The sequence below is a fragment of the Perognathus longimembris genome, chromosome 14 (assembly GCF_023159225.1).
Source record: "Perognathus longimembris pacificus isolate PPM17 chromosome 14, ASM2315922v1, whole genome shotgun sequence".
Classification (NCBI taxonomy): domain Eukaryota; kingdom Metazoa; phylum Chordata; class Mammalia; order Rodentia; family Heteromyidae; genus Perognathus; species Perognathus longimembris.
This window is the reverse complement of record NC_063174.1, coordinates 38,431,005-38,719,362: the sequence shown is the minus strand read 5'-3', so window position 1 is coordinate 38,719,362 and position 288,358 is coordinate 38,431,005. Positions and strand designations below refer to the sequence as shown.

General features: G+C 40.3%; 1 protein-coding gene and 2 long non-coding RNA genes across 8 annotated transcripts; 1 reads left to right on the top strand and 2 right to left on the bottom strand.

Moving 5' to 3' along the window:
* Nucleotides 1-88,193: 88,193 nt before the first annotated feature.
* On the bottom strand, nt 88,194-260,090 carry Pcnx1 (pecanex 1). Of its 6 annotated transcripts, none has more exons than XM_048362358.1 (36): nt 259,554-260,090; nt 221,216-221,424; nt 207,308-207,413; nt 191,112-191,157; nt 188,637-188,726; nt 180,198-181,901; nt 172,349-172,481; nt 165,696-165,880; nt 152,852-152,942; nt 150,911-150,968; nt 149,034-149,251; nt 148,394-148,547; nt 144,598-144,630; nt 141,016-141,187; nt 139,701-139,811; nt 136,850-136,941; nt 132,941-133,050; nt 132,181-132,286; nt 129,662-129,754; nt 125,846-125,996; nt 124,264-124,405; nt 123,054-123,231; nt 120,570-120,678; nt 119,679-119,808; nt 116,283-116,341; nt 112,967-113,182; nt 110,862-111,115; nt 108,417-108,647; nt 107,071-107,171; nt 105,665-105,815; nt 102,442-102,672; nt 101,126-101,400; nt 97,783-97,988; nt 94,294-94,736; nt 93,782-93,922; nt 88,194-93,589 (listed from the first exon to the last, which is right to left on the bottom strand). In XM_048362358.1, exons 1-36 carry the CDS (start codon nt 259,704-259,706, stop codon nt 93,449-93,451), a joined length of 7,023 nt encoding a protein of 2,340 aa, XP_048218315.1. In that variant the 5' UTR covers nt 259,707-260,090; the 3' UTR covers nt 88,194-93,448. The 6 variants fall into 6 exon arrangements, with proteins under 6 accessions (XP_048218315.1, XP_048218318.1, XP_048218316.1 ...); XM_048362361.1 differs by having other exon boundaries at nt 149,034-149,236; nt 259,554-259,737; XM_048362359.1 differs by having other exon boundaries at nt 172,349-172,478; nt 259,554-259,737.
* Nucleotides 146,734-153,736, top strand: LOC125363280. Its single transcript, XR_007213204.1, has 2 exons — nt 146,734-146,765; nt 153,344-153,736. It is a non-coding gene; the product is annotated as an uncharacterized LOC125363280 (long non-coding RNA).
* Nucleotides 210,744-216,048, bottom strand: LOC125363281. The gene is made up of 3 exons (XR_007213205.1): nt 216,038-216,048; nt 215,975-215,980; nt 210,744-210,878 (listed from the first exon to the last, which is right to left on the bottom strand). It is a non-coding gene; the product is annotated as an uncharacterized LOC125363281 (long non-coding RNA).
* Nucleotides 260,091-288,358: the final 28,268 nt, after the last annotated feature.

The following is a 288,358-nucleotide window of genomic DNA, read 5'->3' as shown; positions in this document are numbered from 1 at the left end:
GCCCTGGGAATCTGGAAGTACCACCCTGTATCCTCACCTTTACTCAAGTATCAACCACCTAGTATTTCATAGGTACCAGCGACTGTTCTAAATTATACTTGTAATAACTCTTGTAACCTTCATCCCAACCCAGGAGTTGAGGTTTAATATTATCCCCATTTGGTATATGAGGGAACCGAGACACAGAGGTGCCAAGGAATTGGGCCAAAGCCACCCAGTAATGAGTAGCAATGCTGAAATTGAACCCTGGCAGTCTGGCCTCTCACTCTAGGCCAGGCACCTTCAAATAGATATTCCATCCTTAATATGAATAAACCTCTCAGAGAAATGAGAAGGGATCCAAAGCCAGCATGTGGGCTGCATCAGAGAATTTATTCTCTCCTTTTCTCTTCACTCACAAAGCTCTGGCCTTTCCATTATAAAAGCACACTTGCTTCTACAGAGCAGAGCCTCTTCCAGGCATTTAGCCATGATTGCGCTCACTCCCAGCCTTGACCTGTGTGGGATGGACGTAGAGGCTGACTGAGGAGATCTGGGCATTTTCCTGGCTGTTACCAAGAGTTGCATAGGAAGTTCTCCCATCTTAACTTTAGGTAGTCTCTTGGGCAAGTAACTTGTGATGCTTATAGCTCCTGCATGATGGGACAATCCAAGGACAAGACCGTTGCATGGAATGGTAGAGAAGAAAGTGCCAGATCAATGAGCCTTTGAATTCACAAGCTCAGGGTGCCTTGTGTCAGAGATTACATCATTGGAGACACAAGCCTTTCCTTATTAGGAAAGTAGGGTCTTTCTACCTTGATGCTATTAACTGGATAATTCTTGATTGGGGGAGGAGGACTGCCCTGGGATATTTCCCAATGTCCATGGCCTCTACTTACTACATGTCAGCAACACAACAAACTAAAAAAGGAAAAAAAAAAAAAAACTTCCAACATTCTAGCAAAATCAATTTGTTGAAACTTCTGGTCTCTAAAATGGAGCATACACAAAATAAGGCCTCTTTGGTGGTAAAAGGCATTAGGACTTGTATTTTAACTTTTTTTATATTGTCCTCCAAAATAGTTCAAATGGCTACAAAATGCTTTTTGAAATAAAAAGTAAAAATCCTTTCGTGAGCTTTAGAGATTTCCTGACAGGGAGAAACTTGCCATGTAAACAGTGCCTTGGAAACAGGATCTGCCACAGGGGACAATGTTCTGGAATTCTAGCCCTACCTTGCAAGACTTGAGAAATACTGCAGTGACCAGGTTACACAAGGTCACCGGGCTTCATTTTCTAATAAGGAGTTGGAGGTAATAAAAGAACTTCCCTGGCTGGGGATATGGCTTAGTGGCAAGAGAGCTTGCCTCGTATACATGAAGCCCTGGGTTTGATTCCTCAGCACCACATGTACAGAAAATGCCAGAAGTGGCGCTGTGGCTCAAGTGGCAGAGTGCTAGCCTTGAGCAAAAGGAAGCCAGGGACAGTGCTCAGGCCCTGAGTCCAAGGCCCAGGACTGGCCAAAAAAAAAAGAACTTCCCTATGTAGCAGCAAGCCATAAGCACTAAGAAGACTTGGGCCACTGAAATTCCCAGCCCACCACAATTTGTTCTGTTCCAACAAGGAGGCCCTCCTCCTTGTTAGAATGTTAGAATCAGTTGTGCCCTGTCCTTCCTCTCTGCCTGTTTCCTTCTTCTTCTCCTTTACTTGGATGTTAACTGTCTCCTCCATCTCTTGTACCCACCCCACAGCTTGATCTACATCCTTAAGATTCATTTCAAAGTGCCAGAAATCTCAGAAAGCTACCACAGCCCCTCTCCTTAGCTGAAGTCAGAAAGCACAAAGGAAACTTTTATTGGCTTGTGCTAAGCAAATACGAGTATGGTAATGGGTTCACTTTCAAATTCCATTTGTTTACTGATGGAAATTACCTGGGCTTGTTCTTTAAATTAAAAGTAATTTCTTCTTCAGAAAGAAGATTAACGTAACTGCCATTGACCTTTGGTCTTAAAATATCTTTACATTTCCTCAGCATGTGGCAAAGCACAGGTAGATTTCCCAAGCTCTCCAAACTCTGCATTTCTCCTTCTCAAAAGCTGCTGCCACTTTCCATCATAACTGCTGGGACTAGATCTCAGAGCAGAATGACCAATGCCAGGTAGATGTTACCAGAAAATATTTGTAAATGTATTACCCAGGAGTAATATGACTGAAAACAAAAAGCCATGGCCAGAGTTATTTCAAGATTCTTCTGGAAAATACTGTAATCCCTTAGAAAGGCAAAGTCAAAGTTCAACAAAATAAACACCAGGAAGTGGGCACTTGAATGGGGTAAGGTGGAGTCAAGGGGGAAGGGGTAGAAGAACGAAGAGGAGAAGAGGGGGAGAATGAAGTCAAGAATTCAATGTATATACTACAAAATTAAGAGGAGTGAGGGGCATTTGTAAAAACTAGAATATGTTTATGATATTCTTAACAGGGGATCTCAATATCCCAATTGCTAAGTGCATAGGACCATACATAATAAATCATATCAACATAAACTCCAAGAATTAGAAAGAAGAGGTTCTTATTATGTCCTGTATGTAGTTATTTCTCTTTTTTTCCTCTTAGTATTCTGCACCTTGTATCTTGTACGTATGTTTATTAGATCTGTGGAAGGAAAGGGAATCACAGAAAGAGCAGGACAAAGGATGAACTAATGCAACATTGATACTCACTTGACACTATGTTAGAAATGAAATTTACAACTGGGGGTGAGGGGAGTAGGAAGGGATAAGTGGGAGAAAATGAGGGATAAGGTAAGAGTGTTTAAAAACAAATGCACTCATTACTTATGTAACTGTAACCCCCTGCTCATTACCTTTTCAATAAAGATAAAATTAAATTAAAAAAGAAAAGAAGAATTAGGGGTAGGGGAAGGATGGGTTAGAACATTGAAAGGGGTAACATTGAGCAAGATGCATTGCATTCATGAACTGTTCTTTTAGTTCTTTGAAACTCAGGGCCTAGACACTGTCCCTCAGCTTTTTCTGCTCAAAGCTGATGCTTTACCACTTGAGCCACAACTCTACTTCTGGCTTTTCACTGGTTAATTGGAGATAAAAGTCTCCTGGGCTTCCTTGTTGGGCTGGCTTTGAACTATAATCCTCATATCTCATCCTCCTGAGTAGGTAGGATTACAAGCATGAGTCACCAGCACCCAGATGCTCTTTAAGGTGCTCTTGGATACCTGATTTACAACCTTTCTGATGACATCATAGCTGGTAGATTTTTTTCTGATGCCATGTTGGAAATGGGCACACATAAGGTTATGCCATTGAACCTCCCACTCTGCAACAGTATGACCTTGCTTACAGCCTTGGCAGTATCAACAGACTGCTGGGAGATTTACTGGGCAGCCTTATGGCTCATGCCAATTTCCCAGAGGGGCCACCTATGCCCTTCTGGGTGGCACTGTTGGTATGTACTGTGGTCGCAAGTCCCTCCAAGATGCCAAAGTTTTCATGGATGACCTTGGCCAAGAGTCAAGAGGCTGGTAATACAAGAGGCATTGCTGATGATACTGACTGAGTTTTATATCTCATGGTCTGTGTCCTTCACAAACATGCAGCATTGGCAGAAGGGACAGAGATGACAACCCTTTTGGCTGCATTTTTCATGGAAGGCCCAGGATGGGAGTAAAGATGCCAACACATTTAGCATTCATCTCACTCCAGGTGATGTTGCAGGTTCTCACTCGTGGAAGACAGAGATGAGCTTCCTGTTGGTAACAGGCTTCTTGTTTTCAACCTTTATGGGCTATTGAACTTGCCATGGCTGATGTTGTATACTATATTGTTGGGGGTTTTTCTCTGCCCCTCCCGGCTCGGACTCTTCCTTCTTTCTTTCCACCCTCCTTTCGTCCTCTCCCCTAACCCTCGGCCTGCAGGTAAGTTAGAGTGGGGGTCGCTCTGACCTGACGAGCACGTGACCTGCCGTAGTTGTGTCCGCCTCCTTTCCCTGGACGCTGGCATACATATGCTACGGGGCTAGCTTTTTAGAGCGAACTAACTTTATTGAGAGAAGGACAAGGGGAGATGATTTCGAGGGAGGGGTTTGGCCAGGATGTCGATAGGCTGAAAGGTATCACCTGACCCCCAAGGGCTAACGTCACTCGAGCGCGCCAGGCTGGCTAGAAGGTTGGGGGCTGTTTGCCCAACCGGTTCCTCTGGATTCCAATCCAGAGGGGGTAGAAGGGCCGCATTCCCCAGGGCTGGGGGAGGTGCATCAAGCCCCTTCCATCAAGGGGAAAGATGGACCCCAACACTATATAGTTGAGGTCAACCAAGGGTCATTGTATTAGACTTTTGTGTTGTTGGCACAAAATACCTACCATAACTTAAGGGAAGGAATTATTTATTTCAGCTTATGGATCCAGAGGTTTCAGTCCATATTCCTTGGCTCTGTAGATTCTAGGTTCATAATGAGACAGAACATTGTGGCAAGAGCATGAGGCAGAGACTACTCACTTCATGGCAGACAGGAAGCAGCTGCCATATAACAGGAAGAGATCAGGGCACAATATGGGAGCTCTCAAGGACCCGCCCCTGTGGCCTACTTCCTCAAATCAAGCTCTAGATCCTACAGTTCCTCTATCTGCCAATAGTCTACTGAAATTTTGAATCTATCTGTGGGTTAGATAATTCATTAGGTCAGAGCCCTCCTGATTTAATTGTCTCTGGAAACACACCACAGCCATATCCAGAGGTGCTTAATCTCCTAGGCATTTCTTGATTGAATCAAGTTGACAATCAAGATTAACCATCATGGTCATTACCAGTGAGAGCCATTTTGCTGGACTTACAAGCAGCCCTGGTGATGAGGCCTTCAGTACAGCCAAATCCATTTACCGTCACCATCACATTTCAGGGACACAGCTCACAGCTCACACTACATGACACATGAGGAGAGGTATACAAAGCCAGACCATGGGGCTTTTAAAGGTCTAGTGAATGGGGAAGCTGAAGTTGAAGGAGGAGGGTGGGTGACCTATAGAAACACTCCCCACTCCTGCACCAAAGGTCCTAGGAAAGGTTCATGTTCATTCCCTTGAGACCTTCAAACACTCCCAGGATAAAGTTCTTGGATGTTGTGATATTTTATGGCCTTCTGGACTTCTTGCCTGGACATCTTGCCTCCTTTGATCTCTTATCTAATACTCAGATTGCAGGATATTTGAGAAGGAGGCAGATACTGGAAAGCACAACAGGCAAGATGCCAGGAAATGATCTACCCATCCCACAAATAGTTGCTGAGTCGCTGGTATATGCAATGTACTAAGGAGATAAAACTGAAGTCATTTCAGGTTCTCAGCCTCATCTGGAAATGAGTCTCACAAATAACTCCAATGCCAGTTTCCTGTGGTAGGTGACATTTCTGTCACCTAACTCAAAATGGCTTGAGTCACAATTAATCTCGTGTCAAAATAGTCCAGAGGGAGGACAGGTGTCATGCATATTAATGACATTCCATATTTTCTTCTGGGTAATAGAAATCTGTCCTGTGTCATGAATCTTTTCTCCTCCATGTGTCTTGACACCCAATCTAGGTTAGAGTTGATATGGTGGTGGTGGCAGCTCCAATCACACCAGACATCACAATATCCACAGGAAGAAACAGGACCAGTCCTTTCTGTGCTCCCTAGAAGAAAGTAAACAGTTCTCAAAGTTCCTCTGCAGATGTACCCTCCTTGCTTTAATTCTCATGATGGGCTCACAGGTCCGTTCCAAAATTCACCACTGCCAAAGGGAACAAGATAATGTTGGTTTGTTCAGACTGCTCCCAAAACACTGTACCTGCAACAGCAGATTGCTGATTTCCAAAGCAAGAAACATAAAGAAATACATAGTTGTGTGAGTCCTTTTACTCCTTATCAGAGACTTCATCTCATGCAATCCTCTTGTTCCCAATGAGGTATGCTTGTGCCCATCTTAGAGATGAAGAAACTAAGGCTTGGAAAACTTCGCTGGCATGCCCAAGGCATGTGCTTAGTCACTGGCAAAATTGAGAGTGAAACCCTAACTTGTCTAATGAGTTCATTCTCTCCAACCAAACACTTTCTAAGGTGTTCCTAGGCAGCCTTAGCTGCACGAAGAGACAGGGACAGCCACTCTGTTCTGCCTTGAGATTCTAACATTGCAAATGCCAGAATTAGGAAGTATCAGTTGTTTTAGACTAAGCTTTGGGGCACTACAGAGTCATAAAGTAGTGTCTCCTGCTAACACAATAATTAGGAATCATAAAGAGGGTTCCTTTTAGTGGCTTTCAGCCATGAGAACAACACAGGAGCAAAGGGAAGTTGCTTCACTTTTCTTTCCTTTAGTAAGAGCTAAAAATATGGGTTTGTGGTGTCATTACTGAAGAAAAGTCCAGGCTTTCCTTGCTCTTTGCCATGGACCAGGATGAGATTCTCACAGGTCCCCATTTATACCTACTTGATCTTGACTGGAGGTGTACCCAGCCACACATAGAACCAAGCTTCCTTCTGTTCTCACACATGATCACAGCAGGAGGGAACCAAAACCACCTCTGCTCACAGGAAAGGCTTTATGGGAACAAAGCCAACAAACTATAGTAGTAATTGACCACGAACTTGTTCATAGAATCTTGATTTAACAAAATACTGAGCACTTGGGCTTTTCCTAGGGCCAATCACAGTGGCACACACCTATAAGGTCAGCTACGTTGGAGGTAGAGATCAGAAGGATTGTGGTTCAAAGTCAACCTGAGCAAAAAGTTAGTGTGAGCCTCTCAACAAACAAGATGGTAATAGTGGCATGTGCCAATCATCTCAACTATGAGGGGGGAAAAGGTACAGGGGTCACAAGCTGAAGAAATGTAAAGCCCTGCCTGAAAAGCTACTGAAGTGAGAAGGGCTGCAAGGCTCAGGAGTTATAGCGCCTGTCTCTCAAGTGCAAGGACTGGAATTCAACTCCTAATACCACAAAAAAGTTTTACCTATGGCCAGGCTCTGACTTCTCATGCATACCTAGAATCCTAGCTATTCAGGAGGCTGAGATCTAAAGATCACAGTTCAAAGCCAGCTAAGTCAAGAAAGTCTGCGAGAGTCTCCAGATCTCTACACCACATATAGTGTGTCTATTCATTGGTTGTCAGATAGGTGTAAATATTTAAAAATATAAAACACTTTCTGAATACTTCTTTGATACCTTGCATTTTCATTATCATGGCATCATACAAACCTTGGTATCTTAGATTTTTATTGTAACTCCATACATATATTTTCTAATTTCCTTTGTCAAATAAGCCATGGTTTAAAAAAATTAATAAATGCATTGACTGATGTCCAAACTTTGGGGGCTGTTGCCCATGTCCTGCAGCTTGAATAATAGCTACTGACCTATCCTGAAATTAACACATCAGCTGATGTCAAAATGCCCTGGGTTTGAAATCAGAGCCTTGTGCTTGCTAGGCTGCCACAATACTGATCAGCTACACCTCTGGCCTTAGTTTCTTTTTTGAATATTTTTGATTTCTTTATTGTGATTCCTCCATCATATTGATTTGCTATGAGTTTATTTTTCACAAATCCTTGAGTATATCTGTAATGATTATCCTACGGTCTTGTCTATTGCAATTATATATATATATAATATATATAATATATAATATATATATATATATATGACTTAAGGGTTCTGCTTCTTCACTTGACTGGGCATACATTTTCCTGTTAGTTAGCATGTCCTGTGATTGTGTGTATGTGTGGGGGCGTGCTGGAGCTTGTACTCAGGGTCTAAGTGCTATTCGCTATTTGGCTATTTCACTCTAGGCTGGCCTAGGCACTGCCTCTTAGCTATTTCACTCCATTCTACTATTTGAACTACAGCTCTATTTCCAGCATTTTTGTTTTTGGTTTTGTTTTTTTTTTGCCAGTCCTGGGCCTTGGACTCAGGGCCTGAGCACTGTCCCTGGCTTCTCTTTGCTCAAGGCTAGCACTCTGCCACTTGAGCCACAGCGCCACTTCCGGCCATTTTCTGTATATGTGGTGCTGGGGAATTGAACCCAGGGCCTCATGAATACGAGGCAGGCACTCTAGCCACTAGGCCATATCCCCAGCCCTTATTTACAGCTTTTTTGGTGGTTAGTTGGAGATAAGTGTCTCATAGACTTTGTTACTTGAACTGTTTTTGAACCATGACCCTCAGATCTTGGCCTCCTGAATAGCTAGGATTATAGGAGCCAGCCACCAGTTAAGTTTGTCATGTGATTTTTAGTTGAATGCTGGCTATATTGAAAGTTACAATGTAGACACTCCAGATTCCACTGTGCTCCTTTGAAGAGCAATCTGTTTTTGGACAAATTCCAAACTTGTCTCTCAGCACTCAGCAGCAATTGAACTCTGCTTAGTTTTTTTTTTTTTCAGTTTATAGTTGCTACAATTCCTTTTTCTCTATTTTATTTTTATTTATCTTCCTATTTCTCTATTTTTGGATCAGTCAAGTCCTATAGGTTATTTGGGTAGATTTGGGGCCTCAAATTGCATAAAGAAGAAATAAAAAACATAGAAACAGATTTCTTTCTAGTATATCTCCTTTTAATTGTGTGCATCTGCCAGTCTGATCCCCTAGCAGATTAGACAAAAGATACATGAGCTTGCTCAGTTTAGAAAATTGCAAATTTGAAATACTCACAATATATGTATTTGGCCTGCAAGAGTGGACTTCTCCAGTGGATCTAAATGCCTGCCTGCTTGCCTGCCCACCCGCCATTTCTCTTTTTCTCTATTTTATATTCTGTCTAGGTTTTGACTGTTGTTTTCTGAAAATGTTAGAATTCAAGAAGCCTTGAGCAAAAGAATCTCAGGGACAGAAGTCAGGCCCTGAGTTCAAACCCCAGGACTGGCAAAAAAGAAAAGAAAAGAAATTGTTAGCGTGAATATACTAGCTTAACCATTACCTGAAGTTGAAAATGGGCCTGTGGATAACAGCACAGTGGTGGAGCACTTTTTTAGTCTGGACAAGGCTCTGGGGTTGATCCTCAGAACATGTGTGCATATGTGCGCGTGTGTGTACGCACACACACACATAAACACACACTTACACATAGAGAAAAAAAACAACAAAACTGTTATGCCAGATTTTGAAATCCTATATTTTTCACAAAGTTTCACTTAACATTGAAGAGACGATTGTATTTCTGCATGCAATTCCAAGTTGCACATTTTCAGCATGCTTTGCCAGTTGCTGTGTGAAGTGTCTGCTAACCAATGCCGTGGCCCTCAAATGGCCTGTAGCTATAAATGACAAGCACAAGTCCTGGAGGCAGTGGTTAAAGCAACTGCAATGGCCAGAGCTTGTGACCCTGAGGGTGGCCAGGGCACAAAGAGGTTCTCAGACTCCGGGTCCCAACCACCAGAAGGAGTGGCAGTCCAGCATGGCCAGTCCAGCTTCAAAGCCAAAGATCATGAGTAATTTTACCCCCAAGAAAAACTCAGTCCTTCTTTGGCTAGAGTCTTCTGTAGTAAATATCTCATGTGAGTTAACTTTATTTTTTATGGGGCTGGGTATTAAACACAGGGCCTCACATGCTACACCAGTGGTCTACCAGCAGGTTCATCCTCAGTCCTAAAATCCATCAAGTCATGTAACTCAAGCTACTCCTACAACCAGGTGGCTGATTAATAAGTTAACAAGATGAGCCAGTTCAAACATTATCACCATCATCTATTCCTTTCGGTGCTGAGTGTTCTCTAAGATTTGTCTTTTAGAAATGAAATTACAGCTGGGCACCCATGGCTCAAGCATGTAATCCTAGCTACTTAGGAGGCTGAGATTTGAGGATTAAGGTTCAAAGCCAGTCCAGGCAGGGAAGTCCACAAGACTCCAATTAACCACCAGAAAACTGGAAGTGGCACTGTGGCTCAAGTGGTGCAGTGCTAGTCTTGAGCTGAAGAACTCAGGGACGGCACACAGGCTCAGAGTTCAAGCCCCATGACTGACAAAAAATTAAAAAAAGAAAAAGAAAAGAAATGAAGTTATAGCTAGGCACCTGTGGCTCACGTATGTAATCCTAGCTATTCAAGAAGCTGAAGATTTGAGGATCAAGGTTTAAAACTAGTCTGGAAAATTTATGAGACTTTTATCTTGAATAAACTAAAAAAAAAAAAAAAGCAAGAAGGGAAGCTGTGGCTCAAGTGGTAGAGTGCTAGCCTTGTGCAAAATAAGCTTAGGGACAGTACCCAAGCCCTGAGTTCAAGCCCCAGGACTGGCACAAAGGAGGATGGGTTAGGGAGAGAGGAAGAAGAGGAGGAGGAAGAAGAAGAGGAAGAGAAAAAGAAAGAGGAGGAGGAGGAAGAGGAAGAAGAAGGAGGAGGAAGAAGAACAGAAACAACAACAAGAAGAAACAATGAAGATCCTCCCATAAACACTAGTATCTTAACCCTTTGTAAAGAAAATGTCTTCTAAAATTATTCTTTCTCTACCATGTTATAGGGATTATTGGGTTTTAAGCACCATAATTTTTGCCCTGAAATCACTGATTTAATGACCTTAGTTTAGATTTTAAAAATTACAAGGTCAGATGACCCAATGAATCCATGTTTAAAGGGAGCATAAGAGAGGAAAACCAAGATAAACAGAGTCTCTGATGACCAGAAGATAAGAAGGAAGGAGATAGCTCCGGAATGTGAGGTGCAGTTGACAGTAGACAGAGGAAAGCTAAGTAATTCAGTGTCATTCTAAGAGACACTGACATTTAAAGTTCAAAGCACCAGGACCTGTCATTTTAACAGTGTACTAGCACTTACACATTTTTAAAAAGCTTTCACACATTGTAATGATGATAAATGTCCATCACAAAATTGGTCATCATAATTTTTTTTGGTGACACCAGGGTTTGAAGTTGGGGCCTTGCGCTTCCCAAGCAGTTGCTCGACCACATGAGCCACTAAGTACATTCATGGTGTCATGTAATTCTGGGGGGAGTTCCATATGACTTTCTTGGGGATCCTGTGGTCAATTTCCTAGTGCTTGTTATCTCTAAGTCTAATGGATTTTCCTTGAGAAAACATCTTCTCTTCCAGGAGAAGACATTGGTCAGCTGATAAGGTCTCAGGAAGGAAGAATTTGGCTCAACATGAGAAAGAACATTCTATGTTTAGATCTGACCAAGAGGGACAGGAGGCCCTCAGCTGGCTTTGAAGGTGGTAGAGTGGCCAGGAGGAGCCTGGGGCCACCTGTTGGGCGTGTTTGGGAAGGGATTCCTGATCTGGGTGGGAATGTGACCTCTGGGCTTGCTTCCAACTAGGAGACCCTAGATCCTACAGTTGAGCTGACTTAGAGCCTGCCATAAACTCAGATGGAGATCTTCAGCTGAGAAAGTATATTTGACTTCTTAAGTAATCACTCAAAACCAAGCCTTGGCAGATTTGGTCCTTTCCTGGAGCATTTCTCAGCTGTTTTCATGTAAACTATGGAGAAATAATTAACAACAGGATATTTGGTTTCAGGCCCAGTACAACCAGTTGATAGGCCAGCAATGCCGGCAGGTGAGCCTCACCATCTGCCAGCTCTCACTTACAAAGGCCCTGCAGCTTTCAGCTTTGCTCCATTCCAATCTAGTTTTCAAATGACATCCAGGAAAAAAAATTCTAAAACCCAAACCTGAGCATGCCACTTCTCCTTCCCATTAAGAAAATTCGTGCCAAGGGCTGGGAACGTGGCTTAGTGGTGGAGTGCTTGCCTAGCATGCATGAAGCCCTGGGCTCCATTCCTCAGTGCCACATAAACAGAAAAGGCCGGAAGTGGTGCTGTGACTCAAGTGGTAGAGTACTAGCCTTGAGCACAGAGAGACTCAGGGACAGTGCCCAGGCCCTGAGTTTAAGCATCAGGATTGGCACAAAAAAAAATTCTTTCCAAGTGCTGGTGGCTTATGTCTATAATCCTTGTAACTCAAGGAGGCTGAGATCTAGAGGACTACAGTTCAAAGCCAGCCTGGACCGAAAAAATCCATGAGACTTCATTTCCACAATAACTCCAGCAAAAAGCAGGGCTGAAGGTTTGGCCCAAATGATAGAGCACTAGTTGAACCAGCAAGCACAAGCTCTGATTTCAAAACCTAGTACTGGCAAAAAAGAAAAAAAAGGTCTCCTGTTGGCTCCTCTTGGTTTCCAGGCCACCCTGCTCATCTCTTCAGACTTCTCTTGCTCTTCTCCCCCTCGAACTCTAGTCTTTAGCTAGATTGAATCAATTTTCATTCTGCTTTTCCTTTTTTGTCTGGCTCTGCATATTTTATTTATTGATGGAGTGCATCTATGTAGTGGAATATTATGCAGTCATTAATGTGATTGGAGTAACACACTTCTAGGGAAGAACTGCAAAATTTGCTGTTCAGTGAAAGAAGCAGCATGCACAAGTGGTCCCCAGAATGGGCAGCGTGTGAGACTGTAGATTAAAGTAGGAAAGAAAATAGCAGAATTGATATTTGCTTTTCCTTTCAAGAGAACAGAAACAGAAATCCATTTGTATTAATTGAGCAGGCCTAATTCAAAAAATCGAAAGTGCTCCCAAATCTAAAACTTTGTACTCACTGACATGATGGCCCCAAACAGAAAGCTCCACGCTGATCTCATATGGACGGGTCACATATCAAAATGCAGGTTCATTAAAACCATAGCAAGAAATGACCTCCAGGCCATGGGCATGCGGCGCATGTGAGACATGAAGAATTTCATCTTTCTGTCTGGGTCCCATTCCCCAGAAATCCCATTATGCATATGCAAATATTCCACAGTCTGAAAACATGCTGAAAGCATTTGTCCTACTGTGCATGTATGGGAATGTATTATTTATAAACAGATTTTTTAACTGATCAGGTCTGTATCAACAAAGTGTAGGCCTGCCCATTTTTTTGAGAGGATATGTGTATGCTAGAAAGTGATACGTTAGAAGAGTAGACAGGAGAATGGCTGTGGTGGGCTCCGAAGGGAAACAGCCTGTGTGGGAGAATTACTCATCCTGAATATTCTTCTGCTCCTGATAGGTGGGTCACATTCCTCACTCCCCTTTCTATTTAGAACAGTATGCATGCAACTTCTCTACTCCAGATTCTTGCTCCTTAGCCAGCAGCACAGGCATCCTTAAATGACTCAGGTTAGGACACAGAGTGGCCTAGAACCAGACCTACTAGATGAGAACAGACATTTAGGAAGATACCTGGGTTATTTTACAAGCACATTAAGTTTGAGACACCCAGTTCCTGACCTTGCCATATACTTATGATGCTATGGTGCTATTTTCTCTGTCTTGCTCTTGTCTTTTAGAACTCCATCCCCTAAAACTACCTAACGATCAGTACAGAGTTGACATTCAATAAATGCTTGCAGTGTGAAAAATTTGGGCGCCTTTTCTAAGCAGACATTGTTTGCTTGGGGAGAGGGCTGTGCCTGAGGCCCACTTGCAGGGCTTCGTGGCTAGGTTTGCACTAACTCTCAGCCCCCAGGAACAAAGGAACCCACTGTCTCCCAGTACCACGGCTCATTTCAACACGCAGCAAAATCTGTTCCATTTCTTGTTGCAACTCTTAGCATGGTGATTAAGAATGTTGTTGTTTTTTTTCCCCTTTAAATCAGAAATCATAGAGCTATTTATTTGTTGGAAGCATCCCAGAAAATCTTTTTAAAAAATAGGGTCAAGGAGAATGAAATTATATTAGGCATGGCTCATTGCATAGAAGATAAAAGTGGGATGGATCAAAATCTGAAATCTATTACAGAAGGAAAGTGATAAATAGAGACAGAGAGGGACAAGTATGGAAAACAGAGTACAGAAAATGTCTGTAGGAAGAAAGAAAATTCCCCCAGGAGCATCACGCCCCACAGACAGGAAAGAGAAGGAAAATTTGAGAGTTCCAACAAGTACTCAGTGTCTGTTAAGTACCGACTAAATTAAATACAGATACAGTAGGCTAACATTGAAAACTCTCCATGTGATTTCTGAATTCACCCAGCAGCCACCCTTCTTATTATGTCTGTGTGGGCCTCATGCCACCAAATAACATTACTTAAAGTTGTCCATGCTGATCTTGATCATTGTTTAAAATGCTCCTTTGATTAATATGGTCACCTTGACTTTCGCCTGGAAAAACCACCAGTCCTTCAAGGGTGCTTCCAAAAGGTCATCTTCGTACAAGACTTCTGTTTCTTCTAGTAGATAGACAACTCTCTCTTTCTGTAGCAATCTCTCTTTGTCACTTTAATCAATTATGGATCTTTGTGTACTTGTCTCTTCTCAAATGCAAATGCCATTAACTTTCCCCAACTTCCTGGAGTAGAGTCCCCCCATAATGAAGGTCAATGTACATGATACTTATTGGACATGATAGGTGAAAACCACTTAGTTGATTAAATTAGCATTGAAACTGATTTGTAGTTTACTGGAAGGATTTCCTCCTTAAAAAAAAAAAGTTACTTCTCAGCTGGGTGCTGGTGGCTCACACATATAATCCTAGCTACTCAGGAGGCTGAGATCTGAGATCTGAGGATCAGGGTTCGAAGCCAGCCCAGGTAGAAAAGTCTGTGAGACTGACTCTAATTTCCAATTAAGCACCCAGAAAGTTGTAAGTGGTGCTGTAGCTTAAGTGGTAGAGTGCTGGCCTTGAGGAAAAAGCTCAGGGATAGCACCCAGGCCCTGAGTTCAAGTCCCAGGAACAGCATATTAAAAAAAAAAACAACGGTGGCCTAGTGGTAAAGTGCTCACCTTGTATGCATGAGGCCCCAGATTCGATTCCTCAGCACCACATATACAGAAAATGCCAAAAGTGGCACTGTGCCTCAAGTGGTAGAGTGCTAGCCTTGAGCAAAAAGAAGCCAAGGATAGTACTCAGGCCCTGAGTTCAAGCCCCAGGACTGGCAAAACAAAACAAAACAAAACAAAAACAAGAAAAAGAAAACAAAACTTCTTCGAAGATATTCTCTATCAGGAGGAAATCAGTTTGCTTTCTCTGTGCATCTCAGTCTCGCAGAAAGATTCTTCTCTGTCTCCCACTGCAGAGAGCTCAGAGCTCCCCTTAAACCTGTGTATCACAAGGAGTAAACACAGCAGGCTGCTGCCATACTTTACCTTGAGTTTTACTCTTGATCTTCTATACAATATGAGCTTTGAAAAATGCATAAGATCATGTATCCACCACTAGGGTACCAGATAGAATAGTACTACTGTCCTAAACATCTTTTGTGCTCTGACTATTCATTTCTTCCTGCCTCCCTCAGGACGCCTAGAAACTACTGGTTTTTCCTTTTCTCTCTTCTCCTTCCTTCCTCCTTTGTCTCTGTTTTCCTCCTACTCCTCTTTTCTTCCCCTCCTCTTCTCTTAATTTCTCCTTTCTCTTCTTTCCCCCTTTCTTTTCTTTTTTGCCAGTCCTGGGCCTTGGACTCAGGGCCTGTGCACTGTTCCTGGCTTCTTTTTGCTCAAGGCTAGCACTCTACCACTTGAGCCACAGCACCACTTCTGGCATTTTCTGTACATGTGGTGCTGAGGAATCGAACCCAGGGCTCCAAGTATGCAAGGCAAGCACTCTACCACTAGGCCATATTCCCAGCCTCCTCTCCCCCTTTCTTTTCTGCAGTGGAATTTGAACTCAGGACCTCAGCTTGCCAGGCAGGCACCCTACCACTTGAGCACCCCCAGCTCACTGATCTTTTTTACTGTCCTATAATTTTGCATTTTCCATAAAATTGCAAATAAAGATAAAGCTACTGTAAACATTTATGTGCAGAAATTTGCCTAGACATTTTTTTTTTTTTTTTTTTGGCCAGTCCTGGGCCTTGGACTCAGGGCCTGAGCACTGTCCCTGGCTTCTTCCCGCTCAAGGCTAGCACTCTGCCACTTGAGCCACAGCACCGCTTCTGGCCGTTTTCTGTATATGTGGTGCTGGGGAATCGAACCTAGGGCCTCGTGTATCTGAGGCAGGCACTCTTGCCACTAGGCTATATCCCCAGCCCCTAGACATTTTTTTTACTTCACTTTAGAGAAATATCTAGCTTTTGCTTGCTGCATTATATAAGTCAATGGTTAGCTTAAAAAAAGAAAAAACACCATTCTTTCTGCCTCTGCCATTACTCTCACATTGAATACCTGAGCAGCATAGAAATCTGGTGGAGTGGAACATTGTTAATTCTCTAAAACCACAGTGGTACTTCTAGAATATTTCGGTACCTCAGTACAATCATACTATGGGCTACAATATAAAGTTCTGATCACCATGATCATGCCATTTCTATGGGAATACATGCTCGAATACAAAATAAAAAAACTTAAGATGGGATTTAACCTCTTATATTTCAGATATGCAGTGCCTCCCCACCCCCACTCCAAAGGCTCATGCATTTCATTGTCCTTGATGAAATCAGTGTTGGGTGGTAAGGCTTGGGGGAAGTGTTTGGATCATGAGGGATCCTTCTTCATTAATAGATTTACCCTTTCTTTTTTCTTTTTCTTTCTTTTTTTAAAACCAGTCCTGGGATTTGAACTCAGGGCCTGAGCACTGTTCCTGGCTTCTTTGTGCTCAAGGCTAGCACTCTACCACTTAAGCCACAGCACCACTTCTGGCTTTTTCTATATATGTGGTGCAGAGGAATTGAACCCAGGCCTTCATGTATAGGAGGTAAACACTCTACCACTAGCCCATGGGTTCATTAATGTTGTAGCATTGGGAGGTGGTAGAAAGTAGGAGGGCCCTAGTCACCGGAGGAAAGATGCATCATCTCACTGGTCTCTCTCTCTCTCTCTCTCTCTCTCTCTCTCTCTCTTTCTCTCTCTCTCTCTCTCTTTCTCTCTGGCTTCCTGGCTCCTATGAGGTAAACATCCTCCTTCTTAGCAGATGTTCTGCCTCACTTCAGGCCCATTATTTTCACATGCAAATAAATCCTCTTCTTTCTCAGTTATTCTTCTCAAGTATTTGTCACAGCAGCAAGAAACTAACACACAATCCTGTGTGTTAAACTGAAGCCACCTATAACACAACAAGGACAGGAAGAACATTTAGTGCCTTGTACTAGCAAGAGCAGTAAAAGAGCCCAGCTAGGCAATCAAGGCAAAGACTCTCCCATAGAGGTTCTGCATCCCTTACCATGGCCTTGAGCAGGCCCCTAGCCATCATATCATATGACCATGGCCTTGAGTGGTCACGTGTGCGGGTCCCTGGACATCATGACATTGCTTGGGAAGACCTGCATATGAACAGTGGACTGATTAGATCCCACAGGTATGCCCCCAGGAAGGGCACCCAGTCAGAGAGGCAAAATGAGCATGAAGAGTTTGAACAAGCTGCATGGACACTCTGATTGGGTATGGGGACTGCTATGGCCCAAGGGCTATTCAACGATCCCTTGAGTTACACTGTCTTTCTCCTAGATATATATTAACCATTGTACAACACTCCCCAGGCAATACTCTTCTTGAGACCCCTTCCGTCTAACAGGAGCTCCGCTTACCTATGCAGTGAATCTTTGTCATTTTACTTTACCTCTATGTCTGTGGACTCACTCTTCATGGCTGTAGAGACAAAGGATCTGATCCAGGGGTTGCAGGCTTTTTGGATCCCTATGTGGGCTGAAGCAGAAGTGCGTGTGGAAAGCTTAAACTAGTGCATGTGTATGTACAGGCATTAGTTCATGTGTATGTGAGAGGGAGGGAGAGGAAGAAAGCATGGTTGCACTTCACCCAATATTCAGACTTCTTCTAAGAATCGTGACTCTTAGAGGCTTTGGGTATTAAATTTCCTTCCCCCTTCAGAGCTGGCTGTTATTGGCTATAGATAATCCCCCAGCTTCTGTAGAATTCCAGAAGAAAGTTGTCTAGCTCATGAGGCAACTAAGCCAGGCATGAGCAAATTTCCCAACACTCTGAGGCAGCAGTTTCCAACTCTGATGCACATAAAAATTATCAGAAATCTTTGAAAACCTTCCAGAATCTGGGTTCTGCCTCACACCAATTAAGCTAAATTATCTGGTGTGGGGGCCCAGGCCATGCACAATCACTAAGGTGATTTAATCTGCAATTTGGGCTGAAAAGTACTTCTCTAAGAATGTGCTACTCAGCCTTCTCCCTCTTCAGGTGTGATGCTAGCACCTAATAATCTTATCTCAGAATGGATCCTACACACACTCCTACAGAGGAAGCTGTTTATAGTCATTTTCGTCTATAACATTAAGGCACCTGATACACCAGAAGAGCTCCAGATTGCCTTTTTAATAAACAATGTTCTCTCTTTCAAGGGAGGAGGAGGCAGAATTGAGATTCACCAAGATAATTGAAGTAAATAATGGTAGGCACAGTTGACGAGGAGTTCTTTCCCATATCCCTTAAGTGCTCCTTTAGGAAGAAATACAGTTTGTACTACATCTTCCCCTCCTTGGAATTATCTATAAATTCCTAAATTAACTTGTAGTTGTTGAAGTATTTCTTAGCATGGAGACCAGTCTCTCCTTTCTTTCTTTTCTCTCATGTCTGTTTTTTGTTTTTTGGGTTTTGGGGGTTTTTTGGGGTTTTTTTGCCAGTCCTAGGGCTTGAACTCAGGGCCTGAGCACTGTCCCTGGTATCTTTTTGCTCAAGGCTAGCTCTCTACCACTTGAGCCACAGTGCCACTTCTGGCCTTTTCTATATATGTGGTGCTGAGGAATCAAATCCAGGGCTTCATGTATGCTAGGCAAGTACTCTACCGCTAGGTCATATTTCTAGCCCCTCACATGTTTTTTTTTTCCCCCTCAGCTTTAAAAATATTTTTGCTACAAGTTGTGAGAGCAAGGGAGAAAGTCATTGGTGTGTTTAAAAAGAATCCTGTGAAGTCTTATCAAATCAGGAAATCAATCAAATTAAAACTAGGCACACACCTGCAATCCCAGGTACTTAGAAAGCACAGGTAGGAGAATGGCAGTCTGGGACTGGCCTGGACAAAAGCTCAAAACCCTGTTAAAATTATGTTAGCCAAAAAGAGTAGGGAGTGTTTGGCATGTGGCTCAAATGGTACAGCACTTGCCTAGCAAGCACAAGGCCCTGAGTTCAATCTCTAGTAACACACACACACACACACACACACACACACACACACACACACACACACAAACAGTATTTATGGTTCATTCAACAGCTACATGAGGGATAAAATTTGTAAACACTAGTTTCCTCTCACCCAGATTAGTCAACATTTAGGGAGACATGGCTGACAGATGAAGACCAAGCTGGAATCCAGGTGAGCCAAAGATGCAAAATGGGCCAGGCCAAAAGAGGAAGCAGGTCAAGCCTGACAAACAGGCCCACATGGTCTGAAAACCATGTGCCTCATCCAAACTAGAGGTCATGTACAATTCTTGTCTCTACATAAATAAGGAGTGAGGGACACTGACTTGCTTCAAGCACTGGGGCCATTTCTTCTGCAATGGGCCCTACCTTGTGGGGCCGGGGTATCTGGTGCAAAGTGCTGGTTTTTTTCTACCTAAATCCGTTGGTGGGGATTGTGAGTCCACTGGCTCTGCAGAGGGGGGAAACTGGGGAGGGTAATTATCTGAGGCCTTGGGGTACTTACTGGTGGGAAGAGACAGGCAGAAGTGAGAAGCAATGGCAGGAGAGGTGTGCTGGTACAGGTCTCTACTTCTGAGATCATTTTGGTAATTTGTTTACTCTTATTTGACCCAGACTCCTCTGTGAGCTAATCAAAGCTTTACCGGACCACAGACATTCTGCTTCTGGCTTTAGAGGCAAACTGTGGCCTTCATCGCTTGTTAGCCATTGATGAGAACAGGGAAGGGTGGGTAACCCTATTAGCCATTCAGCTGGATTCACTGTCACTCAAAGAAAAACCACCCAGGACTGGCACTTGGTTGTTGCCATCATAACAGAAGACAGATGGCCTTTGACATCGGTGCCACAGCTTCTGCTGGGTGTGTCGGCTCAGCGTGGAGCTGCACTGACAGCCCAGCTTTGGTGGAGTGGAGGAACTTGTTGGGCCTGTAGGGACAGGCTAAGGGGCTGGAATGCATTTACAGATGACAGAGAAGAGGAACTGGAAGACCAAGGGCCTCTGCCCCTCACACAAACTCTTAACTATGGAGAATTTGACCTCCTTTTCCTCCAGAACTTGACTTGAAGATTCTGACAATAAAAAAATAAAAAGACTATGTATATGCATTCAGGTAGGATATACCAGGCATGTACAACAGTGTCCTTATTCTTTGCATGTCCGACTCCTCCCCCATCCATTCTCCACATCTTTTTTTTTTTTCCTGTTTAGCTTCCTGTGGAGTTTTGGAGGTTAAGAAGAGAGGATGAGAGGAGAGAAAACTGGAGTCTTTGCTACCACATCTGTTCCTACCAACTTGAAGCCAGTGTTATTTGTCTTGGGCTTTCTGAGTGCCCTATTGATTGCTATGGTACCTACCTCTCACAGGCCCACCCCCTCTGAAGGAACTCACAGGGCAAGGGGTGTGTGATAGAGATGGAACTACAGAAATGAAGTAGCCACTATGGTCTCTTAGGGAGTCAGTGGCTGGAGTCAGCTTGCTCTGATTCTGAAGCCCTTACTGTTTCTACCAAAATGTCTCTACATTGTCCATGTCTTCTAGGGTCATGGAGGGAATGTCTGCCCTGTATTGAGCCTTATTTAGCTATGGTGATTAAAATGCTACCAGGAGGGGACACCATGCTGGGGTAGAAAGGCATGGCGCCAAGTTGAGACAGCAAGGAGGGAGAGTTCTTCCCACAGAGAACCTATGAATTCTCTGTTATATTTGTTCTCAAAGGCCTGTGTAGAGAGCTGAGAGAAAGGCTGAACTGATTGCAACCTTCCCCACCCTCCACCCCATTAACCAGGGCCAATCCATGTGTGGGTTGTGTCCTGTTCCTTCTCCTTGGTGACATGTATCCTAGCTATGTTTGCTTACCTCTGAGTGGTCATGTGGCTTCATGTGCTGCAGGGGAAGACCCCATTGTCTGCTGATTCCATTTGCCTCACTGAGATATTGCTTTAGGCATGGGAATGCAGCATATAATTCTGACTGACAAGATGGGAAGGGAAGTTGAAGAAGGCACTCCTGGGAAGGGATTCCTTACTCCTAAGAAGATACACACGTGAGGAGCTTTGCATTTTTTCTTTCTTAAATATTGTTGTCTGCATTGATGCCTAAAGCTGCAGAATCCTTGAGGAGCTATTCTGAGAGCATACTGCTCAAAGGATGAGAAAGGGAATGGACGTGAAGAATGGAGGATTTGCTTATAGCACTGGGGTCCTGATTTAAATAACCTGCCTTGCCCTATTTCACTTGATGTCATGCTTTATGAGATGACAAGTATTCCTATAATATTTGGATAATTTATGCAGACTCCTATGAATTGAACTCCTTTCTGTTGAGTGATCAACTACTTTGACCCAAAAGCACAGTGACAATATATGGTGGGTCTTGTGTTCACTTCTAATATCCTGGGACATTGTCTAAAGGGGATGGTTTTGTACTTGTCATTTGGATCCTATTAGTCTGTCTAAACCACTATGTAGTTTAAATGGTCATCCAGCTATGGCCACTTGCCTTATAAAAACAGTTGCTGGGCATTGGGGGCTCACACCTGTAATCCTAGCTCCTTGGGAGGCTGAGGTCTGAAGATCCAAATTCGAAGCCAGCCTGGACAGGAAAGTCTGTGAGACTCATCACCAATTAACTACCCCTCCCCCCAAAAATGCATAGACGGTATTGGAGCTCAAAGTGATAGAGCACAAAAGCTCAGGGACAGTGTCCAGACCCTGAGTTCAGGCTCCAGGACTAGTACACATAGTCATGATGCCTCCAACCTCCCCTTCCCCCAGTTTTCAGCTGCTGTATCTAGTGTCCCCCAGCGTTCACCTTCTACTCTTTCTCAAGATGGACCTGAGTATTGCCTTCTCTCATATAGCTTTGACTTGACATGAATCAAAATTCAGTGTTTCTACTATGCTGTATTCCCTTCACATGACTTTGGTAATTGTCCTGGGAAAGTTCCCCTGTTGTTTTGTAGCTCAGTGCTATCCCCTTGACTCAAAATTGAGTCATCTCACAAGCTTAGTTTCTTTTTTGTTTTTGTTTTGTTTTTTTCCAGTCCTGGGGCTTGAACTCAGGGACCAAGCACTGTCCCTGGTTTCTTTTTGCTCAAGGCTAGCACTCTACCACTTGAGCCACAGCACCACTTCCAGCTTTTTCTATATATGTGGTGCTGAGGAATCGAACCCAGGGCTTCATGTATACAAGGCGAGCACTTTACCACTAAGCATATTCCCAGCCCCAAGCTTAGTTTCTTATCTTGCTCATTTGAGTTTTTCTTCTGGGCTCTTCTGCCACCATACCTGTTTGCCCAGACCCAGAGGTTTAGCCAATAGTGGATACTCCATCGTTTCTCTATTCACAGTGGTTCAAAGTTCTCTTCCTTTTAGTTCTGAGTTACTGTCAACTCCCTTTTGAGGAGGGTGACCTCTCTGCTGTGTGAACTTCATGGAGAAAGCCAGCTGCAGCTATTTCCGGGGAAGAGCTCTTTGCATAGCTGCTCTGCCCCTGCTCTGTCACACAGGAGGTTTTAATGGAAAGAGAAGCACTCTCAGACTGCAGTTACTGCGGACCACCTTCTCATCCCCAAGTTGAGCAGCTAGGATCTTTTTGTTTTTCTGTCCAGTTTCTCAGACCTACAACCTAAAGACTAAATTGAAGCTGAGAGGTATGCAAAAACGCACCCAAAGTTCCCTTGCACTTATTTTAGTAGGAGATGCCCGCCTACCTCAAAGGTCCCTCCCAGCTTTTAAATTCCAGGCTTCCAAATAAGACAGTAAAATATTCAACTTTGTGGATTGTGAACAGATTCTTGGACTGGAACACAAGCCACTTCCAACATCCCTGATTGGGTAACAATGTAAAGTACAATGGTATAACATGTGCAATGCATTGTCTTTCTTTTTTAAAGATTCATTTAAAAAAAAACTCCTTGATTAAATCAGGCTTTAACTTCCTGTGGCATAAAACCAAGTAGAATTACATGAATGCTAAAAATGTAAATGTTTCCCAGATACCACCGCCTGATGTATTCTTGGGAACATTGGAGCCTATAGGCTGTGAGGATAAAGCAGAGCCTGGAGTTTATGCAGTCGCAATTTAAATGCTTACAGGAAATGTTTTTAATTTCTCACTTTCTTATGATTGTAAGCAAGCTTTGGCTTTGGACTCCTAGAGGGTCAGACCCGAGAAGATCGTACCAGATCATGGATGGGTTCGTTCTCCATGAAAAAGATGACAGGAGGGATAAAAACACCCATCTCCAGGCCACTCAAAACACAAATAGAGCTGGGGCCAGGGTCTGTCCAGCGCACCAGGGTCAAGTTTCAATGTTGACTAGTTCCATCCTGTGTTGAGATCTAGAGCTAAAGAACAAACAGTGGGTGCTTTCCAGGTAGCCCCAGGGGCTGTGACACCCAGACCAGTCCTTGTTCTGCTTTGTCCCTCATTCTGAACAGATTCCTGGAGACATTGGGAACTGTCTGCTTCAGCAGTGTGTGCCTCAGGAACCTGGGAGAAGGAAGGGCGTCTCACCCCCTCTCCTTAGTCATGAGCCCTCTCCTGTAAGCCCAACCCTATCCTGCATCAACTACTTCTGCAGTTTCTTTTTCAGCCTCATTTCTTCCAGAAGCTTATTTCTTCTTATTCATTCATAACTCATCTAGGCACAGCCTCAGGTTGGAGGCCATCTTTGGCATGAAACACTATCTCTTTCTTTCTTTCTTTCTTTCTTTCTTTCTTTCTTTCTTTCTTTCTTTCTTTCTTTCTTTCTTTCTTTCTTTCTTTCTCTCTCTCCCTCCCTCCCTCCCTCCCTCCCTCCCTCCCTCCCTCCCTTCCTTCCTTCCTCCCTCCCTCCCTCCCTCCCTCCCTCCCTTCCTTCCTTCCTTCCTTCCTTCCTTCCTTCCTGCCTTCCTGCCTTCCTTCCTTCCTTCCTCCCGTCCTCCCTTCCTCCCTTCCTTCCTTTTTTAATTTAAAGGAGAGTAGTCAGTCCTCCGTCATCATGAGGAAAACTGTGTAAGGGGATGCTGTTCTCCCAGTGTGCAGATTTTGACTCTGATATTGGGGCCTTGTCTATCTCTTCCTCGGTGCTGTTGCTAGGCAGACTTGTTACTGACACACATTTCCTCCCTGCTAAGTTGAACTGTCTCTCCCCCACCCCTCCCAACTTCATTATGCCTGCAGCCGGAGCTCTGCTGTAGAGGATGCCATGCCAGACACTCTGATTCACGCGCCTAAAATATCAACGGGCCTGGGTTTGCAAGTGATGCGATAAATCTGGAAAACATAAATCAGATCATCAGATGCTATATCTATTCGTGCACACAAGCTGCAGCGGGCATGGTGGGGGCTACATTCAAGAGAAGGTTAAAGGACACAGCTTCCAGACAGGGGACAGGTGGGTGAGGAGGACAGAAGGTGACATGCAGAGAGGTCTGAAAGCCATTTAAGCTGTGAGATTGGACTGGGGTCAGCCTCAGAGACTTCAGGAAGGGATTGGGAAAAGGAGGCCCCAATGTTGGGGAATCTTCTAATGTAAAGAACTTGGTTTAAGACATGATCTAAGAAAGAGAAGTTGGCTTCAGCGTCACGAAGAACTAGATTGCGATGGAAACAGAATATACCAAATCTGGCAGTGTGCATGCCTCCTCAAAGAACACTGGCAAAAGCTAACCACCTGGCTTTTCCTTTAGTGAGTAGAGAGTGAGCCACTTGATCACTTCCAAAGCAAGGAAGAATGCAAGCCATCAGGTCCCAGCTACGCTGGCCTCCATCTGGGGGCAGCTGACTTCTTCACAAATTACAATGCTCCCTTGGGTCTGACATGCCAGGATGCTTAGCTCAAAAGTAGTTTAGAGCTAAGCATTAGCGGCTCAAGCCTGTAATCCTAGCTACTTAGAAGGCTAAGATGAGGAGAATCACGTTCCAGGCCAGCCCAAGGCAGAAAAATCCAGGAGACTCTTATCTCAGCCAAAGAAGCTGGGGGTGGTAGTACATATCTGTCATAACAACTATGAAAGGAAGCCTGATATAGGCAGATTGTGGTGTAGGTAATGAATGCCTGGGCAGCAAGGGAGACCCTCTCTGTTAAGAGAAAATGACCAGGACAAAAGAGGACTGGAAACATGATAGAGGGGTAGAGGAACAGCCTAGCAAATGTGAGGCCTGGTATTCAAACTCCAGTAATACCCTTACAGTGTAGTTTAAAATCATGTGAAAAGAGGGAGGGTGCAGGCCTCAGATTTCTAAGCTTCAGGCATTGCTTTGCTAGGGCTGGTCACTGTGACCCTACCTAAAATCAGATAGGCTTTATGACTAGGGACAGGGGATAGTAGCCAAGAGTGGGAGGAAGAAGGGTAAAGTGGGAGTTCCCATCCAGGAACAGTGTGGGATGTAAGTGTAAGGAAACTAAGCAGCAATGTCCCAACCCAAAATGCCCACTGGCTACATCAGATGGGGCCAAAGAATACCCAAGAACAGATGGAAAGGTGTTAGGACCAGAGGCTCCACCTGACATCACAGTGCCATCTAGGTGTCCAGGCATCAGGCTGACAGGTGAAACAGACTCTCTCTCTCTCTCTCTCTCTCTCTCTCTCTCTCTCTCTCTCTCTCTCTCTCTCTCTCTCTCTCTCTCTCTCTCTCTCTCCTCTGACCTAGCAAAAACAAAGGCCAAATCATTTCCTCCTTCCTCTTCCAGGAAAGGTAGCCAGCGCTTTGCGCTTTGCGTTCCCAGGCCTGGGTACTCTGACCCCAGGCAGGGAATTTCCAGTTCTTCATGAATCAGGCCTGGGGTGGCAGGTGGGGGCGGGGAGGAATTAAATAAAGCAGCTTCCAAGGAAGGAAAGGGGTAGATGTTTCTACCACAGGAGTGAGAGCATGTCAAAGCCTGACTCAAGGAGGGAGTTAGATCCTGGGCACTTGGATGTGGCTTGTGAAATTCTCCACATTGTCAATCCCTACCCTTCATACCCCAGCCACGGCCAGAGGAGGAATGGCCAGGAATACTCAGGATTCCAGATGCTGTTGTAGCCTTCAGAGCTAGGCTAAAGGTCTTTTTAGAGCCTCTAGGGATATGCAGGGGAGCCAAGATAAGATGAGGCTTTGAAGAGCCCAAACAGCCAAGTAATAAGAATGACCCATACTGACTGACGCAAGCTGCTGAACCAGTTGACCTTGAGCTCTGCCAGGCCCTTGGAATGTACATTTCTATGGCCTCTATCATCTTTTTATAAATTGATCTCCCCTCATCCAACAAACCCAGATTGATGGACACAACACCTCTGGATTCCTAGTTCACAAGCACAGTCTGTTCTACCTGGGCCAGGGTGATGGTTGTACAGCTGGGTGCCATTTGCATGTCACCTTGTACAAATGAGCCCACATGTGTGGGTGTTGGGGGAAGCCATGTGTTGCAGATGCTGACAAGAAGCATAAGCTTGTGGATTGAGGGGGGAAAGCTCCTGTTGCTTTCACTCACAGTATGCAAGTCAACATCTGTACCTGACCAGGCAGGGGTCAGTTCCCTGTTTGCACAGGAAGCTCTGCTGTGCTCTGTATTTATCAGGAACCACACCACTGAGCCAGCTGAGGTTGCAACTCTGGCCCTCTTGCCCAGTTGCTTTTGGCTTGGCTTTCTAAGTTCAGCTCACTTTCTGGGTCACTTCCTCAAGAAAGACAACACTGCCACGCCACGGCCTGACATGGCATTCAGCCAGCATGTTCAATAATGCTACCATGCCTAAGATTAGTTAGAGGCTCCAGGGATGGGGCCTGTGGCTCCATCTTTAAAAAAAAAAATCTCACTTTCTAATGTATATACATGAGTTCAAGGTTTAACTCCAGCACACTTCACCTAGGAACCCTCAACAAAACCCAGGCAGAAGTCCTTGCCAGTCTTCTATTTGGCTCACTGTTTATTTCATGTGGATTATAGTTAGTTGCTTACATATCTTTATTTTTTCTTTCTGCTGGTCCTGGGCCTTGAACTCGGGGCCTGGGCACTGTCCCTGGGCCTGTGCTTCAGGCTAGCACTCCACCATTTGAGCCACAGCACCATTTCCTGGTTTTTGAATAGTTAATTGGAGATAAGAGTCTCACAGGGACTTTTCTGCCTGGCTTCAAACTTCGATCCTCAGATCTCAGCCTCCTGACTAGCTAGGATTACAAGTGTGAACCATTGACACCCGGCTACATGTCTTTTTTTAAACTTATTAGATAGCATATCCCTAAAGAAAAGAAGTTATGTTTACTAATTCCTTAGGACTTGTATAAATACAGGTAAGTATTTTTCCTTATGTCACTGAAAACATTATTCAGATGGGAAACATGAACTATGGAAAAATCTGGCTTTTAAGAGATCATAAGCCATAGTAAAATTAGATCATAGTAAAATTGCCTGTGAAAGGCTACATCTAAAAAAAATAATAAGAAGAAGCCGTGTCCTAGTAGCTCCTGCCTGTAATCCTAGCTACTTAAAGGAAACTGAGTCATGAGGATATCAGAATAAAGAAAGGGCAGAAAGTGAAATCAATACACCAACAGGTTTTATTTGGCAGCGAAGATGAGAAGGGCGCCCAAGTCTCCTTCAGCCTGGCTGATGGGAAATGGCATCCCCTCCCCCTCCTACAACTAGGGTTTTTAAAATATTAGACAGAAACAGTGAAGTCAGAGAGCCAGATGGAAGTGGGTGAGATGGTGGCAGGGTGCGTGAGCAATGTTATTTTGACTAAAGAGTTTCAAGGTGTCAACAGTGTCTGTGTTCATTAGGGCCTTGGTCTCAGGCTCACTTCCAAGATTGCCAGTGCATTCGTTCAAGGGGAAGGGGAGGGGAGATGGTTTGGTGGGGTCTACGGCAAAGATAGCTCTAAGATATGGCTATCGGGGGAAAGGCTAGTGCTTTAGGTTAAGTCATTTTCCATCACTCAGCAGGCTGAGATCTGAGGAACGAGGTTTGATACCAGCCTGGACAGAGAAGTCCATGAGACTCTAACCTCCAATTAACCAGCAAAAAGCTGGGAGTGGAGGTGTGGCTCAAGTAGTAGAGCACCAGCCTTGAGTAAAAAAGCCAAGCAGGAGCTTAAGGCCATGAGTTCAAGGCCCAGTAATAGCACAAAATATTAAAAAAATATACGCAACATAAGATAAAGTATATTTTAAAAAAGCATTAAATTGATCACTTTTGCCACTTAATTGTACAGTTCTGTGGTCTTCAGCATGTTTACATTGTTGTCTAGTCACCATCACTGGCACAGGATTTCATCTTTCCATACAGAAACTAGGTACCCACTAAATAATAACTCGCTATGTGCTCATCCCCAGCGCTAGTCAACTACCAAAACTGTTTACCTGCAGACTTCTCCTCTAAGAAGCTCATATAAGTAGAATCATTCAAATGTGTACTTTTATAATGGGCTTATTTCATTTAGCATAGAGTCTTCAAGGTTTATCCATGCTAGAGTACAAGTCCAAACTTCCTTTCTGCTTCAGGTTAAATAACATTCCTTTGTAAATGCATATTACATTTGATTACACATTCATCTGTCAACAGACACTAGTGATTTCTATCTTTTGGTTATTGTAATATCAATGCTTTAAAAACATAGGTATATAAAAATATCTGTTCAACAGACACTGGTGCCTTCTATCTTTTGGTGATTGGAATGCCAGTGCTTAAAAAAAAACATAGGAATATAAATATCTGTTCAAGTTTTTGCTTTCAGTTCTTTTGGGTGCATACTCTGAAGTAAAATTGCTGGATCCTGTTGTAACTATATTTAATTTTTATAATTATCTCTACTGTTTTCTGTGCTGACTCTATCGTTTTGCAGACCCACTAGCCATGCATAAGTGTTCTCCCTTCTCCAGAGCGTCTCTTGTACGGTTTGGATATGATTGGAGTGTCGGCCCCTGGCTTTGCATGCTGGGAACTTGCTTCTCAGTGTGGTGACGTTGGAGGTAGGGGAATTGGTGGCAAAAGTCATTGGGATGTTGCTCTCAGAAGAGATTAAGGTCTTTCTTTTGGGCTCTCATTAGTTCTTATGAGAGGGTTGGTAGAATATAAAAGAGCAAGACTGACCCCTCCCTGCTCATTGGTTTCTGTCCTTCGCATATCTCTTTCTGTTACACACGGTTTCACTATGAAGCCATCTGCCATTGGGGTCTGCAGCTGAAGGGTTGCTTACCAAAGGCCCACCTGATCTGGGACTTCAGACTCGCAAGTGGTGGTTATTGCTGAACAAGTCTCTTCCTAAAATACTTAGCCTTGGGTGGTTTTGTCATGGCAACAGTAAGAAACTAATGTACTCATCAACAATTGTCATTCTTTGTTTTGTTTATTTGTGTGGTTTTTTTTTAAAAATCATACCCAGCATCGAGGTGCCAGTAGCTCACACCTGTAATCCTAGCCATTTAGGAGGTCGAGATCTGAGGACTGAAGTTCAAAGCCATCTTGAGCAGGAAAGTTTGTGAAATTCTTATCTCCAATTAACCACTGAAAAGCCAGAAGTGGAGATGTGTGGCTCGCTCAACTTGTAGAGTGCTAACCTTGAGCAGATAAGCTTAGACCCTGAGTTCGAGCCTCAGGATCAATACACGCACGCGTGCGCACACACACACACACCCAAAATTATATTCATCCTAATGTGTGTGGTGTGGTATTGCATTGTGATTTTTGACTTGTGTTTCCTAATGACCAATGATGCTGAGTAAATGATAAATGTCTCTACTACAAATGGTTTAGTTGTTAGAGAAATACCTCATGTTCTCAGGAACATTTGGAAAATTCAGAAACAACAACAAAAAATAAAAGTATAAAAATACCTGGGAAAAAATCCATTAATTGAATTATCTAGAGATATATACTGTCAATATTCTAAGATATCTTTCCAATCTTTTCCCCGTGTAAATAATTATTCTTTCCTAGAAAAAATTAAAGTTCTTAGGAACAGCTTACCACTCAATCCGGCCCCAAAGAAGGAGCCTTTCTTGTCCAGCGACTTGTTTTCCAAGTTTATACAGACAGAGAAACTCTGTCATTCATGTGGGGCTTACTACCAGGTTCTGGTTTTGCAGCGTGGGCAATGGACGCTCAGGCAATGAGACCTGCAGGGACTGTAGAGGATGAAGAGGAAGTGCTTGACCAGAGGAGAATAACGGGAAGTATGGCTGTCAGCAAGGGAAGAGAGCATTGGAGGGAACAGATGTCCATGGAAGAATTTGATTACATTGCATAATCACACAAGGTCTTCAGTAAAATCTTTACTCTTCACCAGTGCATGGTGGAATGTGTGCTTGCTGAGAATGCCACGCACCCGCCAGGAAGTAGAACAGGCTGAAGAAGAACCAGAACAAAGCTTTGCCACGGGGCTGAAAGAGAAGCAGCAAGAACCCACATGTGTATGGATATGGGCTAGAAATGCTATGCATGCTGCTCTGTTAGCACTTTCCTATGCAGTTTAGTAATCCAAAACATCCTGTTTGTGGTCAAGGTTGTGAACTAAGTACCAAAAAAAAAAAAAAAATTTACCATTCCTTCCTGGGTTTCTTTTACTCTTAGATGTGACCGTGTCGCTGAATGTCATCTGAGGGAAAGTAGATTTGGTGTGCACCATTTCTGGGCTAATGTTTTAAAGAGGCTTGCCCTTTCATTCTCTTCATCCTCTTTTGGCTTAATGAGGGTGATGAGCAAGGGGCCAACGGGAGTCAAAAGGTGGATGAAGCCTGGGTTTCTGAAAAGCCAATGCAGTCATATGAAAGAGAGCTATGTATTGACTATGGTCACTTACACGAAAGTAAGTTTATGAAATGTAAGTTTCTATTGTTTTAACAGTCTAGTCTTCCTTAGTTCATACACCATCAATGGGTATAGTTTAATTGTCTAGTTACATGTATATATACCTACATAATTATATATAATAGGAAATACATATTACATGTCATAGGGCTGGCTAAAATCAAGCCTATATATTTCCTTGTTCCACTCTACCAACACAAAAGTACTTTTACCACAACCAACCAATGGCAGCTCAAAGCTCTGTGTTGATTGGCTTGTCTCTGAACCAACCTCTGTGATATCAAGGCCTGTATGTCCAAATGTGGCCTAGACAAATCAAGACTAGAGCAGAAGCTAGGCTTTGTCCCACAGAAACCATATGACCTTCATCAATGATAGTTATTTCTATATAGAGGCAGATGGGATGGACTACCCTGATGTACAGAGGAGAAAATCACTTGACCTTTGCTTTCTCTGAAATAGAAAAAGTTCTTTGGAGATACTAAGGGAAAGTGAAGTAATTTTCCTCTTATATAAATTGAAATATGTCTTTGGAAAAATTTCTTTTTGCAAAGAACAAGAGGATTGAGACTGCAAATGAGATAAATGATTCAAAGACAAGCACACAAGATTTAACAGCCTGGGGAAAATTAAATGACTTAGAAACAAAGTTCAGATATCTCAGAAATATTTTTATAAGAGGTACTTTCATAGTGAGATAACAGAAAACAGAATAAGAAAGAGAGTGGTATATCTTGATGTCCAGTGTGGAATATAAGTTCAAATTTGTTCCACAGTTACCTCTGTGTCACGAGAATCCTTTATACGTTCCTCTGTGCAGTACGCAAGGACACTGTCTCTGCACTAAGTTTAAGCTGGATGTACTGATCTCAGCTCTTCTAACAAACAGAATAAAACCATCTCACTGGACATAAGACTAAGTAATGGAAATAAAATCAAAGTAGTTAGCTGAGTGTTTGTCTTCTTAGACCATGTCAGTCTTTACCTTTATGACCCTTAGATATATTTTACTTGTTGGTTCAGTGAATTCAACAAACTACTGAATATTTTATTTTTGCCAGTCCTGGGACTTGAACTCAGGGCCTGGGCACTATCCCTGAACTTCTTTTTGCTCTAGGGCAGCAGTCTAGCATTTGAGCCACAGTGTCACTTCCATCTTTTTCTGCCTATGGGGTACTAAGGAACCAAACCCAGGGCTTCATACATGCTAAGTAAGCACTCTACTACTAAGCCACATTCCCAGCCTGTATTGAAAAATTTAATGCCCCCAAATTCATTTACCTTAGCCCAGGTTCTCTTGGATCTACTAAATCCATGCCTATGCAATCTGCACAAATAAAAGGAATTTGGAGAGATCCTCTATCATAAGAATGGCAAGACAGGTGTTGAATTTGACATTAATTGGCAATGCCACCCACATAATGGTCTAATTCACCTTCTTTATGGCTTTAGAACAAAAGCATGGGAGTCTGATCTGGTCATTGTTCTGCTTTCCTCCCTCCGAATGTAACCCTCAATATCCTGCCTCATTCCCACTTCCTCTAAGAAAACTTCCCATATTTCTCTGGCCTTTATCACCAACTCCTGGATGATAGTGAAGAATAAATGAAGAAAAGAAAACAGACTGTGAAGTCACACTGTTATCGACCCAAATATCAGGGTGCTATCTGTGTAGCCAAGGAAAGTTAGTTGTCCATTTGGTGCCTCAATTTCTCCTCTGAAGAATGGGAATGAAATAAATAGAAGTCATCAGAGTGCCTAGCACAGTGCCTGGCTGGAAGCAATTAAGTAATATTAGCTAGTATTAATATTCTCAGTCTCTCTCCTATGCTTGGAGCAATACGACATTGAATTGATAGTCCAATTGGACAGTGCACCAATCATCCCACTTACACTGAACTGAATGGAATTTTAAGAAGTCTTTATTAGGGCTGGAATGTAGCTTGCACTTGCCTAGCATGCACAAGGCACCACGAGGAAATTACAACTTCTTGTTGGCTGCTGGAAGTTTAAGCCTGTAATCCTAGCTACTTGGGAAGCTGAGATCTAGAGGATAGTGACTTGAAACCAGTTCAGGCAGAAAAATTCACTAGACTCCATCTCCAAAAAATAATCATCAAACAGAGTAGAAACACGTACACAGCTATGTTTATTGCAGCACAATTTATAATAGTCAAGGTATGGACACAGCCTAGATAACTTATGACTGATGAATGAATGAAGAATTATTTAGTTATAAAGAAGAATAAAACTAACATTTACACTAAAAAAGAATCATCAAAAAGCAGATCTGACCGAGCATAGGTGCCACACACATGTAATCTTAGCTACTCAGGAGGCTGAGTTCAAAGCCAGCCCAGGCAGGAAAGTCCACAAGACTCTTATCTCCAATTAACCACCAGAAAACCAGAAGTGGTGCTGTGGCTCAAATGGTAGAGTGCTAGCTTTGAGCTGAAGAGCTCAGGGACGGCACCCAGGCACAGAGTTCAAGCCCCACGACTGACCAAAAAAAGCAGATCTGGGGGCATGGCTCAAGTGGTACAGCACCAGCCAAACAAACAGACTGAGTGACCTCAACACAATGAGGTAAGAATCCAGTAACCACGTACGCACACAAAAATGCTTTGTAAAGTGGAGATGGTTGTGGAAGGCCAGGAAAGCCAGTGGCTGTAGGATGAGGTGGCAGTAGGTGAATCTCTGCCAGAACTCCAGCTGTCTCAAGTGATTGCAGAGGCCGCTGGTTCTGCTACTCTCAGCAGAGGAGCCTGAACAGGGAGGTGACTGAGGACCCCGCACCATTCTCAAGGGTAGTGCTACTCCGAACGTTTTGTTTGATGTCCATTCAAACATGGATCATAACAGAATTTAAAAGTAGGCCAAACTCACCTAGGAAAATTTTATTGCTTCAGTCTCTGCTTCAGTCTGTTGACTATAACAAAATATCATAATCTAGGTATTTTATGAAAAGCAGCATTTATCTCTCACAGTTTCAAGGTCATGGTACTGGCACATTTAATGTCTGGTGGGGCTTTTCTTCACATGACTGAGGGGGAGAAGAAATTGTGGGTCCCTATAAGAAGATCAATAATTCTATCAACAAAGGCTAAATTGCCCCACATTTCTCCTACCATGGGGGTTAGAATTTCAACATATGAATTTGGGAAGACATTCAGACCATAGCAGATTCTAATTATATTGGGTGAAAGACAAAACACTTGATATTTTAAGGACACAAACATATTTTTAGTTATCTAAACGTCTACAAATGACCTGGAGAATTGTGATTTAAAGATAGCCAGAACAAGCCAAGCTCACAACTACAATCCTTGGCACTCAGGAGACTGAGATCTGAGAATCATGATACAAAGGCAGCCCATGCAGGAAAGTTTGTGAGATTCTTATCTCTAATTAACCACCAGAAAACCGGAAGTTGAGCTGTGACTCAAAGTGCTACAGCACTAGCCTTGAGTGAAAAAGTTCAAGGACAGCACCTAGGCCCTGAGTTCAAGGTCTACAACCAACAACAAAAGCAAAGACAGCTAGGACAAAAAAGTCCTTCGATTCCATCTCGAATTAACCTAGCAAAATGTCAGACTGGAGGTATAGCTCAAGTACTAGAGCACCAGTCATGAATAAGAAAGCCAAGTAAGAGCATGAGACCCTAAGTCCAAGTACTAGAACACACACACACACACACACACACACACACACACACACACACACGATGAGGGTTTTATTGTTATTTTTTGGGCTAGCACTCTACCACTTAAGTCACAGCACCACTTCTGGCTTTTTTTGAGTAGTTACTGGAGATGAGAATCTCATGGACTTTCCTGCCTGGGTTGGCTTCTGACCATGGTCCTCAGATCTCAGCCTTCTGAGTAGGTAGGATTACAGGCATGAGCCACAGGCACCCAGCTCAGATGAGGATCTTATAAAAAATCTTTATGAATTTGTTCATTCAATCAAGTATGGTAGGTCATAAATGGGGCAACACAAGCTAACCAGTACTTGTCTTTGTTGTTGTTGTTGTTGTTTGTTTTTTGGTCAGTCCTGGGGCTTGGACTCAGGGCCTGAGTATTGTCCCTGGCTTCTTCTTGCTCAAGGCTAGCACTCTACCACTTGAGCGACAGCGCCACTTCTGGCCATTTTCTGTATATGTGGTGCTGGGGAATAGAACCCGGGGCCTCATGTATACGAGACAAGCACTCTTGCCACTAGGCCATATCCCCAGCCCCCAGTACTTGTCTTTGAAGTAATTAATGTCTGTTTCTCAAATACAAACATTCATTGCTTGTTCTTGGGCAGTAGCCTGAGCCTGGGCCCCCAAAACAATGTATGCCAGAAGCAGAGCTCTGGATTTGTCCCCCATGAGGCATAGGGTCTGGAATGAGTTATAGATCTCTTCAAGTACTGTCTTCCACATTAATCTGAAATAAGACTACATAATAATTCTCTCCATCTCAAATGTTGGCTCTGAGGATTAAATGAACTAATCCAAGCAAAGAGCTCAGCCTAATATCTAATATGGAATCAATTCTCAATGAATATATGTCATTAGGATAAAACCTATCTCACAATCTCCATCCAACCCCTCCTGCCTCTGCCTGCCCCACAGTTTTCTTTAGCATTGTCTTCAAATTCTCAGAGTAGAGTTTGTTTAAGCACCATCTCCACATGAAACTCCAGAGACAGCACACTGCTGTTTTGAGGCATCGGCACTTTTTCATGCAGTAAATCTGAGGGTTAGCGCTCTGTGGATATTAACAATGATAAGGATAAAGGTTGTCACTGAAAAATACGTGGAGATGAGAAAACTAGACCCAAAGGTGGGGGAGATCACTATCACTTACCATTACTTCAGAGAAATCAGCTCTTCTTCCAAAATTGAGTTGTTTCCTTACCCTCAGTAAAACATGCTTCAATTTCTTCTTTGGCTTGAGGAAACGTGTACAAATCAACTATGCCCTTGAACTGAACTTGAGCTCTGAGTTATGATGACATACACCTAATATGGCAGGAATGAGTTAGAAAGTAATTCTGCTATGAGGGCTTTGAAGAGTTAGATGTCCTTTGTGTCTCTTCTGAGGGGGTGCCATCATTTCTCTGTCATTGGGAAAGTATAAGGAATTGCGCTAGGGCTGAGTCCACAGTAGTGATGAATCGTGCTTCTCATGAACAATTGTGCCCTTTATGAACAAGAACTTCATTGTAAGATGTGGGCCAGACCCTTCTCTATGGATACTGAAAGTTCCAGATAAACCTTATTTATAAGAAAGGATGGGGTTTCTTGTTTTTGTTTTTTGCCTTTCCTGGGATTGAACTCAGGGCCAATGTCCCTGAGCTTTTTCAGCTTGAGGCTACTGCTCTACCTCATGAGCCACAGCTTCAATTCTGGCCTTTTGGTAATTAATGGGAGAGAAGAGTCTCGTGAACTTTACTGCACACGCTGGCTTTGAACCATGATCCTCAGCCTCCTGAGTAGCTAGGATTATGAGTACAGGCATGAGCCACAGGTGTTCAGGTGTAGGAAAGATTTTAACCATCAAGTCTGAAAGCCATAGCTCAGGATGGCACTGCAGGGCACTAGGGTGGTAAGGAGGCCTGTGGGCTTGGTGGCTGACTTCCTGGCAGACAGCTCCTGAGGCAGTCAGCAGAGAAACAACTGAGGAAGCGTGACTTGATGACTTGCTATGAAACAGAGCAGTACTCAGTGATCTAAAGAGGAGAAAGAGGAAAGTTGGGCATGAAATTGAAAAGATAATTTATGTCAAATTAGGATAGATACAGAATACAGAACATAAAAGGATTGAAGAAAAGGCTGAAGAAAGTGAAGAAATGGCCCATTTACTAAGGAGTACTGTGTCTCTGGTTCCTCAGTGTGGTTACAAGGGAAGAGTTGGAGAAACCCTGGGCGGAGCAGTGAAGTGGAGCACTGTAGTGGTGGAAATCCTCAGAAGCGACAGCAAGGGTGCCTGTTGAATGACTGGAGATCAGCACCTGAGCAGGAGGCCCCTGGCTCAGCTCAGCAGCTACCAAGACTTCCCTGGCCATGATGTTTCCCATACTCCTCCTCCTGTTTTATGTTGCATTGGATCTTCCCTTAGGTGCTGGTGAAGTGGTGTGTCTTGGGACACAGAGGAGCCTGTGTACATGTGTGAATGCATGTATGTGTGTGTGTGTGTGTGTGTGTGTCATGTACTCAAAGAGGAGGCCAGCAAAGAAGAAAGCCTCCTTTCTTTCTCCTTCTTGTTGCACTCTTTCATTTTTTTCTTTCATCTTTTTCTTCCTTCCTTCATTTCTTTTTTGTATGTGTGTGTGGTGGTACTGGGACTTGAACTCAGGGTCTCACATTCTCGCTTGTCTTTATCATTTGAGGGTGGTGCTCTACTGCTTGAGCCATAGCACCACTTCCCGCTCTGTTCCCAGAACTACTGAATCTCAGGATTCTTGAACAGCACTAACCCTAAACAAACCCTAAGTACACATTGTAAAGAATAACTGAGCCAGGTGCTAGTGGTTCACACCTTGTAATCCTAGCCACTCAGGAGGCTGAGATCTGAGGATCATAGTTCAAAGCCAGCCCAGGCAGAAATGACCCCTTGAGACTCTTATCTCCAATTAACTACCAGAAACCTGGAAGTGGAATTGTGCGTCAAAGTGGTAGAGCACTAGCCTTGAGCAAAAGAGCTCAGGGACAGCGCCTAGGCTATCAAGTTTAAGCCCCTTGACTGACAAAAAATAAATAAAAAGAATAACTGAACAATTTAGATGATGGATAATTCTATGACTTCTTCAGTTATTTGTAAAAGTGTTTCATTTTCCTTGATTCCTTGATGTGCATCCTTAACAGTTGTCTTGCTGTTAGAATAATAATTTCCCACAAAAAAAAAACAACAAAAACTGTTTACCTTTGTGAGAATCATTACCACAAGCAGGGAATGATTCGTGGAGGCTGGGAATTAATCTCATGCTCCCTAAGGCGTATGCTCCTAAATATAAACTCCACCATAAAATTTGATGCCTTAAAGTCCTACACATGTTTTTCTGACCCTGAAAATCTACCTTATAGTATACCATGGTTTGAATGCAACCCCCAGGACTCTGGTATCCTGGAAGCTTAATTCCTAATGGGGCAGTGGTGGGAAGAGTTTGGCTCACGATGGGATCTATCCTCACAAAGGGCCTCTCTGTTGTGCTTTTGCTCTTCCTCCTTCTGCCATGTAATGATACAGTGAGTGGACACGAAGCAGACGCTAGTCAGAGCTTAGCACCTTGACCTTTGACTTCTCAGCTTCCAGAAATGTAAGTGCCATTAGAGGAAGGATGAAATACTCAATAAATGTATTGTTATGCTTCTCATTTGGGGACAGAGAAAAGCTACATTCTCTACTCCATCCTACACTATACCCAACTATTAAGTCTTTATGAGGAAGAAGTTAAGCATAAAACAAAACCAACAACTTGTACACATACACATTGTTTTTACACATACACATATATTTGAATTAAGAAATAATAATCCCAACATTGGTAACATCTCCTAAAGCAAGATCCCGAATTCAAAACCTGTAACAAAATGTCTGATTTGATGACATGTAATAGCAAATTTCTCATCAAAGAAGATCCCATGAACAAAATGAAACCCAAACAGCCAGACTGGAGGCAAACAAAAATGGAACTGTATCTCACAGGGCACTTACAGGTAATCTCTTTTCAGTAGACACCCTCTTCCTTTTAACACCTAGACTTCAGAGAATGTAGATATCTCCCTGAGGTGGGGGGGGGGGCAAGATTCATATGGAAAAAAATTGATGGCATGTTCAGCAAACTCAGTGTAACATTTTAAACAAAGTAGTATGTGGGAATGGGGAAAGAGGGAAGGAATTTTCCAGTTCCTTTGCAAATAGAATAGTGAGAATGTCAGCACCTCATGCAGATGTTTTGAACAGCACCAAGTGTCAACGGAAGGATATGAGTTGGGAGCTGGTGGCACCCAGAAGGAGAATAGGCAAGCATCTGGTAATAGCATCTTAGGAAGCATCTTACATGCTGATAAACATATTATGTCTCACTGACATTTTTCTGTGCTTGAGGAAATGGCTGATTGTGATGGACTGACAGGAAAAGGATTTTGACCAGTGTTTTCACTCAGCGTCTAGTTGTTAGGAATGTTTCTTGACACGAGGGAAAGATAATCGTATTCACATATACAATCTGTAAACAGACAAAAGATCGAAATTGTGAAAATACATAAAATCACTCAAACTTGAAAGGAAAATGTGAAACAGGAAAGTTAAGGCGATCGCTATAAAATCAATGGAGAAACAAGACAAATCAGTAAAAGAAGAATTGTGAAACAATGAAAAATACTTGTCCTCATTGTAAGAAAGGAAATTCATTTGCCACATTGAAACAATGAAACACCTTTAAAACAAATCTACTGGTTGAGAAGAAAAAGAAGGAAGATATTAAGAGATGTTGAGGCTTACAGGGCTGGAGGTATGGGTTGGTGGTAGAGCTGCTGCCCAAATTCCAAACCCTCTATCACCAAAATGAAAAAGGTTGTGAATGAAACTTGGGAAATAAGTCTCTTCCACATTGCTAGTAGCAGTGTATATTAATTAATAATGACGTTTTTCAAGGCAACTTTTCAGGGTCTGTCAAAAACTGCATATACACACATGTCACTTTAACCATTTACTTCTAGAACCTATTATTCAGAAATCACATGAATGAAGACACATGTGTAGATGGCTATCATGGCATTATCTGTCATCAAAAGAGGATTGAAAAGGTTTCAAACTTATTCATTTTCATTTATTTTATATAAAGTAAATTACAAGTTTACAAATTGTGAAATGTAATTTCATAATTCACAATTTATAAGATTATAACTATATAATTGTAATTTTATAATTAATTATAAAATAAAATTATAAATTATATTATTAATCTAAGTTAACTGAATGTAAATTAATTTAAATTGTAACATATTAAATAAATTATAAATTTATAAAATAAATTTATAAATTATTAAAAATAAAACTTAGGCTGAGATACTGAGAGTTATGATTGTGCACTTAAATATAGGCATTTCAACTCAATACCATCTTCCAACATCAAAAAATTAATTAAAAAATTTTTTAATTTTATTAATTTCAAAATATTAATTTGTCAAGAACTTATTTTTTTCTACTCATTACCTTATTGATTTCTGTTCATTTCATAGGAATACATATTTCATGAAGTAGTTAGAATATACTGAAAAAAATTTTTTTTTTGCCAGTCCTCAGTCTTGAACTCAGGGCCTGGGCACTGTCCTGAACCTCTCTGTGCACAATGCTAGTGCTCTACTACTTGAGCCAGAGCGCCACTTCTGGCTGTTTCTGATTAGTTTATGGTAGATGAGAGTTTTATGAACCTCAATGTCTTAAAAAAAAAAAAAGACATTTTCCAAAAAGTATAATATCTTAATTAAATTGTACATGGTTTACTTGTTGATGCAATTTTTTTTAAGGCTTCTGATTTTTGAGGCTTTGGACAATTCTACAAAACAAGAACACTGAAATGGTATAAAATACTATAAAGAATAATAGTCAAAATGGCCACAACACATGTTGACTACTGAGTAGACTAAATAAAAATTGGCAGTGGAAAAAAAAAGCCTTAGAAATTATATAAAATATTTTAGTTAATTATATTTACTTTAAGCTGATTCATAACAACGTAAAATTGTGTAAATTAGAGGGACACCACATCATATTTCCAGAATTTAAACCTATTGTATGGTCTGAAATGCCATGGGGTGAAATACCATGTGATTGTTAGGAAGAACAGAGGAGCTGGAAAAGTATCCAAGGCCGAGCAAGTGACGAGAGCATACAGATTCACGTGCAGCTGGGGAGGGAGGGCGTGCGAGTATGCAGAGAGGACCTGAGAAGATGCACACTGAGTGCTGAAGGCGGCTGTCTGTGGGAAAGCAGAGAAGGAGGAGGGGGAGGAGGAGGAGAGGGAGGAGGAGGAAGAGGGGGAGGGGGAGGGGGAGAGGGAGGAGGAGGGGGGAGGGGGAGGGGGGGAGGGGGAGGAGGAGGAGGCACTGTGTTCCCATTCATTAAACATCCCAGGTTCTTGCCCTGCAGTGCCTCCCTCTCTTCTAGAAGCAATGGTCTCACAACGTTGACTTCAGGCCTGGCCTCCTCACCCGCGCAGGCCAAATGCCCGGTGCTGGTTATTTAGGCACAAAAACTTAGAAGTCAAAAGAAAATGGCATCATTTCACACTGTATGTTGAACCTAACAACAACGATAAACCACTTGTTTCCATAACGTGGAGTTCATTTCACTTAGCATCATCTTATGTGCTCATATGTACACAGCTAATGAGCTATTGTGATCGTCTGCTAGGACTATCCTACATGTGTACTAATTATTACCAATGAGGGAAACCATGATTTTGCCCCTGATGTCACTGTAACTGATTTTCATACCCTGAGTATTGTATATACATTTATCAGAAGTAGGGAAGGGAAAGGGACCATCAAAACAGAGAAACAAAGGGTTAAAGGTGAACCAATGCAACAGCAATACTTACAAAACTATATGTTGTAAACCAACTGTACAACTTGGGGGAGGGGAGCTTGGGGGTGGGGGAAGGTGGGAGAGAAATGAGGGAGGAGGTAACAAGTTTGATGAGAAATGTACTCACTGCCTTATGTTTGAAACTGTAACCCCCTTGTACATCACTTTGACAATAAATAAATCAATTTAAAAGTTTTAGAAGTCAAGAAAAAAGCTTTGTCTTTTCCTTCTGCCATGAGACTGGAAACAATCACTTTAGAGATAAGGCTGTTTGATTCTTGAGTGAACTTAGCAAGAGTAGAGCCATGGTTCTTGTTGTTTGTTTTTTTAAATAGTGCAAATAAGAAACAAAGAAATATTTGTTGTTATAAAACCACTGAGCTTTGTGAATGTTACTGTAGTCCAATTGGCCTACCCTGACTGAAAGACTTCACAGGTTTTCCTTTGTATATTTTTCTATCACATGTGTACTTGCCACATTTATATATTGCATATAAACTAATTTTTAAAGATTGATATCCTGGGGGCACTGGTGGCTCAAGTCTGATAATCTTTACTACTCAGGAGGCTGAGATCTGAGGATCATGGTTCAAGCCAGCCAGGGCAGGAAAGTCTGTGAGACTTATCTCCAATTAAGTACACACACAGAAAAAAAAAAAAAAAGCCACAAGTAGAGCGGTAGCTCAAGTGGTAATGTGGGACTTGAGCAAAAAAGCTCAGGGGTAGCACCTAGGCTGTGAGTTCAAGCCCCACAATTGGCACAACAAATGAAAAATGAGAAGAAGAAACAAGAGAGGAAAAGGAAGAGAAGGAGGAGGAGGAAGATAAGTGGGAGGAAGTGGAGGAGGAGGGAGGGAAGGAGGAAGAAGAAGAAGAAGGTTATTATTATTATTGACATCTTGGCAAAATTACAGATTACTATTTGTCAAGAACATTTGGAATTATTGACAAATAGAAACTACAAAGCCTGGAATTCTGAAGGCCAGAACAAGATGCCTGTCTGAGTCCTGCCCTCAGGCCAGCCTACCATGGCTATAACCTGTATGTTAGGAAGAAAGGAAGTATGTGGTCAGGGCAGTGATGAAGAAATAGGGTAGTTAATTGGATATGTGACCCTTCTTTCTGTGCCTGTGCACAGAAGGAAGACAGAGCCGAAGGGCACCACAGCAAATGGAGGGACCATTGTGTTTGTGTCAGTAGACACTGTGAGACATTGCTCCTCAGTAGTGGGAAAAGTCGCACCAATATTTGATTCCCCCAGATGTGTTCAGAACTGGAAGAAGGATCTCTGATTCAGGACAGGCAGACCCTTCTTTCTCAGTGGCTTCCTCCCTACACTTAAATCCAGGCACTGGAATCCGTCCTTGTCACGGAATGAACACCTCCTCCCTGTGAGGCACTTCGATTGCCATTAGCCCCTGAGGCACAACCCCAGCCCTCAAATCCACAGCCCAGGAGAGGAAGAGGTTCAGTGACACATATCTGGAAGCACAGGTGACGGTAACAGCAATGCGAACCCTTTCTCAAGAGGCTACGTTTCTAAGCATTTCCCCCCCACAAAACAAAAACAAACCCTCAGGCCAAGTACAATCACTGCTGTTTTTCACAGGAGTCAACAGGTGAGGAGAAATGAGTTCACATTCTTGAGTCCTGACAGTCCTTTGGTGGGGTTTCAATCACAAGTGCCTCCATTGTTTGTGTCCTCATCTCCATGCAAAGGGGTGCCTGCATGGTGGAGACAAAAGCGTGTGATCCTACAGGGAGTGACTAAACCTTAAGTCAGTGTGTTAACCTTTAGAACAGCACACAGAGACCCAGCTTCTTGTTTATAGGGTCTCCAGGGGGGTGAGGCACAGATTGGTGGTTCTTGGAGCAGCCTGGAAATCTGACTTCGGTTAGCTATGGTTAGCATTCCTTCCGTGCCTGCCTGTAGCCTCCTCTCTTCAGCACTGGAAATAAAGTCCTTACTTGCCAGAGGTGAGGGTGGGGATGGGGCAGCAGGGAGGCTTTTCCAAAGATGCCAGGGTGCAAAGAATTCCAGAAGATGCAGATGTAGGTGCTGGCAGCCATCTAACCCACATTGTCTCTCCTTTAGCTAAGCTGAGGAATTGGTCATGCCTTTCTGCAATGAGCTTATGGCTCCAACACCATTCTTCCTGGTTAAGCCCTCAGCACCCAGCCGCAACCCAGATCTAACTTAGATCCACGCTTGGTTCCTGAAGACAATTTAGCATGCATGGAGTATAGGAGGGCTTTCAACCACAAGAATGTGTTCACACGAGGTCTTTCTCCACTCAGAGGGGTGAATTGGTGACAGGAACACAGCCCAAATGATCCCAGCTGGAGGCCTTTGATCTCCTTTCCTGGGCTCAGCATTAGGGCTGGGTGTGGGGGTTCAACAGGCCCTTTGCACTCAACAATCAACAAGGCCCTAGAACTACTCAGAACATAGCCACAGACTTGTCAGCTAGAGCACAGGCAAGCCATTCTGGACAGCCTCTGAGACTGGCAAGGCAGGTTCTGGGGAGCAGCTGGCACTCTGGTGCTGGAAGAAGGCAATTTCTGGTATTCTTTCAACAGTAGCTCCACAAAGAAAGCAAACACAGAGAGAAACCCTGGTATAAGATAAATGAAGATACACTTGACCAGGAGGATGAGGGCTTTTCTAGGGAATGTGAGAAAAGTACACAAACAAGATTGCCTGGAGGAACAGGTGGCAAAGGCATGGTGGTCAGATTTTTGTTTTGTTTTGTTTTTGGTTCCTTGAAACACAGTGTCAAATTGATGCTAGTGGCAATGTTTGTTTCACTAGTGCTACTCATGACTTCAGACTTTTAACTAGTCAGAAAGACTCCCTTTTAAAGTATTTTCAATTCCCAATTCTTAGGGGATGCTTCTTCTGGGCCTTGGTAGCTGTGAATCCCAGGCCTTTACCAGAGTGTTTTGTGTTCTGGCTGCCCCATTGGCCCTGCAGACACGCCCAGCTCGGAGGACAGCAGGAGCTCATTGGCTGAATGAAGAAAGGGGTAAAGGAAGGAAATTTTGGGAAAACACACACACTCCTTGGAGAACTTTAAGTACAAGGCTGTGTGGGTTCACCACCAAGCAGATGCCCATTGTACAGAAGGCTCCTGAAAGGGTAGATTCATGGGAACTTCATGTTGTTTGCTTCTTATCCACACCAGGTAGAAAAGGTAATTTACATCGTAGATACCTGTTTCTACAATTTTGGAGGCTGGGGAGTCCAAGATTAGAGTGCTTGCAGATCTTAGTGCCTGATAGTAATTCCCTTTGGCTTAAAAAAATTGTGTCTTCACAAGACAAAGAGAGAAAGCTCCAACTTCTGTTCCTCTTATAAGGACATTAATCCCACCCTTACAACCCTAGTTCATTTCATTATCATCTAAAGTCCCACCTTCAAATGCCATCACACTGTCAGGCCTTCAACAGAAGAATTGGGGAGGAGTGGCAAACAGTCCATAATGTAGCATATTCAAATTATACATGTTGGGCCCCTGCTTTTGCACAAAAGGTTTTTGTGTTGTCGTTTTTTTTCATTCTGGTAGATAGAGTTCTAAGATGGTCCTAACAGTCCCTCCCACCCCCACGTACATACAGACCCTATGAAATCCTTTCCCTTGAAGTGAGGTGGGCCTGACCTGATTAGGTGAGAGCTTTAGAAGCAGAATTAAAGCAGGGGTACTCACTAGACACTATGTTGAAAATGAGCCATACAACTTATGGTGGGGACAGTAGAGAAAAACTTGGGAATGAGGGGAGGGGTGACATTGTCCAAAAAGAAATGTACACATTACCTGACTTACGTAACTGTAACCCCTCTGTGTTTCACCGTTATAATACCAATGAAAATAACATTTTTTTTAAAGAGGCAGAATTAGAGGTCAGAGTGGAGTATTAGAAATGGAGGGAATTGGATGAATAAGAGGGGAGCGACAAGCAGCAAGAAATCGGGAACTTCAATCCTATAGCCAGAAGCAACTCCATTCTGCCAGTAACTCAGTGTGGCTGGAAGAGGACCCTGAACTTCTGATGAGACTGCAGCCCAGCTCACTTCTTGGTTTCAACCTTGAGGCCCCCTGTGCTGAGGACTGGCTGCGCTGTGCCTTGTCCTTCATGCATGTTCTTTTAAGCAGCTAGGAGTATGCTCATTTATTACATAACATAGAAAGCTAATAAAACCTTGCTGCTACAGTAGATCAGTTCATATCTCCCAGATCTCTTTGTTTTACTTTAAAAAAAAACAACAGTTTTTATTCAGTTGTTGATGACTTTTTTCTCCTTGCATGAATCAGTTGTTGATGATATTATTTTTCTCTTGCATGAATATGTAGCCTCCTTTCTTTCTCCTTTGTCTGTTCTTTCCCTACTATTCCTTTGATAATTTACAGCCATGCAGATTTGCTTTGTATCTCTCTCTCTCTCTCTCTCTCTCTCTCTCTCTCTCTTACAACCTTCTTCCTGCCCTCTACAAAGTGTCTCCAAGTCACACATCCTTGCAAGGCCACGGTTTGCATCCTTGCACCCAGCTCAGAGCCCCCAAAGCGTAACATCGTGTTTATTACATACCAGCAGGACATAAAGCCAAAACAACTTGCTGCTGGGCTTTTAAATATAGTAACAGCAGAAATCGTTTCTGAGCTTGAAGAGGAACATTCAAATATCTCCTAATTTCTGCAATTTTCTGGTCTATAGAATAAAAAGTCTAAAAATGGCTCCAAAGGTATTTAAACATGCTCACAGAAAACCCAGCCCTTCAGCAGCTGACACAATGAGCAAAGCACAGGGGGCAGAAGGTGGAGAGGAAAGCCCTGGTACTGTTGCGATTTGCAAGCAGCCTCTGGAAGGGTGTGTGTGTGTGTGTGTGTGTGTGTGTGTGTGTGTGTGTGTGTGAGAGAGAGAGAGAGAGAGAGAGAGAGAGAGAGAGAGATGCTGTCAGAGGGGTGAAAGGAAAGGGAACACAAAGGAGCCCTTCAAAGTTAGCACCATGGTAACATGACTCAGTGGCACAGAGCTGTCTCTCTTTTTGTCCCCTCCCTTAACTGGAACGGACCATTAGTAGTTGAGTTGATCTAGAACCTCATTTAAGATGCCAATCTGGTGTAAGAACAGGGGGTTTCTTGGCCATATCATTGGTTAAAGAAGCGCATGTTGTCTCCCTTGACTTTCTTCCCCATGTGGGCTTGGTTCTCTGCTAGTGCCTCACTCCAGGTCTCTGGCGGCACCCATGAGTCAGGCACCTCTTTTCTTTGCACTAACCAGAGGGATGTGGATCACATGATGTGTCCCTCTTGATGAAGACTTGTGCTTTACCCAGGTCATCAGCTTGGAAGAGCAGTCAAGGTGAAAATGCCCAGTGCAGTGTTTCTCTGCCCTGGGTCCTCGGGTCTCCTCTCTTGCTCACCAGATGTTTAGAATGCTGTGCTTCTCTGAGAGTAGACTGTCTTTCCTCATGGTGCAGAGAAGATGGAAACAGGAGGATTTCTCCCTGAAGACCTAGCCTGCTCTGGAAAGGAGTCTGAATGTGGCAAGAAGAAGGAAGGCTGGAGTTCCCCTGGGCCTACCCTGCCCCTCAGGGTGTTGGTTCTCTCTGCAGGCTCAAGGGTTGCCCTGACCCTCCTCATATTCAATCAGACCTGCCTCTGGGCAGGCCCATTCTCCATCCACTTGCTAGGTGCTCTTCCCTATTCATGACCAGGCCCTCTGCTTCCTGAATGCGGAGGGTGAGGAAAATTCTTCCTTTTGCTCTTTTGGAGCCTGGCCTCTGCCAGACTGAAGAGATACTAATAAGACAAAAAAAAAAGAAGAATTTAAAAGACTCCTACAAGGCCAAGCTTGAGGTGAAGGTTTTTAAGCTGGTTTTGCCAAGGCAATGAGATAGTAAAAGATACAAAGTCACTTTCTTAAATCCAGTTGGCACCAAAATGACCTAGGGGTGGGGTTGGGTGACCTCAGAAGAGCATCTGGAGAGTTCTCACAAGTTTCCTACCCAGCCCTTGCCTAGTTGTTCCACCTTGGGCAATTTACATAACCTCTTGAGCTAGAATCTCCTCCTCTAGAGCTACAATCTCAAAAATGGATATCATGATAGAACAGCAATGCTCAGATATAAAAACTGACAGGAAAGAATTCTTGTAAGCCCTCAACTCACTGCTTAGCACATGGGAGAATCTAAGGAAGCTGAGTGTTTTGAGAAAGGGAGTAGGAGAAGGTGGGAGAGGATAAAGCAGGCCACTGAGGAAGGTGTCCCCACTGGCCTCACCCATGCTACAGTGAGCTCCCTGAAGGCTGGACTTGGTCCTGCTGGCTCTTGAGTCCCCAGCACCAGGTAGGGCCTGGCACAGAGTGGAGCCTTAGCTGGATCCTCAGCCAGGATTACCAGAGGGGAAGGAAGGCAGGTGAGAGAGGGGAGGATACGGATGGAACGGCAGAGCCTAAACAAGGGAGATTCCAGATGAGAAACTCTTGGCCTAGTCTTTGGATGCCCCATAAAAACGAATGGACTGGTGACGGAATCCTCAGAATCCATGCAAAAGTGCCTTGGAAACCAGATGGGAAGCTTATGTAATTGTTTTCACTTGCAAATTCAAGTGAAAGTAATGAGGCCCTGCTCCTGCCTGCAGAAGAAGAAGGTTCTGGAACAGCATCCTCCACCTTTCTCCGTCCACCACTGTTAAGAGGGAGGCCTCCTATGGCTCTGCAGATGTGCTTGGGAGATGCCGCTCTCTCTGTGAGGCATCCCAGGGCGGGGGTGGGGGGCAGGCATGGGAGGGGCAGTGAGGGCGGGTGGGGAGAACTGGATGTTCCACAACAAAACACATCCCACATCGCTCACCGAAGGCGAACAGAACAGCAAGAGCAAACCACATTCTAAAGCTTGGGTGCTGGGGGAGGTGGGGGCGGCAGGAGGGGGTTTACAGCTTTAAAGAGTAGTTGAAGTCACTCAGAAAAACTGTAAAGTACTGCACAATAGCAAATCTGGTAGTTTGTAGTGTGAGGAGAAGCGGAGCTCATCAGATCCAGAGATAGGACAGCATTCTTCCTGCGCTGACCACACATCCTCCCGTGGACAGGCCCAGTGGCCTCTTTGGGCCTTTGTTTTTCATTTCCAAAACAATGATCTTTTCCATGACCCCATTAATGGTGAAATAGGCTGTTTTGCTTCTCTAGGGCACAAACTTTTTTTTTTTTTTTTTGTCCCAGTCATGAGACTTGAAGTCACGGTCTGGGCTCTATCCCTGAGTGTTTCTGTTCAAGGCTAGCATTCTACCACTTGAGCCACAGTTCTACATCTAGAGCTGGTGGTGAATTGGAGATAGACTCTCACAGAGACTCTCCCGCCTGGGCTGGCTTTGAATCTCAATTTTCAGATCTCAGTCTCCTGAGTAACTAGGCTTACAGGTATGAGCCACTGAGCCCAGCTTAGGGCTCCAATTTTTCCTTGATCAGCGTGTTATTGTCAAGTATGAGATATATTTCAGCACTTCAGCTGATTATTTATACACTTTTGACTCAGTAGATCAGGGTTGATGAGGAACATAGAAAATAATTACTTATTTTCAATTATGTACCAAAATGTCTACTAAATGTGGTAGTCAGCATGTGAAATTCCATAAATAAGCAATAAGCAATTTGAGGAACAGGCCTGATCTGTGTTTATTTTCTGGTGGGCTAGAAAGCAAGAACAAAAATCATAAACAAAGTAAACAAACCAGCAGGGCTTTTGTGATGCACAACTGCAGGGCAGAGGGCACTATTCATGTGGAATACAACGTTGGTGCCACTCTCTAGAGTAGGACAAAGGCAATCCCTGGCCATGTCATAGCCCCAGAGTCTGGTCCCATTGCTTCATGGTAAGCATTCTGTAAGTATTAGGAAAGAAAATATGAATGAAGGGCTGGGTATGGTGGCGTATGTCTGTAATCCCAGCCACTCAGAAGTGGACATAGGAGAATCAAGGTCTGAAGCTAGCCTAGGCAAAAATGTGACACACTATTTGGAAAACAAACTAAAGCAGAAAGGGGGCGGGGTGTGTGGCTCAAGTGGTAGAAAGTGAGGCCCAGAGTTCAAACCCTAGTACTGCAAAATACAACAAAAACAAAAACCCACATGAGAATAAAAATGAGTGATCTTAATGTGGCAAAGTCTCTTAATATCCAAGCTATATCCATTTCTCTCTCATTTTGCATATACATCTTGGTCCTTGAAGGTCAAGAGGCCTGTGAGACTAACTGCCCAATGAGGTGACTGACTGCTCGCCTCCTTCCAGCTATTCTTTCCCCTGAAACAGGGACCAAGGCAGCTACAGGCTGCTGGCCTGACTCTGAGCGGTGTCTATAGGATTCAGATGTTATGACATTCTTAGCTTTAGAGTTGGTGGGAGCTGACGCTAGCATTAAGGATACATTCCAGAAGTCTTACCTAATCAACACAGAGATGTTATAGTAGGCCCGACAGGCGTAAATAACTGGAACTCTTGGCCAGCAGCATTCCATCTATCCACAGTCATGAAGTTAGTGAGTCAGTGTGTCTGGACCCTCAGCACAGGTGTGCCTTTCTTCCTCACAGAATTGCAGGTCAATATTTTGGGCTCATTTGCTACAGCCTAACTTTTCAAAAGACTAATGTCCCCCTGCCTGAGGGCTGGGGGACAGTTCTTGGGTGGAAGATTGGAGCCATTATTAAAGTTAAAGGAGTGGAGGGAGAACTGCTAAAAGAAAGAATAAAGTACACAGAAGAACAACTATCATCGATGTCCTTTCCCTTTTCTGGAATTCCTCTGCTCTTAGAGAACACAATGGCTAGTCCATTCATTTCCAAAGCACAGGTTCCTTTACCCCCAAGACTTGCTCTGTATTGGTGAGGTATTTCTGCCTTTTTCACACAGGAATAAATCATACTAGCTTCTTCCTAGTGACTCCCTTTAACTGTCTGGGAAAAGGGCAAAGTTGGCTGAAAGGGGCTTTGACAACCCAAATCCCTTCAGCACAGAGGCTCATGCAGAACAATGACACGTGCACCTGGTCTGTGAGTCCAGACAGAAGCTTGAACCACGTGTCCCATTCTCCCACAAACAGGCTCTGCCCTGCCCCAGATACATTCTCTTGGATTGAGGGTTCTTGAACTCTGCCCATGTAGCTGACTCCTCTGGAGGGTGCATCCAAATACATTGTCCCCGGAAGTGGAAGTGTGGCTCAAGTGTTAGAGGTCAGCCTAAAGGGGGGAAAAAAGCTAAGCAAGAATGCAAGGCCCTGAGCTGAAGCCCCAGTACAAGCACTGACTGCTCCTGACCCCAAGAATTTGCCATCCCTGTATCATTGGACATGGAATAGGAGAATGTACATTTCCCATGAATGTCCAGGCAATATTTAAGTCTACATTTTTGCCTAACATGGATATTCTGTGTCTTAACCTGAAGTAAGGGATAGACTAGGTCTATGTAAGCCACCTTGTTTGCACAGCCATCCTAAGACTACCCAGGTGATGGGAGCTCTTCACCCAGCTTCCAAGGCCTAGAGGTGAGACAAGCCCTCCTTTGAACTTCAGGTATACAATGCTGTTTAGACCTGGAGAGGATGTGTAAGTGTATCCTGTTGTTTAGCCCCAGGGCAGTCCCAGTGCCTGAATTCCTAGAGGCAAGGGCGGGAACTTGGACCTGTCAGTCCTGTGCCTTAAACTTAGGAGACCAGTGAGTTTCCTGTGACCCTGCCCCCTGACCAGACCCTATTTTAGGGTCAAACCAGTGGAGATGCTATTACACCAGGCCTGGTGTGCTGTGTCCTGGCTTCTGGCTCTGCTCCAGTCAACATGGCATCTGACTGGTTGTTGCTATTGTTTTTCTGCTCTTTCTTTCCTCTCCAGCTCTCATGACTCAGTCTTCTAACAGTGTTAAGTGTATTTGCAGGGCTGTAGGAGTTTGCTACAGGAGTCTGCCTGCAGATGCCAGCTTTCCAATAAAGACTCCCAATTCCACCTCTCAAAATGTGGCTTCTCTATATCTCACCAATTGGATTCACCATACAACACTGCCATATCTGGCTATTAGACATTAATAATACAGGCTGAACTAATTTTTTCAGACTGCCCAGATAGGGAGGGATGGAGGAAAGGTAAGTTTCAGGGAGGGGTAGGCCTGAGAAAGAATCCAGTGTGTTCAGAGAAGATGGGGCTAATAGGTGTCATAAAGGGAGGCCCTAGACTGAGAACCAGAAGAAACCTGGGCTCCATACAGGTGCAGAGTTGTCCACAGAAAGACAAGCTTGTGTGCTGATGATGACATGGTACAAAGAGCATAGGGCACAGAGCCCAAAAATCTGTAGGCTTCTCCCAGGAGGCTTTGCAGCTGCTGGCAACTGCCACCGTGAACTGTAATGAAGTCAGCTCAAACAGACTTCACAGCTCTTGAAAGAGTCTGCCAACTTTCTGAGTAGATCGGCCCTACCCAGCACACTGCCCGCTGCAGAAGCTCTACAGGGCAGAAAGCGAGGAGAGAGCATGAGAAGAGTTTGGCATCTTTTTGCTGACTTACGATCAGTGGTCCCCAGCAGGGTGGTGCTGTGCCAAGGGTTAGCGTGGGTGGCCGTGATTCACTCAGCGTCGGGAAGCAGATGCTGCCGCTGCCACCAGTGCTGCCACGGAAACGGGCTAAATAAATCCCAGATTCCCGGGCAAGGACCTTGAACCAGTTGCCTGCAGCCAGTGAACCGAGCTGCTCTGGGTCTGGTCTAGGTTCCGTCACTGCTACCAAAAGCACAGCCTGCAACAGGCCCTGAGCCACAGAGCTGGCTGGGGACAGGGTGGGGACCGTGGCATCACTGGCTTGGGGATGAGGGCCAGTGGAAGGCAGTGTGTTCCCTGTCCGTGTGTGCAGGGCCTGGACACTGAGCTGACCAGTTCAGACTCCTTTTTGAAATCTGTGGGTCTTTATGCTTATTGGCAGGGTGGGGAGAAGATACCAGGACTTTGAACTAGCTTTTTTCTTCTTTATCTGCTTTTTTTGGCCAGTCCTGGGCCTTGGACTCAGGGCCTGAGCACTGTCCCTGGCTTCTTCCCGCTCAAGGCTAGCACTCTGCCACTTGAGCCACAGCGCCGCTTCTGGCCGTTTTCTGTATATGTGGTGCTGGGGAATCGAACCTAGGGCCTCATGTATCCGAGGCAGGCACTCTTGCCACTAGGCTATATCCCCAGCCCCTTTATCTGCTTTTTGTTTGTTGAGGACAGGATCTTCAGGGTCTAGGATCTTCAGGGTCTTGTTTTCAGGGTCTTGCTACAGAGCCTAAGTTGATCTCAAATTCTTTACTCCTGCCCAGCCTCCTCAATGCTGGGATTATAGGAATGTATCTCAAGAACCTCATTCTTGGCTTTTCTCACTAGACAATGAAGATCACCGGAAAAGCATCTTTTTGGCTAGAAATGAGGATGGGGAAGGTGAGGCCACATCTAATGAAGCCTCACAGGCTGCAGAGACAGTCGGACTACGCTCCTGCATTGCATTGCGTTACTAAACCGTACCTCTGTAGCCGGTGATTCAATTGCCTTGGGCAAGTGCTTTGCCAAGAATATCTGGTCTCAGGGGTGCCATTACTAATGTACCCTGCCTTTCCTTGCAACTACACTGAGACTCCAGCCAGTCACCCAATCTCCAGCTCCTAAGCCAGACCAATGGGTTCCACTGATTCTAACCAGGTAAAAAGCAGAAATCCAGAGCCAGTCTCCAGATTTTCCCAATAGCCCATCATTCCAGGGTTGGGAGAGAACCCAGAACCAGCCTCTGGTTTTCATCAGCCCTCTAGGGACTAGGTGAATGGCTAAACTCACCAGTCCCACCTGGGTAAGCCTGGCCACTCCTCACCATTTATTTGCCTATTTCTAGCTGGGGCTCTGTATGGTGCAGTATCTGTATAATTTATTGCCCTGAGGTCAGTGTTAGCCCCTTTACCCCAAACCCCAGCAGCTACCTCATGCCTAACTCTTCCTCAGTCCTCACAACCAGAGGCTATGAACAACCTTTTAAACCTTCCCTAGACTTATTTCATGGGTGGGCCTCCAGCTCATTCCAGTCTTTGCCTCCTGTCAAGGAAAGTCCCTTTGAATGAATTCACAGTCATTTCCCTCCTGCACCTGTGTATGTCTCATTAATTATCACCTCTTCCCTAACTGTCCAACCTCTGCTTCTCCTCTTCAGCCAATAAACATGTTTACATATGACATGCTGTAAAAGAAAATAGCCAGGCACTGCTGGCTCATGCCTATAATTCTGTCTACTCAGGAGGGTGAGATCTGAGGGTCATTGTGTGAAGCCAGTGGGGCCTAAAAGTCCATGAGATTCTTACCTTCAAACAATAAGCAAAAAACCTGGAAGTGGGGGGTGGGGTATGCCTTAAGTGGCAGAGCACAAGACTTGAGCACAAAAATCTAAGGGAGAATGCTTAGGCCCTCAATTCAAGCCCCAATACCAGCACAAAATAAGGAGGAGGAGGAAGAGGAGGAGGAAAAGAAGCAGGAGGAGGACAAAGAGAAGGAGAAGGCAGAGGAGGAGTGGGGAGAGGGGGACAAAGAGGAGGAGGAAATGACCACCATGACAAACTTGTTCCACTCTGATCAGTTTCCTTCTCTACCCCAAAAAACTTCAAGTCAGAAAAACCTGTGGTGTTAGTCCTCTTTTTTACTTCCTATTGGGTCCCAAATTCTCTCTGTGACTTGCAAGCTAGGTAAACAGGCCAGAGACCTCAATCTCTCTGAACCCCAGTTCAGTCATCCTTGAGCGAGGGGTCGGCACTCTCTAGGGTTGCTATGGAAACAATGAGCAAGTCTGAATGCACAGAACCCAGCACAGTGCTTGGCACAGGAGCAAGGGTACAGGCAGAAGCTTTCACCTTCCAGTGCTCTGCTACTCTCCTGAAATTGTTCCAACAAGTTCTCTCAGAGCTTTCTAATGACACGTTACATATTCCTCTCAGCTCTCAACCCACTCAATCTCTTGTCAGTAGGGGTTGATGGTATCTGAATCTACAAGTTCCCTTTCTTTGGCTTTCATGTTCCCTGCCTCTGTCTACTTTCTCTCCATCTCTTTCCCTGGCTCTTCGTCCCCTACTCTAATTATTGGTGTGCTCAGGTCTCCTCACTGCACTTGGGCCTAGGCCTCCTCCTCCCCATCCGGGCCCTACCTACATCTTCCAGAATAATCCTCGTAAGGCAGAAGAGTCTCAAGTCACCAAGTCATTACCCCTCTGTTTAATCATCAGAGGAAAACCTGGGAACCTCCAGTGTTTGTATCGCAGACTTTTGGCAGATGGCATCCCTTATCCTCCCCGCAGTGCATGCTGGGACACCACACTCAGATGCCCGTGCAGCACTGATTTCCCTGCCCTGTGCCCTTCGCCCACTTCAGAGTTGTCTCGGCTGCAGATACATGTTTTCCCACGTCAGGCCCCTTCCACAGGCAGCCTGTATCCCACAGCTGTCATGGTGGGAGTACAAAGTCCCTTGCTCTGACTTGGGAGCTCTTTAAAGAGTCACTGTAGCTCCAGATCTAGATGAGGCCTTTGTTGAGGCTGAATCCCCTGCCTACCCCCATTTGACACCTCAGGCTAATTTACCTGTCTCCACTTCAAAGCTAGAAACTGCCACTCCCTTCTCTTTAACTGGATTCTGAAATTGCACTGACTAGAATTTTATGTATGTGCCTCAGTGGAAGGCATGGATGATCTCTGTCCGAGAAAGAATTTTTCCTCACCTGGCAGTCTTTCCTATTTTCTTGCCTTTGAACTTAATCAGAAAAACCAGCTCTCCTGGTTTTCAGGCCTGGGAGCTGGAACTGCAGTTCTGTGGGGGCCTCCAGCATCCTGTCTTGAACAGAAGAGCCTAACACTTGCCAGTCTCCATAATTAGGTAAGCCAGTCCCTTACAATAAATAAATCTCCTCCTCTTTCTATGCCCATCCAATTGCTTTTGTTTTTCTGGAAATTCCTTACAAAGGGCATAACAAATGTGAAAATTAGAGGCTGTCCTGTCTATAGCAGCAGAGAGCTGAGTGCAAAGGGTAGCCAGTACTGCTAGCCAAAGACACCCAGCTATAATCCACAAGTTCTTGTGGAATGGAACAGGATCTTATCAAAACGTGAAACCCAGGTCAGAGCCATCAGAGAGCAGGAGCCCTGGTTTGAGTCTTGGGACGGATGGATTGGCTTTGAAAGGTTATGGATAGAAATGCTTCCTCTGGTCAAAGTTCATAGGTAAAACACACCAGCCAGGCAGGGCTGGCTCGTTCCCCACTTAGGCCAGATTTGTAGGCTCAAATTTTGGGGTTTGGGGCACTAGGCCTCTCTGCCTATGTACTTCCAGCACAGAAAGAGGATCTCTAGACTCTGCTGGTCCTGAGAAGTGGTTCCCACTGGAGTCTGCCCACTAGAAGAGCCTGTGCCTTCCACCAGTGTGTTGTGCACACAGGAGCTCCTGGCCCAAGGATATGAGAAGGCCATTCTGTAACAAGAGCCCAGGTTGTCAGTTTGTTCTTCCCTGAATATCAAGAAAACCGTCTCTTTTTTATATAAATTTATTTATTTTTAATTTTTATTTATTTTGCCAGTCCTGGGGCTTGGACTCAGGGCCTGAGCACTGTCCCTGGCTTCTTTTTGCTCAAGGCTAGCACTCTGCCACTTGAGCCACAGCACCACTTCTGATGGTTATCTGTATATGTGGTGCTAGGGAATTAAACCCAGGGCTTCATGTATGGGAGGCAAGCACTCTTGCCACTAGGCCATATTCCCAGCCCAAGAAAACCATCTCTTACACGGTATCTGGTGAGAATATAGACTCCCCTCCATGGCTCAGGGCCTGTCCCTCTCATGTGGGACTTGCCAGATGATCAGCCCATCCTGAGTGCCTGTCAGCAGAAGGCTCTCTGCCTGATTAGGACAACTATGGAGTGGAATGGGGCTAGCAGAGATGTCTTCTGAAATTTGACCTGAAATCTGCTTACTTTCTACCTGCCTCATTCTGCTGTTTGATCTTTAGGAGAGAATGTCTAGTCCATTCCTAGTGTGTCTTACAGTGGTGAAAACTGGTGGGGATGGAATTGTGTGTGGGTATTTGGGGAGGTTGAAGAATTTGTGAGCGAGACAAGCTACAAGTGGAACTGAGGCTAGAACCCAAGTGGCCATGTCTTCAGCCAGTTCTTCATCCTTCTGTATTTTATATTTCTCAACAACTATCAAATACTTGCTATGTGCAAATGGAATACTTGGGGTTGGTATTAGAGTATCAGAGACCATGACCTTCTCTCTCCCAGTTACTCACTCAGCTTGGGGAGTTGGATGTGTGTGTATGTGTGTGTGTGTGTGTGTGTACACGTGTGCACAGGTGCATGCACACACAGTCAATGCAAAGCCCTTGAACCTGGCCTCATCCTTCCTCCAGCAAGATGAGCCTGGAAGTTAGGCTTCTTCCTTCTTTCCAGCTGCTCTCTCCTGCACAGGCTGACAGGTAGGGAAAACAAAGAGAAGAGCCTGAGCCTGAAAGGAAGACGAAAGGCCTGGAGAAGAGTCTGAAAATGATAGCTGTCAATGCCAGGCTTGGAGAGAAGGTAGTGAAGCCAGCGTGTGTGGGTGGACGGGTGGGCAGGAGGGAGGGATCAGAGCCTGTCATGATCATGAGGTGCCAAAGCTTAGTCATGTGGCAGCAGGAAGGAGAAAAGCAGGTGCCAGATCTGCAAGCCAGAAAGGCAAAGGCCTGATCTCCACTGAGGCAGCGTCCTAGTAATTTTCAAGGACCTGGAGTTAGGGGTCAGGTCCCATCTCTAGAGGTATCTGTCTAGCGAAGAATCCAGCCATCGCTAGTGCTTAGTAACCGCCACCTGGCTTCAGTCCCTGCCCGTGAATGGTGGCGCTCATGTTAGGCACAGGTGGTCCCACACTCTACTGTGTGGAGCTTATGGAAGTGAAGTCTGCCTCCTCACAGAGGCTCAAGAGCAGAATGAGCAGAGACCTTGTGGCTTCGAAAGCGTTTGCAGACGAGATTTCCTAAGCCCAGCTCTCTACTGTGGGAGATGAAGCTGGGAGGCTACACAGGGTTCAGGAATTGAAGGCCCATTGTGGGCATCTGGGACTCCTAGCTGGCAAAACACAGTTCCAACGCAGAGGAGAGTCTCCCTAACGAACTGTGGGCAAAGCATTCCCAGACAAACAAGAGACCAGGCTCTCATCTTGTCTTTGTTCCTATCAGCTGTGTGGCCTTGGGAGAAATCACAACACTTCTCTGAACCTTGGTTATGATGTCGCTCCCAGGAAAATCAGATCAGATCTGCCCCCTCTTTGAAGGAGATTGTGATCTGACATGTATGAAAGCACGGTGGAGACATGTAAATGTTAGGTTTAATTGTCTTTCTGAACAACATGTTCTGAATGACCATTTAAGGCAAGGTTATGGGATGAGGCATTTCTGCCATAGTCCTGTATATGTGCTCATTTAAATATGGTGGTAAGAAAACCAGCCTCACAGTGTTTCTCAGGTTCTTGGTGGAAAGATGAAGCATGTGAAACACAGCTGGGCTGCTGGGGTAGGGATGGGTGTGGCACCCCAGTGACCCTGCTGGGGTCACAGCAGAGATTCCAGGACCATGCAGACACCCAGGGAGTTCCAACCCCTGTAGGAGCCTTGGGTCAAGGCTGGAAGGCCAAGACCCTGCACAGGATGCACAGGGTGTGATGGATGAGGCAATGCACAGTGAGCACCTGCACAGAGCCTGCGCCAGTGACTAAGCAGAGGAGATAAATGACCACTGAGGAAACCAGGGAGGGCTTCAAGGAAGAGGAGACCAGTGGTCCTGACAGATGCCATGTGTAATGAAAAGTCCTTTTGAGCCAAACTTGTTTGAGATCATGGGAGGAAGCCAGGTCCCAAGGGAGTGAAACAAGCAGAGGCCTCACAGGACCAAAGTGCAACGAAAGCTCCAGCAGATCCTTAGCCTGCGGAAGCTACCCCCACAGACTCGGCCAGTGTTCTTGAGGGGGGAGGGGGGACATCTGGCAAGGCAGGGGTTACAAAGAAAATCAGGGAAGGCCAAGGCTCAGTGCCTACCCTACCCTACAACAACAGAGAGCCACTGGCTGAGTCCAAAGCCAGTTAATCAATAGGGCGACCATTCAAGGCAAAAAGACCATTTGGGGAGAAGTAATACAGATCTTCACGACTGCAGGGTACTGGAAAATAATAGATTTGAAAAATCATGAGGATGAAATCAATAATACCTGGTGTTTGGTTGAATACAGGAATTAAGCAAGAGGAAAAGAGCCCATAGAGACTGTTTCATGCTTTTAATGGAAAAGTTGTGTGTGTGTGTGTGTGTGTGTGTGTGTGTGTGTGTGGTGTTGTATGTGTGTATTTACAGATATATATTTTGAACTCCAAAGTGGGCATATGCAAACCAGAGGATGTCCTGAGTAAAGATGAGAGATTCAGGTTTAAATATCTTGGAATAGAGTCATGGGCTGGGCAGGTGGTGGGTCGTGGGTCTGCTGTGACTCAGTGTCGTTTGGAGATATACTCAGTCCATATCCCCAAAATCATGGAAGTTACTGACATTTGAAAAGTGAGGTCTTAATATAAAAGAAGATGGCAAAACAACCACAAGACATGCACAGATCTAAGTTTTAAGGAAAGAAAGACAGATAGTTGAAGAAGGCAGAGAAATTGTGGTTGGCAAAGTAGGCGAAAGAATCACATAAATTTGTGTGTGTATGTGAGTGTGGCAATGCGTGAAAGAGAGCGAGTAGTAAGACTTGAACCCAGGCTCTCCAGTGTTTTCTTTGCTCAAAGATGGCACTCTGCCACTTGAGCCATGTCCCCATTTCTGGGTTTTGCTGGTTAGTTGGAAGTAAGAGTCTTTCAAATTTGTGTGCCCCGCTGGCTTCAAACCATGATCCTCGGATCTCAGGCTTCTGAGTAGCAGGGATTACAGACCTGACCCACCAGCGTCGGGCAAAACCACATGATGTCCAGGTCAGAGCTCCAGAAAGCAGCTGGATGCATGTCATAATCTGCTTGTAAGGAAGTGCAAACGACTCCAAACTCACACGAATGAAGTAGGTTTGTTGGGCCAGGAATCAAATGTTGTGGAGTGTGGTGATAGTGGCCGAAGCAACCTCTGTCATGCCGTGGCCTTCCACGATTCAAACCCCTCCCTCTAAGAGCATGTGGGTTCCCTTGCCAGCCCTCTCCTCTTCTCTAACAGGGTCAGGTGGAGCAGCCATTACCAAGGAGCAGGTTAGCACCTCCAAATGGGCCAGTCTAGAAACCCAGTGCCAAGAGACACTTGAATTTTGAACAAACGGAAGCAACACAGAAGGGCGGATGGAGCACCCACCTCACTGGGGTTCTGCCTGAGTAGCTGTCTCCCCAGAGATCCTTCTGTCCCTCCCACTTCTTGAGCCTTGAAGTCGCCAAGATGCTCACTGGTTTCCGGCCTGGCTCTTCACACTCCCATCAGTTCTCCGCAAACCGTCTCATCTGCTTCACATCTTTTCTCCAGGGCTGGGAATAACAAGGCTGCCTGCAGCCAGGAAATCCCAAGCGAGAACCTGCCTGAGACAGCCTTGCACCCCGACTTCTCAACCGTGGGTTTTCTCTCCATCACAGGATTTCCTCACCTGTCAGGACCAGGCCTCACAGCCCGAGGGCCGGAGAGAAAGCCCGATTTGAGACTTTCATGGTAGCCCAGGCGTGGAAGGTGGAGTTCTGTGAAAGACCGCAGTCCTTGCTCCTTAATTGGATAAAGTGGTGGAGGAAGAGGAGTCCTTCTCTAAAGATGGGGAGAGAAGAGCACCTCTGACACCCGACATCATCCCAGGCGCAGGCATATTCTATGCTGAGCCCCAGGAGAGCCTAAACAGGGAGACTTCGGAGGCTGAAGCAGAGGCAGCTCGGCGATTTAGAAGATCTGTGGTAATCAAAACAGTAGTTTCAGTAGTTACTGGGGTGAAGGCCAAATTACCAAGAGCCAAGGGCGGCATGGGTGTTGGGGAGGGGGGGAGCAGATGACAGCGTAAGGAGCCTGGTGCCAGCAGCAGCACCTGCCCACCTCCCACCCATGGGTGTCAGAGGGTATGAGGCTCGGAGGGGAGCGTGGGGTAGTGCATGCCAGTGCTCATCGGCTGTGGGAGGAGTGGGAGCCTGGCCAGCTCACCCCTACCTTCTCTCAACCAGCGTGAGCAATCTCTACCGCATGTGCCCAAGCCTCACACCCCCTTCAGACTCAGCCTCTCCACTCAGGGAAGTTTCTTGGCTGGAGATGCTGCCCACACTTTTCTCCCCCTCTTCATCTATGCTATCTGGTATTGCACCATGAATGTCCACAGCATCATTATTCACAATAGCCAAAAGGGTTGGAGCAACCCAAGTGTTCAGCAAGCGATGAATGAATAACCAAAAGGTGGTATCACCACCTAATGAAATATTACTTAGCCCTGAAAAAAAGGAATGAAGTATCAGTATATGATGCAGCATCGGCATCTAAGAGTAAACATTGCTTGTTGGTTCCGTGAGAATAGTCCCAGTATTTCTAAGATACATATCTGTCTCCAATATATCTGAATTAGGAAGATAGCATATCAATTCACATTTTCTTGATAACCAGAGAACCAAATAACCAGCATTTTAATAGCAGGGTGGACCACATTACAGTGTTCGCCACAAATGCTGTATTTCCTGTTCATTTATATTTCTTCAGTGATGCCTAAGACTATTCTTTATATAGCTGTATAAATTTCTAATGGAAAAGACTTGTTTTGATGTAACCTGAGGACTCTTTGATTTAAGTAACATTGGTACCTATTTCTTTCCCAATGAAGAAAGATTCTAATCTTAATGAACTTGGTATTAATGGCACTAACGGTTTACAGTAAAATAACTAAGTTAGAGTGGAGGAAAAAGTTATCAGAAATTCCCTACAGAGGGAGGGGGGCATGAGGGACAAGGTAACAAACAGTACAAGAAATGTATCCAATGCCTAACGTATGAAACTGTAACCTCTCTGTACATCAGTTTGATAATAAAAATTTGAATACAAAAAAAAATAGAAAAAAAAAAGAAATTCCCTACAGGCCTGACAATACATCCAGATCCCATGGCCTACCATGGTTATATGGTTTCTAAAATAATTTTATGCTCACAAATTAAAATTATCCAGCGACAAGAAGTTAGCAGTTACCGATTCTTCATTTTTTTGAATTTTTGGGAAATAGAATAAATTATAACATGCAAAATATAGCCCACAAAGGTTTCTAATTTTTTCCCGAGTCTTTCTTTATATTGTAGACTACCATTGTACCCTAGCCTAGTTTTAACACAGCCATGTTGGCTCATGGCCGGTGCTCTACCATTTCAGTCAGCCTGTTTGTTTTGTTTTTCCATCCCAGTACGAGGGCTTGAACTCAGGGCCTTGAACTCTCTCCCTTAGCTTTATCACTCAAGGACAGTGTTCTACCACTTGAACCATAGTTCCACTTCTAGCTGTCCGGTGGTTAATTGGAGATAAGAGTCTCACGGACTTTCCTGCCTGGACTGGCTTCAAACTTGCAATCCTCAGATCTCAGCCTCTTAGTATTGAGGACTATAGCATGAACCAATCAATGGTGCCTGGCTTCAGACTGGCTTTTGGCTGCTTAGTTTAGAGACTTTTGTCAGGCTTTTGTGCCTGCGCTGGCTTAAGCTACACTCCTTCAGGTCTCAGATTCCTGAGAAGGTAGAATGACAGTCATAAGCCACTAATGTCCAGCCTAGAAATGGGTTTGCATAGCAGGGTTGAACAGTGTTCCCCCCAAATCGACATGGAACCTGTGAATGACCTTATTTGGCAATAGGGTCTTTGCAGTAATGGAGTTTCGATGAGCTCATACTAGATTAGGGTGGCCCTATTAATGCCACTCCTAATAGGGACTGGCATTCATATGAAGAGAGAGACTAAAAATATGTGTGGGAGACACACAGTGAGGGGGCCATGTGATGACTGAGGCAGAGCCTGGAGGTACAGAGCTACAGGACAGAGAATGTCAGGGATCACTGGGAGCCAGCAGAGCTAGAGAGCCAAGAAAAGACTCCCTACAGCCTTTAGAGAGCATGGCCTGGCTGCCACCTCCATTTCCAGATTCCTGCCCTCCAGAACTTGAGAAAATGAGCTCCCGTTGTTGTTCCTGCTTTGTGGTACATAGTAAAAGTAAGTCTAAGCAACGAAGGCACAGCGTTGTCAAAAATAAGTTGGGCATCAGGAAACATTTAGAAAAGGACATCGCCTCTCATCCTCTTGCTACCTGTGTTTAAGGAAGGAGCTCTTAAATGACTTCCAGGAGCAGGCATCTGTCTGGAAACTTTGGGAAGCTGGAAGTTTTCTAGATAGAACCAGAGGCCTACAGAGCTATGATAAGTACTATGATGAGGCCTATAGAGCTATGACACCGACAACCCCTGTGATTATCAAGAAAGCAACAAATGTTTAGAAAATGTGAATATTAGGGGCAGATGTGGTAGTGCACATTTGTAACCTCAGCTATGTAGGAGACATAGGTAAGAGCATCCCTGAGTCCCACCACCCTGACCATTCCCCACTATTGGAAGGGGATCCTTTTAGCAAAGATGAATAAGTTAGCGTGATAACGGTGGTGAGAGTGATTGGAACATATTGTAGACATATTTGGAGATGTAACACGAAATCTCTATACAATTAATATAAGCTAATAAAAACGTGAAAAGTTAATAGAGGGAGAAGAAAGAACTGATGCCATCAATTACATTCTGGTCCTGATCTGCTAACCATGGCCTTAAGGAATCTCTCAGTAGATCTGAGCCTCAGTTTACTCTTCTATAAAATGGGAGGGTGGGGATGAGTATATGGCCTAGTGGCAAGAGTGCTTGCTTCGTATACATGAAGCCCTGGGTTCAATTCCCCAGCACCACATATATACAAAAAGGCCAGAAGTGGCGCTGTGGCTCAAGTGGTAGAGTGCTAGCCTTGAGCAAAGGGAAGCTAGGGACAGTACTCAGGCCCTGAGTCCAAGCCCCAGGACTGGCAAAATAAATAAATAAATAAATAAATAAATAAATAAATAAATAAATAAATAAATAAATAAAATGGGGGGGTTGGGTTGATACTCTTCGAGGTACCTGTCAATACAAATTTTGCACAGCTCTCCATCTCTCAAATAGCAGCTTATCACAAATTTTCAAATTCATTTACAAAAAACATTCTTCAAGCAGAGAATACAAAAATATTCCGTTTTTACTAACAATGAAGCCCTGCAATTGTGTGATTTTGCTGTTAAGCACTGGAGTACTGGGGAGGGTGTTCTGCCTATACCCAGGCCTGCCTTCGCATGTCCCCATGCCTCTCCTGTGTGGCTGCATGAGAACTGATCCCACCTTGCCAGACCCACCATCCCCACACAAAGAAAGAGAGAAGAGACCGCAAGGATGTCTCCAGCTGCTGGAGAAGTGCAGACAGGACCCTGTGTCTTAGTTCCAGGCCTGCAGCAGCCTTGCTCAGCACCAGCCTGACATCCTCCTATGAAGAAGACCCTTCCAAATGAGCAATTCAGCATTCTTGCTGTCTGCACTGGGTGGGATCTTGAATCACTCAGGAGCAAAACACTCGTGCCTAATGACAAAAAGGGAAGATGTGGACAGATGATTTCATTGGCCTGTGTTTTCCTTTTCTTTTAAAAATGGTATGCTTAGATGCAGTGTATTCATAAACTGCTTTGTTGCATGGAAAGTCCTTTATACAACACTTAAAGACAACAAAAATATTTTAATGGCCATCTTGCCAGATGATGGTAGCTCATGTGTATAATCGCAGCTACTCAGGAAGCTGAGATCTGAGGATTAAGGTTTGAAGCCAGTGGGGGCTGAAAAGTCCATGAGACTCTTATCTCCAGCTAACCAACAAAAGATCAGAAGTAGAGCTGTGGCTCAAGGGGTAGAGGTAGACTTGAGGGAAAAAGGCAAGTGAGGGTGTGAGGCCCTGAGTTCAAGCGCCAGTACCAGTATACACACATACAGAACAAAAACAAAAAACAACAGCCTTCTTTCTTCTTGGGAAATGGGGAAGCCTTCCATTCTAGGGCTACATTCAAAGTCAAGATCTAGAAGAAGTAGAGAATTTTCCAGACACATAAACTAACAAAATAAAACTAAGAGTATCTAAACAACCTAAATAGATCAACAACAAGCAATGAGACTAAAACAGTAATAAAAGGTCTCCCTCGCAACCAAGAAAACATCAAGACCAGATAGATTCAGTGCTGAATTTTACCATCATTTAAAGACAAATTAACATCAATACTCAAACTATTCTATAAAACAGAAAGAGAAGGGATTCTTACAAACTCATTCTACAAAGCCAGTATTACCTGGAAGAGAGGGGAAAGAAGGAAGAAAGGAAGGACATAAATAAATAAATATAGGCCAATATTCTTGACAAATATAGACCAAACATTTTCAATAAATAATTTTTAAAGTGGGCTAGGATATTGGTTGCATATGCCTGTGCTCCTCACTCCCTGGGAGACAAAGGTTGGGAGAATCACAGTTCAAGGCCAGCTAGGCCAATCATTCACGGTAGCTATGGCAGGAAGAGTAAATAGGAGAATCATAATTTAATCTGGCACAAAAATTGAGATCCTATCTCAAAACCAATCAGAGAAAAAGTGCTAAAGGTGTGGCTCAAGCAATAGAGTGCCTTACCTAGCAGACATAAAGACTTGAGTTCCAACCTCAGTACTGCCCCAAAGAGAAATTTTTAAACAGAGCACAACAATACACTGAAAACATCGCTTACCATGATGATGAAATTCACTTTATTTCAAGGATGCAAGGATGGTTCAACACATTCAAACCAATAACTGTAAAACAGCATATAAATAAAATTAAGGATTTAAAAAAAAATCGCATGATCATTCAGTATATGCAGAAAAAGCCCCTCGATAAAACACAACATTCCCCTCAAGATGAAAGTACTGAAAAAACTAATAGGAAGTTCATAGCTCAATATAATAAAGATTGCATATTACAAACCCATAGCCACCATAATACCCAACTGTAGTGATAAAGTAATATTAGCATTACAAAGTGCAAGGACTCAAGCAATAAAGACATTTATTTCTCTCCCACAAACAACCCAAGATGGATAAATGAGCTTCGCTCTATAAATTCATATAGAAGCCCCTTTGTTGTCTCCAGCAGGATCAAAGGTGGCCACTAAGTACTAAGCCACTGAGGAGAAGCAAGAGGCTCTGAGGAGGAGCACTGTGCAACAACATTTTCTGATCCATGCTTGGAAGGGACCCTTATGGCTTCCTCTCATTCAGTGGACTGGGACTTGGCCACATGGCCATCTCTCTGTATAGGGAGCCTAGAAATTGTAACCCCCACTGTTTGGTTAGATGGAAGGGGCTTTAATGGCAGCTGGTATTCTCTTCCACATTTGGTCTCTCCTGCTGCCTAGAAAGTTCTTGGATTCTTCTCCTTTCCGTCTTCAGAACCTCAGCCAAGTTCTTTGCAACTGAAGAAGAGATACCTCGTGCTTCAAAGGCAAGCCAAGCCCTCACCAGCCAACCCTGCTGGCAGCAGCCTTCTGTGCTGTAACTTGTAGGACAACATTCCACCAGAGAGCAGTAGCTTTTGAAACCACGTGGCAAGCGCTTGCTTGTTGTTCCCAAGGATCACAGTTTCCCCTGGGAGGGAACATGGCATTCCCTCTTCCCCCCATTGTTGAATCCGAAACAGGAAACAGAGAGGACAGGGTGACCGACTTCTCCACCTGAGGATGCCGTTAAGGCGAGCTGTGGTCTAGAGACAAGGCTCCTTTCTCAGAGCTGTGACACAGCTTAGGCAATGCCAACCCTGAGCTGAGCCAATTCTTCAATGTGATCAAATATTCTGCCAGATCAGCGGGTATGGAAGGGGGCGGGGGCAGAGACAGGAGGAGCTTTTCTATTACCAGCAATTGCGACATAAAATCCGGAGGCTCTCAAGGGGAGAAGGCAGATGTCACAGAGTGGGTGGGGTTTTAGTGGCGTGTGGGATGCTGAGTGAGACCTCAGGGAATGATGGACACTGGGAGACCATGGCATGCCCATGTAGGTTTACCTCCTGTAACAAGTGCACCACTCTTAGGGGTACTGGTCATTGGGAGGACTATGAATACATGAGGAACAAGGCTGATGGGAAACCCTTGTGAAATTAAAACTCCCTTAAAAATAAATGAAAAGAAATGGAGTCCTTCGTCTACTTCAAAGACAAGAGAACAGAAACTGTCCCAGGACATTCTCATCTACTGGCTCACCTTGGATCTAAACCAAGGCCACTACGGTGGGTGGTCCCTGCCACCAAAGTAACTCACCAAGCAAACTTCACAGCACCAGGGAGCACTGGAAGGTGGGAGGCAAGCATCAGGCACATGCACTGTTTCATAATTGCTTTGGAGGGATTTAATGACTCATTCTTTGATGCACTCAACACAGTTTTATTGAATTTCCAAGGGCAGATCTAACTTTGGGAGGGTCGTGAGGCACATTGGGATACCCTTTGGAAGAAAAAAAAATCACAAAAACAAAACAGGGTACAAAGGGAAAGGTTTCCACCTAGAACAAACTATGACTCCCAAGTGCTTGCACTTCTGTTATCTGGAGCCTGCCTGCCTATCTGCCTGCCTCTCAAAACCGAGAGGAAATCAACACCAAGGAAAGTCTGAGAATCAGTAACAACCAAGAGCAGCTGAAATGTAATGTGCTGCTAGCCCTGGGTGAGACTGTGGGATGTAAATTATTTACACAGAGGAAATCCCAAGAAAGCTCAAACTTTGATGAACAACAACACATCAGTATTGAATTGTCAGCCGTAACAAATTGTGCGACCCTAGATGAGATGTAAGTAAGAGGAGGGAGCTGGGTGTGCGGCCCACAGGGACTCTGCAGTGTCTTTGTCATTTCTCTGTAAACCTAAAAATGTTCCGGGCTGGTCACATGTGGCTCACATCTGTAATTCTAACTACTCCAAAGGCTCAGATCTGAGGCTCACAATTTGAAGCCAGCCTGGCCAAAAAATAAAGTCCATCAGACTCCCTTATTTCCAGTTAACCAGCAAAATGCTGGAAGTGGATCTGTGGCTCAAGTGGTAGGGAGCCAGCCTTGAGCAAAAAGGCAAAGGGACAGCACCCAGGCCATGGGTTCAATAGCCCATGAGCACAAGCATACACATGTGCACACATACACACATGTACACACACACACACACAAAGTAAAAGCTGTTCTAAAATTAAGCTTATTTTTCTGTTGTAAAAAGCTTACGTTTTCTGCCTCACAGTGTTGCGAAGATTCAAATGCATGGAAAGTATTTAGCACAGTGCCTGGCAGGTGGTTAAGCACACACTAAATTGGCAACTCTGTTGTTATTATTAGGGAACAGAATACAGAATGCACTGGAGAGGGTGCAGAAGAATGATGGCTCTAATTTCCAGTTATTTCTGCAGCTCCTTATCCACAGCCCACAAGAACTGCCCCCTCCCAGAGGACCACCACAGGAGGGCGGCCTCATCTGTCTCTGTAAAACCCTGCAGGCCTACGAGGGGGTGGAGGCAGCAGTGCCAGCTGATGCTCCCATCACAGCCAAGATTAGCATATTAGAGCTTGCTGATTTACATAGAACCAATCAAAACAAAGGTGTGAACAGCCACTCCCCGAGGAATGGAGCCTCCCAACGCAGCTTTCACAGCAGGAAGACACCAGCTCCCCCTGCAGGGATACCCACCACTCAGTGTGACTACAGAATGAAGTTGATCAGATGCTCTGGATCTTGTATTCTAACTCCATCCCTTGTACCAGCTGCCTGTCACGAAGAGAAACCCCATTAAACAAGTGCCGTGGTTTATCTTAGGGCTGAGACCCTTAACCAACTTGAGCCAGCCCAGGAGGTGCAGCGTGGGTATCTGTGAACAATTTCATTGACACTGGAGATCTGTAAGGCCTGGAACAACACATCCAGAGGCAACAAATTGAGTGTTTGGGGTTTTTTTTCCTGTTTTTTTTTTGTTTTGTTTTGTTTTGTTTTGTTTTTGCCAGTCCTGGGGCTTGGAACTCAGGGCCTGAGCACTGTCCCTGGCTTCTTTTTGCTCAAGGCTAGCACTCTATCTCTTGAGCCGTAGCACCGCTTCCGACCTTTTTTGTATATGTGGTGTTGAGGAATCGAACCCAGGCTACATGTATGTGAGGCAAGCACTTTATCACTAGGCCTCATTCCCAGCCCACAAATCCAGTTCTCACTGTGGTATTTTTGCTATCTCAGGGATTTCAAGCAATAGATACCCCAATTCAGCTAAGCTGGGGTTAAGTGGAAGGTGAAATTTATTAGAAACAAGTAAGGTGTTAGTAGCTCACACCTATAAGTCTGGCTTCCTGGGAAGTAAAGATTGGAAAGCCAGCTTTGGTGAAAAAAAGTCCACCCCATCTCAACCCATAGCTTGTTGCACCTGCCACCCCAGGAATGCAGGAAGTATAAATAAGATTGCAACCCAGGGAAGTGCAGGGGAAAAAGTGACACACTATCTAAAAAACAATCAGAGCAAGCCAGGTGCAAGTGGCTTATGCCTACAATTCTAATTACTCAAGAAGATGAGAGCTGAAGGATCGAAATTCAAAGCCAGGCCAGGCAGATAAATCTGTGAGGCTCCCGTCTCCAATTAACCAGCAAAATGCTGGACTAGAGATGGGGTTCATGTGGTCCAAGGCTAGCCCTGAGCAAAAAAGCCCAGAGAGAGCATGAGGACTTGAGTTTAAGCCCTGATACTAGCATCAAATAAATACATAAATAACTGAAATAAAAAGGCGTAGGAAGGACTGGGAATGTGGCTTAGTGGTAGAGTGTTTGCCTAGTATGCATGAAGCCCTGGGCTCTATTCCTTACCACAGAAACAGAAAAGGCCGGAAGTGATGCTGTGGCTCAAATGGTAGAATGCTAGCCTTGAGCACAGAGAGGCTCAGGGACAGAGCCCAGGCCCTGAGTTCAAGCACGAGGACTGGCAAAATAAAAAGGCTTGGGAAGTATGGTTCAAGTGGTAGAGCACCTGCTTAGCAGTACAAAGCTCTGAGTTCACACCCCCACTTTGGAACAAAAGCATTAGCTCATAGTTAGGCTGGGAGAGGGGGGTTAGGGCTGCCTCAGGAGCTGCCTCCCAGACCCAGGGCTCCAGAGCCCAGGTCTTTATCTCTCTCCCTCTCCAACTGCTTCCCAGGCAGAGAACCAGCGCACATGCAGTTCTCTGTGGTCACCATCACCCCAGCTTCACCAGCAGAGGAAAAAAAAGCAGTGCTCACCACTCGCTCCTCATCAACTTCCAGTTCGAAAAACCATGCAGACATCTGATTTGTGTTGGGGTTCAGCTTTGGCCTTGACGGGGAAGGGCAATGGAGAGCACTCCCGAGATGCCGCCCTTCCCCCAGCCCTGGGAGAATGAGGAAGCAGGCCACAATTCTCTGGGTCCGGAACCAGAAGAACTGGCTTTGCGAACAGCCCCCCAACTTTCTCGCCAGCCCGTGTGCTCCCCATTCTCGCGGGCTTTTCGCCCCTGGGGTGGTGCTAAGCAAGTGATGTTAGCTCATGAGGAGGTCCTATGACAAGCTCGCCAGCCTATCGCCAGCTCTTTGGTGGATCACCCCTTCTCTCGTCGCCCCCTACTATATCAACTGCTAGCCACTCCCTTATTAAATCAGATTTGCTCTTAAAGCGTCTCCGAGATCCACGTACGCCTGGCTTTCTTCATGGGTAAAGAGGGAGGTAAAGCGATCTCGTACGGCCGTGTGCACCTGAGGTCCTGAGCCCCCCACTCCACTCTGGCCTTACCTGCGGGTCGGGTGACCAGGGGAGAGGGTGAGAAAGGGAGCGATTAGAGTAGAGTAGAGCCTGACCCCCCCCCGTGCCAGGGGAGGCGACCCGAGCCCAGCATTTTGGCGGCCCAACGTGGGTAACAGAACCCACTCGAGGAAGTCCGAGGCTCCCGTTAGACCCTCAGGGAAATTGGGGTGAAAACCCCGGGATGCGCGGTCCTCCCATCCAGGTCAGCAAAGAGGATGGGATAAGTTCAAAGTAGGCGAAGTAATTCGCCCCTTAAAATCCTGAGGTTCACCCTCCAAAATGCGGGGATGAGTATCTCAGAACCCTGTGCCATGCTTATTTGGCAGGAGCTAAATCTCAGGGTCCCGTGGCTAACTGGAGCCAACCCACTCTCGTGGGAAACTTGGGACCAACTAAAATGGGAGCTAGAAGAGACAAAATGGGAAAAAGAACTCCCACTCGTGGCCCTGCAGGCTATTAAGACCCTCAAGGCTTGCTTCTCCTCGGACCCAGGGGAGAGTCCCTGGACTCAGGAGAGGGCAGCCAGAGGGAAATTAGGTCCAGAGGGGGCTAGACACCCCGCTCCGAGAGGCCCAGGGACGAGCGCGACCTTGATCTCCCGGGACCCCAATCCAGACGCCGCTTTCGCGGCAGCCGAGAGGCGCGCACCGCTGCCGGCTCGCTACCCATCCCCCACCGGAGGCCTGGCTCGACTCCATACATATGCAGATTCAAGCAGCCCCGCTGAGTGGCCGCTTCACAGCCGCAGCGGCAGCAGTGCTCTGCCGACAAGTGCAAACGGCCCTGCCGGTGTTAAACTCGGAGCCCTTACCACTTCGTGGGAGTTACAGGAGACTAAAGATTTCCGCGAGTTCAGGAGGGTGGTCCTTGAGAGAGGCGGGCCGAACACGCCCTGGGCGGAGCATCTGCTTTACGGCCTGACTTACGATTCTCCACCGACCAAGACAATAAACAGCCTAAGGCCCTCTGGGCAGTCCCAATTGCCCCTGAGATGAGGCCAGAGACAGAAATCATCATATTTGGAAAGAGGTTCAGATTCTTAATTAATACCGGAACAGATCGGACCATATTAAAGAAGGAATTAGTGCCTCCATGGTGGGACCTAATCCCCGGCCCCCAGATCTCGGGGGTGGGGGGCACAGCTGAGAGTAAAACAACCAGGGACTGGCTTCCCTGGGATGACATAAACAGTGGAAAGGGGTAGTGCGTCCCTTAATAATGACAAACTCACCAAATAACCTGTTGGGACAGGATATCTTGGGAAAGATTAAGGCCACGGTCATCACAGGCCAGGACCTGTCAGGTGGCCCTAGTGGCTGCCCAAAAGCGCCTCCCTCTGACGCCTCGGTGCAGGAGGCTCCTAATTCTTCTACAGGGCCTCACCCCCAATCCTAAGGGCCACTGTTCCTACTGTCCCTGCCATTTGATGGCACCCAGGTGCCCCAATTTGGGTGGAACAGTGGCCTATTCCCTCAAACAAATTAGAAAAGTTAAAGGAAATAGTATCAGAACAACTGTCCCTAGGGCATATTAGACCCTTGCTGAGCCCTTGGATCAGCCCTGTATTTGTTGTACAAAAGGCCTCAGGTAAATGGAGGATGGTACAGGACCTAAGAAAGATTAATGAGCAGATAATCCCCGCTGGCACTCCTTTATGGGGGCTGCCATGGATCCCCTCTATTCCTTGGGATCTTAATTTCATTATAATTGACATCAAGGACTGTTTCTTTTCCATTCCCCTTGACCCCCAGGATTGTGAGAAGTTTGCTTTCTCTGTGCCCTCGGGCGAAGCGCCCACTGATATTATTACAATAACTCCATCACTTCAAACAGCCTTCCAGAAAATCCAATTGGCCCTAAATATGGCACAGCTAGCACGCTACAAGCCTGAGTGCCCACTTTGCCTTTGGATCCTCCCCAGGTATGAACTTTCCTCAGCCGCTATTACCCAGTCAGGCGAGCCCCTTCAGTGGGTGCATGCCTCAGTGGAGGGAGCTCCCAGAGTTTATTCCCAGCTAGACCAGCTAACTGACTTGGTAATTAAGGGCAGGGATACTTCCCTGAGACATCCCTGAGAGATTCCGATGTGCTAACCATTCCCTACTGGTTGTCAGATTTTGAATGGGTCAGAAGGAATAATGCACGTGTGTCCAGTGCCCTGGAGGGCTTTATGGAAAAGGTAGATTGCCACTATGGCACCTCGAGGTGGGTGACCTCATTTTCCAGGCTACAATGGACACCTCCTGTACTTTTCTCTACCAGGCCTCTTGTCAAGGCTGCCAATGTGTTTACAGATGGGGGAAGAGCAGGGGCTGCCGTAGTGGTACGCTCCGCCTCGCCCCCTGCTGGTGGGAAAGAAAACACCCATTACTTTGAAGCAGTCACTGGATCTGCGCAGTTTAAGGAATTGTACGCAGTCGCCCTGGCACTGACCCATGTCAAACAGCCAATGAACTTGTTTTCTGATAGTCTGTATGTGGTTAATTTGCTACCCAACCTGGTATTCTCATACCTTAAATTAGATGAAAACCCAATCACCCCTCTGATGATCCAAGTCAGGTCTCTGTTAAAAGAGCGGGCTGAGCCTTTATTCTTACAGCACCTTCGTGGACACCAAGGATTGCCTGGGGACCTGGCACAAGGTAATCGTATGGCTGACCAGCTGGCCACTAATGGAACCATTATAGCTCTGGCCATTGTACAACCTCAAAACCTTCAAATGGCCCAAGGACTCTATGAGCGTACTCACTTAAATTGGAGAGGGTTACATCAGAGATTTCTTTCAATTCCTATAAAAGACTTAAAAAAGATTATAAGGACTTGCAAATCATGTATGTCCTTCCTGCAAGTCCCTCCCCTGCAATCTTCTGGGGTTAACCCCAGAGGCCTAAAGCCCAATGTTATCTGGCAGACTGATGTAACCCACTACGCTCCTTTTGGATGGCTAAAATATATATTTATGTCTATTGACACATGCTCTGGCGCGTGTTGTGCCTCTCTGCATGCGGGGGAGAGAGCACGGCATGCTAAAAGCCACTTCTTACAATGTTTTGCTATCCTAGGGCTTCCTTTACAGGTAAAAACAGATAATGGACCTTGCTTCACCAGTAAGCCTTTACAGGCCTTTTTCCAAATGTGGAATATTAAACATACCACTGGAATACCATACAACCCAAAGGGTCAGGCCATAATTGAGAGGCATAATAAGACCCTGAAGGAGCAATTATTAAAACAAAAGGGGGGGGGAAGCCCCCATGACCAGCTGAGGACAGTGATGTTTACATTGAATATTTTAAATTTCTCTAAGGACCAACCTCTGTCCGCTTTCCAGAGACACTGGTCAAGCCAAACACCCTACTTAAAGGTGGAAGTCCATTGGAAGGACCCCCTCACAGGCGCATGGCGAGGCCCAGACCCACTTATCAGTGCGGGAAGGGGCTTCGCATGCGTTTTCCCAACTGGGGAACCAAATCCAATCTGGATACCAGCTAGAGACTTAAAATATTATTCATCAGAATGACCACCCAAGGGCACTTGCCCTTGAGGGATGTCTCTCCTTGTTTCCTCTCAGGAAAGCAAAGACCGTGGTGGATTTTTCTATGGAGAAACGGGAAAGCCTGCCTGTACCGGCGATGGACCCAGTGTCGGCCCTGTTTCTTCCCTGGACCTTGCCTGGCACCCTTTGGAGTAATGTTTGCCGTGGCAGCATGGCCCACAGCCTTGCACAAGAACCAAAGGGAAATTTTGTACACTGTCATTCCTTCCTTCGCTCCCCACTTTGCTGCTTATCTTAGGGGCCCCCATTGGAGGGAAATAGGAGCTAAAGGATTTGGACACCTTAATGTTTTATGATAAATGTTTACAATAAGCAAGGGATTGGCACCTTGCTGCAATGCTTACTATAAAGTGTTTACTAACCTAGTTGTTAAGTTACCAGCACCCTGGCTGCCAAATCGCCAGGGCCTGAACCTACCTCTACCTCACCATTGAGGGAAGGGAGAGCCATCTGCACTACCTTGAGTGACACCAGAATGGACCAAGATACCTCTATTTCCTATGGACTAAGCCAGATAAGAGACCCTCCATTGCTTTGTGCCTGTGTTGTAATTGCTCATGTGTTACAGTTGCTCATGTTTGCATTTGCCTTGTATTACGATTGCTTATGCTCCTGTCTGCTTTATGCTCCCATTTACATTATGTTTACATTGCCCTGTGCTAGACACATGGGTCTCTTATATTGTAAGCGATAGGCCAGAGCTGTCTAGATAACAAGTGGCCTTTGGCCTTTTAGCCATCTAGGAACCCCATGAGGCTCGTCACACGACCATTAGGACCTGCTGCTCACTGAGGTCCGCTGGCATGAGAGAAAAATTATCAGGGCTTTCTTTCAAGTGCCAATCCCACTCTCCCCCAGTCCTCTCATCGGGCCGGCCAGCCCGGCAGGAAGGTCAGCCTGAAGAGCAAGGGTGTGGCCCAGGAGGGTACGACTCCCCATGAGGGGGGCAACCTAAGACATGGCGCGCCCTCGAGTAGGGCACCTCCTGCTGTTCAAAGAAAAAATAAAAGTAAAAGGGGCAGATGTTGGTGTTCAGCTTTGGCCTTGACGGGGAAGGGCAATGGAGAGCACTCCCGAGACGCCGCCCTTCCCCCAGCCCTGGGGGAATGCGGAAGCAGGCCACAATTCTCTGGGTCCGGAACCAGAAGAACTGGCTTTGCGAACAGCCCCCCAACTTTCTCGCCAGCCCATGTGCTCCCCATTCTCGCGGGCTTTTCGCCCCTGGGGTGGCGCTATGCAAGTGACGTTAGCTCATGAGGGGGTCCTATGACAAGCTCGCCAGCCTATCGCCAGCTCTTTGGTGGATCACCCCTTCTCTCGTCGCCCCCTACTATATCAACTGCTAGCCACTCCCTTATTAAATCAGATTTGCTCTTGAAGCGTCTCCGAGATCCACGTGCGCCTGGCTTTCTTCATGGGTAAAGAGGGAGGTAAAGCGATCTCGTACGGCCGCGTGCACCTGAGGTCTTTCCTGAGCCCCCCACTCCACTCTGGCCTTACCTGTGGGTCGGGTGACCAGGGTAGAGGGTGAGAAAGGGAGCGATTAGAGTAGAGTAGAGCCTGACCCCCCCGTGCCAGGGGAGGCGAGGCGAGCCCAGCATTTTGTCCACCTGATTCCCACATTCACCTCCAGGCCCCAAGTTCGGAGGAGGCAGAGGGATGGGAGGTTTTAGAAGAAGCAGAATCGGGATGCTGAGCAGCCAGAAGCCACAGGTTAAATAGGGATAAATCAACATAAGGAAATTCCAAGTATGTATTGAATTGTGGTTTGAGTAACTGGCACAGGAAAGATGGAATTTCCATAGATCGCAGTTAGTGGCTCCCCCAAAACAGCTACAAACCTTAGGGGCTGCAGGAAGGAAAGGAAGAGGTTAGAATGGTTAAACATTTAGAAACTTTGTCAACATACTCACCATTACTGAATGGCACACTGAAAATCAGTTGTCTTGTGGGCAGTACTAGGTTGAGCTCAGGACCTCCTTGCTAGGCAGGTGCTTTCACACTGGAGCCACACACACACCCAGGCCAAAAATATATGAATTTAAGATCATGTAATTGACACCTCAGGAAGTCTTTTTGTTTGGGGAAATTCAAGTAGACAGTAGCAGCATGGAGAGAAGCAAATTTCTTCGTGTGTGTGTGCAGGAAATGCGACGAGATTGTTTCATGTCAACCAACACACGTTTGTTTCCATGACCTGAGAAGTTGTGGGCATCTCTTCCACCAGCAAGCACGGGGTCGCGCTGCAGCGGGAGGTGGAGTCTCCAGGCCGCCTCGGTTGCTCTGTGCTTAGAGAGCGCACAGCCAGCCCCGCGCAGCGGCCAGGGCCTCTTACCAGACAGAGCTGCGTCGGCCGCAGGCGTCCCGGGCCCTGGCTTGGGCTCCATTCATTTGCTCTAGCGGCTCACGGAATTTAGGAGAGCACTTAAGTGTTTACTGGTTTATCGCCAAGGATGCCGAAGAGGAGGTGCAGAGACGAGGTGGGGGAAAGGGGCGCCACTCCTCCCTCAGGAGTCACCAGAAGCTCTGTGAGCCGTGACCTCTTCTGTGGAGACCTCAGGGCACGGGCGCTGCTAGGGGGAGAGGCAGGGGTGTCTTGGCATTCTTCTTCTTGGCCTCGGGCGTCGCCCTCCTCCCTTGCAGGGGTGACTTATCTGACAAGATAGGCCCGCCCTAGGCCTGCCTAGGGATTTCTGGGTCAGGAAATGTAAGGTCCTCCCCCGAAGGGCTCCATGTAGATGCGCCCCACCTGGTTAAGTCTCCACCCAGCTACCTGGTAACCAGCAGACCTGGTGGCAGTTACCTCCCCCCCTTCCCTGAGGTCACATCCTAATCCACCTGGCCACACCCCCCTGCCCTTGCTGGGCAGGGGTCTCCCCTTCTCCCGGCCATGCATCACCTGGGCCACAGGCCAGCAGTTTGGCAATAAACTTTTCTCTCCTGTCCGAATACTCTTTTATCAGCTACCTACTTTAGAAACCTAACAGGAAACATGGAAAGAAAAACAAACCGTTGTACTGGAACCTTTTTTGCCTTCCTTTCTCTCCCAGTGCCCCTTCTCCTCAGAGTTCTGGCAAGGAAGACTTTGTGGCTACAACACAGCATCCCAGACCCAACCCCCCAGACCAGGGCACAGCAGGTGCCTTGGGAGCAGAAAGAGCACTGTAACTCTCACACATAGAGAGGGGCGCCATACAAAGGCTGGAGGACACCCCAGGCAACTGCAATAGACTTCCACAGCCCTGGGGAAGAGGAGGTGAGTGAATGGGCCATGCTTGAAGGGCAAGGGTACAGATAAGGCAGAGCTGAAGCAGGAGTTGGGCCCAGGAGAACTAGCCCTACTTCCCAAGACTGGCTTAAGGACCCTGTGCTCAAGAACATGGGATCCCAAGGCAAGGAGCTTCGCTGGGCTTGTCTCCAATGGAGGACTTAGCTAAAAACAAACAAACAAACAAAAACTGGTGCAGACCTTTATGTCCTGTTCTTGTCACCTTTGTGTAAAAAATAAAGGCAGTATTTGAGCATTTCTGCTCTCTCACCATAAAATACAGAAGCATCAGCGCACTGCCTTGGAGCATTCGGGCTCCTCTTAGCAGTGTTTCACCGCAGGTGTTGCAGGCTCAGGCAATGGGCTGGGGGCGGGGGGGTTCCAGTCGTGCAAGCACCCTGGAAGTTACAGCCAAGCTGGTCTGCCTGTCAGGGCGCTTGCACGACTGGAGAGCCTCTCTACGACAACTGGAGGAACTCTAGAACAGCTGGAGGAGCACCCTAGAACAGCTGTGGGAGCTCTCTAGAAGGCAGGCTGAGCTCCTGGAGGTTGGAGGCACCCTTGGTCCTGCGTGTCTAAGAAGCCATGTGTGGCCATGATCTGGATGTGGGTCAGTGGACTATAGTGTTAACTGAGCTGGGAAGCTTCAGTTGCTTCTGGAACATGCACTTGCTGGGGAAGGGTCAGGCTTTACCCCAGCAGCAGCTCATGGGACCCACAGGCTTCTCCTTTATCCACAAAGTGTTGGGGGGAGTAGAGCTGACTCCCTCTCCATTAGGGAAATAAGGTAGCAAATGTAGGAAGTAGAGCTGACTTCATCTTGATTAGGCGAACATGGTAGCAATTGTTAAAATGAAGTTAAATATTAGGTCAACCTGACCCCAAAATTCTGCTTCTGCAAATGGCTTCCTTAACTCCTGCACCAACCCCCTACATCTGTGCTACGCATTTACCTTTATAAACCCCAGCTAGAGGACTGTTAGAAGTTGCAGTTTCAGCTCCTAAGCTATGCTGCGTCCCTGGCCGGTCAGTTCACTTTTTACTTCCCCAATGAATCCATCTTTGCTTGAGACTATCTCTGCATGGTGGACTCTGGAGGGACATGGGTTTGAGTCCCACTTGGGGGGACCCCATAACAAAGGCATACTTCCCAAGACCCCAGTGGATGCTGAAAACCACACGGGCTGCAAAAGCTTGTGTACTGTTCTGTGTAGGAAGACCTACACAGAAGCTATATTGTTTTATCATAATTTACAAAGTTATACTTTACAATTTTAATTTTGCTTACAAATTAGGCACAGTAAAAGATAAATGACAACAGCTAATACAGGAGAGCAATGGTAGCAACTATGAGAAAAATCGTCTTCTGTGGTGGAACTATTTTTATTCTACGATCATTTTTATTTTAAGTTGCCCTCCATGTCAGAGCAACTTTTAATATTTATTTTAGACAGGGTCTTGTTCTGTAGCCCAGATTGGCCCCAAACTGCCTCAGTCTCCCAAGTGTGGGAAATAAAGCTACCATGCTTGGCTAGGGGCCATTTTTAAGTAAAATTAAGTTTCTATATGGGCTTGAAGACTGGTCCCACCAGCTCTGCATCTGAAAGCATTAGCTTGCAAGTTTTAATGACAATTCCTCCAAACCCAGAAAGCAGGTGAGAAGATAGCTTCTTGTCCTTCCAATATTTTGCTGAAATATTAAGTCTTGCCAATGATAATATACCTTTCTAGATGAGTGCATTGTTTTACCATGCTAATTATTATTTTAAGGCTCAGACTGTGAAATTATGTCACCTTGTAAAGTTGTGTAGAAGCAAATAATTTTGGTCTAGTAAAAACAATACCCTCCAAATTTAGGTTTAATTGCCATGTAGGACATTAACAAGGTTTGGGTCTAACCTACTTATCAAATATTCTCCCGTTAACAGCATTATATAAACCCCAATGCCTCAAATGCTCCTTGAATCAACATTACTAGTTGATTGCTTCCCACTAGTGAATGAATGAAAATTTTCAATGAGTATGCATCATATATTTGCAAGAATGGCATGTTTTCAACTGCTGACTATTAAATATGCCTAATTAAAAGCTAGGGGTTCTACATATGATGTAACGAAAAAATGTGAATTGCAATTACTCGACTGTTAGGATTTTAAAGTAGGTAGCTGGTAAGGGAAAACGCCACACGATATTCAGGCAGGAGAGAAAGTTTATTACCAAACTGCTGGCCTGTGGCCAAGATGATTCTCGGCCTGGCTGGAGAGAAGGGAGAGAGAGAAGGGGCGACCCCCACCCAGCCCTGCCTTATCTAGGGCAGTGGCGGGTGTGTGTGTGTGTGTGTGTGTGTGTGTGTGTGTGTGTGTGTGTGTGTGTGTGTGTGTGTGTGTGTGTATGGCCAGGTGGATTAGTATGTGACCTCAGGGATGGGAGAGGTAACTTGCCTCCAGGTCTGCTGCTTACCCAGGTAACTGGGTAGAGACTATTAATGAGGTGGGGTGCATCTTCATGGAGCCCTTGGGGAACAGACTTTACATCAACAGTATCAGAACTTGCTGATAAACTAAGAGGTCATTGCCATGTTACATTTGACCATCGACAAAAGGCCCTGGAGGTCCCAAGGGTAAAAATCATAATCCATCAAAAAGCAGACTTCACACTGACTAGGCGAGGGCTGAGACTGTTTCTAGATACACGGTTTAGCCGGCAGCTCCATGGAAACCTCGGCCTCCAGGTCATGCCAAAGTGAAGTTGGTGCCATGAATGTGTAGGAGAGTAACATTGGGGAGACAGCAGCCTTGGCCCCCAGGTGTGGGCACCTGGGCAGATTAAGCTCCATTCCAGCAGGGTGGGACACAACCCCATGGGGTCTGATGGAAGCCCTCTAGAGAGCCCTCTAGTGGCCACTGGCATCACAGGGAAGACCAGGAGGTTGGTAGTGGGCTTTGTGCTAATGTAGGCATAGCAGCTGAGGCTAGGGGTCTATGATAGAAGCTACAACTATGGATGCCCCACATCTTAGAGTTAACACCCCTCAGCCCCATTAACCAGCCCGGGATTAAGCCAGGTGTGTTCCAGAACTACCTCTACAGTGTTTAAGCTATTGTCGGTTTGGGTCTTGATTATAGCAATCACCCCAATAACCTAAATAAAATCATATTTTCAAGTTTTTTGATAACCTCAACTTCTTCTCTCTGCTCCCTGGCCGGGGGGTGAGAGCTGCTTCTTGTGATCCCTACACCCCTCTCCTCAGGAGACCCTTTGCACTTCCTCAGCTCTCCCCATTTCCTGACTGCTCAAAGCCAGCTATGTGGAAATACCCCGACTATGGTGGGGTGGAGAGCCCTGGGCATGAACCCCCGAACTAAAAGAATAGGAGAGCAGGCCCTGCAGGACAGTGCCACAGAACTGCACAGGTGCATTATCATTCTGAGTGATGAGAACATCAGATGCTAGGTGACTGTGACCACAACACACGTTACTTGTCCTCTTCAACTGCTCCCCATCGGTCAAGATGGAAGCAGGGTCACTAGTGGCGTGTCCTGAGAGGAACAAGCTAGGAGGATACAGACACACAGCCTCAGTTCTCCGTTCTCAGTTCTCTTTCTAGAGAAGCACACCAGCTTTGCACACCTGCATAGAGCCTCTGGTGGGATTCGAGAAACTGGACAAAGGCAGCTGGCATGTCCTCTGCTCTGCACCCACAGATTCAGCCCATCGTGGATGGAAAGTATTTGGGGAAAGTGTGCAGACTTGTCATGAATCCCTAAACAATGCCATCTGACATCTACTTGTGCAGTGTAAACATTGCTTTAGGGATTGTCAGCGATCTAGAGGCAATCTGAAGTTCAGGGAGGATGTACAGGGGTGGTCTGCTCATTCGGTGCCATTGTACATAAGACATGGAAGCATTCAAAGATACGGGGTATCTCCGTTCTCCGTAGGAATGGAGGGATGATTTGTAATGCACTTTGTACCCTACTGATTCTGCAAGACCCAGGATATCTGACAAGATCGGGCTAGGGTGGTATGGCCATAGACAAGACTCAGGATATCTGAACAGATGATCTTGATTGCAAGTTTCACAATCACCAGAGCCCATGCTTACACTTTGCCAGGGCAACGAATGGGGCAGATGTAACTAGGTACAGGAGTCAAGCAAGAACGATGCATGGCCAGGGGAGTGCCTGCTGTTGAGCAGATTCCCGTGTGTCAGGTATTTATTCTCCATTCTTCATGCTTCTGAAGGACAAAGTTCCCTGCCTCCCGCGTGCCTGTCCCTGCCCTTACCCCCACAGGCTGTCTCTTCCAGAGTGGGCTGGGTGCCTGCTGCCCTCTGGTGGCAGTGTCTGTCAGGGACACTAGACAGGCAGGGCAACTTCTTTCCTCACAGTTCCTCTGCAGGGATGGGGGAGCTTCCTAAGCACCCCCCACCCCTTCCCCAGCACTGTTACCGTTGGTAGGGCTGGAAGCACTGTCTATACGTGCCTCTCTCAGTGCTGCCACTTAGCCTCTTAGTCACAGCACCCAGTGCAATGGGCACACACAACTGCAGCACAGGGGTATGGACACCAGAGGGCTCACCGGCCTCCAGAAAGAAGCAGTTTGCTTTCTTTTTTCTTTTTTTGTTAACCCTAGGTCTTAATTCAGGGCCTGGGCATTGTCCCTAAGTTTTTTCAGCTCAGGCTAGTGCTCTACCACTTGAGCCATAGCTCCATTTGGCTTCCTCTTCCTCCTCCTTCTTTTTGATCAAGTCTCATAGACTTTCCTGCCCAGGCTGGCTTTGAACTTCAATCCTTAGATCTCAACTTCCTGAGTATCTAGGATTACAAGCAGATAGGTATGAGCTACTATTGCCTGGCTTAGCAGTTTCATTTTAAGTTCAAGGTTTGTGGGTCTCTGGGGAAAGGAAAATTGTGAGTTCCAAAGTTGATCAACAGCCCCACCTGTCTTTTTCACGCCCAGCCCTAACCCGGCAGCTCACTGATGTTCTGGTGCTTCTGTCTGCCTGTCATCTCCAACTGTGAGCTCCCCAAGACCGCCCAAGCCAGCGACTGCCTTGTCCATATAAACCACATCAAGCATAGGGCTGGGCACAGAAAAGGTACTGAGTGTTGTTTGGCTAGCACACCTTGTCAATTCCTCCAGAAATCATTGCTCTGCACCTTCCTATTATTCCACGACCACTAGATTTCTCCCCTCTCTCAATAACAGCGCTCCTTCCCCTGGACTGCAGTCCTTTCTGGGAAGTGCCCTCCAGCCAAAGCAAGCTGACTCCCAGGGCATCTGCTGGGAGAGCATCCGCCCCACAGTGGCCACCTGAGGCTGGGCCTTGCCCCTGGACCTGCTTGAAGACAACTCTGATGGAACCTTGGTGATGCAGAACTTTCTGGGGGATTAGACAGCAAAAGGCCGAGGGCAACCACTCACCTATTTAAGGCAAAATGTCAAAGTAAGGAGAGCCTCATTTGGCAGCATGTGGAAAATTTCCATCTTCCTGGCAGACAGACAGTAGCAGCCCAGGCACGGAGGGAAGAGAACTACCACAGTGCCTGGCCTCTCCCTTAGTCGTGTCTGTGATGCCAAGGGAAGAGCCTTGGCCAGAAGAGTTGGGATTGAGAAGGGGCTTCTACTTGAGCCTCGTGTGAGATTAGAATGTTCACCTCGAGCCTGTGAGAAACCTGAACCACAAACCCTCCAAACACAGGCTGCAAATGTGATGTTCTCCCCTCTGCTTGATTACAACACAAGGGCTGCTCTTCTCCTCCATGGTCTACTCCCACCTTTTTTCTCCAGCTGTTTGGTCAAGAACCATGACCAGGCCACAATGAAACCTGGCCAGCAAAGTGCTAGGCTCCCCGGGGGAGGAAAGGGGAACGACCCACAGTGGAGCTGTAAGAATTGAGCAGGGTATACTGGCAAAAATAGGGAGACCAAGTAGACCAAGTATGGGGCTAGCTACGGGGGGAGAGGGGGTGCTGGGTCAAGAAATAGAATGTAAAGTGGAGCCAGAGTCCTTCAATATGAGAACACTTTTCTCTGATATAAAACAATACCCTGGAAACGTCCTTAAAAGATTATGTCACCTGCAGCTTTTCATCATAGTAATAAAATCCTGGGCATCTTTCACAGGCTTAGATCCAGAAATAAATGCTACAAGAGTTACTAAGTCTTGACAAAGCAGTAGAAAAAAAAATTGCAGAAAAGAGCCTTTTTTAAAACTGGTTATCTACATTTGAAAGACTGAAACTAAATCCCTCTCACCTAGTACAAAAATTAATTCAAAATAGATCAAAGATCTTATAGATCTGTAATTCTAAAAATGACTACAGGGAACGCATGGGGAAAACACCTGAAGACAGAGGCATAGACAATTACTTTCTGAATAGGACCCCAATTGCTCAAGAAATAAGTGCAAAAACTGACAAATGGGATTGTATTAAATTAAAAACCTTACAGAATGGGGAGTGGCTCAAGTGGTAGTTCTTTAGCTAAGTTAAGCAAACAGAGTATAAGGCCCTGAGTTCAAATTCTGGTACCACAAAAAAAAGGTAAAAACCTTTTACATATCCAAAGAATCAATGACCAGAATCAAGGAACAATTCACAGAATGGGAGGAAATTTTTGCCAGCTAGTCACAGAAAAAAGAAATTGTATGCAGAACACAGAGCTAAAAAAAAAAAAAAGCAGTAAAAGAATAAGCAACCCGATTAACGGGTCAATAAATTGTGCAGGAGCAATGGCACACACCTCAAACTATAGCAGAGATTGAGTGGTTCTCACCCAAATGCTCAGGATCAAGATGATTCTGGATTCTGATTTTGGATTTGGGAATGTTCCCAGGAATGAGTATCCCTAAGTCAAAAATCTGAAATTCCAATCTGTTTTAGCCACCATGGGAACCTGACTCTCCCCACTAAGGATGTTCAACCTGGTTAAACCAATTTCACCTAACAAAGTCTGTAATGAACTAGTAAAAATGACTAATCTTACTAAATCCTGTTTAGAATCAATCTTTTCAATATCCCAGGGAATAAAATGGGAAGTACACACAAAGCATTTCTACAACCTTACCAAACACATGTAGTCTCAAAAGTCTATAAATGAGTTATGAGCTGAGCTAGTCACTTTTTTCACAGCATGCCATTTTTACCTCAATGACTAAGAGACAAAGTATGATTCAGGGTTCAGTTTAATAGATGTTCTTTAAAATGGAGTTAGCTTGTTGCTTCTAGAAAAACTGACAATATTTGCTGCCAGTAATAGTTTATGCCTTTAAGCAAAAAGTTAAATTTTTAGAAAACTGGTATTTGCCATAAAGCCTTATAGCTTCCTCCTAATGGTGTACCAAATTAAATCAATATACAACAATGTGATTTAAGAATACTGTAGAGTAAAACATCAACCTTTAGAATATCTGAATAACTAAGGGAATGAGTATTTTCTTTTTTTTTGCCAGTCCTGGGCTTGGACTCAGGGCCTGAGCACTGTCCCTGGCTTCTTTTTGCTCAAGGCTAGCACTCTGCCACTTGAGCCACAGCGCCACTTCTGGCCATTTTCTGTATATGTGGTGCTGGGGAATCGAACCCAGGGCCTCATGTATATGAGGCAGGCACTCTTGCCACTAGGCCATATCCCCAGAGTATTTTCTGAACAATTAATAAATCATGCACTGGTGAAAGCAATATACTCTACGTATAACAAACCAAGAAATTTTAATTCAGGACACGTGGGAGTTCATGTTGTAATTAAATTTAAGATGCTATTTGTCAAATTCTAGCATAGTATCAGTATGGGAAGATGCTTGATTATCTCAACTTTTCTTCAGGCCTCTCTGCTCTTTTGTTCTAGGCCTGCTTTGGATGGCAGGAGGACAACAGAAAAGGAGAGTGGAGGGGGAGGAGAGCAGAAGGGAGAGGCAACGGGAGGAAGTGAGGAAGAAAGTGAGAAGAGAGAGAAGCTACGTTTTCTTCACATACTTCAGCTAAAATATGAAACATCACTGGCAGTTTTTGACTTGAAGCATTATTTTCCAAGTTAAAATGTCAGTATCTACTTACTTGGCTAGAAATATAATACCTAATGTAATTGCTGTGTAAATATAAATCATACAAACTCTTTTATGGTCCCTCAGGAACTTTTGATTCATTTTTTTGCCAGTCCTGGGCCTTGGACTCAGGGCCTGAGCACTGTCCCTGGCTTCTTTTTGCTCAAGGCTAGCACTCTGCCACTTGAGCCACAGCGCCACTTCCGGCTTTTTCTGTTTACGTGGTGCTGAGGAATTGAACCCAGGGATTCGTGTATACACGCGGCGAGCACTTTTACCACTAGGCCATATTCCCAGCCCTCAGTAACTTTTGAAACTGTAAAGGCGTCCTGACATAAAACAAAAAATTGAAAATTGTACTCCTAGAAAAACTTAATTCAAAAAAGGAATAGAAAATGAGAATAGTCCTTCCTTAAAGAATTCTAGCTCCACTTTGTCTCACTGGTACTCTTTTCTAATTATTCAAGGAAGGAAATAATTAACATGGATAAAAGCTTAAGTGTCCTGAATTAAGACCTAAAAAATGAGGGCAAATGTCTGAACTTATGGCCACCTCAGTTTCTGCTGGCATTCTGTTGTAGATTTGTTTCTTGAGACCTGGAAAGTTATTCAGACTTATGCTGGGACATTGTCATCCACTCCTTGTGCTGTGTAGCAATCAGACATGATGGGACGGGAATGGATTCCACTCAGCAGGGCTCAGATGTGCCAGAACCAAAGATGGTCATTCTATTTCTCTTGCCACCAATTGCTTGAGAAAAATGAGGTCATCACAAGTTACAGATTCTGCATATGTCACATTTCACAAGACACGGGGGAAATGTGCTGAGGCTATACAAACAGAGGAAAAGTATCAGAAACTCATTGTTCTTGTTCTAAATGATGAAGATATGTAGTGAGGTCCAGAACTGCCCCCAAGCTGGCTCTTACTGCACAGCAAGATTGCACACAAGGAGGGCATGGAGAAAATTAGATACACAAAGCCAGAGTCATTTGAACAAACCAAGATGGAAAGGCTCATCTTTTTCAGTCTGTAGTGAATCCAGGTTCTCTTCCAGTGAACTGATCACTTCTTTCCATTTGTAAGGATCCCAAGTAAACTGTTACAGAACTCATTAAGCATTGTTCATATTGTAAACGTACCGAAGGCATTGCTCCTATGTTTCAAAGCTAGAGAAATGTGCACTTTGTGGAAAGGCGCACCTTAGACAATTGAACACTGTGACATTTGTGGAATATTGCATTATTGGTACACAACAAACTGTTAAGTGAAGTGACAGTAAAGTTCTCCACTCACTACGACTTAATAGCACTATTCTCAATACTGACTCTGACAAAACCATGTCAGTATTTTCTTCCACCAGAGATCTGGAGCATTTTTCTTGGTGGTACTGGAGACTGACTTCAGGGGTTTATGCTTGTAGGCAGGCACTCTCTACCACTGAAGCCATGCCTCTAGTCCTTTCTACTCTAGCTATTTTTGAGATATGGTCTTGTTTTCTGGCTGGGCCAGAGTGGACTACAATCTTCCTTATTTACATTTCCCAACATAACTGGTATGACATGGCATCCCACTATGCCCAGGTCTTTTCTGTTGAGAAAGTGTTTTGGGAATTTCCCTTCAGGCTGGCCCAGAACCACATCACTGCCTCCCAAGTAGCTATGATTACAGGTGTGAGCCACAGGGTGAAACCTCGAGTATTCTTAGATGGACATTTCTTTATGTATCTATAACAACGTCTTCAGAAGCAAAAAGAACTCTGGATTCAAGGTGACCTTTCCCTTTGGCACAGTTTAGCTCACAGGGCACTGAAACTGAACAGTCTCTTTAAAGTCTTCCAGACCAGACAAATTCATCTTTAGTCACTTGATGTTAATGGCTACCTTGGGAAATTATAACATAACCGAGGACCCTCATAAATCAAATTACATGTATTTTTTTCAAAGTATGACATTAATTACATTTAGTAGTCTTTCAAAAGCACAAAGGAAAGGGAGAAAATAAATATTTCACATCCTAAGTACTAATCTAATAAACAGAAGCTGCCTTTTAGTTGTGTCCTTTCAAGGTGCCTCTAACTCAAGGGAAACTCACTTACCTGGGTAAGATGCACTGACTACAGCTGGCACAACATGTTTGTATTCTATAAGGAGAAAAATCCTAAGTAAACTGTGTTTTAAGAATAAGGAAAAGGTTTTATGGGAACTTGACTTTTTGACCCTAAGATGATCTGAACTCACTCCCATGCAAGGAACTTCTTTCTTAGAGGGTTTCATTTATCCAGTGTGTTATTGGTTGCTAGAGAGAAGTACTATCCTTTAAGACTCCATACGGCTCTGTTTGCAGTTATGTCACTGTGATCGGGAAGGGATATCAGGTTGTTTGTGTCCTGCCAGTTCTATTAGTTACTAAGGAATAGTTAGAAAGGATGCATCAAGGATCTAAAAATGGCTTAAGAGTATGACCATTCTGATTGTACATCAGTTTGGATCTTTAAGTATACAAAGTCACACAAAGAACAATCCAAATGTTCTTCCCTTCTGTGCAGAAACTGGACACACAGATTTTTTTTACCATTCTAATGTTTCATTTAATAATGTATTACTAATATGTAGTATTAAAATAAATTTAAAAGATGTAAACCTTTGGGAAGGAGATCTTTTTTTTTTTTTTTTTTTTGCCAGTCCTGGGCCTTGGACTCAGGGCCTGAGCACTGTCCCTGGCTTCTTCCCGCTCAAGGCTAGCACTCTGCCACTTGAGCCACAGCGCCGCTTCTGGCCGTTTTCTGTATATGTGGTGCTGGGGAATCGAACCTAGGGCCTCGTGTATCCGAGGCAGGCACTCTTGCCACTAGGCTATATCCCCAGCCCCTGGGAGGGAGATCTTTTAACATGGGTACAATTCTCATCTAAGTTTACTTCAGAATCAAGTCTGTTTTAAGAATATGTCACACAGAACTTAATGGATTTTTAAAATTTGACAAAAATGAACGGTAGGCAAAATGAAAAACAAATTTATTTCCTGTGTTCTTATCCATGGTCAATACTGTGTATCTGATGCAATATATTTGCCAAAAACCTTGCAGCTTTTATTTTCCATTTTAAACAACTACAATATTTACAGGCTGTTTAGAATAATACACTCACACACATACACACACGCACACGCGCACACACACAAGTACTTATATTCTTAACATTTACACTGAAATGCTGGTAAAGGCAATGAATCCTTTTCAGAGCTCATGATCAGAAAAGGGAAACCCGTTTTCCTTCCTCCATATCCACTCTTCTAGAATTATTTTCAATATTCTCCCTTCCATTTCCTCATGCAGAGCTCATTGCCAGACTTGTTTAGGGTTAACATAATCCATTTTTACAATTTACTTTTACTTAAACTATAAGCTTTTTAAAAGAATGAGACGTGACCCTTCTCTTGTTATTTTGGTTGTAGAATCAAGCTTCATATATAAATTTTTTTTGTTGAGTCACAAGTACACAAAACCCAAGTCATCTGGAGCCACCATCCCTCCTCTACTTTTCTGTTCTGAATTCTAGGGTGGGTGTCCCTTTGCCTGTGCAGATGACACACAGAAGTTTAGCTGTATCACCTTCTAGCTTGGCTCCACTGAACCATAAACTGTCACGTGCAGAGCTGAAGCATGAAAAAAAAAGGTATAACCCTATATAATAGGTCTGAACCTTAGAACAAAGTTGTCATACAATACTGCAGTGACAAACAGTTCCAATTTCCCCCAGTGCTGGGTTGATCCCACAAATGGCAGATCATGAATTATTTACCCTAAGAAAGAATAGCTAGCTTAGGGCTATAAAGATAAATTCTGATTATACATAATTCTTAACAGATGACTCTAGTACGGTAATTTGACAGACAATTTGTTTCTGGTTCCAAGCAAAAGTAATATGCTAGTCATCCTACCACACTGGTTTTATAGTAATAAATTCCTTTCCAATTGAATTTCTAAACATTTAACAAGTTTGAAATGAAAAGGCTAGATGTTTATCAATTAGATCAGTTTGAAAATAAAAGGAAATAGGGACTATGTTAAAAAAACATAGAAGGAAAGAGGTACTACATTAAGAAAATCATACTTATCCAATATATGATTAAAATTTAAAGCTGCCTAAATACATGGTAGAACCTAATTTTCCTCTTTCCTCTGACCAATAAAACTCAATATCCATGTAAGACTGAAAGAGAAAAGTTCAAATTCCATTAACAGATTGGACTTTGATTGACACTGTCGCCACTCATCTGGAAGTTAAAACCTATATAATAAAATAAAGAATCTGACATCCTACTTAAACATCATCTTAAAAGAAAACTTCATCTTGAGAAAGACATCACCATAAAGAAAAAAAAATCAACTGAGTTTGTGTCAGAAGGAACTTTATATGAATACACTATACTACAAAAAAGAATGAAAATACTGAAGACTTACAAGCAAAAGAAAAACCTCAGAGATTCATTTATACTTGCAAATAACTAATTAAATACAAAGTCAATAAACAAACTGGACAGCAGTTTTTACTTTAGTAGGTGGTAAACATAAATTCAAAGAATTCTCACATTCTACTATTATTTTTCTTCTCAAGTCATACATTTATTCAGGATGAAGAATGCCTGAAAGGTAGCTCGAATAAGGAGACCATTTTAGATGCTGTTCCAAATTTAAATTTAAAAGATCCAGTTCTGGGTGTATGGCTTAATACAGCAATCCACTGAATAAAGACTTTCAAAGCAGAGGCAGAAGGATACTGCTTAGAAGCCAAGTAGAAATTTATTAAGGCAAAGTTACCCTTGCTTAGATGTGAAGCTGTATTTTACATCTTGAAAAGAGATGGAAAAACACTCTAATCTTGAAAGAAAAATACACCTTCGTAATGAGCTATAGTTCCTATAAAAACTATAGTTGTTGTTTTTTTTAAAATAAAAACTCCTATTTTCATTGCTTGACATCTGGTATCTAGAGTAATTTCCCATACACTTTTCAAGATAGAAATATTGTCAGATATCAGAAGAACTATTTCAGATATAGTTGAAGTATTTTTCAATGCACTTCAAATCTAATGGAATTTAATCCTCTAGTAACGGAAATTCATTCACACTTACGTTTTCCTAAAAGGTAATTAATGTCATCTTATCTTTAAAAACATACATACAGCATCAACACTTCTTTCCTATGTCCCATTAATACTAGCACATTATGTTAATTTAGATTCTTGGAAAAATTAAAGCTCTTTAGAAAAATTCAACATCTGAGTTTTCATCAAGTGCTGAAAATGGTGCAGAAAGAGATCACACCAAGGTCTTAGAAGATTAAGCAAAAATTTAGTGTTATAAAATGTTATAGTTTTGCCACTGAGTAAGAGCAAAATATTTTAAGAGGCCACTTCAGATCTGCCCTCTCAAATGGGGGATGTAGGAAGAAGAAAGAGAAAAATCAATTATTTCGATCATGTAACTCTTAAAGGACGTCAATAAAAAAAGATAGTTTCAATCATGTATTTTTTTATTTGCAAATTATAGAACTCTGAAAATTTTGGCAATTATGAACTAAAAATACTATTGTACGTGGAAGTTTTATACTTTAAGGAAAAAAGTTAAGCAGAAAACTTTTGTGATCCATTTCTAATTTTATAGGAATAAAAAACTTCCATTAATTTAGATTAATATAGTCTAAAGACATGGATCTTTCTCTAATTATCATCACTTCCTTTGCTATAACTAGAAAAGTAGTATGACTTTAAGACACCAGTTTTAGACTCAAAAAATAACAGGGCTTTTTTTTTTTTTAGGAGTTCCTAATTTAGAAAAATTTTAAAAAGTTATGTGGTAACAAAAGCTAACTTGTTTCAAGAAAGATGCCCATCAATTGCTATCCTAAATTAAGACTTGCTATGTAAGTTCTATACGAAATTTTTATGAAATCTGACTTTGCAGAGTACATGATATGTATAACAAAGTTTTAGGAGGAGAGGAGCAAGGAATAAAAAAAAATTCCAGCCCTTCTGATTGAATCATCTAACATTCATTTTTTTCCCTTTTTCTGTGTTGGAAAATCAATTATCTTCCATCTAAGATTTTGAAAAGCCTCCATTTATCTTTCCATCTAGGCAACAACTATGAAAAGATCATATTCATTTCACAAAGGGAACAGAGGCAGGGGACATAGTCTTTTGAGGAGATTTAAAACACAGATACAAGCAGAGCATATGTTCAGTTTTAGAAAAAAAAAATAACCCAACAACTCTGAACTTACAGTTCACTACAGTTTTGCCTGAATGAGGCAAATGCAGAATATAGTAACAGTAGGAAAATACACTGTAAAATGGTCAACTTAGAAAGAATATCTTTGTTTAAGGGCTCAGGAACTCATTTTAAACAGTAAAATTTGCAAAGTGTGAAGTCTATGGAAATGTCAACACAAGGCACATTGGGTTCTGAATGTCCACAAGTTTCACAACTGAGTCCACAACTGAGAAGAGGGAAAATAAAAAGTTTTGAAGTGGAAATAAAGATTTTGCACTACAGTTTACTTTCACAGCTTTCATTCCTCTACCATAACATTATGTTAAACTGTGAGACTTATATCAGAATTAGAAAAAAACAAAACACTTCTCTCCTGAAAACCTCATCAAATAACACTGCAAATCTGTGAGGTCTAACACAGTAGCTACTACACACAAGTAACTACGAAATACTTGAAATATGGTTAGTGCCATATGTAGAAATGGAATACTTTGTTTATAAGTCAAAATTAATTTTACCTGTTTCTTTTTTACTATCTGTTCACAGTGGGAAGAAAGGTGGTTGTTCCAAAATGCTCAGAGAAGATAGGCAATTTTCTTGGAGTATCAAATAAAAAGGAAATTTTCTGAAGAATTTGAAAAATGCTGAACGTTGCAAATTAAACCTAAATTGCAGTTCCCATGTAGCCCAACTATAAATCTGTTCCCTGAATACATGCTTAAGAAAAAAAACAATATAATTTTTGAGACAACATAGGAACTAAGTCAATTTCACAGTTATAAATATTTCAAATTACAGGTATACAGTATAAATTACAGGAAATAAAATTCAAGTAATAGAAAAAGAAGAGGGGAGAACAAGAAGCAAAGTTATTAAAGAGGGATATAATGGTAAGAACTGCACCTTTTGGATAATTTTGTTTGGAAAAAAAGGTTTACTTGAGAAACTGACCTTCATGGTGAATAATTTCAAAAGCTAGTATCTTTTAAAATAAAAGGCAATCAGTCCTATCTTTAAACTCCTGGATGTTTATCTTCTTTGAAAAGCAAAAGCATTTTCTTTCCAGAACAGACTCCAGCAGAGCTTGTGCCGAGAGAGAAAGCAAAGGGCACACAGTGATGAACCCATCTGAGATGTGGACACAGGAGCTGGCAGTAGTGTTCACATGGCCAATCCACTGACCACTGGCTCCAAGAAATGCCAAAGGTGAAGCTATGTATGTCTTGAGACTGAATTCATCTTAAAGATCACATCCAACGCACTGGTGTGAAGTATAGACTACTAACAGAAAAACAAAGAGTATAGTCCCTGCTTTTACTATGTTTATCAGGAAAGGGAAGGGTTAATCCCAAAGGCAATTTAAATAATGGTATTTTATTTTTATATATAAATAAATGTTCTGAGAAAGCTCAGGTTTAGTGCATTGTAAAAAAATTAGTGCAGTTTTTTTCATTAAAGTTTTTAGAGCTCAAGGAATAAGATACATCTATGTCTGTTCATCATCTCTTAATATACATTAAACTTTACACTGCTATGTGTCAAACTGAATACTTTCAATGAGTCTGTTTGTAAAAATCAAAGGTCAATGGATTTTATGTTCTAAGATACAACATGGCAATTATTTTTGGCAAAGAAATTATAAAAATATGAGATCATAGTTTAGAAATAAAGAGTGTTGATTTAAAGCATCGGCAATGCATAGGAAAACCTTTTTAAAGATGTATTTTAACAGAACTTTGCCTTTCATGCAAAATTTTTTTTCAGCATCTAACTTAAAAAAATATTTCAGCTTTATTTGGAGATGGAGACAGTGAAGGAGTCTGGGTGAAGGGTGAGGAGAGGCTTTTACCAAGCCACTGTTCTCAAGTCTCCCACAGAGAAGAGAAGTGACCTCTATCGGTATCTTCTGTTTACTCCCCTCTTTTCTTCCATGGTCTTGGAAAGAAGAGGGAAAGGAATCGCAGCTATGAAACACCAGCTCACACTTCAGCCCCAAGTTCTAGTACCCCAGTTTCAATTACAGTCACGTATTTATCATCAATCTGAATCAGAAGCACGGCCTTGTCGATGTGGGATCTCGTACTTGGATCTCTGCTGCAAGGCACCCAACGGTGAATCACCTAATGACTCAGAAGGAAACAAGCAGTTAGTGATGGAGACCCTGAATGCACCCACCAACACATCCCTCAGGAGTAGAGGGAGTAATTCTTTTGAGAATCAGGCATAAATATGTGGATCAGCTAAAACCATGTAGGTAAGTCAGGCTATCCCCCCCCCCCCAAAAAAAATTCAGAGCTCCTAAGAGGACTTACATGGCCTTCCATACCCTCTTGAGGACTCCAGTCTTTCCAGCTGTTTCTCCCAGCTTTTAACCGAATTCCTTCATCAGGCCACTGCAGCTCTTTCCTTTTTGACAGGTTGATCCCTTCCAGAATTTGACCAGGATCCACAATCTAAATTATAAGGATTGTAATTCATTTGCCCCCTTGATGATAAAATATAATCAAACTTTCTTTCATAGGCCTTTGAAGTTCTCCACTACCTACAGTAGAATTATAAAACAACTACCACCACCATGCAACTAAATAGCCACCTCAATTCTTTTCAGCCTATGGGTTAGCCATCCTGCAGTAGTATGTGCCAATGCTAATTAAGAGACTGTATCAATCACTGCTGCAGAAACTGCTTATTTTCTGGGTTGAAGCCAGCAGAAACTTTTCAATATTCAAAAGTGCTCTAGTTTCCTAAGAATCCTTAACTCAATGAATAGGACATAAAAACAAAAGCAAAGCAACAGCACAGGAAGACTTCTGGGCTTACTCACTTGAACTCTGTAAATGACTTCCCCCTTTCTGGCATGTGAATGACTGGCAGGACTCAAGGTGCTGACTGGCTGGGGGTCAGTGGCACTGCTCTGTCCTCCCTCTGTCCCAAGAAACCCCACAAGGGTGTGATGTTTGCAGGCAGGAATGCTTTGGCTGGAGCTGCTGGAGGAGGGCAGGCCGTGCTGCACACAGGTCATGCCACTCTGAGTGGCGGGGTCCATCTGGTTCACCATGGAGAGGCGGGACTGGATGGACGATGGCAAGTTCCGAAGTGATATCTGGCTGGTGGAAGAGCGCCGACATGGCACAAATCCTGTGGTGGACATCCGGAAAGAAGAATGGCGGCTACTGTAGCAGTAGGAAGACTGGCTGGCTACAGAGGCCCGAGCTGGGGACTGTCTGACCAGGCTTGACTGCACAGAGTGAGCACTGTGGCTCGTGCCTAGAGAAAGCAACAAGAGGAGGTCTCATTCACAGGAGCAAAGTCTTAGTTGGGGTGTTTGTGTAGTATATTTATATTACTTGCTATGTATGTTTAAAACTTTAGTTACCCAAAAGAAATAGGTACCTGAGAGCTGTTTTCTTGAATGGATTTTATAATATAGTTGGGCTTTTTTTGTTTGTTTGTTCTCAACTTGCTTGCTTAGCTGGCACTCTGCCACTTGAGCCATGCCTCCAGCCTGGCTTCTTGTTGCCTACTTGAGATGGAATCTCATGGACTTTTGGGTCTCAGCTGGCTTGAAACCACCATTCTCTACATCTCAGCCTCATACTTAGCTAGGGTTACAAGTGAGAGCCATGGTGCCTGGCTGAATTTTATATTTTAAATTTTATTTCCTAAGTTTTATTCCCTCCAATTCTAGTGCATAATATAGCAAAATCAGGATTTAAGGTTGCGACAAACACTAGTATTTCACAGAAAAACTTCAGAAAAGTAACACTTTAAATAAATCAGAAATGAAGTATCTCATGGAGATGAAGACAGAAATGTTTATTAGGACATACAGCCTGATTTTACCTACACATGGAATTTCAAAATGTGAAACTCACTGAAAGCAAGAGAGTAATGTGGATGCCAGTGGAAGGGAAAGGAGAAATAGGACAATGCTAGTCAGAAGGTACAAAGTTCCAGTCAGACAGGAGAAGTTGAAATCTTTGCACTACAGGTGACTACACTTAATACTAATGTATTGTGTACTTGAAAATGAGTAGGCCTAAAATTTTCTTACCACCAAAAATTCTAAGTATATGAGGTGGCAGGTAGGTTAACTAGCCTGATTTAATAATTTCACAATGAATTCATATATCAAAACATCACTTTCTATGCTAAAAACATATACAATTTATTAGTACATTAGGTAAAGACAAATGTTTATTAAGGACCTACAACATGTGACAAGTTCTGTAGTTACTATTTCTTTCTTCTTTTTTTTTTTTTTTGCCAGTCCTGGGCCTTGGACTCAGGGCCTGAACACTGTACACTGTCCCTGACTTCTTTTTTTTTTTTTGCTCAAGGCTAGCACTCTGCCACTTGAGCCACAGCACCACTTCTAGCCATTTTCTATATATGTGGTGCTGGGGAATCGAACCCAGGGCTTCATGTATACAAGGCAAGCACTCTTGCCACTAGGCCATATTCCCAGCCCTTTAGTTACTATTTCTCAGAGTCTGTTACTGTTCTTTCCATCTCTTCCACTGATGAGTTATGCTGCCTAGAGTGAACATCACAGCCATGTTCGTGAACAGTAAGAGATTACTACTGAATGAATGCTAGTTATCAGGAATACTAAACAGCAGATTCTCCCATGTCTTTTTACAAGTGGCTTAATGTGATTCTTTTTTAGAAAAATTATCTTTAGTTATACAAATTAGTTTAATTCAGTGTCAGCTTATGAGTACAATGCATGATTCTCCTCTGATATAATTCTTTATACTTTTCTTTCTCATTCTTAAGAGCAATGTGAAGATCATCAATTATATGGAAAACCTGGTTACATGTACTTTTACACCTCAGAATAAAATGAGTTAATCAATGTAAGAGCAAAAGCAAGTTTCTAGTTTTCTGGCTGGGACTGTAGCTCAGTGTTATTCTGGTTGTCATTAAGAAGAAAAAAATAACAACTTAAAGTTGACCATCTATCCACTTACAGTCTTCTAATTATATGGGAATATTTTCAAATTAATGTTTTAAAATGTTGTTTGACATGAATGGATGAAGAAGGAATAGTGCTGATCACTATTTTTGATATATAACCAAGTGATGTAAAAACAATGAAGCCCGATTCCTCCTGCACAATGGACAGACTTGTAGGCCTCCTGAAAACATATCAGTGAGAGTAATTTTGAGGTCTGAGACAGGGAAACTTTCTTTAAAGAGGATACAAAAAGCACTAATCATAAAGGAAAACATTAGATTACACATTAACATAAGAACTGTCATTAAAGAAGACAAGCTACTCTTTACAGGAAGAAAATGAAAAGCTAAACAGAACAGGAAATGACCGTTTTAGTAGAAAAAACTGTCAAACAGCTCAAAGAACATTCAAGTCTAATTTAATATGAAAAGGATAACCAACTAGAAAAAAAATAGCTGACAGACAAGAAACCTGAGTATGTACTTAAGAGAGAACAGCAGGTAAAATATTCTAAAAAGTTTCCTAGAGCAATGCAAATGAAAACAATGAAATCACAGGTATACCATCTCCTAGCCCTACAAGTCGGGAACTGGGGATCCCCCAAAGCTGAGAAAGTCAATGGTACAACCATTCCTACTGAAAAAAAAATTTGGAAAGATTTTGTCATTAGTTTTAGAGATTGATTGACCAGGTACCTATGGCTCATAGCTGTAATCCTAGCTACTCAGGAGGCTGAGATCTGAGGATTGCAGTTCAAAGCCAGCCCAGACAGGAAAGTCCATGATCATGAGACTCTGATCTCCAATTAACCACTAGAAAACCAGAAGTGGTGCTGTGGCACCAAGTAGTACAGCACTAGCCTTGAGCTTATTTTAAGCTCAAGGACAGCACCCAGGCCCTGAGTTCAAGCCCCACGACCAACAAAAATAGTTATTCTCATAAATTCTGTCCCAATTATTTCATTTTTAAAGTTTCCAGCCAGAGAAAGTAGTAAAAATACACAAAGATTTACTTTAAAAAATTATTACAACATAGGTAAGAAAAGACCAAGTCATTATCCAATGAGAAAGTTTCATAAAATATGTTAAATATTATTTGTCTTTAAATGATATTTTCAGATTCTTACTATCACCAAGTATTTGTCAAATAAACAAATATCAATATTTTAAATGTAAGTGGTTAGGACAAACAAAAGGGATAATGTATAACCAAGAGCAAAATATCCTACCCTACTTAAGTTGTAACAAGTACATAATATGTACTCCTTCTTGTATATACATCCACTACATACAAAGCATACCACCATTAAGAAGGTAATACATGTATAAAACATAACACTGGGCTTACTATTACCTAGTATTGGAGGATACGATGTGACAGGTGGGTGGAGTCCTGCTCCTGATCCCTGCCCAGGATTTCCAGTACTTCCCTGGGACATGAGATTGTGGGGATCACTGGCAGCTGTTGCATTGTGACCAGGACAGGAAGTTCCACCTCCTGTATCAGAATCTTCAATATTGCCACCACTATTACATCCAGCTCCACAACCTTTCCTTAGCCTAGAAACAAATACCAGAGTAGGAAACATTCTAAGATCACTTCAAAATATTTTATTCTTTTTCCAGCTAATCTGAGCTGATAATGCTACTAATGTCTACCTTTGAAATTCTTCATGGTTTAATAAAGAAACAAAAATTTTAAAGAATCATATCCCTTTTCTATTCACTGGCAGAAAACTTTTTTATTTTTTTCTTCTGGTCATAGCGCTTGAACTCTGGACCTGAGTGCTGTCCCTGAGCTCTTCTGTTCAAGGCCAGTGCTCTACCACTTGAGCCACAGTGCCACTTCTGTTTTTCTGGTGGATAACTGGAGTTAAGAGACTCACAGACTTTCCTGCCTGGGCTGGCTTTGGATTGCAATCCTCAGATCTCAGCCTCCTGAGTAGCTAGGATGACAGGTGTGCGCCACCAGTGGCTGGCACTCTCTCAAATCTTTATAGATTGCTTCTGTACAAGACCCAGTTGAATCATTAAGATCACAGCAGAAAACAGTTCTTGCCAGTGTCTGTTCAGTGATCATGCAAAAAACTGAATTTACTGTTACTATAGTACATTTTAAGAAAGCAATTTCATTTTTAAGTGTTTTTAATGTAGGTGACTAATTGTCTGGAGGTTGGCCATGGCTATCTCAGTTTGGCAATGGAGGTCTTACAGTCCAGAAAAATCCAAGTCAAATCAAAACAGTTTAGTATTCCACCTATATGCCATTTATCCAAGTAAAAAAAAGCTTAACTTCTTAATTCTAGCATCATGAGATACTTTTTGAAAGAGAATTTCTTTGAACACTATTATGGCATGTTTAGATATGAATTGATGTTAGAATAGCAGAATTTTACTCTTTAAGCACTGGGTATTCTTAGAACAAGATTTAAAGGAACCTCTATAAGTCTAATCATTACATCCTGTTTTCCTTAAATTCTGATACTTAAGAATCTGAATAACTTTTAAGAGTTGAAAATCACTTTTTTTTTTGCCATTTTTCATCATTGTTCATTAAACATGATATTCCCATACACCATTATTCACTAGCTAAAGAGCACATGCACATTTGAACACAACACGTTTGAAATTGGTGAAGACTGGATTCTTAAAAAAGACAAAACATTATCTGTACTGCACACCCAGGCATTTCAACATGCATGAAGTGCTCCCCCTACTGTTAAAACAGAGTGCTAAAATAGGGGGCAAACGCATGTGTTTCTTATGTTTTTCTCTTAATTTTTCATCTGCGGGCACAAACAGCAAATTCTATGAATAGTGGCAATATGCTACAACAGAGTAAAAAATTAAACAAAGAAAACCAAATTATTTACAGTTCTGTCAAATACTATAGAAATAGGTCTTAACCAGGGTTACACATTAGACTTAACTAAGGGTTTTTTTTTTGTTGTTGTTTTGTTAGTTTTTTTGTTTTTTAATAAATGCCAGGACTAGGGTTTGAACTAAGGTCCTGGACACTGTTCCTTAGCTTTTCTGCTCAAGGCTGGTGCTCTACTAGTTGAGCAACAAGCACTACTTTGGGCTTTTTGCTGACTAACTGGAGATAAGAATCTGAGAGGTGTGCTTGCTTGCCAGATTCTGCAGATACCCTCTGCAGAAGTAAATTCTGCTTTGCTGAGACAGTTCTTTAATTTTGTATTCATCAGGGCCTTAGCACTGTCCCTGGCTTCTTCTTTTTTTTTTTTTGGCCAGTCCTGGGCCTTGGACTCAGGGCCTGAGCACTGTCCCTGGCTTCCTTTTGCTCAAGGCTAGCACTCTGCCACTTGAGCCACAGCGCCACTTCTGGCCATTTTCTGTATATGTGGTGCTGGGGAATCGAACCCAGGGCTTCATGTATACAAGGCGAGCACTCTTGCCACTAGGCCATATCCCCAGCCCCATCCCTGGCTTCTTTTTTGCTCAAGGCTGGCACTCTACTTCTTGAGCCACTTCTAGCTTTTTTTCCCCCTGCTTAATGTGGTGCTGAGGAATCGAACCCAGGGCTTCATGCACGCTAGGCAAGCACTTTCCCACTAAGCCACATTTCCAGCCCCAACTCGTGGTTCTTGAAGAGTATATTTATAACATGTATGTAAGGACATTGGCCTTTATAATCATTATTAGTCATATACATCCAGTCATTGATATTAATCTTCAAACTCCAGTAAGTATTTTCCAATTGTGTCAATATCTTTTTTTTTTTTGCCAGTCCCGGGGCTTGAACTCAGGGCCTGACTACTGTCCCTGGCTTCTTTGTGCTCAAGGCTAGTACTCTACTACTTGAGCCACAGCACCACTTCTGGCTTTTTCTGTATGTGGTGCTGAGGAATCGAACCCAGGGCTTCATGTGTGCTAGGCAAGCATACTACCACTAGGCCATATTCCCAGCCCTCAATATTCTTTTTTAGAGCAAAATAATCCATTTCAGAACCAACTGTTACTTATAGTTTTCATGCTATTTAAATATCTTTCAATCAGAAACAGCAGGATAGTCTTTTATAGTCTTTAATGTCTTTGACACTTTTGAAAATTACAGACTACTTATTTTTGTAGAATATCTCTTGGGCTTAATTTTTTTTCACCTGTCCTGGGACTAGAACTTAGTGCCTGGGCACTGTTCCCGAGCTTTTTGACTGAAGGCTACTCCTCTATAACTTCCAGATTTTTGATGATTTATTGGAGATAAGAGATTCACGGACTTTTCTGTCAGGCTGACTGAACTGTGATTGAACTGGGGTCTTCAGATCTTAGCCTCCCAAGTAGTAAAGATTACAGGATTACTCCTGTACATGGCTAGTACATGGCTGCCCTTGGACGTTTTAAAACCAGGGTTCTAGGTGAGAAATACACTCTTAACTCTTTAGGAAATCTGTACTAGTAAGGGTTTTCAATAAAAGCTGAATCCATGTATTTGTCTAGAAAGGCATTCATTACGAGGTATTTACTCATAATGGTGGGGGCGGGGGGGAGAGCCTGAGAGAGTTTTCTGCCCAGACTGCGTTGGACTGTGATCACAGTGCTATTCCTTGACGTTCAGGTTTAGTAAGTTTATACTGTGCCATGGCATCTCTGTCTTTTTCTACAGGTGTCTTAGGTGTACCTTGCTTACATAAAGAGGGCTAGGATACACTGCCACTGAAAACAACTCCACAGCTTACCTGTGCCAGGTTGACACTATGAAGTTTCTGATATTTCCTAAGCTGATCGGTCCCCCAAGAATTTCTTTAAGCTGCTCATGGCTATCAGAGTAAGAAGTTGTCAAAGGTGAGACAAAGATTGGGTAGCCAATAGGCTGATCACAAGATGAGTTTATCATATTCCGGAGAGCTTGCTTTGCATTCTGGATGCTACCTCTCTCTGGGTTACGATTACGAAGAAAAACAAGCTCCTGCTGTTGCCCAGCCCAAAGGCCCCGGACACATTCCTTGTTCACCTGGAAACCAAAACACATGGAAATTAGTTAAGGGGCCAAGAATAAAATTCAGAGAAAGAGTATGACAATCAATTGTGAAAAGCTGAAAATAAACTAAGTTGGTCACATTTAAACAAAAGTTAATCAATTTCCTTTATCATTAGCAGACTGCTAAATGAAAAAACCTACAGAGCTTTTCCCCCTGCTATCTGGAAATAAGCAGAGTAAAATGTAGTCCATATAGTTTTTCAAATTGGTAAAGATTAAGTTTAGTGAGCAAGGTGACATATTTTTTATAGAAATGAGAGGCAATACATTTCAACTCAAAATTATGTTTGTGATCTTAGGAGATCGGTTGAATGATATAGATAAAAAAAAATAACATTATAAGCTGGTACCAGTGGCTCTCACCTGTGATCTCAGCTACTAAGAAGGCTGAAATCTGAAAGATCATGGTTAGAAGCCAGTCCTTGAGACTTCATTTCCAAAATAACCAGCAAAAAGGTAGGCTGCAGGCATGGCTCAAGTGGCAGAACATCAGCCATGAGCAAGAAAGTTGAGCAAGTATGAGGTCCTGAGTTCAGATTCCAGTAATGGCATACATAAATAACAAATCATAACTCAATCAACTAGCATAAACTGTCAAAATAAAATTCCAAAATCAGAGCCCCTAGCCCGATATTTAAATACACACAGAAACACACACACACACACGCATGCACACGCACACACACAGGAAAATTGCAGCTCACTTCTAGTCACTATTAAATACAAACTATAACATTATTTTGTACCTTAAGGAATCACATTTTATTAGCAACATGGTGCTAATGAACTTTTGAAGAAGGGATGCTGCCCAGATTGCACATGTAAAAGATAAAAGAACTTGCACATAGAAGATATGAGCATCAAAAATGAAATAGGTAAAATTTTTAATTACTGTCAAAAATAAGTCAAATCAAATGCTAATAAACAGTCAACACTAATGTAGTATAGTCACTTTTTCTATAACAAGTTTCAATTACTTTTCAAAAGTTCTGATGAAGTTACCAAAAAACTTACTTTGATGACCCTGAAGCTTAGGTATCGTCTGTTGAGCATGATGATTTTATATTCATTTGTGCCATCATCCATGACATGCCGCAGAGCAAGCAAGGAAGGAGAGTTGGCAAGCACTGCACTCCGCCATGCTGGGTCCCCTTCATGGGCTATCACGAGGTTCTTTTCATGGGATACAATGGCCTCATAGAGCACAGTAGGGTCATCATACTCATCTGGAGAAGTGAAATGATCCTAAACATAGAAATATAATATACTTGGGTAGTACTGATGTCTGAAATCAGAATCTGTGCTTCCTAGGTAGGTGCTATACCAACTGACCCACACCTGTCACCCTCCTATATATATATTTTTTTTTAAAGAAGAGATTATTGTTACTTCTATACTCACAAGGTCACTAAGTACAAACTCTATTATAACGTTTAATATGAATATTTATATCAACTGAATATTAGGAATGAATCACAGATTCTTACTACTGCTATATTATGTTTATTAAGGCTTTGCTCTAACCTAAGTCTCTAGTTATTTTAGATAAACAAATATATTTCCACTTTTTTTTCTAGTCTTAGGACTTGAACTCAGAGCCTAGATGCTGCCATTGAGCTTTTCCACTCAATGCTGGTTCTCACTCTACCACTTGAGTCATAGCTCCACTTTTGCCTTTTTGGTGGCTAGAGATAAAGTCTCATTGATTTTTCTACACAGGCTGGCTTCTAACCACAATTCTCAAATATCAGCCTCCTTAGTAGCTAGGCATGAGCAACCAGCACCTGACCCATTTCTACTTTTCATATATTCTTTGTTCTATTTAAGTGAATTTACACACCTCTTTCATACATTTTTTTAACTTAAGGGTCATTTCAGTGTTAACAGTTAAAAAAGATCTACAGAAAGTTCTGATTTTTAAGGCACTTTGTATATAAAGTAATATACTCACTTTGTATGTGAGCAGTATCTTATATTGCTCATAGCTCTGAGCTTTGTGCACATATAGGCATTTTAATCATACAAAAGCTAGGACAATGTTCTTTGAAAAGCCTCTAGGCCTTAGTAATTATATTCATTGTCTACCATGTACAAGATTTCCAGGCAACATGGATGGGAATAAGTGAGAAGACAGTTCCCCTCAAAATGCAGCCACTGAGTCTGGTGACAGGATCTGTGAAAATAATACAGTGCTTCATAATGGACAAATATCTTTCAATCTATCATTTTATCTGACTTACAATTTTGCCAAGTAAATCTGCCAAGGTTGAGAATATCTGCATTTTTACATGTGCCAAACTGAAGCTCAAAAGAACTGAGCTGCTTCCTTGGTTTAGAAAGTTCCTTTGGTAACACCAGATCTTCAATATTAACTTGTTACTTCCTTAAAAATTCTCTGCAGTATACCCCCTCAATTAATGTCTGTCTTTCTCATATATTCTCTCTCTTGAGTTTGGGCCTCACTGTATTGCTCAAGTTGGAAAGGAAGTCACTATGTAGCCTAAGTTGGCCTCGAATTTAGGATCCTCCTGCCTCAGCCTACCAAGTACTAGGATTTTAGGTGTGTTACTACACCTAATACCCTGTCAGTTAACATCTTGAAAAAGAATCCTGGACTCAAAACTATGATTCTACAGAACCTGGTGTAAGACAGATTCATTTACTGACCAAATATATACTCAGTATTAGATTTCTGTTCAATGTCGAGTTTGTAATTCTTGTAGTCAACAGTCTCATTAGGGAAGGACTACCACCTTTAGATGCTAGTATAAATTATAGTACTTTGAATAAACAAATAAAAGTGCAGGCACAGGCAATAATCACATTAATAAAATGAATGTGAAGTTGTACATTTTTAGGCATGTCCAAAGTAGAGAATGTTTCATCTTTTTTTATGTATTTTTTCTCTGGGTTTAAAATGTAAGAAATTCTAAAGTTTTAAACACATTTTTTTTGGTTGGTCATAGGGCTTGAACTCAGGGCCTGGGCACTGTACCTGATTTTTTGCTCAAGGCTGAAGCTCTACCACTTTACCACTTTGAGCCACAGATCCATTTATGATTTTCTGAAAGGTGATTAACTGGAGGTAAGAATCTCATGGACTTTTCTGCCTGGGCTGGCTTTGAACCATGACCCTTAGATCTCAAAGTCTTAAGTAGCTAGGATTACAGGTGTGAACCACTGGTGCCTGGCTTCATTTTTGTTTTTTTTAATGCACTGAATTTTGTGTGAAAATGGTAAAGGTAGTCTGAACAAAGACAATTCTATTCAACTCTAAATGAACATGTTCTTTGTCATTTAAAGATAGCACTCCCTGAGAGAAAACAAAGGAAGCGGCAATATTGGCCCAAAAAGAAAGGTACTCATTACCTGGCTTATGAAATAGTAATAACATTTCTGTACATCACCTTTATAATAATAAATTTAAAAAAAAACAAGATAGCATTCCATTTTCACAGATATATTCAAGGGAGTTATACCTTATTGGAAATGCTCCTAAAGAACATGGGATGTTAATTTAATCCCAATACTAAATCATAATAAAAATCATTTGAAGAGTAATTCACCTTTTATTTGGATGGACTAAAAAGATTCAGTCAGATTTGGGAACATCAGATGCATTTATCACATGATTTCCATAATCAGATGATAATCATAGTTAAATTTAATGATCAGAAAGACAAGTGTTAGTTCTTAATTTCACAATGCATTTTTTAAATGACCCAAGGCTTTGGAAATACATATGGGACCTCATTTAATTTTATTACCTTACTAGGGTTATTTAATAAGGCTAAATCTGTCCATCTATTATCCTATATAACACAATAAATGAAACACACAGTTTAGTAACAGTAGCACTTACACTGCTCCTCAAGAGTTATTGTTCTGTATCTGGAGTTGCTAGTTATTCATTCAGAGGCATGAATTATAATCACATGAAGTCAAAACAAGTACTTTGTTATATGGTCAAAGACCATTATTTTCAGCTTATCACTGCTTAAATTTGTCTTCAGGTTTATGTCTAGATCAGTCCCATTCTAATACTAATATCCAAATTTACCATTACTGTTAAGATGATAAATACAGGTTCTGGACTGAAAGATTTAATGTTTTGCCATGAATCATACATCTTCAAATGAGAGCATTTCTCAAAAGGTGCCTAAAAACATCACATGTATGTCAATGAAGAAATACCTGCAAAAGCTCAATAAGGTTGTTAAAAATCTGATCTTCTTACCTGATGAAGTTTAATGGACATACGGATTCCAGGGACTACTACTTTTCTTAGCAATTCCATGTCAGCAAAGATCCACTCATCTCGAATCGAAGAAATACGGAAATCTCCTTTAAATAGGGCATGCAATCCATAGAGGAATGACTCTAAATTACTGTTAAGATTAGAAATAAAAGTTCATATATTTTGACAAGTGTTTTCATGACGCTAATTCTTACATCTGTCTGTGCATCAGAATCATCTGGGAGTGTTTTAGAAATAGATTCCAAGAACTAAAGTAAGAAGTCCTAAATCAGAATCACAAGAGATTCAATATGGGACATTTGCTATGTAACCACTGTAACCCATGAAAATAAACAGAGCCTATAAATCAAAATAAATTAAGCAGAGTCTACTATAACGTAAGTAGTTAAGGGGGGAATTGAAAATATGCAGTATATCCTAATTCTAATTCATTTGGATGTATACGTCAGAAAATTCAGTTTGGATTTAGAGACTCAAAATCAAATTTATAACTATATTAAAGACTGTAAAGATATACAGAGGCGAGTGCTAGGCTCACGCCTAAAACCTAGCTACTTAGGAGGTTGAGCCTTGAGGATAAAGGTTCAAAGCCAGCCCGGGCAGAAAAGTCCATGAGACTCTTATCGCCAACTAGCCACCAGAAAACCATAAGTGGTTCTGTGGCTCAATGTGGTAGAGCACTAGACTTGAGCAAAGGAGTTCAGGGACAGGGACCAGGCCCTGACTTTAAGCCCTACGACCAACCAAAAAAATAAAGAAAGAAAAAAGGGGGGGGGGGTTAGAGGGAGGGAGGGGGAAAGATAAAATAAGAGCAAAAGTATTAGTCTGAAAAAATGGTGAGGCTACTTGGATTTTGAGGTGACTGTAAAATGTCTTTAATCCATTCATTATCAATGACTAATGACTATCCAGATGTGAATTTTAAGTATCTTTAAGTAGCTATACACAGGAGGTGCCATTTAACAAAGCAGTTTATAAATATATCTTGATTAACGTCAACCCCTTCAACATTCTCACCTTTCTTTGACCCACTCCTTCCTTTACTTTTCTTAATTTTGTGATGTATACAATGAATTCTTGATTGCATTCTCAATCCTCCCTGGCCCCTATGCCTTCATTCATCTTATTCTTTTTCCCTTGGCCCCAGCTCTGCCACTTACAAGTATCCATTTTTTGGTGCTTATTTTATTGGACTTGACTTTTTGTAAAACACAGCTTTGCTAACCAGTTCATAGAACTTATTAATGTTCAGCAAGATCTACAGAAGTTTAAAATCTAAGGAAACTTTTGCAATGAAGTAACATAAAATGAATGTTTCCAACAGAGTTATTTCAGAAAGTTAGCTTTTCATACTCTCTTCCTACAAACAGAAACACCTACTTTACCTGGACATATGGTGGGATGCAGTTCCCAAAGCTCTCCGTCCCAGAACACAGAGTCCATAACAAAGAGTCACAAGGGATGAGTCTTTGTCCACATCTAGTGGCTTTAAAAAAGAATGAGCATTAGTTTTCAGAAACAAATGTACATAATTCAATAAAGCAAAAAATATCTAATTAATTGACCTGAGAGAAGATAAAGACCTCAACTAGCATACAATTAGAGAAGGAAAGGATGATTTTTTATTTCTATGTAATGTAATTTTTATTCTATGTAATGCAAGTTAGACAGATAACTATCTCAGAATAAAGCTATGGAAGAGCATGAGGCAGTTTATTAATGTTCTAGTAAATATACTGTACTTGAGCTTGTTGGTGTCAGTAAATCTCTATGGATTACTAAACTTCCTGAGGAAGGAGTATATGGGAATGGTGATTCAGAGGATAGAAGGTATGATCTTAAAGAGGCAGGAATAATTATGTTCAAAGCAAAACTACAGCAGAAGGGAAAGCTACTAGTGATTTTCTTAAAGGGATTGTAATGAGCAGACTATAGACCAGGCTGACTTGGTGATCATAAACTTTCTAACAAGATTGAGCAATGACCATTTTGGAGGCAAATCTTTTTAATAAATGACATATTAGCAATCAGAAGTACTTCTTGAGTTCTTAAGTTTAAGAGATGCCTAGGTCTTTTCTTTTTGAACTCAAGGCCTCAGGCTTGCTATACTAAGGCTCTACCACTTAAGCCACCCCTCCAGCTCTGTTTTTGTTGGTTATTTTTGAGTCTTACAAACTTTTCTGCCTATATTGGCCTCAAATTGCGATCCTTCCACTTTCAGCCTTCTTAACTAGGATTACAGGTGTGAGCAATTAGTGCCCAGTCCCAGAACCAACATGATCAACATAGTCAGAAGAATGTTAGAATAATATGACCATTCATCCTGAAGCCCCCAAATTAAGTCTAAGCATTTGTGAATGGTGTGGAAAAAATCTTACATATGGAAAAATAAAATTGCTTATTATCAGTTTGAAAGAGGTTCTGCATTTTCAAATGTTGCTTGCTGGGTATTTTTTTTTTGAGCCTCAGGAGGTTATTTTATTCTGTGCATTATTGCTTCTTTAAAAACAGTCATTGCCTATCTTAAAAAGCAGTATATATTGCACATCTTGTATTAAAGGGCAAAAGTCTTCAGTTCTAGAGAGTAAGTACAAGGATTCTTACTGATAAAGAGAAAAGCTACTGAGATGAAGGTATGCTACAAAGTAACATAACAACTACAGGGATATCCTTTCTACTTTCAAAAAAAATCTGGATTCACAGAACTGCAAATGAAGTAAACCAGTCCTACCTTTGCTCTCCGGGAAGAGCAGTACTCTATCCAGTTGAGGTAAATCACACAGAAACTCTCCCTGGATATGCCAGCAAGCCGATGGTCATAGTCCTCATCGATGTTAGGATTAAATGTTGGGTCTACATCAACATAATTTCGATCTGCACAAAGACGTAGTCCTTCCTGCATCGTCTCATTAGCAAGCCATTCCTCTAATTTAGAGGAGGTTATAACGTAATAAATGATACCCTAATATGAAACCATAGGAAAAGAATTTAGGCTAAAAGCACAATTTGGATTAATTCCAATTCCTCAGAAAAATAAAATTCCAACTGTTTCAAAATAATAGAACTCAAACATTTCATTTGAGTTCAGTATTCTATGTACATATTCTAAGAATGTTAAATATACCTTAGGCCTTCCTAAATGACATAATAGTACTTTAAAAATCACAACCATAAATTCATCTAGACAATGGGCAGCATACTGATTTTAGTGCTTCTGAATTTAGAAAATATATAGTGAAGTGAAAAAATTACTGTACCGCATTTATTTTGAAAAAATTCTCATAGTAAGTTATTGAACCATCTGGTGCTCCTAAGTCAAGTTAGAGAAATATAGCCAATCAAAAAAAAAAGTGTGTGTGTGTGTGCACAGAAATTCAGAAGGAAAATGGCACACATAACACATAGGTTTAAAAATGAAAACTAGATTCTAAATCTTTCCTAGCTTCCTGAGGTTGGGCTTAAGCAAATATCAAATGGAAGGCTCAAGGTTCAACTTAATCAACACAAATGAGGTGAAAGATGTGGGTCATTAAAGCTTATCTATCCCATGTTTCTCTATTAAAAACACTGCTTGGCCATAAAGGAAATGCAAATCAAAATAAAATTGAGGTTCTATCTCATCCCAGTAAGAATAGCCATCATCAAAAATGCAAACAAATGCTGCCAAGACATGGAGAAAAAGGAACCTGTTGGTGGGAATATAAACTAATGCAACTATAGACCATATGGAATTCTCAAAAAAATTAAATACAGAACTACCCTATAATGCAGTGATACCATTCTCGGGCATTTATCCAAAAGATTATGTGTCAGAAAATTTAGTGAAGACACTTGCAGACCCATGTTCACTGCTGTGCTGTTCACCGTAGTGAAGCTGTGGAAACAGCTCAGATGCCTTACAATGGATGATTACATTAAGAAATATGACATTTTTTTCTTTAAAAATATATATAAACTAGTAATAAGAAAAAGAAGATTTTTTTGTAGGAAAATAGATGGACCTAGAAAAATTATATTAAGTGAATTAAGTCAGGCTCAGAGGGACAAAAAGTGCACATTTCCTCTCATATGTGGCAGACTGAAATTATAAACAAATAAAATATATACAGGGTCATATGCAGACATACACAAATTAAATATGGTAGACAATGGGGGAAGACTCCAATGATATAACTCCTATGAACAACTAACTGCAGTCTAACAAAATGAATACAAGGAAGGAACAAGGGGAGGGGGCATATGAATGGAGAGAGAAAGGGTGAGTGAAGACAGTCGTAATATCCAATGTGTATATATATGAAAACAGAACCAAAAACTTGAAGGGATGGGTAGGGTCTAGAAAGATGGGGGAGAACTATTAATAGGAGAATAATGATCAAGATACATGTTCTCATAAATACACTGTACTTATAAATGGACATGTTGAATCTAAACCCTTTTGTATAACTACTTAAAAGATAATAATAAATACATAAAATAAAATGATAATACCAAAAAACATTGGTTGTATTTAGAAGTCCCCGAGTCACTACCATGCTGTATTTCTACAATATTTTTAGCAAAGACAAACCAATGAGAGGTCTGGCTCATGCTCGCAGGTCGTGGAAGGTAACCCTAAGCCCTTTGAATGGCTGCCTGACAAGTCTTTTTTTCAGCTGTTGGTCTAGAGACCACAGTCCCAAATTGCTCTCTAGAAGACCTGGAGACTTAGGTCAGCCAAGTAGGTAGCCAATCATGTCTACATGACTGTACCACCAATAAAGACCTATTTCTTTTTAGATCATTAAGCAAGATGGATGTGTGTGAGAATTTTCCTTAGCACAGTTTCTAAAACATCTAAGCTATAAGTATGAGCTACTAATATTAATGAACAACCAGAAGTGTGTACCAGTAATGCAGCTTAAACTCAGACATTAGGCACTGTCCCTTAGCTTTTTCACTCAAGGCTTGCACTCTACCATTTCAGCTCCACTTTTGGCTTGTTGGAGATTAATGGTGATCCTGCTGGTTTCAAAGAGAGTTGCTAAGATTAAAGCGTGAGCCACTAGCACCCAGCTAAAACTTTTGAAGGTATATTTTTACTGACTTTCCTGAATTATAAACAATTTGGAGGTTTAAAGTGTGTGTTTTTCCTGAGAAACTTTACTCAATGATCTAAGCAGGCATATGACCTTACCTTGACATAGTAAGTTGTGAGAACTTTCCGAAGATCAAAGACTTGAAGCATAGAAGCAGCACTATTATCAGTGATGCTATAACCCTCCAGAATATATTTAGTGACTATCACTTCCCAAGCAAGCCAGCGCTGGCTAAATGCAGCATTAAATGAAAGTACATGAGGAATGTGGCCAGGTTCACAACAGCAAAATCCTTCATCTTCTTCTACACCTTCAGTAATGGCTTCCACCTCTCGTTGTTGACAATAGGTACCTTAAGAAATTGAGATAGAGACTATTACAAACAAGGGAAGAAAATGAGAAGGGGTAGGGGGTGGGAATGAATGTTTCAAGGACAAAGTAAGAATCACAATATGCTTTAGCATATTAAATACTGTACAGCAATATCTTACATTTTAACTCATGGACTTCCAAATTTCTAATGGCTTACAACTGCATTTATTAAAGTAATTTATTATGAGTACACATAATCTCCTTAAAATATGAGTTAATACAAAAAACAGTGTGATGAGAACGGAGTCATCTGAGACACAGGAATACAGCAAGCAGAGCTCAGAAGAACTGAACTCTATTTACCAGTACTGCATCCATGCTATAAGCAGAAAATTAAACATATCTTGTCTTATTTGGCTGTATAATACTTCATTATCATTTAATATTAAATTTTTGTTCTTAATTCTAATAATAAATGGTAAGTTATTATTGGCATTTAAAGGTTTATTTGGATACATAACTTTAATTAGGTTACAAGGTCTGATTACTGTGTACTAGCAAACAAATCTTGGAAAATATACTCATTTGTCTAACATACTTATCAAACAGATATTCTTTGCATTAATATTATGTAAGTTAAAATGTGAAGAAGATTAAAAGTAGACTTGGACACACAGCCATTTAGTGCCAGTAAAATGCCATCTGTTTTAATGCTAATTTTCACTTTTAGAGAAGTAGATGGTGGTAATATTATGATGAAAGATAGGCAAAAGAGGTTAGTCTGGCCATGTTAAGGAGCTATATTGTTTACCAATCTAGAGCCCTCAACAATTTTATTGTTTCATTTTCTCAATTATATTGGCTAACACTTTCACAATTACACTATATATTAGTGCTATGAAAAAAACCCTTGTCTTAAAAATGACATGGGAAAAAGAGGGAAGAAGAAAATAGGAGATTTAAGGGGTAGGAGAAAAGTTATACATAAACACTAAACATCCAGCCTATTGCATTGAGTGTTGCATAAATCAGTCTTATTTCTATGGAGGAGAGGAACTCCTAGAGAAGCACTTGTTCTACTTAAATTGCTCACAACCAGGGCACAGGCCTTCTGATTCAATACTAGGGTGAAACAAAGTTACTAGGGTACTGAGTCAGTCATACTTTCCATCATTGTAAGGATTACCTGAGGAAAATAACTGAAGGTAGGAAAGCTTTGTTTTTGCTCAAGCTTTCAGAGGTTCAAGTACATCCTGGTAGAGAGGGCATGGCAAAGCAATGCAGCTCACATCATCACAGCCATGAAGGAGAGAATGAGAGAAAGAATGTCTGCACTCATCTTTCCTCCTTTTCCTTTTATTCTAGCATGGCCTACGTTCAGGATGGATCATCCCACCTCAGTTAATCTGACACATCCAAAAGTGTGCTTTATTAATAATCTGGTAGGCACGTCTCAGTTCAATCAAACTGACAGTATTAACTATCACTGCTACATATCTGCCTAGATTCCCTTTTGAGTCCAATGCTTCCAGAAGCTTCTTATTCAAGACTGAAAAACTCCAAAGAACTTTTCAGAACATATAAAAAAAAAATCTAAAATCTCCTGAGTCTAAATGCTCTCTGACCAGGAAGATATTCAGCAAAAGGACTTGAAATTCCTATAAAACAAGTTTCTACTTGTGCTCACAAACTATTTAGCTTATAGGAGTTGAAGACATCAAGTTGGTATGCTTCTGAATGTGACTTCCTTTGTAGAAAAATCACTTTTCACACCTTTAACAACTTTTCTCATTCTATAATCCTAAAAATTAAACTCTATGACAACTTTCAAGATGCAGACATATACAACTTAGATATCCCAGGAGTATGCTATAAAAATAAAAGGTCTTACCTCTGAATTCAAGTCCCCGAAGCTGGAAAGTGACCAGCCCATTGCCTATCTCTATAAGGTGCACTAATGCATTGAGATAGTCCGAGGCAAGGATGAAACAGTCCCCAGTACTGTAGTTGCCCCACCGTCCTAGCAGCAAATCACCACAAAGGCTGTGTTGTAGCGATCTGGTTAAATGTTCATAAAAGATGGAATTCAGATTGTTGTCATCTGATCCTGTAATAAAGGATTTTAAAATGAACATTACATTTTCACCTTAAGTTCCCTTTCTATTGACAAAATTGTTAAAAACTAAATTAGTGTTAGTGTTGCCCTTGTGTTTATTTGACAAAAATAACACCAATACTGCTATAATTTCTATATTAAACTAATCACAGTTATAATTTATAATAGGAAGTGTGTCCCTCAAAAGGTTTATGTACTGAGCATTTTGTCCTCAGCTGGTGGCAATACTGGAGGTGGGGCCTAGTTAGTGGAAGGTATTTGGGAGTGTGCTTTTAAAGGGACATCCTTTGCTTTCCCTTCTGTTCTACCTTTCTCTGCCCATCATTCTCTCTGCGAAGGAGTGAGCAGCTCTGCTCTGCCATAAGCTTCCTTCCTTAGTATTCTGCCTCATTATAGGCCTATAGCAGTTGGGCCAAATAATCATTGACTCTTATCTTTGAAATCATGAACTAAAATAAATCATTCAAGCTGGTAATCTATATTTTGCCAGAGACATAAACTTAACTAACAAACATCAAATGACACACATAGGCTTCAGAATTAAGAGTTAGAAGGTACATAATCACTTCTGAGAGTTCCCATCAGTGTAAGTGGAAATTTGATTACATGCAGCCTAAAGACTTTTCCATATTTTTGGCACTCCACAATTTATAATTCTTGGACTGTTACTGCTACTCAATGAAATAAGCCTCATAAATGCATGTGATAAGTAGATAAAGTAGTGTAAGATTTGAACAATACAATCAAAAACAAAGAGAAATGAGTCAGGGAGAACCTGAATATCAAGATGGATAACATTAAGCAGAACTAAATTAGATATACAGATATAGTAACAAAAAAACCTACAAAACTTGGCATTAGGGTAATCCTGTCAGACAAACATTAGTATGAACATTACTCATTAAGTGAAATAATCACCCATAGAAGTTGACCATCCAAAGCAATAACCTTAAGTAGTATTTGAAATAAACTATAGGAGAATAGAGAAATACTCAAAGTTTAGTAATTATTTTAAACTCAGTCTCACTGAATATTTTTTTTAATGAAGGGAGGCAGATGAAGGTGGCTCACCTATAATCTTAGCATTTCCCTTGCCTCAGGTCCTCAGCTCCTCCCATTAGCCCCCAGGTCCACCCATACCTAATGGGTCACTCCTACTCACCATTAAGACCTACCTACTTCCCCTTTACCCTCAGAGAGAAGCTGCCACCTGGATAAGGTGCAGATGCCATGTAGCTCCCTCTCCCATGGGAACTATGGCCCCACTAATAAACCTCCTTATGAACCTTCTTCTCCTGTCTGTGATTATCTCCGCATGGTCCCCTGGGATGGCCGGGACATAACCTTTCACTAACTACTTAGAAGGCTGATATCTACAAGACCATGTTTACAGGACCGTGTTCAAAATAAGCCCTGGTAGAAAAGCCTATGGCTCAAGTGGTAGAGTGCTACTCAAGGAGGCAAGTTAAGCAAGTATGAACAAATGAATGAATGAATGAATGAATGAGGGGAAAACTTTAGATTCTAATATTTAAAAAGTATATATGATTCTATGCCTTTTCATTACAAAAGAATATAGATTTATTAGGTAGGATGGTGTCAAGATCTTCTTGAGAATTCTAGGCTCTTGTGAGAATATAGTAGAGCTGAGATTGCTCTTTTCTCTACCAAAACCTAAATTACTAAAAGCAAATAGTTCTCCTTAATCCATATTTATAATTAAGAATCAACTTGATTCTTGTTTTTGTTTTTTTTTTTGGCCAGTCCTGGGCCTTGGACTCAGGGCCCGAGCACCGTCCCTGGCTTCTTCCCGCTCAAGGCTAGCACTCTGCCACTTGAGCCACAGCGCCGCTTCTGGCCGTTTTCTGTATATGTGGTGCTGGGGAATCGAACCTAGGGCCTCGTGTATCCGAGGCAGGCACTCTTGCCACTAGGCTATATCCCCAGCCCCCAACTTGATTCTTACAGTTTGGTTTTATACATGGATAGAGCATTTGATAATATTTATGCACCAAAGAATACAAATAATTCTATTTGGGAATAGTATCTTTCAAAAAGTAAATTAGTTAGGCATCAGTGACTCACAGATAGACCTGTAGTCCTAGCTATTTCCAGATGGCTGAAATCTGAGGACTGCTGTTTGAAGCTAGCCTTGGTAGGAAAATCTGTGGGACTCTTACTTCTAATTAACCACCCAAAACCCAAAAATGGACCGGTGGTTCAAGTGGTAAAGCACTAGCCTTGAGCAAAAAAGCTCAGGGACAGTGCTGAGGTTCTGAATTTAAGTCTGAGGACAGGTGGGGAGGAGGAGGTAAATTAATACCCTCAATGTCTGGCTGATTCATTATAGCCAGGCAGTGAGATTCACAGAGAAGAGTCAGAGTACTGGTGGGTGGATTGATAAAATGGTATTTCCTAAATGACAAAACTAAGGAACAAACTTCAGATAATGACATCCTCCAAAATGCTACTGAGGCTCTATCTCAGTTGTATATTTAACTCCTCTAGATAATACCTCTTTATATAATCAAATAAAATGAAATTAATATTTACCTGAACATCTGGAGAAATACGAAGAAAAATACATTAATGAAACATGTACAAGTCCAGCTGCTTTCCCTCCCATACTCCTGTCCTTTAACTGCTTTCTAATTTTTAACTTGTGTAATAACAATCTTTGAGTAGTGTTTGTAATTATTAAAATGAATTTGATAAGAGATGAGGATACAGACAAGGATATAGTCTAATTCACTTACTTTGATAATGTAAAAATAAAGTAAAGGGTGTTTAGTTGTGTGTGTGTGTGTGTGTGTATCTTGTTTTTTGGTGTTTTTTTTAAATGACTATTTAAACCTATAATCCCAGCATCTGGGAGGCTGAAGTAAGAGGACTCTTTTAGACCAGCCTGCACCACATAGTGTGACCTTGCCCTAGTCCCACCTCAAAAATTCCATAAATATATAAGCACAAATATAACGAAGACTTTTGGGGACTTATAGAGGCTTTCCAGCAAACTGCGAGTTAAAGTAAATGTATACATACACATATGTACCAAAAAAATCAAAGCCTTACTCACAAATAAAGCTATTACCTGGATTTCTATCAAGCTGGGAAGCCAATCTGGTATTTGAATGATCCACGCGTTTTGTGCTGAAAATGAAAAGATAAAACATTTTTAGTAACTTTACACTTTAAAAAAAAACTGAGGAAGAAACTATAGGATATAGATAACATATACCTTTATCACTTTAGAAAGTCTCTAGGTAAAGTCAACAATTAGTATTGAAGTGCCAGACTTTGAAGTCAGACCCCACTTTACCACGCGAACCCCACTTTACCATGTGAACTTGAGATAAGCAGGCCCTGTGAGCAAACCCAGGACAAGCTTATTAGGGCCCAGCCGGTCTAGAACTCTAACCGCTGGGAATGCTTAACTCTGACTGCCCCCAGAATGCCTCGAGCCCTGAGCCAATCAGATTTGTACCTGTGTCCTAATCTTGCTTGCTTAAACACCTGATTGCTGTAACTTTGTTTTTTGCCTTTATAAGCCCTGTGTAATCGCAGCTCGAGGCTGCCTCCTAACCTCCGCTGTGTCGGTGGGTAGGACAAGGCCCGAGTTGCAGCTCGCTTGAATAAAGCCTTGCCTTGCTTTTGCATTTCGGAACGTCTGAGTCTCCGTGGCCTTCTTGGTGGTCATTTTGCGACTTGGCATAACAGTATAATGCTAAACTCCTTAGTAACATATTTTTATGAAATTTTTTATTTTAAATTTTCCCCTCTCCCACCTTCACAAAATAAGTATTAACAGTTTTTCCTATTTCATTGCACAATGTATTGAAATATATCTATGAAAATGCTGTGCAAACTAATACAAATGGATCAGCATCACAAAATGCAGATTGCATGTAGTTCTAAGCTCGGACCATGAAACATTCCTTGCAAGGGGAAGCTACACTTCTGATGCTACTAGTGGCACTGTGGTCTTCAGAACAATGATTCCTCAAATGTGGTCTCTAGAGCCCAAGACTCCATTCAAGTTTTTCAGATCAAAATTTTCCACATAATAAAATCCCACTGGCATTTGCTCTTTTCACTGTGCTGACAACTGCAATGATGGTACAAAAGCCAACAATGGGTAAGAATGTTGGTGCCTGAGTACAAATCAAGGTACTAGCCCCAAATGGCCCTACTCTTCACTACTTCACAGACTAAAACAATTTGTTTCATGTTACAATGTTGCTAATGAAGTTCTATTCCATCTCAACTTCTTAGTACAGTCCTGTTTGATGTCATATAGAAATAAGGCAAAATGAGAAAACTGCATTCTGTTAGATTCTAAATATAACATTTGTTGTAAGGGAAAACATTTGAGCAATCACTTAAACTACAAGTTCAATTGATGGCTTTTCTTTCTTGAATACCATTTTGACTCAAACAGCTATTGAAGAATAAAATTATTCAAATTCAACAGATATTTTTCAAAAATAAGAGTAACTCATTATTTCAAAGAAAACAAGTAGCAGTATCTGCTGACAATGATAAAATTACGGCTTTCAAGCAAAAATTAGAATTTGGGCAAAGTTGGTAGCCACATAAATAACATGGTAGCTTCCCAGTGGTTACTTCTCTTTTGAGGCACATCATTATTGCATAATGAAACAAGTCAACATTTGGAAGATCTCTGCTACTAAGTAAACCAGTGTTTTCCAAATTAGCAATAAATAATGCTCCAAAATTATGCTTTTGTAAAAGATCCATTGAAAGAACATGGAGCTTGCATAATGCAGTTCCAAGTATTTACAGATGATATCCGACATTACAGCTAGCTTTGAAGAAACTATCATTTGCTGAATTTTACTGAAGGATCAAGGAAAAATATCTACTATTGTTACACAAGTCTATTAAAACACATCTTTCATTTTCAAACATGTATCTCTGAGTCAAAATTTAATTATATTTCAAGCAAAACAACATGCCACAACAAACTGAATGCAGATTCAGTCTTTTAACTAGCAAGACAGTAAGATTTACATAACTGTAAGACAATGCCATTCTTTTCATTATTTTAATATGTGATTTATGTTAAAATTCAAGGACATATTGGGACTGTTTTCATTTTGTTTTGTTAAGACATGGTCCAAGTGGCCCAGGCTGGCTTTGACTTGTCAGCCTCCTGCAACAACCTCCCTAGTACTGGGATCACAAGTGCAATGGATATATTATTATTTTAAAACAAGCATTTGAAATATTTTCCTTCTACCACAGTAAATACTGATGGGTAGAAATTTTATAGCATATTTCAATAATTTTTAAGTGTGAAAAGAGATTCTGAGACCAAAACATTTAAGAACTATAATATCAGAACATTACTTTGGGCAAGAAGTTCGCCCAGCAGGCAGCATATAAATAACCCTGAAATTTTACTGAAACAGGAAACACTATGTATGATTCTAGGTAAAATACCAAAGTAAAAATTTTAAATTCATAAGTTTGCTCACTGTTTCAAAGGTGAAAGTATACATATATACATACAAGTTATTTTTTGTGTGACAGTGTTACTGCTTGAACTCAGGGCCTGGGCACTGTCCTTGAGCTTCTTTTGCTCAAGGCTAGCATTCTAACACTTGAGGTACAGCTCTACTTCCACCTTTTTTGGGGTTGTTTATTAGAAATGAGTCTTGTGAACTATCCTGCCTGGGCTGGCTTCAAACTGCCATCCTTAGATCTCAGCCTCCTAAGTAGCTAGGATTACAGGCTTGAGCCACTGACTCCCAATTAAAATCTACAATTTTTCCAAGTAAAAAAGTCAGTGTATGGTGGTATAGAAAGAGATATAGTCATGAAGATGGTCAGCAGAACTAGCATAAATCACTTTTAAACTAAATGCACTAATGCATATTTAAATGGTTTTAAAGTGTTTATGCACCATTCATAACTCTATAATTCTCTCAGATTACATACAATGATAATAAGTACTAAGCACTAGATTAAATAGCCTAAGGAACTAAGTCTATCTGGAGAAAACATATCTATAAAAAGTCATTGAATACTTTTCTTCATGAACAAACAAAAAAGTTCAGCTCTAGAAGTAGCAAGCTGGGCTGGGAATATGGTCTAGTGGTAGAGTGCTTGCCTTGTAGAAGCAAGCTATATCTGAGAAAATCATGTGACAATTCTATAACTTATAGACATAAAAATTGTATAGCACAGATTCACAGTATTATTAATGTGGCCTAATTCTAAGAAATATCACTGAAAAAACCCTGTCTTTAAATTTTTGAGTTGAAAAAAGATGAGAAAATAAAAAGTATTTATCCCTGAATTATTCTTTTATAAATTTTTAAATTATAAAAATATAAATTCTTAGCAAAAATAAATATTCCAATACAACAAATTATGAACAATAAGTAGCATCTTGTAATAATGTTGTCAATAGTTATTCCATGTAAAAAAGACTAAGTTGTTTCAAGAATTTTACTTTACTTACTTATAGTCTCTCTCCCAGAATTTCACAGGTCTAACATATGAAGTGATGAATATAGCACTTCCCAGGAACGGGTTTAGAGGGGTGGAGAAGAAGGCTGATACAACAGCCTGGATAAACAACATGGCTGAATCTAAGGAAAAACTGGTTAAGGAACTTAATGTTCATCTAAACATATATGCCAAAAAGGAAAATGGGGGGGGGAACCTCATAAATACATCTAGATTACAGCATTTAGAGATATGAAGTTCCCCCGAAGATACCAAGAGAAAGACACAACAAGAAACATACAAATTGGTTTGATATGTTGAGAAGAACATATTTTCAAGAAGAATACATATTTTCAAATATGTACTTGGTACAAGTTCATTTGTCAAGCTTAGGAATAGATGCTTGAGTTTAATTTTCTCGAAAGCTATAACTAAAATTTGTAGATATCTAATGTCTACATTTCACCATCTCTGAAGTTACTAGTATTTACTATATGAAATATAGATGAAATGAAAATAGAAAATTACAGACAAAAGTTTAATTGTAATCATTATTTAAAAAAATATTCAATTATTTAAAAATATTTCTAAACATAGTATGTATGCATTGAAAATTCTTGACTTTAATAACATTCACAATAATTTATTTTTAAAATATAAAAATTTTAGCTATCATTCTTTAATTATCAAGTCTTAATAAATTTCTCATTATGTAGATGGATAATATTAATACAAGTTAAATATCTAAATCAGGAAAAGTTGTAGACTTAAAAGATTTTGAGTTTTTGATACAGTACCATACACTACCCTATAGTCTACGACTATGGAAAGTTTTGCCTGGAAGCTGACATTCTCATCAATGATAAGACTATACAGTCTTAAAAAACTTTATTTAGAAGGATACGGGGCACTGCGAAAGGCTGAGCAAAAGCATGGAAAGCAGAGCCCCAAGTAATTTGCCATGGGGCGATGTAGGTGTATACAAACTGCAACTTATAAAGGAGTTCCCAAAGCTGCAGGAGAAAAAGAAAGATTGTCAGTAAAATTAATAATAATAGTAATTAGGTACTTGAGTATAAGTGCGAAAGACTTGTAAAATGTACTTCCTTTATTGGCAGATGACATTGAAATATTTTTCATTTGTATAACAGGATAAAATGTATCAATTACCAAAACATTGAACTTATTTTTAGAAATCAATCCTTCCTATACTTCATGTGTTTAAAAAGTTGTTTGCTCTCTACTGGCCAGCCATATTACTACTACTGCAAGTAAAACAAAGTTAGGAATCAACAAAATCATTGTCCTTGAATAAAAAGAATCTAGATGTCTGTAAAGCTTAATGTAAAGATGTCTGTCATATAAACATGTCTGCAAAGCTTAAATGTAAAATTTTATTCTAAGACACATTTTCCACAAATGTAAATGTTTTACGAACTAAGTATGTCTCAAATACAATGTTAAAAAGAATTTGAAAACAATAATTGTAGTACAGTTGTCATTGGCTATTTGCACAGGAATTCCATGTATGTACTAGGAATCTGTTCAAAACCTCAATTGTTAATGGAAACACAATACACATTTTACTATTATTTAATTTTAGATCTTCTGCTTTTAAACATGTCTTCAATGCTAAAACATGGATGCTGTGTATGTTCTAAGATTATCTTTGCATGTTAGGCAATAAGGCCCAACTCTCAGATCATAGAATCTTTAAAAAAAAATTCTCACTAGTATGGTGGTATGACTATACAACCTTACCTCATCTTTAAAGTACTTTAAGTAAGGCAGGTGCTGGTGGCTCATAACTATATCCTAGCTACTCAGGAGACTGAGTATCATGAACCATGACTGAAGATCATGGCTCAAAGCCAGCCTGGTCAGGAAACCAGAGGTGAAGCTGTAGCTTAAAGTGGTAGAGCACTGGCCTTGAGCACAAAAGCAGAGGAACAGTGCTCAGGCTCTGAGTTGAAGCTCTACAACCAACAAAAGTAAAATTATAATAATTTTAAAAATAAAAATACTTTAGTTGATCTATAATTGAATTTGAAAAAGAAATCAGGACTGAGAGTATAGCTCAGTGGTAGAAGATTTGCTTAGTATGTGTGGAGATCTGGGTTTATCCCCAGCATTGCAATCAATTGATCAAATAAATAACAATTTCAATTCAGAAATTAGAAAATGCAAGTGAGCCCTAGTATTCCTGGCTATGACTTAGAATTGTGCTTTCAATTCATAGTACTAATATGATCAAGAGCACAGAAAGTAGAAGTGATATATCATTATGATGCCATTAAGAATTACTAAAAAGCAGTAACTTCAGATTCCAAATGTGAAACAGAATTTACTCAAACTTTTTTGATTAATAGTGAAGGAAAAACTTATGTAAGGGCTGGGGATATGGCCTAGTGGCAAGAGTGCCTGCCTCATATACATGAGGCCCTGGGTTCGATTCCCCAGCACCACATATACAGAAAATGGCCAGAAGTGGTGCTGTGGCTCAAGTGGCAGAGTACTAGCCTTGAGCAAAAAGAAGCCAGGGACAGTGCTCAGGCCCTGAGTCCAAGGCCCAGGACTGGCAAAAAAAAAAAAAAAAAAAAAAAAAAAAACTTATGTAATTACTTGAGTAGGTGGCTGGTAATAACATTTTTATACCTACTAAATTATCTGGCTTTTGCTAGTTATTTTGGTGGAGTCTCACTGACTTCTGCCAGGGCTGGCTCTGAACCTCAGTTCTCTGTATCTCAGCTTCCTGAGTAAGTAGAATTAATTACAGGCATGAGCTACCAGCACCCACTACCAGTCATATATCTAAAAGGATTCAAAATCACATCCATTTTTGAAAGCTCTTACTTAAAACATATACACTTACTAGTGTTTCTCTAATTTTTCTAGATAGGTTAATTTTTCTACCAATAGTGTGTGTGTGTGTGTGTGTGTGTGTGTGTGTGTGTGTGTGTGTACACACTGGGGGTATTGGTGTAGGGCTTGAACTAGGGACCCTGAACTCTCACTCAGCTTTTTTTTTTTTGCTAGAAGACAGTACTCTACCACTTAAACCACATCTCTACTTCTGTCTTTTTGGTGGTTAATTGGAGATAAGAATGTTGCAGAATTGTCTGCCTTGGATGGTTTCAAATCAAGATTCTCAAAACCTCAGCCTTCTAAAGTAGCTAGGAGTAGGCATGAGCCACTAGCACCCAGTGCAAGGAATGTATCCTTTATAAATCATAGTGTACAACATTGTTTATAGATCATAACATGTTCCAAACTAACTAGTTGACTTGAAAGATAAAAAGTCAAAAGAAATATAAGTTTAATTCTCATTAAACGAAGTACTACTAAGGGAGGTAGTTCTGCAGAGAAATGCCTTTCAGTGATAAATTACCTTGTTGAACAGTATGGACATGAAGAAAAGATCCAATAGCATGGTTTCTGAAAAAGCTTCATAGTCAAATTTGAAAAACAGCACAGTAAAGATGACTGTGACATACTGATATGTAGGGCTACTAAAAGAGGATCGTAGCAACTTCAAGCCAGCGATGGTGATCATTAAAGCACCTAACCTGAAACAAGAAAAAAGTACAACTCATCAACTCATTGCTAAAAGCATTGCCACATCTGCCAACTTTAGAAAATAAACAAATCATATTCTGGAAGGATCTGAGTAGTGTAATATTGTTCTTTTTTGGTGTTTTTTTTTTTTTTTTGCAGTAGTGGAGTTTGAACTTAGGGCCGAGCATTTGCCAGGGAGGTGCTCTACTACTTGTGTAACACATTCAGTCCCTTTTTTGCTTGAGTTATTTTTTGGGTATTCTTCTGTTTTTGCCTGGGGCTGGGTTCAGACTGTAATCCTTCTACTGAGGGCCTCTTGCATAGCTGGGATCACAAGTACATGCCTCCACACCGAGCTTATTGTTTTGAGATAGGGTCTCAAGAATTTTTTGCCTAGGCTGACCTCAAACACATTTTTCTAACTCTACTTCCTACTTAGCAGGAATTGCAGGTGCGTACCACCATATCCCACTCACTATTATCTTTTAATATTGTACATGTATGCAGATATTTATGTACTTATATCTATATGCTATGATCTTTATCTTTTATGTAAATAAGCATGTTTAAAAATTATCAGTTATAATTCTCATATGTGGTTCCCCAGTGTCTCAATATTTCTGACTTTAACATTAATTGCATTTTGCACATAAGAAACATACATTAACACTGCTCTACAAAATATAGCACATTTGAGGGTAATACTATAATAGGTAATCACACAGGCAAATAAATGACTATTTACATGGCACAGTTAACAAAGTATACAAATTAGTCATTTGCCAGACCAATATTCAATTATATTCTCTGATAAATGAGATTTTTAGAACAGCAAATATGCCAAGAAAAAGAATCTGATGTTCAAAAAAAAGGAAGTCAAAACAAATTTTCAGCTTTCTAAAAAATTTTTTTATAATGCCTTATACCAAAGAGACAGGTCTCATCTAGAACTTAATATTTGAGACATGGCTTTAGTGGCAGTAAGACATCACTATAATTGTTGATAGTCTAACAACTTAAGATTAGAGGACACTTGTACTTACTCTGTATCTAGTTTCTTTGGACTGGCAATTGTTTCTGCACTGCTGCTAAGTTCATTGAGAACAATCAGTGGATAGATGACATTCTTTTCCACAAAAAGAAGCCATACATGAAGTTTTTCAAACCACATCATAGTGGCTGCATCTAACACAAGAAGAAGGCAAATTATCTAATGTATGAAGCAATCTGGCAATGTGACGAGAAAGGAAAATCTTACAACTTAAGTTCTTATCAGTAAAAGCTGCAAGAAAATGAGTGGATGGGCTCAATATTGTAATCCTAGCTACTTGGAGGAGAAGACTGAGAGATCATAATGTGAGGCCAGCCTAGGCAACTGCTAGGCACAGTCGTATATACCTATTACTCTGTAGCCTAGAACTACAAAAGAAGCAGAACGGTTGGGACAGTGACAAAGGCCAGTCATCCTCAGTGATGCAGGGCAGGAGAATCGAAGTGCAAGTTGGCCCACGCATAAAGCAGAACCCAATTTGAAAGTAACCTACCTAAATGGGGCTAGAGACAAGGCTCCAGTAATAGAGCACTGACTAGCAAATGCTAGTACTGCCCCTCCCAAAAGGTAAGAAACCCACCATTCTAATCTAATCTAATCTGTCAACTTCTATAAACACTGAATAGAAATTTTCAATTTAGACATGACTTACATTTAGATAAATTTTATTGTTTTGTTTTTTGCCAGTCCTGGGGCTTGAACTCAGGGCCTGAGCACCATCCCTGGTTTCTTTTTGCTCAAAGCTAGCACTCTACCACTTGAGCCACAGCGCCACTTTCAGCTTTTTCTATATATGTGGTGCTGAGGAATCGAACCCAGGGCTTCATGTATAGGAGGCAAGCACTATGCCACTAGGCCATATTCCCAGCCCCTAAATTTTATTTTAAATATAATTTTTTTAACAGGGCTGAGGATTCAACTGATGGCCTTGCATATGCGCAGGAAGCACAATGCCACTGAGCTACATCCCGGCCTAATCTTTAATCCTGAAAGCCTCATTTTATTTATTATATGGAAAGAAAAGTCAAGAGTTAATAGTGGCAAGGAAGAAGTTTTCCAGATGGACTGGTCTTTTATCTCTTTTGAATCATTTTATATGTCATCCTAAATCCAAATAACAGGAATTAGAAAATTCCTTTAATGTCTTTTTACTTTATAAATCCCAATGTCTCTGGTGGAACAAAGATCTTTCCTCCCTATGTGTTAAATTAAAAACATTTTAAATAGAGGTCTTTAAGAGTGCTAGGTTGCTGTTACATGGCAAGGGAAAGATTAGGGCAAGAGTAGACTACAATTAGCCATACACAGAGGGATTCAGCAATGAAATCCATAAGAAACAATTAAGAGAAGGAACTAATAACTCTATTCTGTGGAAAATTTACTTTATAGCACAGAAATTTTTATTTCAGCTGAAAACAGTGTCCTGAAAGCAGTTGGATTCATTGGCAGCTTCAAATCTAAGGACAAGAAATGTAAGTCAAAGTGTTACTTAATGGTACTTATTTAACTCGGTCACCTCTCAGGACAGTAAAGAGAAAAAATGTAACATTCAACATTGTTCATGAAATACTTACTTCGAACTTCATACTGATTATATTCTGCTGTTTTCAGCAGAGGATGAGAGAAACAGTGCCATGGTAGCTGTTTCCTAACTTGAGGAAGCACATAGTGGGTTACAAAACCCACAAAGCCAACCAGTGCATACAACACATACTTGAGAGCAGGCTAGAAGAAAAACAAAAGTAAGAAAATGAGAGGTTACTATGAGATTCACTGTAGAACTTCAGATTTATTGGTTTAATTTTCCACCTGATGACAGAGAATAGCAAAGACCATTTTACACTCCAAGAAATAACCATTTTTATTTGAACATTTCCATATGTGTAGTATTTTCTGATTAAATCACCTATGGAAGTGAAACCATCTGCTTGTGTAGAGATATGAAATGTGTTAACAACTTTGGTGGTATATTCTATTCTGTAATAGGAGAGTGGCAGGAGCCCATGCTGCCTCCTGCTCCACGAGTGTTCAGTATGACTTTCAGAGAAATGCACCAGCTATTTTACTCAGCAGAATAACAGATGTAAGTGGAACTTGCACTTGAGAGAAGATAAAAATGAAGCACCAAAATAAATAAAAGTATTCTATTTGTTCTGCCTTTACATTAACGTTTATTATTAGAAGATATTTTATGCATGACTAAATTTGCAAAATGGACATGAAGTACTTGTTCAAATTTTAAAATTACACATATTTAGAAACTGGAACTTCATGGACATGAAGGAGTGTCCATCTGCACCCTGATGACACACTGGACCTTACCTTGATTCTAAGAGTTCAGAAAGTAAGAGTTAAAATTGGAAGAGAGAGAGAGAAAAAAAAGGGGGAAAGTGTCAAATAAAATTAAGTCTTTGTTTCTGACCATATGAAATAACAGGGTTTAGTCTCCCATAAAGCAAGCAAAACTGTACAAAATACTATGACCAAATAGCTTGTAACAAATGGGGCAGATAAAAATAAACCTGAGCCTATAAGAAAGGGAATGAAGAGCTGCCTTCTGACTGCCCCAGTTCACTGCCCTGAGACACACCACTCTGAGCTGAGCTAAAAATTGAGAATCTGGAAAGAACAGGTAGGCTAGATTTCAGCAGAAAACACAATGCACCAAAAAGAAAGCTGCCGGACATCTTCACATACTCCTATCAAATAAGCACATACATACATGTCAAGAAACAACACGAAGTCAAGGAAAAAAACAACACTAAGCAATCAGAGAGTAAAGCATCCGGTGCCTGCCCTCAGGAGCCAGCTAGAAAACCACAAGACTCACAGACCACCGGGCAGAGACCTAAAAGGCTGCTCCCCTAAGCAGTGGGGAACATGTGGCTCTAGCTACATCTCAGAAATCTTAAAAATGAAACACATAGGACCACACTATTAAGTATTTAATACATCCAGGAACAAAGGTCAAGATTATTTCTAGAAATACAAAATTATTCAACATCTAACAATGTAAAATTTATACATCTAGTAAGCCTATGGCATCTGATAAGAAATTGCAACAATTGTAAAATATCAAGAAACTATAGGATGGGGATGAGGGAAAAAACTGGGAGAGAGCAAGGGAAGGGGTGACATTGCCCAAAATGTACTTATTACCTTAGTTATGTAAATGTGCCCCTCTGTATATCACCTTTATAATAAAAATTAAACAACAACAAAAAAACCCCACTACACCTCACAGCGAAGGACAAGAAAAAAGTAGTTAATTAGAATCAACCCATAAGTGATATAAATGGTAGAATTAGAAGACAAGGACATGAAGAGTAATAACCCAATTCCTTATGTTCAAAAGTTAAGTAGAAGAAGGAGACACTAACAGACAATATAAATAGGGTACTAGACATGGTCACGTACACCAGCAATTCCAACTGTATGAGAAGAAAAAAATGAGAGGATAGCAGTTTGAGGCCCAGCATGGAGAGTTAGCCATATCCTATCTCAAAAAATCAGCTAGAACAGAGCACAGTGCCTTATACCTGAAGTCCCAGCTACTTAATAAGATTAGGGGGATTAGAATATGAAGCCAGCCTTAGCAAAGAGTGACACTAATCTCAAAAATAAACTGGGTATGCTGGTACTTGTCTGTGATTCCAGCTATTCACGATAGATGGGAGGATCCTGCTCTAAGGTCAGCCCTGAACAGAAAAACATAAAACCTTATCTGAAAAATAAAACAAGCAAAGAAGGCTCAAAGCATACTTCAAGTTGTAGAATGCCTGCCTACCAAGTAAGGCCCTAAGTTCAAAGGCCCCAGTATTGACAAGAAAAATAAGTAAATAAACAAAGGGAAACAAAGAATTATAATAAACCAAAGACGATTTCAGAAGGCCAAAGCTCTATGAAATTCAAGTCCATTAGGCAGTGTGAAGATAGGGTGGAGTTGGGTGGGAGAAGTAGTAGCATGGTAAAAAAAAGCAAGGAGGAAAAGAAAAAACAAATCCCTGGTAATAGACAAAATTGTCCAAATTTAATAAAAAGTATGAACCTCAAGCATAAAAACATGAAGAAAATTACAGGAAGTTATATCATAGTCAAATAACTAAAAACCAGTGATAAAAAGAAAATCCTACCAGCAGCAGGGAAAGAAGTTTTCTACATAGGAATAAAGATAAGTTTAGCAGTACAGTCTTCACATGTGAAGCCAAGAAAGGGAGAAGACAGTGAAGCAACATCTATACTGAAAGACAGCTGGGTGTGGTGGTGCACACTTAAAATCATAGCCCTCAGAGATCCTGAAGCAGGACAATTGAGAGTTTGAGGTCAGCCTGGACTACACAATGAGTTCCTGGATGGTTTAGGCTAACAGATCCTATCTCAAAACATACATAGAAAAAAATACCCAGTGAAGTACCTTCCAAGCCAATTGTGAGGTAAAGACTTTCTCAGAAATACAAAAGTCAAGAGAATGTGCAGATTCACCCACAACACAAGTTCTAAGAAACATTTCAAGCTCAAGGAAAAGGATACCATAAGACAAAAGAATAAGAGCAGTAAATGTGGTAATTATGCAGGCTACAGATGGCAAGGATTGCCTTTGAGAAACTGCACTTGAGGAACAATGCTTATGCTTCACTTAGACCCAAAGCTGATTTAGATGATAAGGTTCTAGGGCTTCCAGATGTACTGGAATAAGACTTTTAGGAGAGAATGATATGCATTATATACATAGGATAAATCCTTGCCTCTGAGCACTTGTACCTATGTATGTCCCCTTTCCAAGCTCTTTGTATCATCATGGTTGGTCTATGAAACCAAAAGAAGAAAACAGAAGTGGTGGGGATATCATTTCAAGTACCACATTATAAAAGAGAACACCTGTCTTGGCTTCCTCTCTAAACCACATGTGCTCTGGTAAACTAGATGCAATTTCATGCAGCCTACAGGAAAAAATAAACAAAAAAACACAGGGAGAACTAAGGTCAACAGTCAATAGTCAGCAAGAAAATGAGGGAAACAATGAATGTCAAAAGACTGCTGCAACATAAATGACCCAAGTCTAGAACCATTTGGTTTAACATTCCAAGGTCTATGACTCAAAGAAGCCATGAAAAAGTAAATTTTGTTACTAAAACCAAGTAAAGACTAGATGTAATGGTTCAGGCTTGCTTGGATTACAGTACTTGGGATGTAGAAATCAAGAGAATTACAAGTTCAAGGCCAGTCTGAGTTATACAAGTTCCAGGTCAGACTGGGTTACATAGTGAGGTCCTGTTTCAATCAAATAAGCAGTCGTATATTTCTGTGGTATGGACAAATATTATAATCAAATCAGAAATAAGTGCAAAATTATTTTCTCCCAAATAAAAGAACAAAAATGACACTTTTACCTGTAATACTGTGAACACTGTGCTTACATGAATAGCAAAATACAGCACACCAATTACAATACATACTACTAGGTCAGACTGTAGACGCTCACTCTGTGGGACAAAAGTAAAAAGAATCATATAATTTCATGTGTGTTATAACCTGTATGTTAACTTATAAATTCTATAGCTAATTGGCTAACATATAAGAAATAATTTTTCTTTGATAGTCTAGCATTTCAAAACATTTTTCAAATAATAACTGGCTATAATAAATCTTTACTTTATCTCTTCATTTCCTCATATTTAGTACTATTATGCCAAAGAAATTAAACAACTTACATAGTCACATTGTAAGCCTATCACAATAAAATCTCTAAGACTTTTCCCCATTGGTTTGTAAAATTTTCTTTTACACAGACAAAACATTCACGAAGTTCTAAAGTTACTGTATCTTTTATCGGGCACACACATTTGATTCAGCCATATATTTACTTTTTAAAATAAAACCCAGCCTTTAAAGCATCGTGTCTCATTTTACTTACAAGACTTGGATTCTTTCCATGGATATACAGAATGAATATCCTTTTTTGAACCAGAACTACTTCACATTTTAGAGTTTTTCAGACTTTGGAATATTTACATAGACTTTACCAGATGAGGAATGCTAAAGGAAAATCTGAAATCTAAAATGCTCCCAAATCTGGAAATTTGAATGTCAATTCTGGAATATTTTCAACTTTGAATTTTCAGAAATGGAATACTCAAAATCTAGTAAAAACTAAAAACTAGAAACTGCTTGACAGTATTGGTTGTCAATCTGTAAGATTTGTATTTTATATGCTACATTCATAACATAATACTGTGTTTAACATAAACTATCCTTTGCTGACATAGAAACTAAAGTCATAAAAAATGGCTTCAATTATATCTTGAGCCAGTTCTGTATTTCTAGTTTCCTAAAGACTATGTGAACACACACATATGAATCCAGTATGTACTTGGAAGACTGAAACAGGAGTTTGGTTAAGTTCAAGATGGGCCTGGGCAATATAACAAAATCCTGGCTTTAAAAAATACTGTAAATACTTCAGTCTTCTGAAAGTAAATTTTCTGTCCAATTTACCTTGCTAAATTCAGTTTTTTACAAATGGAAATAATCTAAAATGAAGCTGGGAAATGTTTCATGTTTTTTTCAAAAATAAATATGAATATATAGAATTCACTTTTAAATAACTACTGAAAGAATAAGACACCATTATAAGTCACTAAATTAGGAACTAAAACTAATTACTCCCATTACTTAAATATATTTCAGATTACCTCTGAAAAATAAAGCACTTAAAAGAACATAGTTTTTTCCCAGATCAATAAAAAAAGATATCTAATTTACATTAATATAGAAGTCACTGCTTATCCATAGGTAATATGAAACCATAGATTAAGAATGTAATCTCATTACTATTGATACCCATGATGGCTTAGTGACTAACAGATGGATAGTGTCACACAGCACAGATACACTGGACAAAGGGATACTTAATAATCTTAGGTAGAATGATGAAGATATCATCATACAATTCAGGATGGTTTGCAACTGAAAACTTATGGATTATTTATATCCAGAATTCTTCACATTATAGTTGACTGGGTAACAGACCATGGAATGTGAAATAGAAGATAAACAAGGACTACTATATCTTTCAGATCCTACTCTAACCTGAACAGGATAAAAAATTCTATGATCATTGAAATTATATAGTTACACTGGACCTGAAAATGAATGCCTGATATACTGTACTAGTAACTTTGAAGAATGAACATTTCTTTTACAGGCTGACTAAACTCATAGGCAAAATGCTTAGGACCAGAAGTGTTTGACTTTATGTTTTTCAGATCTGGGAATATATACATAAACATGAGACACGCTGGAATAGAAGCAAGCCTAAAAGCACACTACATTTATGTTTCATGTACATTTTAGAGACACAGCTTGAAAGAAATTTTGTACAATATTTTTAGTGCTCTTGTGTTTTGCCTGTGATCCATCATGTGATGTGAAATGTGGAATATTCCACTGTGATATCATGTTAGCACTCAAAGTTTTGGAGTCTAGAATCTTCTGGATTTTTAGGTGAATAAGGATGCTTAACCAGGGCTGGGAATGTGGCTTAGCAGTAGAGTGCTTGCCTAGCATGCATGAAGCCCTGGGTTCAATTCCTCAGTACCACATAAACAGAAAAGGCTGGAATGGCACTGTGCTCAAGTGGAAGAGCACTGGCCTTGAGGAGCACAGAGAGGCTCAGGGACAGTGCCCCAGTCCCGGAGTTCAAGCTCCAGAACCAACAAAAAAGAAAAGGATGCCCAACTGATACGGTAAAAGTCTGAAATAAAAGCAATCAACAATGCTTTATCCTATCTGATGGAACTAAACATTTCTCCTCAATTGCTACAAATTTTCAAAAAGAGTATACTATGTAATATCATCAAATGTTTAAAATCTTAATTTATGTAAAGTGATTTAAAAAGTTAAAACTTACAACAGAATTTCTAAGTTTTTCAGGCAATGGGTCTTTTACTTCAGACAGAGGGTCTTCTGGATTTTTCTCTTCTGTTTGTGGAAAAATCTTAGAATGCACCAAAGAACTTTAAAAAAGCCAAAAGAAAGTTATTAATAAAAACACATATATAACCTTAAAAGCAGTCATTTTAAATGAAAAGGCTTAGGATAGTGACCTAATAATATTCAGTCACTAGAAAATAATAAACTCTAAAAAGTATATAATAACATAAACATACAGTGAAAATATTCTTATTAAAATATTTCTGATACCCGAGAGAAAAAAAATCCAACAAACATCCTTTAACATGTTTAGCATGACACAATGTTGCTAAGTTTAGAATACAGATTATGACAGTAACACTCAGGATAGAAGTCTCAGAAGCTGTTTGAAATAAATGTCAACTTAACATTTTTTGAGTAAGAACAAATTATTTACTGGGCTCCAGTGGCTCCCACCTATAATCCCAGCTTCTCAGGGGGCTGAGTTCTGAGGATCAGTTCAAATCCAGCCAGGTCAAGAAAGTCTGTCAAACACTTAGCTCCAATTAACCACCAAAAAACGCCCTCCCCCCAAAACCCAACAACCCAGAAGTGGAGCTGTGGCTCAACTGGCAGAGTGGTAGACTTTAGCAAAAACAGTCAAGGACAAAGACCCGGCCCTAAGTTAAGCCCCAAGACTATTCCCTCCCCACCCCTGCAACGCCCCCCCCCAAAAAAAAACAAATGGTTTCACTTACAAAAGTACAGATGGATCACTGCTTTGTCGGCTAAGATGATACGATATTGCCACTAACAAACCACAAAAAATAGAGAAAAGTACTGGAATATGCTGGCCATCCCATGAATCCTGTTGAAAACATAATTCATAAAACAAACAATAAGCTTATAATTTCTTTTCATGTTAATATTTTAGTTATTAAACTTAAAGTAAAAATTAGCCAAATTATGAACTGTATTTTATTCCAAATAAAGTTCTATGTATTACCTTCCCCTGAGTTAGACACTAGCCATGAGACTTATATTGGTAATAATGCTACAGATTTATTTTTATATTAAAACTCTTATTTATGAGGAATACCTTGCTTTTGTTGCATGTGTGACTGTCATTTCTGTCATAAATGAAGTAAAATTAACTTTATTACTTTACAGTAAGCTCTTTTTTGAAGAACAATTAAGTTGATATGGTAAATTTAGTGTAAAAATAACAGCAGAGAATAAGCAAAAGAAAATGTTTGTTGGTATGCTCCTTTCTTGATGCTGTATCATTACATTTCCAAAACACCAGGCAGGCATTCTGCAACTGTTTCTTAAAACAACAAACTACATATTCCCAGAGGACAACACGCAAAGGATAAGCTTCCAGAACCAACAAAATGTGTGCATGTCGTGCCAGCCTGGCTCATGGAATTACTGTCCTGTGGGGTCCCACTGGCACAACACCTGGTATAGGGTGGACATGTTCTGTGTGACGGGCATTACTTGAATCCTTCAGCTTTGTCATTTGGGAAAAGAAAAGTGATAGAAGCAGGAAATCCAAATGGTAGTTTTTAATAAACTTCCCTTCTATCCCCTCAAAGTCCTGGAAATTGTTCCACCACACAGAAAATTTTTTCTGTAATGTCTAAATCAAAAGCTTGGTCATATACGTTTAGCAGAACTAGGGAAGGAAAGGGGAACATCAAAATGGAGAGACAAAGAGTAAAAGGCAAACCAATGCAACAGCAATACTTAGCAGACAATATGCTGTAAACCAACAGTACAACTTGAGGGAATGGGATTGGGGAGAGGGAACATGGGAGAAAAACGAGGGAGGAGGTAACAAGTTTGATAAGAAATGTACTCACTGACTTAATATGAAACTATAACCCCTGTGTACATCACTCTGACAACAAATAATTTTTTTAAAAAAGAAAGCTTGGTCATCATTCTCAAAACACTGGGGTAGAGCCCCAATTCCTAGGCTTTTCTAAGTACTTCCTAAATACTTTTGTAATAACTCTTGAACATACATTCTGCTTGTTGCTCTCCATACCTGGGAGAGCATGATGGGATACCAGAGCTAAAGAAACAAGAAATTAACACAGAGAGAGTTGCCCTGGTTCCCCACTTGCTCTACTCTCTCTGTTCCCCCCCCCCCCCCCTTTGGCTCTGGTATCCCATCGTGCTGTCCCAGGTCACAGAGAGCAACACTGCTTACTCCCAACTTACTGGAAACGAAAGAACAGAGAGAGGCTTTGCATAACATACCACTGTAATGAAATCCTATATGCAATGTGCACTCCCACATCCAAATGTACCCGTTCTTTTTTTCTTTTCTTTTTGTTTTTTTGCCAGTCGTGGGCTTGACCTCAGGGCCTGAGCACTGTCCCTGGCTTCTTTTTGCTCAAGGCTGGCACTTTACCTCTTGAGCCACAGCGCCACTTCTGGCTTTTTCTTTCTTTCTTTCTTTTTTTTTTTGGCCAGTCCTGGGGCTTAGACTCAGGGCCTGAGCACTGTCCCTGGCTTCTTTTTGCTCAAGGCTAGCTAGCACTCTGCCACTTGAGCACTGCGCCACTTCTGGCCATTTTCTATATATGTGGTGCTGGGGAATTGAACCCAGGGCCTCATGTATATGAGACAAGCACTCTTGCCACTAGGCCATATCCCCAGCCCCCTGGCTTTTTCTATATATGTGGTGCTGAGGAATCGAACCTAGAGTTTCATATATGTGAAGCAAGCACTCTACCACTAGGCCATAGTCCCAGCCCCCATTCATTCATTACATAATGGGTTATGTTTGTAACTAAAACTATCTAATGCAAATGCTATATCGCAGAGAAAAAATAAAAGAAGATTATTTTTCTGTCTTTGGACATTAGTCTATTGGTAGTTTTACAATTGTTGCTATTCTTCAGAGTAACTATAGTTAAACACGTTTTTGTAAATTAGGCTAGAAAACTTATTGTACTTGTTAACTTCCATGATTACAACTTCCAAATAATTATTTGCTTTCAAAAACATAGGTCAAGGGCTGGGGATATGGCCTAGTGGCAAGAGTGCCTGCCTCATATACATGAGGCCCTGGGTTCGATTCCCCAGCACCACATATACAGAAAATGGCCAGAAGTGGCGCTGTGGCTCAAGTGGCAGAGTGCTAGCCTTGAGCAAAAAAGAAGCCAGGGACAGTGCTCAGGCCCTGAGTCCAAGCCCCAGGACTGGCCAAAAAAAAAAAAAAACATAGGTCAAAACACAGATCAACCATTTGTACCTAGCATAGTTCATAAAGTACATATGGGAAAACCATGGATGAGTTCTCTCTCCTCTCCTAGAAAATTCTCCCTCTCCATAACTTTAAAATGCCATCAACTCTCCAATCTTTTTAAATTGCCATAAAACAATATTCATATTGCCAAGCCCTATTACTATCCCTGAAAGAGTAGTAAACCTTTTCTTAATATCTATCCTAACTTCTAGGATAAAGCTCAGTAGTCTCCTTGCTTTGGTTTCTCCTGGTTAGACTTCAATCTCCTTTGCACTGGAGACAAATAATCTTTCTAAAATGCAATCGAGTAATTCCTTCACTACCTCAAATCACTTCATTTTTACTCCAATACATTCAAAATGAAGATACTTAAGAGCTCAGACATCTTTCCTCATGTACGCAAGTCTCTAGTAAGTTCAAATTCCTCAGTTTTGTTCTATGCAATACAATTTCCTCCCAGTTTCATGCTTTAATCCTTTTGTTTCAACTACTTGATTCCTTTGTTCTTTCAAAACTTGGTTAAAATCTAAGCCCTAAGAATGGTCTTTTAATCCTCTTTGGCTGAAATAAGGCAGTCAATTTATGTACCAGTAGGACTGTTTTTAGAGTCTTAATGGTTATGTATCGACTATGTTGTTACATAGCGTATCTAGAAGTTCTTTAACAGCAAAAAATGTCTTTCAGCATATTTCTTAGCAAACAGTAAGTGCTCACTAAAGGCTAAATAAATGAAGGATTTTATGGGTTACTTTTCATAGCCTTTCAACTCTGTCATTCTCTGCCTTGCATTAAATATTAAATATAAACAAAACAAAAAAATCAAGAATATGTCTAGTTGTGACTTGTCTATTAAAAAGTTCAACTTTTATGTTTACAATTTGGTGACAAAATTATAAAAGGGGAGCTTGTAAAACTGACCTACATCTTTCTAAACCAGAAACAACACTAGTATGCAGGCTTTGAACTTGATTTTTTTTGCAGGTTGGGGTCAAATCCAGAGCCTTGCACATGCAAGGCAAGTGCACAAACACTGAGCTACAACCCCAATCAGGCAGAAATTATTCTTAGAAGTTTAAAGAAGCCTTTCAATATGAGAAATAATAGTTTCATAAATTCTTAACTAGAAATTTAAATTTCATTTCATACTCTGAGATTACTATTATGCTTATCTCCATTCCAGATGAGCTTCATTTTTATTAACTGTTCTTAATACTAACCTATAATAATGTATGAGTAATGGTGAGCTATTGTTTTCAAATTTAAAGCAAATGAGAAGAAGAATGAGGTTCAGCCTATAAAGATAAACAAAATAAATGATAAAGTAGAACCAGGAAGCACAAACCATTATTAGTCAATCTTAGACAATTTTCATAGAGAACACATCACATTATAAGTTATTGCTCACCTTTAAAGCTCCATAACACAATCCATACAACAAGGCCACTGCTACAATGCTACAGATAAAACTGTAAAGTGCTGCAAGCAGGCTTGTGGTGGCTGTATGGCAAAGGAAAATGGAATCAGTATTCTATAAACACCTACTCAAGAAAATTAAAGGTTACTGTTAACCTTAAAAATGTCCACTATATTTATGTATTTACTCACTAAAGAATGACATTGCCCCATTCGTAAGGAAATGGAAGGACTTGGAAAAAAATTATACTGAGTGAAGTGAGCCAGACCCAAAGAAACATGGACTCTATGGTCTCCCTCACAGGGAATAATTAGCACAGGTTTAGGCTAGTCACAGCAGAGGATCACAAGAGCCTAATAGCTATGCCCTTATGAACACATAAGATGATGCTAAGTGAAATGAACTCCATGTTAAGGAAATAACTGTTATATCACTGTTGTAATTACTTTCAACATGCCATGTGAAACCGTAGCTTCTATTGTTGATGATCCTTTTGTATCCCCTTCCTGTGGTTGTACCTGCACTATCACTGTCTTATTTGAGTACATTGGAAACTGTATATACTGGTATTAAAACTAGGGAAGTGAAAGGGAATATCAAAATCGTGAGACAAAAGATAAAACGACGAACGACTCCAAAAGCAATACTTGCAAAACCATTTGGTGTAAACCAACGGAGCAACTAACTCATGGGGGGGGGGGGGGGAGAGGGAAAGGGGGAGGGGGGAATGAGGGAGAAGGTAACAAACAGTACAAGAAATGTACCCAAGGCCTAACATAGGAAACTGTAACTTCTCTGTACATCACTTTGACAAGGAAGGGAGGGAGGGAGGGAGGGAGGGAGGGAGGGAGGGAGGGAGGGAGGGAGGGAGGGAGGGTGGAACTCAAGGCCTAATGTAAAAAAAATGTCCACTATATTTATGTATTTAGTCACTGATTTTAAAAATTCAATTACTTGATTTTGCATACTCATAAGATTTTTATATGGCAAAGATTTGCTATCTTCAATCTTTGTTACAAGATAGAGATATATTAATCTTGGAAGTAATAAACATACATGGCAGAAAAAAGCTTATGCTTTAAGAATATGTCTCCTTTTTTTGAGGTACCAGGGTTTGAATTCAGGGACTCAAGTTTGTGAAGTAGGTACTCTTAACACTTGAGCCACACCTCCAATAGTTGTTTTAATTTTTTTGGATATACCTCCACATTGCTCACTGGGGTTGTACTGCCTTGGACCTGTATTATTCTTATCTATGCTTTCCAGTACCTAGGATTACAGTCATGAATGACCATGCCCATTAGCTGACTGAGAAGGCGCTCTTGCTATTTGCTTGGGCTAGCCTGGAACTGTAATCCCAATCTCCATTTCTTGAATATTTGGATTATAGGAGTGAGTCACTGCCCCAGGCAATAAATGCCTTAGAGATAGTAGAAGCTAACACTTTGCACAAGTTTGTAACTTATGACAAGGCCTATGACTATAAATTATCTATAGTAAGCCCTTACCACACATTTAAGTCAACATAACACCAACAGTAATTTCTTAGTACTCTTTCACCCATAAAGCTATGCTGATTGATAAACTCAGCTTTTTAAAATCAAATAGTGTGAAAAGTTTTGGAAAACATCACACACAGATATGGTTGCTACATAGCAACACAAGTTTAATTTAAATTTAAACCATAACCTCAGCTTTTTATCTGTAAAGATAATTTTTGTGTGTATATTTAGAAGGATTAATGAGCACTATAAAGGTAGTGTGAAGAATAAAATTAAAATTAAAAATAAAATTAAAAATTATAATTGTTATAGCTACAGAAATTACAATAATTTCTTCCTTTTGGAAATATTCTCTAGTTAACACATTCTTTTCTCAGTAAAACATTAAATGGTTAAATAATATGAATTTTAACTATGGTAGTTGTCCATTGGATTATTTTCAAATTTTGCAAACCATTATTCCAGAATAATGTTAGTATGGTTTCTTTAAAAAAAAATAGGCATTTGATAAAGAAATCCATTATTCTAAGTTATCAACTCATATGTGCATGGCCTACTCTACAAAGAGCTATTTCTTAAAAGTTTGTTTAGTAAAATGCTTTCAGATTCTAGTTTTGGTATCCTATGCTAAAGATAAAACAAAGATTTGAAACCAAATGCATGGACATTACAAACGCAGGTAACAATTCAAGCCAAATGCAATATTATACATCAGACCTCGATCTATGTGGAACACATAATCTTTTATGAGCATCACATGTGAAATCTCTACAGTATTTTCTCCTTTTTTGCATTTTGTCTTTCACAATTTTCGTTATCTGTCTTCAAATGCAGTCTAATAATTTTAAATGGAAAGTCTCAGAAAAGGATGAGAAAGCTCATACTCATAACTTTATTATAATATATTTCATCATTTTCTATTTTATTATTAGTTGTTGCTAATCTCTTCCTTGACTGTGACTAATGAAAATTAAATTTCGTACTTGATATATATGATCAGATATAAGGTTCAGTACTATCTACCCTATGTACTGGGCTTATCCACTGGAGGTTTTAAAATGTATCATTTGTAGGTAAGGGGGGTTGCTATGTCACTTTCAGACATTATTACTTCTTAAACACTGATTCCATTTTTCTTGGATCCTTTACTAAGGTAGAAAACTTGACTAATTTTTCCTAACTATAAACTATTGTTTCCACCCTTTAATTATTACTTAAGTCCCTATCTCAATTACAAAAAGAAAACCAGAGTATTTTAGTGTTCATAATGTTAATGAGTATTTTAATTATTTCATAATCTGTAAACTACAATCTATAAATATTTATAAAGAAATACTCACCATTACCACCAAAGATATGAATATCCAATTGCTCACAAAGGTACATTACAAAGGTATTCACCTGAGGCAGGAGACCAATGAAAAATACTATTGGGAAACAGAGTGTAAACACTATAGGAGGAAAAAAAAAAGTATATTAAAAATGTACTTTATCTATTTATTTGTCCATTTAAAGATCCTAAGCAGTGAAAATAAATTCAAACAATTTAAGTTAGTTTGGTTTTTGAGGGACAGTATTAGAGTTTTAACTCAGGGCCTTAGACTTGCTAGGAAGGAACTCTACCACTCAAGCCATGCCCCCAGCCCTTTTGCTTTAGTTATTTTTTGGATACAGTCTAGCTTTTATACCCTGGATGAACTGGACTGTAAGATCCTCCTATTTAGCATTCCTTCACAGGGATGCTTTCACTGGGATGAGAGTTGCACACTGTGGTTTTATTGGTCAAAATGGGGCCTAGTCAACTTTTTGCCTGGACTGATCTTTTTTTTTTTTTTTTCCCAAACTGATGTACAGAGAGGTTACAGTTTCATACTTTAGGCATTGGATACATTTCTTTTACTGTTTGTTACCTCCTCCCTCATTCCCCTCTCCCCACTTCCCTTTCCCCCCCAAGAATTGTTCAGTTCATTTACACCAAACAGTTTTGTAGGACTGGTGTTGAGTCTCCTGAGAGGAAGGATTATGAGCAGGAGCCACCAAGCCTAGATAAAATTGTGTGTATATGTGTGTGGAGCGCACGCATGTACGTGCATATACTCAATGCCAGTCCTGAGGCTTCAGCACCGGGCTGTCCCTGAGCTTTTTTGCTCATGGTTAGTGCTCTACCACTTGAACCTAGCTCCACTTGTGGCTTTCTGGTGGTTAATTGGAGAGATAAGAGAATCACAAACTTCCCTGTCTGGGTGAGCTTCAAACTGTGATACTCAGATCTCAGCCTTCTATGTAGACAGGATTGCAGACATGAATCAATGGCACCCAGCTTGTACTACTTTTTAAATTATCTCTACATAGCTGACTAAGTATTAAATACAATCTTTCAACTACTGATACTTTCAAATATCATTTCAACCATTTTCACGTAATATATGTGAACCTAAAATGTAATAAAAATATTTCCACTGTGTTCCCCTTAGGAGCAGAACATAGCATTTATTAGCCTTTTCCATTATTATAGTGCTAGTTTTTTCTTTAGATAGAACTATTCTATAATAAATAGCAATATAAGCTTACAAAACTATTTTACCTGTTGATTTATTAATTAGTGGACTGTGTACAAAAAAAGTTAAGATCAGAGATACTTTGAAGATGACTCACCTATAACTAAATCCCTGGCTGATATAAATACCAGTGGATTGGTGAAAGTTATTCCATATAATTTGAACTTGATTGTAGAAAGGTTTCTACTACCATAATCCAGGAGCCAAATTAGACCACAACATAAACAGAAGTATACTGGTCTACTGTAGGCAATGATACGATTATGACCCTGCAAATGACAGATTTTTCAAGTGTCACTTTAATTTTAAGAATCACAACTACCTACTGATATCAGTAAAGACTTGTATTTTAAGAATTCCAAGTATTTCTATATGAAACTACATTTCTAATGGTGGCAGATTGAAATTAGAGGTACCAATATAAACTCCCCCTTCCAATCCTGGGGGCTTGAACTCAGGGTCTAGGTGCTGTCCCTGACCTTTATCATTCAAGGCTAGCACTCTTAACATGTTGAGCCACAGTGCCACTTCCAGTTTTCTGTGTGTTAACAGGAGATACGAGTCTCACAGACTTTCCTCCCTAAGCTGGCTTCAAACCACAATCCTCAGATCTCAGCCCCCTGAGCAGCTAGGATGATAGGTATGAGCCACTGGTACCCAGCTAATATAAACTATTAATAGATACAGAAATCCTTATGTAGAGGTGTGTAAATGTATATATCTCCTTTTTTTGTTGTTGCTGCTTGTCCTGGGGCTTGAACTAAGGGCCTGGGTGCTGTCCCTCAGCCTCTTTGTGCTCAAGACTAGCACTCTACCATTTGAGCCAAAATGCTACTTCCAGCTTTTTCTGCGTAGTTTATTGGAGATAAAATGCACTTTTATTTACTGAGTAAACTCAGAAACAATAAATGTAATAAAGATTACTACCTTTCTGATTCTTTTTTTGCCAGTCTGTGGCTTGAACTCGGCCTAAGCACTGTCCCTGGCTTCTTTCTGCCCTAGGCTAGCACTCTGCCACTTGAGCCACAGCGCCACTTCTGGCCATTTTCTATATATGTGGTGCTGTGCTGGGCAATCGAACCCAAGGCTTCAAGTATAGGAGGCAAGCACTCTTGCCACTAGGCCATATTCCCAGCCCTACCTTTCTGATTATTGTTTACAAACACTATTATTCATAAAAAAGAACCAGGGTGACTTGAGGTTAAGGGAAGGGAAGTAACCTGAAATATTACTGTTGTTATAAAAAGGAAAAAGGTCCTTAAAGAATCATAGGGATGTGTAAAAAATACATAAAAGACAAATTAGCAGACTCCAAATGGCCAAATCAGGATGATTTGAACAACAAAATAACCACTGGTGATATTATAGTCCACTGAAATAATCCATGAATCCATACAAATGCACACACACACACACACACACACACACACACACACACAGAGGAAGGGCTGAGGGTGCAGTTTAGTGATAGACCACTTTCACAGCATACAAAGGTCCAGCACCACAAGTAAACAAACAAAACAGAGGAAAAACTTCGTTTCAGTAAAAAGTTAACTAATAAATGTAGAAAGAATGATGGAATTATAAAATCACTATTTGATAGCCATGAAATGATAACTAATTCAGGCAAAAAAAAATCAGTAGATACCAAAACAAGTGTGTCAGATACTTATGAACCACAAGTAGTAATATTACATACAGTGCAAGTTGAGAATGCACTCTAGAGGAGGTCTGTTGTTTAGAGGCCATCTGGCGAGTCCTGGACACATTTTTTATTGCCAATAAAAATTTGGTAATGTATTACTAGTACCTACTGAGGCAAAGTCGAAGAGGATTTTGGAATACATAGACAACACCCTATCCTTAAAGGAAATTTATCCAGACCTAAATGGTAACTATTACAGAGATCTGAGAAACCCTGCTGATACTACTCCTACCTAAAATATCTAGTAAGAGAATAAATTGACATCATATATATCCTTACATAATACATTGAGAAGAACACTACTTTCATAGTATTTCTGCTAAAAAAATGTAGCCTTTAATTAAAAAAATCAAATACAAATTGAGAGATAAGACTATAAAATAACTGGTTTGTATCTATAAAAACAATTCAGAATCAGAAAAGACCAATCCTTCAGATTAAGAGTTGGACTTTCTTGTACCAATTGAGGGCAAACTCAAAAAAAAATAACAGCTGAAGAATGGAATATAGCATCATATAAGCCAGCTTCAAAAAGTATTAAAGTAATGCCAAAAATATTTCTATGAAATATACACTGGATAAAAGAAAGAAAAGATGAAGAGGGGTAGGAAAGAGATTGCATACTAGAATGTAATTGGGCAAGAATGGTTAAATGCTAACAAAGACTCTAGATAAATGGTATACAAAAAATTTGTTGCTAGTCTTCCAATTTTTCTGTAAGCCTGGAATTATATTAAAATTTAAAGATGGGAAAAAACAATGCTACTACAATGTATCACTGCACTTCAAAAATTTCTTACAAAAACTGGGCACCAATGCCTTACTCCTGTGATCCTAGCTACATACAAGCCTGAGATCTGAAGATTACAGTTTGAAGCTAGCCCAAGTAGAAAATTTCATGAGACTCTTATCTCCAATTAATCACCAAAACAAAAGCCATAAGTGGAGCTGTGGTTCAAGTGGATGAATGAGCAAGCAAACATGTTCAGGGATAGTGTCCAGGACCTGAGATCAAGGCCCTGGAGAGGCACACACATGTACACACGTGTGTGCATGTATACACACACACGTACAAAAAATAGACATAATCAATCAAAAACAAAAACCTATTTTCCTCCTAAATTTGTTTTGCTTTTCTATTCCTATTATTACCTATTCTAGCATATGGATAAAAATGACTATATATAAGAAAAAAATTGGGTTGGGAATGTGGCTTTGTGATATGATAGAGTGCTTGCACAGCATGCATAAAGCCCTGGGTTTGATTCCTCAGTACTACATAAACAGAAAAAGCCAGAAGGTGCACTGTGACTCAAGTGGTAGAGTGATAGCCTTGAGCAAAAGAAGCTCAGAGACAGTGCCCAGGTCCTGAGTTCAAGCTCTGGGTCTGGGGGGAAAAAAAAGAAAAGAAAGCAATAACGTAACACTACTATTCCTGGAGCTTATTTTTTAGCTACTTCAGAATGTCTTTTGATCTTCTGATTAAATAAGCAAAGCATTAGATCCAGAATCAGATCATATGTCACGTAAGTAGTTCAAGCAGATGGATTTTTGGGCAAAATTACAAAGTGAGTAACAAGTTTTTCATCATTATTATTTAAAAGTACTAGATTAAAAAATTATACTTTCTATTCTTGCTCCTAATGATTCTCAAAGCAAAATAATACTTTGAGATTCTATTTTCAATACTTATTCACAATTCATTATTCAACATTTATTAATGAACTGATTACCTGAAAGTCTTCTCCTGAAACAGACTGTCAAAAAATGAATCATTACCTTCTTTCAACCAACATTTAGAGTCCATCAGTACAATTCCATTTTATTTCATGCTGACAAATCAACCACAGTGTGAAAATTTAGGTGAAGAAAATGACATAAATTTTATTTCAATCCAAATAATGCCAAAAGGAAAAAAAGAATTTGATAAGTGATAAGGAACTATAAATTACTGCCATATTAGGAATGACTTACATGTCTGGGAGAAGAAGAATCTGGTTGCACACTCTAAAAATAAAACAAAAAGACAGATTAAACTACTGAACTGCTAGTAATTTTACATTTTAAAAGCAACTTTGAAAATGCCTTAAGCAATATCAAATAAATATTCTGTAATCAAGAAATGACTTGTAGGGGCTGGGGATATGGCCTGGTGGCAAGAGTGCTTGCCTCGTATACATGAGGCCCTGGGTTCAATTCCCCAGCACCACATATACAGAAAATGGCCAGAAGTGGCGCTGTGGCTCAAGTGGCAGAGCGCTAGCCTTGAGCAAGAAGAAGCCAGGGACAGTGCTCAGGCCCTGAGTCCAAGCCCCAGGACTGGCCAAAAAAAAAAAAGAAAGAAATGACTTGTATGACTTATGTTCCAATGATGAAAAATCAGCTCCAGACACTGGTGTCACTGTGATATTAAAAGCAGTTCACACATTTTCCCACACTTATTTATTTTGGTTAATTAATAATTCATGTCCATCTAGCTTAATGTTTTTGAAATGGCAAATAGTAGACACATGCATGATATAACTACTTGGATCACTGCTACATGTTAAGTATAGTTGAGATAGAATACTTTCTCATGGGCTGAGACTCCACTCATCATCTGAATAACAACATGTACTTCAAATTTAGCTATTGGCTGAATATGAAGCCAGGTAATCTTTAAACTCAATTTCAACACCTGTCCTCTAAAAACTTTTATTTTTGCTTTTATTTCTTTTTATGACTACTATTCTTCTGGCCAATTAGTTTAAAAAATATTAATTACCTTTTCCTTTCTCACTATTTAGACATATGGACTAGGGGCTGGGAATGTGGCTTAGTGGTAGAGTGCTTGCCTAGCATGCATGAAGCCCTGGGTTCGATTCCTCAGCACCACATAAACAGAAAAAGCAAGAAGTGGTGCTGTGGCTCAAGAGGTAGCGTGATAGCCTTGAGCAAAAGAAGCCAGGGACAGTGCTCAGGCCCTGAGTTCAAGCCCTAGGACTAACAAATAATAAACAAACAAACAAACAGACAGACAGACAGAGACTAGACAACAGTGGGCAAAAATTAATGGAACTAGGGACATTAGAACGAAGGAAAATTTTAAGTTGCTTAAAGCAATAAAGATATAATTTAAGGTCATTGAAAGAACAGGTAGGAATGAAGAACAATGATTTTAAGACAGAAACACAAAATTTAATCAGAGATTTGGTTATATGATGAAGAAAGAAAGGTAGTGGAGCATTGGTAACTAACTTATGCCTGTAATCCCAGCTACTCAGGATGCTGAGATCTGAGGAACACCAAAGCTAGCCCATGTAGAAGAGTCCATGACACTTTTATGTCCAATTAACTATCAAAAAGACACAATGTCAAAAAATAAGGTGTGATTCCAGTGGTAGAGTGCTAGCTTTGGGCAAAAACGATCAGAGACTGTGAGTTCAAGCCCCATGACCAGCAAATAAAGAGATACAAAAAAGAATGAAAGAGAGGGAGGGGTTGGAAGTATTGCTCAGTTGCTAGAGTGTTAGGCAAAGATCAAAAACAGCAGGTACCGAGTTCAAGTCCCAGTAAAAGAGAGAGAGAGAGACAGAGACAGAGAGACAGAGAGAAGCTGCTCAGTTTGAGTTGTTATATCATTGTCAAAAAAAGCAAAGAAATGGGAAAAATATTAATCAGAAGATGATAATGTGTTATTTTTCAAATACGTTCAACTGTCTGGTAGATATATATGACTAAAGCTTGCAGAAGACACAGACTTTAAGATGAAAAGGGGAACCTGACTCAAATAAGAGAACATTACAGTATTTTTAAAATTACTGTCAAGGAATTGAGAGTCAAATAAAAGCTCAAGAGAATTCTGATAAACAAAGAAGTAGTCAGCTGGATGCCAGTGGCACTCACCTGTAATCCTATCTACTCAAGAGAATGAGATCTGAAATTTTCAGTTTGAGGCCAGCCTAGGCAGGAAAGTTTGTGAGACTCTTATCTCTAATTAACCATCAAAAATGCAGAAGTGGACCTGTGGCTCAAGTAGTAGTACACTAGCCTGAATAGAAAAAGACACAGGGCCAAGGTATGAGTTCAAGGTCCTGTACCAGCAAACACACACACACACACACACACACACACACACACACACACACACACACACACACACAGTGATGAGAGGTCTAAAGGAGATTAAGTGTCAACAAAGGAGAACTATCTGAAGAACATGAGGACCACTAGGGTGTGTAGTCACAGTGTAGTAGTGAGGACAAAAAATGAAAGAGTAAGAGGTATTGAATGACACAGTCCTCAATGAAAAATGGGAATAGGAATGACAATTAGCAGCTACAAGTCTCTAATTTAGGACTTCAATGAAATATAAATATAGGCTCATTTTAAAGAAATGGAGCAAATGACCAAGATGGCCTATTCCAGTTGTCTAGCTAGTGAGCAAGCTAGCAGGAGACAGAGACACAGAGAGAGAGAGGATGATTGTACAAACAAAACAAGTAGTTATCAGCCTAATCAACCTACAGGCTGTACATACTAGCATATGTAAGCAAATAACTCAAGGAAACCAAAGGAATTTACTAATCAAGAAAGAAAGGAAAAGTCATTGCTAACAGTCCACACTGATTTTAAGTAGAAGGTAAAAATTACAGTAGCACACATGAGTTGATGTGTTTGATTTTTCCCATGTAAGGCTTAAAACTGACACTTTGGCCAGATGCTAGTAGCCTGTGCCTGTAATCCTAGCTACTTAGGAGGCTGAGATCTGAGGATTGTGGTTCAAAGCCAGCCTGGGCAGGAAAGTCATGAGAATCTTATCTCCAATTAACAATCAAAAATCTAGAAGTGAGGGGCTGGGGATATAGCCTAGTGGCAAGAGTGCCTGCCTCGGATACACGAGGCCCTAGATTCGATTCCCCAGCACCACATACACAGAAAACGGCCAGAAGCGGCGCTGTGGCTCAAGTGGCAGAGTGCTAGCCTTGAGCGGGAAGAAGCCAGGGACAGTGCTCAGGCCCTGAGTCCAAGGCCCAGGCCAAAAAAACAAAAAACAAAAATCTAGAAGTGAGGCTAGAAATATGGCCTAGTGGTAGAGTGCTATCCTTACATACATGAAACCTTGAGTTTGATTCCTCAGCACCACATATATAGAAAAAGCCAGAAAGGGCACTGTGGCTCAAGTGGTAGAGTGCTAGCCTTGAGCAAAAAAAAAAAAAAAAAAAAGAAAGAAATCTGGAAGTGAGCTGTGGCTCAAGTGGTAGACTTCTAGCTTGGAGCCAAAAAAGTTCTAGGACAGCACCCAGACCCTGAGTTTAAGACAGAGTACTAGCACAAAAGAAAAGCAAAATTGACATGGTAGTTGTGTGTGTGTGTGTGTGCACGCGCGTGCCTAGAAATCACGATGGGTGGGTACAGTGGTGCACACCTGTCATTCCAGTGACCCCAGAAGAAGCACAGCCCAGGCATAAAATAGTACCCTACTTGGAAAATCAATGAAACAAAAAAAGGGGCTGGAGCTCAAAAAAAGGGGCTCAAATGCTAGAGTGCCTATCTTGGAAGTGTGAGCTCCTGAGTTTAATCCCCAATACCACAAAAAAAAATTAGAAAATGCAACTTACATAGACTTTTTTAAGTGTAAGTCTTCCTGTTCTATACACAGATAATGTAACCCCCCCAAGAAAAACAGGCCTAAAAATGATTATCTTGCTACAGTGAAAGGTATGAAATCTACCTTTTGACACAGATTTTACTTATTCTACATAATGCTAAGAAGAGATGGTGATGATACCTTGAGTAGTGAGTACTGACAGCTGGCTATGACCAAGCAAAACTGGAAAACCCAGATATCTCTGAAGAAGCCTTGTATGAGAAGAATGGATCCCAAAAAAGCCACAAGAATAGCCAAGATGACAGCTAATACATTTTCCAGGATCTCACGATTTCTGTAAACAGAAAAAATATTTATGACTGCATATATCATGAATACAAAAACTAATTAGACTGAAAAAAAAGGGAAAGTATCACAATGACGCTTGCTGAAATTATTTTGGATACTATGTTTGAATAGGTTTTTGAGCATATAAAAACAAAATTTGGGCCAAGTACAGGTGGCTCATATTTATAATACTTGGTAGGTTAAAATTCAAGAACTGAAGTTTGGAGCCAGCTAAAGCTCACAAATTCTCAAGATTCTTATCTCCAATTAATCAGCAAATAGTCAAAACTGGAGGTCTGGCTTTTGAAATTTCATTCACAAAATGACAAAGTGTTGAGCGGACTTAAGTCACTATTTGAAAGCCGTATTACTTTAAGCTTTACTTGAAGAGAATAACAGTAGAAAACATTTTCCAACATGATAATCAAGTAAAAACTTCAATGGATCAACTTTCAAAAAATCATGTTTCTTTAATATCACACTGTACGCTTACCTATCAAACAGTGCCAAAAGTGTGAGTCGGTCAAAGTTAATGCCAATCCAAAGCTGTGGTAGGATCCAAAAGCGGTAATAGTGTTTAACCTTTTGGGCAGCTTCTTCTGCTGGACCATAAGTGGCTGCTAAGTCAGGGCTTAGATCAATGTCCTGCTGTTCCAACAAATCTGTATCGATGGTCAACAGTCTATTCAACCGAATCTGTGGGAGAGAGAGCTAAAAGAAAGTCAGCATTGAAAAGATTAAAATATCCTTAAGTACAGTTAACGTGAATATGATTCCACTCAAATTGTAGATTATCTACATCTCTAATTCTCTCCTCTAGTCTACTTCTTGTGAAAACTTTTAAAGAACATTAGAAACTACTAAAATGGCAACCCAAAATAAACTAAAACAAAGCAAATTAATATAAATTAAATTCAAAATAAATTTTGAAAAGGTTTTATTCTGAAAAGTGTTTAAAATCCTAAGATTTTACTATAATAACTAATGAACACATAATACCACTCATAGTGTATCATTTATGGCCCTCTTCTGACACACTTATGCTCTTTTCTCATTAAGCTATGAACTTCAGTTAGTGGCAAATATAAGCCATCATCTCTCATTTTTTTCTACTGTCTCTTCTTACAGTTATCACTGTATCCAAGACTATTTTATTTTGGCAGGCCCTTTATCTATGCAGGAAATTTAATTTTAGTTCATCTCTTCATCCATTCCAAATTTCTTTTTTTTGTTTTTGTTTTTGTTTTTGGCCAGTCCTGGGCCTTGGACTCAGGGCCTGAGCACTGTCCCTGGCTTCTTAATGCTCAAGGTTAGCACTCTGCCAGTTGAGCCACAGCGCCACTTCTGGTCGTTTTCTATGTATGTGGTGCTGGGGAATCAAACCCAAGGCTTCATGTATACGAAGCAAGCACTCTTGCCACTAGGCCATATTCCCAGACCCCCATTCCAAAATTTCTCTTTTCACTAAAAGCATAAAAAATACACTGTCTCTGGCAATGGAATAGGAAGCATTTTATTATCTTGAGTTTTCCATATTGTTTAAAAGTGGAAAACATATAATTATCTTCTCACTTTGCTTTCCTATAGTTTTCAGTATATAGGATGGCAAAAAAGTAGAGGAAATCTTTACTTTCCAAATACATGCATGAGAGTACTCATTTTTTCCCCATATATTATATAGCCACTTCTGTCTCTTAAACATTGATAGATACTCCCAAAACATGTTTTTCTTACAATCTATGCTAGGGGTTCTCAACTTTTGACACCAGCAAGACTCAGGGTCAGATAATCTTTTTGATGGAGGCTGTGCATCTAACTGTAGTACATCTCATAGCATCTCTATTCCTTACCTAGCAGCATACCCCTAATTATAACAAGCAAAAATGTGTACAGATACTGCTAAATATGCACTTCTCAATGTCAATTCACATATGTAGTCTTTAAACCCTGCTTGCAATTCATCTTCAAAAAGACTAAAAATCCTTTGGGTATGAAATCCAAAATACATGCGTATATATATGTATGTATGTATATGTGTAGGTACGTGTGTGCCGCACATATATATAACAATAACAATAACTACATCAAATAATACTATTAGATATTTAAAATGGCACAAGCAGATTATGATGCTGGTGAGTAAATGAACTTTTACATTCCTGTAAGATAGAAATCAATGCATCTGTTAATTCATAAATATGACTTATTAAATTTCATGTTTGCATATCTAAGAACATAGAAGAGATTCACAGAGGTACAGCAAAAAGAAGACTTTGTCATAGTTTTCAGTAAAAATGACAATTTGGTATCTATAGAAACATTTTTCAGACTTAATGTGAAAAGATGTTATCAAAACGAAGAGAAACCTACCACGTCATGTGGGTAAAATCGAACTGAGGTAGAACTGGATACGTGAGAATCCGTGTCACTAAAATAAAATGAAAAAGACTTCAGGGGATAAACAGCTTGTCAAATGGTAGAAAGAAAAATAAATCCTCTAACAATATGATATTTGTACTTACTTTTTCTGTATACTTCAAAATGCAAAATGGGATTTTCCTAGAATTGCCATTATGGCACAGCTTTTGGATGAGAGGCTCTTGGTTCAAATTTCTAGGGTTGGTTTGTTTGCTAATCTGTTTTGAGACAGGGTCTCACTGTATAGCCCAGCCTAACTGGAACTCATGATCCTCCTACCTTAGACTCATAAAAGGCATGAATTATCATGCCTGGATATGTTCAATCTCTTTTTCAATGGACTGAAATCTTGGACAAGGCCAAAGATTGGATAATTTCTTTATATCTCTGTTTCCTGATCAGCAACACAATAGTGTCTGTATCAAAAGGTTCTTGTGAAAGTGTTTCAATGACATAATCTAAGGAAAGTAATTACCAAACTGACTGGAACCAAGAAAAACAAAATAAACTTAAGCAGTAAATATAAAATAGCCTAGACTATAACAGTTCAGAACACTTTGCCATATTTGAAATATAAGTAATTATCTTCTTTTGAATTAAAATAACTGTGGTGGGATTCCATTCTCCACCCCACAAATGTCTCCATTGTGCTTACAGACACAGCAAATAAATAACTCTAACTTCATAAATTTTGACAGGATGAATCTGTACCAGAACAAAGTTAGCATGCTGAAACTTAAACCCTAAAAAATGTCAAAAACTCTACATCATTTCACTAAATGGAAGTATAACAGCAGGATCAAATGACCCTTGTTAGGAAAGTGAAATAATTAATAATAAATTTTAAAGCATCAGTCTGAATCTCATGTACAAGAAGACTTAAAAATTAATTTATTCTATAAGTAAAATGATATGATTTGGATTTCTAATTTGCTTTTTTCCTTCTTCATTATCTTATAAATTCTTTCCTATCAGGAAAGAGAAAAACTAAGATCAATTTTAAGACCTACTGTATTCACGAACTGCTTCATTAAATGGCAACTCCTTTGTACAACTACTTAAAGATAAAAAAGATTTTTTTATATGCTTCCTTCAAATTTGTTTTTAAAAAACTAAAACAAAATGAAAAGTTGGTTTTGTTTATTTGCTGGTCCTAGGGCTTGAACTCTGGGCCCAGGTGCTGGCCCTGAGCTTCTTTGGCTCAAGGATAGCACTCTACCACTTGAGCCACAGCACCACTTCCACTTTTTGAGTGGTTAATTGGAAATAAGGGTCTCACGAACTTTCTTGAGCCAGAAGGCTTTGAACTGCTATCCTCAGCTCTCAGCCTCCTGAGTAGCTAGGATTACATAGGCTTGAGCCACTGGCACCCAGCCAAAAGTTGCTTATTTAATAGACAGTTGATGAAAACCTTATAATAAAATAAAATTTCACGAAGAAAATTGATGATTCTGCAGTTATGCAATCATTTTTCTGATAAGATTTCTAATATCATACAACATAGAAAGCATGAAATCAATAGCTATGTTGGAAACACTATCACAAAATTTACCAAAAAATTTTGATTTTTCAGTATATAATATTTTTATTTTAAATAAAGATTTTATATCTCACATTGTGATTCACAATATCCATGAACTGTACATTTGAAGAAAAAAAGAGCTTAAGTATTCCCATCACAAAAAATGATAAATATTAGGTATTACATATGCTTATTAGCTAGATTTGTCCACACCACAATATTTACAATGTTGCAGAACTTGTACACATGAATATGTAGCATTTTTCCAACAAAAAATAATTTTAAGATACTTTTAAACTTGAAGGCTTAAAACTTGTAGACATGGAAAATATATCTAAATGCATATATACTCCTAATGTTTCCACACTTACCAGAGATTTGATGCTCTTCGTGCTGCTGGTTCAAAATTCACAAGTGACATATCACAGCCACCAGTCTCATAGAGCGTAGAAGAAAACTTACCTGAAAAATAAAGTGTTTTAAAGGAGCCATTAGAATACTCAGAATCTTTGCTTCATGACACACTGAATTTCATTATCTTTTTATACTTTAAAAAACCTTTTTCAATTACTTAACCTTTTCAATTGTTTAAAAAATAACCTGTATGGAATTTTAAAAGACAGGAATTAAAAAAGAATGCTGGCCAGGTGCATTTGGTTCACACCTGTAGTTCTATCTACTCAGGAAGGAGACTGAGATCTGAGGATCAGGGTTCAAAGACAGCCTGAGAAAAAAAGTCCATGGGACTCTCATACCCAACTTACTACCAAAAAAGCTGGAAGTAGAGCTATAATAGAGCACTAGCCTTGAGCAAAAAAGCCCAGGGACAGCGCTCAGGCCCTGAGTTCAAGCCCCAGATCCAGCACCAAAACACACACACAGCTAAAGAGTTCTGTAAACACATATTGCCACATATGAAATGTAAGATACTTAAGCCTGCTTTTCCTTTTCTCCTACCAGCACATTCTCAAAATTCAAGTAATCATATTAATGAATTCAATGTTCAAATGTCACCTGACTACTACTTGTAAGTGGATCTTATGTAAAACTTGAATATTTGAAACAGTTCATTCAAAACCTTGGAGGCTTACAATAAAAAAAAGTTCAAACTTCAAGATAGTAAGCTGGTTATTTTAATTTTTTAATGGAGAATCAGAATGGCTTTTTAAAAGTATCTGAATGAGTAATAATATTGTTGGTGATAATGAAAATATTTAATCAACACTACTTGTATGATTCTTTCCTAAGAGCTTTATGAAAAAAAATTAGAAATAGTAATTATCCAACTATCTATATGAACTGATTTAAAAGGTTTTGAAAATAAATTGACTGCAAATGGATAGAGATTAAAAATCCAGCTCTGGGTTACACAGCCCAATCTCTCTTACTTCAAGACCCTGTTGCAGCAGTTCTCTCAATCTCTCACTATGGCTCTCTCATAAAGAATTGTAGAAAAACCCCATCTACATTAAAACCAACTTTACAGTTAAAAAGTTATTTCCAGGAATGGAATTCTAAAAGTCTGGATACTGCTTAAAATGTAGTCTTCAGTATCTATGGAGCCATACCAATGGTGAGGAGGACATATAAATAAAATACTAATTCCCAGGAAAGCAAAGAGTTGAAAGAAAAAAAAAATAACGGGGTCTAGTCCTCTTTTTTTATTTACGAGGTTCTAATTTTGCTACCTAGAATTACTGAGATTCTAAATACAAGGAATATGAAAGGGCAATTTCAACTTGCCCTTTTAACAAGGCTAAAGGTGAAAATCTTCCATGCCTACAATGTAAATGGTATGCAGTAAGGATTTTGTTTAATTAAGTGATACCTTTCTTATTTTGGGTGGTAGAGAAGACAGATCTCAAGGCCTCATCCTTATTGGCTCTATCACTTGAGCCACACCTCCAATTCCTTTTTACATTGGTTATTTTTTTATTTTTTTATTTTTTTGGCCAGTCCTGGGCCTTGGACTCAGGGCCTGAGCACTGTCCCTGGCTTCTTCCCGCTCAAGGCTAGCGCTCTGCCACTTGAGCCACAGCGCCGCTTCTGGCCGTTTTCTGTATATGTGGTGCTGGGGAATCGAACCTAGGGCCTCGTGTATCCGAGGCAGGCACTCTTGCCACTAGGCTATATCCCCAGCCCTACATTGGTTATTTTTGAGATAAGAGTCTTGATTTATGCCTACCTGCCTGAGTTATGATCTTCCTACTTGTGCCTCTTATTACAGCTGAGGATCACAGGTGCATACTATAGTGCCCAGCCCAGTGAGTAGGTTTCCTCCACAGCAGGGTAACCATACCCAACCATTGGTTATAAGTCTTAACAAACTTTTTGTCTAGACTGGCCTCAAACAGTGTCTCCAATCTCCACCTTCCAAATAGCTGGAATTACAGGCTTGAGCTTGAGCCACCATGCCTAATTCAGAATAACATACTTTAATAAGTAAGACTGAATACATTCTATCAATCATGAAGCAAAATATGTAAATTTTACTTCCATGTTCCTGTTGTCTGTGATAGCATTTCCTGGTCAGGATAATATGCAACCAAGATAAATTAGGAAAGATTTCTATGAAATATTAGGTTTGCTGTATCTTTCAAGGGAGGATTATTTGGCATGTGAACTACTTGACTCCCCCTTGTCCTTTAGTGAGGAGTTATCAGAAACAAGATTAATGAAGAAAATAAAATGACACTGTCAACTGGCTTACTTCTTAGTAGTAGTAATGAAAAGTTTTCTGAAGTGACTTCTGAAGTGGACTATAGATTTTTCCTAACTGGAAATAAATACTGGCTCAAATAAAATGTTAAAATTGAAACTGTAAATTTTATACTCTTCATGTTCATCATTTATCATGGATAATCAAAAGTTGGTTGTGCTATCATAACTTACATGAAGAGATAAAAACATTGACCCAAATAATGAATTATAAAAATGCAGAATGTTAAATGACCAAATCAAATGTCAGAGAGGGCTTAACTACTTTGTGTGAAGTTCAGTAAGGATAAACTGTATAAGCTAGGTGCCATAACTTAAAATCTGCATGCATTTTCAAAGTAAGTTAGTTTTGCATTCAAAAGAAATGATTTCAGTATATTCTGAGTATTTAGCTTTCTTTAGGACTTTTAGTAATGTAAATTCTGGTTTGAGAACATTAAAAACATTTAAAACTGAAGACCTTATCTTTGTAAATTTCAACTTTTATTATAGATTGTTTTTATGTACAGATGTTAAGTATTCAACTTACATAGAAATAACTGCATTTTAAGTAAATATAAAAAGTGTCTGGGCTTGGAATATGGCCTAGTGGCAAGAGCGCTTGCCTCACATACATGAAGCCCTGGGTTCGATTCCCCAGCACCACATATATAGAAAATGGCCAGAAGTGGCGCTGTGGTTCAAGTGGCAGAGTGCTAGCCTTGAGCAAAAAGAAGCCAGGGACAGTGCTCAGGCCCTGAGTCCAAGGCCCAGGACTAGCAAAAAAAAAAAAAAGTGTCTCCCTCTCGCCCAAAAAGCACTTCAGAAAAATTGATTAGTTTTATTACTACCTAAATCTACACCTCTGAATACTACCATCCAGACCAGTGACTACAAGTAATAAAATTTAGAAATTTAAACATAAGTATAAACAGTGCAAAAAATCAGGAGGCTATGACTTTAGAGACGTGTGTGACTTCATTTGTCAAAACACACTGTAAATGGGTTTCATGTTGCATCCTCAACTTCAAAACAATTCTATGTCCTTCTTTATCTTCAGCTATGGCAATTCACAGCACTTCAGAAGTATTCAATTTTATTTATTTATAAGGTAAACAAACCAGAAAAATTATCATGCCAAAATGTGTAACTTAAATACTTGGTGAAAGCTTAATAGTAATTGAATGTGCTAATGTGATAAACTATCAAAATACAACCTACCAATTGATTTTTAAAAAACAGAGAAAAAAAAAGTAACAGGAATTTGGTTTTATTACTATTAATTTATAAAAATTAACAGTATCTTAAATTTATGTGTATTTTTCCCATTTGGAAACAAACTATAATCATATTCAAACTTTAGATTCAAAATAAAATTCACCTTTACTTATAACCCTATTTTAATACTATCCAGTATTATGAAATATAATGTAAATGTTACTTCTAATGAATATAAACAAGGAAGAAAGTAGAATGCCAACATAATAATATGTCTTCTTCACATGTGATTATAAACAAAGCCATCACATAGTCAATTCCTGGTTCAAAGTGGCATCTGATCAAATAGCTCTCTTATAATTTGTGGGGGGGGGAATCAACATGACAAAAAATTATAGTACATATGCAACTTATTTTTGAATATTCAACAATAGGGCTGGGGATATAGCCTAGTGGCAAGAGTGCCTGCCTCGGATACACGAGGCCCTAGGTTCGATTCCCCAGCACCACATATACAGAAAATGGCCAGAAGCGGCGCTGTGGCTCAAGTGGCAGAGTGCTAGCCTTGAGCTGGAAGAAGCCAGGGACAGTGCTCAGGCCCTGAGTCCAAGGCCCAGGACTGGCCAAAAAAAAAAAAAAAAAAAAATATTCAACAATAAATGCTGTTGTGTATGAAAATTAAAGTTGTTAATGATACCAAATGATTTTTCTGAACAGAGTATCAGTGTAAGCCTGGTTAGTAAGTGACAGTCAACAAGAGGAACAAAATTGGATACTGACAGAAAGACCAAACACACATGAAGCATTTGCCAGAAGCCATAAATGGCAGCAAATCCTAAACGGTGGTAAAATACAGATAAAAGATGTGAAAAAGGAATGGGACTCTAATTTGTTCTATTAATAAAAATGTTTACCATCTAACACAAAGATATATACAGAGGTTTTTTTTGTTTGTTTGGTTGGTTGGTTTTTTTTTTTGGCCAATCCTGGGGCTTGAACTCTGGAATGGGGCACTGTCCCTGAGCTTCTTTTTGCTCAAGGCTAGTGCTCTACCCCTTGAGCCACAGTGCCATTTCTCGCTTTTTTGAGTAGTTTATTAGAGGTAAGTGTCTCACAGACTTTCCTGCCTGGGCTGGCTAAGAACCATGATCCTCAGATGTCAGCCTCCTGAGTAGCTAGGATTACAGGTGTGAGCCTCTGGAACCCAGCTTACAAAGAGAATTTTAAGAACAGTACCCACCTAAGAATTCCTACAGCATTCTTGATGTTACTCATCTTCCTATTTGTTTTGGAAGGATAAATCATCTACAGGGTTTTTCTAATTCTCCAGAAGCCAACAACAAAGATCTTTTCAATTTATTGAATATTTTCCTTTTTTCTCTTTACTCTGCTCATTCTATGTTCTTCAAGATTAATCCTTAGACACTGTCTTAACCTCTCACTTTTATTACTATTTGGGCAGAAAGGGACTCACAAGAGCAAAGAGAGATACATATGTGGTAAATGTACACTCTTGGAAAATTTCATACAGCTTTAAGTACCCTCAAATACCAAGAATAAACAGTGTTTACTTCTAATGGTTGTTAAGTACTGTGTTCACAATCCTATCTGAGTAACTATATTTAGTAATTTTAAGAGTGAAGCACATGGGGCTGGGAATGTGGCTTAGTGGTAGAGTACTTGCCTACATGCATGAAGCCCTGGGTTCGATTCCTCAGCACCACATCAATAGAAAAGACCAGAAATGGTGCTGTGGCTCAAGAGGTAGAGTGCTAGCCTTGAGCAAAAAGAAGCCAGGGACAGTGCTCGGGCCCTGAGTTAAAGCCCAAGGAATGGCCAAAAATATTTTAAAAAGAGTGAAGCCCTTTAAGAACAGTTCTAATTTCTTGGATAGTCCCCTTTATCCTGAGTGGTAACTGCATCTCTAAAGAAACATCATGAGTTTTCACGCCAACAGAAACAACTTCACTATATTTCTGTGGAGAGGCTTAGGTACTTGTTTCTCCCCAAGTCAGGAATCAGAACACTTGCACTCTGAGGAACCAGATAATAAATAATTTAGGCTTTGTGGGCTAAATAGTCTTGGGTGTATCAAGTCTGCCATTGTAACATAATAGGAAGACAGAAAACATATAATACAAAACATGTATCTATTTTAATTACTTTATTTACAAAAGCCGGCATCAAGTTGAACTTAGGCCACAGCTATAGTCAATCTTTATTATAGCTAGACCAAGAGCCCTAGGCCTTTACTTTTCTTTTGGAGTTGGAGGTCAGGGTACCTGAATTCAAACTTAGGGTCTTCACTTGTCAGGCACACGCTCTTGCCACTTGAGCCAAACCTTTAGCTTTGGGGACAGGGTCTAACATGTCACAAATGACATGAACCAAGATGCTCCTACTGATGCTTCCTGCAAAACTGTGGTGACAAGCACATGCCACCATTCTCAGCTATTGGTTGGGAAGGGATCTTGCTAACTTTTTGTCCAGGCTGGCCTCAAACTGTGATTTCTGCCTTCCTGAGTAATTGGTATTATGCGCAGGAGACTTGCTGCCTGTCTTGTAACTTAGGTTTCTAAAATCCCTTTAATTCCTGCAATACAATTAAAAAAAAAACTTATCATTTCAAGTTTCAGCATTTTGAACTCTTTATCTACCTGAAATGTGCTAAGTTAGGCTTCTAAAAGTGGAGAATAAGGTATAGGGCAGTCATAAGCAATAAGTGAGTCTGACTTGTGCACTGGGATATTACTGAACGGCCATTTCCTACTTTCACTTTGACATTTCTTAATTCATTTAGACTCCATCCATTTGCTATTCTCCAGATCAGCCTAATATTCCAAAATACATGCAAACAGTTTAATTCAAAGGGACAAGTGATTCTTATCTTGGTAAAAATCTGTAGCAACAATACTGATTACATTACACTGGTCAAGAAAACAAAAAGGTAAGCTATATAATAAACTACTTATAATTCCATGAATGAATCTGAAATATCAAAAGAACTCTTACAGTTCAACAGCAAAAAAAAAAGCTTAATTCTAATGAGTAAAATATTTGGACACACCTCACAAATTTTGAAGTTTCTATAATTACAAAGAAACATTTTCCCAATGAAAACATTTCACAAAAAATTATAAATTTAAACCACAAGACATCATAATATGCTGATTTGGCTTAAAATGATAAAGGCCATGATAAACTGCAAATGTTGGCCATTATAGGAACAACTGGAACTCATTATTGGGAAGGTAGAACTGTTTTATTTATTAAAAGAAGAAAAAGAAATTTTTGTTGAGTGCTGGTGGCTCACACCTGTAATCCTAGTTACTAAGGAGACTGAAATATGAGGATTGAGTTTTGAAGCCAGCCTGAGCAGGCAAGTCCATGAGACTCTTTTCTTCAGTTAACTACCAAAAAGCCAGAAGTAGAGCTGTTGCTTAAATGGTAGAGCACTAGCCTTGAGTATAAAAGCTCAAGGAAAGCACCCAGGCCCTGAGTCGAAGTCCAAGGACTAGCAGGAGCATGCACATGTACATGCCACTCCCCCCCAAGACACACACACACATGCACATGCACGCATGCACGCACGCACGCACGCACGCACGCACACAATTTAGACATTTGTTTTACAACATCTAAAACTGGAAAAAACATAAATGCCCATCAACTGTAAATGATAATATATGACATGTCCATACAATGGAATATTTAATGGAAGAAACAACTACAAATAAAACGAATCTAAACACAGAAAGTCACATACTGAATGACTGAATTTAAATCAACTTCTGGAAAAGGGAAACCTCAATCACAGAAAGCAGATTAATAGTTGTCCAAGGCCAGAGGCAGAGTGGGAAGTGTACTGGGACTCCCAAAAGGTAATTGAAATATTCCACCTCGTGACTGACATTTCACTAGTGTACACCTGATGAAGCTTGTGGAACCGGACCTGTTAAGTGACTGAAAATTATTGCATTCAGTTTTATATCCATGAAGCTGATGAAAATCAAGGGAAATAAGACTAGCCTGATAGGTGAATGAATATAAAGATATAATCAATTAAATTCGCACAAGATTCTACGAATTTAGAAAATGACATTGGTATTTTTTGTAGTGCTTTAAATTATCTTCACTAGCCAGGTCCGGTGGCTCACGTTTGTAATTCTAGATACTTAGGGGGCTGAGATGTAAGGATTGCAGTTCAAATCCAGCCCAGGCAGGAAAGTCCCCGAAAGTCTTATCTCCAATTAACCCACCAGAAAACCCAGAAGTCATGCTGTTGCTCAAAGTGGTAGAGCACTAGCCTTGTGCTGAAGAGCTAAGGACAGCGCCCAGGCCCAGAGTTCAAGCCCCATGACCAACCAAAAAAAGAAAGAGAACAGAAACAACATATCCTCACTAGAAGAGTCAAAGAATATATAAAATGAAGAAAGTTCTCCCACTCGCTTGGGACTGCCAGATCTAAGATGTATTTTATGTATACTTTGGTGTTTGTTGTTTTTTTTTTTGGCCAGTCCTGGGGCTTGGACTCAGGGCCTGACCACTGTCCCTGGCTTCTTTTTGCTCAAGGCTAGCACTCTGCCACTTTAGCCACAGCGCCACTTCTGGCTGTTTTCTGTATATGTGGTGCTGGGGAATCAAACCCAGGGCTTCATGTATATGAGGCAAGCACTCTTGCCACTAGGCCATATCCCCAGCCCTGTGTGTACTTTGGAATAATGTTTATGTGCGTTTTTTTCCAAGAACATTCTCATACATAATCTCCTGAAAATTTTTCCCTTATTAAGTAAGCCTAGATATATAGAGTACTGAATATTACATTATTATCAGTTAGGAATTATTACATCTCATGTATCGTATTTCCTTAAGCAGTTCTCTAGTGATGGGCATTTCTTTATGGTTTTTCAAAATTATGAATAATGCTACTGCAAGTACATGTTCCTAAAATTTGTGCACAAAGAGATACAGGCACTTTTATCTATACTGCCAAATGACACCCTCTCAAAATGTTGTCCCTGCTATCTCTACAGATGTTTACTATTTACACAGATGAAAAAAATAATCTTAAATCTTATTTTTAATTCCCAATTTTAAGTTATGAACAAATCAGGCATGGAGACTCACATGCACAAAAACAGCTACTAAGGAAGTAGAAACTACAAAAATGTCAAGGCCAGCCCAGTCAAAAAGTTAGCCAAGATCCCATCTCAACACACAAACTAGTCATGGTAGTGTATGCTTGTAATCCAAAGAGATACTGGAAAGAGGATCAAGGTTCAAGGTCAGAAGTGAGCAAAAACACATGAATCGATTCAAAACACATTGGAGGCAAAAAAAAAAAAAAAAGTGATGGAAGCAGGATTCAAGTGGTAGAGGCCTTAAGTTCAAAACCCCAGTACCATCACTGCTCCCCCAAAATTTGTGAGCAAAGTTAAGTTTTTGGCCCATGAGTGCAGATCACTTATATTTCTTTTCTTTGAACTATCAACCTTCCCAATACATCACTAATCTTTATCTTTTTGGTTAGAAATCCCTAATACCTTACTATGCCAAAGACTGAACTCCCAATATTCATCTTCTTAGTATTACTTTTAATAAGAGTAAACTCCCCTAGTGCATTTTGAGCTAAGCTTCTGTCCAAGGAGTTAAAACTACTTCCAGACTCTTACACTTTACAACTTCAGTTATACGACAAGCTTGTCATTTTTAATATTTCAATAAAAATAAGCATTTGGCTTCATTTATATACTATACGTTGCTCTTCCTACCCCCTCCCCAAATCAGAATTTGGCACATATGTGCTGAAATAAGCAAAAAAAAAAAAAAGAAATAAAACCAAGATTGTTGTATAATAATTGTATAAAGAATAACTTTTGTGGTTCAGATGAATAAAAATGATCTACAACATAAACTCCAAAGCCTCATAAAGTCCTGACTCTGTACTTACAGTAAGAAAAAGTAGTTACAATATAATCTAAATGTACCAGTAGTACATAACTCTAGTAAAAGTCACTATTATAGGATATCTGAGTGTTTTATTAAATAAATAAATCCTCCAAACTAAATTTATAATTAATAATGGACAACAGCTATAAGCTGCTTACTAAACAAAGGGAACAGAATGGTGCCAGATTTCCTATAAATCTTCTACAGCAGACTACATTTTCAAGCTAATAAGCAGATTATCTCAAAGAATACTTTCTTGTCAATCCTTTTACAGTACTGAAACAAACAACTCAGAAAACTCAACTCAAGGTATCATTTTAAATCCCTAAACCATAACCAAAATCAAGGCATATACTATATTTAAGGACTGAGAAATTCTGATGAAAATTTCCTGTTCAAAAATGCTAACTTCAAAATTTATTAATCACTATGCCATTTGAACCTTGTAAAGACTTTCTTTTTATTAAAGTTTTCATGGGAATGAAGTCTATACTTCAAACTGAAGTTTTTCCTTAAAATTAAATTATACTTTATTTTTTGGGAGTATGAGGGTTTAATAAAACTCAGGCATCACACTTGTTAGGTAAACATTCTACTGCTTGAGTCATGGCTCTATTCCAAATTATACCACTTATAACTCAGTTTCTAAAATTAATCAGGAATAATCACTATGCCTGTTGAATACAGATTTGAGTGTGTATTACATATGATATGTGTACATGTTTTATGTAACTCTATTGTGCTATTCATGTTTTCTTCACATATAAAAATCATATGACTAATTTTTTAATAGAAGAAGCTAAGTTTATAAAGTAATCCTTTGTAAGTTTTCTATACTTTTAACAGTGTGGCTAGTTGTTTTTTGTTTTTTTGTTTTTGTTTTTTTTTTTGGTAGTCCTGGGGCTTGAACTCAGGGCCTAATAAGCACTGTCTCTGGCTCCTTTTTGCTCAAGGCTAGCACTCTACCATTTGAGCCACAGTGCTACTTCTGTCTGGCCTTTTCTGTTTATGTGATGCTGAGGAATAGAACCCAGGGCTTCATGCATGCTAGGCAAGCACTCTACCGCTAAGCCACATTCCCAGCCCCAGTGTGGCTAGTTTTAACATGAGTATACAGTACCCAAATTCATTCAAACAAAATAATCTTACTATTATTAATTTTTAAATTAGCATAGAAAATTAAACCATGCCACAAAAATATTTTAGCTTCTTTTCTCATTTCTTTAAAATCAGTTGTAGTTTATGTTCAAAATCTTTTGGGGATAATTGTATGTGCTTTAAAACATGTGTTCATTTTCCTTTCATTGTTTTGTGCCAATTATTACTGAGCATTGGAGGTGGCACTATTCAGCTACCATAAACCAAGAACTAGGCTATTAGAAGGCTGTTAAACACAAAACTAAGACCAAAATTTCAAGAGAATGTCCTGAGTGTTCACTTAACAATTCCTAAAGGTACCTATAATCAGAACAAGATTTTTAATTGTCAGAATGGCAGGAGTTCAGATGTACATATTTATAATAATTTGCATGTAGTTTTTAAATGAGGTTTGATAACTAAAGACATTTGGCAAATTTTTTAAGCAAGCTAAGAAATTTCATTGAGGAAAATCACCTGTTTTATGTTTAATCTGGTAAACTAAAACTATTAAATGGATCAAAATGAAACTTTTTGGGGGGGGGGGGCAGTCCTGGGTCTTGGACTCAGGGCCTGAGCACAGTCCCTGGCTTCTTCCCGCTCAAGGCTAGCACTCTGCCACCTGAGCCACAGCGCCCCTTCTGGCGGTTTTCCATATATGTGGTGCTGGGGAACCGAACGGAGAGCTTCAGGTGTAGGAGGCAAGCAATCTTGCCACTAGGCCATATTCCCAGCCCAAAATGAAACTTTTTTTTGTTTTTACTTTAACCAGTCTACTACTATAATGCCAGTGGACAACAACATGGTGACTATAAACTTTATAGTCAACAATTCTTAAAGCCTTTATCTATAGAAACTTCGGGTTAACTGGTGATGAATATTAATATTGTTACATAACTGAACTGATACCTGCAATGAACAAGTATTACTTGCAACTAAAGTAGTTAAATTGAACTGTACCTATTCTCTCTTAAGCACACTTAAAAAAGTTACCTCTCTAAATTACAAGTTCAACACCAAAAGCATTTTCAATGATGAAAATAATCAATAATCTTTTATATGCTTAGCATTTGTCTATAACATTTCTCCAAAATGGTAAAGAACTCCAAGAATAGGCATATGAAGTTTTATCAAGCCTAATTCTGGTACTTTCTATCACATAACCTTCCAGCTAACGCATCAACTGAATTGTGGTCCTTATTAAGCAAAAAGCAGTTGTAACACAGGTAGATAAAATCATAACTAAATGCTTTCAACTGAGAATTTTGAAAAAAGAAAATATTTCTTCATTAGGCTTATTTAAATAATTATTAACCTGCACCCTGAGCTTTTAAAACATCTGGATCACAAAGAGAAACAGAAATCAACACAGCATAAAATTCTGACCATAATAACATAAAGCAGATAAGTAGATATGTATTTCCAAGGGCCAAGGGTAGGGAACTTTTTTCTGCCAAGGGCCATTTGTATATTTATAACATCAATGGGGGGTCCATATAAAATTATCAATATAGGCTGATATGACAGTAGAGGACAGCAGATGAGAAGTAAACATAGCTATTGTAATGTAGCAAATGAATTTAAGGGCCCTATATGGCCCATAGGGCAAACATTCCACTCTGGTTATTTACTGACTTATATTCATATTAAAAGGGGAAAGGGTATATTTTATAAAGTTGTTACCTGATACAGTTACAGAGCTATAATGTCTTCAGAACACTGCATTTGGAATTATAGTAAATACTGCATACAGCTATATTGTAAAATACATAATAATTCAAGAATAAATTATATAGTAACAGACCACTTTCCTGCATATAGCACATTTAAACAACTCCAAGAAATTAAAATTTAGTCAAAATCCTTTTTTAAAAAAGTAAATTCACTTTCCCACACGGTGCAAATGCCTGGGAATAACAGAAATGTCCAAGTTACTGACGTTAAGAAAATTACTAAAGTATGAATATTTACTTACATTATTTACTTGTTAATAGTGAATATGCTCAAAAGGAAAAATATACAGATAGCACCAAGAAACAGAAAAGAAAGAAGCAAAAGTCAAATTTTCCTTCACACAGGTCAATTCCTACATAAATAATGCTTCTATGTCTAGTTCCAAAATAAAGCCCTCTCTGGAAGGAACTGCCACTACTGTTATCCATTAACTGCTGCATCAAAGTTTTGTATCACCAAAATTACTTAAGGCCTGCATACCAAGTTCATCGTGCAAACTGCTACCGCCTACAGCAGATGCATTGTCATGTGATGCTTCTAAGTGGACACTCCCATTTCTCACCAGCAAGGAGGCACTAGCACTGAGCACTGCAGCCTGGGAAGGGGGACGGGACTGGACTTTGACCTGCGCTGTGGACTGCTGGCCTTGCTGACCATCTTGAAGGCTAGGAGAAAACATGGATTGGGGAGACATTACAGGGAAGAAAAAAGAAAACAGCTAGAATGAAATCAATATAGGAACACTGATTTCAAAAAAGATACTTTTTTCAACGTAATTTAAGAAAGTCAATAAATTTTGTAATATATGCAGACAAATTTATTCTAGTCTTTTATCAATCTCATTCATGGTGATGAACTAAATACAGAAAACATTTAATATAGATATGTATTGGTAAATCTGAAACTTTTACCACAAGGCAACTAAACTATAAAGGCAGCAGAGAAGAATTGAGTACATTCAACACGGTGATTGGCATTGGTCATCATTAGATAAACTGAATTTTTCAGTCAATATGTACTTTTAACTTACGACCTTGTAGTATTATTCTAGGCATTTCTTTCAAATATTCTGCTCTCTTGGTATCATAATAGTTCCTATAATCATTTTTGTTTCTAGAGGCTAGGGTTCTACCACTTGAGCCACAACTTCACTTATGGCTTTTTGGTGGTAAACTGGAGGTAAGGATCTCCTGAACTTTCTTGCCCAGGCTGGCTTCAAACCTTGATCTCACATCTCAGCTTCCTGAGTAGTTAGGATTACAGGTGGGAGCCATCTGTGCATGGCCAGTTTCTATACTCTTAAAAACCAAAGAATCCTTATCAAATGCAACCAAGATGGCAATTTTGAGTCAAAAGAAAATCACAAACTAGTACAAGACTCAAACAACACAAATGGTGCAATACAAATGATCATTGAAGCTATTGACAGAAGCAGAGCTCATATAGTGTTATTCATAAAAGCTTCCATATTTCTGAAATAAGATGCTATATACAAGGGCTGGGGATATGGCCTAGTGGCAAGAGTGCTTGCCTCGTATACACGAGGCCCTGGGTTCGATTCCCCAGAACCACATATACAGAAAATGGCCAGAAGTGGCGCTGTGGCTCAAGTGGCAGAGTGCTAGCCTTGAGCAAAAAGAAGCCAGGGACAGTGCTCAGGCCCTGAGTCCAAGCCCCAGGACTGGCAAAAAAAAAAAAAAAAAAAAAAGGTGCTATATCCAAGATGTTAGTTAAAAATTATGTTCCCTTAATAAAGTTTGTGGGTTTTTTCCAATGCAAATTGTAATCTCATTAACAAGAGACTATCATTTTAGAAAGTCTTAATTTAGGAATGTGTATATTCTACCTTTCTCTAAGTTTTATAAAAATTTAAAAATATTTAATTATAAACTTAATTTCTTAGCAAAAGTATTTATAAAAATCATTTATAAAAATCATTTTTATAAAATTATATGTTAGTGCTGTTGGTACTGTAGTCAAATTTAAAGTGATGAAATTCATAAAAATATTTTCATCTTATACATTAGTCTCTGCACAATGTTCAAACAACACTGTATTCTGTTTAAGTTTACTTTAAGAATCCCAGAGAATATTACTAGTTATCAGACTTCTTAAAAAAAAAAAAAAGAATGCTATTCTGGATGGCCTTGTTTTATCAATGTTACTGAGTACTATCATCTCTATAAACCTTTGTATTCAATATAATGGTTTCTTCAGTGTCTATATATGGCTAAGCAGAAAGCTTGGAGCGGTAGCTCACATCTGTAAGCCTAGCTATGCAGGAGTTTGAGATCTGAGGATCACCAGTGAAAGCTAGCCCATGCAGGAAATATCCATGAGACTCTTACATTCAATTAAACACCAAAAAGCCGAAGTAGAGGTTTGGCTCAAGTGGTAGAGAAATCAATGCTGAGTAAAAAAAGATAGGGGAGAGCACCCAAAAAAAGAGGGGAAGGCAAGGGATGGGAGAGGGGAGAGAGGCTAAGTAGAAAATATTGTACAAACTTCTTAGCCTGTGATTATGATAAGAGAACACTCTAGAACTATACTACCTGATATAACAGCCATGGACAATTTAACTTTAATTTTAGTTTCTCCATCATTCTAACCACATTTCAAATGTCCAATAGCCAATACTATGTATGGATAGCAGCCACCATGCTTTGGCTACCAAAGTGGGCAACACGTAGCAATTACTGCCTACTATATTGGACAGTAAAGATTACAAAATATTTCTGCAACCACAGACAGTTCTATTCACTAGGCTTCCTTTGAGTCTTTAGAACCACTGAAACATACACATTCTAAGAACACAGGAATGCACATGAGAAAAAAATCTGCTAAAATTTTAATGCCATAGCCACAAATATAATTACTTAGAGCCAGGCACCAATAATAGCTCATGTCTGTAATCTTGGCTACTCAGGAGATTGTGACCTAGTGGATCTCAATTCAAAGCCAACCAAGATGGATGAAACTCTGCAAGACTTCACCAAAATAACTGGCAAAAAGCCATGTTGGGGGTTTGCTCAAGTGATATAGCACCAGCCAAGTAAATGTGAAACTCTGATTTCAAACTCTACCTTGTACTAGCAAAAAATAAAAATAAATATTTCTTTAATTTTACTTAAAAATATTTGTGGGTAGAATCACTGCATAATATATATATATATAATCAAGATGTAATCATGAGAATATAAATAGGTTTTTATCTTCCATACATACATAACTTATCTGTTATTGTTCCTCTGAAGCTATCTAAACTTATCCAAAAACCTTATCAAAATGAACAAATTTCACAAGAGAAAATAGTAAGAAAAGATGACAAAGTAATCCAAATACTGTGTCCTTTCAGATTCAGAAAATAGCAGTATCATATAGGATGTGCACTCAATCAAACTTTCAATCAATTACTTTCACTTAATAATCACAGGCAAAAAATGTTAATTTGAGTTAGCTGTATTTTAATGGAACACACTTGAAAACACATTACTTTTCAATCCATAGATGTATTATGTATATACAATATACAAAATGTTTTCAAAATATTAGGCAGTGCATGAAAATCAATTCCAAAATAAAGGTAAATTAGACAAAAGCAAAATGTCAAGTATTTGAACACCAAGAGCTAGTGATAAAACTTTATGTCCTTTGAATTCCTATTTCAAAACCTTCAAATAGCAGGAAAGACTGTCAGTTTTCCATAAATTAACAGAGATCATATTACTGGAGGGCTGTAATTCATTTCAAACTAGTAACTGACATGAGTACATAACTTTTACAGTTCCACTTATATGGCTAAACTATCTATTTAAGGAAAGGTAGCTGCAACTACTTTATCACAGAGCAAAAAGAAAGGTCTCCGATGCTAGTGATGATACCACTAGCATCAATCACACTAACATTGCTAACTTGAATGACAGAAGTATAGCTAGTCTTGTTCTTTCCTTCCTCTTTGCTACTTGGCACATTCTGCTTTATATTGTCACAATTGCTTTGTTTGTATCTCACCAAACCCTTATGAGTGTTGACTCCATCATTCTTAATCTCCAGATTCCAAAGAAAAAGGAATCTTGAATATTGTACACAAGCAACAGATATTCATCACTGACCACAAAATGACCCCTATGAATCTCTACCTACAGACTCTGAAGTATGATTATGACCTTATTATTGTTCTTTTAACTTCATATTCAATAAAAATAAATTTAAGAACACATTAGAGCTTTGATTCCCTTCCACAAAGTACAATGATGATTTCTTCCCATTCCAGCCCATTAACTGAGATTCAAATATATATAGTATTTAAGCAGATAAACACAGAACTCTATATTTGTATTACAAAAATTTTTCAATATGTATGTTTGATCTTAGCTGCATTAACTAGAAATAATTGCCAATGGCCTATAAAACATCTACAAGGCTAAAATTTTTTGTAATTAAAAAAAATTACGAGGGGCTGGGAATATGGCCTAGTAGTAGAGTGCTTGTCTCATATACATGAAGCCCTGGGTTTGATTCCTCAGCACCACATATATAGAAAATGGCCAGAAGTGGCACTGTGGCTCAAGTGGCAGCGTGCGAGCCCTGAGCACAAAGAAACCAGGGACAGTGCTCAGGCCCTGAGTTTGAGGCCCAGGACTGGCCAAAAAAAACAAAACAACAATAAAAAAGTAATTCTGAAAGAGTTTATCCTAGTAAGCCTTATAAAAACATGCAAATTCTGGGAGAAAATGGATGATTCATTTCAAGCCTTGTAAACATGTATTGTATCAAACCGCTTTGGGGTGGTGGTTACTCACTGAGGCTTAATACAAGTTCTAATACTCCCCTTTTGTTTTTAGTTTTCCTTATTGTAGTTGTAGTTACCTAGAGTTAACAGCAATCTGAAAATATTGAGAATTCCAGAAATAAATTTTAAGTACCTTTTATTATAACATATTGTAATTGTTCTATTTTATTTTCAATTATCTACTGTGCTAAATTTATATCATCTTTCATCACAGGGACATATGTTCAGTACATACAGGGTTCTGTATTATCCCCAGTGTCAGCCCACCACCTGGAGATTTAGGACATAGCCTCCATGGACAAGGGTCTATTCTGAAGGTATCTGCACATTTATTCTCTTTTTGACCTCATCCTCCCTCCCCAAAACAGAGTCCCAAATTTTAAATTGTACTTAAAAGATGAGATTATTATTCAATAGTTCATAGAAACTAAAAAATAACACTGATACAACATTAATACATTTATAATTATAAAAGATGTTTACAACAAGTTGGTATTTATCCTAATTCTTAACAAATAATTTTTATTCTATTAGCTCAAAATGAGGTCAGCCTATTTAGAATAATATGCTATATTTGTGCTAGAAATATAATATTTTGGGATCTCAAAATGAAATGTTCACTACCGAAAGACTACTTTCTAAGAAGTCTAGTGTAAATCCTTTAGAAATAAGTTCTACACTGTATCTGAGATCTGATTTATTTAAAGTCCTAGAAAAAAAGGAAATACTGTGATTGATTAGGGTTAGGATTAACTCTTTAATATTCCACCAGGTAAGAAAAATGAATAAAAACTAATTTGTCTACATTTCATGAATGAGATTCAGCAAACTAATTTGTGGCAAAAAAAAAAAGAAAAGGAAAAAGAAAGAAGAAATGATTTTTGAAGACTCAAAATGGAAGGTTAAGTAGATGCTTAAGAAACATAAACATGGGTAAACAGGGAGGCAAAGAAGTTATTTATGGCAAGTATTATTCAAGGAAAAAGAGGAGGTCAGAAATAATAATAGTAAAAGGAAAATAAAGTCCATAGCTCTGTCTACAAGTTGGGCTCTGCCCCAAATCTAATAGCAGAAAGAAAAGTGTTTTCACGCAAGAAAGGAAATAGAAGAGGAAGGCTCACAAAAGCAGTGGTCTCTAGAATAAATGTTGGTTTGTTGTGGTCCCATATACTTATATTTTAAATATTAGCTCGATCCATATACTACTTTTCATTACATTATATATTACTAAAGGAATGAGCAAAATGACCTATGAAAGACTAAGTTCCTGACAGTACATAAAACTCAGAAACAATCAGGACCTAATCTCAGGAAAATACAAAGTAAATTAAAAAACAAAACAAAACAGGACTTTGCTACTCTCAAACACAAGGTTTTTAAAAGGGAAGGTGAGGGTTTACCTCTTCTAACCTACCATGAACTCAGAAGTTATTTCATCAAATATTATTTCTTTTCAAGTTGAAATTAAAATGTAGCATAAAATAATTGGTAAAAAGATATTATGGGGCACAGAGATTAATAAAAGCATATGATATAATATATGCACTGCTTAAACAACCATATATTTATATCCATGTTTATCTTTTTAAAATAAATCAAACATCTTTTGAATAGATTTTTACATTTCAAATTCAAGACATGGACTGGTTAGATTTGATGCAATTTAAACCACCAATATCTTAATGAAAATTATATGTAATATCATGAATAGATGTTTCCTTACTTGAGAAAAGATAAAAAATGGTTTTTAATATGCCATAAGGGCTTAGAAATTCAACATATATATAACATTATATATATTATACATATATATATAAACAGAAATACCTACTTGGCCAAACTACTCCTAATTAAATATTTTAGTCCTGTGTCATTATATAGGACCTGGTGATTGTGAAATCAAAGACACCATGTTTTAAGCAATATAAAATCAAGTATCATACTTAGTGGTAAAATGTAATTAAACTGACTTATCAAGGTCAATTAATTTAGAACATTAAGCTGTCAGCTCTCTGTTAGTTTTCAACAAACTCATCACTATTATTCATCTTAAACACAATCAAGATGTTGCATAATTTGAAATACAAAAAGTTAAAGCCTATTACTTACACTTCCATAATCATTCTAAAATGATATCACAATTTGAAATGGGCAAAACCACTTTGTTTAAACAGTGCAACATAAGACATGCATAATGCAATAGGCTTATGGTCACATGCACAGAAGAGCTGAAATGTATAGAAGTAACAGAAAGCAAAAGAAAGAAGTCCTCCAATGCTTTATTGGGTTAGCAGACCTATTACATGCATGGTGGAATTGGTGGAATTTTAAAATACCATACCTGAGGGGTGATCCGATGAGCAAGGTAGGAGGGGTAGGGTTACTCCCTGCATTGTGCCTGCGCCGAACTGCCTGACGCCTAAATGTGCTGCGTTCACGGCGAAATGCCACCACCTCCTCGCTGGCCTGTGCTGCTGCATCAAGACAGACTTAGGTCAAATTGGAGCCTAGGTCAGAGATGTAATAGCAGCTGAGCCTGTCCTTCCCTGGACTTCCCACCCTCACAGGTAAATGAAATTTATCTACTGATTCCAAATTTATTTTGTATGTACACTCTTCAATTCTAGCATATCAAGGAATACATGTATGTTTTATTTTTCAAGGTTAATGTTTTTGAAAAATGTTATAGATCTATTCTTTTACCTCATCACATTTTCTTCAATATTTAATTTTCTAGGCTTGAAATTTCTGTTGTTTTCAATATTCATGAAAGTCTCATTTTCCCTCATTCTCTCTTTAATTGTCAGCCTTAAAAAGGATTTGTTAGTTTGTACTAATGGTAATGAATGGGCATTAGTTTTGTAACCTCAAAAGAATAGTAAAAGCTAAGTTAGTACAGATGTTCCTTGATTTATGATGGAACCAAGTAACAATAAACAGATCATAAACTGAAAATATCATAGTTCAAAAACACATTTAAAGTTGGGCACCAGTGCCTCGTGCCTGTAATCCTACCTACTTAGGAGGCTCGGTTCTAAGGATCATCATTCAAAGCCAGCCTGGGCAGGAAAGTCCATGAGACGCTTATTTCCAATTAACCAGCAAAAAAGCCAAAAGTGGAACTGTGGCTCAAATTGTAGAGTACTAGTCTTGAGCAAAATAGCTCAGATACAAGTGCCTAAGCCCTGAGTTCAAGTCCCAGGACTGATACTTTCTCCCACCGCCTCCCTACACACTCTACATGTAGTCTACAAAAGCACAGAGTTTAGCAGTACTATACACAGTAGAGTATTGGTGGTTTCCTCTCAAGATCATGCAGATAACTGGTAGCTGTGATTTGCTGCTGCAGCCTAACATTGAAAAGAGAGAAGTCCTACTGAATATATATCACTTACACACAATCATAGAGTTGAGAAATCATACTGAACCATGCTAAATCATGGGCTCTTTGTACTTAATTGTAAATGAGTTTATCTCATAGTTTGGGTAGCATTCAATGAAACCACTGAATCCAAGGTTGCACAGCTGGCTTTCTTAAGTATTAAAGACAGCATGATTCCATCTTAACTATAAAGTTCTTTATTATTATTATCAAACTTCATTCAAAAACTGAAGGTACTAGTCATACTCCTGTCAACATTAGGAAGAAAATACTAGTAAAATAACAAGTACAGAAACCTAGAATTTAATCTAGAAAAAGTCCAAACTAACATCAAGCTCATAACAGTGGCTTAAAAAAACTACACAAATTTTATTAAAATTATAGTAACTGAGCAATATAGGTTTCTAAAACAAAATGTTAATTGCCTCTATTTGAATACAAAATGTTTCCTAGTGATCTAAATACTTAGGAATCATTTTTATTCTGAGAAAGGGTATTTTGATGCTACATATGAATAAAAACAAAAAGTTAGGTACAGAAATATTCTTCCCAAATATAAAATTTTGGATAAAAGTTCATGAATACAAAAAATATAAATGCTCAATGAAAACAATGCTTCTCTTTAAATCTGGTCATCTATAACTGTAATGTCCAAAATGGGAGCCACTAGCCATCTGGGCTACTTTAATTTACATGAACAGAAATTTAAAATGCAATTCCTAGGTAGGTGCTGGTTCATGCCTGCAATACTAACTGCTCAGAAGACTAAGGATTAAGATTAAGATCACAGTTCCAAGCAAGCGTGGGCAGTGAAGTCTGTGAGACTCTTTTTTTTTTTTTTTTTTTTCTGTGAGACTCTTATCTCCAATTAACCACCAGAAAACCAGAAGTGGATGTAGCTCAATGTGGTAAAGCACTAGTCTTAAACAGAAAAGCTCAGGGACAGCTCCAGGCCCCGAGTTCAAGAACCATGACAAACCAAAACAAAAAAGGCAATTCCTCACATTCTTTTTTTTTTTTTTTGCGTCAGTCCTGGGCCTTGGACTCAGGGCCTGAGCACTGTCCCTGGCTTCTTCCCGCTCAAGGCTAGCACTCTGCCACTTGAGCCACAGCGCCGCTTCTGGCCGTTTTCCGTATATGTGGTGCTGGGGAATCGAACCTAGGGCCTCGTGTATCCGAGGCAGGCACTCTTGCCACTAGGCCATATCCCCAGCCCCAATTCCTCACATTCTTGAGCTACACAATAGTAGTGTGGAGCCAGTGGCTACCCTTATCAATGTAGACACTAGCATTCACATCATATTAGAAAGCTGTATTGGCACAGTGCTGATCGAGATATACACAGCAAGCCCCTCAAAACAATGATCAAGAAGCACTGTATTCACATGTTGAATTACAACCCCTTTGTAGAACTACTTAAATGTAATAATTTTAATAATTATTTTATTTTAAAGTAATGCTGATTTAAACAATCAAAGTTACCATTTCACTATCACAATCTACAAAGCATTTTGCATACTTCCTAGTTACTGACAACTAGAACCTCAATTAATGAAGGCAACATAATTTTAAAAAAATCATAAAGGAAAAAACATATGCTGGTGAGGCAATCACTGAAACAGTAAAACAAAGCAAAGAAGAAAACAAGCCAGTTGAGGGAAGAACTGACAACTCAGATGAACAATTGCCATTTTTCTGAGAGCAGGGATGGTGGTACACACCCCACTACATGGGAGACATAGGCAAGAGGAAACAAGAAAAACAATATTTTCTCAGAGAAATATATGTTAAGAAATTCAGAAAACAGTGCAAACAATAAGAAGCAAACATAAACTCCTACATCCTGGCTATTATTTACATCTGGTAACTGATACAGAAAATATTCTGTAATGATAGTATCGAATCATGTAGGAAATAAGCTTAGTTGCCCAAATGAAAATGATTTTATTAAAATGATTACAAGCTAGAAAACACAGAACATTTTCTATTTAACTGTATTTTTATTTATTACATTTAGCTGTATTTATTTTTATTCTTAAAACATTCATCTTAAGATATATGCTTTGTAATTACCAAAGAAAAATTTAGCACAAAACAAGAGGTACTTAGAAAATGTCTTAGCTTGAGCCAGGCACCAGTGCTCACTCACACCTGTAATCCTAGCTACTCAAGAGTGCTATAAGATCTGGAGGACACAGTTCAAGGCCAGCCTAAGCAAAAAAAGTTTTACAAACTCGATCTCCAAAATAACTGGCAAAAAAAACCTGCAAAAGTTGTGCTGTAGGTATAGCTCAAGTGACAGAGCACTTATTGATCAAGCTTAAGATCCTGAGTTCAAATCTCAAAACCAGGGGGGGGAAATGTCATAGATGGAACTTAGAAACTTTTTTTTCCTTGTTTAAGTAACTGCAGGTAGTTATGATGGCATTAAATTTACATAATTAATGGTGAGTAGTCCTATAAAGATAAACATCTGTTATGAGTAAATACCAAAAGGTTATATAAGACCTATTACTGCCAACAAGGTAAGAAACATCAATATGGAAACAGCCAAGATTTCTTATAATAGATGAGTGGATCTAAAACATGAGGTACCTATGCATAATGGAATTTTATGCAGCCACTAGAAAGAATAATATTATGTCATTTTCAGGGAAATGGATGGACCTAGAAAAAACCATGTCAATTGAGTTAAGCCAAGTTCAGAAAGACAAATGGCACATGTTTTCTCATATGCAGAAGCTAGATCTAATATACACTGGAACATGGTAAATCATATAAGACTCTAGACATTTACACAGTGAGACCAAAAATCAAAATTTGTAGGAGAGGAACACAAAGGTGCAATGCCTATGTGCATCTGATCATATAAAATAATATTTGTTGAATTCCAGAAAATGGAAACAAGAGTTTTTCTTTTGTTGCTGTTTATGTTTTCTTTTTGTTATGTTTGTTCATTTATCTGTCTTTGGAAGAGAGGGCACAGAAATATAGAGACAAAACACTGAACAAATACAGCAGACACTATGTTGAAAATGAACTGTACACAGAGTGCTAGCCATGAGCGGGAAGAAGCCAGGGACAGTGCTCAGGCCCTGAGTCCAAGGCCCAGGACTGGCCAAAAAAAAAAAAGAAAATGAACTGTACAACTTGTGGGAGGGGACAGGAAAACTAAGAGGAGTGACACTGTCCAAAAAGAAATGTGCTCATTATCTGACTTATGTAATTGTAACCCCTATGTATACCATCTTTATAATAACAATTTTAAGTGCAGAAAAAAAACTATCAATACAAACTGCTTTTCAGTCAGCATTAGTCAAGAAATTAGGAATCCAAGTATTATTCATATTTACTATTGTGAAGTTTCACACAATGGGATAATAAAATCTCTAGCTAATTTCTACATGTAACCTTTTTTATACTTTAATTTTACATCATTAAATTAACAGGGTTAAGCAGGTAGGACACATTGTGTAGCATAATAAACTGGCCGCCTTAATAACACTAAGTGTACCATTATTAATTATTAGCTATGTGTCAGACTCTGTTCTAAGAATTTTCTATGTGCTAACTCCCTCAATTTTTGCAACCACTCTATATAAAGTAGATACTTCCATATCCCATTTTAAGATGAAGGAGCAGAGGCTTAACACAGGACAGTAGTTTTCCAAGATTCATATATATAGCCATGTCACTAGATTACCTCCTATTGTAGAGCATTTTAGTACTTTAACATACATTTCTTAAATTTTACCCCTTCACCTATCAACATTATCCACCTAAAAATAAGATAAAAATCAGTATTGGAGAGAATTCAACACCTCTGAATTCACTGTGATAAAATCTACTTATAGGGCTGGGAATGTGGCTTAGTGGTAAAGTGCTTGCCTAGTATGCATGAGGCCCTGGGTTCAATTCCTCAGTACCACATACAAAAAAAAAAAAAGAAAAAAAAATCCAGAAGTGGCACTGTGGCTTGAGTGGTAGAGTGCTGGCCTTGAGCAAAAGAAGCTCAAGTTCAAGCCCCAGGACTGGCAAAAAGAAAAAAATCAACTTACAGTTTTATGTGTAAGCATATAAACAGTAAACCAATCACATATCATGTTGACATGTCTCAGTAGTACAGTATTTAAATAGAACAGGCAGCCTAGAAACATTTCTTCTAAATTTCCAGACACAACTTTAACAAATATTGCTTTCATAAACAAGTGTCTTTACCAAACATTTGAGATTATGTACTTTTAAAACAATGACAACTTTTAAATCAACACCTATTACCTCCAATCTTATTTTAAAAAATCACCAACAAAACCCCTATATTATCTCCAATACATTAAAATAAATTTATTCTATTCTTATTCTAAATACAATCAAGGTCAAATGACAATAATGCCTATAGTGCCTTTATCTGTCAAAGAATGCTTTTCAGCAATTACAATACTATTTTTTCCACCACAGTCTATGAAATTTCTTGTTCAATATTTGTTTATTACTAACATTTAATAGGTTCTTTGAAAAAGGATAGACAAAAAAAATAAAAGCTAGAATCTAGAGTAGTGGAGGTTTATGCAACAAAGAACTGAACTAAAAAGTAAATAACATCTAGAACATCTTCCATGCAACTATTTAAAAAAAAAATCCCACATTCCTGTGGAAAGGACAGGCCAGTTTAAATATAAAGACAGCCGTCCCAAAAGTTTTGTGCTTATTTTATCAATACTTACATTTCAATGTTATTTATCTTAAAACTATCTCATTTTTTTTCCCCCAATCCTGGGGCTTCAACTCAGGGCCTAAGCACTGTCCCTGGCTTCTTTTTGCTGAAAGCTAGTACTCTACTTCTTGAGCCACAGCGCCACTTCCAGCTTTTTCTGTTTATGTGGTGCTGAGGACTTTGTGTATGCAAGGCAAGCACTGTGCCACTAAGCCACATTCCCAGCCCCTATTTCAACATTTTATAGCATGTTTATTCTTTAAATTTTTATTTTGATAACTAAACATCAAGCTGTATTTTAAAATCTAATAAGTTCTTGAATATTGTGAACATATAAGATTGTGTGGGCCAGGCGTTGGTGGCTCACACCTGCAATCCTAGCTACTCAGGAGCTGAGATCTGAGGATTGTGGTTCTAAGACATCCAGGGCAGGAAAGTCTGGGAGACTCTTAATCTCCAGTTAAGCACCAGAAAACCAGAAGCAGTGCTGTGGCTCCAAGTGGTAGAGTGTTAACCTTTAAAGAAAAAGGTCAGAGACAGCACCAGGCCCAGAGTTCAAGCTCCACAAACACTAAAACCAAACCAAAACAAAAAGATTATGTGAGAAATCACAAGTATTTCAGATCTTTTATTTTAAAAAAGCAGAATGGTATCAAGGTCAAAGACACTAAGGAATTTACTTATTCTACCAACTGGTTGTAACAACTACTTCAGACACAATTTGTTATCAATATTTACGTTTGACAGACTACAGTTGCCTTAGGTATTAAGATCATTTCTTTATATTCTACTAGAAGTTAATCTTTGTTAGAAATTTTGCCAAACAGAAAAAATGGATGGAACTAAAAGTCCCTAACAGCAAAAAGCACAGTCATGTTTGGGAATATTTACAAACAGAAAACCCAATAAGCCAATTCCTGATCAACCTAAAATAAATAAACTATTACCTTAACCAAAGCAGTATTGCTGTCACAGAGGACATCATACGTCCACCTTCTCAAGCTACAAATCTCAAATAAACTTGAATGGAACAGTGTTCAGTCACAGAAAAATATAAAAAATTTCAATATCTGAAACCTTAAATAAGTAATAAATAAAACTGAAGAAAAGAGACAAAAAAGAGCAGGCTGGGGATATGGCCTAGTGGCAAGAGTGCTTGCCTCGTATACATGAGGCCCGGGGCTCGATTCCCCAGCACCACATATACAGAAAATGGCCAGAAGTGGCGCTGTGGCTCAAGTGGCGGAGTGCTAGCCTTGAGCAAAGAAACAAGCCAGGGACAGTGCTCGGGCCCTGAGTCCAAGCCGCAGGACTGGCCAAAAAAAAAAAAAAAAAAAAAAAAAAGAGCCACAGTTTTCAAAGTATATAATCAGAGCTAAGGTAATATTTCAGAAAATCTTCATAGAACAGGTTGAATGGTCTAATTCTAGAACTTCAATGTCACAAACTACTTAAAAACCAACTCAAAGTGCTCTGGTATCCTAATGTAATTTTATAGCTTAGTTATACAAAGGAAAGTAACCAGTGTTTTGTTACTCCTGGAAAACACTTACAGGTAGCAACTGTTTAGAAAAGTGAAGGCCATCAAGAATAAATTGACAGGAGGATTCTACTGTTGAAGTTATCTTTAAAGTTCTTTGTGAATTTCCTGTGGCGTACCGTACATGGTTACTGTATATGATTTTGGTACACTGGATATTGTATATATGCCTACCTGATCTAGGGAAGGGAAAGAAAACTGAGGGTGTAAGATATCATAAGAAACGTATTCACTGCCTTATTATGTAACTGTACCCCCTTTGCACAACATCTTGTCAATAAAATTTAATTTAAAAAAATAAATTGACATACTGTAAGACAACTGATAAAGATGTCTTCTTAGTGTTTTGGTAAGACAACTACAAGAAGTTCTGTTCGTGTTAGAACAAATTTTTTCTAAGACAACCAAGTACTCCATCATTGAAGAAGTTTGTTTTAATAACAATGGAAGAAAAGTAATAACAGAAGGCTTATTTTAATAAGCACTATTGTCATCAACAGTATCAAATTTGTAGTAGTGACTCTTAGGGAAATCTGTTTCTGGAGCTTACTTACCTCTACTGACTGCATCCTGCTCTTCCCCTTCAGGAAATGCAACCTGGCTTGGCAAACTATTCCTAGATCGAGTAACTGTCTCTAACTGGGATGCTCGTCCCAATAAAGACAGCTCATCTAGCACCTCTCCCTCTTTGGCCTCAAGATCTGATTTTGAAGTGGTTAAAGGCTTTATACTTTCAGGTGCCATTAGCCTGTTTGAGTCATTCAAACATGCTACTGTGCCACTATCCAAGCTCAACACTCGGGCACGGGTCTTGTTATTTGTGCTGGAAGTTCGTCGCGTGGCCCGCTTTCTGCCAGCTCCCTCAAGACCTAGGTGAGTCCTGTGTGTGTGCTCAGAGTCTGTGCCCCGATCTTTATGAACATGCTTGGGCTTTAGAGCACTGTACTTGCCCTCAGGAGACTGGCACGAATGAGAAGTGGTGCTAGAAGAGCTGTCACTGCTGAACTGATGAGCAGAATGGACACTTGATGCTCTACTCAAGTCACTTTGATCACTAGAGTCCTCGTCATGACAAAATATAGCACTATGTGGTTTGGTTCCAGAAACTCCTCGAAAGGAAACATAGTCCTTATGCCGACTTGAGTCAAAACTGCTGGCCCGTTTCTTTCCTGTCCGTCTCCTGTCTGATTTATGAGCAGAGGCTGTCCGGTGGATTAAACTAGAGGATTTGGGCCGGACATCCCCTTCCTTCTGCTTTCCACTACCATCTTTACAAAGTTTGGTATCGACTGAAATAGTAGACTTCTCACTCTGCTCCTCTTTGTTTTCAGCAGTAGTCTCAGGTGGTCTGTCCCCTGGTCCAGTAAACTCATTTGCATGGGGGTTTTTATTAGCTTCTTCAGAGGCAGAAGTGCTGAGATCTCTCTGGTTATGCATCTCATCAGAGCCCTGAGTATCTTGTGCCTCAGGAGCCCTGCTATTCGTACTCTCTTCCAGAGCAATCTTGTCACTGCTAGTCCTTTGGTCACTGGCACAGCTGCTCCTCTTTTCTGAGTCAATAGAGCGTTCTTTTTTCCTAGCAGTTCTCTTTCCCATTTTAGGAGACTCCTCATGCTCTGATAACATACTCTCTATGTGAGTGGAGCTGGTCTGCTCACTTTTATAGCTGCTGACAGTACTGTTGGTGTCACGGTCTGTTCCACTACAATAGCTCTCTGTAGAGCCACTACTCCGTGTGCTCAGGCTCCTCAGGCTGTCCATGCTTTTGTCTGCATTCAGTGCTTTGCTCTTCCCACTTTTTGTAGGTAGTTGAGAATTACTGTTTTTCAGGTCACCAGCAAGCTGAAATTCTCCAGGCAAGCGAGAATTTTCCACTAAGGATTCTTTAGATCCAGAATGAGGCTTGGAAGATTCTAACTCACTAACTGGATCTAACCCTCGTCTCTGCGGGTAATGAGGGAAATCATTCAGTGAAGTGTCAGGGAATGCCACAGCAGAGCTGGAAGTCCGTGGTACACCTCTTGGCCGGTGATCTTTCCTGTAAGAGTGTGAATGTAAAGGTACAAGAGAAGCTACTTCTGTGTCACAGGCGCTGGAGAGAGACTGGTCAACGTGGTGGTGGTGGCTATGACTTGGCAGGCTCACTTTGTCACTGAAGTCCCTTGGCAAGTCTTGTCCACAAGAGGACAAGGAAGGCTGAATAGAGATGAAGGAGTCATTGGAGACCAAACGAAAGAGCTTCCGATCAGTTGCCAAATCTGTTTCAAACATATATTTGAAAATATTAACACAGAAATATGTTTCTATCGTTTAGCAATAGAAAGAATTCACAGCAAACAGTAAATCAAGTATAAACAGTTTATCAAATAGTTCACTGGGTAACAGTTGGCCTATCATTCCAAAGAGATAATTTCTATTTACAAACACACAAGCAGTCTGTTGATGGAATAAATTAAACTTCCAAATATTTGAGCTTTACAGCTGGTTTCAGAAAAAAAGTTCTATAGGCTATTAGTAAAATACAAGAAAACAGCTAGTTGCTGGTGGCTCAGGCCTATAATCCTTGCCACTCAGGAAGCTGAGATCTGAGATTGGTGGTTTGGAGCCAGCCTGGGCAGACAAATCCAAGAGACTTATCTCCAATTAATCAGCAAAAAAGTGGAAGTAGCTCAAGTGACAGAATGCCTGGCTTGCCGAAAAAGTGAAACAAGAATGCTGGGCCTTGAAATCAAGCCCCAGTACTAGCACAAACAAAAAACAATTTAAAAAAAGAATGAAATTACTAATAAACACACTTTTAAAAACTCTAAATCAAGATTTGATTGAAATAACTAAAAACTCAGACAGCCTCTAGACTAAAAATAGCATAGAGAGATATCGTTTTTCTCTAATTAAATTATTTGAATGACTGCTATTAGAGGTATTGAGGATAAGAAAGATGGGCTTATAGTTTACCTTATAAATGGCTCATATTTAATAATCTCATCTATCCAGAAAGCAGAAGATTGAGTGGATTGAAGTTAAAAGCCAACCTCATAAATAGTTTGTCAGAACCTATCTCAACAAATAAACTAGACTTCGTAGCTCATACTTACAATCCTAGCTCTGAGGGAAGCAAAAAAGGCCTTATCTGAAAAATAGCAAAAGCAAAAAAAAAATATTCTGGCCTAAATGGTAGAGCCTACTTACTGTAAAGTTCTCCAGAAAGGAAACGCACCACATGGTTCAGGCAGAAAAAAATTTATTGAGTGGAAAGCAAACTGCCAGCCCACATAAGATGGAGGTGTGAGGAGACAGAGGGGAAGGAAGAAGAGAAAAAGAAAGCGAGTAAGAAAAGAGAGCAAGCGAGAGTAAGAGAGAAAAGGGAGAACAGGGACTCCTGTTGAGGCGGATTATATAGGGAAGGCAGGAGCTGTATGGCCAGATGGATTGGATGTGACCTCAGGGAAGGGGGAGGTAACCGCCTCCAGGTGTGCCAGGTAACATAGGTACTGGGCGAAGACTTAAACAGGTGGAGGGCATCTGCATGGAGCTCTCCCTGGGGTGGATCTTACATTTACCTAGCTTGAAGCCTTGATTTCAAAATTTTAGAATGCTCCCCAAATAAAAAGGGAGATGGCATGTTTATTAATTGCTTGTGGTGGTAGAAACTGCTGTAATTTTCTATAAGGCAAGCTAATAAACATATCCAGAAAAGGTATTCTCAACTCTCTGATTAGAAGTTGTTGTTAAAGGATAAAATCATATATGTGTATAGGTTTTAGCAAAGTTATTAATTTTAGGTGAAAAATTACTAATATGCAAAAAAGTCCAATAAAAAGGATGGTTGAATTATGTAGCCTGCTGTCAATGCTATGTGGACACTAAAAACATTTTCAGAGATCAGAAGATACTAAAATGCAAAAATATTGTAAGAAAGGTATGCTTTCAGCTCTACATGATAAAAAATAATGCTAAGGATTTAAGTGCATATGTATAAATGTTAGAAATACATATTTAGGTACAAGAAGGAATGAAGCCTTGATACATGCTATAACATGATAAGTAAAGCCAGACACAAAAAAGCCACCCATGATATGATCTATCTGTATGAAGCACAACAGGCAATGCATAGACTGAAAGTTCCAGTGGGATTATAGGTTGGATGAGCAAGGAACCAGGGAGTGTTCGTTTCTTTCATAGCAACAAAAATGTTCTAGAGGGCTGGGGATATAGCCTAGTGGCAAGAGTGCCTGCCTCGGATACACGAGGCCCTAGGTTCGATTCCCCAGCACCACATATACAGAAAACGGCCAGAAGCGGCGCTGTGGCTCAAGTGGCAGAGTGCTAGCCTTGAGCGGGAAGAAGCCAGGGACAGTGCTCAGGCCCTGAGTCCAAGGCCCAGGACTGGCCAAAAAAAAAAAAAAAAAAAAAGTTCTAGAATTCATAGTGATGGGGTATACTATCTTATAGATTATAGTAAAAATCACTAAATTAGAAAGAGAAATTTTATGGTATACAAACTATCACAATAAAAAAGAAAAATTTATACTCCCAAAAACATTTTAAAAGGCTACTCAGTGACAGAAATGTAATTGCTTTCCCCCCTCTTACTTAACTATACTTTCTAAAGTTAACATATATTATTTGTGTGTGTCAGTCCTGGTGCTTGAACTCAGGGTCCAGAAATTGTCCTTGATATTTTTTTTTTGCTGAAGCCTAGGCACTCTACCACTTGCCCCACTGCTCCACTTCCAGCTTTTTTGTGTGCCTTATTGGAAGTAAGAGTCTCATGAACTTTTCTGCCTGAGCTGGCTCTGCATTATGATTCTCAGATCTCAGTCTCCTGTTGAGGTAGGGTTATAGATAGGCATGAGGCACTGGCATCAGCTTACCTTTATAAATGAAAAACAAAATCATGTTTTCTTTCTATCTTTTGGCTCTTCCTCCTCAATTATAATAGCATGCTATTCTCTTAAAAGTATGTATATACCAAAAATATATATATATATAAGTGTGTGTGTGTGTGTGTGTGTGTGTGTGTGTTACCTGCTTTATCCTTACTTGTCTGCTATCTATCACCTTAGGTCTCTGCTCTTTTTCCAAGAAGTCACTGAAACAGTAGTTTATAGTTACTTTGATTCTTCACCAATTCTCTCTTAAGCAAACTAACTTTATTCCATTAAAAATACATTTTTTAGGGCTGGGCATTGGCGGCTCACACCTATAATCCTAACTACTCAGGAAGCTGAACTCTGTGGATGGCAGTCCAAAGCCAGCCTGGGCAGAAAAGTCCAAGACTCTTATCTCCAATTAACAACCAAAAAACTGGAAGTAGAGCTGTGGCTCAAAATGGTAGAGTGCTAGCCTTGAGTAAAAGAGCTCAGGAACAGCACCCAGGCCCTGAGTTCAAGCTTCACAACCAACAAAAACAACAACAACAAAAAGAAACACTACATTTTTTTAAGCTTGCCGACTTCCACATAGTAAAATGTAATGGTCAGGTCTAGTTCCTCATGTTCTTTAACCCAGCAGCAGCATTTCGAAAAGATGTTCAATTCATCTTCCTCAGAATACTGGAATATATAGTTTTAGTTTTCTATCTTTCAAGTTGTTGCAACTCAGTCTCCTGGACTTCTTAAAGCACAGCAGCTCAAGCTTCAGTCCTAAGAATTTTTCTATATTCACTCACTGTTTTGTAGTTCTTTCTCAGTTTTCTGGTCCTACAATAGCCATTCACAAATACCTGAAACTAGGTCCTCCATCTTCTATCCAGCCCTTGTTCACAAATGAGGATGGTCTACTGTTCTTAGACAGGAAAGACAGTAAATCCGACTCACAACCCCAAATCTTTAGATTTCTCCCAGTAATCCTGAATCATGACAAAATGAGTATAAACTAATCAACTAACCTGCTGATCTATCAATTAAATCACTGGTCCTTTAAATCCAAACAAGCCAAAGGACCACAAGTCTCAAGTATTGTCACTGTTAGTAAGTATATCATAATTATTTTATTAATATTATTAGGGGACTCTTACCCTTACCTGGACAGCCATATTCAAGTCAGAATGAACAATTGCCACTAGGTGGTGCCAAACCACAGCTAGAACCAAAAAGGATTGGATCAGAGAGCCAGGCTACCAAAATTCCAACCCAGCAAACCTTATGTGCTTGCTGTTAAGTCTACTATCTTCAACAATTCAATAATTATTCAATAATAATTCAACTCCATATTTTACCTGATTTTTTGTTATTTATACTTTGAAATCTCCTAAATTTACTTTTTTAATATTTACTTATTTATTGTCAAAGTGATGTACAGAGGGGTTACAGTTTCATATGTAAGACAGTGAAATTTCCTAAATTTTTTGTTTTTTGTTTTTGTTTTTGGCCAGTCCTGGGGCTTGGACCCAGGGCCTGAGCACTGTCCCTGGCTTCTTTTTGCTCAAGGCTAGCACTCTGCCACTTGAGCCACAGCGCCACTTCTGGCCATTTTCTGTATATGTGGTGCTGGGGAATCGAACCCAGGGCCTCATAGTATTTGAGGCAGGCACTCTTGCCACTAGGCCATATCCCCAGCCCAGAAATTTCCTAAATTTAAAACACAAATTCAAGCCAGGCATCAGTGGCTCCTAGCTACTCAGGAGTCTGAAGTCAGAGGATCACAGTTCAAAACCAGCCCATGCAGAAAAGTCTGTGAGACTCTTATCTACAATTAACCACTAAAAAAGCTGGAAGTGGAGGTGTGGCTCAAGTGGTAAAGTGCCAACCTTACGCAAAAAAGCAAAAGGACAGTGTCCAGGCCATGAATTCAAGTCCCAGTAACAAAGAGGGGGAAAAATAACCAAAAACATAAATACTGACTTCTTACTTGAAACCCAGACTTCTCTCTGTAAACAGCGTTACATGGAGGCAATACAGTACTTCATACTAGATATTTCCCAAAATGAATGCTCTTTCCTAAACTCTTCTGTTTTAATAGAAGGGCACTCTATCCTTCCATTGCTTAGCTTCAAAGCTCTCAGTCATCTATTTCCCTTACATTGTACGTGCAAGTCATATTGAATTTTCAACAGATCCAGATTATTGCCAGATTCCTGGCCAGTGTTTGTCCCATTTTAATATATTCTCAACGTGATTCTGTAAAAGTGTAATGCAACCCTTTAGCAGTCTTTATTTCATTTGGAATTAAGACTATCATCTAAGATGGCTTCTAAAAACTCCACACAATCTGGCCCCATTTTTTTTTTTCACACCAAAATTATCTCTCATGCCTAACATGCATTTTCCTACTTTACAGTTTTTGAGCTTGCTATTCCCTTCCGTGTGAAAAGAGCTGTTTTTCCCCAGGATTTCCTGATAGTATACTTCTCTTTTTCAGGTCTTTGCCCCAGGTGAGGCTTTTCCTTAAACCACACTACTTTAAATTACTACTTCCCCGGCCTCTACCACTCTCTATCCTCTACTCTGTCTACTTACAAAATATATACTGACTCATAGTAATACAACTCTACATCAATATTAAGGAAGCCACACCAAAGTAAAAACTGTTATCTGTGCCACTAACTTATTTCCAGTACTTGCCAGACAGACATATAAGTACTAAAGAGTATTTAAGTGGAAAATGCATGAAAAATGTTATGTTATAATAAGCATGTTATGAAACAATGTGAAAGTTATGTAATAGAGTGTTTAAATGAATTATTCCAAACTAAATTTGAATTACAAGACTACCACTTTGCTCCTCTGTGACTCTGAGATGTACAATTCTCTCTAAGCTATAATATATTTATCTGTAAAGTAAGAATAAATAATAGTACCAACTTCAAATGTCTTCAGTGAAGGGTGGGTAAATTCACATAAAATGCTTATAATATAATCTAAACCAGGGTTTGAAAAACTAAGGATTATGGAAAAAATGGCCATTTATAAACAAAGCTTTAGTTCTGTACAACCACATCCACTTATTTATATGTTTTGTGGGACCTTTCGCACTATTGTCACAGAGCTGGGTAGCAGGAAAGACCCTATGTATGACCTTCAAAAGCTACCTGGACCTTTGCAAAATAAGTGTGCCAAAACCTAACATGGACAACAGTACTCACTCAGTGAACAAGTATAGACAGCTGCAAGGGTAGATTTCTATGTATATAAATCTCAACCTGCCCAATGATGGTGATGATACTAATGTTATGTGCTTTGTTCATTTATCTGTCTTCAGGAAGGGAGGAGGGTATAGAAATGAAGAGCCAAAGGATAAACAAATACAGCAGTGGTACTAACTAGACAATGTATTGAAAATGAACAACATAACTTGTGAGTGGGTATGGGAGGGAAAAACTGGGAGTGGGGGAGGAGTGACATTCTCCAAAAAGAATTGCACTGTAACTATCTTGATTGATAATTTTCATATTTAACACATTTTTAAAGACCGAAATAAAAGGTGACAGGCATAAAACAAAAACAAGTCCTCTAAGCCTACTTGTGAAAGCATTCTAATGTTATATATTATAGAAAAGGAAATTATAATTTTGAAAGTCATTGACTCAACTTAAAAAAAAGTTTCCCCAATATCAAATAGTATTTAGAGTCTCGTTCAAGGGGGGAGGTCAAGTGGGAATAGTCCACAAAAACAAATAAGGACAGGGTGGAATAATTTCAAAAAAGAAGTTATACACCATTAACAAAAATAGGCTATAAGAAATGGACTTGAGGAAAACATCAAGTTAATGGCCAACTAAAGGAATAGCAGAATCTTAATCCCCATCTCATACTAACTCTAGGGCACATATCCATAAAATTTCTCTCTGCATGACTTGGCAGAACATGTCTAAATAAATTCAGCAAGATAAAAATAGTTATAATGCTGTATTGCTATTATCCCATGAATTATTTTAATGTTTGTTAGAATTAAAAGTATTAAATTATTACTAAATCTTGTGAGAATGTTATGTATTCCATAAATTTATACTTGTCACCACAACATGTCAATGGAAAGCTCAATATTCTTACCTTGTTCTTCACTTCCTTCCTTACAAAGACTAGAGCTCTGGCCCAGACTTAAACTGATGTCATCAGAAGTCTTAGCAGTATCTGTATCTCCTATAAAGGATGTAAGGATGTTATATTAAGAATAAAAATCTTAGCATGGCAAAACCAAGAATGAATATCAGGAAGGTGGTAGATATATATCATTTGAAGTAATTTATTTATTTCTCTCTCTCTCTTTTCAATCCTGGGGTTTGAACTCAGAGCCGGGGCACTGTCCTTGAGATTTTTGGGGTTTTTTTGCTAAGGCTAGCACACTCTACCACTTGAGCCACAGCGCCACTCCGAACTTTTGTTCATGTGTGCTGAGGAATCGAACCCAGGGCTTCATGCATGCTAGTCAAGCACTCTACCACTAGGCCACATTCCCAGTCCTGAAGTAGTTTCTGTATATGAAGGATTACTATAATGGAAGATGCACTCACTCATTTCTTCATTAAGAATGTCAGGGACTATTTTCATTACACACCAAAACTATATACCAGTAGTATGGAAAGCTTCATCAGGTCAACTAATAAATTGTTTCTTTAAAAATAAGTCAAGGCGGGGCTGGAGATATGGCCTAGTGGCGAGAGAGCTTGCCTCGTATACATGAGGCCCTGGGTTCGATTCCCCAGCACCACATACACAGAAAATGGCCAGAAGTGGTGCTGTGGCTCAAGTGGCAGAGTGCTAGCCTTGAGCAAGAAGAAGCCAGGGACAGTGCTCAGGCCCTGAGTTCAAGGCCCCAGGACTGGCCAAAAAAAAAAAAAAAAAAAAAAAAAAAAATAAGTCAAGGTGCTGGGTATGTGGCTTAGTGGTAGAGTGCTTGGCTAGCATGCATGAAGCCCTGGGTTTGAATCCCCAGTACCATATAAAAACAAAAAAAGTAATCATAAAAAATTAAATAATTAAATGCTTGCTAAATGGTCAAAGAAATAACATTAAAAAAAAAAAAAAGTCAAGCTGGGCACCCTTGGCTCTTGCCTGTAATCCGAGCTACTTGGGAGACTAAGATCTGAGCATCATAGTTCAAAGCCAGCCAGGGCAGGAAAGTCTATGAGATTCTTATCACCAATAAACTATTCAGAAAAAGCCAGAAGCAGTGCTCTGGTTCAAGTGGTAGAACACTAACCTTGAGCACTGAGAGGCTCAAGGAAAGAGCCTAGGTCCTGAGTTCAAGCGTCATGACCAGTATTTTTTTTTTTTTTTGGCCAGTCCTTAGCCGTGGACTCGGGGCCTGAGCACTGTCCCTGGCTTCTTTTTGCTCAAGGCTAGCACTCTGCCACTTGAGCCACAGCGCCACTTCTGGCCATTTTCTGTATATTTGGTGCTGGGGAATTGAACCCAGGGCCTCATGCATACGAGGCAAGCACTCTTGCCACTAGGCCATATCCCCAGCCCCATGACCAGTATTTTTTTAAAAAGTGGATTTTAGGGGCTGGGGATATAGCCTAGTGGCAAGAGTGCGTGCCTCGGATACACGAGGCCCTAGGTTCGATTCCCCAGCACCACATATACAGAAAACGGCCAGAAGCGGCGCTGTGGCTCAAGTGGCAGAGTGCTAGCCTTGAGCGGGAAGAAGCCAGGGACAGTGCTCAGGCCCTGAGTCCAAGGCCCAGGACTGGCCAAAAAAAAAGTGGATTTTAGGGCTGGATGAGTAGCTCAAGGGGTATAGCACCAGCCAAGGAAGCAAGCTGAGCAACTGTGAGGCCCTAAGTTCAAACTCTTGTTAATTAAAAAAAAAAGTACATTTTAAAAAGAAATAAAAATGAGATTATAACAACCTGAAATAGATATTTTCTTCTTTGAAAAAAAATCAACTAAAAAGTTATAAAGCAAATATACTATGAATTTAATCTAAAATACATGCATAGAACAAAAGAAAAAAAGACTACTTTTTGTGTCACATTTGTGTTTATATTTAAATTTTTCTCACCAAACTAATTTTCCATTAACCTTACCTAAATTTATATAAGTATTTTCCTTCATGGCAAGAAAATTTTCTTATAGATCAAAAGGTTTAAGTTATGAAATAAAATACAAGTGGTCAAAAGTTGAGAAATTTAGGGGCTGGGGATATAGCCTAGTGGCAAGAGTGCCTGCCTCGGATACAAGAGGCCCTAGGTTCGATTCCCCAGCACCACATATACAGAAAACGGCCAGAAGCAGCGCTGTGGCTCAAGTGGCAGAGTGCTAGCCTTGAGCGGGAAGAAGCCAGGGACAGTGCTCAGGCCCTGAGTTCAAGGCCCAGGACTGGCCAAAAAAAAAAAAAAAAAAAAAAAACTTGAGAAATTTAGATAATGGAAGCATAAAACAATTATATTTGGCAAACTTTAAGATAATTTTATCTATCAATTCAAGAATAATTCTTTTATTACATTTGAAGGTACAGCAGTTATCCTTATCAACCAAAAAAGTAATGAGTCAGAAGCAATGCTCAAATTAGATCATATATACCTTTAATAGTTGCTGCTGTTCCAAGACGAGAAGAACCAGATCCAATCTGAAAACATAGGAAAAAGAAAATAAAAGATTAGCTGTATGCCATTACCAATATATATTAGGAACTCTATCAAAAACAATTATATTATCTAAAACCCTACTGGTACCATACCAGCCAATTTTTACTAATAAGAAAAAAATCACCTTCATTGATAGTATCCTGTAATATGTTCTATCAGAGGCACAAAATCTTTTCACTGTGGCACATGCTGTCTTATCATAAAGATGTGCTAAGCTTCTGAATCCCTCCTGTTCAGAATTCACTGAGCTTACAGTGCCAGAAACCTTCAACTTCAAGAAATTTGTGTCTGTATATACAATTATTGTCATGTCTGTATTGCATCAGACATGTTCATGTAGATTTTTCTCTTTATAATAAACTTATAACTCCACAAGATAAAGAAATTCCATGGGACAAAAGACACAAAAATGTAACAGAGACCAATATAAAGTTTGTCAAATTGCTAGCATATTAGTAATATGCACTAATAATTCCATAGTTCCAGGACAGAAATGGCTTCTCTATAAATGGTTAGAACAACAAAAATAAGTAAACAAATGCTTGTGCTGGGCAGCAGTGGCTTACACCTATAATCCTAACTACTCAGGAAGCTCATATCTGAGTATTGTGATTCGAATCCAGCACAAGCAGAAAAATCCTTGAGACTCTTAATATCCAATTAACCACCAAAAAGTCAGAAGTAGACCTGTGACTCAAATGTTAGCATACTAGCTTTGAGTGAAAAAGCTAAAAGACATTTCACATGCCTGAGTTTAATCCCAAGGACTGGTGTTAAAAAACAAAACAAAACAAAAAAACTACAAGTTATAATTACAAAGTCAAGCAAGTGCAATGCTGAGCTTTTAGTGCTTACATTCAAAATGATACTATACTTTCCTAAAACTTCATAGCTATTACTTATTACACTATCATAAAAACCATATATACTAATACCACAAATTCCACAAAGAAAAACAAATCTAACAACATGTCAGTTAACTAAATCATCAAGTCTTAGAAACAATTTCTATAACTGTTTCACAGTTTAGCAAATTCAGCATTAGTTAAATGATGAACAGTTTAGTGATACCTTTGACAGGACAGGATAAATATTCTTGACCTGGATGGCAATTGAATAAGTGCACACAACTGTAAAAGACTTACCAAACACTTGAGATTTGTGCTATGATAGGCTATATGTCAATAGAAAAGTAAATAAAAATAAGCATATAAATACAGATGAAATTGCTAATAAACTCAATGTAGCAAATGAAAATTGAACTTTTGAAGTGTTTATTAAGCTTTGATACTCCTAATTTTTCTCAAGAGAATTAACCAGAGAAGGCAGTATAATTGAGAAAAAAAAAAAGTCAGCAAGGTATAGTGGTACAAGTCTGAAATCCCAGAACACAGGAGACCAGGGCAGGAGGATCTTTAGTTCCAGGACAGCTGAGGCTACAGAGAGAAGAGCCTATCTCAAGAAGGAATGCATTTATCAACAAAGCAAAGAAATATTCTTACTGAAAAAAAAAGAGAAAGAAACAGTTGTTTCTGCTACTCTTCTAGGCAAGCTTGTAAAAAATAACATTATTTGTTTATTGAGATTGCGAGCACATCATTCACAGAAATTTTAAAACAAAAAAGTAAACCAAAACATTTTATAGACATCTTTCTCAAAACTTAAATATTCTCATTATTTTTTGTAGGGGAGGGAGGCAATACTAAGGATTAGACTCAAGTCCCTATACATGAAATGTTCTATTGAGTCAACCCTTCTCTTCTGTACCATTCTAATAGCAAAAATTACGGTGTTCTTAATTCCTTGGTAATATATTCCACATTTATAATTTGAGTGCTTACACCCTAATTCACAATCTTTTGAGGACAAGACCAGTATCTACTTCAGACCAAATAAAATGATTTTAATACTATAAAGCACTTAAAGTATCAAGATAAGACCCAATGAGAAAAAAAGGAGACAATACAACAAAAAAAGATTAGGTGAAAAAATACAGAAATAGAAAAAAAAATAGAAAGAAAGCAGGATAAAAGTAGCTTGAAAAATAACAAGGACTAAGATAGGATCACTAAGTCCAAGAAGTTGACTATATGGCCCAGAAAACAGTGACATAAATAATTGTGACAGTGGGTAGTAAGTGCTACATACACAAATGTAGGAAAAATAGTGTGTCTATACTGGTAACATTTCCACCAATTGTAGGGCAAAATAGGTAAAATCTAGCATCATGGTTTAAAAGTTACTCGCCTTTTTAACCACTACGTTAACTTGCTTAAGTTCTGTGTTAAACTTTCCCTTGTAGCCTGCAGGTAGGGTTACAGCAAGGAAAAACCCTAGGTTTTAAACCCAAACGGATTGTTTGGGGTGCAAGCAAACATGCCTAAGAAAAACTCCAAAAAAGGTTCTAATATACAGCATGTGGTATAAGTTCAATGATGTAAAACCAGTGTGTTATTCTTTATGTTATTCTCTATGCTAAAAGTCAAGTGTACATCTGTTCATGACAATTCTTGGTACAGACTAAGATTTTGCTTTTTCATTTTTCTCTCTTGTGCTCTCACAAACTCTTTAAGATTGAGGGATCAGAGTCATTTTATACAAATGTGACTATTAACCTAAATTTTCCTGACCCAAAATTAACATTTTGCTTCATAGGATACAGGTCAACGTGTGTGCTAGCTGCGTGGAATGTGGCAGGAAGACTCCACAGTCTGATCCCAAACTGCCTGGTTTCACTACTAACGATTCCTTAGTCTCTCTTGCATAGGAAACTGTTCAAGCAATCTAGGAGTCTTGGAAGGATTTTTACCTTGCCCCAAGATTAGAGCTGGGTTCATAATAGTCCTATCATAACAGTTACTCCAGGTTAAAGACATCATAGCTATGTTGGTGACAACAGAGTTACCTTGGGATTTTGTGACTAGAAAAATCTTTTTAAAGCTGTCAACTTGCCTGAACCAGAAGGGCATCAGCCTACAAAAGCCACAGTACTTAGAGCAAGCAACCAGGGAACACTGGGAGATTTCAAATAAACGGTCTGTGTAGAATCTTGCAGGCAGCCCAAAAGGAGGTGCGACAGCCTGTCCTGAGGACTCTCTGAGATGATACTACAGCTTCGCCCAGATTTAACCCATCTCTCCTGCCTACCTCCATCCCACATGGCTAATGAAGCCTGCTGATCCAGGAGGGAAGACACAGTCACTGCTAAAGCTAAGAACTTACATTGTCCTGACCCTTTGCCCTCCTAATTATTATTCATTTGTGCTCTCTTCCACCTGCCAGTAAGATCAAATGGTATGATTTAAATTTATGGTACATAGATCTCATTCAGTCTGCTGTTCTCTAAGTGTTATGACAGAACTCTAACAAGTAGTTGTTGGTCAATTCTTGACAAGTTACAGATGGGGCTCTATTCCTATTGCTCTCCTTGTTGCTTTAATTGGAAACAAAAAGGGATTTTATAGCTAGAACTCCTTGGATCGTAGTTCGAAGCCAGCCCAGGCAGAAAAACTCTCTAAAACTCCATCTCCCAATTAACCAGTAAAGAGCCAGGCCAGAAGCTTGGCTCAAGTGAACCAGAGAAATGCTGAAAGCGGCACTGTGGCTCAAGTGGTAGAGTGCTAGCCTCGAGCAGAAGTGCTCAGGGACAGTGCCCAGGCCCTGAGTTCAAACCCCATAAATGGCGATGGAAGCATGCCATCCCAGCAACAAGCATCTGGACCCCTGGGACTCAGCCGGTCCAGGGAACAGGGATATGGAGAGGAGTAAGAGGAGAATGATGTTACATCCTAAACAGAGTCACCTTGTCTCGCCCTTTCAAAACTAATCAGAGCCGGGAGATCAGGAGGAACAGTTGTACCCAATCTCCATACCTATCTATTTTCCTTTTCCTGCTAGTTGTATATATGTATATATATTTATTTTAGCCTCTGACTGGCTACTCCAAACCGGCCCACTAGGACTAAACACTTCCTTCAGCTATCCCTCCTTCCTTGTAATTGACCACAATTGGGTTTATGTTCCAAATGGAACTTTTCTGGCTTATACCCAGGGTATGTTCTATGTCATTCGTGTTAACTAGCCCTGTGAATTTGTCAGCCTTTTGCCTGACCTTTTCAAAAGTCTCTTTTAACAGGATAACATCCCTCACTGAGGTCACCACCTGGGAACTTGCAGTTTCTACACTGCTGTGCCCAGCGCAGATCTGGACCCTGGAGGCCCCAGGGACTCCCTGATGTGCCTAAGCTACAGAAGGTAGCCAGAGGAGACCATGACACCCTCTGGCCCTGAAAACCATTCTTGTGGTAATCATGAGGACTTTTACCAACCAAACTGGACGGTACCAGGCCATATGACAAATCAGGGGCCCCTGACTACTTCACCCCCTTTCAGCAGGAAGTAGTTCCAGAAGAGATGACCTCCACCCATACTCCCAGCCTGGTGCCCTCCTCTGTCATTAATTAAAACAAAAAGGAGGGGAACAGCCCCCATGACCAGTTAAGGACAGCTATGCTTACATTAAATATCTTAAATTTACACTAAAAAATTTTAAATCTCCCCAAATCAGTCCGGGAAGGAGCTTTGCATGCGCCTTCCCCAATTGGGGGACCAAGCCAATTTGGATATGCACATTCCCTCTGGAGAAATGTCTTCTCCTTGTTACTCTCTAGGAAAACAAAGACCGTGACGAATTTCTTCCTGCTCTTCCATGGAAATACGGGAAGCGTGCCTGCGTACATCAGTGATGGACCAGCGCCGGCCCTGCTTGCTTCCTGGACTCTGCCTTGGCGTCTTTCTGGCGCAATGTTTTGCTGCGGCAATATTACCTGCAGCCTTGCAAAAGAACTGGAATGGAGTATTATTACATTGTCGTTTCCCTTTTGTCTCTCCCCTGCTGCTAAATTTAAGGGTTCCAGTTGGAGGGAAATAGGAGTTGAGGGTTTTGACACCTTGCTTCAATGTTTATGAAAAAATGTTTACTAACCACATGTGCTAAGTTACTAGCACCCTGACTGCCATGGAGCTCCAGAGCCCAAACCTGCTCTTACCTCACCGCCAGAGATGGGGAGCGCTACCTGCATTATCTTGAGTGGCGCAGAAACGGACCAAGAAGTCCAATTTTCCCCAGACTGAGCCAAACGGGTGGCCCCTCCACCTGCTCCTCCTTGTGGTAGAGGCCCCCACATATGCCTTATGTCCATATTTGTTTTATGTCTACATATGTCCTATGTTTACATCGCCTCCTGCTATTTAAAAAACAGAAGGGGGAGAGGAAGAAAGATGGCGCCGATGGAATAGGGAGGCAGCCCGACCCGCTCCAACGGCATAGTGAGCTGGGAACCCCAACACCCAACACCCCATCAAGAACCCAGCAAAACCAGCAGCCAGAAGCAGTGGAGAAACGCAGGAAAACAAAAAGGAGCAAAAAAGAAGAACCGAAAACCTACACGGAGCCGGAGATTCACCGGGGCACCCTCCCCCCTCCAGCCGACCCTGGCCCAAACAGGGTCAGGCTGGGAAAGGGGAACCCGGCGATCGGCAGACAGGCTGCCAGGAGTGCAGAATTCATATAGGGGGAGACCCCACGGACACAAGGCAGGGTGCGGACCAAGACACACCGGCAGCGACGAGAAGTTCGGGTCCACACCGGGTTTGGACAAGGGAACCCAGCGTGGCAGAAATCGGGAACCAGGGAAGCCACCACGACACTTAGCCAACCCCTGGAGGGCCAACGGCGGCGCGGGACACACACACAAAGCAGCAAAAGTGAGTGCCCTCCCTCCCCCCTCCCCCACCACTGAGGGAACAAAGAATCCACAAATCAGGCGGGGAAGCTCCCATCAGGCACTGGGAAGTCAGTTTAGCAGGGGAAGGGCTCAGCAGCACCAACACCCCACAGGTTCCTGAACTGGCAGAACCGGCCCCGCCCCCTTCCCAACAGGGGCCGGGAGACAGCCGGTTGTGCAAACCCCACCTGAGGCGCCTGGACCTCGCAGACTCTTACAACTAAAACCACAGGCGCTGGTGGGCAATACCAGCCCAGCGGGGTCACTTGAGCCTGATCACGTCCCCCTCCTCACAGCGGAGGTGAGGTCTGAAGGTGCCAGGCCACACCCGGACAGTCGATCCCACTGGGCCCCACACGTACGCCCCCCCAACGGACTCGTGGGAGGGCGCAAGCACAACCCAACATCCCAGGACTTGCTCTGGGAGGCATATCCCGCCGAAGTGCCTGTTACACTGAACGCACAGCGCACAGGAGGGCGGGGCCCCCGGCGACAGCGCCCGCTCTGGTAGGCGTACCCTGCACTGGTGGGCGGGGACACAACGACAGCACCTGCTGCCGTAGACACGTCTACACAGGAGGGAGGGAGGAGCTACAAACCAAACCTGAGAAGCCATCCAGATCTCCAGATGCGCAAATCACAAAGAAACATAACTCAGTTCATCAAAGGGCAAGCCAACTCGCCAGCTCCAAAAAGCAGCACGACTGAAGAGGAGATGGAGACTAAAAAAGCAAATGAGGCCATGTTAACAGGAATGATCGAAAGCGTCAGAAATGAAATCAGAAAACAATTCCAGGAATTTAGAGCGGAAATCTGGAAGGACACCCAGGAAGCCAAGAAAGAAATGGAAGCAAAACTGGATACAATGCAAACCTGCTTTAAAGAAATGGAAGCAAAAATGGATACAATGCAAGCTGCCTTTAAAGAAAATCTCCACATCCTAAGAATTGAAATGCATGAAAAAATAGATTTAAAATACAACTCTTTAAAGGAAGAAATCTCCACGATCAGAGCTGATATGACAACCATAAATAGCTCTCTGACATCCATAAACTCCGCAATTGAAACCATGACACAAAGAGTAGACCATATAGAATCCAGAATCTCTCGCCTGGACGATGAAGCAGCTGACAACAACCAGAAAATGACCACACTCCAAGAAAAGGTGAAGCTTCAGGGAAGACTAATCCAGGAACTAATGGACAAAGACAAGAGATATAATCTGCGCATAATTGGAATAGAAGAAGGAGCCGAATACCAGAGCAGAGGGCTTAATCATGTTCTCAATAAAGTTATTGCAGAAAACTTCCCCAATCTCACAGGGGACCCCATCCAGGTAACCGAAGCCTATAGGACACCTGGCAGGCCAGACCCCAGGAAAGCCACCCCAAGGCACATAATATTCAAGACTACAGACCTCAAGATTAAAGAGCAAATTCTGAATTCAGCCAAAGCGAAGAAGGAAACTTTTTTCAATGGGAAGAGGATTCGAATAACATCCGACTTATCCACACAAACTTACCAAGCTCGAAGCGAGTGGAAGAACACTATCCAATTACTTCAGAATAACAACTTACAACCTCGGATCAAATATCCAGCGAAACTGGAGTTCACATTCGAAGGGAGAACCAGATCTTTCCACACCAAAGAGGAGCTAAAGGAGTATGTGAATAAAAAACCAGCCCTACAGCGAATATTAAGAGGGGAAGCCCACCCAACAGAGATCGTAAAAGACACACAGACAGAATCAGAAAGAAACTTCAATAGCCAAAGTCCAGCAGAAACACAAGCTCACTAAAGACAAGAAGAAAAAAAAAAAAAAAAGAAGAAAAAACAGCCCACCAAGAAAATGGAAGGAGAAAAAACACCCTATCCTTGATCTCTTTAAATATAAATGGTTTAAACTCCCCGATAAAGAGGAGCAGACTGGCAGAATGGATTCGCAAACAAAAAGTTGACATCTGCTGTCTACAAGAGACCCACCTTACAGCAAGGGACAAAAACAGGCTTCGAGTGAAAGGATGGAGCAAGATCTACCAAGCAAATGCATCCACCAAAACGGCAGGTGTAGCCATCCTGATCTCAGACAAGCTTGACTTCTCTTTAAAGTCCACTCAAAAAGACAAAGAAGGACACTACATATTAATACAAGGAAAAATACAGAATCAAGACATCACGGTGATAAATGTATACTCACCAAACAAAAGAGGCCCGACATATGTCAAGCAAATTCTCAAAGAATTACAGAGCAAGATAGACGCAAACACAATCATGGTGGGTGACTTTAATACTCCTCTCTCTCCAAGAGACAGATCCAACACCCAGAGGATTAGTAAGGGAGCTGAGGACCTAAATAACACCATTTCCCAAATGGATCTAACAGACCTATATAGAACCTTTCACCCCACAGAGACCCAATACACCTTCTTTTCAGCAGCCCATGGATCATATTCCAAAATAGACCACGTCATAGCCCACACAAAGAACCTCAGCAAATACAAAAGTATTGACGTCATCCCATGTATTATATCTGATCACAGTGGATTAAAGGTAACCCTCAACAACAAAGGATACCACAGAGCCTATACACACTCTTGGAGGCTAAACCCCACGCTGCTATCCAACACTTGGGCCACAGATCAAATTAAAGATGAAATCAACGAATTCATAAGCCACAATGACAAAGAAAACACATCACAAAGAAACCTATGGGACACAGCTAAGGCAGTACTGAGGGGCAAGATCATTGCACTCAGCACCCACATTAAAAGAATGGAAGCAGAGCAGGTGAATACCCTCACGATGAAACTAAAACAACTGGAGAAACAAGAAATGACAGAATCTAAAACGACTAGGAGGGGAGAGATCACAAAGATTAAAGAAGAGATAAATCTGATTGAAAATAGAAAGACCATTCAACAAATAAATAAGACTAAAAGCTGGTTCTTTGAGAAAATAAACAAAATTGACAGACCCTTGCAAGACTTACAAAAAAAAGAAGAGAAGAGACTCATATTCGTAAAATCAGGGACTCCACAGGAAAAATTACAACAAGTACACACGATATTCAAACAATCATAAGGAGCTATTTCCAAAACCTCTACTCAGCAGAAAACAATAATTCTACAGAAATGGATCAATTCTTAGAGAAGTACAAACTGCCCAAACTGAACCAAGAAGAAATAAATCAGCTAAATAAACCAATAACTTACGGTGAGATACAGGAGGTAATCAAGAACCTCCCTACTAAGAAAAGCCCAGGCCCAGATGGATTCACCAACGAATTCTACAAAACCTTTAGTGAGGAGCTAATTCCAATACTCCTCAAACTCTTCCGTGAAATAGAAATGGAGGGAGAAATCCCAAACTCGTTCTATGAAGCTAATATCATACTAATTCCCAAACCAGGCAAAGACCCAACAAAAAAAGAGAACTACAGACCAATATCACTAATGAACACAGACGCAAAGCTCCTCAATAAAATATTAGCTAACAGGATCCAGAAAGTGATCAAGAATATCACACATCATGACCAAGTAGGCTTCATCCCTCAGTCACAAGGATGGTTCAACATCCGTAAATCAATCAACGTAATTCACCACATAAACACAACTAAAATCAAGAATCACATTGTTATCTCAGTCGATGCCCAAAAAGCCTTCGACAAAATACAACATCCATACCTATTAAAAGCTCTGGAGAGAACAGGAATAGATGGAACATTCCTCAAAACAATAAAAGCCATATACAACAGACCAACTGCTAATATCATATTAAATGGAGAGAAACTTAAGTCATTCCCCCTAAAATCAGGAACAAGACAAGGATGCCCACTCTCCCCACTTCTGTTCAACATAGTGCTGGAATCCCTAGCCATAGCAATAAGGCAAGAGGAGGACATCAAAGGGATCCACATCGGAAAGGAAGAAATCAAGTTATCCCTATTCGCAGACGACATGATCTTGTATCTGAAGGACCCAAAAACCTCAGTACCCAAACTCCTACACCTAATAAACCAATTTGGCAAAGTAGCAGGATACAAAATCAACCCACAAACGTCAGCAGCTTTTCTGTACACCAGCAATAGACAAACAGAAAAGGAAATTATGGAAACAATTCCATTTACAGTAGCCAAAAAAAGAATAAAGTACCTAGGGATCAACTTAACCAAGGACGTGACGGACCTATTCAATGAAAACTACAAAAATCTAATAAGGGAAATCAAAGAAGACACAAGGAGATGGAAAGACCTCCCATGCTCATGGGTAGGCAGAATCAATATAGTGAAAATGGCCATATTGCCCAAATTGTTATACAAATTCAATGCAATACCTATCAAAATCCCAGCCACATTCTTCACTGAAATAGAGAAACCAATCCATAAATTCATATGGAACAGCAAAAAACCTAGAATAGCCAAAGCAATTCTAGGCAAAAAAAGCAATGCAGGAGGTATCACAATACCTGACTTCAAGATCTACTACAAGGCCATCATAACAAAAACAGCATGGTATTGGTATAAAAACAGATCGGAAGACCAATGGATTAGAACTGAAGACCCAGAAATAAAACCGCACTCTTACAGCCAACTGATATTCGACAAAGGAGCTAAAGATATACAATGGAATAAACATAGCCTCTTCAACTACTGGTGCTGGGAGAACTGGGCAGCCATATGCAGAAAACTCAAAGTAGACCCAAGCCTATCACCATGCACCAAGATCAACTCAAAATGGATCAAGGACCTCAACATCAGACCTGAATCCTTGAAACTACTGAAGGACAGAGTAGGAAAGACACTAGAACTTATAGGCACAGGAAGGAACTTCCTGAATAGAGTCCCAGGAGCACAACAAATAGGAGAAAGACTCGACAAATGGGACTACTACAAATTAAAAAGTTTCTGCACAGCTAAGGACATTGCCACTAAAATAGAAAGACAGCCAACGATATGGGAAAGGATATTTACCAGCACAGCAACAGACAAAGGCCTGATATCGGTCATCTACAGAGAACTCAAAAAACTAAGCCCCTCCAAGCCCAATAAACCTATTAGGAAATGGGCAAAAGAGCTAAAGAGAGACTTCACAAGAGAAGATATAAAAATGGCAAAGAAACATATGAGGAAATGCTCAACATCCCTGCTAGTAAAGGAAATGCAAATAAAAACAACCCTGAGATACCACCTCACCCCAGTTAGAATGGCCTATACTCTGAACTCAGGAAACAACAAATGCTGGAGGGGCTGTGGGGAAAGAGGAACCCTTCTCCATTGTTGGTGGGAGTGCAAATTAGTACAACCACTTTGGAGAACAGTATGGAGGTTTCTCAAAAAGCTCAATATAGACCTACCCTATGACCCAGCCATACCACTCCTAGGCATCTATCCTAAACAGCAAAATCCAAGATATCAAAAAGGCATTTGTACTACCATGTTTATCGCGGCACAATTCACAATAGCTAAAATATGGAAACAACCCAGATGCCCCTCCACAGACGAATGGATCCAAAAAATATGGTACTTATACACAATGGAATACTACATAGCGATTAGGAATGGTGAAATATTGTTATTTGCAGGGAAATGGTCGGAACTCGAACAAATAATGTTGAGTGAGACAAGCCTAGAACACAGAAAACAAAGGGGCATGATCTCCCTGATATATGACTGTTAACAAAGGGAGACGGAGAGACAGTAGTGACCAAGTCTGTGAATACTGTATATGTTCTTGATACATTGTATATTGCATATATGTCAACCTGACCTAGACAAGGGATAGAAAAACAGGTTGTAAGATATCATAAGAAATGTACACACTGCCCTACTATGTAACTGCACCCTCTTTGCACAACACCTTGTAAAAAAATTTATGTCCAATTAATTAAAAAAAAATAAATAAATAAATAAAAAATTTAAAAAAATAAAAAAAAAAAACAAACAGAAGGGGGAGATGTGGGGCACTGCCTGCAGCGCTAAGAGGCGGTCCTGGCAGGGGCCGCCTGCCTGCTAGCCCCGCCTCCACCACATGTATGCCAAAATGGCACTGGGCAGAACCCAGGGAGCGGTCCTGTGGGATGTGACGTTAGCCCTCGGAGGAGATCCTGTGACGCTGCCCTTGGATGGACAGCTCAGATCAGCCTGTCACTAGTGTCTAGCCACTCCAGATCCCTCCCCTTCCTGCCGCGGTTACTGTCATATAAACCCCTCACCTGATTAAATCGTTGGAATTCCGAGAAGCTTTCCCCAAGAACGCCCGCGTGTCCTGTGTCCTCTTTTAAGCGTAAGAGGGGAGAGAGGCATCTTCGCGACTACTCACAATCCAAGGCTTTCACATGGGGCTGCACCCCAGCTGTTCCACCCGTGTGACAGGGCGGAACACGCGCGAGGGTGAAAGGGTCCAACAACCAATAGATGAAAAAACTTAACTCCATGTTAGCCTCTTCACAGGTGATGAAACAGATTATTTGGCTGGGTCAATCTTTTCAGTGTTGTTGGTTTTGTTTTCTGGGCTTGTTTGTACTGTTTTGTTTCGGTGGCAGTACTCAGATTTGAACTCAGGCCCTTTCATTGCTAGGAAGGAACTCTACTCAAACCCCAACCTCTTTGCTTCACCTCTCCAAAGAGTAATACTAATTATGTCCACCGTATTTTTCATTATAAACAAAATAAAATAAAAACCCTTAACACGCTCAACACTGGTGGCTCACACCTGTAATCCTAGCTACTCTCAGGAGGCTGAGATCTGAGGATCACAATTAGCCCAGGCAGGAAAGTCTGTGAGACTCTTATCTCCAATAAACTACTCAGAAAAAGCCAGAAGTGGCGCTGTGGCTCAAGTGGTAGAATGCTAGCTTTGAGCACAAAAAGGCTCAGGGACAGTGCCCAGGCCCTGTGTCCAAGCTCCAGGACCGGCCAAAGTAACACTTAACACCCACAAAGTGCAATATATAGAGATATTTACCCATTTTAAGAGTTACTATTTTTTTTTAAACTTTATAGTTAGGGGGATAGGTATGTGGCTTAGTGGTAGAGTGCTTGCCTAGCATTTATGAAGCCGTGGGTTCGATTTCCTCAGCCCCATGTAAACAGAAAAGGCCGGAAGTGGTGCTGTGACTCAAATGGTAGAGTGCTAGCCTTGAGCAAAAAGAAGTCAGGGACAGTACTCAGGCCCTGAGTTCAAACCCCAGGACTGGCCAAAAAAAGAAATTTTACTTAGGACGCTATGCATTTAGTGCATGTGCATATGTTTTAAGTACACTTTCACTAAAACAAGTGGGACCAGTTCTAATTGAAATGGTGCCAAGGGCTGGGGATATGGCCTAGTGGCAAGAGTGCTTGCCTCGTATACATGAGGCCCTAGGTTCAATTCCCCAGCACCACATATATAGAAAACGGCCAGAAGTGGCACTGTGGCTCAAGTGGCAGAGTGCTAGCCTTGAGCAAAAAGAAGCCATGGACAGTGTTCAGACCCTGAGTCCAAGCCCCAGGACTGGCAAAAAAAAAAAAAAAAGAAAGAAAAGAAAAGAAATGGTGCCAAGTACTGACCACTACTATGGTCTTTTTCATCCTCCCCTCTGCAAAAAAAAAAAAGAAAAAGAAAAAAAAACATTTTAAGGTGTGGCTCTTCAAAATATCACTGGAAAGATATGTTGTTGTGGTTTTTTTTTAAAGGATATCTTCCTAGTGTAATCTGACATTTTCTACATGTTAACAAAAGAGCCAGGAATATAAAACATGTAGCCATCCTTAAGGATTAAGTCATTTCATTCTATTAAAAGAAACTGAGGAAAGCACAATGGTTAAAAAAAAAAACCACAGGTAGATGATACTAATAACATTTTTTCAAACAAAGATTGTAAAACTTAGAAAGTTCCAATGTAATTAATGTGTCCAATATAACCCTTTTTCACAGTATTTGTTTCTTCACTTTTTTGTAAGCAAATATTGTTCATTTGGGGGAGGATATTCAGATTCACATAAAAATAACATCAAAATCTAAATAGCAACTAGGTATATTCTAACACATATCTGGATATATTATAAACAAAGTAAGGAACTTGGTTAATTTTCTTAATTTAAATAGGCTGAAGTATTTTTTTTCCTTTAGACTTTTTTCTTAGGCCAATGATCTAATTATATTGTGCTGGACTGTCTTTTCTAGGAAGTAGTAGTGCCAAGATTTGTTTTAAGAGGCAGCAAATAATTTCACATTATATATTCTAAGAAACAAAGACCAACGTGCAGAAGCCTAATGGCCCTTTACTTTCTGACAAAGGTTATGTTGGAGATATATTTCAGCATGCAATCTTAAAACTTTGAATTAAACAGATCTGGATACAAGTAAATATTTCTATCATGGAGTAATCGAAGGCAATATGTGTTTCAGTAACATTTTTTCTGAAAGATCTACAAATGAAATCTATTTTAGGTATGATTAGTTGCTCCTCAGACTTCAAAAATGTTTAAGTTGTTCTATTTACTCTTTTAGGGTGGTGTTTATTAAGGAGTCTATATCATCATTTGAACTTTCTCCATATATGACATGAAATTATGAAGAATGAGATTTAGGCATATCTCATCTATGAAATATAGTAATGATCAGTTTATCAGAGACAGAAAAAACATCAATATATTTGGATATATCTAATGGAAAATAGCTTAAAATTTCTGCAGTATAGGTGGATGGAAGGCTATATCCAGGAAAAATCATATTTTCTGAACATAATAGGAGGCCTGAAGCAGATGTCTACACTTTTTATTTTTAACACACCAATATCTCCCATTCTATCAGCTTGTGATGTTAAGGATACAAATTTAAGTTCGTATATGTTCTGGTCTATACTCAAATCACAACTGAAACCAACCACTACTATTCACTTACTTGAATTGTAAATCATGAAATTATAATTCAAATAAATATAAATCCTCTATCCAGGTATATCAGAAAATAAGGTACTTCTGAATTATAAAATATGCCATTTTTAATAATATTGGTCTTCTATAGTATAGAGTGACATACAGATAGTTGAATACTATAAGATAAGTCAGGAAACTGAGGTCTGCTATTTATTTGTTAAGAAAAGGGTCAAGTCCAAATTCACCTCTGAAGTTTAATTGAATAATTAGCAGTCATTAATGAAAGTTACTTCATACAAGGCAATATATTAAACAGGAGAAATAGGAAAATCTACTTCTGCAGAGGCTTATAAACTACCACATATCATCATACATTAAAAACAAAGGACTGAGATATCAACCATAGGTCTTTACTAGAGGCAGACTATAATATCATTGAAAATTTGAATAGGAGGTGGTTTCAAGCATAGTTAGGCCAGAATATAAGAACTAAGTCTTCCTGTGGATCAGAAAGGAAGAAATAGGAAGAATATTTTCAATCCACAAAGTTATGTATATAAAAACAGGAATGCTAGAGTGAAAAAATGCTGGAAGTAAGGTCTAGACACTGACAGAAATCAGCAATTTATTCTGCACACTGATGACTTAATTTCACAGCTACACAAAATTCTGCCAAGGTTACTTTACTTCATCTAATAAAGTCGTCTGTTGAGAAGACAAGCAGAAATAGCTAGGTTGAGGACAAGTGACAGAACTTTAGTGGAAGAAGCAAGGTTAGACATGAGAACAAAATCTATAGACAACTACTCTCAGTGAAATGTAAGTTATATAGCAGAAAAACAATAAAATTCATCAAAAGGAGATCTACAATTTACCTCTTGCTCTACCATTAACATTTCCTAAGTTGGTTCATTTGGGGGGTTTTTTGGCCATGTTTTTAAACTCTGTATCATCATAGACATCCGTGCCATTCTAATGACATTCAGATGACATGAAGGTAAATAATAGAGCAAGCTAGAAGCTAAATTTCTAAGGCAGTCATCCCAACTATGTTGATCATATATGTAAGGTTATAAGCATGTTCTTACACGCAAATATGTACTTATTAACATGAAAAATCAGTTAAAATAAATACATTAATATAGTATATATTTTTTAAATGCTCATCAGAAACATAAATATCACCTAGTACTAGTGGCTCATGACTATAAGCCTAGGAGTCTGAGATCTGTAGAATCAAAGTTCAAGGCTAGCACAGAAAGAAAAGTTCTCCTGATATCATTTACAAAATAATAAGCAAAAAGCAGAGCTGGAAGCAGAAGTCAAGTGGTAGAGTGCCAGCCTAGCAAGCCAGAGTCCTCAGTCAAATCCCAGAACTACAAAAATAAATAAAAAGATAAACAACTGACTGTTACAGACCTGAGAATCGACTCATACTACTTCAAGAGAGAAAGGAAAAGGCAAAATATAACTGTATATGATTCCTACCTGGTTGCTTGGATCAAGCCCAGCGTAAGAATTTCTTGAACTGCAACCAACTGGAGGGGTGGCCTCTCGAATAAATTCAGACATTTCAATCCCTCCACCAGGATCACTGGGCAAGAAAAATAAAATTTTTAAAAAGGCAAGTTATCATTATTCTAACACCAATTATTTTCATTTCTTTAAGTTTGCTTTTTTCTGTAAACTAAATGTTCTGATTTTCTAAGGAGGGAAGCAAAGAATGATAATTCTTCATTTACAAGTCTGAAAACTGGAACTATCCTGTTTGAAAATACTACATGCTCTTACCCCAAACTGTCTATACCCAATCCAATATCAGAAGTGGCCTATAGTATAATAAATATATCATTATATATGCCATAAAAATCACTCTTGCAAATAAATTGTTGCCTTTTGTTCCCCAAGAACAAAGAGAAATTGGCCAACTGTAAACACAGAAAGTAATCAGATATCACATTATGTGATGTCTCCATGAGATAAGTCCTTGACTAAGCTGCATGACACAATGAGGAAGTGTAAGAGAGCAATCATCCTGGTTTCATCATTTGTATGTGCATTTTTTAAGTAAACACAACTTAATTAGGATACTAACTGTTGTACAGAACTGGAAACCTAAGACTTGGTGTTTGCTGAGTTAGTAGGTATAACCTAAAATAGTAAAATGATGCTATGCAATGACAACAGGCATTAAATACTAGGTTCTAAGAGCTAGTGATTCCCATCTAAAATACTTACAAATAGTGGGAACCTAAAATTGGGAAAAAGGAAAAAATAAATCTCACAAAATTTCAAAACATTAGAAAATACTATGTAATATTTCCTTGGAAATAAAACTCATAAGAACAATTCATAATCCTGCCAGGTATCAGTAGGCTCACATCTGTAATCCTAGCTACTCAAAAGACTGAGATCTGAGTATCACGGTTCAAATTCAGTCCAGGTAGTAAAGTCTCAGAGACCTTTATCTCCAATTAACCACCAACAAGCTGGAAGATAAGCTGTGGATCAAATGGTAGAGCCACCAGCCTTGAGCAAAAAAGCTCAGACAGTACTCAGGCCCTGAGTTCAATCCTCAGGATTGGCACAAAGAAAAACAAACTCATAATCCTATTTTTTACCCAATTGTGTTTACTCATTCTACCAGGCATAAAAAGCATTCATTTTTTGTAAATACAAGGTAGAAGTTTTAGTACATAGGCTGAACATTATAAAGAACATAAAGTCTCTTGCCACTCATCACCTAATGAACCTCATTACTAACCAAAAAAAAAAGCAATCAAAATTCTTATAAACCAACCTTCTCATCCCAAACTGTTAGAGGATTCTGAGTAATGCTGACTCTATCCCCTTAGGCCTAGGGGGTTATATCTCTTGGCCAAAGTCATTAGAGCCAATGTTTTGGTCACTGAGATTAATTCTAAAATAAGCACAAACCCCAACTCAAGCTATTATAATTTGGACTAGGAGTGTCTATGCAGACTTAAAAGCTAGAACTCCAACAGCCATCTTACAGCCATAAGAGCCTGTACAAAAATCTAACTAAGAGAGAAGAACCTTGTTAAAAGAAGCAGTGCCATGAGATGGTTGTTTAAACCTCTGCATCCTGACACACCTAGAGATATCTCTCACATGCTTACTTCTGAACAATGTGAGTCATTAAGCTTGTTTGGGTGGAGTATCTTATAAGCAAAAGTTATAAGTAAAAGGTAATTTATTAACCTGGCACCAGTGGCTCACGCCTGTAATCCTAACTACTCAAGAGGATGGATGAGATCTGAGGATTACGGTTTGAAGCCAGCCTGGGCAGAAAAGTCTGTAAGACTCTTATCTCCAATAAACTATTCAGAAAAAGGTAGAAGTAGCACTGTGGCTCAAGTGGTACAGCGTTAGTCTTGAACACAAAGAGGCTCAGGGACAGTGTTCAGGCCCAGATTTCAAGCCCCAGTACCAGAAAAAAAAAAAAAAGATTATTTCTTTCCAAGCATATCTTTTGTCAAGTATTTATCACTACAGAAGTTTACATTATACTGCTTTTATTAGTTAAAATCTTATAACTATAATACCCCAAAGTTGCTTGCTTTATATGTTCCAAACTCTCAGCTATTAATTATATTAACTAATTAATGCTTAATAAGGAAAACTAGCTCTCTAACTTGTATATTTTTATTTATAAATAGAAAACAGCTGGGCCCCAGTGGTTCACAGCTGTAATCTTAGCTACTCAGGATGCTTATTTCCAACACAGAAAAAGCTGTAAGTGGTGCTCTGACTCAAATGGTAGAGTGCTAGCCTTGAACATAAAGAGGATCAGGGACAACCCCAGGCCTAGAGTTCAAGCCCCAGAAAAAAGAAAAATGAAAAAGAAACCATTGAAAATTAGTTACAGCTAAAGACTAGGGAGCCGGATATCTGGCTTTGGAGCTTGTGATAGCAACAAAAGAGCAAATTTAAAATGGGTAATGTTTAGAAGGCAAGAAGATTTTTGTTTAGCAGTATACCCAGTGCTACACTGTAATGCAAGACTAAGCCTCACCTCCATGGTCTGTTCCATGGGAAGACAGATCAAACAGCTGGATTACTTACACAGATGTCAACAAGAACAAAGCATCACCTAGGTAGAGGATACATTGATGGAGTATGGAGAATCCCAAAAAGTATATCCCTGGAACAAAAATGATCTTCACTGGCATTAAGAAGAAGGGGAAAAGAGCAGATATGATAGCTTATCTTAAAAAAAACTACAAATGAGTAATAGCCACTGCCTTACTTATTGCAAAACAAATGTCTCATGGCTTCTTAATGTGTGCCACAATTCAATTGATTTCTAACATCAGCATTCAGATCATGAATGGCTGACAGAATATTTTTGGCCGGTCTTGATTTAAGTATAACTGGCTTGTGGTTAAGTGAGTATGATCTTTAAAAAAAAATACTGTCTGTTACAAGGTCCAGGGGGGGAAGGAGGTTCCATGTCCCCCCAAGAGTCCACCACTGAGAGGCAGTCTCAAGCAAAAAGATGGGTTTATTGGGGAAGCAAAAAGCAAACTGCCCAGCTGGGGACATAGCACAGACTCAGGAGCTGAAACTACGCCCCTGAAAAGCAAGCTGACCAGCTAGGAACACAGAACAGAATCGGGAGCTGCCCCCATGCCCATGAGCAGTCCTCAAATTGGGGATTATAAAGGTAAAAGCACAGCACAGATGAAGGGGCTTGGCGCAGGGGATAGGGCAAGCAACATTAACAAGCAAGCGTGGCACAAATGTAGGAGGTTGAGGCAGGGGGTAGAGCAAGCAACAAACAAGTTAAGCAAGCCATTTACAGAGGCAGAATTTTGGGGTCAAGTTGACCTAATCTACTCCCCGCAACATTTCCTACCATGTTTCCCTAATCAAAATGGCATCAGCTCTGCTCCCTACAACAGTCATTGTTTTCCCTTTCTGTGAAAAGACTGGACTTAGTAATGGTCAATTTTTCAGCAAGATACAGAACAATACAGCCTCCAAATCTGGATTTAGATAGCTAAATATGAAAATATCTTAAAATACTGAGGAAATCCTAACCTGTTCAAGGCAATGGTTGACGATGAGGAAGCAATTTTTGGTTTGATATGACAATGTAATTAGAATTCCCTGTCTCTGAAATCTGCCTTTTACTTATTGAAAGGCACTTTATTGTGACTTATTTATAAATGTCAAATAAAGAATAACATTTCAAAAAACTAGTTACAAATTTAATGGTCAATTCAACGCACAAATAAATGCCCATGTGTAAGTGGCATATGCTAGTTTAACTTCTCAGTGTTAACTCATACAAGCTTTATAGGCTATCTTGAGAATATTTTTGTGACTTGAACAAATAACAATTTAAATCACTATTATCAAACCAAGTTATGGATGATAAATAACCAGTATTGTTACTGTCATGACTGCTTGAATACATCCTCATAGCCAGATCACAGGAATCAAAGGATAGAGGGCAAAACAAAAATAAAAGAATATGCAACATCACAGAAAGGATTAAGAGTCTTCTCATCTTGTCTTATTTTCATGTGTATCAATTTTATTGACATATAATTCAGAAATCTTACAATTATAATTCAGTGATTTTTATAGTATTCATATTTTGGAAAGCTTTATTACAATCCAGTTTTAGAACATTTTTACTCCCTCAAAAACTTTTAGCCATTGTTGCTCCACCCTTTCAATCCTCCCAGTAGTAGTCAACCATTCATTCTGTACATTTCATACTAATAGAATTATATAGTATATAATCTTTGGTGACTTCTTTCCCTTGCCATGTTTTCAAGGGTCCTTCACGTTATACTATACAATACCTGATTCCTTTTAAAAGTTAAATTATATTCCACTGTGAGAGCCCCCAAAAGCCAAGCTGTAAGACTCAAAAGGATTGGGAAGCTGGAATGCCTCCTCCCAACATGAACTCTCAGAATGCTGGAGTTTCCTAAAAAGGTCAATCAGTCCCAGCTTGATAGGAATTCAGATTTCTATCCTGGGTATGGGCTAATTCCACCTCAAACTTTCTGGGAGTTTAGGGATAGACAAAAGCCTGTGCAAATTGCAAGCCATTTACTGCATACATTTACTTCCTAAGATAAAGAAGTTATTTATCAATTGAGCAGGATTGTATCACATGCTTGGTGCTTGTGACTTCAAGGATATTAAGATTGTACTGCATTATTGGTACTTGTGAATTAAAAGATATTGTGACCCCATTTTCTACATGTACGCCTATATCCTACTCAATAAATATCGTGAAAAATGTACCCAAGACACCTGAATCTGGCAGAAGGCTTCAGACCCCTGGTGCCCCAAACTGCTCAATTCCAGGTCTGCTGTCTGTTACTGCCATGTCCCCAGTCGCAGCAGGTACAGATAGTCTACTATATGAATAAATTGTATTTTTTTTATTCAGTCATTGACAAGACTTGCCCACTTTATTTACATTACTTCTCTGTCTAGTTCAAAACTGAAAAGTAAACATCCATGTCTAGAACAGGATTTCTTAACCTTGGTCCTACTGGCATCTTGGGGCCACATTCAGGTTTGTAAAGGACTGCCCTGTGTATGGTCAGCTGGCTAACAGAATCCCTGCTAGCAGCATCCCCGACTTGTGACAACTGAAAATATCTCCCACCACTGCCAAATGTCCAGAGAGGCAAAATCATCGCTAAGGGAAAAACAATGGTCTACATCTAATACTGACCAAGGGCAAATATAAGGTGGGTAGAAAGAGTTATTAAAGAAAAAAAAAGACAAAGGAAAAAGGGGTCAACTCCAATATTTTAAGAATTCTCTAATAAAACTCCCATACTTTGCTCTTCTCTTCACATGGATTTGGTCACAAGGTCACATGGAGTTTTCTGCCCTAGTTGGCTTCAAACCATAATCCTCTAGATCTCAGCCTATTGAATAACTAGGATTACTGGTGTGAGCCACTGACTCTCAGCTTAGATCTGTCTTTGATGTCAATTTTTATGAGATTTTTACACATAATATATTTATATGTGACCCTGTGACCTTTCAGCCAAGCTGAGGTGGCCTAAATATAGCTAAATACATGAATGGCCTTTTAAGAGTTTTCTTAATTAGCAAGATTTGCAGATGTTTAGCCATGGAGATTTCAACACATACCTGGAAAGTATAGTAGTTTATAATTCTCACAGAAGCAAAGTGGTCTACTGCAGTAAGCAATACACCAAATTCAGATAATCTCTACCTCTATGCCTTAATTTCCCCATCTGTTAAAAAGAAAAAACCAGATACAGGGAAAGACAGAAAAGCAGAAGGGGTCTAATCTAAATTACACTGGAGATTTCACAAAGTAACTCGTTATTAGCTACTCATGTTCAAATTTTGGTCAGAAGCTTTACTGAATCATTATACTGCAAAGTCTATAAATCGATTATGATGCTCAGAAAAATATGGATAGATAAAAACAAAGTCCTTAAACAGAATTAATCTCCCTCAGAAAGCTTAATTTCATGTAGTCTAAACAGATTTAGTTTACAATATTACAGGTATTACTACCATGAGAAACAGAAAAATATGATCTGTCTCCACAATATTTGCATTCAAATCCTTAAATACAGTGCCCTAACTTCTCCAGAAGCTTTAAAAATGTAATATCAACATTGAATCATTAGGACTTAGTCAGCAGTAAAAAATTTAAGCATTTTTTAACTGATGTACTATGCAAGAAAAATCCATGAAAACCATAAGGCTCAAGCAATCATACTATTCATTCCTGCAACAAACTGATTGCTCAATGTGCCAATGAAGAGTGATTTTATACATTTTCCTATTCATTTCTTTCCTCAGAATAGATTGTAAGCTTCACAAGTAGTGAGGTGAGGAAGAGGAGATATCAATAACAAAAACCTACAGCGAACTTCTTAGGTATAAAACTTTAAAATACTTTTTAAGATTATATAAAAAAAGGATATACACCATACTTTTTCAATTTAACCTGGTATTATAGTCATAGTCAAAGGAGAAAACTAACAAGATAAATAAGGACCAGAATGGAAGAAATAAGGACGAGAATGGAAGAAATAAAACTGTCATCATTTACAGAAAATAAAAAAATAACCTATAGGGCTGGGAATATGGCCTAGTGGCAAGAGTGCTTGCCTCATATACATGAGGCCCTGGGTTCGATTCCTCAGCACCATATATACAGAAAATGGCCAGAAGTGGAGCTGTAGCTCAAGTGGCAGAGTGCTAGCCTTGAGCAAAAAGAAGCCAGGGACAATGCTCAGGCCCTGAGTTCACGGCCCAGGACTGGCCAAAAAAAAAAAAAAAAAAAAAAAAAAAACAAAAAAACCTATAAACCAAGTATTGTCATTATAACAGTTTAATAAAAATTGTGGAGATGAGGTAAACTACATGTAAGAGAGAAAGAGAAAATATAATTTTAAAGTATTTTCAAATAGAAGAAAAACTATAAAATACTTTAATAAATCTCATTTTACATAAAGAAAATGATAAAAAATGTTGTTGAAAGAAATTTTGAAATTCAAAGTAACTGTAGAGATTTTAATACTGAAAAGATATAAACATTCAGCAGAGGGACCTATATTTTCAAAGCAATTCTAATAAAAACACTAAGCTTTAAAGGACTTTCCCTTGTAGAATGTAAAGTTTATATCAAGGAACAAAGAGCCAAAATGAGAAAAGTTGTGCAAGAATAAAGCAAGAGAGGTTATCCCCACGAACCACTGACAGCCATACTATAAAGCTAGAACAATTAAAACGGTGTAATAAGGAAACAGGAATAGACACCAGGTCTGCCAAACACAGACAAGAGCCCAGAAACATACCACTGAGTATGGAAACTTAGTTGACAACAGAGAGAATATTGTGCGTACTGAAGAAAAGAAAGTAGTCTTTTACAAATAAAAATGAAGTCTGAATTGATACATGATACTACCACCTAAAATAATTTCAGATAGAATTGAAATCTGAAAAAGAAACGTGAAATCTTTTTTTTTTTTTTTTTTTTTTTTTGGCCAGTCCTGGGCCTTGGACTCAGGGCCTGAGCACTGTCCCTGGCTTCTTCCCGCTCAAGGCTAGCACTCTGCCACTTGAGCCACACCGTCGCTTCTGGCCGTTTTCTGTATATGTGGTGCTGGGGAATCGAACCTAGGGCCTCGTGTATCCGAGGCAGGCACTCTTGCCACTAGGCTATATCCCCAGCCCAAGAAACGTGAAATCTTAAAGACAATATGAAAGCTTGTTTTTCTTCAGATTCTGTGTAGGAAATAATTTCCTAAACACAATAATTCTAACTATTTAAAAAGAAACACTGCATTATATTAAATTTAAGAATGTAGGGTAATTGTAAGAAACCATATGAAAAGCAAAATGACAAGCCACAAACTAGAATATATTTGTAATATATGTAACTAATAAAGTAACAACATGACCATATTACAATTTTGCTTAATAAATTAAAAGACACCCTCAGGTCCTGCACCTGTGGATTCAATCAAACATGACCAAACATACACACACACACACACACACACACACACACACACGTCTGTACTAACATAAATTGTTTTCTTGTCATTATCCTTAAACAATATAGTATAACTACCACTTATACTGTATTCCATATTGTAACTAATCTATAGATGATTGGAATACACATGAGACTATCATGAGCAAATACTCTTCCATTTTATATTTGAAGTGAACTTTAATGTCAATAGGCTGCCATGAAAACAATTCTTAGCAGATACCAGAGGACCAAAATATAAGTATGTGACATGTAAACCTCTTATAAAAATTGACATCACAGACAGATATAAGCTGGGAGGCTGAGATCTGGAGGATTATGGTCTAAAGCCAGCTAGAGTAGAAAGATCCATATGACTCCATCTCCAAATAACCAGCAAAATGCCAGACTAGAAGTGTTCAAGTAATAGAGCATCAGTATTGAGCAAGAAAGCTGAGTGAGAACACAAAGCACTGAATTCAAGGCTCAATAACAGTGCACATGTGTACATGCACACACAGGCACACACACACAACAAATACAGAAGACCACATTAAAAAATAGTGGCATATAAATAGAAAATGTTATAAACCAAGAGAAAGTATTTGATACTAAATATAAAGAATTAACACCCTTCACTAAGTTTCTCTTTTCTCTAAATCAACAACAAAATTACTACCAATGAGAAAACATACAAGTCACAGAATAATGTATGATAAGCAATAAAACAATACAATATAAAACAATAAATATTAATTAAATATAATAATATAAATGGCAATAATATAAGAAAAATACTTTCAATTCACTAGTAATCTAAAAAACAGAAATATTAAACATCGAGGCAACTATTACAAGTTAGTCAAAATACTATATAGTCAGGGCTATCAAAAGTACAAAACAGACCCTCAAACTGTTCTTCATAGCAATTAAATGGTGAAATAATTGGAATTTGGGAAATACAATAATTTATAAGCAAGCTGAGCACCAGTGGCTCATGCCTGTAATCCTAGCTACTCAGGAGACTGAGATCTGAGGATTATAGTTCAATGCCAACCCCGGCGGAAAAGTCTGATCCCCAGTTAACCACCAGAAAACCAAAAGTGGCACTGTGGCTTAAAGTGGTAGATCACTAGCCTTGAGCTGAAGAGCCTCAGGGTCAGCACCCAAGCCCAGAATCCAAGCCCAACAATGACAAAAAAAAAAAAAAAAAAAAAAAGCAAAGTCCCTAACTTTGAAAAGCTTATAAATGTAAACAAATAATTAAGATAATTAATATTATAAGAGTAAAATACTTGCTCAATGAACAAAGTAACCATATAACAAGTTGAGAAGGAACTAATTTTTGTATACTGGTCCTATGAGCTGTCCCTGAGTTTTTGTGCTCAAGGTTAGCACTCTACCATTTGAGCCACAGCTCCAATTTTGGTTTTCTGGTGGTTAACTGGAGATAAGGGTATCAAGGAGTTTCCTGCCTACACTGGGTCTGAACTGAGATCTTCAGATATCAGCCTCCAGAGTAGCTAGAATTACAGGCATGAGCCACTGGTGCAGCTCGAGAAGGAATAGAATTGCAAAGGATAAGCAAAGGTTTTCAATGCACTAGAGAATACACAGAAATAATAATATACCTTAACAGAGGAACATCTGTTTTTTCATTATGTTATTCACACCTTAAGTCACTGAAATTATACTGAGTAGGATCATGACACAGTGTTAAAAGCATGGACTAGAGCCTGAGCCCTTGGGATTGCTGAATCTTTCTCACCTTGGTTTCCACAACTGTTAAATGAGGAATTCCGACAGCATCTACCTTGCGGAATTATTTTGAAGACTGAATGAGTTTATGTAGATGTCAAATGTCTGACATCTATATTTGAGAGTTATATTAATTAAACCTATTATTTCTATAAGGTTATAAGAAACTTTTGTCTCTAAATAAAATAGATCCCTCTGTTGAAAAGACAAAGTTGGTGAATCCAAAGAATATTACAATGTGACTGAGCTACAGGTGAATACTTCAGCTGGGATAGGAAGGGAAGTCTCCAGGAGATGAATTCTACTCAGTCACAAATACTAAAAAGTCGGCCTCATAAAGTTTGAGAAAAGTTTTCCAAGGTTAAGAATATAAATTGGGAGAGGAAGGGGAAGGTTCAAAGGAATGGAGGAGAATGATGAAAGGAATAATATCAATCAAGATGCACTGTACTTATATGCTGACATGTTGAATGGTAACTCCTTGGGACAACTACTTAAGATAATTTTTTTAATTTATTAATTGAACACAAATGTTTTTGACAAGGTGTTGTGCAAAAAAGGTACAGTTACATAGTAGGGCAGTGTGTACATTCCTTGTGATATCTTACGCCCTGTTTTTCTTTCCCTTCTCTAGGTCAAGTAGACATATATACAATATACAATGTATCAAGAACATATACAATAGCCACATGGCCAAGCCCAAGAAAATTCGCCTAGGGCTTTAAATGTAATATCGATATTAGACAATATGTTGATAGTAGTCTTATATGAACGTACATACATAGCTTTTGAGCTATTGTATTCCATTGAGAGGCCAATTTTTTACTTTATATGTTGAGTAGTTGTTTGGTTTTAGTTACATACTGTTGGGTCGCTGCCCCAATCCTGTGGGACATACTATTTGACAAGCAGTTTTTGGTTTCACAGACCTGGTCTCTACTGTCTCTCCATCTACCTTTCTTAACAGTCATATATCAGGGAGATCATGCCCCTTTGTTTTCTGTGTTCTAGGCTTGTCTCGCTCAACATTATTTTTCGAGTTCTGACCATGTCCCTGCGAATAACAATATTTCACCATTCCTAATCACTATGTAGTATTCCACTGTGTATAGGTACCATATTTTTTGGATCCATTCGTCTGTGCAGGGGCATCTGGGTTGTTTCCATATTTTGGCTATTGTGAATTGTGCTGCGATAAACATAGAAGTACAAATGTCTTTTTGATATCTTGGGACTTGCTGTTTAGGATAGATGCCTAGGAGTGGTATGGCTGGGTCATGGAGTAGGTCTATATTGAGCTTTTTGAGAAACCTCCATACTGTTCTCCAAAGTGGTTGTACTAATTTGCACTCCCACCAACAATGGAGAAGGGTTCCTCTTTCCCTGCAACCCCTCCAGCATTTGTTGTTGCCTGAGTTCAGAGTATAGGCCATTCTAACTGGGGTGAGGTGGTATCTCAGGGTTGTTTTTATTTGCATTTCCTTTACTAGCAGGGATGTTGAACATTTCCTCATATGTTTCTTTGCCATTTTTATTTCTTCTCTTATGAAGTCTCTCTTTAGCTCCTTTTCCCATTTCCTAATTGGTTTATTGGGCTCGGAGGGGCTTAGTTTTTTGAGTTCTCTGTAGATGACAGATATCAGGCCTTTAGTCTGTTGCTGTGCTGGTAAAGATCCTTTCCCATATGGTGGGCTATCTTTCTGTTTTGGTGGCTATGTCCTTACCTGTGCAGAAACTTTTTAATTTGTAGTAGTCCCATTTGTCGAGTCTCTCCCCTATTTGTTGTGCCCCTGGGACTCTATTCAGGAAGTTCCTTCCTGTGACTATAAGTTCTAGTGTCTTTCCTACTCTGTCCTTCAGTCGTTTCAAGGATTCAGGTCTGATATTGAGGTCCTTGATCCATTTTGAGTTGATATTGGTGCATGGTAATAGGCTTGGGTTTACTTTGAGTTTTCTGCATATGGCTGCCCAGTTCTCCCAGCACCAGTAGTTGAAGAGGCTATGTTTATTCCATTGTTTGTCTTTAGCTCCTTTGTTGAATATCAGCTGACCGTAAGAGGGCGGTTTTATTTCTGGATGTTCAATTCTAATCCATTGGTCTTCCGATCTGTTTTTATACCAATATCAGGCTGTTTTTGTTATATTGGCCCTGTAGTAGAGCTTGAAGTCTGGTATTGTGATACCTCCTGCACTGCTTTTTTTGCCTAGAATTGCTTTGGCTATTCTAGGTCTTTTGCTGTTCCATATGAATTTATGGATTGGTTTATCTATTTCAGTAAAGAATGTGGCTGGGATTTTGATAGGGATTGCTTTGAATCTGTAGAACAATTTGGGCAATATGGCCATTTTCTTGCTCCATCCTTTCATTCGAAGCCTGTTTTTGTCCCTTGCTGTAAGATGGGTCTCTTGTATACAACAGATGCCAACTTTTTGTTTGCGGATCCATTCTGCAAGTCTGCTCCTCTTTATCGGAGAATTTATACCATTTATATTCAAAGAGATCAAGGATAAGAGTGTTTTTTTTCCTTCCATTTTCTTGTTGGGCTTTTTCCTCTTTTTTTTTTCTTGTCTTTAGTGAGCTGCTCTTTCTGTTGGGCTTTGGCTATCATAGTTTCTTTCTGTTTCTGTCTGTGTGTTCTGTACAACCTCTGTTGGGTGGGATTCCCCTCTTAGAATTCACTGTAGGCCTGGTTTTTTATTCACATACTCCTTTAGATCCTCTTTGCTATGGAAAGATCTGGTTTTCCACACTCTCCCTGGTGTCCGTGGAGTCCGGCTGTGTGGACTCTGCGCTCCCGGCAGTTGGTCTGCCAATCCCCGGGTCCCCTTTCCCAGCCTGGCCCTGTTCGGGCCAGGGTTGGCTGGTGGGGGAAGGGTGGCCCGTAGATTCTCCGGCTCTGTGTAGGTTTTCGGCTTTTTTTTTTTTTTTTGCTCCTTTTGGTTTTCCTACATTTCTCCACTGCTTCTGGCTGCTGGTTTTGCTGGGTTCTTGATGGGGTGTTGGGTGCTGGAGTTCCCAGCTCACTATTCAGTTGGAGCGAGTTGGGGTGCCTCCCTACTGTGGCGGCGCCATCTTTGGGGAATCTTAAGATAATTTTTAAAAGAATATAAATTGAGGGGCTGGGACTATGGCCTAGTGGCAAGAGTGCTTGCCTCGCATACATGAAGCCCTGGGTTCAATTCCCCAGCACCACATATATATAAAAGGCCAGAAGTGGCACTGTGGCTCAAGTGGTAGAGTACTAGCCACCCAAATTGATGTGTTGAACTGAAACCCCTTTGTATAACTATTTAAATATAAACATCTTAATAAAAATATAAAATAGATTTGCAATACTGATAATGCAGATTATGTCAAGTCATACATTTTGTTCATATATGTAGGTTTTTTTTGGAGGACAGGGTCTCTTTACATAGCTCAGACTAGCCTCGATTCACAATCATGCGGCCTCAGCCCCTAAGTACTTAAGATTACAGGTCTTTATGCGGCTTCTCGTGTGTGTGTGTGTGTGTGTGTGTGTGTGTGTGTGTGTGTGTGTCTCTCTCTCTCTCTCTCTCTCTCTCTCTCTGTCTCTCTCTCTCTCGTGGATTCCAGGCTTGAACTCTGGGCCTGGGGTCTGTCCCTGAGCTTTTATGCTCAAGTCTAGCACGCTACCAGTTGAGGCACAACTCCACTTCCAGCTTTTTGGTGGCCAGCTAGAGATAAGAATCTCACAGACTTTTCTGTCCCGGCTGGCTCTGAACTGTGATCCTTAGATCTTAGCCTCTGAGTAGCTAGGATTAGAGGTATACAGCTAGGATTACAGCCGGGAACACCTGACTATTTGTATATTTGTTAAGTGCTGAGAATTAGATACCGTATTTCATTATTCTTTAGACTGTGTTTCCCTGTTTTTTTGTCTTGGATGTTACTAACCATGGAGTTTAGTAATGAGGCCAAGGATACTTATTTCTCAAACATACCAGTTAGTGTTGCTCTAGTATTAACTCTGTCATTATATCTACAGTGGTAAAGATTTTGATACTGCCTAAAAACCATGTAAAAATAATAATCACAATACAGTAAGCATGTCATAGAAACACCGTATACTACAGAGTAACCCAGGTTTCCTTACCTTGGCCCATTACTGTCTTTTCTCCTTATTGAACAGTTGCCTTGTTCAGCTTTGGCTCGCTTATCAGTGAACTCATTCGCGCGCCTATCTACAACTTCTCCAGCATCAAGAGCTCTGTGTAGTCTATAGTTGACCATCTTCAGAACAATGAAAACAGCAGCTACCACGGGACAATAAACTGCTACTATAATCATGGAAGAAGGAAGGGCCTTTAAGAGAAAGGAAATAAAAATAGAATACATTTAGAATGCATTATATTCAATTAGAAATGTGCACCTAAAATAACAATCATGTTTACGTAAAAAGGCAATTATGCTACTAGTGCAAAATTGCAAAGGTTAAGACTGTAGCACCCAATATAAAACCTACTGGCTATATGTGGTTACTGAACATCTGAAATATAGCTTAACGTGCAATGAGAACAAAATAACACTATACTTACTGAATTTCAAAGACTCTAAGAAAAAAGAGTATAAAGTATAAATTGTTATGTCAACTTATATACTGAATTAAATTTGGGTTAATATCATTAATACATTAATTTCATTTGTTTTTACTTACTGTTTTACTTATTTGTTTTACTTACTTTTTACTTACTGTGGCTCTTAATTTAAAATTATTTTGTTGATACATAACCCATGTCACAGAGCTAAGGTATCACATTATTTATAATTTGTATCCTAACTTATTTGGGATACAAGCAGTGTGCCCTAGAAAAAGTGGACATTAAAACTTATAATGGAGAGAGGAGAAAGATGGCGCCAAAAGAATAGGGAGGCACCCCGACTCGCACCAACTGAACAGCGAGCTGGGAACTCCAACACCCACCACCCCATCAAGAACCCAGCAAAACCAGCATCCAGAAGCAGTGGAGAAACGCAGGAAAACAAAAAGGAGCAAAAAAGAAGAACCGAAAACCTACACGGAGCAGGAGATTCACCAGGGCACCCTCCCCCCACCAGCCGACCCTGGCCCAAACAGGGTCAGGCTGGGAAAGGGGAACCCGGCGATCGGCAGACAGGTTGCCAGGAGCGCAGAATCCATATAGCGGGAGACCCCACGGATACAAGGCAGGGTGCAGAGCAAGACACACACCTGCAGCGACGAGAAGTTCGGGTCCACACCGGATTCGGACAAGGGAACCCAGTGCGGCAGAAAGAGGGAACGGGGGAAGCCACCATAACACTTCGCCAACCCCTGAAGGGCCAACGGCTGCGCGGGACACACACACAAAGCAGCAAAAGTGAGTCCCCCATAATCCCTTCCCCCAACGGGAGACCCAAGCCCGACAAAGAAGATATATCTCCCTCCCCCCCCCTCCCCACTCCCGTGGGAACAAAGAACTCCCCAAATCAGGCGGGAAGCTCCCATCAGGCGCTGGGAAGCCAGTCTAGCAGGGGAAGGGCGGAACAGCCCCAAGCCCCCAAAGGTTCCTGAACTGGCAAAACCGGCCCGTCCCCTTCCCAACAGGGGTCGGGGGACGGCCGGCAGGGCAAGCCCCACCCGAGGCGCCTGGACCTTGCGGACTCTTACAACTAAAATCACAGGCGCTGGTGGGCAATACCAGCCCAGCAGGGTCACCTGAGCCTGATCACGTCCCCCCTCCTTGCAGCAGAGGCGAGGTCTGAGGGTGCCAAGCCACACCCGGACAGTCGATCCCACTGGGCCCCACACATACTGCCTCCCCCCCCCCACCGGACTCGCGGGAGGGTGCAAGCACAACCCAACAACCCAGGGCTCGCTCTGGGAGGCAGACCCCGCTAAAGTGCCTGTTGTAGGGGTCTCACAGTGCACAGGAGGGCGGGGCCCCGGCGAAAGAGCCCGCTCTGGTAGGCGTGAACTACACCGGTGGGCGGGGCCACAGCGACAGCACCTGCTGCCTTAGACACGCCTACACAGAAGGGAAGGAAGATCTACACACACCTCCAGATGCGCAAATCACAAAGAAACATAACTCAGTTCATCAAAGGACAAGCCACCTCGCCAGCTCCAAAAAGCAGCTCGACTGAAGAGGAGATGGAGAATAAAAAAGCAAATGAGGCCATGTTAACAGGAATGATCGAAAGCGTCAGAAATGAAATCAGAAAACAATTCCAGGAGTTTAGAGCGGAAATCTGGAAGGACACCCAGGAAGCTAAGAAAGAAATGGAAGCAAAACTGGATACAATGCAAGCCTCGTTTAAAGAAATGGAAGCAAAAATGGATACAATGCAAGCCGCCTTTAAAGAAAATCTTCACACCCTGAGAATTGAAATGCATGAAAAAATAGATTTAAAATACAACTCTCTAAAGGAAGAAATTTCCACGATCAGAGCTGATATGACAACCATGAATAGCTCTCTGACATCCATAAACTCCGCAATTGAAACCATAACACAAAGAGTTGACCATATGGAATCCAGAATCTCTCGCCTGGACGATGAAGCAGCTGACAACAACCAGAAAATGACCACACTCCAAGAAAAGGTGAAGCTTCAGGGAAGATTAATCCAGGAACTAATGGACAAAGACAAGAGATATAATCTGCGCATAATTGGAATAGAAGAAGGAGCCGAATATCAGAGCAGAGGGCTTAACCATGTCCTCAATAAAGTTATTGCAGAAAACTTCCCCAATCTCACAGGGGACCCCATCCAGGTAACCGAAGCCTATAGGACACCTGGCAGGCCAGACCCCAGGAAAACCACCCCAAGGCACATAATATTCAAGACTACAGACCTCAAGATTAAAGAGCAAATTCTGAATTCAGCCAAAGCGAAGAAGGAAACTTTTTTCAATGGGAAGAGGATTCGAATAACATCCGACTTATCCACACAAACTTACCAAGCTCGAAGTGAGTGGAAGAACACTATCCAATTACTTCAGAATAACAACTTACAACCTCGGATCAAATATCCAGCGAAACTGGAGTTCACATTCGAAGGGAGAACCAGATCTTTCCACACCAAAGAGGAGCTAAAGGAGTATGTGAATAAAAAACCAGCCCTACAGCGAATATTAAGAGGGGAAGCCCACCCAACAGAGATCGTAAAAGACACACAGACAGAATCAGAAAGAAACTTCAATAGCCAAAGTCCAGCAGAAAGACCAGCTCACTAAAGACAAGAAGAAAAAAAAAAAAAAAAAACAGGAAAAAACAGCCCAACAAGAAAATGGAAGGAGAAAAAACACCCTTATCCTTGATCTCTTTAAATATAAATGGCTTAAACTCCCCGATTAAGAGGAGCAGGCTGGCAGAATGGATCCGCAAACAAAAAGTTGACATCTGCTGTCTACAAGAGACCCACCTTACAGCAAGGGACAAAAACAGGCTTCGAGTGAAAGGATGGAGCAAGATCTACCAAGCAAATGCACCCACCAAAACGGCAGGTGTAGCCATTCTGATCTCAGACAAGCTGGACTTCTCTTTAAAGTCCACTCAAAAAGACAAAGAAGGACACTACATATTAATACAAGGAAAAATCCAGAATCAAGACATCACGGTGATAAATGTATACTCACCGAACAAAAGAGGCCCGACATATGTCAAGCAAATTCTCACAGAATTACAGAGCAAGATAGATGCAAACACAATCATAGTGGGTGACTTTAATACTCCTCTCTCTCCAAGAGACAGATCCAACACCCAGAGGATTAGTAAGGGAGCTGAGGACCTAAATAACACCATTTCCCAAATGGATCTAACAGACCTATATAGAACCTTCCACCCTACAGAGACCCAATACACCTTCTTTTCAGCAGCCCATGGATCATATTCCAAAATAGACCACGTCATAGCCCACACAAAGAACCTCAGCAAATACAAAAGTATTGACATCATCCCATGTATTATATCTGATCACAGTGGATTAAAGGTAACCCTCAACAACAAAGGATACCACAGAGCCTATACACACTCTTGGAGGCTAAACCCCACGCTGCTATCCAACACTTGGGCCACAGATCAAATTAAAGATGAAATCAAGGAATTCATAAGCCACAATGACAAAGAAAACACATCACAAAGAAACCTATGGGACACAGCTAAGGCAGTACTGAGGGGCAAGATCATTGCACTCAGTACCCACATTAAAAGAATGGAAGCAGAGCAGGTGAATACCCTCACGATGAAACTAAAACAACTGGAGAAACAAGAAATGACAGAATCTAAAACGACTAGGAGGGGAGAGATTACAAAGATTAAAGAAGAGATAAATCTGATTGAAAATAGAAAGACCATTCAACAAATAAATAAGACTAAAAGCTGGTTCTTTGAGAAAATAAACAAAATTGACAGGCCCCTTGCAAGACTCACAAAAAAAAGAAGAGAAGAGACTCATATTCGTAAAATCAGGGACTCCACAGGAAAAATTACGACAAGTACACACGATATTCAAACAATCATAAGGAGCTATTTCCAAAACCTCTACTCAGCAAAAAACAATAATTTTACAGAAATGGATCAATTCTTAGAGAAGTACAAACTGCCCAAACTGAACCAAGAAGAAATAAATCAACTAAATAAACCAATAACTTACAGTGAGATACAAGAGGTAATCAAGAACCTCCCTACTAAGAAAAGCCCAGGCCCAGATGGATTCACCAATGAATTCTACAAAACCTTTAGTGAGGAGCTAATTCCAATACTCCTCAAACTCTTCCGCGAAATAGAAACGGAGGGAGAAATTCCAAACTCATTCTATGAAGCTAATATCATACTCATCCCAAACCAGGCAAAGATCCAACAAAAAAAGAGAACTACAGACCAATATCACTAATGAACACAGATGCAAAGCTTCTCAATAAAATATTAGCTAACAGGATCCAGAAACTGATTAAGAATATCATACATCATGACCAAGTAGGCTTCATCCCTCAGTCACAAGGATGGTTCAACATCCGTAAATCAATCAATGTAATTCACCACATAAACAGAACTAAAATCAAGAATCACATTGTTATCTCAGTTGATGCCCAAAAAGCCTTCGACAAAATACAACATCCATACCTATTAAAAGCTTTGGAGAGAACAGGAATAGATGGAACATTCCTCAAAACAATAAAAGCCATATACAACAGACCAACTGCTAATATCATATTAAATGGAGAGAAACTTAAATCATTCCCCCTAAACACAGGAACAAGACAAGGATGCCCACTCTCCCCACTTCTGTTCAACATAGTGCTGGAATCCCTAGCCATAGCAATAAGGCAAGAGGAGGACATCAAAGGGATCCACGTCGGCAAGGAAGAAATCAAGTTATCCCTATTCGCAGACGACATGATCTTATACCTCAAGGACCCAAAAAACTCAGTACCCAAACTCCTACATCTAATAAACCAATTTGGCAAAGTAGCAGGATACAAAATCAATCCACAAAAGTCAGCAGCTTTTCTGTACACCAGCAATAGACAAACAGAAAAGGAAATTATGGAAACAATTCCATTTACAGTAGCCAAAAAAGAATAAAGTACCTAGGGATCAACTTAACCAAGGACGTGACGGACCTATTCAATGAAAACTACAAAAATCTAATAAGGGAAATCAAAGAAGACACAAGAAGATGGAAAGACCTCCCATGCTCATGGGTAGGCAGAATCAATATAGTGAAAATGGCCATATTGCCCAAATTGTTATACAAATTCAATGCAATACCAATCAAAATCCCAGCCACATTCTTCACTGACATAGAGAAACCAGTCCATAAATTCATATGGAACAGCAAAAAACCTAGAATAGCCAAAGCAATTCTAGGCAAAAAACATAGTGCAGGAGGTATCACCATACCAGACTTCAAGCTCTACTACAAGGCCATCATAACAAAAACAGCATGGTATTGGTATAAAAACAGATCGGAAGACCAGTGGATTAGAATTGAAGACCCAGAAATAAAACCGCACTCTTACAGCCAACTGATATTCGACAAAGGAGCTAAAGACATACAATGGAATAAACATAGCCTCTTCAACTACTGGTGCTGGGAGAACTGGGCAGCCATATGCAGAAAACTCAAAGTAGACCCAAGCCTATCACCATGCACCAAGATCAACTCAAAATGGATCAAGGACCTCAACATCAGACCTGAATCCTTGAAACTACTGAAGGACAGAGTAGGAAAGACACTAGAACTTATAGGCACAGGAAGGAACTTCCTGAATAGAGTCCCAGGGGCACAACAAATAGGGGAAAGACTCAACAAATGGGACTACTACAAATTAAAAAGTTTCTGCACAGCTAAGGTCATAGCCACCAAAATAGAAAGACAGCCAACGATATGGGAAAGGATATTTACCAGCACAGCAACAGACAAAGGCCTGATATCTGTCATCTACAGAGAACTCAAAAAACTAAGCCCCTCCAAGCCCAATAAACCTATTAGGAAATGGGCCAAAGAGCTAAAGAGAGACTTCACAAGAGAAGATATAAAAATGGCAAAGAAACACATGAGGAAATGCTCAACATCCCTGCTAGTAAAGGAAATGCAAATAAAAACAACCCTGAGATACCACCTCACCCCAGTTAGAATGGCCTATACTCTGAACTCAGGAAACAACAAATGCTGGAGGGGCTGTGGGGAAAGAGGAACCCTTCTCCATTGTTGGTGGGAGTGCAAATTAGTACAACCACTTTGGAGAACAGTATGGAGGTTTCTCAAAAAGCTCAATATAGACCTACCCTATGACCCAGCCATACCACTCCTAGGCATCTATCCTAAACAGCAAAACCCAAGATATCAAAAGGACATTTGTACTTCCATGTTTATCGCAGCACAATTCACAATAGCCAAAATATGGAAACAACCCAGATGCCCCTCCACAGATGAATGGATCCAAAAAATATGGTACTTATACACAATGGAATACTACATAGCGATTAGGAATGGTGAGATATTGTTATTCGCAGGGAAATGGTCAGAACTCGAACAAATAATGTTGAGCGAGACAAGCCTAGAACACAGAAAACAAAGGGGCATGATCTCCCTGATATATGACTGTTAACAAAGGGAGATGGAGAGACAGTAGAGACCAAGTCTGTGAACACTGTATAGGTGCTTGATACATTGTATATTGCATATGGGTCTACCTGACCTAGACAAGGGATGGGAAAACAGGTTGTAAGATATCACAAGAAATGTACACACTGCCCTACTATGTAACTGCACCCTCTTTGCACAACACCTTGTAAAAAAAACTTTATGTTCAATTAATAATAAAAAAATTAAAAAAAATGAATCAAGGACCTCAATATAAGACCTGAATCCTTGAAACTACTGAAGGACAGAGTAGGAAAGACACTAGAACTTATAGGCACAGGAAGGAACTTCCTGAATAGAGTCCCAGGGGCACAACAAATAGGGGAAAGACTCAACAAATGGGACTACTACAAATTAAAAAGTTTCTGCACAGCTAAGGTCATAGCCACCAAAATAGAAAGACAGAAAGGATCTTTACCAGCACAGCAACAGACAAAGGCCTGATATCTGTCATCTACAGAGAACTCAAAAAACTAAGCCCCTCCAAGCCCAATAAACCTATTAGGAAATGGGCCAAAGAGCTAAAGAGAGACTTCACAAGAGAAGATATAAAAATGGCAAAGAAACACATGAGGAAATGTTCAACATCCCTGCTAGTAAAGGAAATGCAAATAAAAACAACCCTGAGATACCACTTCACCCCAGTTAGAATGGCCTATACTCTGAACTCAGGAAACAACAAATGCTGGAGGGGCTGTGGGAAAAGAGGAACCCTTCTCCATTGTTGGTGGGAGTGCAAATTAGTACAACCACTTTGGAGAACAGTATGGAGGTTTCTCAAAAAGCTCAATATAGACCTACTCTATGACCCAGCCATACCACTCCTTGGCATCTATCCTAAACAGCAAGTCCCAAGATATCAAAAAGACATTTGTATTCCATGTTTATCGCGGCACAATTCACAATAGCCAAAATATGAAAACAACCCAGATGCCCCTGCACAGACGAATGAATCCAAAAAATATGGTACTTATACACAATGGAATACTACATAGTGATTAGGAATGGTGAAATATTGTTATTCGCAGGGAAATGGTCAGAACTCGAACAAATAATGTTGAGTGAGACAAGCCTAGAAAACAGAAAGAAAACAAAGGGGCATGATCTCCCTGATATATGACTGTTAACAAAGGGAGACGGAGAGACAGTAGAGACCAAGTCTGTGAACACTGTATATGTGCTTGATACATTGTATATTGCATATGGGTCTACTGACCTAGACAAGGGATGGAAAAACAGGTTGTAAGATATCACAAGAAATGTACACACTGCCCTACTATGTAACTGCACCCTCTTTGCACAACACCTTGTAAAAAAATTTATGTTCAATTAATAATAAAAAAATATATAAAAAAAAAACAAAACAACAAAAAAAAAACTTATAATGGTCTTAAAAACCATAAAAGCAAATACAACACAGGAGATATGTTTTATTTTTAAATGCTTATGATACTCAAAAATTATTGCCTGCCCAGTAAAGGAGTTTGGATATAGCTATGAAGATTTCTACACTGAAAAGTTGGAGTTTTTACATGGTGGACAATGAGCAAAATGTGAAGAAGGTCAGAAAATATGGTGGCACAATTCTAGATAATGAGAGTCAACTGCAGAAAACAAGTATTATATTTGCTTATGTAGGGTCTGCCTGAGGTTCCATCAGGTTCCAAGGAACAGCACTTGTTAAAGCTCTAAACAGTATTGTCACAGGAGTTCAATCAGCTGATTGCCGTAACATGTCTGAATTACATAACCCACTGCTCTGAGAATCTGCAAACCAGACAAGCCTCCAGTAATTTCAATTTCTGAATACTTTTCTTCAGGCAACATCTGTCCTCACCTTTTAAAACTTGTTACTACCAGACTTGCGGCAAGACGGCGGAGGAGTAGCAGAGCCCTAGCTGAGCTCCCTCCGACATCGCAGTTTTCTCACCCCATAGAAACTTTTACTCCTAGAAAGACAGCCAGAGTAAGTTCTAACAGTACAGGGATTCTGGCCAGGAAGGAAAAATGGACTTTGCTCATCTGAAAACACAGATTTGAGCTCAGGGCGGCGTCCCGCCACCATGCCAGTGGCACAGAGCCCAGCATAGCAACCTACACTCCACACAGCTAAAGCACACAGCGTAGACCAGGAGAAATCCTCCAGACAGCAGTTGAGCACGGACAGACTGAAATTGCAGAGAAAGCGTGAGTACCCCACGAAAGATGTTCTCACTCGCGCCCACAGAGCAGCTTGTGGAAGGTAGCCCTTCCCCCACCGCCAGAGCAAAGCGCCATCTTTGCCACTGGCATAGGGTCAGACCAGATTGGAACTAAAGCGGGCCTGGGGAAAGCGAGGACAAAGGAGCCATCTTTGAAAATGGCAAGAGAAACCGACCAGTGAGAGCCAGCTCCGCCCAGGAGAACGCCCCCTGCCCAGGCGGGAGGCTCATCCTAGGCCACAGCTCAGCTAGAGGTGCCCTGGCCTGCCCGCCAGAATTTCTAAATTTAAAGTGAAAGCAGCGAGCAACTACCTGCGGCAAGGAAACACCAGACGGGGGAACAATCAGTTCCTGAGACAGATAAACGGTCTTGTCACAGAGGAAGCCCAATTCCCAGCCCGAAACAGAGCTGAATTCCATAGCCACCTCTGCCAAGGAGGCCGCCCCGCCCAGGAGGGAGGAACCTCCTCCAGGCAAGCAACTCTCAGCCGGGTAAACCAGGCCAGTGGCGCCCGCCGTGCTGAGTCCACAGCCTATTCAAAGGCAGGTGTTAAAGGCCACAGCCCCACAGCAAACAGAGGAGCGACGGTTCCCAAGACTGCTCACGTCCCCGTCTACAGAGGACGCCCAAGGCCTAGCTGCAAGCTGTGCAAACCACAGAGACCCACGATTGCACCAACAGGGGAGAAGGGTCAGAACAAATCCACCTCCTGCAAACTGAAAGCAAGTCAAACCAGCCAATCAGGAAAATAAACTGAAGACCATTGCAAGGAAACCAGAGACTGGGGAAAGACCACCCAAACAAGGAGGATTCCATTTTTTTTTCTTTTCAAACATTTTTTAAACTTTTTTAAAATTTTTTTCACTTCTGAAATGTCGTTGGTTTTTTTGTTTTCCATTTATACCTGTTTGTTTTATCAAGTTTTTTTTTTGGGGGGGGGGGTGTTGTTCGTTTTTCTGGCTTTTTTCCTTTTTAAAATAATTTTTTCTCTGTTTTGTGCATCTGTCTTCCAGTATTTTTTCTTTATTTCTCTCTTTGCGTTCTCTTTCTTTAAAAATTACTTTCCTATGAATAACATCTCCACTTTTTTCTGCTAACTCTCCATTGTCTATCATTTTAACCTTGTTCTTTCTACTGATTCTACTCTTTTCCACATTTCCACGTCACTGAAACTAAACCAAAATCATCACCCCACCCCCCAATACATTTTACTCTATTCTCTTTACTACCTCTAACTTTCCCTCCTGACTTACTGCCAGGACCTCCAGGTTCCTCTGACTTCCGGTTATTGGATAGAGAATATACCTGCTTAATCTGAGTGAATCAAAGGGGTTCATAGAGAAAGCCAGTCCTAAAAGAACTTAATATAAGAACAAGAATTGCTCATAGGGTTGTAACAGTAAATAAGTAACTACAGAATACAGGGCCCAGGATCGGTTGTTATATTGAAATTGTATTCTTTAGGAACACCAAATCTAATTTTATAGACAGGTATACAAGGTATCTGTATATAATTGTGAACTTATAAGATTTATACAACAGTGCTTGGTAAGGGCTGCTTTGGGTCTTAAGTGGTGCTCACAGGTGCTTGTACATTGGCATTCCCAATCCAAATGGGCAGAAGAAACACAAGAAAGATGGCAAACAATGGAGTCTTTTCTCCCACTCAAAACAAGCAGGAAACAGAGCAGTCAATCAAAGAAATAGAAGAGAACCCTCAAAAGACTCTACAAATTCTACTAATAAACATGTTAAATGAAAAGTTTGAATCAATACACCAATCCTTCCATAAAGTAATAGATGATTTCATGGCCTCAACAAATAGAAAGATAAATGAAATTCAAGAGTCAAATGAGGGGCTAGGAATATGGCCTTGTGGCAAGAGCGCTTTTCTCATATACATGAAGCCCTGGGTTCGATTCCCCAGCACCACGTATATAGAAAATGGCCAGAAGTGGCACTGTGGCTCAAGTGGAAGAGTGCTAGCCTTGAGCAAAAAGAAGCCAGGGACAGTGCTCAGGCCCTGAGTCCAAACTCCAGGACTGGCACACACACAAAAAAAAAGTCAAATGAGAAGATAGCTACTCAGGTAAAAGATTTGAGAGACAGCACTCAAAACCAAATTAATGAAGTAAAGAAGTCCATGCAAGACCTAAGAGATGACATGGAAATCATCAGGAAAGACCAGTCAGAAGGAAAAGAGATTCGAAATCAAGTAGCTAGCCTACAGTCCGACTAACTGAAGCAGAGGATCGAATCTGATGAGCTGAAGACTCCCTAGAATCTATGGAGGAAGATCAAAAATCAATACAAATCCAGTCAAATCAACAAAACAGATCGCTACAGGAGATTCAAGACACGATCAGGAAGCCCAATTTAAGGATAATAGGTATTGAGGAAAACTTGAAGAAAGAAGTTAATGGGATAGGCAACCTATTTAACAGAATATTAGCTGAGAACGTCCCAACTATCCAGAAGGAAAGGCCTATACAGATACAAGACGCATTTAGAACCCCAAAGCGACCAGACCATACCAGAATAGGACATCCCAGCGACACACTGTGATCAAAACAGGATCAGTAGAGTACAAGGAAAGAATCCTTAAGGCTGTTAGGGAGAAGAAAACAATCACATATAAAGGAAAAGCAATCAGAATTACCCCAGACTTCTCAGCAGAGACCATGAAAGCAAGGAGAGCCTGGAGTGAGGTATACCAAACACTAAATAAAAATAACTACCAACCAAGAATACTGTACCCAGCCTAACTCTCATTCATAGTCGAAGGTCAAATAAAAGTCTTCCACAGTAAGGAAAAACTGAAGCAATATATCTTCACCAAACCAGCTTTACAGAAAATCCTCAAATATGTACTATACAGGGAAAATAATCAAGATCCCAATACAGACAAGAGAAATGAACCCTAAAAAGTAAACAACCGATCAAGAAATGGGAAGACACAGCTCTTATTTTTTATTTATTTATTTTTTTTTGGCCAGTCCTGGGGCTTGGACTCAGGGCCTGAGCACTGTCCCTGGCTTCTTTTTGCTCAAGGCTAGCACTCTGCCACTTGAGCCACGGCGCCGCTTCTGGCCGTTTTCTGTATATGTGGTGCTGGGGAATTGAACCCAGGGCCTCATCTATACGAGGCAAGCACTCTTGCCACTAGGCCATATCCCCAGCCCCAAGACACAGCTTTTAATAAGATAGCTATAATGAAAGGAACAAATGATCATCTCTCAATCCTCTCAACATTAATGGACTTAATTCTCCAATCAAACGACACAGGCTCATAAGTTGGATCAAAAATCAAGATCCATCTTTCTGCTGCCTCCAAGAGACACATCTATCCAGCAAAAGTAAACATCTTCTAAAAGTGAAAGGCTGGAATCAAATCTATCAAGCAAATGCCCCCATAAGCAGGCTAGAGTTGCAATCCTGGTATCAGACAAAATTGAATTCAAATTAAAAAAGGTAAGAAGAGACAAAGAAGGTTACTACATACTAGTAAAGGGATCTCTCCTACAGGAAGATATAACCATTCTAAATATCTACACACCAAATGCAGTAGCATCCAACTTCATCAAACAAACATTACTGACTCTAAAAACACTCATAGACCCAAACACATTGCTAGTTGGGGACTTTAACGCTCCACTATCACCTCTGGACAGATCAACACGCCAAAAACTGAACAAAGAATCCACAGAACTAAATAATTGCATAGACCAACTAGACTTAACCGACATCTACAGAATATTCACCCAGCAACAACAGAATACACATTCTTCTCTGCAGCACATGGAACATTCATCAAAATAGATCACATCTTAGGACACAAAGATAATCTGTACAAATTCAGAAGTATCAAAACCATTCCCTGCATTCTCTCAGACCACAATGGAATAAAATTAGAGCTCAACTCAAACAGCTACCACAGAAAATCCTACAATTAATGGAGACTAAACAACATACTGCTGAACCATCAGTGGGTCATTGAAGAAATCAGAACAGTAATTCAAATGTTTATGGAATTCAACCAAGATAAGGACACAAAGTACCACCTCCTTTGGGACACAGCAAAGGCAGTACTCAGAGGAAAATTTATATCTCTGAGTGCATACACCAAAAAACTGGAGAAACAGCAACTCAATAATTTAAGGAAGCACCTTAATTTCCTTGAAAGAGAACAACAAGCCAAACCCCAAGTCAATAGAAGGAAGCAAATAATTAAAATCAAATCAGAATTAAATCAATTAGAGACGAAAAAAACATCGAAAGAATCAACAAAACAAAGAGTTGGTTCTTTGAAAAAATCAACAAGATAGACAGACCCCTGGCAAACGTGACCAAAAAACGAAGGCAGCACACTCAAATAAACAAGATAAGAGATGAAACAGGTAACATCACCACAGAAATAACCGAAATTCAGAAAATAATAAGGGACTATTTTGCAAACCTTTATGCCAACAAATTTGAGAACTTGCAAGAAATGGATGATTTCCTAGAAAAAATTCATATCCCCAAACTCAACCATTAAGATTTAAACCTCCTAAACAGACCCATATCCAGTATTGAAATAGAAACGGCAATAAATGATCTCCCATCCAAGAAAAGCCCAGGTCCAGACGGATTCACTGCAGAATTCTACAAGGCCTTCAAAACAGAACTCACACCAATATTTCTCAAACTCTTCAATGAAATTGAAAGAGAACGTTCACTACCAGACACATTCTATGAAGCCAGTATAACCCTCATCCCAAAACCAGGCAGGGACGCATCATGGAAAGAGGACTATAGACCAATTTCCCTGATGAACATAGACGCAAAAATTCTCAACAAAATTCTGGCCAATCGACTTCAACAGGTCATCAAAAAAATCATACACCACGATCAAGCTGGATTCATCCCAGGGATGCAAAGTAGGTTTAATAAACGCAAGTCAATTAATGTAATCCACCACATCAACCGGAGCAAGGTAAAGAACCACATGGTTTTATCTCTGGATGCGGAAAAAGCGTTCGATAAAATCCAGCACCCATTTATGCTAAAAGCCCTGGAAAAACTCGGATTCCAGGGAACATTCCTGAATATAATCAAGGCAGTTTATGACAAACCAACAGCAAGCCTAACTCTAAATGGTGAAAAACTAAAGCCATTCCCTTTAAAATCAGGAACAAGGCAGAGATGTCCACTCTCTCCCCTGCTCTTCAACATAGTACTAGAATTCCTAGCCAGAGCAATTAGGCAAGAAGAAAATATAAAGGGGACCCAAATAGGAAAAGATGAAGTTAAACTTTCTCTCTTCCCAGATAACATGATCCTATACTTAAGAACCCCATAGACTCTACCCCCAAGATACTAGAGCTGATCCTAAACTTTGGCAAAGTTGCAGGATAAACCCTCAAATACCAACGGCCTTTCTCTATGCTAACGACCCAAAGATGGAGGCTGAAATCAGGAAAGCAACTCCTTTTGCAATAGCCCCCAAAAACATAAAATACCTAGGAATAACCTTAACCAAAGAAGTGAAAGACCTCTTTGATGAGAACTTTAAAAGCTTGAAAAACAAAATTAAGTCAGAACTAAGGAAATGGAAAAACCTTCCATGCTCCTGATTGGGAGGATTAATATAATTAAAATGGCAATATTGCCAAAGGCTATCTACAAATTCAATGCAATACCCATTAATATCCCAACACCATTTTTTAATGAAATAGAGGAAGCAATCCAGAAATTCATATGGAACAATAAAAGACCTAGAATAGCAAAAACAATCCTAAGCAGAAAGAACAGTGCTGGAGGAATTACAATACCCTACTTCAAGATGTATTATAAAGCTATAGTAATAAAAACAGCTTGGTATTGGAACCGGAACAGGCCTGAAGACCAATGGAACAGAATTGAAGACCCAGAAATGAACCCACAGAACTACGCCTACTTAATCTTTGATAAAGGAGCTAAAACAATAGTTTGGAAGAAAGATAGCCTCTTTAACAAATGGTGCTGGCAAAACTGGTTCAACACATGCAACAAACTAAAACTAGATCCTTATATATCACCCTACACCAAAATCAATTCCAAATGGACTTAAGACCTCAAAATCAAAACAGACACCATGAAAACACTAAAGGAAGGAGTAGGAGAAACACTTGGGCTCCTTGGCGCAGGACGGAACTTCCTTAACAAAGACCCAGAAAGGCTACAAATCAAAGAAAGGTTGGACAAATGGGACTGCATCAAACTGCAGAGCTTCTGCAAGGCAAAGGACATAGCTCGCAAGATAAACAGAAAGCCCACAGACTGGGAGAAGATCTTTACCGGCCATTCAACGGACAAAGGCCTCATATCTAAAATATATGCAGAACTAAAAAAATTACCTTCATCCAAAACAAAACCGCAAAGAACCAATAGCCCCCTCATCAAGTGGGCTAAAGACTTACAAAGAGACTTCTCTGATGAGGAAATAAGAATGGCCAAGAGACATATGAAAAAGTGCTCTACATCACTGGCCATAAAAGAAATGCAAATCAAAACAACATTGAGATTCCATCTCACCCCAGTACAAATGTCATATATCAAGAAAACTAACAATTACAATTGTTGGAGGGGATGTGGCCAAAAGGGAACCCTACTTCATTGTTGGTGGGAATGTAAACTGGTTCAGCCACTCTGGCAAGCAGTATGGAGATTCCTCAGAAGGCTAAATATAGAACTCCCCTATGACCCAGCAGCCCCACTTTTGGGTATCTATCCAAAAGACCACAAACAAAATCACAGTAAAGCCACCAGCACAACAATGTACATCGCAGCACAATTTGTCATAGTTAGAATCTGGAACCAACCCAGATGCCCCTCAGTAGACGAATGGATCAGGAAAATGTGGTACATATACACAATGGAATTTTATGCCTCTATCAGAAAGAATGACACTGCCCCATTTGTCAGGAAATGGAAGGACTTGGAAAATGTTATACTAAGTGAAGTGAGCCAGACCCAAAGAAACATGGACTCTATGGTCTCCCTTATTAGGAATAATTAGTACAGGTTTAGGCAAGTCACAGCAGAGGATCACAAGAGCCCAATAGCTATATCCTTATGAACACCTAAGATGATGCTAAGTGAAATGAACTCCATGTTATGGAAACGACTGTTATATCACAGTTGTAACTACTTTCAACGTCCCATGTATATCTATAGCTTCTATTATTGATGATGTTCTTGTATCACCTTCATGTGGTTGTACCTACCCTATCTCTGTAATCTTATCTGAGTATATTGGAAACTGTGTATACTGGTATTAGAACTAGGAAATTGAAAGGGAATACCAAAATTGAGAGACACAGGGTAAAAAAAGACAAACAACTACAAAAGTAATACTTGCAAAACTGTTTGGTGTAAGTGAACTGAACACCTCGTGGGGGGAAAAGGAAAGGGGTATGAGGGACAAGGTAACAAACAGTACAAGAAATGCCTAACGTATGAAACTGTAACCTCTCTGTACATCAGTTTGATAATAAAAATTTGAAAAAAAAAACTTGTTATTACCATGAATATGTAGCTTGATATTTTGGAAGGATTCACATACTTCAGTTTTCAGTAAACTGATATAGCACTATACTGTGATCAATTCTGTAGTCCTGACCAAAAACAATTAAGTGTAAAAGGAAATCACCAGTCTCTGAAACTCTTGGTATTTCCTTGTGACAAACAGTATTACTAAAAGAGTATACTATCTGAATTCTCCATAAAGCTTACATTTCAGTTAATTCATTTGTAAGCACTTGCATACCACCCAACATGTTTACTTACAGATTTATAGGCATATTCTAAAGACAGGCCACAGCCCAACAAAAATCAGTATCAGGAAATAGATACTTGTAACAGGGGGGAATGGAAGGGGAAAATGCAGTCAATAATTAATTGTATATACCACAAAATTAATTAAAAATTAAGGGGTGGGGGGCTGGGGATATGGCCTAGTGGCAAGAGCGCTTGCCTCGTACTTGAAGCCCTGGGTTCGATTCCCCAGTACCACATATACAGAAAATGGCCAGAAGTGGCGCTGTGGCTCAAGTGGCAGAGTGCTAGCCTTGAGCAAAAAGAAGCCAGGGACAGTGCTCAGGCCCTCAGTCCGAGGCCCAGAACTGGCAAGAAAAAAAATAAAAAAAAATTAAGGGGTGGGGTGGGTGGAAGAGAGGTGAGAATGGTAAAGGGGGGTTGAGAATGGTGAAGCAGGTGATGATGACCAAGATGCACTGTACTCTGAATTTGTTTTGTTAAACTATACTTCCTCTGAACAGCTATTTAAAGATAACAAAAAAAATTAATTATAGCCTGCCAATTAAAAAGAAAACATTAACTCAAAACAGCCAGGCACTGATGGCTCACACCTATAATCCTAGCTACAGTACTACACAGAAGGCTGAGATCTGAGGATCATGATTCAAAGCCAAGCCAGGAAGGAAAATCTTTTAAACTTTTATCTCCAACTAATTGCCAAAAAGCCTGAAGTAGACCTGTGCCTCAAATGGCAGAGTGCCAGACTTGACTCAAAAAGATCAGGGACAGCGCTAAGGCTCTGAGCTCAAGCCCCAAACTGGCTTGAAACCAGAATCAAGCAATAAACAGATTAATCACAGACAGTCAGGGAATAGGACTGCAGACCCATCAAAATATCTGAAGATGAAGTAATGTGGAATACCATGGCGGCAGGCTCAGAGATCACCCTACTTTAAGACAGGATCTCAGGGCCACTTTCAGAAAAGAATATAATACAAAGCTCAACTGACCCCTACTTTCATGAAGAAAATCATCCCAGATGTAGCTCCAGATGTCACTTGTTCTCCTAAATTACAGCCAAAGCCATCTGAAAACATGATCCCCAAATTAACCTGCAAGGGGAAATCTCAAGCTACAAAATTTGAAAAGGTCTTAAAGAATTAGGCGGTTTAGAACACAGACAGTAGGTTTTTTAAGTTAGCTGAGAGTGTAAGTAAGAATTAGGGAAAAAGTGAATCAAGCCCTCAGGTGAATACTTTCATTGAATGTGAACATATGGAGGGATATATTTGGTTTTTATGTTGGGATTAAGAAACCTTACATATTAAATATATGTAAAAACTTAAGTCCCTGGTTCTAATTTAAAATCTAACTAAATCACTGGTTTAGACTTATGGCTTTGAGTTGAAATTTTTATTTCAATTTTTAAAAATTCATAAATACTAGATCTAGAAGAATTAAGTATTGGGGAAAGATTTGTCAATAATTAAAGTACGTAAAAATGAATGCTCAGCCAGGCACCAGTGGCTCACGCCTGTAACCCTAGCTACTCAGGAGGCTGAGATCTGAGGATAGAGGTTCAAAGGAAGCCCAAGCCAGAAAAGTCCCTACGACTCCTATCTCCAACTAACCACCAGAAAACTGGAAGAGGTACTGTGGCTCAAAGTAGTAGAGTGCTAATCTTGCACAAAAGAGCTTAGGGACGGCGGCGCTCAGACCCTGATTCAAGCCCCACAACCAACAACAAAAGCTCACTTTATAAAAGCAATTTAAGTTAGAGATCTGAAACTACTAAAGAAAACTCTTAAAATGTTAGAGTTGTAAAGATCTTTTAATTGCTTAAGTTTTAGCTTTAATCAATCTAAAAAGACTGAGTAATATATTCTGAACAAAATGACCATCCTTACATGTACACGTGCATGTGCGTGCAGACACACACTTCCGAATGAATGCCAACACATACACCACTTAAGAGAATTAATAAAAATTTTGTGTGATACTGGCTTCCACATGAAATGTTGGTATTGTACTAGAATTAAATATCATTTGACTCAACATCATCCTTTTCATATACGAAATTGAGATGTGCTAAATTGGAATGACTAAGCCAAGATTATCAATTTAATACTGTCTTCATAATGTCTAAGGGAGATCACATGCCTAGTTTACCACACACATTACATACCACATTGCCAATTCTATTTTCAAATATAAAAGTGTCAATAAAAACTAAGTCCACTTCGAAACAGTGACTCAAACCTATAATCTTAGCCATATGGGAGAGAGATTGGAATATCATGGCTCAAGTTAAAACCCCCTCTCAACCAACAATTGGCACACCTGTCATCCCAGCAACTCAGGGAAGTACTAACAAGAGTTCTAAAATCTAGTCCAACATAAAGGGAGGCATAAATCCAGGCGTAAAGTAAGACCCTATCTCAAAAAGTATCCAACACAAAAAGGAATGATGAAATGACTCAAGTGACAAAGTGCATGCCTCCCTAGCAGGTCTAAGACGCTAAGTTCAAACCCAAATTCTGTTAAAATAAAAAGACAGTTCTATCCCAATTCACTACATTCTATACTAAGTAAAAATGGCAGATTACAATAAAGTAGACAAAAGGGGACAGAGTAAACATTATTATTTAGTGTTAGATGGTAATAGCATCTCCAAATGAAAACAATAAACTAGTAGTTAACCCTCAACTGGCTAAAGTGGCTACTTCTACAAGAAGTCAAGAGATGGGGCTGGGAGTATGGCCTAGTGGCAAGAGGGCTTGCCACATATACATGAAGCCCTGGGTTCGATTCCTCAGCACCACATATATAGAAAAGGCCAGAAGAGGTGCTGTGTCTCAAGTGGTAGAGTGCTAACCTTGAGCAAAAAAAAAAGAAGCCAGGGACAGTGCTCAGGCCCTGAGTCCAGCCTGCCCAGGCAAGAAACTCTAAGACTCTTCTATCTCCAATTAACCACCAGAAAAGCAGAAGTGTGCTGTAGCTCAAAGATGCACAGTGCTAGCCTTGCTCAAAAAGGCACAGGGTTCAAGTCTCACAACTGACCCCCCCCCCCCAAAAAGAAGAGCTCTAACTCTTTTTTTTTTTTTTTTTTTTTTTTTTTTGCCAGTCCTGGGCCTTGGACTCAGGGCCTGAGCACTGTCCCTGGCTTCTTCCCGCTCAAGGCTAGCACTCTGCCTCTTGAGCCACAGCGCCGCTTCTGGCCGTTTTCTGTATATGTGGTGCTGGGGAATCAAACCTAGGGCCTCGTGTATCCGAGGCAGGCGCTCTTGCCACTAGGCTATATCCCCAGCCTCTAACTCTTAATTACATCTGGATGGATAAGTATTGCAAAAAATGCTAACAGTAACCAGGTAGCTCTGGATATTCAGATCAAATATAAAGCTATAAAGCTTCCTTAGAACTATTAGAGGGGCTGGGGATATAGCCTAGTGGCAAGAGTGCCTGCCTCGGATACACGAGGCCCTAGGTTCGATTCCCCAGCACCACATATACAGAAAACGGCCAGAAGCGGCGCTGTGGCTCAAGTGGCAGAGTGCTAGCCTTGAGCGGGAAGAAGCCAGGGACAGTGCTCAGGCCCTGAGTCCAAGGCCCAGGACTGGCCAAAAAAAAAAAAAAAAAAAAACCTTAGAACTATTAGATGCTTTTAATAAGATCAATCATCTTTAAAACTGATGGATGGAAATGGGACTTAAAACTACAAATCAAAGCCACATCCAATCCAATACAACAGCTGCTATGTTTTAAAAAGTTTAGTGAACATGTGGACATATTGGTGAAACTCTTGTATTGTTTGTAGGAAAAACTAATTTGGCCCCTATAAAAACATACACAGTTCCTAAAAAGTTTAAAAAAAAAAAAAAGCCTGGCAGTGGTGGGGTCACGCCTCTAATCCTAGCTACTCCTAGGCTGATATCTAATGATTGTGGTTGTAAGCCAGCCTGGGCAGAAAAGTCTGTGAGACTCTTATCTATAATAAGATACTTAGAAAAAGCTCGGAATGGCATTGTGTCTTTTGCAAAGGGTAGAGCATTTGCCTTAAGCAAAAGAAGCCCAGGGACAGTGCCCAGGCCCAGAGTTCAAGCCCCAGGACCCACACACACACACAAAAAAAGTTAAAAACAGAAATACCATATATAATCTACCAATCCCACTACTATATAATATACCCAAATATATATTCAAAGGTGTTGAAAGATCATGAAGTTATTTTCACACATAGGTACCTAATAGCATTCTTTTATTCCTGGTAGACATAACCCAAATGTCACTTAATCATACAGAAGAATGTTAATCAGCTTGAAAAAGAAATTCTGTCATTTTCTACATTATAGATGAACCTTGAAAATATTATTATACTGTGAAATACCTAGTCACAAAAAAGACAACATACTTGATAATTCACTTATAGTTATCTAAAGCAGTCAAATTAATAGAAACAGACAGAAATGACAGTTGCCAGAGGCTGGCAGGCACACATGAAAGAAAAAAGTTGTTGTATACTAAATAGTTTCAATTTTTCAAGATGAAAAAAATTCAGATCTGTTATGCAACAATATAGATATACTTAACACCAATGAACGTAGTCTCTTCTTACACATAGGAGAAAGTACAATGCACATTTCTAGGTGATTATCAAGTTATCAAGTACAATGCACATTTCTAGGTGATTTAGCCCTCACAATCACCTCATGATATTGGCTCTATTTGTACCTTGATTTCAAACTAACATATTAAGGAGAAGGGAGAAGTTTGGCTCATTTTTAAGAAATGTTTTTATTGAAATAATAATTAAAACATTACAGGATACAATGTGATGTTTTGATATATTTTTATATTGTGTACTGATCAACTCAAGGTCCTCAGGTTCATCTATCACTTCAAACACATAATTTCTTTGTTACAAAAAAAAATCCAAAAACCTTCCCTACCTACTTCGATTATGTGGCATAATTTATATAAGAGAACACCATCACTTATCTGGTTGTATACATAAGCAAACTATTTTTTGTCTAAGTCCCAAGAACAAATATTTCACAATTTACAGATATAACTATTCAACTTTGTAAGGTAAGAGTAGCTACAAATATGCGAACAAATAATCATATGCACTTAAATTCTCTTTATGAGCAATGAAATTTGAGTTTAATATAAATTTCATGTCTCAAAATGTCATTCTTGATTTTTTTTCAATCAGTAATAAATGTAAGTGCCATTCATAGTTACATGGAACACTGTCCACTGATCCTTGCTCTAAATCAAAAAATATTTTCTTAGCTGGGGTCAGAGACTCATGCTTATAATCCTAGCTACATGAGAGGCTAAGACCAGAGAATCACAATTGGAGGCCAACGTGGGCAGAAAAAAAAAAAAAATCACAAGACCTCTTTCTAAACCACAGTTGGGCAAAATGGTACATGCCTATCATCCTAAACCATGTGGGAGGCTGAGCTTGGAAGATTGACATAATAGGCCAATGAAGGCAGAGAAATCCTTCAGATTCCATCTCCACAAAGGGAAGTAAGATGAAGTGGCTCACTCTGGTGACAGGAAGCCTAAAAACAGAGGGATCTTGGGGATTAGCCAGACCCTATCCTAAAAATAAGCCGTGAAAAACATGAAGGCATCTCGGCTGTATCATGCCAGCTTACTAAGCACTGCCCTGAGTTCAAATCTCAGTACAAACACACACTCTCTCTTACACACTCTCTCTCTCCTCTAACCAATTACCCAAACAAAAGATGACCGATGACCATCAAATACTTCTCCCTCATATCTCATATATGCCATGTACAAATCTATAACCTCCAACTCAGAATGAAGCAAAGTAGTTATCAGCAAAGACAGGTCAGTAATTATTCTTTCTTAATGAATACCCCTGAAATCGGGCACAATCAATAATGATGCTTAACAACAACAACAACAAAATTCTAATTGTGCTTGTTCTCCAAACTAATTGTAATGATTTTTTAAAGTAGTTCTAATGTTATTTGGTAAAAGTATATAGCACACCTACTTTTTATTACAAGAAGCTATAATTCTGAATACTACCCTCTGCTTTTGATGTCTTCCTTTAGAAAAAATCATATATCAGCATGAGGCAGAAAACATTGGTTTTATATTATTGGGGAAAATTAGCTCCACAGAATCACTGAAAATTTATTAAAATCTCAATGGTCTTATGTCACTATCTGATAGCTTCATAATAAGAGCTAGGAACAATATAATAAAGAACTATTTTAAAAAAGATATAGAATAGGAAGACTGGGTTTGACTTCTCTATGAAAAGTAGATTAATTTTTAAAGTATCATAAGTTACTTAAAAGCAAAAAAAATTTACAAAATACAAAGAAATGTTAGAAAATTCATTTCTCTATACCGTCTTAAGCTAGATGTTTTTCCTTGAAATGTTTAGCTATGAACTTATAAAAACTGTCAGTCTATTGAGTCTGTACTTTACTGCTTTGTGAAACAATATACCTTAATATCTAACTACTAGAAAAAAACTAATTTAATAGTTTTGTTTCCAAATTCAATACACTAAATTATCCAGATTATTCTTGTTAAATCCATGCTTACTCTTTAGGATGTTTGTTGCTAACTAACAATGTAATTAAATGTAAACTACAACAATTACAACCACTAGCTTCTTTGGAGATAAAAACTGAACTGAAATTGTTCTCTGAAGTTCTGCCTGCTCTGCCAATTTCTTACAGAAAAGAGATTAAATTTTAAATATTAAATGATAGCAAAAATGCAGCTGGCAGACAAACAAAAACTAGTACAATTTGAAAACTGTATACTTCTCAGTATATCTATGAGTTCTAGCTTTTCTACTATACACATGAATCTTGGAAGAAGAAATGAGATAAATAGATTCCTTCTTACTAATTCTGATGCAAAATCTCTGGTTTACTATCAAGAAGAATAAGTAGACCAGCTAAGTGTATAACTTACACAGGGTAGAACCCCATTCCATAGTTATGCCACCTTCAATTTCTGGTGAATAGACTGTTGAGAAAAGGGAGAAAAAAGGTCTAGTAATCAATTTTGAAAATATTGGCAAAAAATAAGAAAAACAGTGAGGGAGAAGTGGAAAGAAAACAAATGTTTTAATAAGCCTTCCAGTTTTCATTTGCAAGCCCCTCATAAAGGACTTAGGAAAGGTCTTGATGTTAGTAGCCATAGCTCTAGGGATCACCCCACTCATAAAGCATTCTAGATAGCTGGCTCTTTCCAGAAAGGAACTAAAAAGGCATTCAATGTTGAAATTTGGGCATAATTTCCCACAGGAAAAAAAAAACCACCCTAATACTCTACAAATCTAGCTACATAGCAGATCAACTAATTCAGAAGTCCAGCTTGGAACTTCTAAAAACTTTATTGATCAGTTCAAATAAATAACGGAGTAAACTAGTAAAAGTCAATTTCTAAATGGTGAGAGGATCAGAAGCTCTCATAGTCAATTTTAACAGCTTGGCTTTTTCTTTATCTCATTTGTTGTTTTGGGTTGTTTTTTTTTGTTGTCATAAAGGTGATGTATAGAGGGGTTACAGTTACAGAATTCAGGTAATAAGTACATTTCTTTTTTAACAGTGTCATTTTTTTTATCTATTCCACTGAAGTGATTTTTTCAAGACACAGAGTAAGTAAGATTATCCATTCACTAACAAGTCCTGTCAATGTGACTTCAACTATGGAAAATGGTAACTATATTATCTTGTTATTATATTATATCCCACAAAATGCAGTTCAGGATGTATCTAGTGAGATCTCATCTTTTAGGGAAATATAAAAAATATTTGCTCATATATAAATAAATAATTATGCTTTTATAGATGCAGTATGTAATACAAGCAAAAAGTAGTAGCTCAAATCTAAGGCTTACAAGTTATAGAATGATTCTAGGTATCAAGAAAATGTAGGGGCTGGGGATATAGCCTAGTGGCAAGAGTGCCTGCCTCGGATACACGAGGCCCTAGGTTCGATTCCCCAGCACCACATATACAGAAAACGGCCAGAAGCGGCGCTGTGGCTTAAGTGGCAGAGTGCTAGCCTTGAGCGGGAAGAAGCCAGGGACAGTGCTCAGGCCCTGAGTCCAAGGCCCAGGACTGGCCAAAAAAAAAAAAAAAAGAAAATGTAGCACATATTCACAATGCAATATTATTCAGCCATAATGAAAACCAAAATTATGTCATTTCCAGGCAAGAAAATGAATCAAACCTAAGCAAAATTAGACTCAGAAAGACAAATATTGAATATTTTCTATTATATGGAATCTAGATTAAAAGACTATCTGGAAAGAAGAAGAGGATCAGCAGGAGAGAGGTGGGGAAGGAGGTAGGGCAATGAAGGATGTGATCATTCATGTATCAGTATGAAAACGGCATAATGGGGGCTGGGAATATGGCCTAGTGGCAAGAGTGCTTGCCTTGTATACATGAAGCCCTAGGTTTGATTCCTCAGCACCACATACATAGAAAATTGCCAGAAGTGGCACTGTGGCTCAAGTGGCAGAGTGCTAGCCTTGAGCAAAAGGAAGCCAGGGACAGTGCTCAGGCCCTGAGGTCAAGGCCCAGGACTGGCAAAAAAAAAAAAAAAAAAAAAAAGGCATAATGAAGCCCATTATTATTTTAATAGATGCTAATAAATATTTAAGATTTTTAAAAAAGAAAACTTATGGGAGCCATAACAAAATTAAGGCTTAAAGTGAAAATAATGTAATTCACTAACAAAATAAATTAATACACATAAAACTGATAATCAGGGCTGGGAATGTGGCTTAGTGCCAGAGTGCTTGCCTACCATGCATGAAGCCATGGGTTCAATTCCTCAGGACCACATAAACAGAAAAGCCAGAAGTGGCACTGTGGCTCAAGTGGTAAAGTGGTAGCCTTGAGCAAAAGCTCAGAGACAGTGCTCAGGCCTTGAGTTCAAGCCCCAGGACTGGCAAAAAAAACCCCAAAAAACCCTGATAATCAAAAATTAATTGATTATATTCTTTTATGTTTCACTAAAATTCCATGGAATAAATTACAAGCTAAAGTCCTATCACAAAATGAAGATCAGTAAGATTTATGAATTAAAAGAAATACATTAGCTCTCCTAAAATTGTCACCAGAACAACCCATATATCATTCCTATCACATTTTTCCTGAACTCATTCAATTTATTTGAAACATAATCAGGGTAATGTATCCTATATAATCAATTTATTTCTACATTTAAAAGGAAATGCTAGGGCTGGGAATATGGCTTAGTGCTATGGCTCAAGTGGTAGGGTGCTAGCCTTGAGCAAAAAGAAGCCAGGGAGTGCTTAGTCCCTGAGTCCAAGCTCCAGGGCTGGCAAAAAAAAAAAAAGGAAATGCTAAAACTAGAAAATAAGCCACACATTAGATTTAAGGTGAAGTAAATGTGAAAGATGTCTAACATGCATACACACACAAAAAAAGGGAACACTAGACAGCTTACCATCTCCTCCATTTCCTTGTTTCCCATTAAGACAACTCCAACAAATTCAAGAAATCAGAACTTCATTCAATGAATGTCTACTAAACACCTATGTCATCTCAGATACTTCTAGGAATGACAATATAGCAATAAACCAGAACTACTCTCTCCTTAATTTCTTAGAGTAACTACTTTGATGTCTTATCAAGTGCCAGGTGCTTTAAATGGGTTGGCTCCCAACAACTATTGTTTTTATTTGACAGTGACAAAATTGAGGCGACAAAGGCATTTTGCCCATGGTTAAGTGGCAGAAATAGGACGATAACAGCAATGTCTCTAGACCCTGATTTTTATTTATTTATTTATTTATTTTTGCCAGTCCTGGAGCTTGAGTTCAGGGCCTGGATGCTGTACCTGAGCTTCCTTTGCTCAAGGCTAGCACTGTACCAATTGAGCCATAGCACCACTTCTGGCCTTTTCTGTTTATGTGGTACTGAGGAATCAAACCCAGAGCTTCATGCATGCTAGGCAAGCACTCTACCACTAAGACACATTCCCAGCCCAAGAGCCTAAATTTTTAACCACTACTAAATGATCTAGTCCAAAGGAAAGTTTCTTAGTACTGCCTTTTTAAAGGAATCTTTGTATACTTGGTTTTTTTTTGTTTTTTTTTTTTTTTTTTTTTTTTTTTTGGCCAATCCTGGGCCTTGGACTCAGGGCCTGAGCACTGTCCCTGGCTTCTTCCCGCTCAAGGCTAGCACTCCGCCACTTGAGCCACAGCGCCGCTTCTGGCCGTTTTCTGTATATGTGGTGCTGGGGAATCGAACCTAGGGCCTCGTGTATCCGAGGCAGGCACTTTTTGCCACTAGGCTATATCCCCAGCCCTGTATACTTGTTTTTCCCTAGTCATTTCCTTCCTTGAAAGTTTTAATACCACATATACTTTGCATCTATATTATAGTATTGTGTATATATATATATATGTACTATGTGTGCATACATACAATAAATATACTTACATTATATATGTACCTAAAAAGAGTAAGTTTTGTTGGGTGCTGGTGGCTCATGCCTGTAATTCTAACTACTCAGGATGCTGAGATATGAAGACTGTGGTTCAAAGCCAGCCCTGGCAGAAAAGCCTGTAAGACTCATCTCCAATTAACTACAAAAGCCAGAAGTAGAGCTGTGGCTCCAGTGGAAGAGTGCCAGCCTTGACTGAAAAAAACTAAGAGACAGTGCCCAGGCCTTCAATTCAAGCCCAAGTACCAGCACTCACGTGCATGTACACAAGCACACGCACATTACATACACACATACACAATTTTTTTTCATATACTCCCAAGAACTAATTTTTGGCCACTAAGAAAGAGTCATACAGCTCCCATGAAGAATGTATGCTCTAGGGCAGTTTCTCAATTCTCCTATGTGAGGCATTGTTCTAAGTACTGTACATCATCCTTGGTCTCTATTCAGTAGAAGACAAAAGCATTGCAAACTCAAATTTATGTTAAGGTCTTCCCCAAAAGGTTTTCTATCCTTTGGAAAATGCAGCTAAGCTCTTCAATTTACTTATTTCTAAGGACTATAGTTTCAGGTTTTGTTTACAATAAACTGGAATTGACGATATATAAGTAGACTGCCAATGTATGGTCTCTACTTGGAGCAAAGCAGCAAGTGTGAGAGCATCAGCAATGACCAGGAGATAGTATCTGATACAAACACTACAGGATAGGAACCCTACATTAGACCAGTAAGTGAAATGACATTAAAGTTTAATAAAACTCATTTATAATATATCCCACAGAATAAGCTAACCCCGGCCCCAAGTGATCAGTGAGACAAATTCTCACAGTGTAAGTATATGTGAAAACCATAACTAAATCCTTGGGAGAACCTTTATAAATGGACTTGCACTGTATTCAATAACACTAGTAAAGGAAGAGAGCCAGGATTAAGGATATAATTAGATGGTGATGGAAAGGATAGTTCTGAGAAGTCTAGATTCAGAACACATACTGAAAATGATCAGAGGACATTACGTTCATCTCAAATCAATCACAGATAGGCTTTCAGGAGTAGATTAATCACAAACATCTTGCATGACTGTGTGGTAGAAGAAACAAAAGATGACTATGGAGGTAGGTGTTTGGGAGATCAAAGAAATGACAAAGGCAGTTTGTGTCACCCTGATTTAACTGTAAGAGCCTATCCCTCATCTGTAAATTGTGAATGACAATATCTTCATTTTACAAGGCCATAGTAAGGATTAGATGAGAAAACTTGGAAGTACATGTTACATGGATATATAATAACACAATAAATGTGATGTTTTTAGTAATGTTTAAGCCATGAAGTGACAAGACTAAGATAAGCAGATAAAAAGAAACAAAAAGACCTTTGAGCACATATAATCCAGAGCACTAAAGATGAGCTACGAAAAAAGATGAGGTAAGTAAAATGTATGGAACCTCAGAATACATAGAGGTAAATATTAGTCTGGGAAATGAATAAATAAGACTGTAACCCAGTAAAAAGAAGTAATATTCCAACAAAGACACAGAATCTCCATTGAAACACTTGAATTCACATTACAGTAAGAAAGGCAAAGCTGTCTCTATTTTCACTATTAATTAACATAAATTTGTAAAAGTATATATATAACAATTACAGAAGAGAAAAAAAAGCCTTAACTATCAAAAAAAGGAGAAAACTGTTACTAAAAATACAACAGCATAGCTTAACAGTTCTTTTTAAAAACACAAAAAATATTAGAATAAGCTAAATTTGTAAGGCTGGATGTACAAGTTCTGGATAGGATCTTGGAATAAAATAAAAAAGTAGGAGCTGGGAATATGGCCCAGTGGTGCCCAGTGGTAAAATGTTCGCCTCATATACATGAAGCCCTGGGTTTGATTCCCCAGCACCACATATATAGAAAAGGCCAGAAGTGGTGCTGTGGCTCAAGTGGCAGAGTGCTAGCCTTGAGCAAAAAAGAAGCCAGGGACAGTGCTCAGGTCCTGAGTACAAGGCCCAGGACTGGAAAAAAAAAAAAAAAAAAAAGAATATTAGCTCAATGGCTGTGACAGTCTGCCCACATTCATGTAAGATGTTCACAATAAAAGAAACTGAGTGCTAGTATATGGAATCTTTCTGGATTATCTTTATTTACAACTTTTCTATAAATCTAAAACAAGAATACAAAGGTTATTTTAAATATTAAAACTTTTCTTATATTCAGGCAATTGCCCAATTAGAAACATGATGAAAGAAACACTTCTATGATTCCACTACATCCTACTGAGAATCCAAGATTACAGACATGAGCCACTGTTACCTGTTTCAAGGACCATTTTTATTTCATCTTTCTTTGAACAGTTCATATGCTATATCCATTTTCCTACTAAGTTGTTTCTTACAGACAAATAGTAACTTTTACATATTAAGGAAATTATTACTCCTTTTTGATAGCATCATAAATATTGAGTTGGGGGGGCTTATCAGGACTGTATTTTTCTACACTAATATTGGAAAAGAAAATCTAAGGCTAAGCTAAGAAAAATATGTAAGGTTAACAAGAAAAAAATTTTTTTCTGATGAACATTAAAAAGTTGAATAAATGAAGCCATGCACCAGTGGCTCACACTTACAATCTTACTCAAGAGGCTGAAATCTGAGGATCACAGTTCAAAGACAGCCTGAGCAGAAAATTCCATGAGGCTCTTATCTTCCAGTTAAGCACCAGAAAACTAGAAATGGTTCTGTGGCTCAAGGTGGTTGAGCACTACCCTTGAGGGAAAAAGCTCAGGGACAGAGCCCAGGCCCTGAATTCAAGCTCCATAACCAATCTCCCCCAACCACAAAAAAATAAAATAAATGGAAAGATTATCTTAATTCAACAGTGTATGGAGATATATAGATATAGATATAGAGAGAGAGAGATCTACACAAACACACACACACCAAATTCTCCCAAAAGTAATCCACAAATTTAATGCCAACTCAATAGTACCCCTGGGAAACAAACAAAGAGTACGCATGTAAAAATAGCCAGGAAAATAAAAATGACATAGAATGCAAGAAAAAAAAAAATATTCATCTGGGGGCTAGGAAGGCGGATTAGTGGTGGAGTGCTTGCCTAGCATGAATGAAGCCCTGGATGCAATTCCTCAACACCACATAAACAGAAAAAGCCAGAAGTGGTGCTGTGGTTCAGGAGGTAGCGTGCTGGCCTTGAACAAAAAGAAGCCAGGGACCGTGCTCAGGCCCTGAATTCAAACCCCAGGATTGGCAAAAAAAAAAAATTAGTTAACAGATTCATCTATATAAAACTGTCCAGCTGAAAAATATAAGATTTGTGTAAGAACAGATATACTAGTAAAATAGAAAGTCTACAATATCTGAGATTATGAAAAAGGTAGCATTTTTTAAACCGCTGAGGAAAACAAGGGACTGTTTTAATAAATTAGGTTAGCTGCAACAATTGCCTCTTGAAACTATTTTAAACTAGCCATGACACCCTGCCTATAGAAAGAAAATCCTTAAATTGAGGATTTCATTACTAAACTTGCAAAACAAAAACAAAACCCTGTTTACTCTCTTGACATGTTCATTTGATTTTTTTCACAACGGTCAGTGATATCTGTAAAAATTATATCTAACGTGTATTTGTGGCAAAAGTAAAATGCTGCTGTGTACAAACAGCAACTGGTTTATTTGGGTTACTTAACTGATTTTATACCCTTTCTTTTAACTGTCAGATACTATGAACAATAATCTTATGGGCATAAATTATAGTCTCAGAAGTTAAAAAATAACTCAGGGAAATCTTTAATGTGTTGAACATATTATGATAAAATATTTGACAGCAGAACAAAACACTATACCCAAGATCATGTAATTTGTTAATAAGCAATCTTTTCCAAGAACAAATATCCTTTCTCTGGTGGGAAGGCCATGGAAACATCCCAGCTCAAATGATTATTAATCTCATAAATAATCTCATAATCACAGTGCCAGGCACACAGTAAATCTTTTAAACGTATGGACTACTGTCTGCAGAAAGCATTTTAGAAAATAATAACCACCTCCTTCCAATTTCTAAGCATTTTATGACACAAGAGATTAGTCATATTCTACCTTGACATGGCTGTGTACTCATCATCTCTAATTTATAAATTGGGCAATACTGCTTTATACAAAGACAGGTACTCATCCTGGCATGATGAAGTGTAGACTTTTCAATTTTATAATTTTCATTTATAAAACCCTTCATATGTAAAATCTCAATTTTAAAACAGTCCAATTCAGGCTAATAGTTAATGCACAACCTAAAAATGTTGCTGGGCAATGGTGGCTCACATCTGTAATTCTAGCTTCTCAGGAGGCTGAGATCTGAGGATCAAGGTTTGAAGCCAGCTCAGGCAGGAGGTCAGTGAAACTCATATTGCCAATTAGGGCGGGGGGGGGGGGGGGAAGCTGGAAGTGGTGCTGTAGCTTAGCTAGCAGAGCACTAGCCTTGGGCAAAAGTTTAGGGGCAGCACCCAAGGCCCAGAGTTCAAAGCCCAGGACTAGTAAAAAAAAAAAAGCATAATACCTCTTCTGCATATCTAAAATACACCTATTGTAGGTATAAAACCTCTATGAAATATTTGAAAATCTCTATAAACTGAACAACCCTCAATGACTAGAAGCCCAGAATGTTAAAACTGTAACAAAACCACATTAAAAATAATGATCTAACACACAGATCCTGGACTGGATTCTAGAGCAGGAAAAAGCAACTCAGGAAATCCACATAAAATGTAATTCCATTAATAGTACCACACCAATGTTAATTTCTTAATTTTGATAAGTGTGTCATGGTTATGTAACATTTTAAAACAAGTGGAAGCTAGGTAGAGGGTATATGGAAACTACTATCTCTGTAACTTAGTGTGTCTAAATCTAAAATTACATCAAAATGTAAAGCTTTAAAAAGAATTATTGAGTAGTTGAAACCTGCTTAGTTTATGTCTAGACAACACTCAAACAAGAAGTGAGGAGGGCTAGAAAACAGGCAGCTATATGATTCAAGCTTCTCAAATTTGTGACTAATCTTCCTGGATGTTTCCATCATAGTCAGTTCAGAGTTATACTTGGTTTACACAAAGCTTTCAGAATGGGCCTTTCCCTCCCTAAAAAACCTCAAGAGGAAATGACTTGCCTTTGCCTAGGCTTTCTTTTCTTTTTTATAAAACAAAGAAACTAGCATCAGTGGTACAAATTAAAAGATGAAGCCATTCAGACTCCAAGAATAAAAACTCTGAACTGGTTTACATTTCTACTAAAGAAAATATCCATTCAGTTTTTTTTGAAAGACAGAGGAACCATGGATCTCAAAATCTGTTGCTTTTCACTTCACTGTGATTTGGTAAAGTTCAACTTCATGCAAAAAAAAAAAAAAAAAAGAAATCAAGGATCTAGGGAATGTCTATTGTACTCTTACTTTCCCACACTGTTAATCTACACTATTCTAGTGTTACTACTCATGTGTCCAGGTGTCCTAGCATACTGACCAAATAGTTCTCACTTTCTAGACATATTCAGAGACACAGAAAGCCATGATTTAGCTAGGTGAAATATCAAGAAGAACCAATCAATCGCCTCTCCAATTATCTGAGTACAAAGACTAGCAAAAATCAGAAGTTGCTGGGTAAACATGTTGGTGCAGTAAACACTTAATTTCGACTAAGAAAAGTTTGAATTACAAGGTATTTTAGGAAAAGGTCTAGTACCAACAAAATGTTACTGAAGTACTTTTACTCAACATTTCAGTGAATAAGAAATTTACAATAATGCTCAACAACCTCCAAAACAGCATTATTGTAAATTTCTGAGGCTATTTTAAGTCCTTCCTAGAAGATAGTATCTCTATGTTGCTAAGCTCCAAGTAAATTTTACCCCAATTTTTCTCTAGTGAAGTCCTCTTCAACATTCTAACCTTGAGTTCCCTAATCTCAAAGTCTACAATATAGTGAGTTTGCACTACATGATTCCATCAAGATTTGTGCCTCCAGACTCTAGCCAATGAGCTACTAATTTATTATCTGCACTATGTAACCTTCTTTACATGCATCCCCTAAACATGTGGACATAGAGTCAAAGACAAGGACATGGACTAAAAAAAAAAAAAAAAAAAAAAAATCAATAGAATATAGGTGGAGGATACAAAATGTTCAACTTTTTCTAAGTCTAAAACTTTTCATTAGTAAAGTGTTAGAAATTTTAACTCTATCAGCTACAGAAAACACTCTACTTGATTAAATCTGTATGTTCAAAAGCTAGAAAAAAGAAACTCAATTTTCTAACTTCCAAATGAAAAAGAAGAGTGACAACCCAATTTATGACTTCTACTTGTAGAGGAAGAGTTGCAAATGGGCAGAAAAAGTCAAAGGCCTGTAAAGAGACAAAAACACTATTGCAGGCAATAGAAAAGTACCCTGGAATAGGAAGTGAAAAGAAGATCTGAGATATTCTACAGTAGAAACAGTAAGAAATGCTCATAAGATAGGATGATCATATGAGCAAGCAGAAACATAACGATGACATTAAGATGACAGATCTAAGTGACACTGTCTTGTTTTGGGGTTAGCAGGAAATTCACAACCCCTTCAGATATAACACCTCTGAGATGCCTATAAGACAGCCAAGAGATAGATATGTTGAGTCCCATCTGGAAATTATGTCAGCGGCTATATACCTACAGAGTTCATAATGTACAAACAAGCCAATCAGATATGCTCCAGATCTGAACCAGAATGCACAAGTTGTTAACACTGTCAAGTGATTCTAATGTCAGCTATGTTTGTTGGCTGGTAGGTGTTAAGAACTGAACTCAGGGCCTGTGTGTGCGGGATAAGCACTCTACCTACCATGGAGCTACCCCTCAGCCTCCACTTACACACACGGATTTTAAATGTCCTATTTCAACATCTATACATAGCTGTCTTTATAGGAGAAAACAATATGTTGGATAATGTTATGATAATGGTTTGACTCAATAAATACAAAGCAATCTAATCTCCCAGCATACAGTATTATTGTGAAACATTCTAATTAGCAATTGTTTCAAATGACATTTACTGAAGGCCAATCTGAAGGGGAGTAATTTCACTATTTCATAAAATTTTCTTTGCAAAATATTCACAAAAATATCTCACAGCTGAGGAAATCAAGGTTGGAAGGTAAAGTGTCTTGCCAAAAGGACACACAATTAGTAACACGGCCAAGATTCCAAAAATCAAGGTAACACCAATTCCAATTTGCTTTCTACTCACAAAAATACCACCCCCCAAAAAAGTTCCTTTCTATGATGTCTTAGACAAGACAGTTAATTACATCAAAAGAAAAGGAGGCAAGAACTAAAGAGAAATCTAAAAGGGTCAAAAAGGAATACTTCTCTTTTTGATTTTCACTGAAAAGTTCTAGAATTACAGAAGCTATAAATTCCACCCTTGAAAGATACACAAAAGCTCCTGATTGAAAGGGGGAAAAGAGTTTGAATCCTAAGCAAAAAGTCTTCAAGACTCTTCCAACCTCAAAGACTTCTCCAAATGTTTACAAATCCTCTTTTGCAGATACCTCCCCTCACTCCAAGACTACAAATTCAGGGTCATTCACCTTTTTTATTTTTTTGCCAGTCCTGGGGCTTGGACTCAGGGCCTGAGCACTGTCCCTGGCTTCTTTTTGCTCAAGGCTAGCACTCTGCCACTTGAGCCACAGCGCCACTTCTGGCCGTTTTCTGTATATGTGGTGCTGGGGAATTGAACCCAGGGCTTCATGTATACAAGGCAAGCACTCTTGCCACTAGGCCATATTCCCAGCCATCATTCACCTTTTTTAACAGTTCTAGTGCTTGTAATTGTTTATTATCCCTAGGCTAGACTTGAAGTTGATAGCCAAAGCTATGTTTTGTTCATTTCTAATCATTCACTTAACATCCAGTTACTATGTGCTTGGCAGTGATCTAGGTCCTAAAAATATAGTAGTGAGCCAAATGAAGTCTCTACTCCACTACAACTTACATTCTATGAGATAATATAAACATTAAGTTCACACACACAAACATATTTGTGTATGTATCTGTTAGTGATAAGTATTATCTTTTATGAAGAGGACCATGAAGTATGGTTAGAGCTCAGGAAGCTGATACTTCACACAGAATATCAGGGAAAGTCTCACATATGCCAGAAATATGAAATACGCAGAAAAACTACACAGGTGTCTGGATGGAAGTCACAGACAGGGTGAAGAAAAAATACAAAGGCCTTGGGGCAGAATGTTGCTGGTAAATTTGTGTACGGTTGAAGCCTGGGAGAAAAGGCAAGGACAGAAGCACAAGAGAAGGCAGGCTCTAAAAGCAGCCAAGTGATATGATCTGAAAGATCATGCATAGAGAATAAAGAGCAGAAGTAGTGAGCTGGTTAGAATGCTGCAAAAATTCAGAAGAGAGGGCTGGGGATATGGCCTAGTGGCAAGAGTGCTTGCCCCGTATACATGAGGCCCTGGGTTCAATTCCCCAGCACCACATATATAGAAAATGGCCAGAAGTAGCGCTGTGACTCAAGTGTCAGAGTGCTAACCTTGAGCAAAAAGAAGCCAGGGACAGTGCTCAGGCCCTGAGTCTAAGCCCCAGGACTGGCAAAAAAAAAAAAAAAAAATTCAGAAGATAAAGAATGATGGTTTAAACCAAGAGACTGTGATAGTCAAGTTGATAGTGAGCTGGATTCTAGTTAGAAGGTTCTGAAGACAGAACCCTCAATCTGCTAATGACTAGATGTGAACAGAAAAATAATCAAGGAGGTGTGTATGTGTGCACGCGCGTGCATGAGTATGAGCACCAAGTGTGCATGAGTGTGAGTTCCAGACTTGAACTGAGGGCCTGAACACCTTTCCTGGGCTTTTTGTTCAAGGCTATTTATTACTCTACCACAAGAACCACAGCTCCACTTGCAACTTCTAAGTGATTAATTGGAGATTAAGAGTCTCATCGAATTTCATGCCTGGGCTAGCTTTGAACGCTGATCCTCAGACTTCAGCCTCCTGAGTAGCTATGATTAAAGAGTGAGCCACCAGTGCCCAGCTTCAAGAAGAGCTTAAAAAAATCTTGGGAAAAGTGGCAATGCCATTAATTGAAACAAATCAGAGAAACACTTTTATTTTCCTAGAACCCAACAACAGTGTCTAGTACATAGCAGATACTCAAATACTTGAGAACTATTTAACCGAATAAACTCCCAAAGTGGAGCAACTAAATAAAACATATTGGTTTCTCTTTGCTCTTGTTTTCCATTAGTAATGTCTGTTAATTACAGAAGGAGGCTTACACCATGATCACACAGTTGCAGGTGCTAACAGAAAGCCTTTGCACTGGGACATAGCAACTAATCCTAACATCTCAAGATCATTTTCAGTTTTCAATCTATAACTCTTCTGTACAAGAGAAATCTTCTGTGAAAGTTCTGTGGCAGCCTGAGGATTCTTACACCCAAAGTAATTAACCTGTTCATTAGTGATGTCATATTCCTGGAAGGCAGAGTGGTACAAATAGAACTCCTTATGCCAGGATTAATTGAAATGATAGAAGACTGAAAAAAAGTCCTCTAATAAAATAGCCATCAGCAATGTTTTTAAATAGCTCTCTTTTAAGATCAAGCACTAAGTCCCTTCAAAGCAATTTCAATGAAAATTTAAAACCTACTGAAGAATGTGAAATTTAGCACATTTTCCCCCAAGCAGCGTATTTCCTGACAATTAGTGCAAGTGAGCATCACTGAGGGAAGAACTGGGTGTCCTCATCTTTGGCATGTCTTATACCACTAGTATTGTGATATTTTTCTAGCTCCAAAGATACAGTCAAAAGATGTTTCTGAATATTAAAAGTTACTATACTGTCTTCCCTTCCAGCTAGTTTAATTTTTTTTTCCTTAGAGCTGTGTTATTCCTCTCCACCCTAGTTTTCCCAAATGCGGCACTGCGTAACTCACGGGTCTTTTTTTTTTTTTTAATGTGTTTCCACTTTTCATGCAAACAGCTCTCATAAACACGGATCATTACGAGAAGCTGGGTACTGTGAAGCAGGCAACAGGCAGGACTTTTCCTTTTTTGCCTATCAGCCTAAGGCCTTGAAACAACCCAAACAAACCCGTGAAATGCCAGCCAGATTTCCCCGTATCGCTCCCGCTCCCTCCCCCCCCCAATCCCCCGGGTTTGGCGTGGAAAACACCAAAGCCGCTGCCCACAGAACAGAGCAACCAGCAAGGAGCCACTGGGGAGCCAAACAATAATTCCCACCCCCACCCCCCCCCCCCCCCGCTCAGGCGTGACGGTGACGAGCCGCGTTCCCAAGCACCAGCTAGAAGCCGGGGTGACCCACGATGACAACCTCTCCAACTCCGGGCTCCGCGCGCGCGCGCCCGCCCGCCCGTAGCTAGGCGCAGGGCAGCATCTGCCCGCGGGACGAGGCGCGCCCCGGGCAAGGCAGTGCCCCGAGGGCGCCCGGAGAGCGGAGCGCCAAGGCTGCCAGCGAACCCGGGACAACCCGGGCCGTCTCCGCTCCTCCCCGGGCTCGGGCCGAGCCCCCTTCCCCCGCCCCACCCCACCCCCAAATCCCACGAGCGAAGAGAGGTTGCCCCGAGCCGCAGGGGCCTGGGGGAAAAGCAGTTTTCCCGGAAAAGAGGAGGGAGCCCGGGGAGGCGCGGGGCCGCGGCCGCAGGAGGAGGGGAAGCGGAGCGGACGCCGGAGCGAGGGGGCCCGGGGCGCGCGCGCAGGGAGCCCGGGGACCCCGCCGCGGGGCCGGCGCTCCCCCCCACCCCCTCCACACACACTCTCACACTCACCATGTAGAGGGTGAAGGGCAGGCCGAGCAGGAAGAGCCACAGGTAGAGGTGCAGCGCGTTCACGAAGGTGGCCTGGTGCGGGTCGTAGTACCAGCCGCCGCTGAGCGCGGCCCACACCCCCTGCCGGAGGATCTGCAGCGTCTGCGACCCCATTCCCACCCGGCGCCGCCGCCGCCGCCGCCCCCGCCGCCCCCGCCGCCGCCCCGGCCCCCGCCCCGGCCCCAGCGCGGCCTCGGCGCCCGCAGCCGACGCCGCCCCTCGCCTAGCCCCCTCCCGAGCGGCGGGAGAGCGGGCCGGCGCCGCGGCGCTCGCTAGAGCTGCTGCAGGAGGAGGAGGAAGAAGAGGGGGAGGAGGAGGCCGAGGAGGCGGTGAGCGGCGGGGCGGAGGAGCGCGCGGAGGAGGAGGAGGAGGAGGAGACCGGCCTCCAGAGCGCCGCCGCCATCTTGTGTCCTAACACTGGGAGCCAGAGCGCGGCCCGCGCCCGCCAGCGCCGCCGCCGCCGCTACTGTCACGACCCCCGCCAGCCGCCAGCCTGAGCCCGGCGTTGCGGGCGACCCGGCGCCCGTGAGGGACGCGGAGGAAGCCGCGCCCCCTCCGGCTCCTCCTCTCCTGTCCTCTCCCTCCGCCCCCCTCAGCGGGTCTCCGCGGGAGCGCGCTTTGGTGGCCACGGGTGCGCGCTTTGCTTCGGATGCGCGGGCGCCTCCTGCCGGCGGCCTCGCAGAAGCGCAACCCGGATCGTGCGACCCCTGTGGTTAGAAACCCATTCCTCCCGTGGCCATTCATGTACTAGCTCTCCACTAGGGTCTTTCTGACTCAGAAACCAACACACCTTCAGAAATGCATCCTGACTGGCCTTTGTGATATTTGTTAAAGACCTATTAACAATCAAAGGTGAGATCCGAGATAAGCTACTGAATGCCTAGAAGAATGAGCTGGGGCGGATGACATCTTTGAAAAGTCACAAGTGCATCCTTTGAGCAGGAACCGGGTCAGCCCGTGCAGTGGGACCAGAAGCAACTTGGGTGTGAAAAGGGGCCCCACCCAAGACTGGAAAACATAAATAAATAGTAGTTTCAGTGATATGAAAGGATAGAGTGGTCTTGTTATTTGTGCACAGTGACTTTATTTTTTAATATTCTGTAACTTGTAGCCATTTTTATCCATGGGCCAATATAAACAGGAATGAAAGATTCGTTGTGGCTCCACCCCGATTTACAATAGGGACTTCTACATCTCTTTTTCATAGCTGTAAAAGCTGGGAATTAGTCTTGGCTCTGATGTTTGCAAGACATGTCTGATTTCATTGAGTGATTTTTTTGTTGTTGTTGTTAGTTGTGGGGCTTGAACTCAGGGCCTGGGAGCTGTCCCTGAGCTTCTTCGTTCAAGGCTAGCACCTTACCACTTTGTTTGTTTGTTTTGGCCAGTCCTGGGCCTTGGACTCAGGGCCTGAGCACTGTCCCTGGCTTCTTCCCGCTCAAGGCTAGCACTCTGCCACTTGAGCCACAGCGCCGCTTCTGGCCGTTTTCTGTATATGTGGTGCTGGGGAATCGAACCTAGGGCCTCGTGTATCCGAGGCACGCACTCTTGCCACTAGGCTATATCCCCAGCCCCCACCTTACCACTTTGAACCATAGCACCATTTCTAGTTTTCTGGTGGTTAACTGGAGATAAGAGTTTCATGGACTTTCCTTCTCCGAGGTGGCTGTGATCCTCAGATCTCAGCCTCCTGAGTAACTAGGATTATAGGAATGAGCCACCAGTGCCAGGGCTCATTGAGTGATTTTTTTTTTTAAGTTTGAGGTTTGAGTTTATTACAGAAGTAAAAATCCTCTCTATTCTCAAAGCTGGTATAATTAATGAGGGAAGCAAGTGAGCCGAAGAAGCTGGTGACATTTTAAGAAAGTAGTGAGAAACCCTTGCCATATTTCCAGATGCATGCTGCTTTGAGCTTGTTCCTTTTCACATCCATTTCATTTGACCTTAGTAACACATGTGAGGGCAACAGAGGCAGCGCTCCTTTTATGAGTGGCGTCAGAACCCACTTGAACTGATTACACCATTACACCCAGGATCACATGACAACCCTGGAATCTCTGGTCCTTCTTGATACCTGGACTTGTGGACTGAGCTTTCTTTTTTCTTCTTTTTCTGTTTGTCACTGTGTGTGTCTGTGCCAGTACTGAAGCTTGGACCCAGGACTTTGTGGTTTTGGGCTCAAGGCTGTCCTCTACCACTTGGGATACCTCAGCGTTCAGCTTGGGGGCTAGTTAATCCGTGTCTCATAGGTTTGTCGGTCCCAGCTGGCTAGGAACCTGTTTCCTTAGATCTCAGTCTGAATAGCTAGAATTACAGGCATGAGCCACAAGCACCCAGTAGAAATGAGCCTTCAGAGTTTATTTTTAACTGTCTCCACCTAGCCATTCAAGCAAGCATTTGAACCAAGCGGCCTGATTCTCCAAGTGAAGGGGGTGGGGGAGTCAACACCAGAGTGCTTGTTAGAAATGCTAATTCTCAGGTACTACTCCAAAGGAACTGATGGAATGGTGATAGACAAGGGACCCAGCCCTCCAAGAATTCTAAAGGATCTCCAAGGTAGGAACAACCCCCATAGAACACCACCCTCAACCTTTTTCTGGCACAAACCATCTCATTTCAGTAAAATACCTTGAAATGGAAATAGGTGAATGAACATTGGTCAAAACAAATTTTTTAAATATGTCTGGGCGCAAAGTTAAAATCAAATAGTGCAGTGTTAGTTAAAACACTAACTTTCAGCTTGATCACAGGCAATGTATTGTCAAGTTTGTGTTTGTTTCTCCCAAAGGACACAGGAAAACTCTCTGTGGAGTTTTTGGAAGTGATCCCAAGCTTTCCAACACAAAGGAAGATGTAAACAAGGGTAAAATTCCAATACCACATCAGTTTCCATACCAGTAAACATCGACTGTAGTTTCATATAAAAAAGATGAACTGTAACAAGGGTGAGGCAGACTGGGAGAAATGGAGACTAGAACTAGATACAGCTGGTGTGATGAGTGTTCAACCAAAAGACTGTATCTGGAGAATATAGAACCGGCAGCAGGCCAGGAAGGCAGCCGGCATCAGACTGGTTTGACATAGAATGTGGGTGTTGTAAGCCAAGGACAGCTGCAACACAGCCTTGGGAACTCCGGGAGCAGGCACAAATGGGGAGCTTGTGGCAAGCTTTGAGAAAATGTATTGCTTAGAGTGAGGCTCAGCCTCAGAGCTGGGTTTCCCAGGCCCAAATTCAGCTGTTGTATGGGACAAGCTTTGGGGACTGGAGAGAACAAGACAAGTAGCTAAAGTCCAGATTTTAGGGGCTGGGGCAGAGACAGACAAAGAAAACAAGAGCTTAATACTTAGAACAGGGGCAAGATTTCACACTGAGCATAGTTGCCTTATGTTATGGTTCCTGAGAGCTAGACAGAATTTGAATTCCTTTCAGTGTGGCTGGGCTGGAGCCCAGAGTTTAGACATAGGAGTCAGTGGAACAGCCCATCAGTGAAAAAGCCAGCAAAATGTGTAGGTTGTGAAGGTTAAAAAGGGAGTTACTGACAACCTCTTTCACTCTGGACTGCCAGGAGCATTTTAGAAAAATGCTAATTTACAAAGTTAGCCATTGAAAGAACTCAGAGTAAAGGCTAAGCTTTCCGAATGGCTCAGTCACTGGAGGTCAGGGAGAAGCCTACATGGGTTATTATATCTATAGCTTTCAGAATGCTTACGAGTTCTGTCACAAGCTTTTCATTTTGTAAACAGGGTGCCAAGACCCAAAGAGGTTAAGTGGTTTGCCCGGGTCACATACCCTGTCATACTCATAAAGCCTAAGAGCAGGACAAACAGTAGGAGATCTAATTTGCTAAGTGTTAACTCTCTTAGCCAGGCATAAAAGCCATCAATAGTTACACTTAGCATGTCAGACTTAGAAGCCATGACCTACTATCAAACCACTACCTGATATTTGCTCATCTTTTAGCTAATCCTATTTAAATTACATTTCTTGACTGGCTCATGAGCTCATTGAGGACTGGGAATACTCAATAGCAGATGTTCTGTCCTACCTGAAAGGGACAAAGCATAGTACACTCAGCCTTCTAATGACCCACCCAAGCCCACTGGGAACCCAAGCTTATACAGCACAGCACTGTCAGTGATGTGGTGATAGTCACCTACTTTAGGGCCCACATGGATTGCCTGTGACCTGAATGCCAGAAGTATCCAAGTATTCTGGACCTATGATCTACACTCCCATAGCCTTTCTCATACTGTGTCCTTCCTCTGTGTTGTCAGATCAACAGTCCTGGTGGATGCCCATATGAACTCAATGCAATTGCCTCCCATTACTACCAGTCTCTCCTCTGCAAACCATTCTGCTTTCCACTGGCAAATTAATCCCCTAATCCACTTTTCTTAAAAGCCTTTAATTCCCTTCAGTTGCCTACAAAAGATTTACTCCTTAGCCAAGCATTCAAATTCTCCCCAAACTTGAGTTTTTATTTTCTTTAACTCAACTATCTCTGTTCCCAGCACAAAACCCTTTTATTAGTATCAGCACACCTACTTATTATTTTTATCAGGCTACCCGTTCATTAATTATGCTTCGGTGCTCTTATAGACACCAAATGCCTTGCCTAGCAAACCTTACCCTTCCATCTGCCTACTAAAATCTATGATGACTGCTCCAAATTCATTCATCAATTTTTTCCTAACAGCCCCGCACCCTCCATGTTCCACTCATTTAGCACTTAATTGTGTGCTGCTTAATATCCCTCCACCTGAACTTTGCATTCCTTGAGGGTAAGGCATTTCTCAGCATGCTCTGGGTGCTTAGCAGCAAGCTATTAAGATCACTAGACACAGTTCAGAGAAATTGAAGGAAGCATAGATACCAATAACTTTCCAATTCGACACTTAAATCTGTTTCAGTGTTTATTTGGTAGCTCTACAAGTGTGTGGCATTGGTGTTTGAACTCAAGGCCTTGGGATTATTAAGGCAAGCAGTCTATCTCTTGAGCCAAACCCTTTTCTTACTGTAAGAGTTTTAAGGTATGTTTTTTGTTGTCTTTAAGTTTTAAGAGAGTTTCAAGTTTTTTTCCCCTGAGTCAGTGTAGACCACAATTCTATTTAGGCTTTCCATGTAGTTGTGCCATCAGCACTTTTATGGGTTGAGATGAGGGTGTCATAGAAATTTTTGCCCCAGATGGTCTTGAACTTAGATCCTGCCAAATAAATAGGATTACCATACCCAGACAGTTCTTTTTCTTTTTTGTCTTTTCTTTTTTGGTACTGGGGATCGAATCCAGGACATTGTACTTGCTAGGCAAGCGCTTTGCCACTGAGCTACATCCCAGCCCCCCAGATAGTTCTTCACCATTTAAAAACATTTTGCCAGTTTGGAAAATGAGTTCAATAAAAAGAGGGGAAAAGCCAATTTAAAAATGATCAGAATTTGGAAGATAATGGAAGTACCTAGAATACTACTCCCTGGTTCTCTTTTTAGCTACTTGCTATGTGTTACTTTATATCACATAATGAAAATAAATATCAAAAGAAGGGTGGGGAGGAAACTTGCACAATTTTATATAATGTAACTATAAAATACTAGTATCTGGATATGGAGCAAAATTAAAGGTTTTATTATTACCTAGGAGAAGGTCCAACCCTTCTTGGAAATCTCAATTCAGTGTTTTTTAAATGTTCATTCTATATGATGAATATTTTGAAACATATTTTTATTGGATGTGAGTAGCTTAGTAATTCTCATTATGGTTTGATGTCATCCTAAAAGTATCTTTGTTGTATCTCAAAAAGCAAATTGAGGGGCTGGGAATATGGCCTAGTGGCAAGAGTGCTTGCCTCATATACATGAGGCCCTGGGTTTGATTCCTCAGCACCACATATACAGAAAATGGCCAGAAGTGGCGCTGTGGCTCAAGTGGCAGAGGCTAGCCTTGAGAAAAAAGAAGCTAGGGACAGTGCTCAGGCCCTGAGTTCACGGCCTAGGACTGGCCAAAAAAAAGCAAATTGACTTGTCTTAAAAATTACACACACTTTCAGGCAGAGCAACAACACAAAAGGAGATGTATGTAAGTTATATAACTCCCCAAGTATGGAAATCCCCCAAAGAGAAATAATATGCATACACATTGTTTCCTTTTTTTTTTTCTGTGTTTTTTTTTTTTTTTTTTTTTGGCCAGTCCTGAGGCTTGGACTCAGGGCCTGAGCACTGTCCCTGGCTTCTTTTTGCTCAAGGCTAGCGCTCTGCCACTTGAGCCACAGCGCCACTTCTGGCCATTTTCTGTATATGTGGTGCTGGGGAATCGAACCCAGGGCCTCATGTATACGAGGCAAGCACTCTTGCCACTAGGCCATATCCCCAGCCCCTGTTTCCTATTTTTTGGCACTGACTCTTCTATGTTAGTTCCGTGCCTAATGTATGTAAATCATATCTGATATGTCTACATCAGATTAAAGAATTTATTTACCTTTCTATTTCAGCCAGGATAGAGCAATCCCAGCCAGACTTAAGTGGCTTGATGTGATGAGGTGATTGTCTCTTAGTAACTACCAGTGCCTAGTCAATAGGTATGCAGAAATGAGTTGTCACCTTTAGAGGCCAGACACATCTGGCAAGGAAAGCCAGGAATATTCCTTGGTGACAATAGTGTTTGTGAAAAGATTATAGTGTAGAGAGTCAGGTAACCCCTGCCACAAACCCACATTCTAAACTAGTCTGAGCCACAAGTGAAAGGATGCAAGCAGGACTGAAAACTCCCAGGGACTCAATGTTAAAGACTCACTGCATTTAGTTTTGATGGCTGTAGCTTTTCCCTATAAGCAAAAATGAAACTTTCCAAACGATATAATAAAAAAATTATTCCCTTGGAGATGTTTTCACAGTTTTCTTTATGGAAACTTTGACAGTAGATGAGAATATATTTCTTAGTTTTGCTTATTCATTTGGTTTGGGGTTTGGGTTTTTGTTTTGATTTCCCTATTGGTCACTGGATTCAACAGTCATTAGTGTAGATAACTATTTTCTAACTAAGCACAAACAGTACATTTTTGCATATGCATCCTAAGAGAATGACAGTGCAGGGTAACATTTTCTCAAATCAGCAGATTGTTACCAAAAGTAAAACCTCCCGGTCCTTCCAGTTTTTTCATACCCTTTCTCTCAACATTTCCATCCTTTAAGCTCATTATGGCCTCAAGCACTGTGTGTTTTGCTTTTGTCCGTTTGTTTTGTTTTTGTGGTATTGGGGTTAAACTCAGAGCCTTGTATAAGCTAGGCAAACTCTCTACCACTGAGCTATATAGTCTCCAGAACCAAACCTGCATTTTGAAGCCTGACATTAACTTTTTGGGAGTTTACTTGAGCCAGTCTCTTTACCATTTTGCATCTAATTAGTCTTTTAAACCAGTATTTAAAAGTATATTCATATTTGTATCTGAGAAAAGCATAGAAAATAAAGCTAACAATTAGCTAGCAGACCTGTTATCCAATAAAAACTACAGTGGATGTGTGATATCTTTGTTCTCAGCCTCTACATCACCTCTCCCCTTCAGCTTTGTACCATACTCTCATTGGAATCCAGGGTCTGATTTGGAAAAGTTTTATGTCAACACATGCCATGTGCTTTGGCAGTTTGCTAAGTCTGAGAAATTTCAGGAGACATTTTTTCCTTCTGACTTACCCATGTATTTCACTTAGATTCTTGGAAACATTCTTAGTGCTGCATGGGTATTAAGCCTGCAGCTGCAAGAAAAAGAAAATTTGATTACAACTCACATAAACAATAAGGAAAAGTAGCACTTTGTGTATCTGGAAATCTAGAAGGCAAGCTGGCTTCCAAGACAGTTTAATTGAGTAGCTCTGAATCTGAGTTAGCTGTGACCTTGGGATGCTTTCTTCATGGAGACAAAATGGCTATTGCTCTTCCTGCTTTCACTGAGAGATGCCACTGATTGGAAATTCACTGATACAAAGGAATTTTCTTAAGAACTTCCAGAAAACTTGTGGTCCCTGTTTAATTGTGCCCAAGTGTCCTCTGAATCATTAATTGATTCTGTCCTGGGTTCCCAAACCAATTACTGGAATCACCTTTAGACCACTGAATTCCAGATGTGGACAGAGGTACCGAGAATGTGCTGGGAGAGGTAAATAACTAATTTAAACTGAACTCTGTTAGAATCTGAGAAGAACAGATTTCAAACAGGCAGAAAAGCAACCACATATAGATTCATAAACATGGCCTTCATATATACATATATAATTATATATACAGTTATACACTTTAAACAATATGTGGCCTATTTTTTCCTATTATTTTTAACTTCAATGTTTAAAGTTTTAATAAGCAATAGCTTCACATAACTCAGCATTCAGTAAACAGTACAGAAATGGCATCTAATACAATATCTCTCTACTAGAGACTCCAACCATACAGCTATTTAATATAAATAAATAAGGGAAAACATATGTTTATACATACATATATAAAGAGTTTCATCATACTTTTGTATTATGTTGCATTATACTCTAAGGAAGTGCCACAATTACGTCATGCCAATGGATGGTGAGTTAACTAGCTAATAATACTTTAAAAACTGGTACAAGATGTATGGAAATGGAACCAGGTGAGAAGGGAGTGGGTGGAGTTGGGATAGATGGTGCTGAGGAGACTTGGAAATGATGCTAAATGTCTGAAAGGGGGAGCACATAAAATTAAAAAGACAGTCAAAATACTCAATGTTCTGTGTAGAAATGGAACCACAGACCCTGAGGGAGAGATGCTGGGGGAGAATGATGGAAAGGGTGACGCTGATCAAGATGCATTGTTCTCATGCATTGACATGTTGAATTGGAACCTCTTTGTACAACTTACTTAAAGTTGGAGAAAAACATTGATTCAGGGATAGGGAGTTTATCTCTGGTAGAATGATTGCCTAGAAGGTGTTAGATTAGAGATCTAACACTGAGGAAGAAAAAGAGATCTAGCACTGAGGAAGAAAAAAAGAAAAACATTGGTATAATGGATAATATATCTATTTAATTGTGTAATTTGGGATTTTTTGTTTGGACTTTTTTTAACTGTATTGTGTTTTTTGTCTTTTCTTTTTTTGGTACTAGGGATCAAACCCAGGACAATGGACTTGCCAGGCAAGCGCTTTGCCCCTGAGCTATATCTCAGCGTTAATTTTGTAATTTGGGAAATATCCCTCTGATGTAAACTTCCTCAAAGTTCAGTTAGTGTGACATTTCTGTTGCAGCAGCTAATCCTTCTGCTGGCAAGGTCTGAAAGAAAACACTGGTTTCAGAAAAGGCTCATCAGCTGAACTTGTCAGATTTTTGCATCTTTGATCATCCAAAACTGATATCTCAGAGTAGCTTTAATTAGAATTCCTTCTTTTGTGAATGAGACTGAGCTAGTTTCACATGCTGAGATGCCATTTGTCCTCCTACCCTCAGGCTATGCCTGCTCATATTCATTGAATCTTATTTCTACTGTACTGTTAATCTTTTTTTTTTTTTACTTTTGTTATTATTATTATCATTGACAGTCCTGGGGCTTGAACTCAGGACCTGGGCACTTTCCCTGAGCTTCTTTTCCTCAAGGCTAACACTCTACCACTTCTAGCTTTTCCTGTTTATGTAGTACTGAGGAATCAAACCCAGGGCTTCGTGAATGCTAGGCAAGAACTCTACCACTAAGCCACATTTCCAGCCCTGTACAATGCTTTACACTCTGATTTGTAGGCATGCATTAGGTTTTTGAGGAAATTAGTCTTTGGTCTGTAACTGAGCTGCAAATATTTCCGTCTTTTAAACCTGTTTACAGTGGGTTTTTTTTCCTTGCAGTATTCTAAGAGATTGAATATATCAATCTTTTGTTTTTGTATTGTTGTTTAAGTTTAAATGCTTTTGTTTTGGGGTGCAACTGGGATTTAAACTTAAGGCTTTATCCTTGCTCAGTTTGTACCATGCCCCTAGCTTGACTTTTTGCTAGTTATTTTGGAGACCTTTTTTTTTTTTTCTGTTCTGACTAGCTTCAAACTTTGATCCTCTAGAACTCAGCCCCTTGAGTAACTAGGATAACAGCAAGCTAGCAGGAATTTGTTCAGTGGCCTTTTTTCCCCCTCCATAGTAGTGGTATTTGAATGTAGTTATTATAGGCAGGTGATCTACTGTTGAGTAATGCCTGCTGCCCTTCAATGTATTTTAACTGATGGGTTAAAACAAAAATTGTACATATTAGTGGGATACTATGTGATGTTTTGAGATATATATATATATATATATTAATGTTTAAATCAGGCTAAACACATCTATCTCCTAAAATATCCATTGTTTTCTTAAGGTGGAAACAATTCAAAATTTATCTTTTAGAAACATACAGTACATTATTTTTACCTCCATTCACTGTATTGTGCATTGGCACACCAGAACTTATAACTAATAACTGCCCTTTCTAGTTCTTTTTAGTATCATTCATCAAACATGTTCCATCACTCCCTCATTCTGATTAAATACATTTTTTTTGTTGGTCCTGGGGCTTGAACTCTGGGTCTAGGCATTGTCCCTGAGCTTTTCAAGTCAAGGCTAGCACTCTACCACTTGAGCCCCAGGGCCACTTCCCTCTCCCTCACTCTGAATGAGAATATATGGTACTTTTCTTCTTGTGCCTGATTTATCTCTTTTAACATAATGATACCCTGTTCCATCCCTGTTGTTGCAAATGATAGAATGTCATCCTCTCACAGCTGAATAATATTTCATGTAGATTTTCTTTATGTATTCATCAGTGATGGACACTTAGATTGTTTGCATCGCATGGCTATTAGGAAGAGTGCTGCAGTATATATGGGAATGCAGATGACTCTTGGATATATTGATTTCATTATCTCTGAATTCATGCCCAGGCCTGGATCATTCAGCAGTTCTGTTTGTCTTTTTCTTTTTCCTTTTTGAGAAACCTCTATACTGTTTTCTATATTGGTGATAATTTATATTCCCATAATAGTGAATAAGGATTCCCCTTCTTTCTCATTCTTACAGGTACTTGATTTCTGTAGTCTTTTTTTGCTTTTGCCAGTCCTGGGACTTGAACTCAGGGCCTGAGCACTGTTCCTGGCTTCTTTTTGCTCAGGGCTAGTACTCTACCACTTGAGCCACAGCTCCATAACTGGCTTTTTCTATATATGTGGTGCTGAGGAATCAAACCGAGGGCTTCATGCATGCTAGGCAAGCAATCTACCTCTAAGCCACATTCCCAGTCCTGCAGTCTTTTAAATAATAGCCTTTTTTTTTTTCCTTTTCTTTCCTTTTTCTTTTCTTGCCAGTCCTAGGACTGGAACTCAGGGCCATGGCATTGTCCCTAAGCTATCTTTGCTTAAGGCTAGAGCTCTACCACTTGAGCCACAGTGCTACTTCTGGCTTTTTCTGTTTATGTGGTACTGAGGAATCAAACCCAGGGCTTCGTGCATGCTAGACAAGCACTCTGTTTGTAAGCCACATTCTCAGCCCCACAATAGCTGTTCTTATTAGACAAGATGACATTTCATGATGGTTTTGATCTACATTCCCATAATGGCAGATGACCTTTACCATTTTTATATACCTATTGGTGATTTGTTTGTTTTCTTTTGCGATATAGCTGTTTAGCTCTATTTAAATAGTTTAATTGTTAGGGTTTTGTTTTTTTGCAATTTTTTCATTTTTATATGTAATAGATAATAACCCCTGTCATGTGCACTGACAGAAAAGTATTTTCTCTTTTTCTTTGGGTTGCTTCTTTGTTGTATGTACACATTCTTCTAGTTTGCTATAATCCAATTTTCCCGAATTTGCTTTCGTTTCTTGTGCTTTTGAGGTCTGTCAAAAAAAAAACACCATGCTCATACCAGTCCTAAAGCATTTTCCCTATTATCTTTTTTAAGGTTTCTGTGCTCAATGTGATCATTACAGGGGCCTTCCCCAATTAGGGTGAGTAGTTATTTTAGTTTCTTCTAAACACCAGTGGTTTTCATTATATACCTGCAGATACTATATCTCCTTGTAATGTATCCTGAGTAGGTGTAAGGATTAAGTTCAACTCAATTTTTTTTCCCAGGAGATTGACTTTTATCTTATACTATTACATGGCATAGCCCCCTGATTGTTTTTGTGACACTCAAGGTTTTGCAAGTGTTCTCTGTAGATTTAAAAAAAAAGAAAGTCCAAGTTAGCTTTGACTTTAATTGCAAAATGGAGACAGAGGTTGGCTGGGTGGTAGGAGCACTTGCTTAGCACTCACAAGGCGCTGTGTTCAAGCTTCCACACCACAATACACACATAACATTTTAGAACTTTTCTTTTTTTGTGTGCTAGTCCTGGGGCCAGAACTCAGAGCCTAGGCATTGTCCATGAGTTTTTGTGCTCAAGGCTAGCACTCTACCACTTCAGCCAAAGCTCTACTTTCAACTTTATTTATTTATTTATTTGCCAGTCCTGGGGCTTGAACTCAGGGCCTGTGCACTGGCCTTGAGCTCTTTTTGCTCAAGGCTAGCACTCTGCCACTTGAGCCACAGCTCCACTTCTAGTTTTTGGGGTGTTTACTTGAAGATAAGCCTCCCATAGACTTTCATGCCTGGGCTGGCTTCAAACCACGATCCTCAGATCTCAGCCTCCTGAGTAGGTAGTATTACAGGTGTGAGCCACTGGCACCTAGCAGGACTTTTTATTTTGTTTTGGTTGTCATTTTGATTTTTGGTTTCTCACTTTGTAGCTCAGGCTACCCTAGAACTCACTGTCCTCCTGCTTTAACTTCCTGAATACTGGGACTACAAGCATGTACTACTCTGCCCTTCCACACACAAAACAACTAACAGAGTCTCTGTTGTATTTTAGAATTGAGGAAGCAGATGGGGCAAAATGGTCTTGAAATTTTACGAAGAATAATGCTTATTTCATTTTCATAACCATAAAAACATTTATGTAACAAACAAATTACCAAAATGACAAGTTTAATGATAAGTGATTTAAGTCATTTAAAACAGGCATGTCTAAGCTGGGTGCAGGCTTACTCCTGTAGTCCTAGCTATTCAGGAGGCTGAGATCTGAGGATTACAGTTCCAAGCCAGCCCAGGCAGGAAAGTCTGTGAGACTCTCATCTCCAATTAACCACCAAAAAGTCAGAAGTGGAGCTGTGACTTAAGTGGTAGAGCACTAACCTTGAACAAAAATGCTCAAGGGTCCTGAATTCAAGGCCTAGGACCAGCAGAAACAAGTAGGCCTATTTAAAATTTTACTTACTAGCTTCAGTTCTTTTTTCTTTTTACTCATTCCTGCTGTTCTGTCACTTGAACCACACCTCCACATGTGCCTCAGCGGTTTTGGAATATGGAATGCTGGATCTCTTACCCTCTTACAGGACTGGGGAGATAGCTTGCTCTGGTTGCAGCTGAGCCCTCCATCTCCATCAAGACACACCCATTAAGGAGGGATGAAACCCTCTTCAAAGCGGCATTTCAGTTCTCTAAGATGTGGATTTGGGCAGTGGAACTGGCCAAATCCAGACCCAGGGATACTCTTTCTCTGTAATGAGAATGTAATCAGTATTGTCATTTTCTAGTTGGGATAGAAGCTGTTATTTGTCCACTACAACAGGATGTCATGGTCACTGCTGAGTAAAATCTCTTGACAAGTACAAACAGACTTCTGTAGCGCTGTCACACTGCATTACCGTTGTTTGTTTACTTTTCTGTCTTTCCCAGGAGACAGAGAGCTCTTTACCAGCAGAGCGCTTTGTTCTCTTTGAATCCTCATTGCTTAATACATCATCCCTCTCTCTTGGAATGTATTTATTGATTGCATGCTTGCTTTTCTTATGTGTGCAGCCAACTTATATATTCTAATTTTTCTTTGCCTCCTGTTTTCTTTTACTTTCTTTTTTTTTTTTTCCTTCTGTGTTGGTCCTAGGGATTGAACTCAGAGCCTGGGTGCTGTCCTTGAGCTTTTTTGCTCAAAGTTAGTGCTCTACAACTTGAGCCACAACACCACTTCTGTGTGTGTGTGTGTGTGTGTGTGTGTGTGTGTGTGTGTGTGTGCATGCATGTGCATGTGCACCTAGGCTGGCTTCAAACCATGATCCTCAGATCTCAGCCTCCTGAGTAGCTAGTATTTCAGGTGTGAGTCATCAGCACCTGGCTATATCCCCCTTTTTAATGCCTACTGTTGGTTTAGCAGCTACCAAATGTCAACCACTGAACTAAAGCCCTTTACATAGGTTGCCTTTTGCAAATATTTTCCCCAGTGTAATAATGAAGAAGATAAAGGACAGTAACTAGCCTAGTATTCTGTTACTGTAGCAAATACAATGACATAATTAACATATAAAGAAAACAAGGGATAAAAACCCAAGATTTATTTGGCCACATCGGTAGATATTCCAGTTCATGATTGGTTGGCCCAGTTGCTCTGGGGATGTAAGATTGTGTGACAGAGCAAAGCTTACCTTATGTCCAGGAAGCAAAAGACAATGAGGGTGGGGTTGGCACTCCACAGTCCCCCTCAAAAGCACAACTCCAGGATCTCAAGAATGTCCACTGGCCTCACCTCTCACAGGTTCCACCACCTCCGCAAGTGCTTGTCTCCACTTGGTGACCGAGTCTTTAACATGTGGCCTTTGGGGGACATTCACGATCCAAACTATAGCATGCAGATCCTAAGTGACAGGAACAAAGTTGGAATGCTAGGTGGGCTAACCCAGAACCCACAGTTCCTAGCAGCTAGATGACATTACTTCTCTCCAGTGTGTTGAGAAGGAAATTTATTCTGCATAAAATAACTGTAGTACTTACACTTTGCCCTCAGAAAATAGCATAAGTTACTCCGTGGGATACAGGTTTTGTTATCGCAGTTACTTATTTAGGAAAATATTTTAATGTTCCTATTTGAGTAAACCAACTCCCAACCAACCAGATCAATTCAAGAAAAACAAACAAACAAAAAGGATACATTGGTTTGTATAAGAAAGAAATAGGGGCTGGGAATATGGCCTAGTGGTTAAGTGCTCAATCCATATACATGAAGCCCTGGGTTCTATCCCTTAGCACCACATATATAGAAAAAGCTGGAAGTGGTGCTGTGGCTCAAGTGACAGAGTGCTAGCCTTGAGCAAAAAGAAGCCAGGTACAGTGCTCAGGCCCTGAGTTCAAGCCCCAGGACTGGCAAAAAAAAAAAAAAAAGAAAGAAAGAAGGAAATAGGCTGGGTGCTTGTGGTGCGTGCCTATAATCATAGCTGCTCAGGAGGCTTAGATCTGAGGATCCTAGTTTGAAGTCAACCCAAGCAGGAGATTCTTATCTCCTGTGATCTCTTATCTCTAGTTAACCACCAGAAAACAGAAGTGGAGCTCTGGCTAGAAGTGCTAGAGCACTTGCTTTGAGCAAAAAGCTCAGTACCAGCACAACCATGTTCATGCAGCATTGTTTACCATAGCCAAGATATGGAATCAACCCAGATACTCCTCTCCAGGTGCATGGATCAAGAAAATGTGGTTTATATATACAGTGGAATTCTATGCTTCCATCAGAAAGAATGATATTGTACCATTCATAAGGAAATAGAAAGACGTGAAACAATTATATTAAATAAAGTATGCCAGATCCAAAGAAACATAGGTTGTATAGTTCTTCTCATTTGTTATAACTAGAATGTGCCTATAAATCTACAAGTAAACATACTGGATGTTAAAAGACAAAAAAATAAACTTGGACATGATAAATTATATCAAACTCTAGACATTCACACAGTAAGACCAAAGGAAGATATTCTTAGGAGAGGATCACAAAGACTTAATAGCTATGTGTATATGATAGTATAAAGTGTTTATTAAAATGAAGTCCAGGGCTGGGAATATAACCTCGTGGTAAAGTGCTCGCCTTGTATACATGAAGCCCTGGGTTCGATTCCTCAGCACCACATATATAGAAAAAAGCCAGAAGTGGCGCTGTGGCTCAAGTGGTAGAGTGCTAGCCTTGAGCAAAAAGAAGCCAGGGACAAAGCTCAGGCCCTGAGTCCATGCCCCAGGACTGGCAACAAAGACAAAACAAATAAACAAAATAAAAGGAACTCCAAGAAATGGAAACGAGGGTTTTTGTTGTTGTTATTTTGCTTTTTGTCTCCTCCTTTGTCTCTGTTTTTTATTTTTGTACTTCTTGTCTTGTATGTAAGTTTATTGGTTTGGGGGAGGGCAAAGGGGAGCACAGAAACAGAGGGACAAGGGGTGAACAAATGCAGCTGTGATACTCACTAGACACTATGTTGGAAATGAACTATACAAATTGTGGGGGAGGGTAGTTGGGAGGGAAAAAATGGGAGAAAATGAGGGAAGAGGTGACACTTTTAATAAGAAATGTACTCATTACCTGACTTATGAAACTGTAACCCCTCTGTACATCACCTTTACAATAACAATAAAAAAAAATAGGGGCTGGGAAGATAGCTTAGTGGAAGAATGCTTGCCTAGCATGCATGAAGCCCTGGGTTCGATTCCTCAGTACCACATAAACAGAAAAGGCTAGAAATGGCAATGTGGCTAGTGGTGGAATGCTGGCCTTGAGCAAAAGCACCTCAGAGACAGTTCCCAGGCCCTGGAGAAAAGAAAGAAAAAAGAAATAGTAATTTGCAAAGTTTCCATTCATGAGACAACATTAAGGCTCCAGGACTCTGGTCGATGTAATATGGAGGTCAGATCTGGCCAGTGCCATCATTGGCTGTTGAGGGGTGTCAGATTGACTCCATCTCAGATTAGTTAAAGAGAGCAGAAGCCGACTCCATCTTCACTAAGATCTCCCCCACTCTATCCAGGGAAGTTCCCCTTCTCTGTGATAAGATTGTGTACACTGCTTGACCATCTGAGTAGTAGAACGTTCAAGGTTAAACCTGTGCCCTCCCATGAGTAGGTGTATCCACTTACATCATGTGAGCCCTGCCAAATCCATGTGCCAAGCCTAACTAACATGATAGGTTGGTTCAAACAGTTGCTATGAGGCAGATTATAACTCCATTGGTCACCTGCGTGTGACCTGGCATGCTCTGTAAATGTTGTTACCTCACTGGCCACCTGCATGTGGCAGGCTTGACCATGTGGTGTTTGCCTTTATAACACGACCCAGCTCCTGAGTCTGAGCTGCCCAGCCTGCTTTTTATGGTCGCAGTTTCAGCTCCAGAGTCTAGGCTGTGACCCTGACCAGTCGGTTCACTTTTTACTTCCCCAATAAATCCATCCTTTTATCATCTTTTTGCTGGAGACTGAGTGGTGGACTCTTGGAGGAACCAGGAATCCCCTCCCTGAGGGAGGGGGTGGGGGGACTCCATTACAGTATACAGCTAAATCCCATGCAAGTTTATGGGCAGTGGAGCATTTCCTGTGGTGAGGAAGAATTGAGAAACTGAAAAATAATCCTGAACTGTCAGTGATAATTTGCAAACCACAATAAACACACATAAGAGATGTTTGTTAGGGAGGAGGAAGGAGGAATGGTATCTGACCTGACAGAGTGGTCCTGGAGTGGCAAAGGTAGAAGATACAGCATCCAAAAGCAATGGTTTGGGACAGACAGTAGCAGTAAGGCAAATAGCACCCCCAACCCACAGCTAACAAACAAAAGCCACTACTGGGGAGTGAATGACATTTTCCCATAGGCTAAAGGCTCAAGCAAAACTGGCTTCTAATAGTTCATGGATATAGATAGGGATGTCTGGATTATGGTACCATGAGTTTTTCTTTTTTAATTATCTTCAAGTAGTTGCAAAAAGGAGTTTCCATTTAACAAAGAAGTTTATGAATATACTATTTTTTCTTCAGGTCCCATTTTTAATTAAATATTTTATTGTTATTATAAAGGTGATGTACAGAGGGATTACTATTTCATAAGAATACAATATATTTGATCAATGTCACTGCCTTCAACATTTTTCACTCATCACTCCCCTACCCACCACTTCTCTCACTGTTCTTAATTTTGTAGGATATAAATAGGATTTTTGCTGCTGATGCTGCTTCATTTTCCTTCTCCTCCTCCTTTTTTTTCCTCCTCTCCTCCTCTTCTTTCTCCTCCTGTCTCCTTCTTCTTTTTCCCTTCTCTTTTTCCTTCTTTGATTAAACCGTTGCAATTTGCACAACTCAATGAGATATTGATATCTAGATTATATTTCATAACCTCAGCTCTGTTGTCAAACAAATAATTATAGGATGTTTAGTAACATCTCAGTCCTTGACCCACTGAATGCCAATAGCATTAACTTGTAAAAAATGTTTTTAAATGTCTTTAGACATTTTCAGATGTCCCTGAGGGGCAAAAATGTTTCTCCTCCCTCCATGGAGAATCCCTAATGTAGATCTTTATCCAGTACACATACATATTTTGTATTGTTGCTTCAATATGTGCCCTTTTTTGCATTATTATTTTTTATTTGATTTTAAGTAGTTGTACAAAGGGGTTTCAATTCAGCAAGTCAGATTATTGGTATAACACATCTTGATCAATGTCACCCCTACCATGTCTCCCCTGTCATTCCCAATCCTATCTATATGCTCAGTTATATAGTTCAACGTTTGTATAATGTAAATTGAATAGATGTACTAAAAAGATGTATTTGCTTACTCTTCCTATATCCAATTACGTTCCCTCTCCATCCCTCCCTCCAAAAGACATGTTTCATCTTCCTGGTATTCATTTCATTAAATTGTTTGTTAGTTGTTCAGAGAAGTTACTTCATTGGAATTCTCCTCTGAATGTACCATCCTTTTAGTGAGCTCAACATATGCCTTTTTTCCTGTAAGGGAAAATATAGTACATTGTTTTGTAACTATGTCTCCTCAAACCATTTCCTGGGTTTCTGATATCACACTAAGTCATATAACCTCTAATTTCTGGGGCGTGACCAGGAGTGATGTTGCAACAGGCCATATTTACATTACATTTGTGTGATAATGGTACACAGTTCCTGTAGTTACACCTATAGACATAGGAACAATAGCTAACACTGTTAGCTACTCAGGAGGCTAAGGTCTAAGCATTGCTATTTGACGCCAGATTGGGCAGGAAAGTCTGTGAGATTCTCTAACAAAAAATCAGAAGTAGAGCTGTGGTTCAAGTGCTAGAGCGCTAGCCTTGAGCACAAAAACTTAGAGATGATAGTGCCCAGGCCCTGAGTTCAAGCCCCAGGACTGGCACTAAAAACACTACTGTTTTAACCATATATACAAATAAGAATTCAGTGTTGGCTTTATATCTGGGTGTAGTGGCACACACTTATGTCCCAGCTATTTAGGAAGCTGAGCTAGGAGGAGTCTAGGAATTTAACACCAGCCTGGACAACCCTGTCTTAAAAAAAAGTTTGTTATACAACTTTTTCCTCTAAACAAAGGTCATTACATTAGTATGCATTAAGGATGAGTAACCTAACTTTGCTACATGACAGGCGCTCAAAGGATCTGAGCTGTGAACTACCAAACTCACATCCATCCAGAAGATTGTAAAATGACCCCCATTCTCTACTGTTGTCTTTTGGTGATAATCAAAATGGACAACAGTCACACAAGCAACACTATCCTTGAAGAACTCACATTCAAACTGGTGAAGCCCAGTATTTTGCAGGAAAGTAAAGAAAGGCAATAACTTGTAAGCATGTCAACTATTATCATTCCTATCAGCCCTCACAGTCTTTTACTATGGCACAGATGAAACTGATACATGCATGGGATTCCATTGGTAGCAGGTGACAATTTGACCCATCCTTCCTGCTCCAAAAGTAAACCTAAATATGAATAAATGAGGGATACTGTTTACTCTGTAAAGGATTCTAAAGTACACCACCATTGAATCGAACTTCTTTTTTTAATAATAAACTATGATGTTACATAGCTCACAAATTATTGCCACAAGAATGAAATTGAATCTCTGGTTTATTGGGAAAGGAGTGGGATTGGGATACAGGTAGACTGAGTTCATTTCTGAATTGCAGATCACTGACTACTGAGTCCTTTATTGGGAAAGGAGTGGGATTGGGATACAGATAGACTGAGTTCATTTCTGAATTGCAGCTCACTGACTATCAAGTACTTCATCATCTGTAATAAAAAGATTTGTAATAAAAAGAACTCCTTTCAGGCTCATTGAAAGGATGACGAGCCAAGCAAGGTGCTGTAAACTGCCTAACAAATGTTAATCATTATTGTCACCTCCTACTACCCCCCCGCCCCCCCGCACCTTGCATAACTCCCAAAATTTATAAGGTAGTCCTCTAGGGTGACTGCTATCATGTAGCCCATGGAAGAGACTTCTCTGTGAAGCAGGACATAAATTACTTTCTTAAGGTGAAACCCGATTTCTCTAAACTGAGGCCAGTTGATAGACTTTTCCAATCCAAATGTCAGGTCTGCTTAAGCTGCTGCAAAAAGAAAAGGATTATCCCTGCTCAGATTTCTCACTGCTCCCACAGAGTAAAACAGCAGCTGAGCGCCAAGATTCTCTGATACTAGCTCCTTTCTCAGCATTATAGACCAGTATCCTGGGATCTGACATTAACCATTAAGCATTTCTTAAGCAGCAGCACACTGGCAAAGGCAACTGTTGGTGCTAAGGACTATGTTAAAACTCCTCTTGATTATTTTTTTAACAGTGAAAGTCACGAAGATAGACAAATACGCCGAGTTGACTCATGCTCCTTAATATAGAGTAAATCATCTTGATGATGGCACTCACCATGACTATGCTAAAGCAGTGATTTATGCTGTCAGCAGTGGGCTTTGAAAGTGCTAGAACACAATGTGGATCATCATGTCCTATATGGAGGGGAAAGTTGACTAAAGCAGCAAGATCCCAATGGTTTTAACTAATAGGAAAATTTGATTCAATAGAATTCATTGAACAAGTGGAAAGCAAACTAGGAGTGGGGTGATAAGGGTGGAGAGCCTAGGCAGGAAGCATGTAGAGAAATGCCCTGGAGACTGGAAATTGGTACTCTTGTAAATCACAGTCTGATTACCTAGGACTGAAACTGTCAGAACCACAGGGAAAGAGGCTGGGAGGTACTTCCACGGGCATACCAGCCATATTCTTCTCTTATCAAGCAAACTCTACTTCCTGTCTTTGTGTTCCACTTTCTAAGAGCTCAGGAGGGCTCCACCAGCAACTTTCCTTGCAGACTGAGAGGCTCAATTTTTCCTGTTCGAATAGGAACTGGATGACAAAGATACCTCAGAATGTTTATAACTCACCCCCCCTCTATTTCTCTCTCTCTCTTTCACACCTCCACAAATATCTCCCACCCAGGACCTAAAAGATGATCTTTGTTTAACCCAAATCCAGGCCATATTCCCCATCCCCAGCCTCACTTCTTCCATAATGCCTTCTTTGACCTCTCGCACCTACCAGCATGTTTTGTTTTGTTTTGTTTCCTTGCACTGCTGGAGATAGAATCTAGGATTTTTAATACTGAGCCACATACCCAGATCCTAAGACTCTTTGATTTTTTGTTTTTTGTTTTTTTTTTCAACGTCTGAAACTTATGCCTAACACCAACAATGGTTTTTCTCTGTTTCATGTGAGCCAATCCTTCTCAAACAGATTATAAACTCCTTGAGGATAGGAGCCACATCTTAAATTTCTTGGGATCGGGGCTGGGAATATGGCCTAGTGGCAAGAGTGCTTGCCTCATATACATGAGGCCCTGGGTTCGATTCCTCGGCACCACATATACAGAAAATGGCCAGAAGTGGCGCTGTGGCTCAAGTGGCAGAGTGCTAGCCTTGAGCAAAAAAGAAGCCAGGGACAGTGCTCAGGCCCTGAGTTCACGGCCTAGGACTGGCCAAAAAAAAAAATTTCTTGGAATCATCTGCCTAATTCTATGATTTCGCAATGGGCATATTTGAAAGCCACTTAGCCCTTAGAGTATCTCTGGGAAAATTCAAGAAGACTTAAGCCAGTTTTTCAAGAGCGTAACATCAAATCAGCTTTGCTGTTGGACTTACGTAAACCTTTGTTCTGGCTCTAGTGCCAATCTTATATTGGGAGTCCCTAACAGCCCAGCCTTAGACCTAGATCTTTTTTTCTTTTCTTTCTTTCCTTTCTTTTTGTGAATCTTGCTGGTATCTCATTTGTACTTCCTGCTTTAGATATCATGTTCTTGCTATTGTTAATCCTCTTAAGAATCCAAATCCTACCCTTAAACTTCACCCTACCCAGAGCTTCTGGTTCTTATACGGGCGTTCTATACTGTATCAGTTGTGCTCAGTTACCTTAGCGCATCACTCACCCTCCCTGGCACTGGTTAGCCAGCCTGCTTCTCAGTCCATGCTGCCAAGACCTTCTGAGAAAGCCTGCCCTGCTTCTAGAATTCTGGCTGGCCTCTAAGTCCTTTCCATTCTGCCATTCACCTGAGCCATCATTCTGAGATATAGTTTCCTCTCAATGGTAGAGATATAGCAAACTCTCTCAAATACAAACATCCATATTCACAAAGGCATTCATCAGATGAGAAGATTTTTGCTCCTATTTTAAAAATTATTTTAAGTCATTGTACAACGGGATTTCAATCATCATGTCAATTTAGGGGTACAATGCATCTGATGAGTTTCATCCCTTCCATTGTTCTCCTCCGCTCCATCTCTCCCAACCTCACCCAGCCCCTCAAGTTACCTGGTTCCATTTTCACATATATACACTGAGCATTGTGAGAGTATTCTTAATTTTTCACTGCTGAATCTCCCAGAACTAAGCTTGGAATTTTCTTTAAATCTAAGGGGCTCTTAGAAATCGTTCACTCCAACCCTCTTATTTTATTCGTAGTCTCTACTTTACTACCCTACATTTATGCTTCTATTTAGAAGCTAGTGGCATAAGATTTTTGCTAATGATGACTTTAGCAAGGAATTCTCTTTGTCTGTTAGTAAATTGCTATGATGCTAGAAGGTTCTATAGAAAGTCTCAACTTAGTAATCAGTTACCATCAAAATGCATTTATCCATTGCTAAAATGAGATCGTTTCCTTCTGTGCCCCAGAAAGGAAGCACATGCGTAGAAGTTTGTCTCTCCCTCTCCCTTTTCCTGCCCCTCCCTTCTCTCACAGTGTGATCAGCCAGTTCTCTGTCTGCAACAATCAAAATACCTCCCAGCTGGAATGACAGCATCATTTTATTGATGCTGAAATGCAAGAGTGATAAAGCAAGTCTCAGCAGGCACAGCAGAAATGTGCTGCTTTTATGATTCATATTTCAGAAATGATGCCATGGGACCAAAAATTCAGAGTTTGTTATGTGTTGGTGAAAATGCTGTTAAGGGCAGTGGCTTCAGCTTTTCCTGTGAAACTTTGAAAAAAAAGCAACATCACAACCAATTTCCTCCCTTACCCTGAAGTTGTACTGGACACTTGGCTTTTCCGACAGCCATTACTTCAATGTGCTCGATGATTTGAGTGGTCTCAGAAAACTGTAATTATTTCCTGTGTTATGATCTTGCTCCATAGATTCGCAGTTATTTATGAGAATTACAACGAAATAGAATCACCAGCACTATATCTTGTTTAGCTCTACCTCTTTATGGGGACTATTTCTGGTCACCACAATAGACAGAATGTCTGTCCCCAAAATTCATAGGTTGAAACCTAATCCTAAATTAGGTGGCATTTGGGAGTTGGGAACTCTGGGAGGGATTAGATCATGGAGCCCTCATGAATGTAATTAGTGCCCTTATGAAAGACCTCAGAAAGCTCCCTGCCCCTTCTGCCATGTGAAGATGATTCCCTATGAACAAGAATCTGTGGGCACCTTCATCCCAGATGTCTCAGCTACCAGAGCAGTAATAGATTTCTGTTACTTTTAAGCACCTACTCTATAGCATTTTTGTTATAGCAGACCCAATGTACTAAGATAGCCTCAGCTTGTCTCTCTAATTTGCTTGAAGAAAGTATAATTCTCCCTCAGATAGCAAACCTTTGAGAACTTCCTTTTTCCAGGGGTTTCTAGCAGCTCACTTCTCACTCCTTTAATGTCTCTTACAAGTGGGGAAAGCAATGCTGGGCTAACATGTTCTAAGTCCCCACAGGATTGCTATAGAAGTCAGTAAATATGGGCTTGATTCCTGTGAGCTCAGTGCTTTGATATCAGGATATACAGACTCTCCATCATAAAAATGCAGGCTCTCAGATGGACTGGCTGTCTTTATAAGAACATCCCCTCATCTGGTGACTTATTCTTGGACACTGTTCATGAGTCAGTGAAAACCCCTAAATGATCTATGGATCAGTTGCTATTTTACACTTTAAGTTTACCCAACAAGCAAAACATTTGGATTCGCTGAAAATCAACAGTGCACTTTTCTTTGAAATCATTTTGGCAAATTGTACAGTGTATAGTAAGTTTACTATGTACAAGAAGAAATGAAAGCAGAAATGAGTCAGCTTATATGGTCTCACTTTCTATAACCCTAAAAAGATTGCTCAGCCAACAGAAAACAGGACTTCAGTAAATGCCACAAGAAACTGAATCCTGAGACGACCTGAAGCTTGAACAAGGGCTATGAGTTCCAGGCAAAGCACTGGTAGGCCTAATGGCACACATTTGTAATACCAGCACTCAAGTTTCTGAGGAAGGAGGATTGTTTGAAGCCAGCATAGGTTACAGAGTGAGTTGAAGGCCAACCTGGGCTACATAGTGGGAACTTATCTCCAAAAACAAACAAGACAGAAGGAGAGGAAAAGAAAGAAGGAGTGAGGGGGAGGAAAGAGCTTGTGTAGGAAGAAAATAGCCCAACTGACACTGGGATTCAGCCTTGGAGAAACTAAGCAGAATCCTACCCTTCCTAGGCCACATATTTTCTTTTTCTTTTTTTTTTTTTGTCTCTGTGGCAAAATTTTGAGAAAGTACATGGCAGTTACCGGTACTAAATTTGTGGTAATTTGTTACTCAGTATGGAACTAGAATACACATCTCATTTTTTTTGTTGTTTCTCTTTTGCAGTGCTGGGGCTTGAACTCAGGGCTTACATACATTTACACAAGCACTCTACCACTGAGATATATTCCCAGCCCCTTTTACCTAAGACTAAATGCTAACATCCTTCAAAGAGAAGCCTGCTAACCACTGGGAACCAAACCTATAGTATAGGCAATCTATAGTATAGGCAATAGATCAACAGCATCCACATAGGCTAGGAGCTTGTTAGAAGTGCAAATCTCAGGCCCCATCTGGATGTACTGAATCAAAACCTGTTTTGATAAATCTCCTGGTGACCTGGATGTTCATTAAAGTGTGAGAAGCACCTGTTAGCATTTTAATTCCCAACTGGGGACTAGAATCAGCAAAATCTGGGTGCCCAGCCTGGTTCACACAGTATTATTAGCTGTGTAGCTTTTGGTAGGCAGTTTAACCTCCTCGAGTGTCTGTGAATCTGAAAATGGAACAAAGGATCAGACTAGTTTTAAAGGGTTATAGTGAGAATTCAGTAGGGTAGTATGAAAAATGTTCTAGCCCAGGATTTTAGCCTAGCATTAGCCTGGCATGCAGTAAGGGGTTTAATAAACGTTAGGCATTTTGGATCAGGTGCTAATAGCTGGGTACATTGCATGTAAAAGGGAATAAAACACCTCAGCTGGAAACATGCAGAATCTTTGTAAGCAATACTTTCATCTGATGAAATATGTTATCACGAGACTCCTTAGAGACTGCAGAAGGTGTGACCTTGGTTTCTACCGCAGCACAGGCTGAATCAGTCACAGGCTCCATCATAGGCAGTACCTCCCCTAACCACCTGTGTCCCCCTGACCTGACCCCATCTCCCCAGTTAGCATTAATCTCACAGGGCCTCACTTAGCTAATGAGATCTGGCCAGAAATCAGAGATGGTTGTCAGAGCCTGGAGCAGGTGGTATGAATCCCAGAAGACTGAGCAGACAGCTCACCCCACAGGAAAGATGAATTGGATGTGCTACTGGCAAACACAGGCCCTGTGGCACGTTGAACAGAATTCTAGCATTATTTTTATGTTTTCTAGAAAGAAGAGTGATAATGGTGTTCATTCTATGGCATATAAGAACAGATACAGAAACTGGTCATTTCCAATGACCAACAGTAAGCCACAGTAGTCATTTGTGATCTGTTCTGGAGAAGGCAGGCTCCCCATCCTGGCTTCTCTGTTCTTAGCAAATGTCTTTCTCACTTGCTTTATTATCTTTTAGGCCTGAGCTGAAGTAATCTCTATGGTTCAATACAAATAATGAGGATGATGTTGATAATGACAATAGCTCTCATTTGTTGTGTTCTAAGTGCCAGGCACTGTTCATACATTATTTATACTCTTTATAACAACTCTGTGAGACAGACATTATAATGTTCCTTTTTAGCCATGGAAACAGAGGCCCTAGAGAGGTTAAATGGCTTGGCCAAGTTTACACAGCAGGTAGAATAGTCTTGGATTCAAACCTGAGTCTCTTTGACTCTGAAGCCAGTGCTCCCTTCACTTTATCTCTGTACCACAGCACTTGTCCTGGCTTCTTGCAAAGGATCTTGGTGCTTTGCCTGGATGCTTCCCTTAGACCTGAGCTGCAGCTGCCAAGTCAGCTCTTGAGAGGCCTTTCTCCTGCTTTCCCAGGTTCACACCTTTTCTAGCTCCCATCATCTTTAGACAGATGCTCACCTATTATCTTGACCTCTGGATATGTAAGGCACTTACCTATGTCATGTTGGGTCCACTTCATTCTGACTTGACGGTTTCGCAAGTGGGCCTGAGCAACAACTGCTTGAACTAGCCAGGATTCTCCAGAGGTAGATACATGAGAGGAGATTTATTAGAGAATTGGCTTATGGAGTTACGGGAATTGAGAAGTCCTATGACAGGTGATGGCCTCACTAGTCATCTGGAATATGGTTACAGAGTTCAGGCCAAATTCAAAGCTTCAAAATGAGGGAAGATGATGTTCTAACTCTCACTTTGAAGCTGACAATCTGAGGACCTGGCGAAGAAGCCTCAAGTGAAGACCTAGAGTTCACATGTTAGCAAGCAAGTAGTTCTGATGCCTAAGGCAGAAGATGAGCACTCCAAGTCAGACATCTTCTGCATTTGTTCCCCTAGGCACATTTGTTCCCCTAGCTGAATGGACAGAGGCCCCTTCACACAGAAAGTGAGTCCTCCCCTAGTCCACTTAGATTTTTACACTAACCTCCTGTGGAAACACTCTCCCAGATACACCCAAAGTAAAGCTTTTCTAGATCTCTTAGGTATTTCTTAATCCAGTCGACATTTAAAATTACCCATCACTCTCTCCCTCAACCTACCTGGGGGTGGAGGAGGCAAGGGAAGGGGAAATAAAGTTTAGACCATCTGTGACCACCCTGGAGCCACAGTAAAAATCATGATGAAGGGTCAATTTAGCACCTATTGTAACATATCAGACAGGGTGTGGGGCCTCTTTTGTGCAAGGCCCTTATGGACCATTTGAGACAAGCAATAAACAATGGAAAACTGCTGGCCAGAGTTTCACTGCCACAGATCTTGCAATACATCTGCTGGACTGAGTCCTTCAGCACTTCCTGCACAAATTCACCTGTTAAGTGTTAGGGTTTACTGAACACAAAGTTTTTAGATAGTGTTCTAGGCACTGTGACAAGTTGAAAAGCAAAAAGGAACAATGCAATGATTTTTTTAAACAATGGAATGAATATTAAGGGCAGTAGAATAATTTTAAGAGTAGTATTCATTATGGTTAATTTCTTTCTAGAATATGAAAACTACTTGAACTGTTTCCTCTTTTGTTTATTCTCTTCTAATATTCAAGTCTCAATTTTCTGTGCACTATTTCATTCTTTCTTACCCTTTCCTAATTTCAAAAAGCAACATTACAGAGGTAAGGGTATAATATATGAGATATTATACCTCTATATGATGTTGCTCAGTGGTATAGAATGTGCTTAGCATATACAAGGTCCTGGGATCAATGCCAGGAGAGAGAGAGAGAGAGAGAGAGAGTTTCCTAGCATTCATTTCATCTCTCTAAATCTCTCTAAGCTTCTATTTCTTACTAGTAAATCATACCTAATAAGTATGCCTTCTTGGATTATTCTGGAATTCTAAAAAATGAAATAGATCAATGCCAATAATGGTGGTTTTAATTTTCTTCTTTATTCATTCTCTTTTAATTTTGCCACATTTTGTTCCCTATTCTTCCTTGCTAAATCCTGGAAGAATACTGATAAGAAACAAGCAGGATTCAAGTACACAAAGTTAACTTTCTAGCGAGGAATGGAGTGGAACCATTTTAGTTCTTTTCTTTTTTTGTAAAGTGAGTATTTAAAGGTTGCTATGTGCATGTAATTAGGCAAAGATGGAAATGTACAAAACCAGTTGAAAAGAACACATATGGGGTACATATGTAAGTAGGAGAGCAAACATTCTATTTGATATAAGACTGTCTCCGCTAATTCCATCTTCTTCCAGGCCTATTGGTTAAAGCACTTTCTAATGAATCAGGTCATAGCTTCAATTCCAAAAGGTGATGGGCCTCCTCTATCTGTCATATGAGTACAGATTGCCCTCCTGAACCTGGCCAGACATTTGCAAGGACCTCCATTGTTCAGAAGGTGGCCAGTTGGAAGATGCCAATATCGCCCAAGATATCATTGTAGAGCTCATGTGTTGGGGTCCATCTTTCTCGCCTTGATGGAAGGGGCTTGATGCACCTCCCCCAGCTGGGGAATGCGGCCCTTCCACCCTCTCTACATTGGAATCCGGAGAAACCGGTTGGG

Excerpts from the sequence above, each read along its gene's own strand:
- Pcnx1 (XM_048362358.1), bottom strand. The coding sequence starts at position 259,706 with ATGGGGTCGCAGACGCTGCAGATCCTCCGGCAGGGGGTGTGGGCCGCG. Across the intron at positions 108,648-110,861 it reads TCACAACTTACTATGTCAAG|GGTATCATTTATTACGTTAT; the intron begins GTAAGGTCATAT and ends GTTTCATATTAG. Across the intron at positions 97,989-101,125 it reads ATAGTGTCAACCTGGCACAG|GCTAAGGAAAGGTTGTGGAG; the intron begins GTAAGCTGTGGA and ends ATTTGTTTCTAG.